General features: G+C 32.5%; 10 protein-coding genes, 1 long non-coding RNA gene and 1 pseudogene across 22 annotated transcripts in view; 7 read left to right on the top strand and 5 right to left on the bottom strand.

Annotated features, from left to right (window-relative positions):
* Positions 1 to 26,643: 26,643 nt before the first annotated feature.
* Positions 26,644 to 29,432, top strand: LOC139528738 (uncharacterized). Its single transcript, XM_071324880.1, has 2 exons — positions 26,644 to 27,836; positions 28,866 to 29,432. Exons 1-2 carry the CDS (start codon positions 26,783 to 26,785, stop codon positions 29,315 to 29,317), a joined length of 1,506 nt encoding a protein of 501 aa, XP_071180981.1. The 5' UTR covers positions 26,644 to 26,782; the 3' UTR covers positions 29,318 to 29,432.
* A 48,215-nt stretch (positions 29,433 to 77,647) lies between these two features.
* On the bottom strand, positions 77,648 to 88,006 carry LOC139528716 (collagen alpha-5(VI) chain-like). 4 transcript variants are annotated; one of them, XM_071324847.1, is made up of 9 exons: positions 87,905 to 88,006; positions 87,283 to 87,344; positions 85,224 to 85,404; positions 84,015 to 84,124; positions 82,160 to 82,264; positions 80,898 to 81,017; positions 80,075 to 80,355; positions 79,062 to 79,335; positions 77,648 to 78,305 (listed from the first exon to the last, which is right to left on the bottom strand). In XM_071324847.1, the coding sequence occupies exons 2-9, from the start codon at positions 87,320 to 87,322 to the stop codon at positions 77,707 to 77,709; spliced, it is 1,710 nt and encodes a 569-aa protein (XP_071180948.1). In that variant the 5' UTR covers positions 87,323 to 87,344; positions 87,905 to 88,006; the 3' UTR covers positions 77,648 to 77,706. The 4 variants fall into 4 exon arrangements, with proteins under 4 accessions (XP_071180948.1, XP_071180949.1, XP_071180947.1 ...); XM_071324848.1 differs by having other exon boundaries at positions 87,283 to 87,338; positions 87,909 to 87,999; XM_071324846.1 differs by having other exon boundaries at positions 87,909 to 87,998.
* Positions 88,007 to 97,842: 9,836 nt separating this feature from the next.
* On the top strand, positions 97,843 to 149,257 carry LOC139528714 (uncharacterized). Of its 3 annotated transcripts, XM_071324844.1 has the most exons (15): positions 97,843 to 97,959; positions 104,127 to 104,263; positions 104,684 to 104,853; positions 105,770 to 105,875; positions 106,598 to 106,698; positions 107,258 to 107,419; positions 108,501 to 108,594; positions 108,955 to 109,018; positions 110,135 to 110,253; positions 111,124 to 111,380; positions 113,639 to 113,696; positions 114,859 to 115,073; positions 117,525 to 117,615; positions 118,190 to 118,307; positions 119,083 to 119,556. In XM_071324844.1, the coding sequence occupies exons 2-15, from the start codon at positions 104,131 to 104,133 to the stop codon at positions 119,264 to 119,266; spliced, it is 1,872 nt and encodes a 623-aa protein (XP_071180945.1). In that variant the 5' UTR covers positions 97,843 to 97,959; positions 104,127 to 104,130; the 3' UTR covers positions 119,267 to 119,556. The 3 variants fall into 3 exon arrangements, with proteins under 3 accessions (XP_071180945.1, XP_071180944.1, XP_071180943.1); XM_071324843.1 differs by lacking the exons at positions 97,843 to 97,959; positions 117,525 to 117,615; positions 118,190 to 118,307; positions 119,083 to 119,556 and adding exons at positions 147,338 to 147,428; positions 148,003 to 148,120; positions 148,896 to 149,257 and having other exon boundaries at positions 104,042 to 104,263; XM_071324842.1 differs by lacking the exon at positions 97,843 to 97,959 and having other exon boundaries at positions 104,042 to 104,263.
* On the top strand, positions 129,864 to 133,478 carry LOC139528715 (uncharacterized). The gene is made up of 3 exons (XM_071324845.1): positions 129,864 to 130,115; positions 131,770 to 131,860; positions 132,790 to 133,478. Exons 1-3 carry the CDS (start codon positions 129,915 to 129,917, stop codon positions 132,969 to 132,971), a joined length of 474 nt encoding a protein of 157 aa, XP_071180946.1. The 5' UTR covers positions 129,864 to 129,914; the 3' UTR covers positions 132,972 to 133,478.
* On the bottom strand, positions 135,976 to 140,655 carry LOC139528713 (uncharacterized; annotated as a pseudogene).
* A 9,106-nt stretch (positions 149,258 to 158,363) lies between the features above and the next one.
* Positions 158,364 to 161,295, top strand: LOC139528712 (uncharacterized). Its single transcript, XR_011665667.1, has 3 exons — positions 158,364 to 158,641; positions 159,778 to 159,868; positions 160,796 to 161,295. It is a non-coding gene; the product is annotated as an uncharacterized lncRNA (long non-coding RNA).
* Positions 161,296 to 169,938: 8,643 nt separating this feature from the next.
* Positions 169,939 to 187,899, bottom strand: LOC139528711 (uncharacterized). The gene is made up of 2 exons (XM_071324841.1): positions 187,646 to 187,899; positions 169,939 to 172,658 (listed from the first exon to the last, which is right to left on the bottom strand). Exon 2 carries the CDS (start codon positions 172,235 to 172,237, stop codon positions 170,858 to 170,860), a length of 1,380 nt encoding a protein of 459 aa, XP_071180942.1. The 5' UTR covers positions 172,238 to 172,658; positions 187,646 to 187,899; the 3' UTR covers positions 169,939 to 170,857.
* Positions 187,900 to 195,054: 7,155 nt separating this feature from the next.
* On the top strand, positions 195,055 to 225,537 carry LOC139528709 (uncharacterized). Of its 4 annotated transcripts, none has more exons than XM_071324838.1 (15): positions 195,055 to 195,093; positions 209,003 to 209,139; positions 213,191 to 213,360; positions 214,330 to 214,435; positions 215,168 to 215,268; positions 215,705 to 215,866; positions 216,516 to 216,609; positions 217,181 to 217,244; positions 218,074 to 218,192; positions 218,580 to 218,836; positions 220,948 to 221,005; positions 221,348 to 221,562; positions 223,036 to 223,126; positions 224,247 to 224,364; positions 225,162 to 225,537. In XM_071324838.1, the coding sequence occupies exons 2-15, from the start codon at positions 209,007 to 209,009 to the stop codon at positions 225,343 to 225,345; spliced, it is 1,872 nt and encodes a 623-aa protein (XP_071180939.1). In that variant the 5' UTR covers positions 195,055 to 195,093; positions 209,003 to 209,006; the 3' UTR covers positions 225,346 to 225,537. The 4 variants fall into 4 exon arrangements, with proteins under 4 accessions (XP_071180939.1, XP_071180938.1, XP_071180940.1 ...); XM_071324837.1 differs by lacking the exon at positions 195,055 to 195,093 and adding an exon at positions 195,164 to 195,307; XM_071324839.1 differs by lacking the exon at positions 195,055 to 195,093 and adding an exon at positions 196,174 to 196,270.
* Positions 225,538 to 236,999: 11,462 nt separating this feature from the next.
* On the bottom strand, positions 237,000 to 247,941 carry LOC139528708 (uncharacterized). 2 transcript variants are annotated; one of them, XM_071324836.1, is made up of 3 exons: positions 247,821 to 247,941; positions 241,049 to 243,102; positions 237,000 to 239,970 (listed from the first exon to the last, which is right to left on the bottom strand). In XM_071324836.1, exons 2-3 carry the CDS (start codon positions 243,099 to 243,101, stop codon positions 239,876 to 239,878), a joined length of 2,148 nt encoding a protein of 715 aa, XP_071180937.1. In that variant the 5' UTR covers position 243,102; positions 247,821 to 247,941; the 3' UTR covers positions 237,000 to 239,875. The 2 variants fall into 2 exon arrangements, with proteins under 2 accessions (XP_071180937.1, XP_071180936.1); XM_071324835.1 differs by having other exon boundaries at positions 247,725 to 247,868.
* Positions 247,942 to 255,926: 7,985 nt separating this feature from the next.
* LOC139526698 (transport and Golgi organization protein 1 homolog) lies at positions 255,927 to 264,997 on the top strand. The gene is made up of 4 exons (XM_071321859.1): positions 255,927 to 256,068; positions 258,720 to 259,074; positions 261,684 to 261,919; positions 264,389 to 264,997. Exons 2-4 carry the CDS (start codon positions 258,873 to 258,875, stop codon positions 264,995 to 264,997), a joined length of 1,047 nt encoding a protein of 348 aa, XP_071177960.1. The 5' UTR covers positions 255,927 to 256,068; positions 258,720 to 258,872.
* A 236-nt stretch (positions 264,998 to 265,233) lies between these two features.
* On the top strand, positions 265,234 to 270,688 carry LOC139526697 (uncharacterized). Its single transcript, XM_071321858.1, has 3 exons — positions 265,234 to 265,246; positions 265,498 to 265,530; positions 265,946 to 270,688. Exons 1-3 carry the CDS (start codon positions 265,234 to 265,236, stop codon positions 270,307 to 270,309), a joined length of 4,410 nt encoding a protein of 1,469 aa, XP_071177959.1. The 3' UTR covers positions 270,310 to 270,688.
* An 8,052-nt stretch (positions 270,689 to 278,740) lies between these two features.
* LOC139528707 (micronuclear linker histone polyprotein-like) overlaps positions 278,741 to 288,358 on the bottom strand; it is a 25,388-nt gene continuing 15,770 nt past the window's right edge. For 2 of the 3 annotated variants that reach the window (XM_071324832.1, XM_071324833.1), the window contains exons 4-11: positions 288,069 to 288,115; positions 286,867 to 286,895; positions 284,921 to 285,049; positions 283,123 to 283,398; positions 281,912 to 282,017; positions 280,735 to 281,234; positions 280,412 to 280,429; positions 278,741 to 279,177 (exon numbers count right to left, since the gene is read on the bottom strand). In XM_071324832.1, coding sequence (XP_071180933.1) covers positions 278,954 to 279,177; positions 280,412 to 280,429; positions 280,735 to 281,234; positions 281,912 to 282,017; positions 283,123 to 283,398; positions 284,921 to 285,049; positions 286,867 to 286,895; positions 288,069 to 288,115 — 1,329 coding nt within the window. In that variant the 3' untranslated portion in view covers positions 278,741 to 278,953. The remainder of the gene's footprint in view (positions 279,178 to 280,411; positions 280,430 to 280,734; positions 281,235 to 281,911; positions 282,018 to 283,122; positions 283,399 to 284,920; positions 285,050 to 286,866; positions 286,896 to 288,068; positions 288,116 to 288,358) is intronic. The other variant, XM_071324834.1, reaches the window with a different exon arrangement.

The raw sequence follows: 288,358 nt of genomic DNA, 5'->3' as shown, positions 1-288,358 counted from the left end.
GTATTGCAAGAAATCTTCAATTGCACAGTATTGTACAATAGCAAGAAATTTTCAATTGCACAGTATTGTGCAGTAGCAAGAAATCTTTAATTGCACAGTATTGTGCAATAGCAAGTATTTTCAATTGCATAATATTGCGCAAAAGCAAGAAATATCTAATTGCACAATATTGCGCAATAGCAAGAAATGTTCATTCGGAGTTATCTTTCTTTGTCCAAAATAGTAGTTGAATCAACTTAAATCATTGTTTTATACAATATACAATGTATAATCACTTTTACTACCAACTGATAAATTAAAACAATCTTTACCATTCAGTGATAACAAGCACTTTTTTGCATTTTAATATTTTATGATGTATTTAAATGAGTAGTTATTGTTGCAAACTCCATTAGTAATTTGAATTAAGATCAGTTTTGGAATAAGGGAAAGGGGGATGTGAAAAAAAGGGAGTGTTTCAATTTTTCTCATTTCAGATTTCATAAATAAAAAGAAAATTTCTTCAAACATTTTTTTGAGAGGATTAATATTCAACAACATAGTGAATTGCTCAAAGGCAAAAAACTTTTAAGTTTATTAGACCACATTCATTCTGTGTCAGAAACCTATGCTGTGTCAACTATTTAATCACAATCCAAATTTAGAGCTGAATCCAGCTTGAATGTTGTGTCCATATTTGCCCCAACCGTTCAGGGTTCAACCTCTGCGGTCGTATAAAGCTGCGCCCTGCGGAGCATCTGGTTTCGTCATGCTAGAAGATATTGACTTTATATTTGTTGTATAGTTTACACCATGAAATATTATAGATCAAGTTAGAATTTTGTTCCAATACAATGAAATTCTAACTGGTAGAGGACTTTGTATTTCCATGATATACTCACAGAATGCTTGTTTATTCATTATTTTGTACATTAATCAGACAGTTAGTTTTCTCGGTTGAATTGTTTAACATTTGTCATTCCGGGGCCTTTCGTAGCTGACCATGCAGATTGGGTTTTGCTCATTGTTGAAGGCCTTGTGTGTGGTGACCTATAGGTTTTAACTTCTATGTCATTGGATCACTTGTTGAGACATCGTGTCTCAATTGACAATCATACCCAATCTTATTCTCATATTGGAAATACATCAGATAATACCACACCCTGAAATCATTTACTGCTCTAGATTGATTCATAAGGGGAACATTTATAACATGTTAACATTGTTATGTTTATAATCTAGTTTTGACAGAATCACCCTTCCTTTATAACTGGAAGAATTTTATTTAAGTCCTCAAAACATTTTTAAATAAACTCATCATAGATTCTAGGATTTAAATTTTACATTTGCACCAGACGCCTGTTTTGTCCTCAAAAGACTCATCAGTGATTTTCGAATAAAAAAAAAAAGTAAAAAAGGCCAAATTAAGAACAAAGATGAAAAGCATTGAGATAAAAAAAATCCTTAAAGTTTTGTCAGCTAAGGTTATATTTTCCTGAGGTAGAAAAGCCTTGGTATTTAAAATTTTTTCAAAGTTTTGTAAACTGTTTATTTATGATTATGAACATATCAATGATAATTGTTCTTCACATTTGCAAAATAGGGGTAAATCTTGAAAAAAATCCACTATAGACAGAAAAATTCCATGCTCGGTTTAGTCTGATTAGTCTAGTAAATACTTCAGACGTAAACTCTCGTCAGAGTCCTGCTCTTGGAAGTATTGGGAGGAGTTCCATCATGGATGAAGATGATATTAAATCTAAGTAAGTTGAGCCTTCTTTGTGCGCCCTAGAGAATCTCTTAGGCCTTAACCTGTTGTCACCTGGCCTGAGACTTTCAACGTCTTTAATAAATGAATTAAAAAAATAATCTGCGGATTCGGTGCAATTTCCAGGAGATAGCTGACGACTTTCTTGCTCGTATTTAGTTTTCCTTGAAGGTCAAGGGATAAGATATAAAACAAGTGACTTTACTAATAAAATAAAGTTGTTAATTCACTTCACCATGTATATGACTAAATCTTATACTATTTGAAAGCATGTTTTTCCCGTTTGGCTAAAATCCTTTGTCTTTCTCCTGTTTGTATCTAACTCAGACAACGGATTCTCAAGATACGAAGTGAATACTAGTATTTTAGTTCAGAAGGGTGTATTAAGTCTTTTCTACCTCAGGAATAGATTACCTTTGCTGTTTTTGGCAAAACTTTTAGGAATTTTTGGTCTTAAATGCTCTTCAAATGCGTACTTTATTTGGCCTTTTAAACATTGTTTTGACTCGAGCGTCACTGATGAGTTTTTGTAGACGAAACGCGCGTCTGGCGTTAATATAAAATTTTAATCCTGGTACCTATGATTAGTTTATTTAGTAGAGATCAAATATCATTTCCTTTAGGTTTTCATTCCCAGTATTTCTTGGTTCCGATGAAGAACAGGAAAATGTGACTGGTTCTTACTTTTTCTATTCTGTTTCAGTATCTGGTAGTCCCATACTTCAAACTGGAAAGCAACAGGTCATCAGGTTGTCAGCTAGTATTTTTTCTTGCCAAGTCTCTTCATTTGCGACTGGTTGTGGGCAAGACTAAGCCTTTTGGTCTCAATTCAATATTCATTCCCGTTTTCTGCTGGTGAAACACACTGATTTGGCTACCCATTTACTCCTTAGACCACTTTTTTTAAATTTTATTAATAAATATCAGAACCGTGTTGCATGTTTTGAATGTCATAGCTTTGTTTCTTCTGCTGTTCCGTTCCTTAAGAGACATGTATTGTCGAAATGTGCATCTGGTGCAGGAAAATTGGTACCGTTAATGTTATTGCTACATCTTATGTAGTATTTGATCAATATGGATAACGTATTGAATTAAGTATCGTTGGATACTGCAGGCATTATTATATTTCTGTTCATAGACGCGAGCGCAATGAGTTCGTAAGTGTATCTATAAGACAGAACAGCTTCAAATTGTTGGTCAGGTGGGCAGCTTGAGGACCACATCACATTTTAGGAATTTTGGTCTCCAATGCTCTTCAACTTCGTACTTTATTTGGCCTTTTTAACTTTTTTGGATTCGAGCGTCACTGATGAGTCTTTTGTAGACGAAACACACGTCTGGCGTATATACAAAATTTAGTCCTGGTATCTATGATGAGTTTATTATCAATCCCTTTTGAGATGAGGTTTGTGTATTTTGCACGTCTTCAAGCGTATTTTTCAGCTGTGACGCAAAGTCAGTGACTGCTGTTTGCCACTGTCAACTGACCACGTGTGGATTAATTACATTATCAGAGGTACTTATTCCTTTTCTCTATATTCTAGACAAGAAACTTATTATTTACAATACTAGCTTTATTCTCGATACAATTCTATCAGTACATGTTCCAAGCATTTAAACTCCTCTGGCTTATGCCCTATCCCGTTAAATTGTTCCAGGTATCTTTATCCATCAGTGTTGCAAGATAGAACCAAAGGCTAGATCGTCATATTATAGATGGTATCTTTCGCCCCTCTTTTAACTTTTAAATCGTAAACTTCTGGATAATATATCAATAACTTGGAGGAGGATCAACGAAAACGAAACGTACTTGGATAAGAGATAAAAAGTACAGTTTCCTGTAAAATATCGGTACAAGCGTTGTTTTGAAAACAAGCTAAGTTTAATACAGTTATCAATACATTCGTCTAAGAAATGAATCAAAATCGTAAATCTAGATCCTACTTTTGCAAACTGACATGTTGTCTTCTTATTTTTGTAACCCTTTTTTAGTATCTTATCTGTTATTACAGATGTTAAAACTGACGATTGTCTGGCATTCAAAACTATTAGCCTGGTGTTTTTAAAAGTTTTTAAACGTCACCACGCCTTTCTTAGTTGAGCTATAATCGTATCAACCATAACCATGTAACACGGTAATTTGATACCAATCGACAATTTAAATCATTTACGTTGGGCAGTCAGTGTAGAAAAATCATTTATGTTTTCATCGGTACACACAAGGTTTAAATGACTGCGTATTTATTCTTTTTGACTAATCTCACCTTGTTCTATGAAGTGTATAGCCGAAAACCACAACAAATCACAAGACTGTCTGGTTTATATATATCAACTTTAATAGTAATCTATTGAAAGACATGGGCTTTGCATTTAACCTTGTTTTTGGAACAATTATTGCCACACACGGGAGTGAAATATTAAGGCAGCAATTTCCAGACTTGCCTGCTCACACAGGTAAGGAAACCATTTGATTTTAAACTGATGGATTGATTAGGCCAGCAAATCTATTTATAGCCAGTCAAGGTCGTTAAAAAGTTCCATCGTAGTCGACCAGTATTTTTTATAACACAAATGCCCCCTCCTTGGATAATCGTTATGGAAGGATACACATGCCCCTTCAAACAAAACAGAACATTCAAAATGAAGTCTATGATTTCTTTTCGATGTGTAAATCACAAGCAATTTGTTTTGCACTCTCCAATAATCATTAAACAATAAAAAAAACAAGACTAAGACAATGAAAAGACAATGATGTTAAACATTCATTTCGTTTTACAAATTATATTTGCAATCAATTGATACTAGTAGTATATAATGTTTTTTATTTTATTTATGAAATTTATTCCTGTGGGCTGGTTCATATACTGCACGCCTGTCTTTGTTTCTTTCAATTGGAATATGGATAAGAACATATGAAATGGAAAAAATACTAAATACTAAAACTTGTTGAAAGGGTATCTAGACGTCTCAATCTTAAAATTGCTTATCTACAAATACTACAATCACTGTCATTCTCAATAGTAGAACTCATGGTTACCCTTCTATCGTTAAGTGTCATGCACTGACTTGCATATATATATCCCCGGCTTCCCACCTAGTAAGTTTTGTGTTCAATGGTGACTCATAAACTGTGAAAAAGTTATCAAATGAAAAACTATGTATGTACTTAGTAATACTCGCATGAAACAAACTGGAATGCGGCATTCAATACGTATGTGAAATGGACGTTATATTTATCTAGACGCAATTAGAAACACATTTATTGTTTAAGAAGACCAATTAGATATCAATGTATAATTTATCAATACCAAAAAAAAACACAATGATCGTATAAAATATTTAACAGATCAACCTTAAGAATTTGTAAATGAACAGCCTGAAGAACCTTATTCAAAGTTTGAACGATCACGAACAAAATAATTGGTTTAAAATGGATTTTTTTCTAGACGGTCAAAACCCTCGGTCTTAGTGATAAGCTTATATTTCAAGAACATTTCTGTTAAAGTTTTGAGTTTCAGAAACAAATCGTAAAAAACTTTCTCATGGGCGTAGAGAAAATTTCGTACTAAAAATACAAATACTTTGGACGTAATAACTATTTAAAAAAAATAACAACTGCATACATTTATCACATCAAATTTTAGAGGATTGCAACACAATCCCACACTTCCCAGTCCGAAATTTGAAATTATCCAATTTATAATTATAACAACCTCCCACAACAAAGTTGGGTGACATATTGTTATTGTACGTTTTTTTCTTTTTCTTATTCTTCCACACATTTTGTTCACGTTATTTCTCGGAATGAATGAAACACTCTTGATGAATATATACTACAGTGATGACCCAATGTGTAGAAACTCATACTAGATACCAGGTTAGAAATTCTGTATTTACGCCAGACGCGCGTTTCGTCTACAAAAGACTCACAATTGAACCTTGAATAAAAAAAGTTAAAATGGCCATATAAAGTATGAAGTTGAAGAGCATTAATTGAGGTCTACAAATTATGAATACAGCAAGGTAATATAGTCTTGAATTAGAAAAGCCTTATTATTTCAAAAAGTTTTGTAAAGTTGTGCATTCAATTATGGAATGGTTCACAATTATTACCGTTATCAAAGAAGTAGTAAAAGTGCAAAAAAAAACCATTAAAAATTCTAAATCTTTTAATATAATACCCGACTAGATGAAATTTTATGGAAGGTAACTTAATATGCCTAGATGTATTTAGAAATCCCAATATTGCTGTCATTGTCATGGAAACAGGGTGTAAGTTTAACATCGACCTTACAGGAAAATACATTATAGCATCATTTTCTTAAAAAATATAACATCAAACAGAACTTTAGGTGTGATCCCACCATTGATTTCCCCCTATTAGTCTTTGTAAAATGTGCACTTTTCAAAAAAATGAGCAGAATTCATCTTTGTTTTAAATAAAGAAATACATGGCACGAGTAAAGATTTATCCTGTCCTATACTATAGAAAAAAATTCACATAACATTTCATTTCATATAAGAAAATTACCATCACTGGAATTTCTCTCGTTATTTTATGTGTGTGAAAGGTTTAGTCACCATGTAACCTCAAGATTACAAAACATTCTTTAGAAATCCCAAATAAAAAAAAGATAATGGTGCTTTGAAATACCAAAGACTTATATTAATGACACAGAAATGTTTTACTGCATGAAATGTAGGATTAATTACCTACAACGGTCAAATTCAAGGCAATATTTTTTCGACCTATTTTCGTATACAACCGGATGTGACGTACCATTATTTGGTGGTATTACACCTCTATGGACACGCATCATGCCATTTACCAATGTGGCATCTGACTTTCAAATTTTGGAAGTGGTAACCGCTGCAATGGAAACAACAAAAATAAAAAAAATAAAAATAAAAATGCTTCAAACTTCATGAAACTTTACAACAATAGTAATGAAAGTCGTAACATCAACCCCAACTTATCTACACTACATTTTTAGTCCCACCTGCTAATGCTACCAATAATATCAATTTTAAGTGACGTAAATTAAGAAAAACAATTTACACACCTGAATAAATCAGCATCTGAAAAGTCAGAATGCGAATATATATATGTTCAAACTATTTTAAGTCATTTTTAAGTAATAACAAACAAAAAAATTGGAACAGCTTTTTCACAATATCTGCCCTGTTTGTTCGCTATGTATATTCCGTATATCGGCCTGTTATTTACCGGAACCCCAAAGGGGACTAACTGTGCACCATTAATTGCGGGTATGTGTTACGATGTAAGATGTAAGACTTATATCAGCATAGATCCATCGAAACAATATCTGATACAAAAAATTAACAACGCATTTAGATATTGATAATATTGGCTCTCAAAAATGACGAGTTCAGGATGAACAGTAATGCGATTTATTCTTCTTAACTGAAATCAAAGGATGATAAAACCAACAATGAACACCGCCCTTTCCTGGATCTTGATATCCATATCTTTAACTGGATGCTTAATTCTAAAATTTACGATAAAATAGACGATTTAATTCATTTTAGATGGTGATGTTCTCTTTTCACCATCTTATAGTGCTTATATATCTCAACTTGTTAGCTTGGCTCGTGTATGCTGCATGTGTTACAAAGTATTTAATATTAACGAAAACATGTCTGTATTACTGAAAAATTATTACACCAGGGGTTTCGATATCACGAACTAGTCAAAACAATGACTAATTTTTATCATCTGTAAAGGGAAATCATATAAAAAAAATTAACATGCAGACATCATTTATGCTTAGGCATTTCACATCAAATCTTTTATGACAATATTCAATACAAAGAATAAAAATGTCGACATTCACCTCAAAATTAAGCTAACAAAACCTTACACAAACTTATTCAGACTTAAATACAAATAGAACTACACCTAATACAAACACAGAGTGAACGTGACTCGGAACTTGTACATCCCAACAACAAAAAAGAAACTAAGTACATATCTGAGAGTTCTTGCAGTTACTGACAATGAGTTCAAAGCCAATAAAAACTAATACAAGAATAATAATGCATCTAAGACTAAGTTATCAATCGGAACACATCCAACATCCAATGGAGTACGTGTACAGAAGTCAGAGAAAAATCACAACCTTGTGCTATGCCAATATACAGGTATCGACAGATTGTAAATCGATAAATTTGCATAGGTATATAACAATATTGATATCAATAAAACAAACAATTCAAAGATATAATATAGTGTTGAATTGGTATAAACATGTTGAAACGTTTATCTGAAAGATCGATAAGTTTACCAGGATAGTTTCTAAAATTTTCGGGCACGATAAACATCATCTCCGTTTAAAAAAGGATGTGCTATCTTATTTGAAATAAGGTTTTTGCTGGTACAACCAAACTTCAAAACCAGAACTTTATATTTTTGGAGGAAATTTAGTACATGTTAGAAGTAATTTGAAGTAATGAAATCGCTTGCTTAATGACTTACCAGTAATACATAGATTGCGTCCGTTAAAATCGAAAAAGTCACAACAGGTCCGGGAAAGTCGAACAAGGTGTAAAATATAAACTCCGAAAGATGGTGCCAAAGGAACATCACAATAAAAAAAGAAAAGTAACAATAGGGAACGAAACATCGTGTGCAAAACTGAAATATTGAAATTTAGGAAAGGATGGTTATAACTGTCCACATTTGAGTTTGGTCATAAACAGTGATGCTTAACATTACAAAAACAAGTCAGTGCCCATAGGAATACATAGGAATACATACAACCTGTCCATAAACTTTGTTGCCGAAACGTACATAAATATTATAAAGGAGAACATTAACAGCTTCGATAATCTCACCACACTTACACCATACAGTAAGTATATCTGGTATCTATACCTTTCTAGTTAGAAAATAAGGCTTTAAATGCGTTGCAACAAATTATTTGCATCCAGATTGACAAAACGACCATTTTAATTAAACAGAAACAAGTTTGATTGATAAAATTGCGTGAAAGTATAGTGTAAAGAGTTGAAAAGTCAGAACTGTCAGCAGTATTAAAAGAACTGTCAAAAGCATGTAATTTATTTTAAACTCCAAGGGTTTTTTTTACCCTCCAAAAAGTTCACTATGGTCATACATTTTGTTACATAAAATTATAATAAGTTCTTTGATAGTTTTTAAGTAAGTAGTGAAAAGCAGTTGAAGACCACTTACTAGATGATGAGATAGAAAGCTATTTTACTGGTTTGTTGTGTAGTGTAGGTTAACAATTCATAGTAAAGACCTTTTAATGTTCAGAAGAGGCATTAATTTGTGATGTTGTTATGAAGTTTTGTTTTCTATATGCACCTCTGTGGAGCGCACGGACTACAATGTCAATGATTTTTTGCTTTCTGAAAACGTCCGTGTAGTATTTACGGCATACAAGCACCGCATTGTTGGCTGCTTTGTTGGCCGGTACAAACACAAACCGCTTTGAAAGATCTTGAAGTAAATATCTTATTCTAGAAATAGAGGTATTATGTTCCCTTTTGTCTATTTCAGAAATATTTTCAAAATGTGTCCTTGTTGTCCCCCCCCCCCTTCCCGTTTAGTTTGGTCCACAACAGTATTATAATACAAATATTAAACATTAAAATGTGTTCACTGTTTATTTCAGCGTATAATTTACAGAAAATATTCAATTGGATCTTTAACTACATTAGAGAGTTCTTTGTATCCGACGAGCAAAATCCGCTCACAATAAAATCCACCGGAATTGTTCACACCGTTTTTCAGAGACCGAATACATGGCAAAAGCGTTCCAGTATCAATGATGCATTCCAGGAAGAGAGGATATCATCCTTAATTAATTATTTGAAGAGTTCACATGAAATTTCAGAATTAGACCACTTGCGCATTAAAACCATTTTCTATTATATGTGCATAATAGATGACGGTCTCGCCAGAAATTCCTACTCATCTATAACACAATTTGGAATGATGATGATGAGTTATTTCCCAAATCGCAGACTAGGCATGTATTTAAATACAAAAGTGAGCGGTAATTCATACGGAAATTTGTGTCCTATGAATCCAGATGATATATTCAGCATTCAAAATAGGTATGACAGAGGCAGAGCACTTTCCAAAGACGTGAAATATTTAAGGATTTCAGGTAAATACTCAACATGTAATTAATATGTATATATTCTACGAGCGGGGGTTAAAGGTTACTTCGAATGATAACGGTGATACATTTCTTGGGTTCGTGTTTTTAAACCGTTTCTATGCACTTAAGCATTTTTTTAATAGTTTTTATTAGTTTTTCTTAGTTTTTCTTCCGTAGGAGTTTGAATGCCCAATTAGTATCCTCTATCTCTGTGTTACACAGGTTCTCCTAGAACGGAGTAAATAACTAATAGAAGAAGACAACCTGAAACACTGATGATTAACACTTTCTAACATTTTCATTGTTTTATTATACTGAATAATGGGTATAATACTAAGGAAAAATAAAAGGAAAAAAAAATGAAAACCATTATTCCCTGTCGTTGTCAGTATCCACGTCCGCCACGACGATGGTCTGGACTCACATTGATATATCATTTTACATTGAATTGAAGTTTGAACCCAAAACGTATTACATAATTGTTATAGAAATTGGTTGAATAATTAGATATTAATTAAGAGTGTAATATTCAGATGAGCTATAACTTGTTCATGTTTGAAATACGGAAAAGCTAAAATCGTGTAAAAAGGTAATCGAATAATTGAGACATACGCACAAGTAATACAAATGTAGATAAGTGGTTAAAACAGGGATTATTAAATACATTAATCTATACCAATAAATTAAAGTAAAAAAAAGGGAGAAGGGTCGTTTCCTGATGCGCTTGTGGTCATTTGACATATAGTTTTTTCTTCTTAGTTGTAAGGCGTTACAATTATATGCTTTATTAATGGCCAAAGCATGCATTTTGTCAAGTTCAATCCCGTTAAATCAAAACTTTATTTACTCTTTTACACTGACTTTTTTTTTGCCATTGTTAGAGGTTGTAAAAGAGGGACGAAAGATAACAGAGGGACGTATAAGTATTATTTTAAAACAATATGTTTTCTCTACCTTGACCTATTCCAAAGTATAGTTTTTTTAATATTGTATAAAAATCTGATGAAATCTAAGTAAGATTGTTTGAATGTAAAATGTTTCAAATATGGTACCACATCACGTATATAGAGTTAAGTCATCACAGCTCTGAAAATAAGATATGCACATATTTAAGGTTTATTGCTTTAACATATTTGATAATATAAAATCAGTTGTTTCTGGTTTTTGCTTTTATATGAAATTAAGGTATACATTAATTTTGTAAGATAAGTTTCTGTGCTTGAAATGCAAAACATCCTTTTTTTTTATTAACATAAGCGAACAATAAAAATTGTAGGGAACGAGGTCAATTATCATTGTGAATCATAGACAGAGTTTTAAAATGTGCGCGTCTTAAAGTCATATGAAACCAGTGAGTGGTGAACAATAATGTTTATCCAATTCTTGAACCAATGTATGTATATATCATAAACTTAGAACTCTGTGCACGATTATGTCATTTTTTACGCAAATATATCGTTTAATCGACAATTTTTTTTCTCTGTCTGTTATGATTTAACAAATATGGCTGCTCATTAAATGCCGTGTTTTAAAGCCGAAGTTTACCAATTGTCATCTTATAGTACATAAATAACAAAAAGCATGGATAATGAGCACGTGTTTAACATGAACAATCAGATAATTGTTTATTTTAATGACAGATCCATGCGTATTGCGATCGCCGGATTTTTACGAGGAGGGTTATGCTCAGGTCACTATGCATACGGAAAATATGTCGGCGAATTGCTCCCTGGAAGCAAGCAATTAAAAACAAATAAACTTCTTCTAAATGTGGACAAAATAAAGAATTTTCCTTAGAAAAAAGTATATGTACATAAGTTGTATAATGAAAACGATCCATTTAGTTATAAAAAACATATGCATGATTTTTTTTTTTAATTTGAGGTTTCTTATGACTTTAAATATCAGGTAGGCATTTACTGCCTAACAAGTAATTTTTTAAGATAAGTATTCTAGATAAATTTATGCCTTACCAGATTTTGAATATAAAAAAGTTTATTTAAATATAACTAGAACACACCCGTGAAATCGCTGGTCCGTGACTGAATTAAAGTATATAAATATGTGTAAGCCTTATTTTAGCCTGGATATTTAGTATTGATATTGTCATCTGATTATAAGATGCACAGTTTTCTCTACTTTCAAAATCTTTCTGTTTGAAACCGTCGACCTGGTACTTATCAATTATTGGTAATATTACCACATATATATGTATTTGAAAAACAAAAGGGCCTGGAATGGAGTAATTTTTTTAACAGCATTGTCAAATATTAGTTATAAATAAAGTTGAATTCTTTGTTCTGTGTTTCATTGCGTTTTGCGTCATGCCGGCTAACAAATTGGAAACTGTACCTATACGCCTTATTTTAAGTCTAGATTTTTAGTATTCGTATTGTCATCTTTTGAAGTCATACTGATTAAAACACTACAATAGCAAACAATGTGACAAGGATAGAATTTAGTAGTGTCAACCCTGTAATTATGACCCGTGTATATAGCAAATCCTAAATACACCGTTTAGTGGCGCGCCTGTCAGATGCAGAACGTACAGATAAGGTATATGCAACAGGTAAATATACTATTGGTATCGGTATCTGATTCGACCCGGAACGTGTTAATTATTGACAATATTAATTATGTGGAAAGCAAAAGGGTGTAGAGTGGTGTAATTTTTAATCAACACCATTCTTCTATATTAGCTATATATAAAGTTGAATTCTTTTATTTGTCGTTTTTACCCAATGACGGCTCACAAATTGGACCTCGTTATTTTAGTATTATAGATAAGTCTTACAGTTGTCAACAGTTTGACACACATTCATAAATTCAAATGTGAAATAGCTCTACACATAGGTTTTGAATGAAATCTGCAACTAATACACTTCTTGAGATTGTAAATAGTACATAATTAGCCTCTTTAGATATTTTTTTTCATTACGATTAATTCCGTCTTTCGTTTTCTATTTATCCATACCAAAACTTTGTTAGAAAAACGTTGTTTAAATTTTAATTTTCACAATTGTGATACAAATGTTTAACATTTAAATACGGTCACTGTTTATTTCAGGGTATTTAGTACTGGATATACTCAAATGGATCGTTAACAGACATCAAATATATTTTGAGCAATATCGGATCACAATAAAATCCAACGAGGTTGTTTACAAAGCCATGGAAATCCTTTCGCAGGTTACACAAAGATTGCATCCATGGCAAAAGAGTTCAAGTATCAATGATGCATTCCAGGAACAGAGGATATCATCATTAATTAATAATTATTTGAAGAGTTTACATGCAATTTCAGAATTAGACCACTTGAGTATTAAAACCATTCCCTATTATATGTGCACAATAGATGACGATCTCGCCAGAAATCCCTACTCATCTATAACACAATTTGCGATGGACATTATGAGGTATTTCCCAAAAGTCAGACTAGGCATGTATTTAAATACAAAAGTGAGCGGTAATTCATACGGAAATTTGTGTCCTACGAATCCAGATGATATATTCAACATACAAAATAAGAATGACAGAGGCAGAGCACTTTCCACAGACGTAAAATATTTAAGGATTTTAGGTAAATACTCAACATGTAATTAATATGTATATATTCTACGAGCGGGGGTTAAAGGTTACTTCAAATGATAACGGTGATACATATCTAGGGTTCGTGTTTCTTAAACCGTTTGTATGCGCTGATGCATTTTGTTGATAGTTTTTATACGTTTGTCTGTTTTTTTTCCAGAGAAGTTTGAATGTCCAATTCGTAGCTTCTGTCTCTGTGTTACACATGTTCTCCTAGCACGGAGTAAATAACTCAGTGAAGAAGAAGACAACCTGAAACATTAATGGTTAACACATTTTTCAGTGCTGTTAGTTTGTAGTGTTTCTTTTTTTCAAATATGCGGGTCAAGTTCTGTCTCTATGGGGTACGGGTGCGCTAAGAACGGAGGAATAAACTTAGCAAGGACATTTTTTAAGCGGGGGTTGATGACTACTTGAAATAGTTATGGTGACACACAGCTTGAGTTCGTGTATCTCAAACCTTTTTATTCACTGATGCATTTTGTTAATAGTTTTGATAAGCCTTTGTAAGTTAATCCTCCAACGGAGTTTGAATGTCCAATTGGTGTTTCTATCTCGGTGTTACACAAGCGGTCCGAAGTCATCCGATGGTCATTTAGGTTTGTTTAATTTCATATCAAAGATTAAAATATATGTGAATCATCGTTTGTACTGTATAAAAATGATTTTTTTCTAGATCGAATCAGTCAATCGACTGATTTATCGTTTTTTAATTTGAATGTTGACATTCTTTTCCTTTAATTATTAATTTATTAACCGAACACGCACAATGCATGTGTTTATTTTATGCCCCACCTACGATAGGTTGAAGTTTTTTGTCAAGGTAGTTTTTGATGAAGTTGAAGTCCAATCAAATTGAAACTTAGTACACATGTTCCCCATGATATAATCTTGTTAATCAAAATGCCAAATTAAAGTTTTGACCCCAATTTCTTGGTCCACTGAACATCGAAAATGATAGTGCGAAGTTCAGGTTAAAGTTTTGGTTACAGTTTTTGGTCAATGTAGTTTTTGATGAAGTTGAAGTCCAATCAACTTGAAACTTAGTACACATGTTCCTTATGCTATGATCTTTCTAATTGTTATTCCAAACAAAAGTTTTGACTCCAATTTCATGGTCCACTGTAAACAATCTTGTTATTTTTAGAATAATTTCTTTAGTGCACTTTTCTTTGCTGTAATGACAAATAATTATGCATGCGTTATCCATATCTAGCTTAAAGGTTATAACACAACCAACATATTAGTATAAGAAAAGGAGTGTGTTACAATATCATTATTAACCTTGACACATAGTTCTGTTTTACTATATATGTTTTAATGCTGTTTTAAAGATAATATATTTGATTTCTCATCCTAAAACTTCATTTATGAAATCATAACTCATTTTATGTAGCCTATATGCATCAAAACTAAATCAGACCTCAAGCTTTAAACATTCTTACACCATGTTCACACTATGAAATCTGCTCTTGGTCCAACCTGTGCTATTTAACTTGTTTTGCCCGATTTACCCCGGTGCACAACTTTTAACAATTTACTTGCTGGTTGATTTTACCTCTCAATAAAACAAGTTTTTTGCATTATTTTGAAATCTACATTCTTGTCTTTACAACAGGGCGATAAGTAGGATATCCGCAGGACCAACCTTCTTTCCGTGTTTTCGAATATATGAATATTCTTTGGGCGGACCCTTCAATCAATCGCAATTAGTAACCCACAATTTAGAATAACAAAAATAAAAACATGGCATATCTTTTCACTTATCGATCACACTATTTTATGGAGAGATTCATAGATTTGACAAATATCTACTGACTTTCCGTCGTTGGTTTTTGTCGAATCTGTAAAAATTATCGACAAAGATTAGATTTAGAATCAAAGGAATTGATCAGCAACCATTATACTTCATCTTACTGTTGTTAATTTGGAAGTTAACAGTGTACTAATTGGGATGAGATCTCGAAAAATTGTCTATTTCAATGGTCTGTTGTATTTTTCGGAAGTTTTAAAATCGAAAATCTTGGGAGTAAAATTTAGCATTGAACTTAATTATGTTTACTGAGAACTTTGCTGTTCACAGTACCGTGTTATCTTATTTAAAACACGATATGCGAAAACATGTATAATAGGCATTAAATATTTGATATGTTTAAAGTTAATATTATCAGTATGGAGATCTGTTATTGCTGATCATGTTTAACTTAGCTTTGCTGTGAAAGTTGTGTCAATTAATAATATTCCAAGAAAATATCAAATGTCAAAACTTATAAAAATTCTGAATAAGTATACCCATAAGAGTTTTTAAACAGTTAGACAGATCCTAAATTTTGAAGTCACATTTTCACCTTTATTGTAGTCTAGTTTGTTTACAGAAATTTGAAAATCACTTGCATAGTATGATATATTTTCATCTCTTGGGAACGTGTTTGTTGCAGTTGGATATAGTGTTATGTGTCATTTTCATTTCTAAGTAGCAACATTCCAGCAGCACCTACATACGGGGTATACATCTCCCAATTGATACGATACTCCCGTGGTTGTATTCCCATTTCCTTGCTGCTCACAAGGAAGCTATTAAACCAAGAGTTCCAAATGGGGAAGTGAGCGTTCCTGATGAAGGTAAATCCAGAAAAGCGCTTCGGACGCAATAAATTATTAAACGTGTTGTTTTATATTTTTGAAATAAATTTTACGGGCGCCATCACGAGTTGGTTGACCTTTATAGAATAACTGTTTCACAGATAATATCGGAAATGTTCTTTACACGTCGTAACAACAATCCCCTTCCCTTTCATGAATGTGATCTACCAAATTAGACTATTTAATGGATGTGTTATAACATGAGCAACACGACTGGTGCCACATGTGGAGCAGGATCTTCTCACCTTTCCGGAGCACCTGATAACACCCCCAGTTTTTTATGGGATTCGTGTTGCTTATTCTTCAGTTTTATATGTTGTGTCATGTGTTCTATTGTTTGTCTGTTTGTCTTTTTCAATTTTTAGCCATGGCGTTGTCAATTTGTTTTCGGTTTATGAGTTTGACTGTCCCACTGGTATCTTTCGTTCCTCTTTTAAGCCCTAATATGTTTAAATTATTTATAAATGACCTTGAAAAAAGTAAATGATTAACCAGTAAAACTCATATCACAGATTAAAATTGTCTCCTGTATGCAGATGATTTTGTTTTACTATCTGAGACTGCTACAGTGTTACAGAAATGTTTAGATAGACTCTCTAGCTATTGTAACAAGTCAGGTTTAGAACTAAATCTTAAAAAACTAAATCGCTGGTTTTCAATAAAACAGGTAGGTTAAATGATGCGTTCATTATCACTGGACTAGTATATATTTGTTTAGGGGCCAGCTGAAGGACGCCTCCGGGTGCGAGAATTTCTCGCTACATTGAAGACCTGTTGGTGACCCTCTGCTGTTGTTTTTTATTTGGTCGGGTTGTTGTCTCTTTGACACATTCCCCATTTCCATTCTCAATTTTATTTGTTCAAATATGATAATATTCATATTGAGTGAGCAAAATAATATAAATATTTAGGACTTGTATACACTTTAAATGGCAGTTCTACAAATGCTAAGATTTGTATAACCGGGGTTTAAAAGCACCATTCAAATAAAAAAAAAACGTTTTTGTGGAAACCTTCCTAACATTAATCCATTTTTTTTTTATCATACTGTAAAACCAGTCTTGTTATATGGTAGTGAGGGTTAAGGTGTTTTTTAGTCTAAAAAACTAGCAGCTGGAGGGGATAAATACTTAAATAATAAGTTATGACAGGAATTAACTGCAGATAAACAACATTTAAAATTTTGTAAATTCTCATTTGGAGTAAAAAATAGGGTAACACATTTAGCTGTTATGGCAGATTTTGGGAGATATCTCTTAGAAGTAACAGTCAGACTGTTAAGTTTTAATACCTATACATAAACCTAATAACTCCTTGCTATCTGAAGCACTCACATTATCTCAATCCCTTTTGACTCAGAATATAAAATTTTGATTTGGAGTATTCAAACACATGGAAACAAATTGAGAATATATAGGTTATTTACAGGAATATTTGAAAGTTTGTTTTATCTGAAAATTTTAATAAAAAACAATTGTCAACAAATTTCAGAATTAGTGCTCATTAATTTGAAATAAAAATTGAACACTATGAGGGGCTGCAGGTGCAAGAAAAAAATGTTCAATCAATTATCACAACGCCAGTATCAAGCATACATGTGTTACGGGACGGCCAGGTAATCTAAAGACCTATTAATTTCTGTCAGTTGCATACCCTTAAAATGGTATTGACACTTTTGGTAGAAAATTGTGTCAATTTTGGAGATTGTTGTAATTTACTCACGATTGAATAATGACTACATGTCGATCTATCTTTTTAATAAAAAAGAGAGGCGAATATACCAGATGGACATTAAAACTCATCATTGAAAATAAACTGACTAAAAAAAGTAAAAAAAGAGGACCAACAGCCAACAATAGGACACAAAACACGACTGAGCAACACGAACCCTACCAAACAATGGCACTGATATGAGGTGCTTCCGAAGTTTACGCAGATAAGAAACCATAAGAGCACATATGTTTGTTCAGTTTTTAGATTAAGATGAAAATAAATTTTTGCATTTAACATTTTCAGAATTCTCATATTGCGTGCCCCATGATGTAATCGGTCATTGCAAAGATGCATCTGAAATAATGCTGATAGCTTTATTGATATGTAAGTTGGATTTAAAATTATGTATCAATCCTACACCTGCCAACTAACATCTTATTGCAAACTTGTTTTTCAAGTTAACTGATGTTCTAAAATTGTAAATTAAAAATGTCAGAGGAATAGCACGAACTTAAGAATGGGAATACAAGTTATTAACCAACTGTTTTCGCAGATGTTTGAGACATGTCATTATAAAGATTTCCAGGAATATGAAAAAACAGTCTTAGAATAGCAGAGGAAGGGATTTTGAAAAGGTCTTGGATGGGTATTGATTTGCGGTAATTTTGATTTTATGACAGTTGATTGTTGTTATGTCATTTTGTGATGTAAATCAAGATTTTGTAATCTCTATGTGACTTACCCTTCAGTTTCTGTCGCCTTTTGAAAAACACGTAGGGAAAGTGTTTTCTTTTTACTTTTTTCATTAATATGATATCTTCACTTGTTATATACTTTGAAATATTACGTTAGAACCAATAACAAGTTGTGTTGGTGATAAGAACAGTGCAAAACTGAGTGTACATTTCTAATTTCTGATGGAAAAATATTTGATTTATAAAGAAGACAATCTTGAATTCGGTAAATAACGTAGTCAAATAACTTGTAAAATTGGGTAAGATCTATCAGATTTGAATTACGGACTGACCAGTGTTTGTTTTTTATCTGATTTTGTAAGCACATGTTGTTGAAATTGTTATTGGAATAATCAATGATTGTTTGGAAGTAAACAGTAGTTCAAATCTCGTTAGTTGAAAAAAAAAATAGATCACAAAAAAAGCTGTGGGAATTATAATTCCTGCGGAGATTGTCAAAGAAAACGGACAATACTAAAGTGCTAATGCTTATTTCGACAGGGTGACGCCGTAACCTATTAAAAAAAATTGAATATACCAGATCACAGATCGAGATGCATTTGCTTTAAAATTGCGACCATGGACACGCCAATTATAAAAAAAAGAAGATATGGTATGATTGCGAATGAGACAACTCTCCACAAGAAATCAAAATGACACAGAAATTAACAGCAATAGGTCACAGTAGGACCATCAACAATGAGCAACATTTGTGTGTCTGATAAGTCAAGTTCAGAGCAGCGTACATTGTTTAGTAACAGTATTTATCTGAAAAGCTGTCTTGTTTCTTTTATAATATGTCGTTTGTGTGTTTCAGGTTGTTATTTCAAAAAACTAATCACAATATTTATCGTTATACTATTTGCTCCAGCACTGTTAGTTATCTTATGTAAGTATCACATTATTTGTCGTATAAACCATCAATATACAGACTAGCAGAAATATCATATAAAAATAACCCCACATTGTTTGATCGTTGCTTATGTGGTAAATGCATTTACCTGGTCTTGTGAACATTTTTCGTATTGTTTAATTAAATAAATAATTATTTCTGGTAACCAGTATATTATCAGATTCGAAAATTCAACTATTCGACAAAAAGCATTAAGATAATCCTTGTCTCTGATAAATAATTTAATTTCTTTAATGACTAGCAATAAATTCCAATGTATTCTTCATACACCATTTCAAATATGGATGCTTTATTACTGATTTAAACGCCCAGAACAGTAGTTATATTTAATGAGCTACCTCGTTAGCCGTGTGGTTTAAGTAGTAAAACTACTGGATCACTTTCCTGTGAACACTGATGTTGTGAATTCGAATCCCTTACGAGCAGGTGCGCTAGACTGAAATCTTTAATGAGTAGGATTGTCATTTTTCTACAGAAAGTCGGTGATTCTCTTTGGGCACTCACGCTTTCTTTCACCAATAAAAACTGGCCATGTAATAGCACAAAAGCACACTAGTGCTGCTAGTGGCGTTCAACACCGATCGAGCAATCAGTTATATATAATGATTAGGAAACGCCGTATAATTGCCAAATATCACAACACAAATGTGTGCACGCACGAATATTTAAGTGTTTAATACGAGATAAATTATAATTAATATCAAGAATTAGTTATCCAAATTATTGAATTATTTTCACATACATGTAGGGAGCCATTTGAAGCTCTTTTAATAATTACACACGCATACTAGTAGGGTGCCCAGTATCGAAAAAGACGTCTAGTTAACAAGTTTAAGTTAACGGATAAGACACGGCTATACTTATATGCAAACTATTGGAAAATCATTATATTTTCCAATTATGAATGTCGTCGTAAGCTACCGTGGTCACGTTTTTCAAAATTTTGTGGTTTCTTAGGGTACCCAAAAATACCTCCTCATACAGGCCATCTTCAACACGAAAAATAAAATTATTGCTTTCTGTGTTATTTGTTCAAATGATACATATCATTTAGCTTAAAAAATAAATTTATCATCTAACGAAAGCTGGAAAGATTTATATGATTTAAGTGTAAGTATTTCATGTTTTTAGTAAGACCATTTGTTTAGCTGAAATTTACTACATTTTGAACTAAAGAAAATTTATTGCGTGTTTTGTTTCATGGGATTTTTACTCTGATTGCATCAATAAGACATGGTTTATATGTGTGCCAAATATCTTTCGTGTTATGTTAATCGGTGTGAAGAAAATAGCAATTTAAAACACAAATTTAGTGATAATTCTGCCTTGATTCAAACACGCCTTTTCTCGCCCCGTTAATCGTTTGTAGCTTACACTATCAGGTCATTAACTAGGACAATTGTCACTAACTTCATTTCTCTTTTTTGGCCTGTTGTATAGTCGATTTGTATGTTTTGAATAGTCAAGTTACCAGTGGCGGATCCAGGGGGGGGGGGGGGGGGGGGTTCCGGGGGTGCGCACCCCCCTTTATTTTTGCCGATCAATGCATTTGTATCGGGACATATGTTTTGCACCCCCCCTTTGCCCTGGGTGCCCTGGGTTAGCACCCCCCCTTTCGAAAATTCCTGCATCCGCCCCTGAAGTTACTTTGAATATCCGTGTTTTGTTTTTGGAAATATTAATTTTGTTGGTTTTCATAACTTTAATTTTTTTTTTTAATTGATAGTTTTGTTATAATTGTAATATACAAATCAAATCCTTCGGTCACGTTTCAGACCCGGAATATGGCACACATGCTCAGTGATGTTAAACAATGCCCATCAAGCCCTAAACTATTTAAAGTTGGAATGAAATACAACGGGAGGAGTGTGTTATATGTCCGGGTTCTTCTAATGAATCACTTAATTTGCGAGAAATAGCATAAACAAAAGCTTTATCGAGGCTCTTGAAGGACGGAAAGATCATGTATATTTTAGTATATTGCATGATGCTTCAGACCTAGACCATCTTCGTCCTAATGATTACAAAATATTGTACCACCATTCTTACATAAATCTTACACTAGCAGACACAACTGCAGTTATTTTAAAGCTGAATCAAGTTCCTGTTCGTCTGTAAACGTGTGTCAGGTCATACATAGAAGGTCGTCAAATTTCTGATTGGAAAAGGTTTCTTTTAGTCAGTGAGAACCAGCAGGCCATTTCTTGGCGATTTCATTGTTCAGCATCATGGAAGATCAACAGTTACTATGACACAAAAGGAAGTCATTTATCTAGCTAGCACTTCCAAGGACCCTAAATCTGCCCAGATTGAGTATTCAATTTTAAGAATTATTATATACGTCCGATGGAGTAGATACCCGCATGATTTTAAATGCTATTCATGTAGACAAAGAGTTCAGCGTGAAAGGCATCAAGGGTAGGATAATAATAAAGTCACAAGATAAATATGTTCTGATCTTATTCGTTCATCACTTTCCCTCCATGCAACACAAGCATGAGCTATGGTTTCAAACAGGCACCATAACTTGCACACAAGATTTTCGCCGCTATATACATACCTGTCCACGTTATATGTAAAAGTCTCGGGTTTGCCATCTGTAACATTCTACCAGCCACACATGCTGTAACATGATGCGCTACAACGTCATCCCTGTTTAGGATTGGTAAGCGCACTGTTTTTTAGTCTTGAAGGACAACCCAAATGATTTCACCGTTTTGTCAAACCTTTCTAATTGTGACATCGATGAATCTATAGATGCAGCTCGAGATCTTGCTGTAACGATGAATGATCTCAAGTCAAAACTCAAAATAGATCATTGTGACCTAAACAAATTGAGCGTAAAATTGGCTAAAACTGTCTGTTCTATGGTCGGGTTGCTGTCTTTTTGATACACTCCCCATTTCCATACTCAATTTTATATTAAAAATTTATCCCTTGTCAAACTTCTCCTTTTGCATCTACTTTTAAACAATATGTAATAAGAGCTTCACTCCAGAAATAAATTTGATGTCTTCCTATATAGCAAAACTTCCCCTCATTCTCCTCTTCAGTTAGGATGGGAAAAGAAGAATGACTTGTTCCTGTCTATCTCGAAGATCAGATGTCATATCATGTCAGACAAATGACATATGTCAAAATACTTCTGTGCTGTACATAACCCTCTCTCTTATCATATTTTTGGAATACTTAAAAACATCAAAGCCAATTGTTGCTCATTTAGTCATCTGTATATGTAGGATGGGGTGTTTTACCTGTTTTAATAAACAATTTGTTTTCATAACTTTAACCCCCCTTTTTCTTCGTTTGCATTAATTTTCACTTCTGTAAAGCAAAACTATACAGAGAGCTTTATATTCAACCAATTTTGACGTTAATGTTACACAAATTTCGAAACAAATCATTTATATATAATCTTTCACACCCTACAACAGAAATTTGATACTTACCTAGAAATTGACAAACATCTTACTACCAAAAGACGAAAAAACATATTTTGTTTTAAACAAATTATTAAAGTTAAGATCTAAAAAACATCTTTAGATCTTACTTGTAATGAATTGAATACAAAAAAATTCAAATTTAATAATTGAAAAAGGTCAAGGTCACTTTTATTTAACAGCTGTTTGAAAATTTCGAATTTGCACACTATATGCAAAAAAGTCAATCTCAAGTCATCTTTTGCGATATAAAATAAGTTCTAAATGTAGATACAAAAGATATTTTTATAAATAGAAATTTTACTTGACCTTTGACCCTGATTTCTAAAAAATGTGACCACGGCGGACAACGACGACAGCGATATTTCGATGAGGTTTGTTCTCCTCTTTCCAATGATATAAAATATAGCCATGTGTTATTCCGTTAGGGCAAATCGGTTAAATTTGTTAATTGGGCACCCTACTATACGCACAACATCATTAAAACTGATAAATTTACTAAAATCACTACATTTTTAATATGTTTATACATTTCAAATAGAGACAAATGAACATTATACGAATAAAAATGCTGAAATTTCAAAAAGGAAAGCCTCTAATCAAATGGCAAAACGAAAAGCTCAAACATTTCAAAAAAATAAAAATGGCATTAAAAGCCGATCTATGTGATTCTGGACAAAGACGATACACATTTTTTTATAAAACGGGTACGGATATGTTTTTAATGACTTGTAAGATAAAATTTAACGTAACTTTAGTGAATAAGTGATCTAGAAATATACAACACAAAATGAGTTACATAACCTTTATTTATCAAGTTAATTGTGGTGACTTGGTCTTTATAACTATCACGTTTTGATGAAAGCAATGTTATGCATGGAATTTATGTTATTTTATAGTTGTTAGAATGCTGACATCATCGGACAAAGAAAGGCGTGTATATAAACGTAAGTGAAAGTTAATTTACTCTGTTCATTTACTTTTACAGGCTAATACTTCTTAAGAAGAAAAGAAAGTCTGCGTTATTAAAACGCTCATGCATTAATTTTATTTTTTCAAAATACTAGCAGTTCGGTTGGGCAAAATATCTTAGAATAAATTCATGTTGGGCTAAGTACCGTTTTCAAAGGTCGCACATTCTTTAAGAATAATAAGCGTATGACATATATGCATGTAACATGTGTAATGTTAGATTGAGCACATATATGAAGTAGTTCTGCGCTGGAAACTAACTAAAAGTACTTACAAATGTTAAATAAAAAGCTGTATGAAATCACAAAATATACCAATCAACTATTTATGAATGCAAGCCACAGGAAGTTGTTTTGTCAAAACAAGGCTCATGTATAGATTGCTGTTCAGTGTCACTCATACGGAGTCATACCACATCATCCTGTATCCATCAAAGGTAGAAAACAAACAAAACTTTAAAAGCCAAATAAGATACATTTCAGAAAAATTGAAAAACCGATGTCTGAAAAGCTTTCTTAAATCGGCTATAACATTCTATGCATTGGTAATCAAAAGACTGAATATTTCAACATTTGATCAACAATAAATTCAAGGAAAACGAATCTGTGATTTGTCTTGTTAACGTAGATGCCGGCTTCTAGGCTAGTCGTTATAAAAAAGTAAAATCTCAAAAATACTGAACTCCGAGGAAAATTCAAAACGAAAAGTACATAACCATCGGAGTCGAATTTGCATCAATATAGTTGTTATAAAACTAAAACAAAAAGAAAAATGTTTTATATCATTTGGTACGCCTGATGCACAATCTGTTGAGAAAACAAATGGAATACAGTATATCCTACTTCCGAAATTTCTCCGAAATTACAGTTACCGGGAGAAAATATGTAAAAATGATTTTAAAGACCAGGCTTTACTCCTCCCAATTTCGAATATGCTCGTGAAGTACTATAACAGTGTAACAAAAAACTAGTATTATGTTCCAGAAACCTTGAGAAATTGTATTCCTCAAATTAATTGTTTGAGAATAGTCGTTGTGAATATCAATTAACGGTGTGATAATTGTTGTTTTTAACGTTTTATGCATTTATAGATATGGTGTCTTCATCGAAAAAGGAAGAGTATAACTATAAATGTAAGTGAGTGTTCTAAATGTCTACCCTGAAAGGTTAACATGCTTTCAGAAAAACACCAAAGGACTGCATTCTAAGCTAAGTTATGCATTACATGATTTTTTTTTCTAAAAATACGTCCAATTATGTTAAACACTTTTCCATCATGACTGTTTTCTGTAAGTGTCAATATCAATGGTGGCATATTCTTTACAAACAATTACTGTATTACAGCTTCTCAAGTCTACGTTTAGGTTGTAGAAAACATACGCAGTATTTTAAATTACCAAAATTAGTAAAAAAAAAGGCCTTTATATAGAATAAAATCTTATCAAACATGCTGGGGATATAATTTAAAACGCCGAATTAACGTTTACACAAGACTCATATTTGGAGCTTGAATCAAAACAGATGACTTGGAAATAAATTTCTGAATATTGTGTATATATGATTAAGACAACCTATACCTCTAACTTATACAAACGTAAATGAGTAGCAGGAAAAGATCTACTATGATGTCAACAAAGTGTATGTCCTAACTTGACTACATTATTGAGTGATTCTTATTTGTTTGTTGTTAGTGCAAAAGAAGTATTATTTATAAATAAATCACATAGTTGAAATTGTTATTTTTTTCTGTAGGAAGTTTTGTGCTTTAACATGTTAAAGGATGGTGTGTTTTACTATTTTGCATTTTTGGAATAAAAAAACCTATAGTAGACAGTAGCTGTAAAAAAATGATCCGCAACAAAAACAGTTTAAGTGATATAATTTATCACATTCCAATCAAGTGAGCAACATATGCTCCTTTTAGGCTCTATTTTAGTCTTCTTCAAATCTATGTCAATCATTATTTTACAGATTGGTTCTACCAGCTGAACATGACTTGTGACAATATTGATATTCATTGTATAATAGATGAAAGACTGGAAATAAAATACAGATATTTACAGGCATACTACAGAAAGAATGAAAGATTAGGCAAGTAAATGAAATTGAGTAGTTCCATTCTCATTTGTAACACGAGATGGTCAACTATTCTTATTCCATATGTGACACCAGTCGTGTTACTCAAACTAGAAAAAAAATCCGCCAAGAAATTTATCTCTGTAAATTCACGACCTAGGGGTTAAGGTCAGATTCCCTGCGAAATTTAAGTACATAAAAAGGATTTTTTTCAGAATTTAGGAAAACTTGATTATGTTAAACCACGGTGATCGGGAAATGCGTCCATATTTAGCGGGTACGATGAATTACGCGGAGCTTAGCATCATCGTGTTTGTTTGCGCCCTTTAAAAATTAACGCATCTGTCATAACGATAAAAGTGTAGAAATAGAGTAATTCATATACCTTTAATATAATAAACTTCAGCTCTTTATGCCCCCCAAAAAACCCCTTTATGAGAATGATTAATCCTAAACTTATACATGTAGTTATATTTTCTGCCCTGTTTTCATTCAAATATGTAAATCAAAGTGTTTGAAAGGGATTTTAATGATCCCAACTGTAATGAACTTTGTAAAAATTCAAATCAAGTCTTTAGGCTTGAACATAATTATCGCCTATTCCTGATATAATTTAATACAGAAATGAATAAAATGTAATACCCACTTGTGCAAAGTTAATATGATTTAAATAATGTTTTTGTTGTGATTATAGAACATATTCTGGATTCCAATATCAGTTCATTCCAGAGTAAGGAGAACATATTATCCGAGTTTGAGCGAATTTATTCAAACAAGTCAAAGAAGCATTGCGAAGACAGACTTTTAATGCAAAATATACTGACTGAGGCATCGACAAATAGATATCACATTTTGTTAAGATGGGTGATAGCTCATATGAAAGAAAATGATATGACTGTTGATGATATGAAGGGAACGCTCGATATTGCCATTGAGAAAAATGATAAAGATATAGCAAAAGCAATAGCATGGTATATGACAAGGGAATTCTTTGTTAAATTTGCAAATCAACTTAAAGATGCAACAGACATTTTCCCAGGTATACGTTGTTCATGTCGAGGATCTCTTGTTTTAGATTGTTCATTCTGCACGAATGAAAGAGTTATCATAATTTTAACTCGTACGGCTATTAAAGAAAAACCCGATACATATTATGGATTTACAATTGAAGAAGTAAATCCCGACTTATCAAATTCAGATGATTCAGAAGCCGTTACAATCTCCAACATACTTTCATCCAAATACACAAATGCATACTCCTTAAAGGTGAAATTGCCTACAAATAGCGTAGAAAATATTTTCAATCGTCATTCAAACATTACTTTGATATGTCCATCAGTCTTGATGTCAAAATCGTTTTATAAAGTGCATGCCGTACAGGAGAGAATATGTATTCATCTTTATTGTAAAAAGAAAGGAATCATTCCGTTAGGAGAAGATCATTTTCCAACTTCCATTCTTGGCATTCCAACAGATATCATCGAAGGTAACATTAGTTTTATTACAAAATTACGCATTGGAGAAAAGATAGGACCACAGACAAGCATTGGAACGTTAGGGGGATTTGTAAAGTATTTGGATTTTGATTGCTTTTTAACTTGTGCTCATGTTATGTACGATTTACAGACCCTTTTGTCGTCATCTTACGACTTTTCTCGACTTCCTGGTGCTAAAGCTTTTTGCCATTCGGCACAAGGACTTGTAGACTGTGGCAAAGTTATTTGGAGAACATTTGATCATGATGACAGACTGAAAACAAGTATTGATGCAGCTCTAGTGCTGATGCAAAACAATGCAACTTTTGACCAAAATGATTTTATTTTGGATCGTTATGGTAATGCCTGTCATTTTCGAAAACTAGGTATGTATATGTAGTTGCTTTCAAATATCTTTTTTATGCAAAGGTTATTTACAGATTTTGTAATACTTTGCGTTTCTTAATTTTTTTCTTGCATTCGTTTTCTAATGATACCGGAAGATAAAATGAAATTGAAATAACAAAATGGTTTGTATTGCTCGAGAAAGCGAGGCATTTAAACACATGATATTAAAAAGAAGATGTGGTATGATTGCCAATGAGACAACTGTCCACAAGAGACCAACTTGACACAGACATTTACAACTATAGGTCCAATTATTTCATGTGTTAAGTATTTTGTTTTATTAAACTGGTTGACAATGTCTTTTCGAGGGGTACCAATCTGCTCTATCACCCTCTCAGATATGTGTTATTTAATTTATTGTACTGAATGTTCTGTTATTACTGTCGATTAAATTTCAAATTCAAAGTAATAAACAATGACATCTTTTACATAACAACCATCCGTATTTAATAAAGCGGTTTAATCCACCATTTTCTACATTTGAAAATGTCTGTATCAAGTCAGGAATATGACAGTTCTTGTCCATTCGTTTTGATGCGTTTTGTTATTTGATTTTGCCATGTGATTGTGGACTTTCCGAATTGATTTTCCTCTAAGTTCAGTATTTTTGTGATTTTACTTTATTCTATTATTTGACTGTCAAAATAAAAAAAAAACCATATTGTGTTACTTTTGTTGATTTTACAAATACCCGCAACATTTTATGTACGTGACGTCATAGCAAGTAATTTTAAATAAAATTTATCTGTAAAGGACAATAATGATAGGACATTCAGTATAATAATTTAAATAGCAAATAGCTGCGAGAGTGAAAGAGTAGATTGGCACTCCTCAAAAATGCATTGTCAACCTTGGCTAAGCAGCGGTTGACAATTTTTTCTTGGAGTACCGATCTGCTTTAGCACCGTCTCAGTGCTATTTATATTCTGTTATAATATTCAACATGATTTGTCTATACAAAAAGTATAATATAAATCTGAAACGAATTATTGTGTGTTTAATTTCAGGTTTATCAAGTCCGTTTTTAAATGATAATTGTTTGGATCACGAAGATTTTTGTATCCCACAACAAACAGATAAAGTTGTAGGAGCTGGATCTATGACCAAATTAGAGGAAAATGTACAATTTCCTAAACAAACTGATGTAGACATCTTGTTTTCAAGTACAGGACAAACTGCAACTGTAGTTAATGGAAATGTTTTTCAACCACTTTGGATAAATTCACAAGCTCATATGCAACTTTCAACGGGCTTCTTGAATGACAAGAGAATATTTCGCATGTACAATCAAATAACCATCAATTTAGGACTACAGCCTGGTGATTCAGGGACATGCATTTATATTGTACAACATCCATATAACAAAAATGGCTGTATTGGAATGGCTATCGCATTCTGTGGAGGAATGACGGTAGTGACTCCGTTGAAAGATATTCTTAAAAGAATAAGTTCCTCATAAAAGTTTTTTATGTCAAGAAAAGACAGTACGCTCAACAAACCAATTATTTTGACTTTGAGAAAAATGGTTAGGACATGATTGTATTTCATATACGTGTGCATGAAATTATGATTTTCTTTTATTTTTTTCCTTCTATAAAATGGTTACATTATGGAAGTGTTAACTTATACTTCTTAGATATCTAACTTATCCAGTCAAACATAGAACAAACAACTCCACAAATACAACAAGTTTTTATCTATTTCGACTTATATTAATATAAATTTCTAAATGAAGTTGCATATAAAATTCCCCAAAATTGACCTAATATTGATTTTGTTTTATGTTGAGTGTTTTTCTGATCATACAGCTTTTCAACATTTGCGGTTCTTGTGTATCCTTGGCTACTTAATAATCTGCGTTAAGTCTTCCTGATGAACGTCAATACAGAAATGCGCTTTAGACGCATGGAATTTATAACGTGTTTTTTACCTTTTTATGATAAGCGTGTCATGTGATTGGGTTTTCCTCTAATAATTTCGTGCATAAACATTGATCGAGGATTTTGTCATTTAATAAATATTTTTGTTAGACATTAGTACAAGTTGAAGTACTGGAAATTTCTTTGGAAGTAATACAGTTGAATTTAGGATATGGTTTACAACTACAGAAAAGCTGTTGACCATAAATAAAGTAACTTGTTTCACTATGTTTCCCCTATTTTATATTTTATTTAATCTACACTTTTCTAAAAATCACACAGGGTTTTCGATATCTAAAACTAGTCAACACATTTACTAATCTTTCGGAATAAGGACATCATTCGTAAAAAAAATCAACATGCGAACTTATTATACGTTCAGTTATTTTACTACCAATCTTTTATAGTAATATTCTTTACAAACCTCAAAAATGTCGATATTCACCTTAAAAGTTAAAAAAAACGTTAAATAAAGGCAACAGTAATATACCGCTGTTCAAACTCATAAATCCATGGACAAAAAACTAAATCGGGGTAACAAACTAGAACTGAGGGAAACGCACCAAACATAAGAGGTGAACAACGACACAGCAAAGATAAGAGAAAACAAACGACGCAACGTTAAAATGTAAAACACACAGAAACGAACTATAATATAACAATGGCCATATTCCTGACTTGGTACAGGACATTTTTAAAGGAAAAAATGGTGGGTTGAACCTGGTTTTGTGGCATGCCAAACCTCGCACTTTAATGGCAATGTTAAATATAACATTGAAATGACAACATAATATTACAGGACTACAATACAAATAAATAGGAAAACGTGTTAGACAAAGAAACACATGATTAATGGATAACAAAAAGCATCAGGTTTAAAATTCAATACGCCAAAAACGCGCCTCGTCCACACAAGACTCACCATTGACGCCAAGATATAAAAGATCGAAAGTGAAAAAAGTACAAAGTTGTACAGCACTGAAGATTAAAAGTTGAAAAAGGTTGTGTCAAATGCGGCTATGTTGTTAAGCTTGGGATAAGAACATCCTTATCATTTAGAACAATTAATGCTATATAATAAAGGCAACAGTAGTATACCGCTGTTCAAAACTCATAAATCCATGGACAAAAAACAAAATCGGGATAACAAACTAAAACCGAGGGAAACGCATTAAATATAAGAGGAGAACAACGACATAACACTAAAATGTAACACATATAGACAAAATCCCACGAGAAAAACAAATATAACATATATATATAACATCAAAACCAAATACATGAATTTGGGATAGACAAGTACCGTGACACGTCTTATCGCAATGTGAATTTACACTCAAAAATAAGAGAAAACAAACGACACAACGTTATAATGTAATACACACAGAAACGAACTATAATATAACAATGACCATATTCCTGACTTGGTACAGGGCATTTTTAAAGGAAAAAATGGTGGGTTGAACCTGGTTTTGTGGCATGCCAAACCTCGCACTTTTATGGCCATGTGAAATATAACATCAAAATGACAACACAGGACTACAATATAAATAAATTGGAGAACACAATAGACAAAGAATCACACGAACACAGCCAACAAAAGGCAACAAGTTCAAAATTTTAATACGCCAGAAGTGTATTTTGTCCACACAAGACCTATGTGTGACGCACAGATACAAAAGTTTGAAAGCCGAAACGAGTACAAAGTTGAACAGCATCGAGGACCAAAAGATCAAAAAGGTTGTGCCAAAAACGGCAAGGGTTTTCCGTTAAGTTACCAGAAAATCCCTATAATTTAGAGTAATTTATACTTTTGCAAACAGTAAATTTAATAAAATGAATATTCAAAAGATGTACATGATAAAGCTGAAGTATTAACTAATTACAGGAAACAACTGAAATACATTTACATAACCAGACATTTGAAACACAAAAGTAGACACATCCGAATACGTATAAACCTTTACGCCAATAACATTAGAAAATCAGAAAATCGTTCATTGCGTCTCCGGTAGATCCTGGCTCTGGCGTCGCTAAATTTCAAGTGGAATTTAGATTCATCGGTAAAAAGAACCTGTCTCCATGTTTGCCATTCCATCGAATCCGTACCCGTGTCCATTGAAGTCGCACCATCCTGTGACGCTGCGTTTTAAAAAGGCATATATAAACATACTTATTAAGAAGGAATATATACTAGGCAAAAAAAGAAACGTTACATGCTTATAAGATCATTTAAATTTTTTATAACAAAAAATTGATAACAAAAATTTAATGGAATAGTTAGCTAACATGATTTTGAAGAGAACAATAAAAAGTTTTCTTTATTCAAAACAATATTGTACATTTTTAACAGGACGAGTACAGAATTCGGGTTAACATGTTAATACCTTATATGACCACCTCTTGCATTTATGACCGCCTGACACCTCCGTCGCATGGAATCAACAAGACGTCGAATAAAATCTTGAGGGATGTTGTTCCATTCACTGAAAAGTGCTGTTCGGAGCTGGGCTAGCGTTTCCGGTGGAATTTAACTATTTCTGATACGTCGTCCAAATTCGTCCCAAAGATGTTCAATTGGTGATAAATCTGGAGACATTGATGGCCAAGGCAACACACGAATATGGTTATTCTCCAAAAAGGTCATCGAAATTTGTGCCACGTGACAACGGGCTTTGTCCTGCTGAAAAACGTGGTTAAAACGATGTCTTCTTAGAAACGGGGGAACAACTGGAGCCAGAATTTCGTCCCTATACCTTGTTGCATTTAGGTTACCAACGATGATTTTGAGCTCGGTGCGTTCTTAGTAGGTAATTCCGTCCCATTCCATGATTCTGTCAACAACAAACCGATCTGTTTCCTGCACGCACGCATCAGAAAATCGTTCATTGCGTCTCCGGTAGATCCTGGCTCTGGCGTCGCTAAATTTCAAGTGGAATTTAGATTCATCGATAAAAAGAACCTGTTTCCATGTTTGCCTATTCCATCGAATCCGTACCCGTGTCCATTGAAGTCGCGCCATCCTGTGACGCTGCGTAAGGATAGGTCCCTTCAATGGACGTCGAGCTCTAAGACCAACTTGACGCAATCGGTTACGAACTGTTTGAGCAGATATTCTGTTGTAATGTCTTCCGTGGGTTTGTCGTTCAGTTTGTGACGCGTTTACAAATCGATCCCGGAGATGAATGATGCGGATGTGTCTGTTTTGACGTAACGTCGTTTCACGTGGCCTGCAACTATTGGGGAGATCATTTGTTGTGCCAGTATCTCTAAGACGAGTCTTAAGCCTTGCAATAGTCATCCTAGAGACATTAAAATTATTTGAAACCTGCATTGAGTCATTCCTGCTGCCAACATCCCAATAGCTCGTTCTCTCTCATTTTGGCGTAGACGGGGCATTGTTTTACGTGTAACTTTTTCAACTTTTTAATGCGACCTTTTGTTAATAATCGTGTTCGACACAATAAATGTCAAAAAGGACAACTCGATTCCAACTCTATACAGGTAAATTTCCGATATTTTTATGATTGAGTAAATTTGATAGATAAATCATTCAGGTTACTAGTTTTAATCATGAAAAATATTTGAAATTAATATAATTTTTTATGTGATATTTTCAAATTAAAAACCAAGGTAACGTTTCTTTTTTTGTCTAGTATACTTACGATACTGTTGTCAGGTCATCAAATATGGCATAATTTGGCTTTCATATTACCTTAGCCATATTTGACACAACTTTTTGGAATTCTGGATCCTCATCGCTCTTCAACTTTGTATTTATTTGGCTTTATAACGTTTTTGATCTGAGCGTCACTGATGAGACCTTATAGGATCTTTGCATCCAAAAGAAGCATATTTATTCTCAAATCAATTGTTGTGTGCATGATACGGGTTTTTCTTCTCATATATTTTATGATGTTATGATAATAAATCCCTAACGGAAGGGATTGTGTTATGATATTCATAAGATAAAGACATATATACATAGTATTTCAATCAGTTAAATTAAGTCTTGAGCTGGCATGTCAGTAACTGCTAGTAGACCTTTGTTAATTTGTGTATCATTGTCAGTTTGCTTAGTTTCTTTTCTTACCTATTCTGACATCGGACTCGGACTTCCTTTTTAAATTAAATTTTACTGTGCATATTGTTATGCGTTTGTTTTACATTGGCTAGAGGTATAGGGGGATCCGGAGGATTGAGATCTCAAAAACATGTTTCACCCCGCTGCATTTTTGCTCCTGTCCCAAGTCAGGAGCCTTTGGCCTTTTGAGTCTTGTAGGATTTCAAGTTTTAGTTTCTGTTATATATTAAAGAGTTTAGTATGATGTTCATTGTCACTGAACTAGTACATATTTATGTTTAGGGAAAAGATAAAGTACTCCTCTGTGTGGGGGCTTTTCTATTGGTATTGAATAACCATTGGTGTCCTTCGGTTGTGTTTTTTTTCTCTTCGGTCGGGTCTTTTTGACACATTCCCAATTTCCATTCTAAATTTTACATAACATTTCATTGCATAAAAGAAAATAACTATCACTTGAAGTTAACCAATCAAATTTAATCCCTTCTTTCTTGAGTACGAGCTTTAATAACCAGGTAACTTTAAGTTTTCGAAGTATTCTATAGAAACAGCAAAGAAAAAAAAATAATGGTGCTTTGAAACACCCGTGATATATATTAATGACTCAAAAGGTCCCATCGCTGATACAGGTTTGCTTACCCTTCTGCTCCCTGCGTTTATTACAGTTTCTTAATAATAAAAAAAATATGGTATAATTGTCTATGTCAAACTTGCACAAATGACCAAATGACACAGATGTTAAGAACTATAGATGACCTTTTTTAGCAAAGCCAATACAGAATAGTCAGCTGAAAAAGGCCACAAAATATCAAAAAATAAAATAATTCAAACAAACAAAAACTAAGGTGTATGCAAAATAATAAACTAAAACAAATATATAACACAGAGACAAACGAAATCACTGAAATTGTAGGCATATGAATTGGTACAGAATGTGGCGGGGTTAAACTAGTTTGCTGTGACGTTTGTGAAACGTCACCACATAAGAACAAACTGTTGGCAAGTGTTCATAAGTGTACACATTTCTGCCTAGACATTAGACCGTTGGTTTTCCTGTTACAATTTTTTTACGCTAGTCGGTTATGAGCCCCTTATAGCTTGCAGTTCGATGTCGTATGCTCCGTGTAATAACCGGACTTTGACTTCAGATTGTTAACATTTTACACATTGTGACTTTCTTTGACCAAAAATTACGGAAATTGCCCGAAAATAACCGAAAATTCCAAAAACTTGTGCCAAATACGACTAAGGTTATCTGCCTAGAATAAGAAAATCCTAAGTATTTAGGACAATTCACACTTTTGCAAACAGTAATTCTTTAAAAACATATCTTTTTAATCTTCTCAATAGTCTCAATATAAGTTATGGATAATCCCCTTCTTTAATCAGATTTTATCTTCAGATATAGATTTAAAGCAATAAAGTATGCCATACATTTGTTTTACTAAGTTCTTTTCTTGAAAACATCCTCAGAACATATATATCGGTTTATTATTGGTGACAATATTTTTAATGCATCATTTTGTTCTTTGATGTAAATCAAGTTACTTCCATCCACAAGAACATGCTTGAATCATTCCAATGAAATATTGTAAAACGATGCAATACCATAAACTTCTATATTGACAGCATGCAATGCTGTTACAATCTCTTTTATCTTTGCAATGCTACTCCAATGGCCATTCGATATAATAAGGACAATTTTTCTGGCATCATCTGAACTACACGTACTGTTTGAAAACCCATAAACAAAGTCAAGTTATCGATGCATCTCCAAATTGTCAGTTTTATCTTGGTCAATTGTAAATGCGACAGAAATAAGTTTCTTTTCTCAATTTTATTGTCCTTAGTTTAATGTTTTGACCAACACGTTGTAAAAATGAATTTTGGATTTGATAAATCCGTAACCACCCCTATGGCCATGTTTTCTTTAAATCTAAATGAAATGTTTATAATTTGTTCTTATGCTTGTTTTCGATCTATGAAGTCGTCAACTTGTGAATCAAACACGATAATACTTTCAACGTTGGAATACAGGACGCTATCTACAATAAGATATAAAACCAAAAGTGATGCAGACATTATATGTTATCTGTTAGATATCACATCTGCAACTAAAACATTACCAGATATAATTATATTGCTGTAACACATAATAATAGTTATGAAAAGTTCCGGGATTATAATTTAATACGTCAGACGCGCGTGTCGACTACATAAGACTCATCAGTGATCGATGCTCAGCTCAAATAAGTTATTAAGCCAAACAAGTACAAAATTGAAGATCATTGAGGACCAGAAATTCCAAAAAGTTGTGCCAAATACGGCTAAGGTAATCTATGCCTGGGATAAGAAAATCCCTTGTATTTAACATCATTATGAAAATCAATATAACAAGTTGAACTTAGTTTGATTGATTGCAAATTGTGAAAGACTTGAAAAGGCGTGTACTGATAATTTAATACCAGTAGGTATAGACATGAGACTATTTTACTTGCAAATCTTTGTAATCATAACAAATTCGACTATTGACATATATTTAAGAAATAATTCATGGGGGCTTCAATATATCGTGATTTTACCACGGGTTGGCCCTTCATGACAAATATTTTACCCTGAGCGATAGCGAGGGGTAATCTATCGGGATAAAGGGACAACCCGTGGTAAAATCAAGATATATTCAAACCCCCATGAATTATTTCGATTCTTATAAGACAAATACGACAATTCAATTGGATTGAAGCACTCTAGGTGAAGGCATAATTTGCCGTTCCCATAAATAAACGCACTATTAAATTGACGTAAAAGAACGGAGCAAACTGAATAAGTGACATGCTTAAACTATTTACAATAACGTATTTAGATACGTTTGGAAGATTGTAAATGATAACTTTACTTATTTGTCTAATATGTGTACAAACAAAGGCTTATAATACATTTAAGCATCGTTTGCTTACGTTTCCTAGTTTTGAAGATTTTCGGTTTCACAAGCATGTATTTTCCTTTAACAGGTCGGGACCACTACCTTATATGGAAATGCATAAATTAGCATACTTATGTTCTCGCACATGTAATTGTTTATTTACATGTGACGCAATTTATTTTTACCTAGGTTTTGGACCAATCCACCAAATGAGTCACAATGCATGATGGACTACTACGTGTTTACAATCAACCAAGAACACGTGTTATTTACTGAAATACAACACATTTTTTCGTGCAATGCGGGATTCACAATTTCGCTTAGTTTTTCATTTTGTGTATCCTCATTTATAGTTCGTGATATAAAGTATTACTTCCATGCTCAGATTAACGAAGAGTTGTTTCTATGCGAAGAAAACAGGGTTTGAATTACCCTATATATAGCCATTAACATGTTTGATGATGGCACAGATATTTCATGTATTCGTCTACCAGACAGCAACGAAACAACAGCTAAAAACACAATTACCCATGAGACAAACTTACTAGTGTAAGAATAAGCCGTCGATAACAGCCAGTGCTAATATTCACGAGTACATCAATTTTCGTATAGATAATTAAAGACAAATGTGTGATCCTTGAATTTTGTGTTCGTAAAAAAGACGAAGAAGCATTTACATACATGGCAGTGTTAGTATTTATTTTTGTCACATTTCAGTATATGTGACTTCCAAACTGTTCCCTTTGTTTTCAAGGTAGTGAAGTCAGCAACTGTAGTTTCAGTTTGTTCGTTTTTTAACAGGCTCGTACTTTTGCCAAACTGGATTAATTATTACAGCTGATTTCTTATACCTGCAAAGTAAAACTTTGGTTGGCTTGCTTACTTTGTTTGTATAGTTGTTTATACAATCTTTAAATAATATGTATATATATATAGGCATAGTTTAACTTGTACATTTTATATGTTGTACGATATAAAAACAAAGCAAGCAAGCAAGCTAACCAAAGTTTTGCTCTACATGCCTTAGGAAATAAGCTGTAATAATGTTATCCATATGTATGTGCGACAAGGTTGAAAATTTGATATGTTTTGTGAAAATTGCAGCGATGGACCTATAATAAAAAAAGAAAAGATGTGGTATGATTGCCAATATGACAGCTGTCCACAAGAGACCAAAATGACACATAAATTAACATTTATAGATCACCGTACGGCCTTCAACAATGAGCAAAGTCCATACCGCATAGTCAGCGATAAAAGGCCCCGATATGACAATGTAAAACAATTCAAACGAGAAAACTAACGGCCTTAATTATATTAAAAAAAAATGAGCGAAAAACAAATATGTAACACATACACAAACGACAACCACTGAAATACAGGCTCCTATACAATATATATTTTTTTTATGGGATAGATTTCTTCTCCTTTGATATATTTAATTGGGCCGGGTTTTTTTTGTTGTTGTTGTTGTCTGGATTGTTTTACACAAGTAATTTTTGGGTCATTTATAGCTTACTTTTCAGCATTGAACCTATGACTGCTTACTTTACTGAATTATGTCTTTGTTGGAAAGATGTCTCATTTGGCACTCATACCTCATCTTCTTATTTCTATATACAAAGCACGTTTTAGAAAAAAAATAATAGGTAATATGGCTCCCACTTTGATCCAGATACTTTTAATATTGGAGATATTACATATGTCAACAGGACAGCAGCCGAACGATAAAAAACCTCTAAGGTATATTTTGTGATAAAATTGGCAATAAACTGATATTATCGATGGATGAAACAATAAAAAATGATTTGAGCTATATACCGTACCCGCTACAGGAGGGCGGGGGTTCTGGAGGGATGGACCCCCTTTTTTTGGACGATCAGTGCATTTGAATGAGGACACGTAGTTGGAACCCCCTCCCCTTTTGTCCAGGGTTAGGACCCCCCTTTTTAAAATGGCTGGATCCGCCCCTGCCGCTTTCATAACACTTATTTTTAGCATACTGAATATTATGATGTTCTTACTTTTAGTTCAGGTCCTGATAAAAAAAAAATTACACATTCAGTACAGAAAGAAGTGTTTCAATGAAAGTTTTCGTGTTTTTCTCGGCAGAAATGATTTTGGAATGACACTATACCGGTTTAAAAGAGCTCAAACGATTTTCTTACTGGACAATGGTCACTTCATTGGATATTTCACTGTTTCATGTCGTGAAATTAATGCAGGTTCAAGTCATAACAATGCACAAAACCGGTTCAACTACTTTTGCAAGGCGAAAAAGAAAGTCGAATCGTGAAGCCAGTAAACAATATTTTTTTAATCTGAGCATGCAAATTGAGGATTACGTTATATATTTTATATTAAATATATTTGCAGAATAAAAACATTGGTAATGAGAGTCCCAGACAACTATATTAGTTGACTGTTTTCCCACTAATTCCACGTGCTTTAAGTTGTAGTTTACTTGTAGTAGTCCACAATGCATTGTATTTCATTGAGTCGATTGGTCAGTTTTTCAAGGCCATATTGGCCTTGTGTTTTGGAAATTACTATGCAAATATATTCTGACGTCAGAAAATCTAGAGTTCTCGACCTGTTTAAGATGCTTATATTCTGACGTCATCGTTCTATGACATCGGGTAGCTCATTCATACTAAAAGCATATGACGTGGGAGTACGATCCGAACAGTCCAAACAATATAATCATATTTTACCACGGTTGTGTACTCAAAGCGTTTGAAGGACGTAATCTTAGATAATAAAACAGCTTATGTTTTAGAACAAAAAAATATTTTAATTGACAGTTTTTAATTGAAGAATATGTTTCAGTACGGAAAATTAATTTGAAAGCCTAATATACAAACAAAGGAATGAAAAATGATGTTTTTTGTAGTAGTGTGCAATGAGCCATTGATGAATTTAGTCTTAGACGCATGCTTTTTGTTAAGCTTTTATTGACTTTTGATTAGCTATTGGTAACTACGAGAACTCTTATATCTTTACTTATTTGTTTTTGTTTTTCATTGTTCTTTTTACATAAATCAGGCCGTTTGTTTCCTCGATTGCAATGTTATACATTTGTGATGTCGGAGCAATTTATAGCTGACCATACGGTTTGGGCTTTGTTTATTGTTTGAGGCCGTCAATGACATGTAGTTATTAACTTCTAAGCCATTTGGTTTCTGGAAAATTAACCCATTGGCAATTGTATCACATCTCCCTTTTTTTGTATATATATTAGAAGCCACTTTCTCAAATTTTTGAAGGATAACAGTTGTAATGCTAATACCCCTACCTGTACACTCTTTATCAACAGTGTCCTTCAACAGTCTGTTGTAGACGTCTTCCCAATGGAGGTATGTAAATGCATGGTCTGCATCTGATGCAATGTTCACTAGTTCACAAGTTTACATATGAACAGTTATGGTATTGCCTTTGACAAAAACATTGACACTAAAAAAGGCAATTTGTCGAGGCGAAATATTTGTCAATACGAATCTTTTACATCTTGTTCGTATATATTTGTTACTACCTGATAATTGTCTGTATCCTGCAAAAATCTTAGAAATTTATTTGTTTATTGGGGTGTTGCCTTTTCTTACTTTTAAATTTGCTAATTGGTTGTTTTTATTATACATGTATATACATACCTCGTCTAAAATGTAGACAATGTTAGATATGCTAACTTGCAGTATGAAACAACTTTACAAAATATTTGTTCCTTTCAGATAAACTTGGTTTTTCAAGGCCTAACGTCTACAATTATGACAAAGATTGCTATGTCTACAAATGGACTAGCTAAATTTCGATGTACACTCGGCAGATTTTGAACCTAACTTTCGATGAAGATGTGGCATCTTTGAATTATCGAACTGATAGCATGTGCAGTATACTTAATTCTTATATACTAGTATATCCAAAAGAGTTACTTACCTCTCTTGCTTTCCTTAGAGCATGAACAGTGTAAGTAGGTCCTCCACCTTTTGTAATTGACCGAATGGCAGATGTTAATGATGATAAATTTGTATGTTTGGAAAAGTCGAAAACTACAGTGGCATTAAAATTGTAAGTGATACATGCAACTTTAAAATCATCTGGACCATCGGTAAGCGTGTGATAATGTTTATGATAAATTGTTTTATAGCATTCAAGTAACCGTTCAATCTTAAAAATGAAATGAATTAAAACCTTTAGATGCCAGTTAATAAATCAATGTCATTTTTGCCCTTTCTTATTCTTAAATCAATTAAATATTGTTCATCGAATACTGAATTTAAAACTATTGTAAAGAAGAGTCAAGTTGTTTTCAATTGATATATACGTATAAACATCTTGCAAAAGTTCTTATTAAGGGAAATTTTATAATAAATTTAATGTTCAATAAAGTTTTTGTCAAAAATACTCAGTACTTCAAAATGTTTTCCATACTAAGAATATGTGCCTTTTAAAGTTGTATTTATGTTGAAATACATCATTGCTATAGACAAAATGATGAATGTACTTTCTAATGATTTTCAAATATATGTATTTTTTTTATACATATAAACGTATGATTACTGCACAATAGATCAATATACCTCTTTCGCATGTATTCCCTTCATATCTATCATAACAATCACACCTAACATTGTCATTATAAATACTGTTACTGCACGATCCATCATTCTTACACGGATATCAACACAGTTGTCTTTTCCTATTATGACAATAGAAGGAAAAAAACTATAACCATAGAAACTAAAAGTTAATTCTAAAAAAAGAATTAAGGATAATCTAGTAAATATGAGTAAATATCAGAGAGATGGACATAACAAATCAACAAAAAAAGCGAGAAGAAGAAACAACAGCACATTTCCGTCATTTTAAATTGTCTTATCTATAATGTCCGTCTCATTTTCCCAAATCATTTAATTTAGAGGTAAATGGTGGAAAACTAGAGATATCTAATCTTACTAACCTACAACAAATTGAAGTTTTTAACTACCCTGACTGGCTATACAGCCCTTGCACGGTCGGTTATTTTTTACTAACCTATTTGACATACCACTGGTAATTCTATAGTACAATCCAAATCATTCCACCCTGTTACATATGTTTCTTCACAGTTTTCATTTGAATAAAGATCATTCGGTTCTCCTATAAATATATTAATGTGAATTCATGTTTTGATACACGTACCTCTTGTATCATATTCTATGTATGTTCTTTCATCCCTATTACTACAACAATCTAGTAAAGGGGTTTACAGATAAGCTTTATTAGAGGTGACATAGACATCTTTAAACTATAGGTTTTGAATTATTTATATTTAGTGGGATACAGTTTTTATCAAATCATTTGAATATCATATTATGAAGTGTTTTGTGAGCGTGTTTATCTTTTCGTCGTATTTTGTGGTTTTGTCGTAGCGTTGTCAGTATTCATCAATTTGAGTTTTCAGTGTCCATGGTATATTCCGTCTCATTTATATAATAAAATTGAGAATGGAAATGAGGAATGTGTCAAAGAGACACCAACCCGACCAAATAAAAAACAACAGCAGAGGGTCACCAATAGGTCTTCAATGTAGCGAGAAATTCCAGCACCCGGAGGCGTCCTTCAGCTGTCCCCTAAACAAATATATACTAGTCCAGTGATAATGAACGCCATACTTATTTCCAAATTGTACACAACAAACTAAAATTAAAGTAATACAAGACTAACAAAGGCCAGAGGCTCCTGACTTGGGACAGGCGCAAAAATGCGGCGGGGTTAAACATGTTTGTGAGATCTCAACCCTCCCCCTATACCTCTAACCATAGTAGAAAAGTAAACGCATAACAATACGCACATTAAAATTCAGTTCAAGAGAAGTCCGAGTCTGATGTCAGAAGATGTAACCAAAGAAAATAAACAAAACGACAATAATACATAAATAACAACAGACTACTAGCAGTTAACTGACATGCCAGCTCCAGACTTCAATTAAACTGACTGAAAGATTATGATTTCATCATATGAACATTAGGCACAATCCTTCCCGTTAGGGGTTTAGTATCATACCATCATAACATATATGAGAAGAACATAACCCGTGTCATGCCAACAACTGTTTTTAGAATAAATGTGTTTAGTTCCGATGCAAAGACCTTATCAGAGACTCAATATTAACGCCAAAATATGCAAACTTTAATGACTTGACAACAGTATCGTAATTATATCCCTTCTTAATAAGTCTATTCAAAGGTTTTGTAAGTTTCTGAGGTGAATACTGACACCTTTGTGCTTTATAAAGAATATTTCCATAAAAAATTGGATGTGAAATACCTGAACGTATTAGAAGTCTGCATGTTGAGCTATATTTACGAATGATGTCTTTATACCGATGATAAAATTTAGTAAATGTTTTGACTAGTGTCGGTTCTATGAACATGACATTTACATAAAAATTTCAGAAACTAAACAGAAAATACTCATAGAACGAATATTACGAGCTTCTGCAATCTATGCTTATGTGTTTCACGATCATATAGTAGATTTGGTCAATAAAAACGTTGCTAGCAAACTCGCTAATTCCGATTGAGGCATTCTTAATGACATAAACATTACCACTTACATCATGAGATTCTAAAATCTGATTGAAATTCCAACCGAATCACAACTGCTGTCATGTTTTCAGCGAAATATATTGACATGTCATCATAAATGCCATAAACCACCAACTCATGACATCGTATGAACACCAAAAAAGGTGCGTTGACATGTCATTTTTCTGTTTGGTCATGGAGTTGTCATGATGTATCTTGTTTTTTCGACTCTGAATTATGATCAATCTATCTGTTGCTTCTGTCCATTTGTGTACAGGGTTCTCTTTCACCTTTACAATGATATATATTTTTTTAATTATCGTACATTCCCAGTTTGCATATAGACTTCATTTCGTGATGTTCATCATGAGACATTAATTTCATCAAGAAATTAGCTGTGAGAAATAGCATACTCGCTTGGATACAACGATGTTCCATTTAACCAAACCCAATGTCCCTCTACATTGATATCACTTATACCAATCCATGCCCGTGAAAGTTCATTGCTGAAATAAAATTCATTGTAAAAAAAACCACTGTTCTTCCTCTGCAGTTTATGTAAAAAGTGCCAAGTCGATTAAAATATATAGGGGTAATTCATTAGAGTCTGATCGCAAGTAGCTTCAAATGATCGGAGATTTAATGAAATATGATATAAAAAAAGAAGATGTGATATGATTGTCAATAAGACAACTATCCACAAGAGACCAACACGGAACAGAAATTTACTATAGGTCACCGTACGACCTTCAACAATAAGCAGAGCTCATAACGCATAATCAGCTATATAAGGCCCCGAAATGACAATGTAAAACAATTCAAACGAAAAAACTAACGGAAATCTAATGATAGTTTGGTTTATGTGCTGGATATGTACGATTTTGTGATCAAACGAGAAATCGAAATGTAACCTGATCGTAATATCTATTTATTTTACTTATAAAGAACATGATGTCAGATAAGAAAAATATAAAACTCAGAATACAAGAAATGAACAATTTTATTAACCGTCTTGTTATATATTATTTCAAGGTAATATGATAACCCTTTTTTTCTATTTTGTTCTCAATGCACATTGCATACATATCTTCTCATATTAAATTTTGTATTTAACAAGCGATCATTTGGCTCTCGTTCTATCAAAACAAGAGAACTTTCGTTTAAAGTTCTAACAAAATCAAAAATAATGATATTCATACTGTTGTTTAAAACAATGGCCACGACACATACATTTTAAAACATTTTTTGCATGATATATTTGAGCCAAAATTTGTTCCTGTGAAAAAAGTTCCAGTGGAACTAATTTCACAGGAAATATGTTCTGGGAGAACTTTTTTCACAGACAATTTCTATATAATTTGTTCCATCTCTATGAAATAAGTTCCACACTTTACTTGGTGAAATAAGTTCTGGGTTGGTGAAATTTGTTCCTTACCTAGTGAAATAAGTTCCATGTTTGTGAGATTTGTTCCTTACCTGGTGAAATAAGTTCTGGATTAGTGAAATAAGTTCCATGTTTGTGAGATTTGTTCCTTACCTGGTGAAATAAGTTCTGGATTTGTGAAATTTGTTCCTTACCTGGTGAAATAAGTTCCTTGTCTGTGAAATATGTTCCACTGGTTAAACAAGTTATCTTATATACTGAGCACTTGTCATCAGTGAGTTTAAAGTCATTATAAAAAACATGTATTATATTGATAATGTAATAAATAAAAAGTGTAAACATCCAATTGGATCATGTGGAGTAAAGCAAAATTTTAATAACATGCTCAATTAATAATACTAATAATACTTCCGTTAGAAGAGGAACGTTAAATTCATTGCCTCAGACCTTTTAAGTAAGAAACTTTATGTTAATATTAATGTATAAAACACAAACTAACAACTGATAAATGTCATGCGTTCAAAGTTACTGTTATGAATAAAGATGAGGAGTATTCAACCCTTGATCTGAAGTTTTTTACAACATGTCCTTGATTTTTTTAAACGAACAGCCTATAAAAGTTCTCTCTAGTAGAATTGGTTTCTTTAATTGATACCAATACTTGTAATGGGTAACAAAACTAAGTGCGCTATTGGAAACATTTCCATTCAACCTAAAAACAAAAGATGTATATAAGGTTCAGCATTCAATTTACTAATTCACTGGATGAAAAAAAATATGATTTCTTTGTTCACATGAAAAATTGAAAACAACACGTTTAAATATTTCTTGCGTCCGAAGCGCTTTTCTGGATTTCCCTTCATCAGGAACGCTCAAAGCCAAACATTTGAAATCAGAAGATGTATAAGTACCGAAATTGTTGAAGAGCTATATGTCGAAAATACTTAAAATAAATAGCCACATTCATCTAAAGTCCACTTTGCCTGAGGGAGTTTAAAATAAGTTTCTTAATAATTTCAAAATAGGTAGATAAACTAATAATTTTCCCTTTGTGCATAAACATAATAATATTTTCTTTCACTGTACAAAAGTAAATTTGATCAAAGAAAGATAAAGATTTACATGTTATACATGTTATAAATAAGTCATAATATGATCAACCTTATTGGCAGACGTTTCTTTTTTGCTTCTTATGTTGTCCATCAACAACCGTCATATAAGCCTATGTAACTGTAGTATGGCCTTGAAGTCGTCAATACAGTAAACAAATACCAATTAAAAAAAGCTAGGCTCAATTTCTCCTGGCTTTATTTCATACGGCCATATTTTTTAATGTGTTGTAATATCAAACAGCGACATGATTGCCAATGACACAAAAAAGGACCATGATTAAAACAATAGAAACGTTTCTACCCTTTCGATGTATTTCTCGACTGGTGTCGTGATTCTGAACAACTAAATAACTTTAAGTTGCTCTCTGTAACATTTTTCAAAGATATGGGTTCTAACAAAAAATTTAACAGAAGTAAAACTATATGATATATATTACGTATTAATAATTGTAATCAAACACAAACTATTTGTTGACAAACCTTTTCGAAAGTCGAAACTACTTAAGTACAAATGTAATAAAGTTTTCTAAAATAAATCTCGCCGATATAATTAAAATAAGTTCATCGTACTTGTTCCTCATTTTCGTTCGGTTGTTTATATGTCTTGCACGGTATCGTATGTTCCCTTAAAATATTTTCAAAAATTGTAATCCGCAACATATTTCAAAATTTTAACATTGATGATACAAAGAGTAACTATAATGCCTCCCTTAACATAACCGAACGATATTTGCATTATGACACAGGCGTTAAGATTTGACAAGACAACATCCTTTTTTATCAGCATGTTGAAGTTGTGGTACGACAATTATTTTTTATAAAATTCGTTCAAAATCATATGAACTCTGATTTACCACAGCGTACAAAATACTACTATTGTTTTGTTATCTCCATGACAATCTCAATCTAAAACATCACTCCCCAGAATTAAAAAAAATTATAAAAGATTTGAAAAAAAATTATAAACTAAAACAGATGACATTCAAATAACCCCGCAGCGAAAAAAAAACCATGTTTCTGAATATAGTATTTTGTATTATTTTTTTTCTCAAAGATGATCAGTTGATAACAATAAAAATCAATAATGTTTCACTTACATACAAAATGTTAATTGAAAATATGAGTCTCACATAAAATTTACAAAATTTCACGATATTTTATTAATACATTTATTTAAACAAAAAGAAAGAATATATTAACCCAAGAAATGACAATTCTACATGTACCTTCTTAAAATTGAAATTTACCTTGTAGGAATTTGTTCACTGAGTTTCACAATAATATATATAATAAGATTATTGTTGCTTATCCTTCTGACACATATATGTTACTGCGATGATCAATCACGAAAGACAGTTGGGTTTCCTTATTATCCTGATATCATTTCACTATCTATACAATAATTTCTCTTCCCTATCCCACAAAATAATTATGTTAAAAAATAATCAAACAGGAAGATTGTGCTCGTAAAATATGTAAAACACGAAATATCTTTTAGTAAAAATGTACTAAGACATTCAACAGATATATTCGTATTTGATTGTTTTAAACGTATTGTTTTAAATCATTGATGTTAAATTCAAATACAAAGCTTCCTGGTTACATTTTACATCTTTACTTGGTATTGTCAATTAAAAAGGTTAAATGCTGCCACTAGACGTTCCGTTAATTTAGAAGCGAACAATTAAACAGCAAACTAAAGTACGGACGAATGATTGAGTGATTATGAATGATGAAGAGTTTAGTATGAAAGCAAAGATTAAAATATAACTAGCTCGCCAAGGAAAGATATTGTATAACAGATAGAAACACCGGAGAAAGATTAAGATTTTGACTGATGGAACGTTGATAAGGTCAGGCGAAAAAATCCCTGTTAGGTAAGTGACACATGCCTAGATCCTAAGACAATCTATGCAGGTACTACTATAGTCCAAATGTCTGAGGTTGATCCAGTACTTGACGGAAATATTTTCTTCAAATGAGCAGAGACCTGTCGAACTTTAATCAGATCTAGTAGATCTTTAGAAAAGGATATCAGACGAATTGACTCGATCTTTGCCGGCAGAGAATTTGTCTCTTCTGGTGTCAATTTGGGAAGGACCTATCGTGTAATACATAAAATCAATGGGGGAAACACAATGCCAATCAAAGAACTGCCTCGTCGAAATCCATATCATTTAAAAAGGGTATCAATGACAACATTGACCAAATGTTCTAAAAAGGAATAATTGAACCCACCCACATTCCCGGGCGGCAGGAATAGTGTAAGTCAAGAAAAAAGACGAAAGCTATCGTAATTTTGCGGTGATTATAGATGTCTAAAAATTGGAACTTTCAATAAGCTTTAGGAGACAGATTCACATAAGCACTTGTTGCTTGTTTCTGAATCCCATTTGCGAATGTGTATATAAAATGTAATTGTATTATTCATAATGAGTATAGTTTACACCAACACTGGAAAAAATGGTAGAGCACTTTAAACTATTGTTAGGATATTGAGAGGTAGAATTGTCCAAAAATGACGAACACAAAACATCTTTTGCAACACGGAGGGACTTTTTCAAAACAAAGAATGCCAGATGTTTATCAGAACTCAGAACATCATGAACATGGTGTAAACACTGATAGATTATTTGCATAGAACTGAATCCCAGAGAACATGTATTATTTGATATATTTTCACTCCGTAAAATTGAACAACAGAAGGATCTTGCAGGTAACGCTATATTGTCAACAAAAAAGGTACAAGGATTCCGAGAAATAAATTCATATTTGAGACGGAAATGTCTCAATTTCTATACACATCATCAAACATATGATGTGAACATTTTAAGATGTTGACACATGAATTAAAGACAGTTTGACTAAAATCGCCTTCCTGGACCGAATTGCTCATATTGACCAAGCTACACAATGGCTAGAACTACAGCTGTTGCGAACAGTTTGAGATTAACATGACCCATCAAGTTCTCATAGATGTTGCTCAGTGGAAGCATGTCGGATACTAGATAGAAAGCCACAACGAATGATATACACTCGGACACATCATAGGTTTCTGACACCGAATAACTGTAGTCAAAGAACTTAGAATTGGTTATATGATTTGAATTTAGATATGTTTTGCTTTCGTACGATTCGCTATGCTGTTGTGAATTGAACCCTCCCCTACCCCTAAAAAAGTTAACTTCCCCTTTTTTGCTTATGTGCAATACACTATGCTGTTGCAAAATGACCTCCCCCCAAACCCACCCCTAAAAAAATGTTTACCCCCTTTTTTGCTTTTGTGCAATACACTATGATGTTGCTTATTGACCCCCCCCCCCCCCCCCTTTACGCTTAGGTCCTTATTGCGGAGTCTGAAGTAAAATTTACGATGACCCATAGATGTTTATTTGTCAATTAGTTTCTGATGGAGAATTGTCTTATTGGCAATATTACCAGATCTTCTTTCATAGTGTATGGATACCGAGATTTACTCACCCTGTCATGACCGTCCAAGTTATAAGTGAACAAGTTGTTCGGTGTGTTGGCCATTAACTTCATCACCTGATACAAGTAGCCGATATATTTCTTTTTTTGTGTGTGGCATGCAGTTGAGCTTACCATTACCGTACCCTAATTTCTTTTAGTAATAGATATGCGTCGTACTCATTCATGTGATGAAATTGTGGATGAGAATATATGAGTTTGGCACCTTTACATTTTCCTGTGAGGTTATATCGCTATCGCAAATCTTGTCACCCTGAGTGCTGACTACACATGTAAACGAAAAAAAAAATATGGGATATCCATTCATGACACAAAATAAGTACATGCACACAAATAAACACATAAAAAAGAAAGGAACATCGCTTTAAAGGCTGTGACCGTACAATTTAGAGCGTGCTTTTGTCTTCTTCCGCTATTTCCATATACCTCTTTTCTGATAAATACAGATAAGACAAGGTATGGTATTCCTATATCCATAACAAAAACGTTACGCAAAATATAGATCTAAGGGTATTGTTGAACTCAGACGTGCTAATCTTTTCCAGCGAAATTTGTGAAGTACACATTGAGCGTCATAAGGTATTTGTTGAGCGTTTGAAGTTGCTAAAGCAGTCTTTGTTCAACATTTCATGGCTAGCGAATAACTCATCATATGTAGATAACAGGATTGCAATTTTGTATTTGTGCCAGACATACGTTTCGTCTACAAAAGACTCATAAATGAAAAAAAAGCGAATAAAGGTCAAATAAAGCTCGAAGCTGAAGAGAACTGTCAAACAGCTCAAACATCCCTTACATGTTCATGCTTGTACTTACTAGTGCTCATGATATCAGCAACAAGCTATACACCTGTATATGTAATTATGCTTCGCAGTGTTTTTTTAAAGTCTACTTGCTTGGTATTCGTGGTTCTCGAAATCTTCAGTGGTCTTAGATTATATTCATTTATGAGGTCGTCCTTACTCACGTCGATGAAACTTGTTAAAATTGATCGTTTAGATTGGAAACCTATCGACGATTGTTGGTAAGAATGTCGTCTAACTTGATTTCGTCAATCTACTGTTGTGTATTGGTTTAAACGATTAGAATGATTCTTTTTAATATACCCTTGAGGTTTGTATCAGTTAAAAGAGCAAAGCAAAAAAAAAACATAAAAAAAACCATTCCTATTATTTGGTACTCTGAGTCACATATACGAGGTTTATTTCCCAACTTCATCTTAGATAACTTATTCTTATAGTAGAACATTCAACAAGTTTTGTTTTCATGAATGTGACCTACCGAATAACTGTGTATTCATTTATTTTCGTGGATATCAATTTTTGCTGATTGCTGGAAACTTGCATATTTATGGATATATGATGTCGTTGTTATGCCAATGTCTGTATACAGAGCCTATTGAAAATATGTTTTTCGTTGAACAATTGAATTCTTGATTATAGTACCAACGAAACCTACGAAAATTGGTACCCAACGAATAATAATGAATCAACAGTAGACTATTTAATGGGTTTGTAATAACATGGGCAATATGACTGGTGCCACATGTGGAGCAGGATCTACTTACCCTTCCAGAGCACCTGAGTTCCCCCCAGATTTTTGTGGGGTTCGTGTTGTTAAGTCTTTAGTATTCTGTGTTGTGTCTTGTGTGCTTTTGTTTATCTGCTTTCTTTTTCATTTTTGGTCATGGCGCTGTCAGTTTAGTTTCGATCTATGAGTTTGACTGTCCCTCTGGTATCTTTCGCCCCTCTATCAATTTATAATTCGGTCTTTATCAATATTATTCCACTTAGACAGTTTACTTGAACGACGTTATAGTTAGGTGCCATTTCTCATGTTTTTCCTTGTCATATTCTGTTTAAGGCTGTGTATAATCATGAGTTTGCTACTGTATATCACTTTTTTTTCGTTTACCGTTTTTTTTACTTAAGTCGGTTCGTTAGTTTCTCTCGTTAGAACTGTTTTTCTTTTGTCAATTTTTTTGGCAATTTAAGGCTTGCTATGCGGTATGGGTTTATTGAAGGTGAAGAGATGTCTCATTGACAACATGCCACATCTCCTTTTTTCATATTGAAAGTATGGGTTTTCTTTATGTGTAATAATTATTGATTCTTAGCTCTCAATTTTATCTATTAACTTCTGCGGGAGGACTTTGAATGTTTTTCAAGGTTGACTTTTTTCGTCTGCGACCAAATTAATTGAGTTTCTTTGTGTGATGATCGGATGCATACTTAACCATATAACTATTTTATTTTTTTAATATTTTCGAAGAGTTTGTGGTATATAATATTTCTTGTTTTTGTAGCTTTCTGTGGCATATTGATATTATTACCTGTACTCCAATCGGACCGCTTATCCGAAAGTTTTTAAAATATTGTATAGGTGCTTTTGACAGCTCCCAAACTGATTTAATGTTGTTTGTCATACATAAACCTTTATATCGTTCATTTGAATTTACATTTGTTGACGAAAGTAGTGGACTAAAAACGGATCATTGGCGAACGAACGGCATGTAAACACTTACCGTAACTAATTTACAATGTATGTAAAACTATTAATGATACGTTTGGTTTCCCCTTTCAAAATATCCATAAATAAGCTAGCGAAGATGCATAAGACAGTGTCATCTTGTTCAATAGTACAACACATGCAAACTTGTTTGTTTTTTTACAATAGAGTGAAAAATACACGAGTTACTTTAGTTTTATTATCGTTATGCAAGACAGAACGTTTTCACCATAAACTTTCATGGTTTTGCCGGTTTTTAACATTAGTGTATCTCCTACACTCAGGTGAATTGCTAAACTACCGGTTCCTGTCTGATAGTCAGCTGAACCTGGACTTGTTATTTGAAATAAAATGCGCTCAAGTCTCTGTCCATTTTTATATATCTCGAAATCAGCATAGCTGGTAGTTGACATAAGCGTAGCAGTTAAAAAATAAAATCCCGAAATTTCACATCTGAATATTCCTGAGTTCTTAAATGAATCGACGTTTGAAATACCATAAACACTTTTAATTGTGTCGAATTTTATCACGGCGGAACTTGATAAAGTTTCATCCGTTTTCTTGCATGAAGAAACTACAACTGAAACAGAAAATACAACGGAATAAAAGCATAAATCATTTTCATCGTATTAATGTGGTTTTGACATTGTTCAACATATCACAATCATACGTCTATTCCGTATATTCAAAATGTGACTCGGCTATAGTTATTGCGTTTGAGTAGCATTTTGTTACTTAAAGGTTTGCAGAAACCGAAAAGTTATAACTACATTACAATTACATTTTCAAAAACGTTTTAGATATAATATATACACTACAATTACCTTAACTGTTTTTTAAAAGAATTACAATATAACTACTCTTTAGGAAAGTAATGAATTACATGACAAATTATATTTCAAATAGTTCGAATGAAAATCATAAACGAACCTGACAGTGGATAACGCTATATCGCGCAAGATACTGGTGACAATTTGAAGGTGATTCGAGAAAAATCGGCGAAAAGGCTAACTGTCCGTTTAGGACGCAACAATTTGCAGAATCGCTAAATAATTTTCGTTACCCAATCTAATGGCAACAAAATATCTGTTTTTCATGATATTTTTTTCACGAATAGGTTTCGATTTGAAGCGCTAAATTTTATGAAATAGGCAATTTTGCCGTGTAATGCGTAACATTGAACATTGAGATCTCCAAACATTTTTGAGAATGAAATATGGATTGAGTAGCCAAAGGTAGTTCTCATTTGGAAGGAATTAAGAACCATATGTAAAGTTTTGAATTACATAATTTTACTTACATATATGACGTCATACATGTAGAAAAATGACGTCATAGCAACTTTTTGATCTTGTAATGGTGACAAATAATCTAGACTCCAACTGCAAACTTTGAAGATCAAATTCATATACTGAAGGTAATTTTAAAAGGATATCGTTTATATTTATAATTTATAAATTACAAACATTTCTGTTTAAATTGGTACCAAACTTTTTGAGTTTACTTGTTTTAAAAAAAAACTATTGAAAAAATTTAAAATCAGAAAAAATGTCCCGTATCATCTGAAATCCAAACAAATATTCCATTTTGACGATTTCGGGATCTACGATGTATCGCGATTAAATCAGAAGAAAAATACTGATACAGATTTCAAAAATTACAACAAATACTGAACATGATAATATAAATACTGGCTGTTTTTATATTTTATCCTTTTCGCAAATAAAGAAAAGAAAAATCAGAAAAAATGTCCAATGAGACAAAAAACGTCGAAAAATAATGAAACGTCATATTTCACACAGAGTCAATACGCAAAAGAAATTATAAGAAGAACTTGTAAAGAATCGATCTCCAAACATGAAACGATATGGGCATGTTTTTGCCTTAGGGAGCTTCCATTTGATTTTTAAGGGGGGGGGGGGGGGGCTAGAATGAAATTTGAAAAAGAGGGAGGACAGGGGTTTTGAGTGTAAAAAAAAGGCAGACAGGAGTTTCGAGTAAAAAAATAATGAATAAGAATGGAAACGGGGAATATGTCAAAGAGATAACAACCCGACCAAAACGTAGAAAACAGCTCAAGGCCACCAATGGGTCTTCAACATGCGAGAAATCCCGCACCCAGGGGAGGTCTTGAGTAGGCCCCGAAATCCTAATGTATACTAGATCAAGAAAATGGACGCCACTCTGCACTTCGAAACACAGAGATGAACTAAAAGTAAAAAAATATAAAAGACTAACAAAAGCTATAGGTACCTGACTTAGGACAGGCGCGAACTGCGGTGGGGTTAAAAGGGCAGGATGAGCAGTTGGCAAACAAACCCAGGATAAACTTGTAAAAAAAGGCAGGACCAAATATAGTGAAAATAAAAAGGCAGGACCGAGATAACAACTAAAAAAAATGCCGGACAAAATTTTTCATCCTAGCACCCCCCCCCCCCCCCCCATTAAAATCAAATGGTTGCTCCCTTAATGAAATAAAAATATTATTCTATATTAAAATTCGTAAAAAATGATTTGACTTTAGGAAGTTCTGGAACAATCTAAAAGAAGAGTTACCATATTAGATAATTTTCGTAGACAAAACAAGAGGCACCAATCCCTTCAAACAACCGAAATGATCTCTGGTGTTTCAGGAGAATGATTAGTTCCAAAAAAATAAAACACGAGACAAAAAAGACTCATATTTAATTATTGAATGTATTTATAAACCAACAATCAATTAAAATAATCGGACTTAAAAAAATCAGACCAAAATTTTGTGTACATTCAAATATAAATATGCTTTCAGAAATATGAATAACAGAAAAAAAAGTAAACTTTCGGCTAAGGAAATACTTATTAGGAACAGAGAACGAAAAAGGCTTCAGAAAAATGAAACGAGTAGAAAATCTTATGGAAAGTTGTACAAGAATAAAGAGAGCGAGACAAAAACATATAGTCAAACGATTAATGCAAGAAAAAAGAGAGAACAAAGGGAGAAATCTAAGAAAATAAATGAAAGAAAACTGAAAAATAAAATGAATGTCCGTAAACACAGAGGTAAAAAAAATGTAGAACTTTCATCAATGTCACTTGTTGTACCAGAAGGTTCAAATGTTTTCAAAAACAGAATGGAAAAGGCCAGAGCCCTAAGAAAATTTAAAGAAGGTTTACCAAAATCTCCATCTAAACGATGCGCAGTTATATCGACTTATTTGGCCCGCAGATCCCCTCGATCGCCAACAATAGCTAATCTGAAACATTCAGTTTCGCCAGTTGAAATGGCCGTCGTTGCAGATATTCAAGAAATAATAAAATCTACAAAATTAAAGCGATCTAAGAATGCACGTTCGGTAATGAATTCTGTTCTGTTACTGCATCAATCAGCGGGGAAAATTTAGACAACTCGAGAGGTAAAATTAAACTGTGTAAAAATTTAGGTTTGCCAGCAAGAAGGGTTGCTGGAGGCCAGCGTATTAGGTCTAGAATTCTTAAAAGTGAATCGTCTGCATGGGCTCTTACGCAACAGAAAACAAGAAAAGATTCCATTTCAGAAGAAACAAAGAAAACAGTTTATAACTTTTGGCTCTCTGATGGCATATCACACCCGACCGGCAACAAATCCGATATCAAAAGAGAACGATTGGGACCAAACTTATATACTTCGCATATGACACACGTGCTGGAAAAAACACAAACTGATGCGTATTTAGATTTTGTCGCCAAATATCCGGAAATTAAAATTGGACAAAGAGCATTTGAGAAACTTCGACCGTTTTTCGTAAGACCTGCATCTGAAAAAGATAGAAATACATGCTGTTGTAGATATCACGTGGAAGCAAACCTTGTTTTCAAAGCATGTATGAAGTTCAGAAAATCGTGTGACAGGGAAACCGATTCGCAAGAAAGTGACTATCCCGTATTTGAGAAAATGTCAGACCTTATACATATTACGCTATGTCCAAAAGTAAATGGATTTTATAGAAAAAATTGTCTTGACCGAAAATGTAGCCTTTGCGGAGTTGGTAATTTCAAACTTTCACCCAACGAATCACAGTCGTCTTCAACTGTTGAATGGCAAAAATATGAATATATAACTGAAAAATCGAAGGGTAAAAATGTAAGGCGCCGACTGACCCTGATAAAAAAGAAAACTAGCGTAAACGAAATGTTTCTCAATTTAAAAAAGCTTCTCGAAACTTTCCCCGCTCACCAGCACCGATCAAACTGGCAAAGCAATCAACTTAAAAGTCTTGTTCAGAACTTGCCAGTCAATCATTGCATATGCATCCACGATTATTCGGAAAAATATCGCTGTGTCGAGAAAGAAGAAATCCAATCCAATTACTTCCAAAGACCTGAATGCAGCATTCATGTAACCGTCATGCACCGACACGCCATTTTAGAATACGATGGTGTAGACAGTACAGAAGAATTTCCGGAAATAATTACGGAACATTTTTTCGTAATTTCCCCGGACCTGCAACATGATAATGATTTTACAAAATATGTCCAAAAGAAAGTTAAGGAATATTTAGATTCAATATCATACACAGTTGATCATATGCATGAATTCACAGACGGTTGTTCTAGCCAATATAAATCGCGGCACTGTTTAGGAAGTTTATCTACTGCCATCCCTGATTTCGGATATAAAACATTCCATAGAAATTTCTTTGAAACAAGCCATGCAAAAGGGCCTCAAGATGCCGCGGGGGGATTTATAAAAAGACAGGCGGACATATCTGTTCTACGTGGCAATACAGTGATTCAGAATGCGAAGGATTTATTTACGTTCTGCGAAAGTAGCCTTAAAAAGCCAAGAAGTGCATTATTTAAAAGAAGGGTATTTCGATATGTGGACTCAATTGATAGACACAATTCCAAAATATTTAAGCCGATCCAGCAAAATAGACAAATACATCATGTTTTTACTAGTACATGTAATGAAATCATTGTTTCCGATCTCTCTTGTTACACGTGCGATCAATGCATTTTGGGGAATTATCTTAACTGTTTAAATGTAGAAAATACCGGGGTAAAGAAAACTATTAAGCCACGCGAAATAACACAAACTTCTAACGAAGAAGAAGTAGCACAAGACACTGACATTCTTTCAGAAGACATATCAGATTTGGTATCCATAAACTCTGTTGTGGCTGTCAAAACCGACGATGATAACTTTGACTATTATTTAATGAAAATTTTCAAAGGTTCACACGTATTGAATTCAGCAGAGAGTGACAGCTGGGGTGCTACATATCCTCCTGGATTCGAGGTTTTCCGGGGTCATTATTATGACAAAATCAGTGACAATGATCCGTTAAAATATAAACTTTTAAAGACAAAGACTGCTTTGGTACCGACGAAATCTCTGCTATACATACTTGCTGATGTAGATGCCTCTTATCGTATAACTATTTCAGAGGACACCCATCTAGACATTCTTTCTGTATTGGACAATTTGGATTGAAATAAGAATTAAATTATAAAACATCATGCACTATTGTTTAGCCACTCATAAAATATTTTAGTAGACCTTTCCGATTCAAATGAAATGATTCAACGTGGCTCTGCTTATAATTAAAAAATATAATATATATATATATAAGTACGTCTGAGTCAGTGACAACCCTACAACAGATGTATCCATCGGATCGCCATCAATGATGGTGATACATGGCTGTGTACATAATGTATATACAACTCGTCTAAACATAATGTTTAGACGAGTTGTATATATATATATATATATATATATATATATATATACATTTTTCGTTAAATAAAATATACATGAATATCTTTACTGAAAAAAAATATTCCCATGAAAAAAAACCTGAATGAATCAATGCTTACACATTAGAAATCACATTAGAAAAACGTTACGTAAAAAACAAGAAAATAAGACGGCTTTTTGCTATATTTCCGACGTTACGTTATTATCACCAGTATTTTGCGCGACGTCTATCAGAACAACATCAGAATTTTGGTTATGTTTTAAAATGCCTCCTGCTAGGTTCGGGTTAAACAAAAATTATATTTACTTTCACATGTGCCAAACCATATAAAAAAGAAGATGTGGTTAATTGCCAATGAGACAACTATCCACAAAAGACCAAAATAACACAGACATTAACAACTATAGGTCACCGTACGGCCTTCAACTATGAGCAAAACCCATACCGCATTGTCAGCTATAAAAGGCCCGGATAAGACAATGTAAAACAATTCAAACGAGAAAACTAACGGCCTAATTTATGTAAAAAAATTGAACGAAAATCAAATATGTAACACATAATCAAACGACTGAATTACAGGCTCCTGACTTGGGACAGGCACATACATAAATGTGGCGGGATTAAACATGTTAGCGGGAACACAACCCTCCCTCTAACCTGGGACAGTGGTATAACAGTACAACATAAGAACGAACTACAAAAATCAGTTGAAAAAGGCTTAACTCATCAGATTGACAAACATACATGTGGACGTTGCCCGGTACTTATACATCCTGACACAAAAAGACACAATGAACAGATCTGAGAGTACTCGCAGTTATCTGACAGCTAGTTCAAAGCCATTAACAACTAATAAAAAAATCATGCATCTAAGACTAAACTATCAATCCGTACACATCCAACATCCAATGGATTGAGTGTAAAGACGTCATAAACAGCCAGAGAAAAACATGACCTTGTGCAATGCCAAGTTACAGGTATCGACAGATTGTAGATCCATGAATATGTAAATGCATATAACATACTAGTAATATTTAGTTAGCTTTTAATTTACTGATAACAAAATCAAAATTTATACCAATAAAAACAATATTCAATGATCTTATTACAGTGTTGAATAGGTAACCTTTTAGAATAAGTTTATTTAAAGGAGCGACAAGTTTACATGGGTCATTTCTAAATTACCGGGCACGGTTAACAACATTTCCGTAAAAATGAGGATGTGCTTTCCCGTTTGAAATAAGTTTTCTACAGGTACAACCAAACTTTATTTACCAGTAATACATAGGTTGCGTTCGTTAAAATCAAAAACGTCACAACAGACACGGGCATAGCGAACAAGTTGTGAAATATAAACACCATAAGATGGTGCCAAAGGAACATCACCATCTAAAAATGGAAAATTAACAATAGGGAACGAAAAATTCAGTCTACTTTGAATTTTTTACAACAATTTTTTTCTTGAAAGACCTTTTCCTCTGAAAAATTCCTTTGAAAGCACTTAAAACTTTTAATTGTTGGGAATACGTTGAGGGGATCTCTTTTTTTATAAGGCTATACACAGACATGCCACTGCTACGGGTACATGATTTTTAGTAGGCCAGGGGATGACACTCCCATGACAGTTTGTACTGTCTGAAGCTTTTTCTTCTATGGTGATTAAATGAATTGCATTTAAAATTTTGTAAATACGTTCGAAATGATGTTAATTACTTGCACAATTGTGAATTATAATAGTCAATTAAAATCACATCTTCAATTGCCCAATGTCTGGTAAAAACATTTCTGAACTTTTATTTACTACATTTTAAAAAGCAAACATATATAAACGTGTATTTGGCGGAAAAGAGACAGAAACAAGAAACGAAATATTTACAATTTTACTAGCAATGATAGGAGACGTCTTCTGGCAGAGAAAACATTGCCTGATTTTAAGAAATAGAAGAAACTGATAATATACACAAATAGTAAAAAAAGAGAAGAAAATAATACATCGAAGGTTATAAGCAAAGACAGCCAATAAAATATGTTGTATAAGCACGCTCGTCCTAAGAGTAAAGTGGTTAGCCTCAGATTTGTCCTGCATTTGTTTCACTCATAGTATCAAACTAAGTTTTAAAGTTTTAAAACATTTTGAAGATAAAAAAAAAACGTCAAAAAATATACAACACAGACTTTTTCGTTCATTTTGTAACATGAATTAGGCAGTTAGTTTTTTGTCTGAATTGTTTCACGTTGTCATTTCGGGACCTTTTATAGCAGACTATGCGGTATGGGCTTTGCTCATTGTTGAAGGCCGTACAGTGACCTATAGCTGTTAATTTCTGTGTCAATTTGGTCTCTTGTGGAGAGTTGTCTCATTGGCAATCATACCATAATCTTCTTTTTATATATTTAAATCATTTTTACAAGACATCAAATTGTTATTTTGTGTTATTGTTGCATGCATTTAAAATTTTGTTTTAATTCAATGGAATTTTCCATTTGTACCGGCTTGAAAAATTAAAACCATATAAAGAAGCAACTTTACTTTAAGCGGCTTTTTCACATGAGTAGAATAAAAGTTCAACGTTTGAATCTTTCCGTGGAACAACGTCAAAATCGTCGTTTTATTAGGAACGTCGTGTAACGCTAAGTGGCACCAATACCGTGCGTAACGTCAAAACATATATTGATGTCATGGTTTCAATTGCTTGATTGTTTGCGTCTTTGTTCTCTCTTCTTTTGACTTTTAATTTAAATGTATAAAAGATTCCCCCCAAAAAAAAGAAACCCCACAGGATGACAAGTTTCTAAGTTTTAATAATCACAAAAAAACCTTATATATCATATATATTTTGTCAAACGTTGCAATATTTTACATACATGTGTTTTTGAATTTTGACATACATGTTTTAGTTGGAACTTTTTTCGTTTTTCATTAAATTATTAACTGGAAAACTGCACCGGTCCCGGCGTATTGCTTATGTAAGTACAATTGCGGTGATAGTGATAGGTAATAAGATTCTGTCCTATCACATTACAAAAAAAAGATCGAGAGACTTATTTTTAGACGTTGCCGTTAATATTTAGATATAAGACAAGGCTTTACACAAAAAGGTTTTTGCCAGGAGATTCATTTTACACTATGTGTGTAAAATATCTGTTGGGATAAAACATTGGCTAATGTTTATTTTGTTTAAAAAAGTTATGAACAATATGAAATAAGGAGATGTGGTACGAATGCCAATGACAGCTATCCAACAGGTTCGACTTTATACGTCTTTCAACAATGATCAAAATCTGACCCATATAGTCGACTAAACAAGGCCCCGACATTACAAAATGTGAAACATTCCAGACAAAACTAAACGATCTAATTACAGGCTCTGAACTTGGGACAGGAACAAAGTTCCGATTTCAGAGTACTCACAAGTACTGTAAGGTAGTTCAAAACCCAAAACAAGTAATATATAACTAGTTAACATCCAACGGAAAAAGTGTAATTGGTCATAAACAGTCTTTTAAACAACACTACAGACACGAGTGTGAATGAGTACGGAAATAGACACATATAACAAGAAGCCATAGTACGATAGAAAATGTAAATAATGAACAGAAAATCGTCTCTTTTTTTTATCGTAATTGTTTAACATGGCTACTACATACAAGTGTACAGATTATATCTAATAACTTATTAGTAAGAATAACGTTATATTGAAATGCTTTGATAAATTTACAATTTGTGCAATTTTTTCATACTTTCTCTTTAAAAAAAAACCCCCAGATTTCACAATATAATTTTAGGGGGTATTGGAGACAATAGAATTTATGGGAACAATTATTAACTGGTCAAACGGACCTTCTCGGTCTTTTCGTTATTATGCAAACTATCAATATCATAGCGAGATCTGGACAAGTTTTATGCTATTGTTCCGCCCACATTGTTAATATACATATATTGATGAAACATACAAAATTTGAATTTAAGACTCAATAATGTTATTTAAAAATGTTACAATTTTAATGACAAATCGAGTTGTTCTAGTTGCCAAAAATTCATATTTTATTTTTGGGAATGTTGAGATTTTTGGTTCTGATAATAAATACAAAATGCATACCTGTTTGGTTCATATATACTTGTAGTTGACTAATTTCTTTCATGGTAGCCTGGTTATTATCCATTTGTATCTTTCCAAGATCTGTTAGTTTTGTTTCAGTTGTAAAATTTAACAGCGATATTTCGCTATCAACCTTATTGCTCCTCTTTTTAATTTGATTAAGTAAGGCCAAAAAATCTTGACTGCGTGCATTATTGCTAGAAATCAAAGAACTTATTTTTGATTCGGCAACTTTCATTTTTGATTGAAATTCTGTCACATTACTTATCTTTAGTGCAGTGGTCGATTTTTCCCAAACATTTAACCTATTTTTTAGTTCATTAGTTTCATTCCTACAAGTATTGTATTGCGATTGTAAAAGATTAACACTGTTTTGCAGTTGCGAGTTTTCACGTACCATCTTATCGTTAGCGGTCAATAATTGGTTATATTTTCCTTCAAGCAAAGTTAAAGACTGTTTTAAATCGAAAGTGTCATTTTTTAACTTCAAAAAGTCATTCGATTGCCCAGAATTATTGTTTGAATGCATGTTTTGTTGTACGTGTGAAGACATTTCTTTGCTAAGTTGTAACACATATTGCTCCAACTGACGACGCGCTTGCTTCTCCTCTGCTATCATATCAACAACGATTAAATAGTGTTTATCGGTCAGAGCAGTCCCACCACCTCCAGATAAAAAACTCGTACTGTTTAACAAGAAACATTCACACAACGAAAAAAGTACAACGGAAAACAATACCAACAACATTGTCTGAAAGGTATATCCAAACAAGCCACGGATTGAATATAAAGACTGAAACACTGATAATTTACACAGATAAGTCACGATCATGTTCAACAGGTCAAAGATCAGATTATACGTTCCTATCATTGTAATCTGCATGCAGACGGATTTTTATAAAGCTAGATAAGCATATATCATAAATGTTAAACTTATTTCGTGCAAATTGACTTGAAGACTTTAAAACGAACAGCGACCAAGAGGGCAATATTATGAAGACGAATTCAAAAAGCGATTTAATGGGGAAATAAACTACACATTTTAAAGGATTTTACGCAATAAAGATAAAAATAAGTAATGTATAAGTTTTATTTTTAAATGACCCTACATGTCTATATAACATGGCATTCAATATTAGCTGCCGCAACCAACGGTATCTTTACGGACTTATGTATATAAGTTTTAAACATGATTATCTATAATACTAAAATTACGAGGTCCAATTTGTCAACCGTCATCACGTAAAAACGACGAATCAAAGAATTCAACTTTATATACAGCTAATATAGTACAAAGGTGTAGATTAAAAATTACACCACTCCAGGCCCTTTTGTTTTCCACGTAATTAATATTGCCAATAATTAGGAAGTTCCGGGTCGAGTCCGATACCGATACCAATAGTATAATCACCTGTTACGTAGTACCTTATCTGTGCGTTCCGCATCTGACAGGCGCACCACCAAACGGTGTATTCAGGATTAATATGCTATATAAACGGGTCATAATTACAGGGTTGACACTACTAAATTGTCAAATTGTTACCTATTGTAGTATTTTAATCCGCAAGACTTTCTAAGATAACAATACGAATACTAAAAATCTGGACTAAAAATAAGTTGCAATGTGTTAGCTGGCATGACGTAAAACAACGAATCAAAGAATTCAACTTTATTTATAACTAATATAGGACAATGCTGTTGATTAAAAAATACTCCATTCCAGGACCTTTTGTTAAATAATTAATATTACCAATAATTGATAAGTTCCAGTTCGACGGGTTCAAACAGAAAGATTTGAAAGCAGAGAAAATTGTGTATCTTATAATCGGCATGACTTTATCAGATGACAGTACTAATACTAAAATAAGGCTTGCGCATTAGTTATATACTTTAATTCAGTCACGGACCCGCGATATCACGGGTGTGTTCTAGTAGTATATATCAAGATAGATTGCGACAATAATTGGTTGTAAGAATGTACTTTGCACGTGACTGACGTGAATATTGATCACTTATGATCATCCCCGGCAAAATCTTGTAAGAAGGAAGTAGATGAGATGTGGTATGGTTTTCAATGCGACACTTGCCCGGCCAGTGGCGTAGCTGGGTCATTTTTACGTGTACGCCCGAACCTTGGTGAGGGATATGAGGGGTGTCAACCGCTCAATGTTAAAGCACCTGCTGGTAGTGGGTTCGAAAGGGACGAAGCCCCCAAAAGCTATCGAGAATGAGATACCGTAATGATTCCTGTCAGTAAAAAATCATTGATAGCAACATACTTTTGAATCTAAATGGTTTGTTTGTTTTTGTTAAATCTGGTAATATGTTAACTTATTCATCGTGTAAAACTGGAAGCTAGCCTAATGGTCATTGGTTTTACAGAAAACGTCCAAACCAATATTACTTTTAAATAAGTTTAAATGGTGCCGTGAGTGAGCATACAATACACAAAAGCACCTTTTGATGAACACGAAAAAAAAATATTTCTAAGAGTTGCAACATAAAAAAATTCTGGAACACCTAGGATTTCTTCCCACAAAAAGTGAATCAATTTATCGTTCCTTTAAAGGGATTTAAAAAAATCTAAAATTTTCTTTAAATTTGTTATTTTTTCTTGATCTGGAATATTTCACGACAATCTATGAAGGTTTATAAATTGAGCATGTAAAACAATTAATTGCGTAAAGAAGAGTCCGGCTATCCCGCTGTCTATCAGGAAAGAACAGAAAAATTAACGAAAAAAATACTTTCAAAATTTTAGCTTTAGAAATAAGTAATAGAAAAAAAAAGGCAGTGGCTATTTGACCGGCACCGGCAAAATAGCAAATTTGCGTTATTTGAATTTGAATTTTTTTATTTAGTAATGTATATACTAATGTGTTCCTCTGTTTCTGCTTCTGCCTGATAATGGCCACAATCAACGAGATGATTATTATGCCAGTAAATAATGAACAGAAAATCGTCTCTTTTTTTTATCGTAATTGTTTAACATGGCTACTACATACAAGTGTACAGATTATATCTAATAACTTATTAGTAAGAATAACGTTATATTGAAATGCTTTGATAAATTTACAGTTTGTGCAATTTTTTCATACTTTCTCTTTAAAAAAAAACCCCCAGATTTCACAATATAATTTTAGGGGGTATTGGAGACAATAGAATTGATGGGAACAATTATTAACTGGTCAAACGGACCTTCTCGGTCTTTTCGTTATTATGCAAACTATCAATATCATAGCGAGATCTGGACAAGTTTTATGCTATTGTTCCGCCCACATTGTTAATATACATATATTGATGAAACATACAAAATTTGAATTTAAGACTCAATAATGTTATTTAAAAATGTTACAATTTTAATGACAAATCGAGTTGTTCTAGTTGCCAAAAATTCATATTTTATTTTTGGGAATGTTGAGATTTTTGGTTCTGATAATAAATACAAAATGCATACCTGTTTGGTTCATATATACTTGTAGTTGACTAATTTCTTTCATGGTAGCCTGGTTATTATCCATTTGTATCTTTCCAAGATCTGTTAGTTTTGTTTCAGTTGTAAAATTTAACAGCGATATTTCGCTATCAACCTTATTGCTCCTCTTTTTAATTTGAATTAAGTAAGGCCAAAAAATCTTGACTGCGTGCATTATTGCTAGAAATCAAAGAACTTATTTTTGATTCGGCAACTTTCATTTTTGATTGAAATTCTGTCACATTACTTATCTTTAGTGCAGTGGTCGATTTTTCCCAAACATTTAACCTATTTTTTAGTTCATTAGTTTCATTCCTACAAGTATTGTATTGCGATTGTAAAAGATTAACACTGTTTTGCAGTTGCGAGTTTTCACGTACCATCTTATCGTTAGCGGTCAATAATTGGTTATATTTTCCTTCAAGCAAAGTTAAAGACTGTTTTAAATCGAAAGTGTCATTTTTTAACTTCAAAAAGTCATTCGATTGCCCAGAATTATTGTTTGAATGCATGTTTTGTTGTACGTGTGAAGACATTTCTTTGCTAAGTTGTAACACATATTGCTCCAACTGACGACGCGCTTGCTTCTCCTCTGCTATCATATCAACAACGATTAAATAGTGTTTATCGGTCAGAGCAGTCCCACCACCTCCAGATAAAAAACTCGTACTGTTTAACAAGAAACATTCACACAACGAAAAAAGTACAACGGAAAACAATACCAACAACATTGTCTGAAAGGTATATCCAAACAAGCCACGGATTGAATATAAAGACTGAAACACTGATAATTTACACAGATAAGTCACGATCATGTTCAACAGGTCAAAGATCAGATTATACGTTCCTATCATTGTAATCTGCATGCAGAAGGATTTTTATAAAGCTAGATAAGCATATATCATAAATGTTAAACTTATTTCGTGCAAATTGACTTGAAGACTTTAAAACGAACAGCGACCAAGAGGGCAATATTATGAAGACGAATTCAAAAAGCGATTTAATGGGGAAATAAACTACACATTTTAAAGGATTTTACGCAATAAAGATAAAAATAAGTAATGTATAAGTTTTATTTTTAAATGACCCTACATGTCTATATAACATGGCATTCAATATTAGCTGCCGCAACCAACGGTATCTTTACGGACTTATGTATATAAGTTTTAAACATGATTATCTATAATACTAAAATTACGAGGTCCAATTTGTCAACCGTCATCACGTAAAAACGACGAATCAAAGAATTCAACTTTATATACAGCTAATATAGTACAAAGGTGTAGATTAAAAATTACACCACTCCAGGCCCTTTTGTTTTCCACGTAATTAATATTGCCAATAATTAGGAAGTTCCGGGTCGAGTCCGATACCGATACCAATAGTATAATCACCTGTTACGTAGTACCTTATCTGTGCGTTCCGCATCTGACAGGCGCACCACCAAACGGTGTATTCAGGATTAATATGCTATATAAACGGGTCATAATTACAGGGTTGACACTACTAAATTGTCAAATTGTTACCTATTGTAGTATTTTAATCCGCAAGACTTTCTAAGATAACAATACGAATACTAAAAATCTGGACTAAAAATAAGTTGCAATGTGTTAGCTGGCATGACGTAAAACAACGAATCAAAGAATTCAACTTTATTTATAACTAATATAGGACAATGCTGTTGATTAAAAAATACTCCATTCCAGGACCTTTTGTTAAATAATTAATATTACCAATAATTGATAAGTTCCAGTTCGACGGGTTCAAACAGAAAGATTTGAAAGCAGAGAAAATTGTGTATCTTATAATCGGCATGACTTTATCAGATGACAGTACTAATACTAAAATAAGGCTTGCGCATTAGTTATATACTTTAATTCAGTCACGGACCCGCGATATCACGGGTGTGTTCTAGTAGTATATATCAAGATAGATTGCGACAATAATTGGTTGTAAGAATGTACTTTGCACGTGACTGACGTGAATATTGATCACTTATGATCATCCCCGGCAAAATCTTGTAAGAAGGAAGTAGATGAGATGTGGTATGGTTTTCAATGCGACACTTGCCCGGCCAGTGGCGTAGCTGGGTCATTTTTACGTGTACGCCCGAACCTTGGTGAGGGATATGAGGGGTGTCAACCGCTCAATGTTAAAGCACCTGCTGGTAGTGGGTTCGAAAGGGACGAAGCCCCCAAAAGCTATCGAGAATGAGATACCGTAATGATTCCTGTCAGTAAAAAATCATTGATAGCAACATACTTTTGAATCTAAATGGTTTGTTTGTTTTTGTTAAATCTGGTAATATGTTAACTTATTCATCGTGTAAAACTGGAAGCTAGCCTAATGGTCATTGGTTTTACAGAAAACGTCCAAACCAATATTACTTTTAAATAAGTTTAAATGGTGCCGTGAGTGAGCATACAATACACAAAAGCACCTTTTGATGAACACGAAAAAAAAATATTTCTAAGAGTTGCAACATAAAAAAATTCTGGAACACCTAGGATTTCTTCCCACAAAAAGTGAATCAATTTATCGTTCCTTTAAAGGGATTTAAAAAAATCTAAAATTTTCTTTAAATTTGTTATTTTTTCTTGATCTGGAATATTTCACGACAATCTATGAAGGTTTATAAATTGAGCATGTAAAACAATTAATTGCGTAAAGAAGAGTCCGGCTATCCCGCTGTCTATCAGGAAAGAACAGAAAAATTAACGAAAAAAATACTTTCAAAATTTTAGCTTTAGAAATAAGTAATAGAAAAAAAAAGGCAGTGGCTATTTGACCGGCACCGGTTAAATAGCAAATTATTTGCTATTTGACCGGCACCGGCAAAATAGCAAATTTGCGTTATTTGAATTTGAATTTTTTTATTTAGTAATGTATATACTAATGTGTTCCTCTGTTTCTGCTTCTGCCTGATAATGGCCACAATCAACGAGATGATTATTATGCCAGGACTTAGATGCGCATAAAGACCCCCTCCCCCACCCACCCCAATTTGATACTTCAGTTCAGCTTTGTTAGCGAGGCTTTAAAATACTCGACTGACGGTGCTGATGCTACCCCAGGAGGGAGAACGTTTCAATCCCTGATCGTTCTCGGGGAAAAATGAGTATTTCCTGTAATCACTTCTGGATGCTGGAATTTGGAAACTTTTGTCGTGGATGTTCCTCGACAGTGGTGTTGGTTGAATAAGACGACCTTCCTTAGTTACATCCACTTTATATTCTATTTTATAAAACATGGTTAGTCTAGCGTCTTTTCACCTTTTTCCCATGCAGAGATGTCCATTCCAGGTGCTCACTCACTTTGCTGACACTTGAGTGATTATGGTGTTTGTTGGACACATATCTTGCTGCTCGTCTCTGGATCTATTTCTGTTTTAAAGTATGGGTACCATACTGGACTTCCGTACTCTATTAATGAATACTGGTGTTACGTTCGCATTTCTCCAGTCATTTGGTACATCCCCAGTTTCTATTGATGATTGAAAATGATTGTAAGGATTGGGGCTATTTCTGTGGCCAGTTCGTTGAGTTGTTTGGGTTTTATATTATCTGGTCCAGCTGCTGTATTTGGATTTATTTTTTTCAGAGGTTTGAGTATACCATTTTCTGTGATGTTGAGTTCCTCTGCTAAGGGATATTGACCTGGCATATTGCATCTGGATTTAAACTCTTATTCATTATATGTGTCCTTGGTGGAAAAGGCAGATTGGAATTGCTTGTTTAGAATGGTTGCGTGGTCTACAGGGTGTGTGTGTAGTTTACCTTCACTGCGAAATGGTGCAACTCCATTGCTTTTTGTTTTCTGATGTTTGATGTATGTCCAGAAACGTTTCATACTACTATATTGGTTGTTTTCCTCCTAAGGTGTTACGATGTTCTCATTGTAATTCCAATATGAACAACGGAGCTCTCTTTGTACCATTCTCTTTGTTTCTTTAAGTTTGGATGTTATTGTAAGATCAGCAGAATTTTTATGTTTTTTGTAAAATCTGTCACGGCGTTTTATTAGTTTGGGTACTGATGGTGTGAGCCAAGGCAGGCTGCCTTTTTGTTTTGCGGTTTTGTGCGGGATGTGATTTGCCACACTCTGGTTTAAGTTGGTCTTAAAGACTAACCAGAGCTGCTCGGTTGAACTGCAGTTTGCAGCTAGTTCTCTGATCTTTTGGTGGTGTTTTCATGCTTTTAATTAATATTATTAAGTTATAAATTATTTATTTATATGAACATCTTCAATATTTTATTTTTGATTGTACTGTATTTTTAATGCTTGATATTGTGATAAAATGATTTTAATTATCATTATTAAGCTTTTTATTCCCTACTAACATGACTAATCACATCAATAAACAATTTTATTCAGTGCCGGCTAAATAGCAAATTTGTTATTATGCCGGTGCCGGTCAAATAGCAAATTTGCTATTTAGCCGGTGCCGGTCAAATAGCCACTGCCAAAAAAAAAAAAGCTTCTTCGACATTTTCATAAAATTCGATGAATGTTCGACAAGTAGTTAATGTAATTGAGAAATAACAAAATGTAAGCCCAAACTGCGACCACATATTAATTGCAGAAAGAAATACATTTTGTCCTTAAAATGTGGGAAAATTAAAGATACAATTGCATTATTATATTGCTCTGAATACTCTTTTGTTCACAGTTTCTGTCCAACTTTCGTAAAATTTCACGGAAAGTCATTCAAAAGACTTTATCCACATTCGGAACCTAAATGTTGACGCCGCTTTGTCTCGCTTTTGGGACATAAATCACTGGTTCGACAAAAATACAAACAGCATATCGAATCTGAGCAGGTGGTAAATTGCTTTAAATATAAGAAAAGGACGTAGAATTCATAGTAGATTCAGACTTTTACCAAAGATTCGAACAAATATATTAAATGATCTATTTGAGTAAATTTAGTCCCATTTTATTCAAAATTACAATCCACTGAAAAAAGAAGCACAAGGCTGATGTTCTTTTGACCAGTTTTTCTTATTCTATGTCGAATATTTGTTTTATTTTTAAAATTCAAGTGTACGTAAACGTAGCTACGCGCATGCCGGCAGTTACCAAATGGCATAGATGTTAATAAATAAAGTTCACAGTACGGCCTTTAACAATGAAATTAAACTATATCATGTAATTAAAGTCAGTTATTTAAGTAAAAGACATACCAAAATGCTTTGTTGTGTCTAAAAAAAAAACCCACGTAAACAGCACATTATAAATTTCGCATATTCGAAGCGCTTTTGATGATTGTATTCTCATCAGGAACGACCATGGTTAAGAAATTAAAAGCCAAAGCTGTATGATATCAGAAACAGTTGAAGAGCTATATGACCAACAAGGTAATAGGAATAACCATATCCTAGCAGGAAATGTGACAAAACTTGATAAAACTGATATACTGTCCGCTAGACGTAAAACTGGATCTCTTCTTCAGGGCAGGGTATATGTAGGATGTATCATGCCACAACAATCCTTAATCGGATAAAAAGAAAGGATTATAATTGAAAACAATTCTTTATCATCGACATGTTATTTTTGTATTACTTGCTATCATTTTTCTGTTGCTGACCAAGGTATTCATATAAAGCGGAGGTGCACTGGAAAAAGAATATGGTCACTACTTATCAACCATCCAATAGTTCACTGGGGTAAAGCCGATGACCGTAACTGCATTTTAAGAATTAAAAAGATCATACCATAGGGAAAATGTGTACCAAGTTTCAAGTTGATTTAACTTGAAGCTGAACAAACGGACAAACGAACAGACGAACGGACGAACGCACGCACAGACCAGAAAATCATAATGTTCATAAATGGAGCATACAAATAATTAATAAATTAATACATATGAATATTCGGTAATCGAACCAATGTGTATGGTTCCAGAGGAAGCAGATTAAAATCTTAATTTGTCTTAATATATGCAGGCGGAAACCCAGTTGAAATAGAACAAAAGAATCGTAGCTCTTTGTTAGAGAAGGCGATAAATGGTTACTGTAATGTTTACTATAGTAACAAATTTTTTAAAAGTTATTAGAAAAAAATAAAACGACAATTTTCTTCTCAATTACGAAGTGTTTAATTTTAAATACACCATTTGCATAAGTTTTCAATTTATCTATTACATAGTAATGCAGAACAATAAGATATCAAGTCGACGACATGGGATGTAGAAAATGCATAACCTCCGATTTTTTTTTACCACGGACGGAGAACATATCAATCTATTAGCTCAGAAATTTTCGTGTCTGCCCTTCCATTATGTGAATGAAGAAAAAAATCCCAAAAATAGGTAACGATTGTATCGAAAAGAGAAAATCGAGTGCACCTTTTTATGTTAGTTCGTGTTTGAGGTGTATATTTTGTCTTTAAAACGTATAAAGCAAGAGTATTTGATATAGCATCTCGCTTCAGATTCTATCATTTTTATATATCAAAGCTACAGATTGACTTTATAACGTAAAAAAATGACAGTACCAAAAGATGAAATTTATGGGTCAAGTGAAATACCTATCTAATGAATCACAAAAACAGAGTAGGTGTTTTCGAATAGCTTTTTTTTCTAAAAGTACTTGACGAGTCTTTTAATTTGGATGATGAAAATGCATATCTTCGAAAACATATTTTTTTTTGTGTGTGTGTGATAACTAGGGTTTATAATCTCCAACCACTGAACATTTTTTAGCCTGCCCTTCCACGAAATATTTCATCAGATTTTTTTTTAAATGTTTAAGAATTTTCGAAAATTCCACCTGACATCCGATTAGATAATAGTTTTAAGTTGAATCAATGCAGACAAGATCATTAACTGATGCTCATTAGCTAGTAGATACATTTGTCTTTTAAAATACAACTGACATATACGGATCGTCATGGTGCTATGTGGATAAATTTATCGGTTTTCAAGAGCAAAATTGGCAGCGCGACATCGCTACAATGGCTTCCATTTCTACGATTGTGAAAATGAACTGCCTGGCGTAATGGGGAGATAATTTTGACGAAGTAGAATCCTGACTGTATGAATAACATTTCTGTTTATATACAAATTGACAACGTTCCCCTTTGTGATACGCTATTTGTACAAGACTATTTGCTTGAGCTCACCATCACTAGTTAGTCGTATGATATTTTCAAATTATTTTCTGTTATTTTATTTGCACGACAAAATGGAAGACGATATAATATCGATGGGTGTACAGGCATTGGCATTTTTAAAAATGTGTATTTATTATACGTCATTAAAAGGAATCCCTGAAATAAAAAAAAATCTTTTGTCTTGTAGTTGGAGAATGTGCACCGCATTTGTTTTCATTATACTTGTAAGGTGTCATTTTATCGCGCTTTTGTTGCATGTTTTCCTCACTTGTTCATGTGCATGTCATTGTTGCAAATTCATTTTAAAAATTCAACCCTCTACTGTAAAAAAAGATACATATGGTGAACTATGCATTTGAAGCACTTCTTAGTTTCTTCTACTTATAGGATAATACTCTCATATCAATACGTTTATACCAACACCATTAACTTCATTGGATAAAAAAGGTAGTTATATAAATAAGGATATTTCTTAGAAATGACGGTCATCCTTTAAAAGTTACGGTCATCATTTACAAATTACGGTCATCTTAAAACCAATTACGGTCACCCTTGTTATGAATCGCTGATTCTGTTACGGTCATCTGAGCGATTTTTTCAAATCGAAATTCCTGTTTCATGCACTTTTCTCGGTAGTAATTACACGGCCGACACTCGGCTAACCGAGAGATTGGTCGGTTAATCTATATTGAGTATGCGGCTATATGGGCGATTGGTCTGTTAATCGGGTTGGTTATACGTCTGTTAAGAGTAAAACGCACAATTTAATGTTAAACTCTATTAAATATACAGATTTTTGGCATATTATAAGAACCAAATCAAAAAAAGAAAAGTGTCTGACAAAATGATATCTATCATAGAACATTTTCCACCTGTAAAAACATTTCATAGCCTGTTCAGTTTTCAGTAAAACTAAAAGGCGTCGCGCAAGTTTGTAGTATTTTTGCTTATACGCATAGAATTTTTTTTAATAAAAGGCGAAACAAACAATTTTAGATATCATTTAAAGGACACAAAATAGTACTATGGTTCTAAAAAATAAATTGACATTAGTAAATATTTCATAATTATAATATAACGTGAATAATACCACGTTTTAGTGAACATTATGGGAATAAAGTCTGTTAATGGGTTGGACAATTGAAATTGTGTCAGTTAAGAGTTATTTAGCCACGACAATAGTTTTGCTACCTTTATATTTTCCCATTGAAAAAGTTAAAAATGAGATCTTCTTGAGTAAAAAAAAAATGACAATACGGTGCAACAGTATCCTTCTAGTAAAAACATTTTTATTTTGACTGTCTTTGCATTTTATTGAAGGGTGTGTCACTTCAATATAACGTGATATGGATTGGCCGCTGGAATATGCATGAATTTATTATTAACATTTTCAATTAGCCTTAATTTTTGTGTCTGTTCAAAGTAGCACGTTTTCAAATCCGACTGGATGTGTCTTTCTAATACAACACAGGGTACATATTATAAGTTATATGATTCGCTACTGACCCCCTACGGATCCATAGAGGGTTAGAAAAATCCATAGGGGTTGAGGCCGGAGGTCGAGTCCCCTATGCATTTTATTCACCCTCTATGGATTCATAGGGGGTCAGTAGTTAACCGTATAACGAATTTATCGCACGCTAGACTTTTTCTGCTGCGTTTTGTTGAAAAATAAACAATGAAATACAACAACATTATAAGTTATATGGTTCGCTACTGACCCCATACGGATCCATAGAGGGTTAGTAAAATCCATAGGGGGTGTGGCCGGAGGCCGAGTCCCCTATGAATTTTATTCACCCTCTGGATCCGTAGGGGGTCAGTAGTTAATCGTATAACTAATTTTTCGGACGCTGGACTTTTTCTGCGGCGTTTTGTTGAAAAATAAACAATGAAACACAACAACATTAATAGATGACGTCGCCATTAACGCGTCATGAACCCCATATGAAACTTACTACCCCCATACGGTCTCATAGGGGGTCACCACGTGACGGCATTTAACCAATCACAACGTGATAATTCATCTGTGGTCCGATAATAATAAATGACGTCACCATTAACACGTCATGAACCCCCTATGAAATTTACTAACCTCTACGGTCTCATAGGGGTCACCACTTGACGGCGTTAAACCAATCACAACGTGATAATTTATCTGCGGTGCGATAAAACGTGTTGTAGTTCTCATATGCACATGACATTTGTCAGTGGACGTTAAACCTTAATAATTCGTCAGCATCATCCAATTGGTTCTTTTCTTCTATTACTTAATCATTTGTCGTTTACAAATCATTCTAAAGAGGTTAATGGAAAGGAGCGAATGCAGCTACATTTGGTTATCTTAAGGTTTAAATCATTTTATTCCGTTTAGTTACTTTCTACATAAGTGCAGAGGAGAACTGCATGTTAACTTCTAGATTTTATATTGCTGTTCGAATAGGGCCAATACAGAAAATAGCATGAAACAAACTTTATTGGCCCTGTATTGATTACGTTTTTTTTTTAAACAGGGCCAATACAGAAAAAATCGCCATATCAGCCCTGTATTGATAACGGTTTTTGATTTTCTTTTATTAACCAACTAAGTGCATTATTGCCAAAAATGACTGTTTATTATAAACCCGAACTGGGCTTAATACAGAGAAACTGGGCATTAATACAGGGCCATTACAGAAAAACAGGGTAATAACAGAAAAAGAGGGCCATTACAGAAAAACAGGGCCATTACAGAAAAACAGTGTAAATATCAAATATAATAAATTTAACATGGCCGCCGATTTTCAAATATAGGGATCACTGTTCATCCTGTTTTTCAACACATAACTTCTGTCAACTTAATATCTTGGATATTTGGTATATTATAAGCTTTATGATGATGAAGTACAAACATTTTTTTTTCCAAACTAAACTGTCATTAAAAGAGTAGAGTACATCAAGTTGGCAGCAACATATACACTTTTGTTCAGTTGGTTAATAAATGTATTAAGAAATGGGTGTTTTTATAATGGCCTTGTTATATGTCCTAGGTCAGTTATAATGGGCTCGGCGTTGCCTCGGGCCATAACAGACTTCCTGGACCATTATTACAGACCTTGGACATATAACAGGGCCATTATAAAAACACCCATTCATTAATACTATAATAATCATTTAATAAAAGTGTTATGAACTGGTTGTTTCTGTATTAGCACTGGTATATACCAGTGCTAATACAGAAACAGCCAGTTAATAACACTATAGTATTCTTAAACAATTATATTTTTTTCTCTCTTTTTTGAGCAATGCATCACTCTCTACTGTACTTATCTATTATTCTATATTCTGCGTCTCCATCCAGATTCTCGTGTATACCATGAGGGTCCGGATTGGGGGTGTTGTTTATTCCTGTATTCTTTAAATTGTTATGTCACTTTTCTCTACATTTTATTTATCTTACTCATTTTTCTTTCTCTATTCTTTATATTTTAGCATCCCAATATATTTTACATACTTATGTTTAGTTACATTACAACGTTTATCTCTGATTTATATACTGGTTACCAATGTAGATGACAAATTGGTGTCATTCATGACAATTACACAGAATTCACATGATATATGCGACCATTCTTAGATGAAATCAATATTACTTTCATATTACACTTTTTGAAACCATTTTTATCAATTTTCAATTTCCATTGTCTAATTTGTTCATTGTTCATGTGTTGTTTCCGTATATTTTATGTTTCATTGCTCATGTTTGGTTTCCGTATATTTTAGCCGCTCGTCTTGAGCCTACCCATTTGTTCCGATAACACCCCATATTGCAATAAAATTATACTTTTATTACCATTCGTAACTCTTAACAGACCAATTAACAGACCGGGTTTTATACATCCGACCCATTAACAGACCAGGTTTTAAAAGAATATTGATTTATGTCACCAAAATACAGATTTTCGTGTAGATTTTTCACACAATGATATCAATATGGTTAACAAACATAATGCCGGTCTTATTTCGATGTTCAAAATATTGTATGCAAGTAAACTCAACCAACGTGTCATTTTGTGTACATTTTGTGTGTGTAAAATGTGTATAAATTTATTGATGAGTAACCCGCCTTTTCATTTTATAGATCGTGCATCGAAGCTAGAAAAATAATAATTACACCACTGGATTCAGTACATTGAATTGTTTTGTTAGACATGAATAATTTTTATGATAAACATATATTTAAAAAGTTATACAATGAAACATGCTGAACTTTCAATGATTTTCTCGATAACACCTGATTAACAGACTTTAGCCAACCCGATTAACAGACCAACCGCCGATATAGCCGCATACTCAATATAGATTAACCGACCAATCTCTCGGTTAGCCGAGTGTCGGCCGTGAATTAGTGATTTCCGTGTGAATCTTTTATAAATTTACATCGTACCAATGTATGATTAGTAAAGAAAATGATATAGAAACACTTTAACAGACAATACAGATACTGACCTAATTTTTCATCCGACATCTTGGGATGACCGTGAATGCAGTTACGGTCATCAGCTTTACCCCAGTGAATAGTTGTTTGTGACTTAGATATCTCGTTAGCCACATTTTGCATGATTACCTGCTTTGATTATGAGAAATCCGATTGATTGATTGTTGGTTGCTTAAACTTCAAATATTTTATGCATTTTCAGAACTATAATAAACCAACAATAAACACAATGTGTAAGTCATTTTAATAGAGGTCTTAAGTCTTATTTAAATTTTTAAACTGATACTGGAAAAAATGTTGGATAAGGTCACAAAAAAGTAAAATCACAAAAATACTGAAGTCCGAGGAAAATTCAAAACGGAAAGTCCCTAATTAAGCCTTGCATGATACCAACTGACCCCTCAATGAGTTGTTACAAATGTTTTTAACGTGCACAGATCGTGTAACTCACACTAGGCATCCGATTAAACTTCCCATTCTGACAGGACGTGACTTCGTACTACAAGCAAAGTCAAACTGACGTCCACTGTGGCTCAGGGTTTTACTCCAGTAGGTTGACAAATCTGTAGTATATACTTTTATCTGCATTCATCATGGGAGGGGGATAAATCCGAATTATTATTATCATTATTATTTGTTTTCTGTCAGGTAAGCGCGTCTTTTTTTATATTGTGCTTAGGACAGAAAAAAGTTAACTGCATTAAGGAAGAAAGACATCTACATGGTCATCCAAAGTTAAGTGATTCGTAAGTAAATGGAAACTAGAAGTGAAAGTCTCGTGTTAGCCCGTATTGGACGGCCGAAAAGCAATACTATAATTTAAATAAACATTACAACGTTATCAGTATTGCACATGCTGGTTTAATCGTATAAAGACTGATTTTTCCATATAATTTAATAATACCATATTATTTAAGTTTGATTTCATAGTCATATAGAGGAACAAATCAAAATACACATGTAATTAATTTGTTAAGCGTTTTACAAATTTCTTTTCTTGAAAATATCATCTGAACATTTATATCTTTTTATCATAGGCGACAATATTTGCAATGCATCGTTTTGTTCTTTAATGTAAATTAAGTTACTCCCACTCAATAGAACTGTCTGAAATGATTTCAATGAAATATCAGAATTAGTTACAATACTATAAATTTCTATATTATCAGCATACAGGGATGCGACGATTTCTCTGACCTTTGCAACGTTACTCCATTTGCCATTTGTAATCATTAGGACAATTTGTCGTGCTTCAAATGCGCTACACGTACTGTTTAAAAATCCATTTTGTTTCACAAAGCGGAGTAATCTGTGCATTGCTCCATTATCATTACTATCTCGATCAACCGTAAATGCGACCTTCATGAGATCATCTTTACTCTTATATTTTGACCAATCCATTGTAAAAATGTAGTTAGGATTTGTTGAATTGGTTACCAACTCTATGCTGATGTTTGCTGTTGAACCAAATGAGGATAAATAGTCTATAACGTGGCCTAATGCTTCTCTACGTTCGATGAAATCGTCAACTTGTGCATCAAACACAATGATAATTTCAACGTCAGAATACAGAACACAATCTACAATAAGACGCATCACAACGATTAAACCTAGATATGTACACCAAATATTCTTTTGATAACTTTATATTGTTTAAGTTCTGTTCACTTTTAATATGGTCGTAGTTTCAAAAGTTTAACCAATATTCATTTTAACATACTTGTTTCATTGTGTTTCTACCTCTACTGTGGACTTTTATTGTTAATGACTTTTATCTGACCTTAACTTACTTCTTATTATCTTCTCAATTAAACATCTTCATATTATTGAACGTATTTGCATCAAAAAGTTTATCGAGGCAAGAATAAATCATACCCAAAACATGCTCATAAATCTGCTCAAAGCTAGATATGTGCAATATTTACCTTATTTTTGAGATTTGGTATTTGGTATTGATTTTGTAGAACTATGATAAATGTCTTCGACATTTTCATATATGTATGATATTCTAAGTCATTGTTAACATTAGAAGTGATATGATTTTACTTAAAAAAGTAATAGACCGATCGTTTCTTTTCTATAATCAGGTGGTTTTTTTCTAAGTACCTCTGGTTAATAAATCCCTTTTCTGTTATACTGTTTTCAAATCCATTTCGTGCAACAGGGGCGTAGGTCGATGAAAAGACATATTAAACACAACCATACAAACTTTCGGTATTTTGAGCTATACAGTAAATTTTATTTTTCTTGTTTCGTAAGTAGCACGAGTTTAATTCCTGATTATGACTATGGATATTACGAACCGCGAGATGTCAATACATGAATTAGCCCCTTACCTGTACATCCATAGTCAGCAGTGTCCTTCAAAAGTCTGTTGTAAACGTCTTCCTCATGGAGGTATGTAAATGCATGATCTTCATCTGATGCAATGTTTACCAATTCACTATGACCTACAGAGTTACCCATACCCACAGCTGTCAACATCGTTCTTCTGTGAAGTTGTTTGGCCTCATCATAGACTGCATTTCTGTCAGTTGATAATCCATCGTAAAGTAGAATGATATGCTTATTGGCATTAGCACGTGAACCACTTGCTGTGTCAAACAAAATCTATAAAAACGTTAAACCAATTGGTGAATATAAGAAAGAAGAAAGTAGCATTATAGACATATGTTTTCTCCAAGTTTATTGCAGTTTCTTGGTTTGCTTTTGTGTCCTTCGAATTTTAAAAAGAATTAAAACGTGTTAGTACAATGTTGTTTTTCACAGAATTTCCCAAATTCTGTCAAAATTAACATACTACATTTGCATCTTTTATACATAATTCCGCACTTACTACTAGAAATAGATAATTTTACAATTTATAAAACCGTTTTTGCAGTCTTCGTTGTATCCTAATAACAAATTACACCTTAGGATTTTGGTAGGGTGTTGCGCAGCCTTTTGTTTTCATTGAAATCTTTGGTGAACCTGGTTGTTTGTTTGTTGTATATGATTATTTACAGTTTCTTTTCCATAATGAGTTTTTCCCATGTTTTTTTTTCCGCATTTTGCATTGGGATTTATGAGAATCAAACAATCGCTGAAAAGTTTATTTTGTGTGTTGCAGGATATCGGCAATATGTCTAAATTTAAGCATTAAATATGTTTACCTGTACAAATATATAGTACATTCAAGAAATTTGGAAATTTATATAATTAAAATTTGAAACCAAAGTCTCGAACCATATCCCTCGAAATCGTGTGAGTATTTTTGTATGGCTACGAAGATATTATATTACTTTTATAGATGAAACATTGCTCTGGCTCCACCGACAATGCTATTATATAGATACATAGTGCTACTTACCTCTCTCGCTTTCCGTAAAGCATGTACTGTATATGTAGGTCCCTTACCTCGTACAATGGACTGAATGGCAGATTTTAATGAGGACAAATTTTCATGTTTGGAAAAATCGAAAATAACATGTGCATCATAATTATATGTAATGCATGCAACCTTAAAATCGTTTGAACCTATTGGTATCCTTGTAATGATGTTTGTTATAAAAAGTTTTATAGTATCCAAAAAGTTTGCAGCACTTCCTGAAGTATCTATGATAAATAGCAAATCAGCAGAGGGCCTGCAATCTGATAAAAAGAAAAAAACAACTGTATGTATGTCCCTATCAGTAGAGTTTAAGCTATGCTTTTGCAACTTCGGTCATTTAAAAATAAAAGTCCAGCCATGTGTGGTTCATTTAAGCAGACAATGATTTGTAAATCAAACCTTTCCCCCCTCCCGAAAATGCCTCTTTCATATCAGACATATGAAAGTTGTTTTCATTCGTTCCGTCGATTGATAAAGTCTAGCGTCTGATTTCGTCAGATTTTATGAACATCCACCTTTTTCAATTAACCATTGATCTCGGTATTTTTGTTACACATTCATGTAGTAGATTCAACGGTTTTATTATGATCAAAACTTTTGGGCAAACTAATGACCTTAGAGCTTTAAATATACCACTCTGTTTGTCGTTCTTGTTATCTTGTTCAGTTATATAATTAAAAAAAAATATCTGTGCAGAATTACCTTAGAACCAATGAACCTTGTGTACCCATTAATTACCAATGCTTTGAACAATACTAAGAATATATCAAAACTTGTACACCTTTTAAAGAGTTAAACATACCTTTTTCACATGTATTTCCTTCATATCTATCATTACAACGGCATTGTAGATTGTCATCATACATACTGTTGCTGCATATCCCACCATTATCACAAGGCATATTCACACAGTTATCTCTACCTGTAAGGCCATAAACAATTTTGCAGATAACATAATGTTCAAATAGATTAAATCGGTAGTATTTTAAAGGGGGTTACATCTCGTAAACCGTTAACGAACCAAGGTAATAAACAGAATCTGAGGAATGCGAATGAACTTCAAAAGTAGCGAGACCTAATTTGTCGACAGGTTTAGCGTCGCTAGTAATGTATGCATCACACACCGTGCGAAAGCACACTCAGTAAAAATGTCACTATCGGGAATAGCGCTACTGGCACGGCCAATGTTAAGACTATGATAAGGTGATATTGGCAGAGAGATACGAGTTCCAAAAATAACAAATGAATTCAATATTATAAGGGTGCAAAGCCTGAGCTAAAACTGTACTGCAATATTGATCGATTTGAAATTGTTTAAAAATATTTCATTTAATACGTTAGTCGGCACGGAAAATAACAAAATAAAAAACCAACCCAAAAGCAATCCGTCAAATATGTACAACAACAATAAAACACATGATCGATCAACATATCTTAATTATATTTCTTAAATTCACAAAAAACATATGGTGTATATAAGTTTGTAAATACATGATATCCGAGTACTTTTGTGCTAATCTATAATACACTCGATACATTTGTAAAAAAAAAATCCGCCTTTTGTACGCATAAAATCAATTACTGACAACCATTTAATGGCAGCAACTATAATAATAGTCTTATTTCGAATCCATAAAAAAACAATATAACATATGAGCGTGACATTCACGATTAACCTTCACTTGATTATAACCAAAAAGGAAAATGTTTGAAAACAAAATCCACAGACAGCAATGATAATTAGATGCACTTAGGCAGCAACCATTTGATTTTCTGGGGGGGGGGACTATGTTTTTTTTTGGAAAAAAAAGTTTGTTTCCAGTTTTTGAAGAAAAAAATAATTTGTTTTTGATTCTGAGAAAAAAAATTTGTTTGTTTCACCCTCAGCTGCCACTATATGTAATGCTAAAATTGAAAGAAAAAAATTGTTTTCGACTTGTCGCCAAAAAAATAGATTGTTTTTCGCCGCATGCGGAAAAAAAAATTTGTCCAGAAAAAATGACCATAGCCCCCCCACCCCCCCCCCCCCCCAGAAAATCAAATGGTTGCTGCCTTATTACTAACCTATTTGGCAGACCACTGATAGTTTCGTTTCACAATCTACATCATTCCAGTCCTTTCCATATGTTACTCCACAGTCTTCATTAGATTCATGGTCGTTAGGTTCCCCTTTAAATACAACATTTTATATACTTATATAGCTCACGAACATGCAGCGCTCCTTAAAGCACTGTTACTAACTCCTGTTAAAAAGTTTAAACATTACGTGACCGGAAATTTTGTTTAAATCGTATAATTTTAACTGGTATCTTTAACAACAAATGTACGGAAACTTGTATCGAGTGTTCAATCTGTTCCAACAAAGTCCGTCTAAATGTGGACAAAACAAAGCCCTTGATCAAATTATCAAGGACAAAGAGAGTCCTGTGACTTAACTTGAAGTTGCATAACTGATGTTAAAAAATCATTCACCAAAGAAAGCAGGGTCCAAATGTTTATTAATGACGCGCTTTTTTCTGCATAAGATACATTAGTGACAGTCTCGTTCAAATAGGTGAACGCCTCGAAAATCACGAGGACTGAAAGCCAAAAATTTGGAAACGTGGGCAGACTTAATCGTTGTCAATCAATTGAATTTAAACGGGACAATTATTAACGAAATATTTCATGAGACTAGATCAAATTTTCGGACAAAGAAATCAATAATTTTAAATTCAGTTAGAATAACATGAAAGATGAAAAAAAAAACAAAAAAAAAACACATGCGCCTACTTTATGAAATGTGAACAAATTGAGATTACATAAGTTATATATAACTTCTAACATTTGATTGATTATTAAAAGAAATAACCGCTTATAATGCTTGGCATACCTACAAAATATTTCCTTAAAAATGATCGATAACATTTAGTATCAAAGTCATTAAAATTGTCGGATGCTGTTCGTAAATTAGTAGTAGTCAAGGATTTTAACCAATGTCCAATGGTAATAATTTGATTTTAATTAATACAGTCGATGTTTGCTCAACCTTAAAAGAAGAACATAGAAATGAAATGAACACTCCCATAATAAAAGTTCACTCTGAAAGATTTATTTTAAAAAAGGGACGAAAGATACCAGAGGGATAGTCAAACTCATAAACCGAAAATAAACTGACAACGCCTGGCTAAAAATGAAAGAGGACAAACAGACAAATAATAGTACACAAGAAACAACATAGAAAACTAAAAAATAAGCAACACGAACCCCGACCAAGTGATGTGCCCTGCGCAAACAATATTCTTTGACGCATATATTTCCAGAACAACCAAAGTTTCTTTCAGAAGAAAACCAAATGATTTAGAAATATTGAGCCTGATTTAAGATACATTATTTGCTTTCGTTGTCGAAAATTATAAAATTGATTATTCAGACATTAATCAGAGTTCAACTTTTAATTACTTAATTGGAAAGTCACGCTGTTATGAATTTTGTTTGTAGACATGAAAGGTCCGACCTATGCTGTATATTATCATCTAATTGTGAAAAAAAAAACTTAGAACTTTCGTTTCGGACTAAATGCAAAAAGTCACTATAAATTTTTTGTATGCATCTTTTTGATGTATTGTTTTTTACGAGATCACATAAATATCAAGTACACTATAAATCATAAAGTGTTCTGTTCAGCTGCTTTTAGAAGTAATCGCAAGTCTTCGATTCATCCGTTTTGTCTCTGGATATGGACATACGTTTAGAGTTTGTGTTGAAACACCAGGCATGCAATTTACCTTGTTAACGATCATATTTGTCGAACTTGTCTTTTAAGAGACCTTAAATTGACGTATTTCATCAAACTAAATTGTTCACCTATGTTTACTTTTTTATTCTGTGAATGTATAAAAAAAAAATTAGACGCACTGAATTGAACTCTTAAAAGTACCTGCTCTCCATGCAGCTTGGGATGTAGTTAAATAGCTCCCATCTAACCATTCCCAACGTCCCTCCACACTTCTATCATTTACACCGATCCACGTTGTAGATAGACCATTTCTGAAATGTAATTCAATGAATGAAAATTTCGGATTGCTGTTTTGTGCTACAACGAGAAGCCAAGCACTCAAAATCTCTTGAAAAAATTGCTTTGCGTTGAAAAAAAAAATACATAGTTAATGCGGTTAAATGAGGTATATAAAAACTTTTTGTTTCACTGGACAGAAGAAAAAAAACTAGAAGTTTTCTTGACTTTTTTCATTTTAGTAATTTTGTAACAGAACGTAAGAAGAATATAATTGAAATTATTGAAAATGTGATACGCAAAATGTTTAACTGAAAATAAATGAAACGTTCACTGGAATTTGATGCGACTGTCATGCACGTGAGAGGTTTAGTTAGCTATAAAACCAGGTTCAATCCACCATTTTCCAGATAAGAAAATTCCTGTACCAAGTCATGAATAAGATTGTTGTTATTCATTCGTTTAATGTGTTTGAGTTTTTGATTGTGCCATTTGATTAGGGACTTTCCGTTTTGAAATTTCCTCGGAGTTCAGTATTTTTGTGATTTGACAGAAAGCACGAGATAGTGTTCGCAATAAGAAATATTCAAAACAAGCCAAATCTATCCAAGACATACTATTACTGATGGAGTTGAAATTTTTCTGTATAATTTCTTTATTTATAAACGAGCAATTTTAGAGAGTTCCTTATAAATCATTTTAATACATAAATACAGACTACGGAGCTGGTTATACCCTTATGGACTGATGGTCCATCAGTAGAGGTATCAACACTGTGTTGCCAACATGAACATTTCATGCGTCCGAAGCACTTTTCACTTTAAATATTTTTTCTGTGTGCGTTTGTCCAATGAGAATAAACGTTTACTTGTAAAAAAAAGAAGGAAAATCACGAAAATACTGAACTCAGAGGAAAATCAAATGACAAAACACATAAAAAATCGAATGGACAACAACTGTCATATTCCTGACTTGGTACAGACATTTTCAAATGTAGAAAATGGTGGACTGAACCTGGTTTTATAACGCTAAACCTCTCAAGTAAGGATTAAGACATGTCTATTATTTAACTTTCTTTACTTAATAACAATAAATAAGAAACATGAGTTGAATGAACGCTAACATTGAATATACCTGTGCATAAATAAGTAAACCCAATCCATCATATCTCGTTTCGGAGAGAATAATGCGAAACCTTTTTTGTCACATTCGTCTCGGGCGTCTTTCCATGACATTTGCATCGGTGCTCCTCCACTGTCTCTTATTATTGTGTAATTTATGCTTTTATATTCTCTCCAAACTGCATGCAGTTCAGCTGAAAATATATGTAGCTCATCTTTCTAAAACTAGCATAATCTCGGTTCTTTTTGTGAAGAGAAAATTGAGCTTTTGATAATATTTTGTTACAATAATTTTGTTACATAGTTGTTGCATCCAAAAGGTGCAAGTTAGCTGTATGTTGTCTTTTGCAAGGCACTATCTATTTATATCCAGATATCGATTTCTAGTAAAGTAGTTCGTTGCAGGGGCCTAGGTGGCCGAGTGGTCTAGGTAGTTACAACTGTAATCACTAGCTTATCAACACTGAGATTGTGAGTTCGAACCCCGCTCGTTTTGATGAACTGCTGAAATTTACCCCAAGGAACTTATTTTAAATAAATCAAATGTATACGGTAATAACTGCCCTTTCCTGGATTTAGATATTTCGGTTTTAAACGGGAAACTCCACACTAAAATTTACGACAAAAGGGACGATTTTTCGTTCCCTATTGTTAATTTTCCATTTTTAGATGGTGATATTCCTTTGGCACCATCTAACGGTGTTTATATTTCACAGCTCGTTCGCTATGCCTGTGTCTGTTGTGACGTTTTTTTTTATTTTAAAGAACGCAATCTATGTATTACTGGTAAATTATTAAACCAGGGATATCGTTGCCATAAATAACTTAAAACCTTTACTAAATTTTTCGATAGATATTAAGATTTGGTTTTGAAGTTTGGTTGTACCTGTAGAAAATATATTTCAAACGGAAAGCACATCCTCATTTTTACGGAAATGTTGTTAACCGTGCCTGGAAATTTAGAAAAGATCCTTGTAAACTTATCGCTCCTTTAAATAACTTATTCTAAAAGGTTACCAATTCAACACTGTAAAAAGATCATTGAATATTGTTTTATTGGTATAAATATTGATTTTGTTATCAGTAAATTAAAAGCAAACTAAATATTACTAGTATGTTATATACATATACACATTAATGGATCTACAATCTGTCGATACCTGAAACTTGGCATTGCACAAGGTCATGTTTTTTTCTGACTGTTTATGACGTCTTTACACTAAATCCATTGGATGTTGGATGTGTACGGATTGATAGTTTAGTCTTAGCTGCAGGATTTTTGTATTAGTTGTTGTTGGCTTTGAACTAGCTGTCAGATAACTGCGAGTACTCTCAGATCTGTTCCTAGTGTCTTTTTGTTGTCGGGATGTACAAGTACCCGGCCACGTCCACTTGTATTTTTGTTCATCTGATGAGTTCAGCCTTTTTCAACTGATTTTTATAGTTCGTTCTTATGTTGTACTGTTATACCACTGTCCCAGGTTAGGGGAGTGTTGGGATCCCGCTAACATGTTTAACCCCGCCACATCATGTATGTATGTGCCTGTCCCAAGTCTGGAGCCTGTAATTCAGTGGTTGTCGTTTGTTTTATGTGTTACACATTTGTTTTTCGCTATTTTTGTTATATAAGTAAGGCCGTTAGTTTTCTCGTTTGAATTGTTTTACATTGTCATATCGGGGCCTTTTATAGCTGACTATGCGGTATGGGCTTTGCTCATTGTTGATGGGCCGTACGGTGACCTATAGTTGTTAAAGTCTGTTTCATTTTTGGTCTCTTGTGGACAGTTGTCTCATTGGCAATCATACCAAATCTTCTTTTTTATATTTACTCCAACATGATCAAATCTAAAGAAATACTCGAAGATTTGATAGCTATAAAATTTATATCATTTGAACTCACACATAACCGACTATTTGAGATTTTTAAAGCAACGTCTTACACTGCTATTTTTATATCTTATAACTTATATCGATATTTTTGTAATTTTACTTTTTTCTTAAAATATATGACCCCTTATTTGCTTTATTTGATTATAGCTTATTATATTTTTTTGGTATATATAAACACATACCAGTTATGGTTAACAGGACTAACTGCGTGAAGAAGAACATCGCCAATCAACTGTACCTAAAACTAATAAAAAATAAATGATGTGAAAGAGGGGCGAAATTACTAGAGGAACAGTCAAACTTATAAATCGAAAACAAACTGACAACGCCATGGCTAAAAAAAAAGACAAACAGACACAAGAAACATAGAAAAATAAAGACTGAGCAAAACGATGATCGGTTAAAAAGGACGTATCACTTGACATGTCTGCACATTTAATTTAAGTTGACGCAGGCCTTAATGCATATTGACGTGTTTTCAAGAATATAATTTAATAAAACAACTTTATCTTCCTTCACTTACTCTTATCACACAAGTAATGAAAACATGACAATAGTGGTGCACAGGACGAAAAAATCTGCTGAAAAATGTTTCTGTTCTAACACTGTACATTCAGCTTTGTATAAAATGGTCCAACTCCGAAGTGATGACATAATACAGAAAGAGAAAGGGAAGTATAACCCGGACGATATCGTTATATGGAGTTTGTAAAATGACCAAATATAAATAAATAAAATTGATTACCTGATCAACATTTTTTATATTATATTTCAAAAGTATTAAAGACAAAAGAAAGTATTTACCTACATGCAAATGACATACAATAGCTCCGTTCTTGTAAACAAAAATTTAATCAACATTACATTACTTCCTCATTGTAAAGTAACTACTGTTTTGTAGATATTTGAAAACGGAATTCACAAAAAATCAATATGATAAAACCACTATCGTCTTACCTTTTGATCTTTAAACAATTTGTGGTTGCAGTATGCGACGTGACTAACATCCTTGAATAGAATAAAGCTTTCTTTATATGTCACACGACTATACCTTCATTTACAATATATTCTGTTCCTAAGCTCGGTGTATTTGTGTAAGGTAGAAGAGTTTGGACAATAGTTATCAAAGGTACCAGGATTATAATTTAGTAAGCCAGACGCGCGATACGCGCGTTTCGTCTACATAAGACTCATCAGTGACGCTCATATCGAAATATTTATAAAGCCAAACAATACAAAGTTGAAGAGCATTGAGGATCCAAAATTCCAAAAAGTTGTGCCAAATATGGCTAAGGTAATCTATGCCTGGAATAAGGAAATCCTTAGTTTTTTTTCGAAAAATTCAGTTTTGTAAACAGGAAACTTATAAAATGACCGCATAATTCATCTTCATGTCAACACCGAAATGTTGACTACTAGGCTGGTGACACCCTCGGGGACGAAACGTCCACCAGCAGTGGCATCGACCCAGTGGTTTAAATAGTTATCAAAGGTGCCAGGATTATAATTTAGTACGCCAGACGCGCGTTTCGTCTACATACGACTCATCAGTGACGCTCATATCGTTTACGTTTAATAGAAATTAATAATACAAATTAGATTAATGGTACATATTAAATGCTGTTATTATCTGAAATTGTACTGAGATGATTTGAACACACGACAGCTTTTATTCTTAATATCCGTAAAAAGTTAATACAGATGTTGTCAGTTACAGGAATAATCTTTGAAGGCCTTTCACCTTCTTAAAATTAACAAGCTTTTTAAAATGTCAATGTGTTGTAATGTTATTAGTCCAGTGGCGGATCCAGAGAGGGGCGTAGAGGGCGTACGCCCCCCCTTTTGCTGGCACTTTTCTTTTGTCTTTTTTTATTTGTAAAATGATTAAACAGACTAGAATTTGTGAATTTTTCCATATCTCGTGTATTTAATATTTTTGCGACAATTCTTTACTTATAAAGATATTTTTCGCTCGTATTTACTGTAATATATTATTAATTATGTCAATGTCATGTGATTCACCACGGTGGAGTTGACCAGCACGTCGAAAAAACGTCACTCAGTCATTTTGAAATTCAAATAACAGTAACACGTTGAGCACTTAGGCTGAGGATGACAAGCATGACGCCTTCAAAGCAACAAAGTATTGGGCAAGAACGTATTGACTTAATTCTATTTCACAATTCCACCCAACAGAAAGTAATACTCTATTACACTCTCATGAAAAAAAATGTTCAACAGCAATATTATTTACCTACGAAAACATGTTTAACCCCAAACGCCCCAGCCCATTAATAACTGCTGAATAGTGATCCCTAGTCAGTAAGCTCTAGATATAGATTTAAAGTCTAAGGTACAGACCATTTGATTTTAGGGGGCAGTCTAAGATATTTTAGAGAAAAAATTCAGACCCTGATTTTTGCCTTAAACAAAAATTCAGGCCGTATCTGGATTGAAAACAATAATCTTGTCTACTTTTTTGGTAGTAGGAAAAAATATTTTCAACAGAATTATTTGGCATTAAAATGAACATAATGAATAAAAAACGGGCGTAATTTTTTTTGGGGGGCTGCATGTAAATCCCATATCTGACCGGAATGTCTGTTTCGCCGAACTGATATACTGAATACTGTTTTCAATGCCCGACTGCAACCTGCCTGCTGGGTGTGGCCTTTATTTCTCCATATGTCGACCGTCATTCACAACTCCATTGTCATTTCCGACTCATTCGTAGCATTTGTTTGATTTGGAACCCTCACTTCCCTTGTTGGTGAAACATTTCAACCAAACATTTGGATAACAATTGCTTGTTTGTCTTTCTTCTTGTCGATCGTATTGTAAATTTCATTGAATAGTCTATATCTTGTTTACAACAAAAAAATATGTGAGGTTATGCTTACTAACCATCCAACAAACGACAATTTTCCATGTCCATTTTTTAATGACAAATCCCACATCCAATATATTAATTAGTACATAGCGTTGGGTCCATCCGATCATTTTATAATAGACAATTAATGGAGAGAATATGGCACCAAAAATGTCCAACCCATACACTTTAACTATAAAATGCATTTTACACTTATTTTATGTTTTTAGCCAAAAAAAAGGCCAAAAAAATGGAGTAATTAACACCGATTATTCTCTGATACTTGAAATTTTCTTTATATTTTTACTTGAGATAATTAAACACATATTTTGTTAATTGAATGTTTGAAGGTAAACTCTTCCCTTTTCAAAACCTCTTCATGGTAAAAAAATAAAACACGTGAGCAAGCTGTTAGATGCTATTGTAGCGCCTGTAAGTCCGCTAGAATAACAGTTCATGAGCATTTTGCATGCTTTTCGACAATATAAAACATAAAAACTGTGGTATTGTTGCCAGTGAGACAACTCTGCATCAGTAACCAAATGACATAGAAGGCTAGTAACTTTAGGTCACCGTACGGCCTTCAACTAAAACCCACACAACATAGCAAGCTTTAAAAGACCACGAAATGACAAATGGAAAGAAATTTAAACGAGAAAAACGACTTTTTTTAACAGTATTACAATATTTGTATAATATTTGTTTATTCTGATCGTTACTCTTCCTTCATACACGACAATGATCACATAAATGAACCATGTCTAACATAAACTAAACCATGACACCGAAATTTTAGTAATCTTAAATTGTCTGCAAAAATACCAATTTTTGGAAAAATTGACGGCAGTTTCATATCATAAACCATATATGATGTAACAAATCACTTTCTTATGCATGAGAAAAGAAAAAGTCACTTTTAAATTTTGATATACGCAAGCATTATTTTGTGTGAAATCATAATCTATCTAATACAAATTTGAATGAACTAAAATATTAGATAAAAAAAATACTTACCTCCTCGAATTAATGTTCAGAAGTTCCTTTGGCAAAAAATCCTAATGTTTATATTGTGTCATTGTTTATTATCAAAAATACTTAATAGAGTCATGTCCAACTTAACCAAACTATGACAAAATCACTGTACTAAACGCTCCTCGATGTGACATTGCTACTACCCGTGATAAAATAAATGCAAATTCTTAAAATGGAGACAGAATACATAAAGTACAGACAACAAACGAGCATGTAGAAAGCTAATACATGTACAATTTAGGATATACCTAGTTTCTATAAAATCAAAATTAAGGTTAAATATTAAGATAGCTGTGACCATTGCAAAATTTGGTTGAATAGATAGGGATGTTGAATTAGTGGTAAGACACCTCACCTTAAAGCGAAAAGGGGATAAAACCAAAAATAAGACCAATTGATTTTTTTGTCTTAAGTGATCATTCGAAATGCAAGTAGCCACAGCTCAAGCTTTCTTTTTTGGCAAAGAAGTCATATATTACAAAATTAGAGCCTTTTACCTGCAAGATACGAAAAATCCTAAAATTGTTATGAATCCACAGTAAGCTGTTATTGTTTTGTGTTATTAAACATTAACATATAGGTTGTTTACCATGAAAAAAAACTACATCATGAAGATTTTATGAAATTATTTGATTATTACCCGTTATATCATTGCATCATTCCATATATTTGGCAGATAGCACAGCCTAATGTAAAAACTGCATAAACTCAACCTTATCCCATAAATTGTCTCAACTGAAAGTTGTCTGCCTTGAATTTTATTGAACGATGGTAGATAAAAATTGTTTCATGACCATGACTGCATTATTGATCAATAGATAGTCTATTACTGACACTTGATGAAAAAATGAGGGTCATTATTCCTTGAAACTTCAATACCTCTGATTTTCACTAAATTTCATTGTAAAAGTTGTAGAAAGTCGTTTAAGTAGTAGGACAAATAGGAAAAAAACAACCATAATTGATCTTGATATTGAAACTTTATGTTCCAGTAGCCGGAAATAAAATTTCAAGTATTTTTTTATTAAAGTCATACGTTACAGTCAGTTTAAATTGAGCCATAAATTTTGCAATATAATTCGGATTATGCTAAGATAGCATTTGTTCACTACAAATTGACCGAAGGATTAACAAAAGACTTCTGATAAACTTATATATATTATTAGACTGCTGTTCGTTTGGGAGGCTTAAATATGTAGTTTCTGTTGCAATTGCCCTACCGTTGTCAAATTTGAAATATTATTTGAAAGGACTGCCCTCAATGCAATTATAACATCTAAACTGTCACAACCTTTGGAAATTAGCAGTCTAATAATATATATATAACAAGTCAAAAAGGGTACAACATGACCATTAAATAACTATAAAATGAACAAATATTAGATATTTCGGATAACTGATATCCTTCTTCAATAATAGCACGATGTCAAATGAATCATGTAAAAATATTCAAACTGAGAAACTTTTTCTAAATCTCGAAATTTATACAATTTAAGCGAACACCACTGACGCTAATACAATTTTGAAGTGAAAAATATTTAAATTAATTTTAAATTGATACACACAAAAAAAAAAAAATGCTCTGCTCTATAGATTTTCTTTTATAAATGGAGTCTGTACGGTGCGCCGAATGGGACTCTTGTGGTTTTGTACTCGAAATTCAATTTTGTACGGACAAAAGTAAGTTTTGTTCAACAAAAATGAGTTCAGTTTAACAAAATTTGTAGCATACTACAAATTTAAAATTTTGTATACTACAAATTTAAAATTTTGTCATACAAAATTATCTTTCAGTGGACAAACGTTACTTTTATCATGACAAAATTCATTTTTGTAACACAGACTTTACTTTTGTTACCTAATTTGAAAATTGGGCGACAAAAGTCAATTTTGTCTGAAAATTTGTTCAGTTTGGATTCTGTGAACTAATTTGCATACAAAATCGACTTTTGTGAGACAAAATTGACTTTTGTGAGACAAAATTGACTTTTGTGAGACAAAATTGACTTTTGTGAGACGAAATTGACTTTTGTGAGACAAAATTGACTTTTGTGAGTCAAATTTGACATTTATGAGACAAAACTAACTTTTGTGAGACAAAATTGCCAAATTGAATTTTGTCTCTTAAAATTTAGTTTTGTCTCAAAAAAGTCATTTTTGTCTCACAAAATTGAAGTTTGTCGTCACAAAATTGACTTTTGTGTTTTAATTTCCATATCAGGTAACAAAAGTCAATTTTGTATGCAAATAAATTTATATTTGCATACCTTTTTGACAAAATTTATTTTTGTCATGACAAAAACGTACAAAAATGAATTTTGTCATCACAAAATTGAAGTTCTCATAAAACAAATCTGTATTACATAGTTTTGTAAGACAAAACTGATTTTGTTCTGACAGAATTGAATTTTGTACAAAAAACAAGAGTCCCATTCGGCGCCCCGTAGTCTGAAATATAACAATAACAAATGCACCGTATCAAATGCATATAAGAGAACACCTACTTATAAACTGTTACGCGTCGCACATAATAAATGCATGTCTTTTAATTAAGATTTATTATACTACTATGTATAATACATCTTAATTAAAAGACATGCATAATAAATCTTAATTAAAAGAAGGAATTCTTAAAGCTTACTTTGACAAATTTTAAACTAACTTCATTTTAGCAAGTTAAAATTACATAATTTCATAAAAGTTATCAAAAGCCCTCTCCTTTTTTCCAAAGTCCGATATTTGTTTCCTTTCTGTTAAATTCAATTATTTTCGTGTTTCTTGCCTCAGACCACAATTATTCTTCTCCTTTGCTACAATGCATCTTCTGGTAAAAGTCAAATTGAATTAAAAATTTGCACCGTTTCAAACATGCAATAAATGTAACTGCTTATATATAGACCATTAATAGTCTAATAAAATATGCTTCTAGGACAACCCATTAGCGCTTTCTCTTATGAGAGCTTTATTAACATGCCAATGGTAGGATATGAATCTTGTATACAAATGACTAAGACCGACTAAGGCTAATTGAGGGGTGGTCGGAGGAAGTTAAAGAAATTCATATCCCGAAATCCCGAAATCGAAAAATATATTCCCGGCTCCACTAAGCATAAAAACACCCGATCCCGACGTCCCGAAAAAGGTCCTGCCTCCTTCTAATCTCTCCCTACTTTCATTTATGCCAAATAACTACTTTCACTTTCAACAATATTTTTCATGCCCCATTTATTGGCATTATTACTGTTTTCTAGTCTGTGCACCCGTGCGCCGTGCGTTCGTGCGTTTGTTCGTTCGTCCTTCTGTCCTGCTTCAGGTTAAAGTGTTTGGTCGAGGTAATTTTTATGAAGTTGAAGTCCAATCAACTCGAAACCTATTAAATATATTGCCGATGTGGCATCCGTGTACTATGGACACATTCTTGTTTCCACATGTTTTACTTATTTTATTATATGCAACTGGTATGACCCCTTAAAAAGTAAACACTTCAAAGAAAACAGTAGACAGAATACAGAGAGTCTCTATATATTAAATTAGTATAATCGTAGTTTACATGAAGATAAACGCGAAAAATAATTGTCCACTCTAAGGAGGTATGATAGTTGTGGTTCTTGCGTTCTAAACACAATGATATGGAGAACGTTCTGATTGGCTTACTAATATTTCAATTTTGTTATCTATCATACGATTGGTTACACTTGTGCATGTTTCAAACCGGAAGTCTTATCTTTGACTAAAAGTCAGTCTGATGACGGAATTAATATCCGGACTCCGATATCATACCACCAATTACTCCCTCAAATTTAGAACGCAGAAATGAAACTTTTGTTGAAAGAGAAATATATTAAGACCATTTTGAGCCAAATTTTACCTGTCTAGGAGTTTGCATTTAAAATTGAGAATTAATGTGCTCCATGGTATACTAATTTAAGATTTCCATAAAACCAGGGGTTATTTTTTGTGGTACCTTCTTTCGGGAGCTCTCTGCTTTCTTATATGATTTTGAATGTATGTTGAAAATTGGCATGCAGAAAGGTGACACCTGTAGGATTCATGATAATTTGAAGGAGTAATTGGTGGTATGACACCTTTTTTGTCGTTTTTCTCTAAAAATAACTCAATCTGAATAATCATAAGAATAGATGACAAATTGCGACTATGCATGATACATATAGAACACAGAGACATGATGATTAATTTATCGTGGAAGGAAGAGAAACGACACACAAAATGAGGTTTTCTCGTTTAATAGTATAGGGAAAACGGTAGTATTTAGTTTTCCCAGCATTAGGTTGGCCTTTTGTGTACCCAAGGCAGGTGAAGGAAGTCAAATTAGGAGCGCTGTGATTGGATGTAAGGGTACAATATATTTTTCATTTATCTATGAATAACTGCAGTGTGTATATTTACAATATAAATTTGAAATAATGAAATATTTTCTAGAGAATTATTCGAAAAGACTTGCAAAATTTCATAAATTTGATGTAAAATGACGGTGGGCATGGATAACATAAACAAGCTCCGTTGGAAGTTGGTCATGATACTATTTGGCTTTAATTTTTAAAACAGAGTAATAAAGTACTAACACAACATATAACTGTTTTATCCAGGTTTTTATCTTAAAAAGTGGTAAATTTAGAAAATGTTAACATTGTCGCCTATGGCAGAATAAATAGTACCATTTTCCCTATAGATGTTCTAAAATAGAGCTACACAAAAAAAAATGCTCTGCTCTATAGATTTTCTTTCAAAAATATATCCACAATAAATGCACTGTATCAAATGCATTCATTGCTATTACAACAAATATGTCATAAAACATGACAGAGTTTTGTTTCGGAATATTATCTAGATAAATATACAAAATGCAAATTTTAGACAATGTACCCTCCTAAGCCTGGGAGTGGCTAGTCACATATATTATAGTTAACGGCGTTTTTTCTCACAATGATGTTCTACCACCATAAGCCTGGATATGTCGTGGCTGGTCACATATATGTCTACTGTTTATCATTATCAAAACAACACTTTCATATATATTTTTTTTATATTTTTTATTCTGAAGAACCTATGTTGATACAATGGTATACAGAAATACATAGACATACATAATAATACTATAAAACATGGTGAGGTTACAGCAAATAGAGAAGAAAAGAATGCATAGGTTTGGAGGATTCGATTTTATCAGAGAGAATCCATTTTTGTATTAATGATTCTAATGAGCTTACACAGCTTTTTAAGTTTTGATTGTTTTGAAAAATTCATAACTGCTTTAAACTTTAGAGTATTAATGTTGGTACAGAATTTTTCATCTATACATTCTTTCCTTTCTTCGGAAAAATATGTACATTCTAAAATATAGTGAAATTCATCTCCAATTTCATTACTATTACATAAGTTACAAGTTCGATTTTCTCTGGGTATGTTTTTCCCATCTACCAGATTCTATTGGGAGCTTGTGATTTACGGTTCTAAATCTACAAAGAGTGAAAACGTCTTTATCGTCTAGCTTGTTGATATAGTTCTCGAAGGCAAAACTTTCTTTATAAATGCAATAGTTAACCGTTTTAGGACTGTTATTAATATTTGAACTCCAAGTTTGAATAAATTGGTATTGGAGACTAGTTCTAATCGTATGTTTTAGCCAATCATAATTGTAAAATTTTTGATAACTCCATATGTAGGAGAGACCACATTCATTAAAAATGTTGGAAATATAATTTAGCCATGAAGATCTTAAAGTGGAATCATTTTTTAATTTCAGCAGTAATTTAAACACAATGAAGCATAGTTTTTCTTGTTTGCCTTTTAATATTCTTATCCAATATGATATCATTCTGATTTTTATATCAATATTTAGAGGGTATCGACCGAGTTCCCCATATATAACATAGTTAGGTGTAGTAGGTTTCAAATGGAGAAGGAGTTTACAAAATTTTAAATGAACTTTTTCCAGAATATCAATATTTTCATATCCCCATATTTCACAGCCATATAAAAGAATTGGTTTAACAAGTTTGTCAAAAAGATCAAGTTGACAGCTAATAGAAAGATTATGTTTTCTTCCTTTTCGTAAGACATCGTACATTGCGTTAGTAGCCTTTTCTGCCAAATGAAGTTTGCCCGTTTTAAAACTCCCAGTTCTTGAAAAATATACCCCTAAATAATTAAAGTCTTTAACAATATCGATATTTGAGTTATTGTATTTAAACATTAAATTCTTTTGTAATCTTCCCTTTGTAAAAACTACTATCTTTGTTTTTTCAACGTTCACCTTGAGTCCCCATATGTTACAATACGTATTGAATTTATTTAAGGAGGCCTGGAGATCAGTCGCCGTTTCGGCAAGTATGATCGTGTCATCCGCATAAAGTATAGCAAATAAATTTAAATAAATATCTAACTTTGTTTCAATGTCTTTGCTTACTGTTTGTAGACCAATCACATTTTCTTGACATAGAAAATCTTCTAAGTTATTTAAAAAAAGTGAAAATAAAAAGGGTGATAGAATTTCACCCTGTCGAACACCATTTTCGCATGGGAAAAAATCAGACTTTTTACCATTATATATTAAACATGATTTGATATTTTGATACATATTAAAGATAATGTTGTACATTTTGCCACTTATATTACTTGAAAGCATTTTATACCACAGAGCATCCCGTCGAACAGTGTCAAATGCCTTCTCAAAATCAACAAATGCACAAAAGAGCTTCTTTTTCTTATTTCTTAGCATTCTCAACATGCAAGTACAAAAGGAGTGACAAATGAGACATTATATAACACTGTGATAATCCGGGTTTAATTTATTTCTAATTTTAATGCACACACAGGGTTAAATTCAGTCGTCTGGATCAAATCAATTGAACCATGTCTCTTATTGTATGTTATTGTATGGTAATTGAATCAACACACGGACATTTAATCGACATGTAAAAGCAACAGCTAACTACAGGTATGTTAAATTTCAGTAAAACATTTATGGAGTTCGGATATTTCAACGTTTATCTTGCTCTATTTATTTATTTATCTCTTTTAGTTTTGTTTGTAACACCGCATTAAAAAGTGGATTTTTTGTAATGTCACCTTTAATTTTCTTCTATGATATGGTCTAGAGATTATAAAGTTAAAACTGACATTCTTGTTTAATGCACTTAATCGTAGGACCGAACTGTTATTAGTCAATACTTGATATTTATTTGCTTCTCTGATATATTGTGCCATGGTGTGTTATAGAAATGTATTTGTATTTATTGAACTGATAAGCATGATGTGCTTAAAGTAATAAAGAATTGTAATATTCGAGGGCTTAAATCTTCATAAAACATGACAAAGTATTGTCTGACCAATTTAGAACATATTCACACTTTCGAGTGACCTTACAAAAATACCCATTCCCATTGTAATATTCAAACCTAAATAAGAGTTCACTTTTTATAATGAACTAAATATAGAACATAGGTAAAGATCATTTCAATGGATGAAATGAAATAGCACTGACATAGTTTGGGAAGGATAAATTGTTTTTCTTCTACTTCAGGTAAAATTTAATACTTTAATATATCTTTAGATTATTTTAATTTTAAAAAGCAACACAATGTTATATAAATCCCCTTTTTGAAATTTGATGTTTTTTTTATAAATACAAAACTCTCTGTATGAATATTTGAATTGAGACCAACATTAAATGATTACTTTTTATTGATAAATTTAAATGTATTGTGTTTCTACGAAAACAATCCTTTGCTTTATATATCAGCAGTCTGGCATTGTGTTTTTTTTTTAAAGAAAAAGAAAACAATTCCCTCAAATGTATGGTATATGAATTAAATAAATTTTATTTATCCTTACCAATTTTGCTTTTTGTGTATTCTATATACATGTATGTTTACCGTTAGAAAATGCATGAAAATTTGCAAAATTCAAAATGTTTTTATTTTAATCTTTGCTCTTACATCTTTAATCCCAAAGAAAATGCCTTAGGGGAATTTACACTTCGTTAGTGCAGCTATTAAGAGTTCACTTTCATAATTAACTGACAATGAAAAGTCATTCATGTATAGCATTTCATAGTGCATGGAAAACCATGTACTATGAAAATTAGTGGGCAAAAAACTGACTTTTCATTGGACGAGAAGGGGTGAGTATGTTCTAACATATCTTACATAATCAGGTTTGGAAGAACCTCCCAAATGAGGGATATCCCTTAAACGAGGGACTGTTCCCCAGACATGCAGCTATTTTGATGTTGTAGAAAAGAAAAAAAAAGAAAAACTTAGCCTTTTTTAAAACTTAAAAGGGGGAAAAATCATTATACTTCTAACAACTTCTCTAAAAGAGGGGTCCTCTAATTTTCAAAAATAAAGAAAAAAGTCCATGAATATTCCAAAATTCATAAAAATGTTTTGTCGATACTATAATACCAAATAGACGTCAAATTTTAAAATTTTAATGACTTTCTTAAAATTTCCTGGATTTCTACCAGACTTGGACAAAAGCTTGTTTATTATCATATTAAGATAGTATCCAAAAGTAAATTTTGTGAAAAAGTTCATCCATTTTTCCTTATTTTACCTATAAATGGACATTAAATTCACTCTGTGGTTAAAGTTTTTAAAGTTTTAATGGTGTCTTCCTCCTATTCCCACTTTTTAAAAATACTATTCCTTCTATTCCCACTTGCAAATAACAATAGATGTTTTGATAAATAATTTGTTTTTATAACAATCAGGGTTAATTAGAATTTCACCTAAGATTTACCTGTATTTTTTTTAAAGCATAACATATTTGGTACACTGTTTAGGTATAATACCTTGTTTATTTGTAAAATGTTTCTTTTTTCATCAAATTGATACTTAAAAATAGAGAAAAATTATGATAAATAGATTGGAGTTAGATTTATTTTTAAACTTTTGAATTTGTACTTAAAAATGAAGAAAAATTATGATAGATTGGAGTCAGATTTATTTTTAAATCTTTGAATTTGTAACTTTAAAAAATTGTCTGCTTTACTAATAAATCATGATATGAATAATATTATAACCAAGTATAATCTTATATGTATATATATATCTTTATTCTCACAAACCAAATTACAGAAAGGTATAGAGATAATTATACATATTTCAATACAATTACATAAATAAATAATGTATGAAAGTAGATAGAGGCATTCACAATTGTTCACCCAGAAAAGTTCAATTTGTTATTGATCTCCTTAATAAGTTTACAAAGTTCGTTCAGTTCTGTACATTTTGGGGAATTCATGATCATTAAGTCATAAAACTTCAATGTGTTTGTTCTATTTCTATAATAATAATTGTAAAATGCAATACATTGTTTTCTACAATTATCGAAAGCTGAACAATTAAAAATGTAATGGTATTTATTCATCACCAATGGCATCTGAATTACACAATACACATTTTCTGTTTTCTCTTTCTATGTTTTGCCATCTTCCAGTTTCTATTGGAGATTTCATGTTCAAAGTTCCAAATTTAAGAAATAAGGATTTCTGCCGGTCATCCAAAATAAATATTTCTCAAACTCCAAAGTAACTTTATATAAACGATAATTTCATGCTTTTGGTGATTCCTGTTGGCTTAAGATGTGGAATAAAAGTATACTTTAAAATATGATTACTTAGACCAATAATCAAAATTATAAAATAATGGGTGAAAACTGATAACTTTACTTCATTATTTATCTTGTTTAAAAAAAAAAACCACCAGAATTTAAACAGATGCAAAAATGACTTATTACTTATTAAAAACTGGTCAATTAACAGTTGATTAAAAAATGTTTGTACAGTATAATCCTTTGTTTGCACAAGTTTTCCTTCTATTCCCACATGAAATTTTACCTTTTCTTACCAGATTTATAAAAAGTGGGAATAGAGGGAACCGTTTTAATAACTTTCTTAAACTAATTATCCTGGATTTCTACAAAACTTGGACAGAAGCTTGTTAATGGTGATAAAATAGTATCCAGAGGTAAATTTGTAAAATAAAAATCTATTTTTCAGTATTAAACTTATAAATGAATTTAGTATTTCTGCTAGGAAACATTACATTCCGTCTGTGGTTAAAGTTTGGTTAAAATTTTAATAACTTTCTTAAATTATCCTGGATTTGTACCATACTTGGACAGAAGCTTGTTTATGATCAAAAGCTAGTATCTAGAAGTAAATTTTGTTAAAAATTTGTACCTGGTTATCCGTATTTTACTTATAAATGGACTTAGTGTTTTTTCCAGTTGACGTTACATACAGTCTGCAGTTAAAGATTTAAGTATTTATAGATTCATAAACTATATCCTGGATTTTTACCAAACTAGGACAGAAGTTTTTTTCAATCAAAATATAGTATCGAAAGGAATATTCATTTTGCTACAGAAATACGTGTCAATGCAATTGATTTACAGGTTATAGTAGGATGCTAACTACCGAATTGGACTATTTACCGGAATTGTTATCACATAAACAACAGGAACAACACGACGGGTGCCACATGTGGAGCAGGATCTGCTTACCCTTCCGGAGCACCTGAGTTCACCCCAGTTTTTTGTGGGGTTCGTGTTGTTTATTCTTTAGTTTTATATGCTGTGTCATGTGTACTGTTGTTTGTTTGTTTGTCTTTTTCATTTTTGGCCATGGCGTTGTCAGTTTATTTTCGATTTATGTGTTTGACTGTCCATCTGGTATCTGTCCCTCTTTTACCCTGATCTTCTTTTGTTATCAACACGTGTGTGTCGTCATAGCTCTCTTTTTCAATAGGAGACAAATGGATAAATGTGGCCGTCTGTCGACAATTTTTTTTTTCCTGAAACAATATTTTTGGCACACAAGTTCTCATAGAGAAAAAAAATAAATGTGTATAAACTTCTATTTAACTCGTGTGCCCATTTGTTATGTACAGATAATGGTTAAAAAAAAACGGTTAAGGGATGAGAAAAAATTTAATGTGAAAACAATGTTCAACAAATGTAACTAACTTTCGGTGTTAACAGGATCTAAGGCATATACAAGGTTTTAATATCATATGCATACAAGTATCCTTATAACATGAAAAATAACCTAACATGACAAAAAGTACAAATCATATTCAAATAAACAACTTGCAGGTCAATTTTATATAGGTCGACACAGTGTTTAATTTAGATTGCAATACCATGTGCATCCTTATAACAAAAAAAAACAAAACAACACATATCATACTCAAAAGTACATGTAGGTCAGTGTTTCATAGGACGACACGTGTTTAATAGCATCATTTCCTGAGTACAAAAAAGTCATCATACACAAATATTTTCTAACTAGGAACTATAGTAGCTCTTTTTCCGTAAGTAGTACTACTTACAATTTTCAAATATGTATAACAAAAATATATATAATTAAAAACCAATTGTTCAAAGAACAATTGAAGGTCTTTCCACAAGTAAAGATCTATTTTATTATCAAAATATTAAAAATTAATCTAAAATATCAGTTATTATGGCTTTATAATGTATAAATATGAATTTAAAGCAAAGGTCTAAATCTAGAACGTGCAAATTACCTATGACCTTGACCTTAATTTCAAGGTCATAAACAAAGGATCTCAAATCAAAAGACCCTAGGTCTTTATTATGTATGGTTAATGAGCTATACCACTCTACTCATAATTCTAAATGTAAGATGGGCGAAAACTCCTATTTATTGTTTACGCACCCTTTCAACCAAAATTTATAAGTAACGGCATGTCGCAACTAACAATTTAGTGAAAATAAGATGTTGATATGTTATAAGGTTTTGAAAATTAGTAAAAATAAGTCAAAATAAAAATTTAGAATATGACCTTGACCTTTGACCTTGACCTAATTTATTTTTTTTGGAACAAGGATCTCAAATCAAAAGACCATAGGTCTCTATCACTTATGGTTTACCAGTTAGAAATGCAAATCACTTATATCAAATACATAAGGGGGAATAACTCTCATATGGAGTATCCGGATAGCTTCGGTCAAAACTAAACTCCGAATCCTGAAGATGAAACGAGCAATTTGGTAAAATAAATTTGTCGCAATCTTTTACGGTTGTGAAGGAGTAGTGGCCACAAGAAAAACAGTGTTTGGGGAGATAACTCTTACAACGCAAAGTATTTAGTTGCGCGGTTGTCAGTTTTTAAAACGTATAAACTATACGATATCATATTCCAAATATCTAAGCGACATCTTCTGAAAAAAACAAAATTAGGCAAGAAACAAATTAGGCGGAAGAAAAAAAAAATAATAATCAGAACAAAATCAATAGGTCTTTCCACGCAAAGGTGGAAAGACCTAATAATGAATCTGTATACTTGTAATTGCAAGATTGTATGATTTGTTAACTTATAAAACTATTTAATATTTAATTCGCTGTTTCATAAAAAGGCACTGAAAAGGCTTCTTTTATTTACCCCAAAAGAACATGAATAGATAACTTAATATGTACAAATTAACAAAACACGTTTTTCTCTCAATACCTTGATTCTTCGGATATCTGATTTACATTAAGAGCGTGATTGTAGTTTGTTTAACACCCGGTGGTAAGTTTACGTTGAAAGTACGTCAATATGTACGTTGACAGTGGATCTTCAAGTGCCCGTGGTCACGTCACGTTTAAACCAAGTGTGTGCGTTTACCCTAAAATTTCAGTGTGGTACATTACACAAGAATGTAACCTTTAATCTAAATGTGTGCTTTATGATTTGTACTGGTTTGGTACAAAATTAAAGTTAAAACTTTTTTTGATATATAACATTGATGCAAATTATTTCTGTCACGTGACATTTCTTTCAACTTAGTCACAATATAAATAATTATGCATCTTGGTCATTTTCAATTTTTTCAGTGAAGGCGTCAAACAATTTAAAAAAAAGCCTTTCAAGACGTCATAATCATTTGGACTACCCTAAATGTTATTTTTGATGTATGATATATGTAAAAATATATAAAAAACTAAGACAGTTTTGGACAGGTTTGCGTTTACTGCAGATAAAATTAAATGGTAAAAAGAAGATCAATTCATAACACATTCTGATTATAAATTTCAAGGAAACAAAAAGTGGCTTTATTATACGTTCTTCTTTGCTATTTGATGGTTAGAGAAATGAAGACGAAAGCCTCCACTTCACAGCTAGTCGTTCGGAACCTGGTTGTTTCTGTGAAGACAAAGCACATTCTATATGGAGTTAACACAGGGGCACAGAGTGGGGACCTTCTTGCCATCATGGGCCCTACAGGTAAAATATGGTGTAATCAATCATGCATAACTAGTAATTTTTTAACCCTTCATAGCTTGCTTTTCGACATGAACGAAGACTCCGTGCTGAAGACCGTACTTTGACCTACATGTGTATAATGGTTTACTTTTATAAATTGTCACTTGGATGGCCATGGAGAGTTGTCTCATTGGCACTCATACCATATCTTCGAACCATGAAACTCTATTTGATACCATATTTCGAAAACTCTCAATCAGGTTATTAACAAAATCTTGGCGATTAATATGCAGACATTATACATCAGTGGCATGTATTACAAATGTTTGTATGTACATGTGTTGATTACTGTAAATACATAATTATTACAAAAAAAAAAGACATGTGACAGGTATTGTAAAAAGTAATAAGGAAGAATTTAAATTAGATATCTTTATTTAGGTTCTGGTAAAACTACGCTTCTGAACACAATAGCTGGAAGAGTTCAGTCAACGTCAGGGGAAATAACTATGAATGGACAATATTTCAATAAACAACTTAGACGTCGACTTGGCTACGTGTTGCAAGACGATGTGTTCATGCCTAGTTTAAGTCTGTATGAAACATTATATGTAAGTCAATACTCTTATATAAACCACTGGAAACTTCACTGATCAAGGGATATCAAGAAAAGCGCTTGTTATTTTCTAATATAAGAAAAATTGCTGAAAAGAAACAACCAGAGTTCACCTGTGGTTGCTTGTAATGTTCGTCTGTAATCTTAATTGTTTTCTGGTAACTACATGTAGTGAGCGTTTTTCGTACTCTGATTTGTCTTGAGTTTTTTTCAACAACAAACCGAAACACACACGACTATTGTTTATAGAATGCTCCCTCAGATAAAAAAAAAAGGCAGTTTGGTTAATATAAAAGGGAGGAGAATAATGATTGCTTATGAGACTACTATTTATTTCACACGTGCCCAAGGAACGATGATTTAAAACATACTTTATGTCACCAAACAACCCTCAATAATAAGCAAAACAATTATACCATTGAACATGTTTGTATAATGAAAGACCGAAATCGATTACTCATCAATATCGATCGGTTGAATACTCAACGATTTTCAGAAAAGAACATTAAGCAACAATAATTACAGAAAACTCTACAATACCACACAAAAAACAAGAGGAACCTAAACAAAAATACACTGATTTACCTTTTGCCCGGAGTTTCTTATATTGTGACAACTGTACGTGCACTATTGTTTTTATGCCCCATGTTTTTTGGTCTGTGCGTCTGTTCGTTCGTCCGTTCGTTCTTTCGTTCGTTCGTCCGTCCGTCCGCCCGTCTGTCCCGCTTCAGGTTAGTACACATGTTCCCTATGATATGATCTTTCTAGTTTTAATGACTAATTAGAGATTTTCCCCCATTTTCACGGTACACTGAACATAGAAAATGATAGTGCAGGTGGGGCATTCGTGTACTATGGACACATTCTTGTTTTATATATATCTAACTTATCAATATCATTACTTTTGTTAGTTTACTTCAATGATTCGTATTGCTGAATCAGTGTCGGTGAAGGACACACAAACCCGTATAGATGATATAGTAAAGGCTTTGGATCTAAAGAAATGTCTTCACACAGGTGAATATTGAAAACTAATATTGAAATGGTTGGCATGCCACTTACAATGCCACACGATCTATGGGTTCATTTGTAGATCACTTGACATGTACTTTTAATGATATCTAAATCCGCGTTATGAAACGATGAAGGTCAAAAGGAATAATACATTTTTTTAAATAAATTTAGACTATTAATTTATTATTTTTTATGTGGGATCATTCACAGATTTGACCACCAAAGTCCTCTTTATAACAAAACCATAAAGTTTGAGAACCTAGCTTAAAAGAACTATTTGCCTATTAAATGTCCGAACAACTGTATCTTCGCTAGCCAAGGGTTACGATCCAGTCTCGTATTGTATCGTGCATTGTATAACACTATCATTAATCGGTTGCGTTTTATTTGTTTAACCAATAGTTGCAATTATTTCATGCCCATTTTTTATGCACAAAATAACAATGAATGCATTTCAAATTTTGCAAATTATGTCAGACAAGATAACTAGCGGTACGTTTTGATATCACTGGAAACTGGTGACATGTTGGACACGAGCATACACAGGTGGTCTTGCAGCAGCAGGCCACTTGCAGATTCACCAGAGAGTTATTTAATTGAGATTGATGTTTTTTTTCTATTTTTTTTTCATACTGTCAACACTCAGCGTAGATAATACAGAATCAAATACTAATACAACTTTACTTAATCATATCAATTATTATATACAATGCATATCATTATAGTTATTGGTGATTTTTTTGTCCATGGATTGTCCGGTGGTGAAAAGAAAAGAGCCAATATAGCATGTGAATTCCTTACAGACCCTGATATTATGTTGATTGATGTAAGAAGACTAGATAGCCCCTTTAAGTCGCAATAATACAACTCCATTTGCTAGAGACATTGAGACAGGAATTCGATGATTAATCTTATAATAAAATACTTTAAACATAAATAATGATAAAACTACCAATGAGACCATTATCTACCACAGACCAAATACAAAGAAGATTGTTAACCACTTTGAGTCATCAACAATGGAAATACCTTGTCGAAATTTATAAAAGTCCATGGCACAACAAAATGTAAAGCAAGTCATAATAGAGAGCCAGCTACCTAAGTTATGTCTAAAACAACAAATGAAAGACAAACATGACAGACCAAAAGTGATTGAATCTACCGTTTACACATTCATGATATAATCGTTTACACTTCATGGATCGCCCAGTTTATGCATTTGTACATACAAGTAATACTTTAATACATTTCATGCATCAGCCCAGTTTCCACACCAATGGTGTAAACCTTCAATACATTTCATGAATTGGACCAGATTATAAATCAACGATGTGATCCTTTGAACCATTTGAAGTTCTTTCTTACAACTATTTGTTAATTTACAGGAGCCTACATCCGGACTGGACTCTACTACAGCACATAATCTGATGACTCAACTTAAGGACTATGCCACCCATTTCAACAAAACCATTATAGCCACAATCCATCAACCATCCAGTCAAGTTTATCATTTGTTTTCTAAGCTGCTGCTGTTGATGGACGGTAAAGTAAGTTTTGATTGTAGTTCAAAAAAATTGTACGAAAGTAAATGTTATGGTAAATTTCATATGGGTGTAAATATCGATGCATTGTCACAAAACTAAGAAGGGGATCTCTTTATCGATGTAATACAGATTGTGGAGAAATGCGCCACAAAAAATGTGCATTTGTTTCCAAATTATAGAGACCATTGTGCGAAAGACAAAGGTCAGTAATATAATTGATCAGATAAATAATGCAAAAAAAGTAAACAACCCAGCTTCCGTAACCTGTACCATTCGTTAAGTAAACAACCCAGCTTCCGTAACCTGTACCATTCGTTAAGTAAACAACCCAGCTTCCGTAACCTGTACCATTCGTTAAGTAAACAACCCAGCTTCCGTAACCTGTACCATTCGTTAAGTAAACAACCCAGCTTCCGTAACCTGTACCATTCGTTAAGTAAACAACCCAGCTTCCGTAACCTGTACAATTCGTTAAGTTAACAACCCAGCTTCCGTAACCTGTACCATTCGTTTGTTTTAGTATCATTAAAATATTTACCTCATGTTTGTACACAACACTTTAAAGTATCTTAGATTTAAATGTCTGTGAACAAAATCTGTTGTCGGCTATCTGATTTCTAAATTTTTTTGGACTTTCTCGTCAATTTTGTCATTTGTGGTGGAACTTCTGGCCAAACATTCGTTGACATATTTGAACTTGAACAATTTAAATTTCAATCCATGTTATCTTTTTTAAAGTTTTTTCTTTGTATTTAGCCTACCGAACTATATCCCTCGAGTGTATATACTGAGGGTAATGTCAAAACACTTACCCTGTGCTCAATTAATGTCTAATTTTACCACAACTGGATGAGTACCGCTACTGGTAAACTATCAATTCGTCAGTGCAAAATCTGTTCAGTAGCTAGTAATCTCGAAGAGTATGTAATATATCAAATTTTAATTTTGCAGTCAAAATCCGGAAACGCTTGGTATTGACTGATTGTTGATTGCTTTAAACCGCACCAGCACACAAAGGCTATATAGTGGCGATGCTTTTTTGTGGGTATGGCTTTTGTGATTATGTTTACTTGTGATCTTTTAGGTAGCTTATTTCGGAATAGCGTCAGACGCATTAAATTACTTTGAGAGAATTGGAATGACATGTGCAATACATTTTAACCCAGCTGATTTTCTGCGTAAGTATACAACTATATCAACAATTGGCATGTAAAATATAGAAAAAAGCATGCCGAATTATTACATATTAATAGTATTATTTTTATCTGTATTATGGTGTATACTTAGAGTAAACCAACACACATTGAAAAACACATAGAAAATAGATTTTCTTTTTTTTTGTCTTTCTATTTTTGTACAATAATTATATTGCCTTTTTCTTTTAAAAACATCAGATATTGCGTACAAAAATCAATAAAAAGTTTTTTTTGGATCGAGATAGCAATTTTGTAAATAAAGTTGTCGCCGGATGTTTAGTAGTTTGTGACTGCTTCGAAAAAGTATGTAACTGTTTTACATCGATGTTCATTTTATTTTAGTTGCTTTGTTGAGTAGAGATAATGAGACTAGCAAGACAATACTAGAGGAAGCCGACAGATATAAGTAAGTGATTATTTTGTTCTGGTAATCACGAAGATTGTTAATTCTTAAGAAAGAACGTGAAAAGTAGGGGTTAACTACGGATTGAAAAGATATAGAAGCATAAGGCTTAAAGAGTCATGTGTGATATTGTTTTGAAAAAAGGTAGAATAACGACTCAACTGCAAGTGCAAATACTATGCAGTACTTAGTTTAAACATATTTTATTTGCTTAAATGTGCAAAAGGGATGAGACACAAGTTAATCAAACTTATATAGTCTTCTGCCATAACAATTTATAACAATAGAATATTTACAAAGCATGCATACAAACAATACATTAAATATATATATAAAAAAATATATTTGAACTGTGAAGAGATGGTGATAAGAGATAAGAGATATGCAGTACTATAACTTTATATACAGCTTTTATTGATCGAGATCAGTGAATCCAATCAGATTTTGATTAACCAATGGTTATCTGTAAAAAATAGGGAGAAATCGTTGTAATGTTATTGGAATATTGCATCGAGCAAATAATGATCCGAAAATAGGAAATAGTACTTTGAGACTGGTTTATAATGGAAACACTTAAATAAAATGATAGAAAGTAAGTTATCATTTCGACATGGGAAAAAAACCCAAGAAGTTAAAGCAAATACCTTGCAGAAAAACTAAGGATAAATACTTATAATCTAAGAAAATATCATAGTTTAAACATATTTATTTAAAGTGGATTGGGAAACAAGTTAATGCAAGTTATATCAATCCCTTTCCACTTTGCGGGTCCAAGTGTTGCATTGTACATTTTGTAGCGCCTCTAGTCTGCTCTTTTTCGAAATCTACAAGGGTGCCTTCTACTTGTAAGAGATATAATAATGGCTCTTTCTTACCACGAGTCATCCACTTATCATCAACTTTCGAAGAACTATCAGTGTTTCTCAAGATCATACTCGCAAATGGTGTCAAGGGAGAGTCGAAAATTCAGTCCCTGAAATTCCTTCCCGGAGCGGGGATCGAACCAGGAACCTTTCTGTTAGTAGTCCGATGCACTAACTACTACACCACGGCTCTCCAGAAAATATCTTAAAGTCAATCATAACTTTTTGGGCATATAAACTGTGAATTATGTTTCAGAAAGTTTGAAATAATATGTGGGCAGTGTCCTCTTCCAAACGGTCAGAATGGCCACTACAATCACAGCTATACAAATACATCTGATGCTGATATTTCAATAGCTGAATTAAGGACAAATGGTATGTTAAAGTTAAATTAATGTGACAGAAGTTTACCGATGTCCAAATCTTTTAAATGACGTGGAAGAGACAAATAATCATCACACTTTAACAATGACAACAACAATCCCAGGCGAGACACGGGGTTCCGCAGAACCCATACCGATTTGGTCCCTGTAATAAATCTGTTCTGACCGCATATATATTAAATACATGAGCACAAGATTTTATCACCTTTGCATATATATTCATATGTATGAATTTAGGATATTCAACAACACATTCAAATTTGTTTGATAAGATATACACAGGTTTTGGTATTTTTAGTTGATTGATGTACTATAGTCGCTGTCAGCTGAAATTCGTAGCGGTTATCAGTAAAAAATAATCTAAACTATCAACCACTTTCACTCGTGATATAGTTTTTCACATTCCATTCCATACCACTACTGACCTACCTTTTAAGTGATCGCACTGTTACGAAATAATCCTGATCTCACATTTTCCAGAATGTTTTCCATTGTAATTCCTTCATCTTCGTTTCTATGAGGATTCACGGAAACACTTCCGATAAAAACAATGGCGGATTCCACCATTCAAAATCGTCTTGGAAAATGTGAAGGTCATGATTATCACAGTGCAATCACTTAAAAGGTAGGTCAGTAGTTGTTTTCTTTTTGGCGATTTATGAATGGAATGTAAAAAACTATATCACGAGTAAACGTGGTTGATTATTTTTACCGATTACCGTTACGAATTTCAGCTGACGTCGACTATAGTTGCGTATGGATTTTCCTATATTTGTTCAAAAATTATTATATAAGCTTAATAGTTGAAAAAACTTGAATTAAATCTTAGTTGTAAAATTTAATGATCAATAATTTCTTACAGGCTCGGCTGTTTCGTTCGATAACATTTGTGCTGTTGGCATGGATACAGAGGATACATCCGTGCATTCCCATCATACATGGCCAACCTCGTTTTGGATGCAGTATCGTATGTTAACATGGAGACAATTTAGACAATCGAAGGGTCAAATCCTACACAAATATGAAGTGATGCAGTCTTTACTCTTAGCAACGCTTGCTGGTATACTTTACTTCCAGACGGACTATTCTTACAGAACATTACGTGATAAAATGGGAACAGTAAGTTATTGGTCTTCTTCTCATTCTCGTCGACGTCTTTTTAAGAGATATAGCAAGATGTGGTATGAGTGCCAATGAAATATCTCTCCATCCAAGTCACAGTTACTTCATAAAATGGGAACAATAACTTCTTAGTTTTTTTTCTCATTCGTGTTGACGTCTTTTAAACAGACATTTTCTGATACTTTGTTTAAAAGGAGTTAATAAGTTGGACTAACCAAGTATCATATATTGGTACAATGTCTTATTAATATTGAATAGAAAAATTAGAAGATGTGGTATTTTGCCAATAACACAACTGTCTACAAGGGAACAAATGACACACACATTGATACCTACAGTTAACCATAAGGCCTTCAACAATGCCGTATTTGTGGAGCTTTTCAGAATTTTTGGTCATCAATGCTCTACGACTTTGTACTTGTTTGGCTTCCTTTGCTATTTTGGTCTGAGCGTCACTTGTGGATCTTGTGTAGATGAAACGCACGTATGGTGTAATAAATTATAAGCCTGGTACCTTTGATAACTATTAGCATGTCGAAATGTCCTATTGTAATGTTTTTTTTTGTGTATTTCACTGTCCTGAAGGTTCTTACATTATTTTGTACTGTAATCCTGTCATCTAATGTTGTCATTTTAGTGTGATACTTTTCATTGCCATTAAAGCGCGAGGTTTTGATAGCCGCAAAACCAGGTTCACCCCACCATTTTTTAAAAATGTCCTGTACCAAGTCAGGAAAATGGCAGTTGTTATCTTATAGTTCGTTTCTGTGTGTGTTGCATTGTCGTTTTGTTATTTTGTTGCACTTCAGTGTTTCAATTGTTTCGTTGTTGTCCTATTATAAAGAATGTGTTTACCTCAGCTTTAGTTTGTTACACGGATTTGTTTTCTCTCAATCGATTTATGACTCTTGAACAGCGGTATACTACTGTTTCCTTATTTGAGAGAGGCACACATAGAATGTGGCAAGGTATTTTTACATTTACACAACAGAAACAGTGCAGATCTGAGAGAATCGTAGTTACTGACAGGCATTTCAAAGCCGATGACAACTACTAAACATTATGCATATTAAGGACTTTAAATGGTAAAACAATAGAATTAATTGAAAAAATCATTAACAAAAACAAGTGAGATATGATATGATTTCCATTAACGCAACTATCCTCCAGAGACGAAATGGCTTAGAGTTAAGCTACTATAGGTCATGATACAGCCACTAGCAAAGCACAACAGCCAGACTGTATTTCAGATATAAAGGTCCAGACATGACAAAATGTTAAACAATTAAAATGAGAAAAACAAAAATTTAAGAATTGAAAGACCAATTAACAAACAAGAGGCTGTCACAACGACAGCAAACCGGATTTATTAACATTTATTTGTGTCCTGGCAATATCACAAGAACCATTACTGATGAATGGTGAAAGTGAAAATCGTCAATATCAAATTTGACCTCCATTTTGTCATCAGTATCAACATATTAAAATTTGAAAAGCTTAGATTGAATGGTTCATGAGTAAATGCAACAACCTGAATGGAAACGCCATTTTACGATCTTTCAAGAACCATAACTCCTGAACGGTAAAAGTCAAAATCGTCATTATTGAACTTGACCTCTATTTTGTCATCAGTAACAACATATTAAAATTTCGGAAGCTTTGGTAGAACAGTTCATGCATAAATGCACGGACACGACTGGAAACTCCATTTTTCAATCTTTCAAGAACCATAACTCCTGAACGGTAAAAGTCAAATTCGTCATTATTGAACTTGACCTCCATTCTTTCATTAGTAACAACATATTAAAATTTGGGAAGCTTTGGTAGAACAGTTCATGCGTAAATGCACGGACAACTCCATTTTTCAATTTTGCAGGAACCATAACTCCTGAACGGTAAAAGTCAAAATCGCCATTATTGAACTTGACCTTCGTATAGTTGTCAGTAATAACATATTAAAATTTTAAAAGCTTTGGTTGAACGGTTCATGAGTTAATGCACGGACAACATTTGATTGCCGCCCGCCGTACATCCCCAAATCAATAACCGACATTTATGTCACAAAAATCCAGTTAAAAACGAATTCATCAAACAGCAACCAAGTATTACACGATGCAGACTCCGCCTTGTTTTTGGACCGGCATGCACTGAATTTAGTGGTGTTAAATATTTGCTTTTAATTGTGTCTAATATAACCAATGCTTGATTTTCTAAACATAATGTTTTAGTTACATAGTATATGTTTTGTTTTTCAGATTGTCTTTAGTGTTACTTATTGGGGATTTAATTGTATAATTGCCACAGTAACAGGATGTAAGTATAATGCTCCTGTCACAACAAACTCGTTTTCACTCCGTTCTTAAAAATGAAGCCAACCGTATTAATCTGAGTAAAAAAGAAGTCGACGTAGAAACAACCTTTTACGGTCTGTTTACGAGTTTGATCGGGAATAGTGCACCGGCACTTTGAGTAAGCTCAATGTTTCAGTGCGACCATCCAGTCCTTCGATTAGACGGAGTTGCAATTTACTCAAAACCGATGTACGTGCTACGATTAGAATTGCTATACTCGATATGATGCGTACAATGGGACGTGATGTGGTTTTGTTTCAATTGAAACCGAACCCTTTGTAGCACGTTCATCCCGTTCACTACGGTTGTCTTTATCTAGAGAGATAAATGCTACAGCAGATACAGTTAAGTCTGCCTCATATCTTGACTAACAACTTAAAATTGACATTGACAGTTGGTTGACAAAAAAACTTTACGACACAAAAGAGATGAATTCAAAAATTCAAAATGTGATATTTCCACTTTTAAACCAAGAGTTCCAAATGGTGAAGTTGAAATCATCACTCCACACGGACGTCATCACGAGTTTGTTGACCGTTATGGAATATCTTTTTCAACAAATGATATCCGATACGTTTCTAATGTCGTAACTACAGTCCTGTTTCCTTTTAACAAATATGGCATACCGAATTAGACTATTAAACGGCTTTGTGATAACATGAGTAGCACGACGGATGCAATATTTTGGGCAGGATCTGCTAACCCTTTTGGAGAACCTGAGATCACCCCTCTGTGTTACATTTTACCTATTATGTTTGTTGTGTTCACACATCGTTGTCAATATAAAATGGAATTTGATGCGACTGTCATACATATTTAGCACTGACAGCATCAAAAGTTCAATGTAAAAAAACTGAATTCACATAGTTTATTCACTGACCTCATCCTTCTTAAATTAATTTGAAAAATAGATTGAGCAATGTGGATATATGTAAAATCAATGTCAAATAAACAAAACTTGCAGCAATGTTTACCCCTACCCCCAAACTATTTTGAAATACAATACTCTACAACTTTATATTTTGGTCTTTTACTTTGTGTAGGGTCTATTTGTACTACCCTTAGGAATCCGTCACATCAAATCACACGTGACTTCAAATATCATGTAAAATATTTCAATTTAGTTCCAGCAGAAAGAGGTGTGATAAAAAAGGAAAGAGAAGCTGGAGCCTACAGATTATCAGCTTACTATGCTGCTAAAATAACCAGTGATCTCCCTTTGATCCTGATAACACCAGTACTATTCTACTGCATCATCTACTGGATGTCTGCTATAGGGGATGGAGTCTTATTCGCCATTTTTCTTGGTGTGAATTTACTTTTCTGCACAGTGGCACAGGTATACACATTAAATTTGATTACTACTTTATTCAAAGATTTGCATTAACTTTTGTGTTTCAATGTTAAGGTTTATGTAAATAAGTCAGTAATAATCAATTCTTATATAGATAAAAAAAAATAACTATATAAAAAAATATTGATGTCTGTAATGATTGTAAAGAATATGTAATTCTTTTACAGGGTTCAATTGACTTCTATTTCATTTTCATAGTAAACGGCTCAGCTGTAAAATATGATTATTAATAATATGTTATATTTGTTATTCTCATCGGATTTTTGTCTAATGCTTAGATATAGGAAGATGTGGTGTGAGTGCCAATTAGACAACTATCCATCTAAATAACAATTTATAAAAGTAAACCATTATAGGTCAATGTACGACTTTCAACACGGATCCTTGGCTCACACCGAACAAAAAGCTATAAAGGGCCCCAAAATTACTAGTGTAAAACCATTCAAACGGGAAAACCAACGGTCTAACGAAAACGAGAAACGAGAAACACGTATAAATTACATAAACAAACGGCAACTACTGTACATCAGATTTAGTCCGTTTCTGTGTGTGTTACATTTTAATGTTGTGTAGTTGTTTTCCTCTTATATTTAATGTGTTTCCCTCAGTTTTAGTTTTTTTACCCCAATTTAGTTTTTTTTTGTCCATCGATTTACGAGTTTTGAACAACGGTATACTACTGTTGCCTTTTTTACGATACAAGCATCTTGTCTTAGGGAGGGATAAATCCTACTTTGTAAAGGATCACTCTGATTCAAACAAAAAATTCTCTGAAACTGATATTACCAAGATGCTTGATTTCTTGATTGACAACATATTTGTTACGTTCGGAGGACGTGTTTTTCAACAAACTGTCGGAATGTCAATGGGTACAAACTGTGCCCCTCTACTTGCCGACTTGTTTCTTTATTATTATGAGGCTGACTTCATGCAGGAACTTCTTAGGAAGAAAGATAAGAAGTTAGCAATATCCTTTAACTCTACTTTCCGCTATATAGATGATGTTCTTTCACTAAATAATTCAAAATTTGGTGACTATGTGGAACGCATCTATCCCATCGAGGTAGAGATAAAGGATACTAAAGAAACAGGTAAGTCGGCCTCATATCTTGACTTACATCTAGAAAATATGACAATGAGGGTCGGTTGAAAACAAAACTTGACGACAAAAGAGATGATTTCAGCTTTCCAATTATGAACTTTTGATTTCTAAGTAGCAACATTCCAGCAGCACCTACATACGGGGTATATATTTCCCAATTGATACGATATTCCCGTGCTTGCATTTTCTATCATGATTTCCTTGATAGAGGGTTGCTGCTCACAAGGAAGCTATTAAATCAAGAGTTCCAAATGGGGAAGTTGAAATCATCCCTTCGTAAATTTTACGGACGCCATCACGATTTGGTTGACCGTTATGAAATAACCGTTTAACAAATGATATCGGATATGTTCCTTACGTCGTAACAACAATCCCCTTCCCTTTCATGAATGTGACCTACCGAAGTAGACTATTTACCGGATTTGTTATCACATAAGCAACACGACGGGTGCCACATGTGGAGCAGGATCTGCTTACCCTTCCGGAGCACCTGAGATCACCCCTAGTTTTTTGGTGGGGTTCGTGTTGTTTATTCTTTAGTTTTCTATGTTGTGTCATGTGTGCTGTTGTTTGTTTGTCTTTTTTCATTTTTAGCCATGGCGTTGTTAGTTTGTTTTAGATTTATGAGTTTGACTGTCCCGTTGGTATCTTACGTCCCTCTTTTTTCTGTAGTAACACAAATGTCTTAAAGACTATTCACATACATTTCAGTTAGTAGAGGAGCCGAGAAATTTTAACATTTGTACACAAGTATTTGTGATTTGATATTTCATTTTCAAAAGGAAGTCTGCATATAACATGTAAATGTTAAACTTTTAATATCTGTTAATTTACCAAATTCTGTCCGAATTCCTCTTTTATTCTATTTTCTATATATGTTTATACTTTAGTTGTTTATTTATTAAAAATATTGAAAGAACCTCATGTTCATGAAAGCGATAAAAGAGGGACGAAAGATACCAAAGGAACAATCAAACTCATAAATGGAAAATAAACTGACAACGCCATGGCTAAAAATGAAAACGACAAACAGACAAACAATAGTACACATGACACAATATAGAAAACTAAAGAATAAGCAACACGAACCCCACCAAAAACTAGGGGTCATCTCAGGTGCTCTGGATAAACTGTTCATAGGTTAGGACTTTTAAAACTCTCTATCACAATGTCTCTAACGTGAAAATAATTCATAAGAAAGTGCCTCAACATTTCAAAAGTTTTTGTATCATTTAGAATGTGTGATTAAGTAGGGATTTCATCACTGAACCAAGTCTGTTGTCTTCCTATCTCTTTGTATTAATGTGTATTTGCTGTTCAACATTTCGTTTCAGAGTATTGGTCACATAATTGGAACAGCCATACCAGACATGAAACTAAGTTTAACAACAGTTAGTTTTTACATGTCGTTTTCTCTCGTGTTTTGTAAGTGTTTATTATAGGATTAAAACTTGCATATAATAGAGGTTATGATTATCGACTACTCGTAAACTTGTGTAAATTTGTGAGTATCTACCAAGTTTAAACAATAATGACATTTAAAAAAATGTGTTTATTCTATATTATTCTTAAACCAAACACAATTTATATTTTACAATTTTGTTTATTGGCGACTATCTATCATCAAAGTCATAACTAAGGAGTTAGCCATCATAGTTACTTTCTAAAACCAATAAATGTACCTGTAGTACAATAGATTAAACAATCATACAATGTATTTTCTCAACACTTTCATTTAATGAGTTATAATTCATGTTGTAAGAGTACACGTAACGAATTAGGTAGTACTCCGCAGTTAGAAAATAATTGAAACTGAACCTCGGAGGCATCAAGTATCCCTGGTTTTCTGAAGAAAAAAAATTAAACCAACTGTATGTGTCATAAATGTGTACATGTTGAATTCGTAATCAGTATATTGCATAGATTTTAGATTTTATTTTCATAAGTTAAAATGATAAACTATATCTCCTGCTTATGACTACTTTGATGAATATTTTAGCCGGATTTTTGAATACTCATCTGCCTAATTGGATTAAATGGGCGAAATATTTGTCAATTGTCCATTACGCATTTGGTTGTCTCAACATACTGAGTACAGACGGAATGCCTGTTTTATGGTAAGATCATGTACTGTTATTAATTGCATGTCATCGATCTGCATAATTAATATTGTCTTACACACTTAATACAATATTTATCTGTCAAAGAGATATACCACAACTGTTAACCGTAAACTTAACGATGGGATGAATTTAACTTCAACACTTGAAAATCTGGGTTTAATAGCTTTCCTGTGAGCAGCAACCAGCTACATGTATCAAGAAATGGTAATAGCTAGGACAAAAAAGCCCTGGAATATCGTATGAACTGGGATATATATATACTCCCTATGTAGGCGCGAATGTTACCGTAATGCATAAAAATCGAAAGTTTACAATCGGAAGCTGAAATATTCGTTTTTTGTCGTAAAGATTTTGTTTTCAAATGCAACCGACTCTCATTGTAATTCCAGAGATGAGGCAAACTTAACTATCTGTTGTATCTTTTATCTGAAGTTCGATGGGATTGATGCGGTCAACATATATAGTTAAACAATTTTGAGCTATTAGGGAGAGAACGTCATCTTTATAGCGGAAATTTTGTAAATAAGATTCTACGTACATAGTTATTGTGTTTATACATAAATGTATATGTGATCAATAATTGCATGTCGCATGTTATTGTGTCTGCACTCACTAAATAATATACATGTCGGTCCAAAAGCTCTTTTATAGTTCATGTTGAAAATTTATTTGACTTGGCGACTAAAAATAGAACTTGGATTTGATATTTGAATCTTGTATGTTAATTAAGCCTTTCTAGTTTAATGTTTTCATTTGTTTTATATTTCAGGTGTAATACAACTTCCGTTGAACTTTACACATCATGCACTGCAAACACAACATTCGTTACAATATCGGACGTTCTAAAAGATTCCGGAATTGACTGTCCTTATTTTTGTTATATAGCAACTTTAGGAATCTTATTTATAGTTTTACGTGTTTTAGGTTATTATGTTATGAAATGGAAACGGTAGACGATATGTATATGTAGTGATGGCGTTTTTATATGTTGTATTGACAATGACAAAAAATTAGTATTTTGTATGACCCGAAATATTAAGGCTCATATTACTCATCAAAACACCGTACATAAGACGTAGACAAATTCAGAAATATACAGTTATTCTTGTAAATACAGAGCATCTTAACTTTTTTATTATTTATTTGTTATTTGCTCTAGTTTGTGTTTAGATTGGCGGCTAATTATATTTAAATAACTGGTTGAATCGATGCCGAGCTAAAATGGGTAGTAAATTTGAAGTTGAATAATTGTTTAGCTATTTTAAACAATAATAATTATTTTCTGTTGGAATGGTTGTAATTACGACAATAGAAAACTTTCGAGTTCGATTTTGTTCCGTCAAAAACTTTGGCATTTGTGAAAATTATTTGTGCGTTAAATGTCATCGTCACTTTCGTTCCCATTTTGAGCGAATGATTTTGAAAACAGAATGTACTAATTATTCTGCAGATTAAATTCTTATAATTGACAATCAACACTGCTGTCATTAATGAATTGTGATTAGGTACCAATAGAACAAATATCATATCTAGTTTTACCTGTACAATGAATGACGACTACTAAAATGCTTAATGAACTTTAATAATACAGGCGAGCTCCTCTATCTGGAAATAAAGGCATAGAGGCGCGCATAATTGATCATTTTTTTGCCGTTGAAGGACATAACTCGAAAGTGGTCTTTTGAAATATATTCGTCGTCATCTGTGAAATAGATTTGTCGTAACGGTCAACCAACTCGCTTTAGCATCCGTAACATTTATCGGATTGAGATGAAATATTCTTTATCAACAATTAAGATGCTTACTAAATATATAAATGCAATATACCTTCATCAGCTCCCATGCTTATTCAGGCTATTCACGAAGCCCAATTTATAAAGACCAGTTTGTACCAATAATTTCTTATACCTATACCAAACCTATTGCAACTAAAATTTTCAATTACAAACGCGTTTTGCAGGATCTCGATATTGACGACTTCAAGTCTAAACCTCCTGATTGCACTTGTGCTAGTTCCAAATTCACATATAATCCTGCTGGCCACGTTATTACCGGTGACCTTAACATTGTTAATAACACTTCTCTACGAAATGTGTTATCGAAAGGTCCCAAATATCGTGAGCCTAAATCCATCAATTGGAAATACAACTTTAAAATTTTGATGGATTCAGTCGAGGATTATGCCAGGCAATGGGCTAAGCGCGAGAAGGAAGACGTAGACACTCTTTCCGAATGGATTAAGGCAGTGAGGTCGTTGATACAAATCAGAGTTAAGAAACTGAATGGGTCCATCAATGCCCATGCTACGTCAATCTTTAAAGACCCAAATGTTGCAAAACACCTATCCGACCTCCATGACAAATATGTTGTTGTCCCTGCAGATAAAGCCCCAAATAACATCGTTTTTGTGTGTAAAAGTCACTACATCAACTGCTTGATAAACGAATTAGGTATTGACAATTCACTTGGTAACTCAACATATACCCTCACGACACTTACCAAAGAGGAAATCCTGGATAATCATAGGTCTGTTCTATGTTCCTTTGGAATTTCAACCAAAGATGAAGAACTGGATCTTCCATCACTGTATTGGATACCTAAACTACATAAGTGTCCTTACAAACAACGGTATATTGCTGGGTCTTCCAAGTGCTCCACGAAACCTCTTTCTAAATTATTAACATCTATTTTATCAGCAATCAAAGACGGGCTTCAAAGTTATTGTGAAACTGCCTATTCCAGAGGTGGCGTGAATCAGATGTGGATACTTAAAAATTCAAAAGATCTTTTAGAGTACATACAATCTAACTCTCTTTCATCTTGTAACAGTATTAAAAAATTTGACTTTTCTACCCTGTACACAAGTATTCCACATTCCAAACTAAAAGACAAATTGAAAGAGTTGATATTACTTTGCTTCATAAAAAAGAATGGCCAACGTAGATACAAGTATCTTGTCTTAGGGAGGGATAAATCCTACTTTGTAAAGAATCACTCTGATTCAAACAAAAAATTCTCTGAAACTGATATTATCAAGATGCTTGATTTCTTGATTGACAACATATTTGTTACGTTCGGAGGACGTGTTTTTCAACAGACTGTCGGCATTCCAATGGGAACAAACTGTGCCCCTCTACTCGCCGACTTGTTTCTTTATTATTACGAGGCTGACTTCATGCAGGAACTTCTTAGGAAGAAAGATAAGAAGTTAGCAATATCCTTTAACTCTACTTTCCGCTATATAGATGATGTTCTTTCACTAAACAATTCAAAATTTGGTGACTATGTGGAACGCATCTATCCAATCGAACTAGAGATAAAGGATACTACAGATACAGTTCAGTCGGCTTCATATCTTGACTTACATCTAGAAATTGACAATGAGGGTCGGTTGAAAACAAAACTTTACGACAAAAGAGATGATTTCAGCTTTCCAATTGTGAACTTTCCATTTCTAAGCAGCAACATTCCAGCAGCACCTGCATACGGGGTATATATCTCCCAATTGATACGATATTCCCGTGCTTGCATTTCCTATCATGATTTTCTTGATAGAGGTTTGCTGCTCACAAGGAAGCTATTAAACCAAGAGTTCCAAATGGTGAAGTTGAAATCATCCCTTCGTAAATTTTACGGACGCCATCACGAGTTGGTTGACCGTTATGGAATAACCGTTTCACAAATGATATCGGATATGTTCCTTACGTCGTAACTACAATCCCCTTCCCTTTCATGAATATGACCTACCGAATTAGACTATTTACCGGATTTGTAATCACTTAAGCAACACGACGGGTGCCACATGTGGAGCAGGATCTGCTTACCCTTCCGGAGCACCTGAGATCACCCCTAGTTTTTGGTGGGGTTCGTGTTGTTTATTCTTTAGTTTTCTATGTTGTGTCGTGTGTACTATTGTTTTTCTGTTTGTCTTTTTTATTTTTAGCCATGGCGTTGTCAGTTTGTTTTAGATTTATGAGTTTGACTGTCCCTTTGGTATCTTTCGTCCCTCTTTTATTAAATAAAAGGCTGACTTTTTTCTACATTTGAAAATGCCTGTTCCAACTCAGGAATATGACAGTTGTTGTATATTCGTTTGATGTATTTCGTCATTTGATTTTGCAATGTGATTAGGGACATTCCGATTGAATTTTCTTCGGAGTTCAGTATTTTTGTGATTTTACCTTTTTCGGACTCGCTCATTATACGTGTACTTTTAATCATGGAAATATTTAGATTGGCGTCAAAAACTTAGTCTTTAATAAAATTAATATAATTAACATACTATATAGGAAAATATTATTTCTATCGATCATCGCGGTAGGAAGTCGTCAAGAACACAGTATTATTTTATTTAGGGGGTTCACTCTATACACACAAATTTTATTAGTCTTCACTTCAAGGTTAATCGAGCAAATTTGAGCAAATTTTATTAAATAATGCTTTTTACAGTTTTTTTAAACTTTACTACGGGCTCATGAGGATCTCAAATCTGATTTAATGCTGTGTCCATAATTATTATTCTACGTATTTCACCTGTATCGGTTTGGACAATTCCATGGACTATTCCATACACCATTATGCTTAAGGGATTTTCATATGTCGTGTCAAGATAATGTATGCTATATACCGTTGTCTGCGACAAATATTTTTTTCCTGATAAGGTATTTTTTTTGAAAACCAATAAAATATAGTTAACATGTATATATATTTTATCTAACTGTGTTCATTGACCAGGATGATTTGTTCGTTAATGACAACACACACCTAAAATTCGTTTTGGTCTATCCCGTTTAACACATTGACATTTCCTCGGGAAATCTGCTATTGAGATGTAATTAATGGACGTAAAATTGGAATAATGCCAATTTAATGTGAAAATATAGTGTTCTATGCGTTTGTATTTTACATGAATTCAAAGGATTGAATGTGATTACATTGTCTACATCTTAATTTGACATCAGGTTTGTACACATTTAGTCTCCTCTCTAGGTACATAATGAAATTATAAACTTTGAAGCAAAGAAATATAGTGAAAATCAAATTGGGATAGATCAGGCAGCTAATGAGCTTGATTTAATTTTATGTAACTCAACAGAAAAAATCTTGTACACTAAGACATGTAAGAGGTATACCAAACTTTAAAAGAAAAAAAGAAAAGACAAACAAACAAACAAAAATGGTCAGATAATGAAGTATATGAATATAAAAAGTCAATAAATGCAGTTGGAAAAGAATTAAGACAAAATCCTTTTAACTGTTCACTGAAACATAAATATTTTCGTTTACTTAAATCTTTTAGAAAGTTAACAAAAAAAAAACAAAAAATAGAATATAAAAGAAAATCTTTGATAAACTTTCAGATTCGATGAATAAAAATCCTCAGGAATACTGGAAAATACTAAAATCACTAGAAAACAAAAATATAGATGGAGATGATGATTTAAAAGAAATGTTAAAAGACAGTGAGAGCACAATTAAACATTTCAAAAATCAGGGAAAGTTTAAAAATAAATAATGATTTTCAAACCAAAATTGAGCAAAAGCTGAAAAATATTGGATACTATTTCTTTTAACCCAGAGACAGACAAGCCTATTACTTGCTCTGAAATGAAATGTATTATAAAAGACTTTAAAAAATGGAAAAGCGAGCGGTCCAGATAGTAGTCCAGTAACTACCAAAGCATATGCTAAACTATTTAATCTTATGTTAAAAACTGGATACTATCCAACTTCCTGGAATTCTGCATACATAACTTTAGTACATAAATCTGGTGACAAATGTAATCCAAGCAATTACAGAGGAATTTCATTAATCAATTGTATATCCAAATTATTTAGCAGTATCTTAAATCAAAGAATGAATTAATTAAAACTATGGAAAAAAAAATTAACCAATGCCCAGTTTGGATTTAGAGTTAATCATAGAACTGCAGACAGTGCATTAATCCTTAAAACTTTGATTAATAAATATATTCATAAAAATAAAAGAAAACTTTATGTCTGTTTTGCAGATCTTAAAAAGGCTTTTGATTCCCTTTGGAGAATTGGAATGCTTTATAAGCTAGCTAAAATGGGTGTAGGAAAACATATGTTTGAAATAATAAAACAACAGTTTATTCATACTGAAGCATCTATAAAATATAATGATAAACATTCTAGATTCTTTCCCATAGACCGAGGAGTAAAACAAGGGGACATTATTAGTCCCACACTCTTCGATTTATTTATTAATGACATAGTTGAAAATTTTGACCATAAAGGTTCAAAACCCTTGAGAATATTAAATTCTGATATAGGAAGTCTTTTGTTTGCCGATGACCTTATAATTTTATCTGAAAGTAAAGAAGGTATTCAAAATAGCTTAAATAACTTATCAAATTACTGTGAAAAATGGCAGTTATGTCTAAATACTAAAAAAACAAAAACGATGATCATTGAACAAAGAACTACAAAACTGGAACCATACATTGTTAGGTTCAACAATGAAAAATTGATAACGTTACTGAGTATAAATTTCTGGGCACTCTGATAACAAATAATGGAAATCTAAATGCAAGTTTAACAGATTTAGCCCAAAAATCTAGGAAAGCTCTTTTTTCATTAAAAACACATGCAGCCTTTTGCGGAAATTTCCCTGTTAATGTATCCTGTAATCTTTTTGATTCTCTTATAAAACCAATTTTAACATATAATGCTGAAATATCATGCATGGATACATATCAATCTTATTATAGAGCAAAAGGCAGATTAAAATAAAAAAAAAAAAAAGATATAGATAATTTCCAAAATTTGGATAAGACTCCCTTCGAAAAGGTTCATGTTAATTTCTGTAAATATATTCTAGATACTAAAAAAACATCTGCTAATTTAGGTGTTAAAGCTGAACTTGGTAGACAACCAATAGAAAAATATATACAAGCACAAGCAATTCTTTATTGGGCTAGATTAAATACTGAAAACATAAACCCATTACTAAAAGAAAGTTATACATTAAGTAAACACCTTGATTCACAAGAAATTTATACTTGGTCCACTTTTATCAAAGATTCAACACAATGAATATTGATATACAAAAAAAAAATGTCCTGTCAAAATATGGAACAAGTTAACAAACTAAAGCCTTGGATCAAGAATATTACATGCAACTTTTATGCAGAACTACTGGAAAATTAAATAAATAGTTTGAACGAAAATAACAAACTTTTTCTTTACAAAATTATTAAAATCAAATAAGACCAAGAATTTTATCTAAAATATCCAAATTTTGAAACCAGACGTTTATTTACCAAAATTAGAATTAGTGACCATAATTTGCTCATTGAGAAGGGCAGATATCTAAAAATACCTCGGGACAATAGAACATGTCCAACTTGTAAAACCTTAGAAGATGAAAATCACTTTCTCCTCTACTGTCAAATTAATAATGTTTTACGTATAAAACTTTTTAATGACATGACAATAGATAATCCTATGTTTCCAAATCTATCTGATACTCAAGAACTAGTAGTCCTACTAAATCCTTCTAATATAAACCAAGTGAAAAAAAAACAGGTTCCTTTATAAAACAGTCTTTAGAGCTGAGGACAGGGGACTCTTAGTAAGTTTTACTTGTACAGTACACAAAAAAAAAAACAAAAAAAAACCACTTTTACAACGTATTATACATACATGTATACATCGATCATGTGCATTTCTCAAAACTGGCGCACAAGTTAACCAACCACATTAACAACATACTTTATACTCAGAAACGACGTTTGTGACGATATATTTGTTAGTGGACCAGTTTAAAGACAGTCTGCCTTGCCATTAATATCTACAGTTCAAAATCTAAAATTGACAATATTTTCATACAGTACGATGTAATAAGTGTCGGTTATTGTATAGAAAGGTATATAATATGAAACTTAGAGCGAGGGGCTTGCCCCGAGCCCTTAGTTTCATATTATATACCTTTCTATACAATATCCAATTTAGCACATATTTACAACTTCAGTAATCCTGTAATTAGTGTAATTTTCATGTTTTGGCTGACTAGATGTAGCTCATTAACGTATTTTTGTAAATCTACTCACTAATATCATTGTAAAAATGGGATTTCAAAAGACCCTTGACTTTAGAATGAAAAGAAGCTAGGTAGCTGCTGGTGTAAGTACGTTTATTGATATAAAGCGGTGTTTTACTATACATGTACTTATTTACATGGTAAGATGACAAAATAAATTGAACAAGAGCAGACAATTCTTAAATTGCAGTGAAAGCTTTAACTTCTTGAAAACATTTTTTAAATTCACGTAAAAACTAAAACTATATTGAAAATGCTTTTGAATGAGTACAAACAGTTGGATCCCCCTCCCATACATTTTTTTAATCTTTGGTTGAAACACCTTTTAAAAAGGCTGGATCTGCCCCTGGTATGTACCCATAGGTAGTCCAGTGGATAGTTTACATTCATGAAATATTTGTCACTGGTCATTAGGCAACCAATAACCGACCAATTTATGACGAAATATATCAAATTGCTTTATTAATAATTTCCCTTCAAAAGATTCATGGTTGACTATCGATCGTTTTGTGTACAAAGTAATTGCATGGAAGATAAAGGATTACAGATTTTAGATGGAGTTGTATTTTAATCAAGGTATAAAGAACCATAAGTGTTACTCTTTATTTTAATGAAAGAATTAAACTTTTAATTGTAAAAAAAAAAAATGGATTAAAAGACGATTAGTAGGATGTTAAGAATCTGTTTGAAAACTAATTACAAACTATTTAGTTAAATTTGGAACACAGAATTTTTTCAAAATAGCCAGTAGTAATTGTTTTTCTAATATCTTAATTACGATACAATGAAATCTTACCCTTGTGGTCATTCATGCGTAGTTACTTAGTACACGGAAAAAGTATGTACTATGAAAATTAGAAAGCAAATTCAAGCAATTTGATTGGACGAGAAGTTGTAAGTATGTGCTAAAACATACTCCTTCAAATTTTACTGAATAAAATACATGTACAAGGGGGGATCGTTTCAGACGTATTGCATTGAAATTTTCGTAATTTTTAGAACGACAAGTAATTAATATATAGATTCGCAACACAAAAAAAACCCAAAAATATGTTAATGCCGAATGCATTCCTTCTGATAATAATACACATTATTAGAGTTAAAAATTAAGGATGCAATAGGACAATGTTTTATTAACCCTCATAATGCGGGGTTCATACATTGCCGATTATTGCTCCCGTTTGAGATCAGACAGCGATACGACACGAAAAGTGAAAAAGTCGGATTAGTATCCTCAATTATCTGGAATGTCCTATTATTGTCTGAACGCAGTCGTTTTAGTTCGTAACAGATTCCTACTGGTCGGGAAGGGTCCGAATAGTTCGGCAAAGCACCCCGACAGTTAGGTGCGTCCCGTAACATTCGGGGAAACTCAGCCGATTTTGTCTAGTCGGATTACAATCGTGCCTATGTCGTGACAGATTCTGCTGTATCGGATCGAATTCCTAACAATGTTCTGTGTATTCGGGACGGTGTCCTGTGGAACGGGAATGATCTGGAGAAGTCCCGACAATAACAGAATATAATACGACTGAGACCAGACAAAGCCGTTTGCAATGCGATAGAGCGGACCGTGATAGGATTACGTTCCGACAGTACCTGATCCTCCCGATTATGCCGACAGTTTTCGAACGGATAACTTCCGTCATCGTCGGTTCACTGTCTTGTCACTATCTGATCTCTGTCGGATTACATTCGGTAGAATCGGGACGCAGTCGTGACAGACTCGGTCAAATTTTACCTGGCGAAAGATACAAATCGAATTTCAATCCACGATTAACAGGATCTTGATCAGACTTTTGACAAATTTTAATCGGGAATGGTCCTGTCAAGGACGACAGTAAAAATCGTGAATGTGTGACCCCAGCTTAATAAAAGATATTATGATAGCTTTTGCTAAAAGATCTGGTCCTTAAAATAGTGTTAATAGTGACGTACTCCTCCGAGATACAGATTACAACACGTGGGACAATATGCCTAATGCGCCTTGAAATGAGGAACTCAAAAAGTCACGTGTAACATTAAAATCTCGGTGTAGTGATATTTGACACATTTCTATGATAAAAAAATGACTGAGCTGAACCATTTGTGTTAATTTAGAAAGTAGTGGAATACAGAAAAAATGTTTAAAATGTATGGAGCTATTAAATGTGTTCAAAGAATTAAATTTTCAAAAAACTTATTGTGTTAAAAATGGATTTTTTTTACCATGAGGAGCCGCATCACAAAAGGATACTTGGGGTTTGCTAATTTACGGAATAAGTAATCTTACGTACCCCGAAAATTTAATGTCTCAGCTTCGAAACGAGCCATCACACATATCCAAGTTAACGATATGGACTGAGCAACAGAAGAAAACGTTACCATTACGGCCTATGGAGAACCTAATACGCATCTTGACCCACGTACAGTATTCTTGTGAAAGTTGTAGCCTTCGAAACTAGAAATTTATCGGTGATTGGTGGTATTGTGAAAACATTTAAAACCTTTGTCCCAGGCAATGTAGTTAGAGAAATTTTCATGACGTACGAAAGAACAAACGGACAATGGGAAACGTTAATGCTCCTACACCTAAGGGGAGGGACATTAAACTCAGCTTTACAAAATCATTACAGGGCTAGGCTTACAGCTTTTTGCACGGTATTTTGACTTGAAATTGATAAAACGAATCATGCTTCACTACCTTTGATGCGACTGTCATACAAGTGAGAGGTTTTGCTAGCTATAAAACCAGGTTCAATTCACCATTTTCTACATTTGAATATGCTTTTACCAAGTCAGGAATATGACAGTTCTTGTCAATTTGTTTTTGGTGCGTTTTGTTATTTGATTTTGCCATGTGATTATAGACTTTCCGAATTGATTTTCCTATGAGTTCAGTATTTTTGTGATTTTACTTTTACTTAAGCAGTCACACAGAGGAAAGGTATTTGTAGGAAGTATTCAGATAGAAGGAGAAAAAACAACTATAAATGGGACGAATTCACACAAAAAAAAACCTCCAGAAAGCTATTATTATAATAATTGTTGGGAAGTGTTCACACAATAAAATAGATGCTACGATTGTTATCAGTGGACAATGAACCCAAGTTAATTCAAATCATTCTAATGATCTCCAATGTAATTTTGTAAATATTGAAATATTGAGTGACGGAAACATCACGGTTGCTCGAGGGACCATCTTATGAATCCATTGGCAATAATCTAATCATTTAATTGTTTAATGATTTTATTCATTTAATTGACTTCCTGTACTGATAAATCATCGCTTCTCGTATAAATTATATTTACTTGATTTGTCAGAGATTTATCAGGGGTAGAATATAAAACTTACAATATTTGAATGACACGTCAAGCTAATAGAATCTTTGATTTAAACGGTTATTTAATGAAAAAAAAAGTCTAAAAGTGATTAATTACATCGGTTTAAGACAATGTATAGTGTGTTTAATATGTACATAACAGTATTATTCATACCAGGAATATATTCTCAGTCTCAATCTATTCTTAAATTTAAATTTACGGAAGGAAGAAAAATGAGTCGACATGTAGTCTTAAGGAACATCGTACCATCTATGTACCAGTGTGCTCAAATATGCCTTAGTTTCAACAAATGCAAATCTTTTAGTTTTGGTCGTGTCGACAAAAAATGTCTCATTTCAAATATGGAATGGACAATCCGTAATTTAGATTCCAACAATGATTATGTGTTTGCATGGAAGGATGACATCCCAACTGTAAGTATATATAAAATGATATATTTAAACAACACGCAATTGACTAGCCGGTCGAACAACGGATGTTCCTAAACCCTGCTGACTGCCATTGGCAATTGCCAACTAAAATGTAACAAATTGGACCTCAATTAGACAAGAGAAATAGAAGGAATATTTTCTTCTGCAGTTTTATGATAAAATTTTCAGGCTAGAAAGGACTTATAACACTTGCGTTGACTTTTTAGACTTTTAGTGCTGTATTTCAATTGGTAAAATATTTTCTAAACTGCTATCTTTATTCTGTTAATTTATCATGATTTCTGTCGCTTAAATGGGCATTGATAATTTCAATTTTCGCTAAAATAGGTGAACAAACTGGTATTAAAATGGACATTAATAATTTCATTTTTAGCTTAAATGGATTAAAAATCTTGCGCCAAAAGGATAATACTTTGTCGCTAAAACGTTCGATTGTTTTCGATAAAATATCCAATCAACGCTCTTAAATGTATTTTGTGGTACTTATCTACGTAATGTCTAAGACTGTGGTTAGGCTTTGCACAAGCATTGTTTGTGTCTGTTTATGCTACAGTTCTAACTGCAGCATGGTTGCACTCCTGGGTGTCATTTTCTGATACGTCCTGAATCTGATTCTTATTCTCTTTCAACTGTTACATATTATATTTAGTGACAGTATGATGTATCGTTCATAAAATATATTATAATTATTCTTGTTGCATAAAATCAAATACAAAATATATTACGGTATATTTGTTGCATAAAATCACCTACACAATATATTATAATTATACTTGTTGCATAAAATCACCTACAAAATATATTATAATTATACTTGTTGCATAAAATCACATACAAAATATATTATAATTATACTTGTACATAAAATCACCTACACAATATATTATAATTATACTTGTTCATAAAATCACATACAAAATATATTATAATTATACTTGTACATAAAATCACCTACACAATATATTATAATTATACTTGTTCATAAAATCACATACAAAATATATTATAATTATACTTGTACATAAAATCACCTACACAATATATTATTATTATACTTGTTCATAAAATCACATACAAATATATTATAATTATACTTGTTCATAAAATCACATACAAAACATATTATAATTATACTTGTTCATAAAATCACATACACAATATATTATAATTATACTTGTACATAAAATCACATACACAATATATTATAATTATACTTGTACATAAAATCACCTACAAAATATATTATAATTATACTTGTTGCATAAAATCACCTACACAATATATTATAAGTATACTTGTACATAAAATCACCTACACAATATATTATAATTATACTTGTTGCATAAAATCACTTACAAATTATATTATAATTATACATGTTGCATAAAACCACTTACAAAATATATTATAATTATAAGTGTTGCATAGAAACACATACAAAATGTATTATAAATATAATTTTTGCATAGAAACACATATAAAATATATTAACACAGTTTACGAAAAAACAAAACTAAGCACCAAATGAAAATATATTTGAAGAATAGCAAAAGAAACAGAAACAAAACCGAAAAGAAAAATCCTTTCTGTACAAGACATTTACATAAATATTACGTATACCATGCATTAATTTTAGAAATTAGGAGGAACATGTGGTGGCTATCATGGCTGTCAGGACGAGGAAATCTGCTTGAGGGAAAGCGAGTACGACAGTAGTTGCGTTCCATGTAAGTCTATCAATATTAATTTTGATATGCTAATAAATTTAAGTGACATTTGAAATCAATTTCCTAATATTGTTCAAGGCTATTTCTCTTAAAATATTTATTTTATTCCCAAATGACACATGAATATTTATTGTTGAAACTCATCGTTGGTGTTTGTCAATAACTACTTGAAAATCTGGTCTCCTTAATTAACATAATACTAATAAACGACAGGCATTCATTCCAGATTTTTAAATACAGATGGATTGTCATTTCATATGAGTAGTTCGAATGAAAGTAATTTGTTCAATTTAATGCAGCACTCAGAATAATATCCTAAAATTGTCTGTTCTTTGCTTATAAATATACTTATTCTTAATGTGCCTTGCTCAAACGCAGCTCCTAACTTTTTTCATTTTTTTCATTTTTTTAAGAAGGAGGTGACCATTTAGAGAGGCAAGACAACATGATTCTATCCAATAGGACTGTAACTGCAATGTATCAGTCATTTTTGTCAATTCTTTGAATACTAAATTCTATATCCCCTTTTAAATAACAATAATGTTGGCATGGCGTGTGTCCATCCTTGCCCAATCACCACTGTCTTTGGTATCATATTGATAAACATAATATACCATTTCATAGAGTTATATTACAATTCAATTAATCGAGTTAACTTGACGTACGACACTATAACATGGTTGATGGTCAAATAATGGTCTAATTATATATATATATTACAGACTACCAGTGTTTAAACGGCGATTCCTCTGTATCGTACTGTCCGTATTTGTCTACACGAGGAGGGTGTGATAAGATATAACTAAGGTCTAATTGTATATATTTCAGACTACCTGTGTTTAAACGGCGATTCCACTGTAACGTACTGTCCGTATTGGTCTATACGAGGAGGATACCCTTATTATAAGATAATTATATATATATTTCAGACTACCAGTGTTTGAACGGTAATCCCTACACAACGTACTGTCGGTATTGGTCTTCACGAGGAGGATGTGATAAGAACAACATAGATACGTATTTAGGAGGTGCACGGTGGGGACATGGATCATGGCTATATATGGCATATCACTGTAAACGGGAGTGTAGATTCTGCTTAGAACGTTTTTAAAATTCAGGACCAGAGTCGGGTTACATTTGGTGATTTGTTTTAAAAACTACCTGATTCTGGTGATTACATTTTTTAATTTGAAAGATCATTTATTGGATCACGCTATTGATACAAAAGTTGAAAATATCGTCATTTTAGGGCATATTGTTGAAATCTTTCTGAAACATAGTAATGTCCGACTGAACAATATTATCAGAAGATACGTCTCAGTATATTGACGAACCTACCAATCTACGGATAACTCTTGTTTAGAATAAATGTTTGCTTTGTTAGAAATGTTATATATCTTGTTTGTCAAAATAGTTGTATTTTAAATTGTTCAAGGGACGCGATTGTTCCAATCACATTGTGAAAAATGAAAGCATATAAACATTATAAAAATCTAAATGAATGATAAAATATGTTTTTTCTAAGAGAATTTGACATTATTATTGAAGGTATTTTGACATATGAATAATTCTATGTATGTACAGTATGTCGTATTTTTCTGATGTCTGTACTTGGATCTTTCGCCTCTCTTTTACAGCTAATAAAACGTCAATATCTCCTTCTTTTCGTGCATTGAGGGTCTTTCAAATGCCGATGCTGGTCCAAAAAAAAAATTCGAATGTGATATCTTGATTCAAATAAGGATTCGAGTATAGTAAATTCTTATCTTGTGTGTTTACACCATTGTCTTAGTTTAGTCAGATGATTGACTTGCAAACATGTTTACCCCCAACTGCATTATGACCCATCGACCCAAATGGTGAGTGGGGAATATGAATATGGTCACTTTGTCTTTTTTCGGCCGGCAGTAAAACCTGAAGTTCGGCGTCCTGATGGCTGTGTTAAGTGTTTAAATTATCAGCCACATCCAGTCAGGTTTGAGATGTTCCATCCAATGCGTCATCCTCTGCACGGTAGCAACTATTGCAACAACTATCTGAGTGGCCCAAAGGTAGCGTTTTGCAAAGTTGAATATCATTTTCCTATGCCAGTCTTAATCCCTCTCCCAACCATAGACTGATTCCGATCAATCCTTACTATTAATTGACTATCAATAATATTCATTAGGTTAGCTAATTAATAATGTTCATAATTGTATTTTTATCAATAAATCAATCAAATTGTAAAAAAAAATTGTAATTCACAAGAAATACAACCACACTTTATTTTTAAACGATAGTCCACACGTGTTAACAAGTTCTGGTATAAACACAAACCAATTTTTTTTATGAAAATAAGAGGGCAAAACACATTAGAAGAAAACATTTGAAAAAAATTCATATGGGTTGTTATAGAGTTTAAAATGCGTTCTATGTTGTGTCATGTGTACTATTGTTTGTCTGTTTGTACTTTTCATTTTTAGCCGTGGCGTTGTCAGTTTATCTTTCGTCCCTCTCTTTAATATAATAATCAGAACGAATGACAAAAACAATTGGAATTTGGAATCACAGAATCACAAAACTGATTGGGGAAATTAAGCATTACGTTTATACCTTAAAGATATTAAAATAAATTAAAATAATAAAAAAACAAGAATGTGTCCAAAGTTCACGGATGCCCCACTCGCACTATCATTTTCGATGTTCAATGGACCGTGAAATTGGGTAAAAAATCTCATTTCGCATTAAAATTAAATGATTATACCATAGGAAACATGTGTACTAAGTTCCTAGTTGATCGGACTTCAACTTTATCAAAAACTACCTTGACCAAAAACTTTAAACTGAAACTCACACTTTCATTTTCTATGTTCAGTTGACCGTGAAATTGGGGTAAAAAGTTTAATTTGGCTTGAAAATTAGAAAGATCATATAAGCAACATGTGTATTAAGTTTCAAGATGATCGGACATCAGCCTCATCAAAAACTACCTTGACCAAAAACTTTAACCCGAAGCGGGACAGATGGACGGACGAACGAACAAACGGAGGCACAGACCAGAAAACATAATGCCCCTCTACTATCGTAGGTGGGGCATAAAAAACTCCATAAACAATAAGAACTGTCTCTTCATTTTTAAATCTCCATGTGAAAGTAACCAAATAACTAATCAACGGTGGTGCTTATTTATATCTTCATCGAAAAAATAATTCCTTTAGTCATTCTATTTGAATGAAATTTATATGGTTTGGTATAGAATTTATTATGCTTATAATAATCAGAACGATTGGCGTATCAATTCGAATCGGGAAACACAGAAGCAAAACTGTAATATTCAGGGATATTAAGCCTAACGTTTACATCTGAAAAATTAAAAAAATAACAATAACAAAAAATCTAAATAATAAAAATTATCTCTTCATTTTTACATATCTCTACGTCAAAGTAACCAAATTACTAATCAACGATAGTACTTAGTTCCATCTTCGTCGCATAAATAATTCCTTTATTCATTGTATTTGAATGAAATTCATTTTGTTTGGTAAAGAGTTTTTTTTTATAGTTCGTTCTTATGTTGTACTGCTATACCACTGTCCAAGGTTAGAGGGAGGGTTGCGATCCCGCTAACATTTTTAACCCCGCCACATTATTTATGTATGTGCGGCAGGGTTTCCGCTGGCGGTCACCATTTTCGCAATTTGCGAAAAAATAATAATTGTGGCGATTAAAATTCGTCATTGGCGAAAGAATTTGGCGAAAGAATTATGTATACATACAACGATTTAATTTCGTCCATCTTTTTTATTTACTTTTTTTCTGGTTTCTTGGACTTACTCGGAATTCACCTTGAACTCGTTAAGATTTTGACAGAAAATCAATAATCAGCTGATTGCATTTTATAGCTATCGACAACGAAGGACTAATTAATAAAGGTGTTGATTGCATTGTTTAACAAATTGATATGGTTAAATGGCGTCCGTCACATGTCACATAAAGGATTTATTAACCCCTTTGCGACGCACGTGTTCGAAGCAAACTTTTGAGTGTTTACTCTCCCTCTTTTAATGATGGTCCAGAAAAGAAAACTGTCGTTATGACGAAAAATGTTCAAAAGCAAGAAAAATCTCAGATTTTAAACTTTATCCTTTGACTTTGATATAGATAATTTATTTGTAAGAGTACGTTTAAGTTGTTTAAGTGACACGACGTATTTCAAGCATTGTTTTACGTCTCAATTTTTTCATCAACGATGGTCTAAAAAGGAAAAATTGTCATTATGAAGAAATCTATGCAAAAGGTTGGGAACTACCCCTCTAGTGAGAGTAACCCTTCAATGTAATGACTACACCTTAATAAAAGTTTTGTTGTAAAAATCACTTCTTAGTACAAAAAGGCACATACTTTTTTTTCTTTTGAAGAAACTTTCTCAAAGAATTATAAATCTTTCTGGTATTATATGGTCAGAACATATCCAATAATTTTGTTATATTCAGTGACTTATATCTTCTTTATTATTAAAAAAGTAATTAAGTAGCCCCTTCTTTTAGAAAAGTTGTTCAAAATATAATGATTTTTTCCCCCTTTTAAGTAAAAAAGTTCTTCTTTTTTAAGGGAAATGTTTAGTATTCATACATCTTAGATAAGTTTGAGAGAATAATCATAGACAACAATGGGGCAAACTCATCTTATTCAGGGGAAAAGGGGGGGGGGGGGGTAAAAAAAAAAGAAAATTTTAAACGAAAAATATATTTATGTTACTTGGCGAAAAAAATAATAAAGTGGCGAAAAATATTTTGCTTTGGCAAAAGAGGTGGCGAAAAAAATAATTGACCCATAATGTGCCTGTCCCAAGTCAGGAGCCTATAATTCAGTGGTTGTCGTTTGTTTATGTGTTACATATTTGTTTTTCGTTCATTTTTTCATATAAATAAGGCCGTTAGTTTTCTCGTTTGAATTGTTTTTCATTGTCTTATAGGGGCCTTTTTATAGCTGACTAGGCGGTATGGGCTTTGTTCATTGTTGAAGGCCGTACGGTGAACTATACTTGTTAATGTCTGTGTCATTATACAATCATTTCAGTGTACACAAATACCACTAAGGACAGGCTAAAGACGAATGTTGGTGTAACAGTATCAAATCCTGAAATTGATACAATAATGGTTAATGTTTATTTAGTACGTATGTCATAGTGAATACAAAGGAAACACATATAATTTACCAAGGAGTGTAATTTTATCTTACAAATATTCTTATTTATTGTACACAAAAACATACATACGACCTACACATTGTAAGAGAAACTTAAGACAGTTCGTTTCTGTTCCACAAGTGTTATCATTAGTTTTTCATATTATTCTTTTGTAATGAATAGCGACAAATTAAAAAAAATAATTGGACTCTCTTGTCATAAGATAATGGTTAACCAATTCATAATCACGAACGCCCAAAACTGAATACTTCATTTTTATCAATGAGATATTCCCATTTTTCATTTTGTTTTTACAAAAATACAATACCTGAATTGTAATGTTAACAGAGAAAACTATTGCATATGCAGATAATGATAATGTCACTATTAAAATAGATATAGGAAGATGTGGTGTGAGTGCCAATGAGACAACTCTCCATACAAATAACAATTTAAAAAGTAAACCATTATAGGTTAAAGTACGGCCTTCAACACGGAGCTTTGGCTCACACCGAACAACAAGCTATAAAGGGCCCCAAAATTACTAGTGTAAAACCATTCAAACGGGAAAACCAACGGTCTAATCTATATAAACAAAACGAGAAACGAGAAACACGTATATATTACATAAACAAACGACAACTACTGTACATCAGATTCCTGACTTAGGACAGGTGCAAACATTTGCAGCGGTCCTAAGTATATATATGTTGATGAATAAAAACATGTACAACTGTTGTATTGTAGCACACATTCTTGTTTAGTTGTCTAATGAAGCACGTCATCGAAAGTTGGTTTTTGAAGACCATATGATGACATTCGGTTGTTTTTGCTCTTGGGTCGACCGAGTTGTTGTCTCTTTGACCAAGAAAGAGATTAAACAAAAAAACCAGGATCTTTTATTTTGTCAACATTGATAGATAAGAACGTCAACTGAAAGGTTGCACACAACAGTTAATGATAATTAAAAAAGGTCTTCTCTAAAAATATGCAGTTGAAGTCTGCCTCTTATGAATTTTGATTACGTCAACTTTTAAAAACACGTGCATTAAAGCTGACAAGTATATTATAGTTTAAGAATTGGGCATATCCATGGCGTTAGTTTCAGAAACTTTTATCTTTAAATCATAACTTATTTAGAAGAAGAATGACGTGTTTCATATATAAATAAACGTTAAAGAGCTAAAAACCATCCTCACCCCCCTAACAAATTATCAGAATCCTGTATTTCACTAGTTATCGTTAGTTACTGTCTTTACCATTTCTCTTTTATTGATGCTTTTATCTTGAATCAATTTTTTTCATAAAAAATTTAATATTTGTTATACTTGGGTCTTATATACATGTTCATTAATATTCGGGAACCTAAATCTTTTGTATAAAAACCTACCATCACCGTTAATAACGATATATTCTTGCATCGGGGGAAGTCTTTTGGTACTTTTTTATGATACTTAGGAGATTCGTTTATCATCATTCCCATCCCATTGGTATTGTGGAGATCGATGTGACAATGGAAAAACCAGAGGCCTGGATTATCTGCCTTGAATCGGATGACGACATATGCACCTGTCGGTACAATAATTGTATCCTTTTGTGGTGGATTATCCCAATTTAACGTTGGATGATTTCCATTTGACCATGTCGAATTTTGCCATTGTGCATTGTTACAGAAATTTTTTCCATCGTTGCATATAATGTCTTGTTACCTCTATCCGGTATCAATTTGCCGGTTGATGAATTATAAGAGGCAAAACCCATTTTCATGACGTAAAAAGAATGACCATGTAGATGAATAGGATGTGACCAGCCGGCTCCATTACCAATGTTCGTCATAACAAATTGATAAACTTGATCAGTATTACCATTATCTATTGTGTCGTAGTACGTACATTCACAGATACTTGATTCGCTACATTCACCACAGTTTTGTTCAACCTTATCCCATTCGGCGTATGCTGCTACAGTTGGGGGTAGAAATTGATGCCCATTGACTGACCCTGGAGTGTAACCATTCTCCCCCAGAAAAGCAAAATTATAAAATCGTTCTATTGCCACTCCTTTAACTTCTTCAATATTTGAATTGGGATCTATTGTTTTGGCGTCATTCCAGGTAAGACATGTTCTGTTTTGATCTGGTGGATAATAAAGATATGGGCAATTAAAGATCTTACATTGTTTTCCCTGTGAGCAACTATTTGGTGATCCCTTTGGTGGATTAAGATTTACCGTTGTGTCAGTATAATATATAATGGCTTCGGCTGCGTGATACTGATTCAAAGAGGCTGGCTCTACTTCTAAAGTTTCCGCTACCAATAAATTATTTCCCGACACCTGGTCTGTTTTCAAAATAAAATCAATTCTTTCACCTAGATGTATGATCAAGGAGTCTACTTCAATCGGTTCAATTTCAAATCCATCAGACGCAACTATACGAATTGATTCATGACCTTGAATATAAACACGAAAGGGATATAGAGTTGCTGCACCTATGACTCTAAAACGATAATATGTATTCGGTTCAACATCGTATGTTGTCAGCGGAGCTTGGTTATGTGCCGTTAGTGAATTGTAAAAGCGACCTTTTCCATTTATTATGCCAGAATGACAGTGAAAACGAGTAAAATAAGCGCTCGATATATCAGATGTAGTATCAATTTGTTTATTTTCCTGAAGGTCAAATGTACCGAACATCATGCGTTGGTACAATGTTTCCGGATCATCAAAGTGATTCCAGTCCTGAATGGTAACCGTGTGTACTTTTCCATTGTTATCATCCTGCGGAGTAGATATATTCAGAGTGGACAATGGTATGATAACCAGTGGTCCATATAGTCCTGCGCTTCGTTGATCTCCAATATGTGCGTGATAGAAACTTGTTCCAAATGGCGATGCATAAAATGAATATGTATAAATTTGTCCCGGAAAGATTGGACATTGTGCAAAAAAAGCGATACCATCAGACCACGGTGTTTTTTTTATTGGTGTATACCATGAAAGTGAATTGTTGTACTTTCGGTATGCATTAAATTTCGCATGTGTACAATGATATTTTGATTCTCATATGATGTTATTTGAGGACCCGGAAACCGGCGATTGACAGCTATAACCATACGAGATCCGTATCCGTCTGCAGCGATAAATTCCTCTTCTTCTTCTTGGCTATACTCTTTATTCAAGTCGTTGAATGATCGAAATCTACCTCCTGAAGGCACGAGAAAAATCATTTCCTTTTCATCCATCATGGTTAACCTGTGTTCTATTGTTAGATAGCACTCGCATGTCTTATCATTTCTTCTACATGTGTCATTTTTAAACGCTACTCCTTGTGTCTTCAGAATATCCCACCATGTGTCGTTAGGATTTTGACACTTGACATCAATAGTGCCAATCATAGTTAAAACAAAAATCATATGAAGTAATCGCTGCATTGCTCTTCTAAAATGTAGAAATTATATATCTATCATATCTTAATTTACATAAAAAATTATGTGGTTCAACAGTTTTACTGACACTAATTTTATAGCAATGCATTATTCTCTATGCAATGAAAACCATTTTTGCTTGTACAATGTACTATTACACTTTTTCCAATAATGTTATGTCAATAGAACATTGCAGTATTATCGGAAGCTAAACGAATGGATCGTGTCATTTTTCAAAGTTTTTCAATTTAATAAAAAGTCCAATGTTTAGACGCATATAATTAATAAATTTTATTTGTGATTTTAATATTGTTTAGCATTTGATACGCTGCTAGATTGCCATTCGATCCAGATGGTGTCATAAGCTCAGTAGTCAGTACTCCGGTACTTATCATATTTACATCAAACCTTACCAAAATATGTCGTTTAAAAGATTATAATAACATAATAAATGTCGAACTTAGAAAATAACGTTTCATCTCCCTCAAGCAATTTGAAAGTTGATCTTAGTTGGATTTAGTTTTTCTGTGTTCTTTTTGTGTCATATGGCTCTTCAATTGGTTCATATCTTATATATATATATTTGGCTTTACGTATTGACTTTCAACATTCCTAACGTAGAAAAATCCACGAAAGCGACACAGATGCAAGATACATTTGTATATATAAAGTTTTTTTTATTATTTTTTAAACATGATTTATTGTTTCACATCAGGAAATAATTAAACATTTGACGACAAAGAATGCTGGTTTAGGAGTAGCTAATGGGACATCAAGTCCAAATCGTCAGCAAAAAACTAAATGGATGAACTGGTAATGGTGAGACAATTTGAAAAGTTGAAATCGTTAAAATAAATAGATATCAAAATACTATTTCATAGAGTAGAATTTTGCAGATATGTTATTATCTCTGCCATAAAGTTATTTTTTAAAGTTTATTTACTAGTCATTTTGAGATGATCATAGATTTTTGTTGTTATTTTATCATTTTTACTTGTTAAATCACCAACAAAATTTTTGTTTGTTTACAAAACCTTTAATGTTCGTCCTTTTATGGTATTCTTTTCTGTTTTTGATTTTGATAATCCTTTAAATTGTACAACATTTAAACGAAAATATCAATTTAAACAAAAGCACAATAAGACGATATCAAATATCATTTTAAATTTCATTTTTCCGCAGGTAATTTTTTGTAATTTTGTAAATGAGAATCTGTTACGTAAATTGAAGCTGCATATTTTTTTTTATTGCAACACTTGCATGAACACACCCCAAAAGTTACCCAGATCCATGTTTTGTTTTGAATTGTTTTACGATACCATTTTTGGAAAGGTTTGCTAAAAACTATTGGTACGTCCCTACCATTAAAACTTAGTTTTGATTTTGCAAAACATATCCTCTCATTATCATGATTATTCCTCTTTGGAAGGTACATGATATGCACCTTTATTGTTTATCTTTCGTTGCCAAGCTACATACAGTTTTTTGTAATTCTTATAATTTTCCGTTTTTTGGAAATCTCTGCAATAGATTTATCATTCCATGCATATCATTAGAAACTGGTTGGCAAATTATTTTTTTTTGTTTCAAAATAGAGACAATAAAATGAAAGCAATACAAATCCCACTGGAGTCAAAACTGCAATTTGAAGTGCAACTGAGCAATCGTTAAAGGAGGATAAAAATAAAACAAAGATAAAAGACAGACAGGCAGTCCCATCCTGAAATTATTTGATCCCTTGAGACAAAATACTTGTCTTTTGCTAAGTTGTTTATATTATCATCATCAATCTATAATTCTTTCGTAAATATTAAAGCCGAAATATATTCTTTATGTCCAAGTCAGGAATATGACAGTTGTTATCCATTCGTTTGATGTGTTTGAGTTTTTTTTATTTTTTTTTATTTAATTAGGGACTTTCCGGGTTTAAATTTTCCTCGTAGTTCAGTATTTTTGTGATTTTAATTGTTACAGTATGACATACTATGCAGAAAAAAAATGACGCTAAAATAATACAATACCAGTATTCGTATCTTTAAGAATAAGCGGTTCTCTATTTCAAGTTTAAACTGGATTTTGAAAAGTGAAACCTTCTTCCAATTTTGACGAGCTTCAAATGGAAAAAAAAAAGAAAAGTGAAGACGGATGGATAAATCAAGTACACTTTACTCCTCAACTAGTCGATACTGCTGTCATAGTTATTATATTTTGTATCCTTACCGAAAAGACACAACAAATGAACAAAGAGCGAAAAAAAATAATTTGTTTTTAGTCTAAATTTTAGCATTTAAACGTTTGCTTTAGCTATAGGTTATGAATTAAACATTTGGCCTCAATATATAACTGAAAAACTCAAAAGGTGGAAGTCCATGAAGAACATGACAAAATCAAACTCTCAACTATGGAAGTCCATGAAGAACATGACAAAATCAAACTCTCAACTATGGAAGTCCATGAAGAACATGACAAAATCAAACTCTCAACTATGGAAGTCCATGAAGAACATGACAAAATCAAACTCTCAACTATGGAAGTCCATGAAGAACATGGCAAAATCAAACTCTCAACTATGGAAGTCCACGAAGAACATGACAAAATCAAACTCTCAACTATGGAAGTCCATGAAGAACATGACAAAATCAAACTCTCAACTATGGAAGTCCACGAAGAACATGACAAAATCAAACTCTCAACTATGGAAGTCCATGAAGAACATGACAAAATCAAACTCTCAACTATGGAAGTCCATGAAGAACATGACAAAATCAAACTCTCAACTATGGAAGTCCATGAAGAACATGACAAAATCAAACTCTCAACTATGGAAGCCCATGAAGAACATGACAAAATCAAACTCTCAACTATGGAAGTCCACGAAGAACATGACAAAATCAAACTCTCAACTATGGAAGTCCATGAAGAACATGACAAAATCAAACTCTCGACTATATCAACCAACGAACCACAAGAAAACAACAAGTTATTTTCCTGACTTGGCACAGACAAAAGTGTTGACTATGAACATACATTTATTGTAGGAATGCATATCAGTGGTATCGTTAATCTTATTACAGAATATCGTTTACACATGAACAAAATGTTTATCTTTTATACAACACGAAATAAATAACAATCGATAGAAATTTTTGCCGAAATATTAAATTACTATCAACAACAAAATAACAGGCGTATAATACTGTTTGCCAGATGCATGTTTTTTTCGACAAAAGATTCACCAGACATGCTTGAATAGAAAAAAAAGTTAATTCCAAATAAAGTTCAAGATCAATTAAGGGACAGTCAAACTCATAAATCTAAAACAAACTGACAACGCCATGGCTAAAAAAAAAAAAAGACAAACAGAAAAACAATAGTACACACGACACAACATAGAAAACTAAAGAATAAACAACACGAACCCCACCAAAAACTAGGGGTGATCTCAGGTGCTCCGGAAGGGTAAGCAGATCCTGCTCCACATGTGGCACCCGTCGTGTTGCTTAAGTGATTACAAATCCGGTAAATAGTCTAATTCGGTAGGTCATATTCATGAAAGGGAAGGGGATTGTAGTTACGACGTAAGGAACATATCCGATATCATTTGTGAAACGGTTATTCCATAACGGTCAACCAACTCGTGATGGCGTCCGTAAAATTTACGAAGGGATGATTTCAACTTCACCATTTGGAACTCTTGGTTTAATAGCTTCCTTGTGAGCAGCAAACCTCTATCAAGAAAATCATGATAGGAAATGCAAGCACGGGAATATCGTATCAATTGGGAGATATATACCCCGTATGCAGGTGCTGCTGGAATGTTGCTACTTAGAAATGGAAAGTTCACAATTGGAAAGCTGAAATCATCTCTTTTGTCGTAAAGTTTTGTTTTCAACCGACCCTCATTGTCAATTTCTAGATGTAAGTTAAGATATGAAGCCGACTTAACTGTATCTGTAGTATCCTTTATCTCTAGTTCGATTGGATAGATGCGTTCCACATAGTCACCAAATTTTGAATTGTTTAGTGACAGAACATCATCTATATAGCGGAAAGTAGAGTTAAAGGATATTGCTAACTTCTTATCTTTCTTCCTAAGAAGTTCCTGCATGAAGTCAGCCTCATAATAATAAAGAAGCAAGTCGGCGAGTAAAGGGGCACAGTTTGTTCCCATTGGAATGCCGACAGTCTGTTGAAAAACACGTCCTCCGAACGTAACAAATATGTTGTCAATCAAGAAATCAAGCATCTTGATAATATCAGTTTCAGAGAATTTTTTGTTTGAATCAGAGTGATTCTTTACAAAGTAGGATTTATCCCTCCCTAAGACAAGATACTTGTATCTACGTTGGCCATTCTTTTTTATGAAGCAAAGTAATATCAACTCTTTCAATTTGTCTTTTAGTTTGGAATGTGGAATACTTGTGTACAGGGTAGAAAAGTCAAATGTTTTAATACTGTTACAAGATGAAAGAGAGTTAGATTGTATGTACTCTAAAAGATCTTTTGAATTTTTAAGTATCCACATCTGATTCACGCCACCTCTAGAATAGGCAGTTTCACAATAACTTTGAAGCCCGTCTTTGATTGCTGATAAAATAGATGTTAATAATTTAGAAAGAGGTTTCGTGGAGCACTTGGAAGACCCAGCAATATACCGTTGTTTGTAAGGACACTTATGTAGTTTAGGTATCCAATACAGTGATGGAAGATCCAGTTCTTCATCTTTGGTTGAAATTCCAAAGGAACATAGAACAGACCTATGATTATCCAGGATTTCCTCTTTGGTAAGTGTCGTGAGGGTATATGTTGAGTTACCAAGTGAATTGTCAATACCTAATTCGTTTATCAAGCAGTTGATGTAGTGACTTTTACACACAAAAACGATGTTGTTTGGAGCTTTATCTGCAGGGACAACAACATATTTGTCATGGAGGTCGGATAGGTGTTTTGCAACATTTGGGTCTTTAAAGATTGACGTAGCATGGTTATTGATGGACCCATTCAGTTTCTTAATTCTGATTTGTATCAATGACCTCGCTGCCTTAATCCATTCGGAAAGAGTGTCTACGTCTTCCTTCTCGCGCTTAGCCCATTGCCTGGCATAATCCTCGACTGAATCCATCAAAATTTTAAAGTTGTATTTCCAATTGATGGATTTAGGCTCACGATATTTGGGACCTTTCGATAACACATTTCGTAGAGAAGTGTTATTAACAATGTTAAGGTCACCGGTAATAACGTGGCCAGCAGGATTATATGTGAATTTGGAACTAGCACAAGTGCAATCAGGAGGTTTAGACTTGAAGTCGTCAATATCGAGATCCTGCAAAACGCGTTTGTAATTGAAAATTTTAGTTGCAATAGGTTTGGTATAGGTATAAGAAATTATTGGTACAGACTGGTCTTTGAAATAAGGAGGTATTTTCGATTGCACTAATTTATGATGAAGGATATTGCCTAGGTTAACGCCATCGAGACCTTTGTTGGCAAAGGAAAGATTAAGAAAAGATCTTTTCTCTTTTTCATCTTTTCCAATGCGAACTGGCTTGAAAAGTCTGTGACTTGCAATATCCGAAATTATAGCTTCAAGTTTGTATTAGTTTGAATGAGGGTTTGTAACAGTGGATTCCAAACATAAATTGAACAGAGAATGAAGTTTCGAAAGGGGTAATGAATAAAGTTTCGTGCGAATGTGATGAATACCTAACGGCTTTTGTATGAATGGCAGCAAGTCATTAATAGAGACATCATGCAGAGAAGGTGATGTATAATGACGATGACCATGACTGCGTCTACGTCGAGGAGTCGAGTTGAAAATATTCATCACATTCACCGAGTTACACGAAGGACTAGATAGAATACCTATACCATCAATTTTGTCATTGCAGCCATAAGGTGTTGCAGTTCCCAATTGTCTAATCCAGTAGTCTTCTTTTTGTCTACGGAGAGTCGTTGAAAGATTAGGATTGTTAGAGCTATGGTATATCTTTTCGATAATGCGAACTGTCATAGAAACGATGGAATGATCGGGCTGATTGAAATGCTGGTATAGAATGTCGTTAGCATTAAGGTTAATGTCTGATCTATGACCGCACATACGTTTGTTAAGCCTTCCTTTCGTTTCACCGACGTATACCATTTTTAGCCATGGCGTTGTCAGTTTGTTTTAGATTTATGAGTTTGACTGTCCCGTTGGTATCTTACGTCCCTCTTTTTTCTGTAGTAACACAAATGTCTTAAAGACTATTCACATACATTTCAGTTAGTAGAGGAGCCGAGAAATTTTAACATTTGTACACAAGTATTTGTGATTTGATATTTCATTTTCAAAAGGAAGTCTGCATATAACATGTAAATGTTAAACTTTTAATATCTGCTAATTTACCAAATTCTGTCCGAATTCCTCTTTTATTCTATTTTCTATATATGTTTATACTTTAGTTGTTTATTTATTAAAAATATTGAGAGAACCTCATGTTCATGAAAGCGATAAAAGAGGGACGAAAGATACCAAAGGAACAATCAAACTCATAAATGGAAAATAAACTGACAACGCCATGGCTAAAAATGAAAACGACAAACAGACAAACAATAGTACACATGACACAATATAGAAAACTAAAGAATAAGCAACACGAACCCCACCAAAAACTAGGGGTCATCTCAGGTACTCTGGATAAACTGTTCATAGGTTAGGACTTTTAAAACTCTCTATCACAATGTCTCTAACGTGAAAATAATTCATAAGAAAGTGCCTCAACATTTCAAAAGTTTTTGTATCATTTAGAATGTGTGATTAAGTAGGGATTTCATCACTGAACCAAGTCTGTTGTCTTCCTATCTCTTTGTATTAATGTGTATTTGCTGTTCAACATTTCATTTCAGAGTATTGGTCACATAATTGGAACAGCCATACCAGACATGAAACTAAGTTTAACAACAGTTAGTTTTTACATGTCGTTTTCTCTCGTGTTTTGTAAGTGTTTATTATAGGATTAAAACTTGCATATAATAGAGGTTATGATTATCGACTACTCGTAAACTTGTGTAAATTTGTGAGTATCTACCAAGTTTAAACAATAATGACATTTAAAAAAATGTGTTTATTCTATATTATTCTTAAACCAAACACAATTTATATTTTACAATTTTGTTTATTGGCGACTATCTATCATCAAAGTCATAACTAAGGAGTTAGCCATCATAGTTACTTTCTAAAACCAATAAATGTACCTGTAGTACAATAGATTAAACAATCATACAATGTATTTTCTCAACACTTTCATTTAATGAGTTATAATTCATGTTGTAAGAGTACACGTAACGAATTAGGTAGTACTCCGCAGTTAGAAAATAATTGAAACTGAACCTCGGAGGCATCAAGTATTCCTGGTTTTCTGAAGAAAAAAAATTAAACCAACTGTATGTGTCATAAATGTGTACATGTTGAATTCGTAATCAGTATATTGCATAGATTTTAGATTTTATTTTCATAAGTTAAAATGATAAACTATATCTCCTGCTTATGACTACTTTGATGAATATTTTAGCCGGATTTTTGAATACTCATCTGCCTAATTGGATTAAATGGGCGAAATATTTGTCAATTGTCCATTACGCATTTGGTTGTCTCAACATACTGAGTACAGACGGAATGCCTGTTTTATGGTAAGATCATGTACTGTTATTAATTGCATGTCATCGATCTGCATAATTAATATTGTCTTACACACTTAATACAATATTTATCTGTCAAAGAGATATACCACAACTGTTAACCGTAAACTTAACGATGGGATGAATTTAACTTCAACACTTGACAATCTGGGTTTAATAGCTTTCCTGTGAGCAGCAACCAGCTACATGTATCAAGAAATGGTAATAGCTAGGACAAAAAAGCCCTGGAATATCGTACGAACTGGGATATATATATACTCCCTATGTAGGCGCGAATGTTACGGTAATGCATAAAAATCGAAAGTTTACAATCGGAAGCTGAAATATTCGTTTTTTGTCGTAAAGATTTTGTTTTCAAATGCAACCGACTCTCATTGTAATTCCAGAGATGAGGCAAACTTAACTATCTGTTGTATCTTTTATCTGAAGTTCGATGGGATTGATGCGGTCAACATATATAGTTAAACAATTTTGAGCTATTAGGGAGAGAACGTCATCTTTATAGCGGAAATTTTGTAAATAAGATTCTACGTACATAGTTATTGTGTTTATACATAAATGTATATGTGATCAATAATTGCATGTCGCATGTTATTGTGTTTGCACTCACTAAATAATATACATGTCGGTCCAAAAGCTCTTTTATAGTTCATGTTGAAAATTTATTTGACTTGGCGACTAAAAATAGAACTTGGATTTGATATTTGAATCTTGTATGTTAATTAAGCCTTTCTAGTTTAATGTTTTCATTTGTTTTATATTTCAGGTGTAATGCAACTTCCGTTGAACTTTACACATCATGCACTGCAAACACAACATTCGTTACAATATCGGACGTTCTAAAAGATTCCGGAATTGACTGTCCTTATTTTTGTTATATAGCAACTTTAGGAATCTTATTTATAGTTTTACGTGTTTTAGGTTATTATGTTATGAAATGGAAACGGTAGACGATATGTATATGTAGTGATGGCGTTTTTATATGTTGTATTGACAATGACAAAAAATTAGTATTTTGTATGACCCGAAATATTAAGGCTCATATTACTCATCAAAACAGCGTACACAAGACGTAGACAAATTCAGAAATATACAGTTATTCTTGTAAATACAGAGCATCTTAACTTTTTTATTATTTATTTGTTATTTGCTCTAGTTTGTGTTTAGATTGGGGGCTAATTATATTTAAATAACTGGTTGAATGGATGCCGAGCTAAAATGGGTAGTAAATTTGAAGTTGAATAATTGTTTAGCTATTTTAAACAATAATAATTATTTTCTGTTGGAATGGTTGTAATTACGACAATAGAAAACTTTCGAGTTCGATTTTGTTCCGTCAAAAACTTTGGCATTAGTGAAAATTATTTGTGCGTTAAATGTCATCGTCACTTTCGTTCCCATTTTGAGCGAATGATTTTGAAAACAGAATGTACTAATTATTCTGCAGATTAAATTCTTATAATTGACAATCAACACTGCTGTCATTAATGAATTGTGGTTAGGTACCAATAGAACAAATATCATATCTAGTTTTACCTGTACAATGAATGACGACTACTAAAATTAATAATACAGGCGAGCTCCTCTATCTGGTAAATAAAGGCATAGAGGCGCGCATAATTGATGATTTTTTTGCCGTTGAAGGACATAACTCGAAAGTGGTCTTTTGAAATATATTCGTCGTCATCTGTGAAATAGATTTGTCGTAACGGTCAACCAACTCGCTTTAGCATCCGTAACATTTATCGGATTGAGATGAAATATTCTTTATCAACAATTAAGATGCTTACTAAATATATAAATGCAATATACCTTCATCAGCTCCCATGCTTATTCAGGCTATTCACGAAGCCCAATTTATTAAATAAAAGGCTGACTTTTTTCTACATTTGAAAATGCCTGTTCCAACTCAGGAATATGACAGTTGTTGTATATTCGTTTGATGTATTTTGTCATTTGATTTTGCAATGTGATTAGGGACATTCCGATTGAATTTTCTTCGGAGTTCAGTATTTTTGTGATTTTACCTTTTTCGGACTCGCTCATTATACGTGTACTTTTAATCATGGAAATATTTAGATTGGCGTCAAAAACTAAGTCTTTAATAAAATTAATATAATTAACATACTATATAGGAAAATATTATTTCTATCGATCATCGCGGTAGGAAGTCGTCAAGAACACAGTATTATTTTATTTAGGGGGTTCACTCTATACACACAAATTTTATTAGTCTTCACTTCAAGGTTAATCGAGCAAATTTGAGCAAATTTTATTAAATAATGCTTTTTACAGTTTTTTTTTACTTTACTACGGGCTCATGAGGATCTCAAATCTGATTTAATGCTGTGTCCATAATTATTATTCTACGTATTTCACCTGTATCGGTTTGGACAATTCCATGGACTATTCCATACACCATTATGCTTAAGGGATTTTCATATGTCGTGTCAAGATAATGTATGCTATATACCGTTGTCTGCGACAAATATTTTTTTCCTGATAAGGTATTTTTTTTGAAAACCAATAAAATATAGTTAACATGTATATATATTTTATCTAACTGTGTTCATTGACCAGGATGATTTGTTCGTTAATGACAACACACACCTAAAATTCGTTTTGGTCTATCCCGTTTAACACATTGACATTTCCTCGGGAAATCTGCTATTGAGATGTAATTAATAGACGTAAAATTGGAATAATGCCAATTTAATGTGAAAATATAGTGTTCTATGCGTTTGTATTTTACATGAATTCAAAGGATTGAATGTGATTACATTGTCTACATCTTAATTTGACATCAGGTTTGTACACATTTAGTCTCCTCTCTAGGTACATAATGAAATTATAAACTTTGAAGCAAAGAAATATAGTGAAAATCAAAATGGGATAGATCAGGCAGCTAATGAGCTTGATTTAATTTTATGTAACTCAACAGAAAAAATCTTGTACACTAAGACATGTAAGAGGTATACCAAACTTTAAAAGAAAAGAAAAAAAAGAAAAACAAACAAACAAAAATGGTCAGATAATGAAGTATATGAATATAAAAAGTCAATAAATGCAGTTGGAAAAGAATTAAGACAAAATCCCTTTAACTGTTCACTGAAACATAAATATTTTCGTTTACTTAAATCTTTTAGAAAGTTAAAAAAAAAAAAAAAAAATAGAATATAAAAGAAAATCTTTGATAAACTTTCAGATTCGATGAATAAAAATCCTCAGGAATACTGGAAAATACTAAAATCACTAGAAAACAAAAATATAGATGGAGATGATGATTTAACAGAAATGTTAAAAGACAGTGAGAGCACAATTAAACATTTCAAAAATCAGGGAAAGTTTAAAAATAAATAATGATTTTCAAACCAAAATTGAGCAAAAGCTGAAAAATATTGGATACTATTTCTTTTAACCCAGAGACAGACAAGCCTATTACTTGCTCTGAAATGAAATGTATTATAAAAGACTTTAAAAAATGGAAAAGCGAGCGGTCCAGATAGTAGTCCAGTAACTACCAAAGCATATGCTAAACTATTTAATCTTATGTTAAAAACTGGATACTATCCAACTTCCTGGAATTCTGCATACATAACTTTAGTACATAAATCTGGTGACAAATGTAATCCAAGCAATTACAGAGGAATTTCATTAATCAATTGTATATCCAAATTATTTAGCAGTATCTTAAATCAAAGAATGAATTAATTAAAACTATGGAAAAAAAAATTAACCAATGCCCAGTTTGGATTTAGAGTTAATCATAGAACTGCAGACAGTGCATTAATCCTTAAAACTTTGATTAATAAATATATTCATAAAAATAAAAGAAAACTTTATGTCTGTTTTGCAGATCTTAAAAAGGCTTTTGATTCCCTTTGGAGAATTGGAATGCTTTATAAGCTAGCTAAAATGGGTGTAGGAAAACATATGTTTGAAATAATAAAACAACAGTTTATTCATACTGAAGCATCTATAAAATATAATGATAAACATTCTAGATTCTTTCCCATAGACCGAGGAGTAAAACAAGGGGACATTATTAGTCCCACACTCTTCGATTTATTTATTAATGACATAGTTGAAAATTTTGACCATAAAGGTTCAAAACCCTTGAGAATATTAAATTCTGATATAGGAAGTCTTTTGTTTGCCGATGACCTTATAATTTTATCTGAAAGTAAAGAAGGTATTCAAAATAGCTTAAATAACTTATCAAATTACTGTGAAAAATGGCAGTTATGTCTAAATACTAAAAAAACAAAAACGATGATCATTGAACAAAGAACTACAAAACTGGAACCATACATTGTTAGGTTCAACAATGAAAAATTGATAACGTTACTGAGTATAAATTTCTGGGCACTCTGATAAAAAATAATGGAAATCTAAATGCAAGTTTAACAGATTTAGCCCAAAAATCTAGGAAAGTATAATGAAGGTAAAATGAGGTAAAATATTTAAAGAAATAAAATTTAATATTTCATATAAAACTAAGTGAATCTCTATGTAATTGTAGAAAATAACTAATTCTTGTATAAAGCTTTTAGTATAAAAAGATATAGTTAGAAAGTCTATAATGTTATGTAACTTTTGATATAAGTAATAGTGTGAAATTCTTCCTATTTTGACACTTAGCGACATAAATAAGGTTTGACAGCTTAAACTCTTAGAAGTATTTCCTTTAGCAAATATATATAATTCTTTTCTATTGTTCACTTAGAATTCTATCTAACCAAATAATCGGATTTCCCTAATGGCCGTAAAAACAAAGTATTAAGTAATTAAAAATAGTAACCCCAAATTATGTTAAAATGTAAATTAGTTTAAAAGAGATCAACCAATAGAAACTGTCCTTATAAAAATAAGTATTCTAAAAGTAATTTTGATTGGTGAATAAAACAAGTCCAACCAGCACGTGATCTTAGGGTTTAAAATAGGAAACCCTAAGGAATCAAACATTAATTTACTCGTATGGTTGGACTCGAAATAAACATATATAGACATCTTTGTTTTATTCACCAGGTTCGTAAACTTATAAATTTTGTTTAGTGAAAAATTAAACGTAACCATAGCAACGTTTTAATGTAATAATTTTATAACAGAAATCTTAAGTATAATTAAAGTTACCATTAACATTAGGATAAACTATTTTAATTAATTGATAAAGTATTTTGATAATTGTTAATTCAATTTCATTTTAAGAATCAAACTCTTTATTTCATATTTATGTATTTAATTAATTTACTCGTATGGTTGGACTCGAAATAAACATATATAGACATCTTTGTTTTATTCACCAGGAGGCCTCGAAAGAACGTGAACGACAGTCCCCCAAACTGTCGTAGTTAAAATAGAAAACACAAACATGTAAACAGCAGACCAACAACACATAAAATACCCTTCAACGGGAAAGGGGAGGCAACTGTCTTACTCTGCGCTTTCCCCCTTCTTTCCCGCATAACAAAAGCTCTTTTTTCATTAAAAACACATGCAGCCTTTTGCGGAAATTTCCCTGTTAATGTATCCTGTAATCTTTTTGATTCTCTTATAAAACCAATTTTAACATATAATGCTGAAATATCATGCATGGATACATATCAATCTTATTATAGAGCAAAAGGCAGATTAAAATAAAAAAAAAAAAGATATAGATAATTTCCAAAATTTGGATAAGACTCCCTTCGAAAAGGTTCATGTTAATTTCTGTAAATATATTCTAGATACTAAAAAAACATCTGCTAATTTAGGTGTTAAAGCTGAACTTGGTAGACAACCAATAGAAAAATATATACAAACACAAGCAATTCTTTATTGGGCTAGATTAAATACTGAAAACATAAACCCATTACTAAAAGAAAGTTATACATTAAGTAAACACCTTGATTCACAAGAAAGTTATACTTGGTCCACTTTTATCAAAGATTCAACACAATGAATATTGATATACAAAAAAAAATGTCCTGTCAAAATATGGAACAAGTTAACAAACTAAAGCCTTGGATCAAGAATATTACATGCAACTTTTATTCAGAACTACTGGAAAATAAAATAAATAGTTTGAACGAAAATAACAAACCTTTTCTTTACAAAATTATTAAAATCAAATAAGACCAAGAATTTTATCTAAAATATCCAAATTTTGAAACCAGACGTTTATTTACCAAAATTAGAATTAGTGACCATAATTTGCTCATTGAGAAGGGCAGATATCTAAAAATACCTCGGGACAATAGAACATGTCCAACTTGTAAAACCTTAGAAGATGAAAATCACTTTCTCCTCTACTGTCAAATTAATAATGTTTTACGTATAAAACTTTTTAATGACATGACAATAGATAATCCTATGTTTCCAAATCTATCTGATACTCAAAAACTAGTAGTCCTACTAAATCCTTCTAATATAAACCAAGTGAAAAAAAAACAGGTTCCTTTATAAAACAGTCTTTAGAGCTGAGGACAGGGGACTCTTAGTAAGTTTTACTTGTACAGTACACAAAAAAAAACCAACCAAAAACACTTTTACAACGTATTATACATACATGTATACATCGATCATGTGCATTTCTCAAAACTGGCGCACAAGTTAACCAACCACATTAACAACATACTTTATACTCAGAAACGACGTTTGTGACGATAGATTTGTTAGTGGACCAGTTTAAAGACAGTCTGCCTTGCCATTAATATCTACAGTTCAAAATCTAAAATTGACAATATTTTCATACAGTACGATGTAATAAGTGTCGGTTATTGTATAGAAAGGTATATAATATGAAACTTAGAGCGAGGGGCTTGCCCCGAGCCCTTAGTTTCATATTATATACCTTTCTATACAATATCCAATTTAGCACATATTTACAACTTCAGTAATCCTGTAATTAGTGTAATTTTCATGTTTTGGCTGACTAGATGTAGCTCATTAACGTATTTTTGTAAATCTACTCACTAATATCATTGTAAAAATGGGATTTCAAAAGACCCTTGACTTTAGAATGAAAAGAAGCTAGGTAGCTGCTGGTGTAAGTACGTTTATTGATATAAAGCGGTGTTTTACTATACATGTACTTATTTACATGGTAAGATGACAAAATAAATTGAACAAGAGCAGACAATTCTTAAATTGCAGTGAAAGCTTTAACTTCTTGAAAACATTTTTTAAATTCACGTAAAAACTAAAACTATATTGAAAATGCTTTTGAATGAGTACAAACAGTTGGATCCCCCTCCCATACATTTTTTTAATCTTTGGTTGAAACACCTTTTAAAAAGGCTGGATCTGCCCCTGGTATGTACCCATAGGTAGTCCAGTGGATAGTTTACATTCATGAAATATTTGTCACTGGTCATTAGGCAACCAATAATCGACCAATTTATGACGAAATATATCAAATTGCTTTATTAATAATTTCCCTTCAAAAGATTCATGGTTGACTATCGATCGTTTTGTGTACAAAGTAATTGCATGGAAGATAAAGGATTACAGATTTTAGATGGAGTTGTATTTTAATCAAGGTATAAAGAACCATAAGTGTTACTCTTTATTTTAATGAAAGAATTAAACTTTTAATTGTAAAAAAAAAATGGATTAAAAGACGATTAGTAGGATGTTAAGGGGGTTCGCGGGTCTAAATCATTTACATAGGATTTCTCTATATTTTTCTATAAATGAACTTTATCTTATAGTTAATAGAAAAATAAAATAAAAAAGTAGGGTCACCGTTCATTTGCGCCTACAATCTGCCTTCGAAAGAAGAATACATTTGTGTAATGGCGTTTTTTTTTCTGTTGAAGTAATAGGAGAAATAAAGGTAATATCGAAAGAAAAAAAAGAAATTTATTACAGAAATCGCTAAAATTTTACAATAATTTAGTTTAAGTACAGCTTATATGGAAATTATATTAAAAAAGATAGGTCACCGATGAGTTAAAAAAGATATTTCAATTTTAGAGCCAAAAAATGGCATTTTTCCTCCAAAGGGAGATAATTTGGAACTTTTTCAATGATGTATACATTTTGAAAGTTATCTGGGGCCAACACGAATTGATTGTTTTGAATGATTTTTGTACCATATGATAAAGTAACAACTACAAAATGAAATAAATAAAATTTGTAATGAAAAACAAATGTTTGATTTTTTTCTGAAATTTTTATACCCTCGAGCCTCCTTAAGAATCTGTTTGAAAACTAATTACAAACTATTTAGTTAAATTTGGAACACAGAATTTTTTCAAAATAGCCAGTAGTAATTGTTTTTCTAATATCTTAATTACGATACAATGAAATCTTACCCTTGTGGTCATTCATGCGTAGTTACTTAGTACACGGAAAAAGTATGTACTATGAAAATTAGAAAGCAAATTCAAGCAATTTGATTGGACGAGAAGTTGTAAGTATGTGCTAAAACATACTCCTTCAAATTTTACTGAATAAAATACATGTACAAGGGGGATCGTTTCAGACGTATTGCATTGAAATTTTCGTAATTTTTAGAACGACAAGTAATTAATATATAGATTCGCAACACAAAAAAAAACCAAAAATATGTTAATGCCGAATGCATTCCTTCTGATAATAATACACATTATTAGAGTTAAAAATTAAGGATGCAATAGGACAATGTTTTATTAACCCTCATAATAAAAGATATTATGATAGCTTTTGCTAAAAGATCTGGTCCTTAAAATAGTGTTAATAGTGACGTACTCCTCCGAGATACAGATTACAACACGTGGGACAATATGCCTAATGCGCCTTGAAATGAGGAACTCAAAAAGTCACGTGTAACATTAAAATCTCGGTGTAGTGATATTTGACACATTTCTATGATAAACAAATGACTGAGCTGAACCATTTGTGTTAATTTAGAAAGTAGTGGAATACAGAAAAAATGTTTAAAATGTATGGAGCTATTAAATGTGTTCAAAGAATTAAATTTTCAAAAAACTTATTGTGTTAAAAATGGATTTTTTTTACCATGAGGAGCCGCATCACAAAAGGATACTTGGGGTTTGCTAATTTACGGAATAAGAAATCTTACGTACCCCGAAAATTTAATGTCTCAGCTTCGAAACGAGCCATCACACATATCCAAGTTAACGATATGGACTGAGCAACAGAAGAAAACATTACCATTACGGCCTATGGAGAACCTAATACGCATCTTGACCCACGTACAGTATTCTTGTGAAAGTTGTAGCCTTCGAAACTAGAAATTTATCGGTGATTGGTGGTATTGTGAAAACATTTAAAACCTTTGTCCCAGGCAATGTAGTTAGAGAAATTTTCATGACGTACGAAAGAACAAACGGACAATGGGAAACGTTAATGCTCCTACACCTAAGGGGAGGGACATTAAACTCAGCTTTACAAAATCATTACAGGGCTAGGCTTACAGCTTTTTGCACCGTATTTTGACTTGAAATTGATAAAACGAATCATGCTTCACTACCTTTGATGCGACTGTCATACAAGTGAGAGGTTTTGCTAGCTATAAAACCAGGTTCAATTCACCATTTTCTACATTTGAATATGCTTTTACCAAGTCAGGAATATGACAGTTCTTGTCAATTTGTTTTTGGTGCGTTTTGTTATTTGATTTTTGCCATGTGATTATAGACTTTCCGAATTGATTTTCCTATGAGTTCAGTATTTTTGTGATTTTACTTTTACTTAAGCAGTCACACAGAGGAAAGGTATTTGTAGGAAGTATTCAGATAGAAGGGGAAAAAACAACTATAAATGGGACGAATTCACACAAAAAAAAAACTCCAGAAAGCTATTATTATAATAATTGTTGGGAAGTGTTCACACAATAAAATAGATGCTACGATTGTTATCAGTGGACAATGAACCCAAGTTAATTCAAATCATTCTAATGATCTCCAATGTAATTTTGTAAATATTGAAATATTGAGTGACGGAAACATCACGGTTGCTCGAGGGACCATCTTATGAATCCATTGGCAATAATCTAATCATTTAATTGTTTAATGATTTTATTCATTTAATTGACTTCCTGTACTGATAAATCATCGCTTCTCGTATAAATTATATTTACTTGATTTGTCAGAGATTTATCAGGGGTAGAATATAAAACTTACAATATTTGAATGACACGTCAAGCTAATAGAATCTTTGATTTAAACTGTTATTTAATGAAAAAAAGAGTCTAAAAGTGATTAATTACATCGGTTAAAGACAATGTATAGTGTGTTTAATATGTACATAACAGTATTATTCATACCAGGAATATATTCTCAGTCTCAATCTATTCTTAAATTCAAATTTACGAAAGGAAGAATAATGAATCGACATGTAGTCTTAAGGAACATCGTACCATCTATGTATCAGTGTGCTCAAATATGCCTTAGTTTCAACAAATGCAAATCTTTTAGTTTTGGTCGTGTCGACAAAAAATGTCTCATTTCAAATATGGAATGGACAATCCGTAATTTAGATTCCAACAATGATTATGTGTTTGCATGGAAGGATGACATCCCAACTGTAAGTATATATAAAATGATATATTTAAACAACACGCAATTGACTAGCCGGTCGAACAACGGATGTTCCTAAACCCTGCTGACTGCCATTGGCAATTGCCAACTAAAATGTAACAAATTGAACCTCAATTAGACAAGAGAAATAGAAGGAATATTTTCTTCTGCAGTTTTATGATAAAATTTTTAGGCTAGAAAGGACTTATAACACTTGCGTTGACTTTTTAGACTTTTAGTGCTGTATTTCAATTGGTAAAATATTTTCTAATCTGCTATCTTTATTCTGTTAATTTGTCATGATTTCTGTCGCTTAAATGGGCATTGATAATTTCAATTTTCGCTAAAATAGGTGAACAAACTGGTATTAAAATGGACATTGATAATTTCATTTTTAGCTAAAATGGATTAAAAATCTTGCGCCAAAAGGATAATACTTTGTCGCTAAAACGTTCGATTGTTTTTGATAAAATATCCTATCAACGCTCAAATGTATTTTGTGGTACTTATCTACGCAATGTCTACCGTACGACTGTGGTTAAGCTTTGCACAAGCATTGTTTTGTGTCTGTTTATACGACAGTTCTAACTGCAGCATGGTTGCACTCCTGAGTTTCATTTTCTGATACGTCCTGAATCTGATCCTTATTTTCTTTCAACTGTTACATATTATATTTAGTGACAGTATGATGTATCGTTCATAAAATATATTATAATTATTCTTGTTGCATAAAATCAAATACAAAATATATTACGGTATATTTGTTGCATAAAATCACATACAAAATATACTATAATTATACTTGTACATAAAATCACCTACACAATATATTATAATTATACTTGTTGCATAAAATCACTTACAAATTATATTATAATTATACATGTTGCATAAAACCACTTACAAAATATATTATAATTATAAGTGTTGCATAGAAACACATACAAAATGTATTATAAATATAATTTTTGCATAGAAACACATATAAAATATATTAACACAGTTTACGAAAAAACAAAACTAAGCACCAAATGAAAATATATTTGAAGAATAGCAAAAGAAACAGAAATAAAACCGACAAGAAAAATCCTTTCTGTACAAGACATTTACATAAATATTACGTATACCATGCATTAATTTTAGAAATTAGGAGGAACATGTGGTGGCTATCATGGCTGTCAGGACGAGGAAATCTGCTTGAGGGAAAGCGAGTACGAGAGTAGCTGCGTTCCATGTAAGTCTATCAATATTAATTTTGATATGCTAATAAATTTATTGCTTCAAAATCAATTTCCTAATATTGTTCAAGGCTATTTCTCTTAAAATATTTATTTTATTCCCAAATGACACATGAATATTTATTGTTGAAACTCATCGTTGGTGTTTGTCAATAACTACTTGAAAATCTGGTCTCCTTAATTAACATAATACTAATAAACGACAGGCATTCATTCCAGATTTTTAAATACAGATGGATTGTCATTTCATATGATTAGTTCGAATGAAAGTAATTTGTTCAATTTAATGCAGCACTCAGAATAATATCCTAAAATTATCTGTTCTTTGCTTATAAATATACTTATTCTTAATGTGCCTTGCTCAAACGCAGCTCCTAACTTTTTTCATTTTTTTCATTTTTTTAAGAAGGAGGTGACCATTTAGAGGGGCAAGACAACATGATTCTATCCAATAGGACTGTAACTGCAATGTATCAGTCATTTTTGTCAATTCTTTGAATACTAAATTCTATATCCCCTTTTAAATAACAATAATGTTGGCATGGCGTGTGTCCATCTTTGCCCAATCACCACTGTCTTTGGTATCATATTGATAAACATAATATACCATTTCACAGAGTTAGTTATATTACAATTCAATTAATCGAGTTAATTTGACGTACGACACTATAACATGGTTGATGGTCAAATAATGGTCTAATTATATATATATTACAGACACCAGTGTTTAAACGGCGATTCCTCTGTATCGTACTGTCCGTATTTGTCTACACGAGGAGCGTGTGATAAGATATAACTAAGGTCTAATTGTATATATTTCAGACTACCTGTGTTTAAACGGCGATTCCACTGTAACATACTGTCCGTATTGGTCTATACGAGGAGGATACCCTTATTATAAGATAATTATATATATATTTCAGACTACCAGTGTTTGAACGGTAATCCCTATATAACGTACTGTCAGTATTGGTCTTCACGAGGAGGGTGTGATAAGAACAACATAGATACGTACATAGGAAGTGCACGGTGGGGGCATGGATCATGGCTATATATGGCATATCACTGTAAACGGGAGTGTAGATTCTGCTTAGAACGTTTCTAAAATTCAGGACCAGAGTCGGGTTACATTTGTTGATTTGTTTTAAAAACTACCTGATTCTGGTGATTACATTTTTAATTTGAAAGATCATTTATTGGATCAAGCTATTGATACAAAAGTTGAAAATATCGTCATTTTAAGGCATTTTGTTGAAGACTTTCTGAAACATAGTAATGTCCGACTGAACAATATTATCAGAAGATACGTCTCAGTATATTGACGAACCTACCAATCTACGGATAACTCTTGTTTAGAATAAATGTTTGCTTTGTTAGAAATGTTATATATCTTGTTTGTCAAAATAATTGTATTTTAAATTGTTCAAGGGACGCGATTGTTACAATCACATTGTGAAAAATAAAAGCATATAAACATTATAAAAATCTAAATGAATGATAAAATATGTTTTTTCTAAGAGAATTTGACATTATTATTGAAGGTATTTTGACATATGAATAATTCTATGTATGTACAGTATGTCGTATTTTTCTGATGTCTGTACTTGGATCTTTCGCCTCTCTTTTACAGCTAATAAAACGTCAATATCTCCTTCTTTTCGTGCATTGAGGGTCTTTCAAATGCCGATGCTGGTCCAAAAAAAAATTCGAATGTGATATCTTGATTCAAATAAGGATTCGAGTATAGTAAACTCTTATCTTGTGTGTTTACACCATTGTCTTAGTTTAGTCAGATGATTGACTTGCAAACATGTTTACCCCCAACTGCATTATGACCCATCGACCCAAATGGTGAGTGGGGAATATGAATATGGTCACTTTGTCTTCTTTCGGCCGGCAGTAAAACCTGAAGTTCGGCGTCCTGATGGCTGTGTTAAGTGTTTAAATTATCAGCCACATCCAGTCAGGTTTGAGATGTTCCATCCAATGCTCTTTTAGAGAGTGTGTCATCCTCTGCACGGTAGCAACTATTGCAACAACTATCTGAGTGGCCCAAAGGTAGCGTTTTGCAAAGTTGAATATCATTTTCCTATGCCAGTCTTAATCCCTCTCCCAACCATAGACTGATTCCGATCAATCCTTACTATTAATTGACTATCAATAATATTCATTACGGTTAGCTAATTAATAATGTTCATAATTGTATTTTTATCAATAAATCAATCAAATTGTAAAAAAAAATTGTAATTCACAAGAAATACAACCACACTTTATTTTTAAACGATAGTCCACACGTGTTAACAAGTTCTGGTATAAACACAAACCAATTTTTTTTATGAAAATAAGAGGGCAAAACACATTAGAAGAAAACATTTGAAAAAAATCTATATGGGTTGTTATAGAGTTTAAAATGCGTTCTATGTTGTGTCATGTGTACTATTGTTTGTCTGTTTGTACTTTTCATTTTTAGCCGTGGCGTTGTCAGTTTATCTTTCGTCCCTCTCTTTAATATAATAATCAGAACGAATGACAAAAACAATTGGAATTTGGAATCACAGAATCACAAAACTGATCGGGGAAATTAAGCATTACGTTTATACCTTAAAGATATTAAAATAAATTAAAATAATAAAAAAACAAGAATGTGTCCAAAGTTCACGGATGCCCCACTCGCACTATCATTTTCGATGTTCAATGGACCGTGAAATTGGGTAAAAAATCTAATTTCACATTAAAATTAAAAGATTATACCATAGGAAACATGTGTACTAAGTTTCAAGTTGATCGGACTTCAACTTTATCAAAAACTACCTTGACCAAAAACTTTAAACTGAAACTCACACTTTCATTTTCTATGTTCAGTGGACCGTGAAATTGGGGTAAAAAGTTTAATTTGGCTTGAAAATTAGAAAGATCATATAAGCAACATGTGTATTAAGTTTCAAGATGATCGGACATCAGCCACATCAAAAACTACCTTGACCAAAAACTTTAACCCGAAGCGGGACAGATGGACGGACGAACGAAAAAACGGAGGCACAGACCAGAAAACATAATGCCCCTATACTATCGTAGGTGGGGCATAAAAAACTCCATAAACAATAAGAACTGTCTCTTCATTTTTAAATCTCCATGTGAAAGTAACCAAATAACTAATCAACGGTGGTGCTTATTTATATCTTCATCGAAAAAATAATTCCTTTAGTCATTCTATTTGAATGAAATTTATATGGTTTGGTATAGAATTTATTATGCTTATAATAATCAGAACGATTGGCGTATCAATTCGAATCGGGAAACACAGAAGCAAAACTGTAATATTCAGGGATATTAAGCCTAACGTTTACATCTGAAAAATTAAAAAAATAATAATAACAAAAAATCTAAATAATAAAAATTATCTCTTCATTTTTACATATCTCTACGTCAAAGTAACCAAATTACTAATCAACGATAGTACTTAGTTCCATCTTCGTCGCATAAATAATTCCTTTATTCATTGTATTTGAATGAAATTCATTTTGTTTGGTAAAGAGTTTTTTTTATAGTTCGTTCTTATGCTGTACTGCTATACCACTGTCCAAGGTTAGGGGGAGGGTTGCGATCCCGCTAACATTTTTAACCCCGCCACATTATTTATGTATGTGCGGCAGGGTTTCCGCTGGCGGTCACCATTTTCGCAATTTGCGAAAAAATAATAATTGTGGCGATTAAAATTCGTCATTGGCGAAAAAAATTTGGCGAAAGAAATATGTATACATACAACGATTTAATTTCGTCCATCTTTTTTATTTACTTTTTTTCTGGTTTCTTGGACTTACTCGGAATTCACCTTGAACTCGTTAAGATTTTGACAGAAAATCAATAATCAGCTGATTGCATTTTATAGCTATCGACAACGAAGGACTAATTAATAAAGGTGTTGATTGCATTGTTTAACAAATTGATATGGTTAAATGGCGTCCGTCACATGTCACATAAAGGATTTATTAACCACTTTGCGACGCACGTGTTCGAAGCAAACTTTTGAGTGTCTACTCTCCCTCTTTTAATGATGGTCCAGAAAAGAAAACTGTCGTTATGACGAAAAATGTTCAAAAGCAAGAAAAATCTCCGATTTTAAACTTTATCCTTTGACTTTGATATAGATAATTTATTTGTAAGAGTACGTTTAAGTTGTTTAAGTGACACGACGTATTTCAAGCATTGTTTTACGTCTCAATTTTTTCATTAACGATGGTCTAAAAAAGAAAAATTGTCATTATGAAGAAATCTATGCAAAAGGTTGGGAACTACCCCTCTAGTGAGAGTAACCCTTCAATGTAATGACTACACCTTAATAAAAGTTTTGTTGTAAAAATCACTTCTTCGTACAAAAAGGCACATACTTTTTTTTCTTTTGAAGAAACTTTCTCAAAGAATTATAAATCTTTCTGGTATTATATGGTCAAAACATATCCAATAATTTTGTTATATTCAGTGACTTATATCTTCTTTATTATTAAAAAGTAATTAAGTAGCCCCTTCTTTTAGAAAAGTTGTTCAAAATATAATGATTTTTTCCCCCTTTTAAGTAAAAAAGTTCTTCTTTTTTAAGGGAAATGTTTAGTATTCATACATCTAAGATAAGTTTGAGAGAATAATCATAGACAACAATGGGGCAAACTCATCTTACTCAGGGGAAAAGGGGGGGGGGGGGTAAAAAAAAAAGAAAATTTTAAACGAAAAATATATTTATGTTACTTGGCGAAAAAAATAATAAAGTGGCGAAAAATAATTTGCTTTGGCAAAAGAGGTGGCCAAAAAAATAATTGACCCATAATGTGGCTGTCCCAAGTCAGGAGCCTGTAATTCAGTGGTTGTCGTTTGTTTATGTGTTACATATTTGTTTTTCGTTCATTTTTTCATATAAATAAGGCCGTTAGTTTTCTCGTTTGAATTGTTTTTCATTGTCTTATAGGGGCCTTTTTATAGCTGACTAGGCGCTATGGGCTTTGCTCATTGTTGAAGGCCGTACGGTGAACTATAGTTGTTAATGTCTGTGTCATTATACAATCATTTCAGTGTACACAAATACCACTAAGGACAGGCTAAAGACGAATGTTGGTGTAACAGTATCAAATCCTGAAATTGATACAATAATGGTTAATGTTTATTTAGTAAGTATGTCATAGTGATTTTTAATAAATTTAGAAATTCAAGATAAGATATTTACTTTATTAAACTTATATGCACCAAATGAAGTCCACGCAAGGAACACATTCTTTAAAAAAGTACATGGCTTGATTGAAGAGCACAGTCTTGGTGCATTAATTGTAGGAGGAGATATGAACGACCGTCTATCTAGTTTAGATACAAAAAATCAAAATCTTCATAAAAAGTTTAAAAAACCAGTAAATAATCTTAAACAGGTAATTAAAACAAATAAACTTATAGACATTTGGAGGCTATTAAATAAAACCAAAAAACAATATACTTGGAAAAGGAAAAATTCTACAAATGAGGCTAGTAGAATCGACTTTTTTATAATAAGTTCACAAGTACGCATGCTGACAGTATCAGCTGACATCAGACCAGCTCAAATTTCAAGTACAGACCATCAAGCTATTTCTTTAAAATTAGATATTTATTCAAGTAATCGAGGAAAGGGTTACTTTAAAATGAATAATAGTATTTTAGCTGACTTTCAATATCAAGAAATAATAAATAAATTGATTGATAAGTATGAGAATAAATTTAATAATGAAAATCTTCTTACTCAGTGGGACTTGTTCAAAATTGATACCAGAGACACTACAATTAAATACTGTAAATCGAAAGCCAAAGAAAGAAAAAATAAAATCAATGTTTTGGAAAGCCAAATTAAAACTTTAAACGATAGGTTAGATACATTACCCACAGACACAAATAAAAATCTTTTTAATGAAATTAAACAATTAGAAAATGAACTAGACCATATATATTCATTAAAAGCAAAAGGGGCTCAAATTAGGTCAAGAATCAAATGGGTTGAAGAAGGTGAAAAAAATACAAAATTCTTTTTATCTTTAGAAAAACACAGGCAATCAAAAAAATCTATTAATAAGTTATTGTCCCAAAATGGGGAGGTAACTGTAGATCAAAGTGAAATTCTTAATATGAGTAAAGAGTACTACAAAGTCCTATACAAAAGCTCTAACCCTGATACTGAAATCTTAAAATCATATATTGAAGGAACAAAGATAAATCATTCTTTGACATCTTCTGAAAGTAAACAGGTAGATGGTAAGTTAACACTAGAAGAGTTAACATCCTCCATTTTTAAAATGAAACTAAATAAAACACCTGGGAAAGACGGTTTAACTGTAGAGTTTTACAGACAATTTTGGCCAAAACTGAAAAACATAGTTTTGAAAGTTTCTAATACTTGTTATGATAAAGAATCTTTATCTAATACCCAAAAGATTGGGATAATATCATTAATTTATAAGAAAAATGACCCTTTGTCCCTGGATAACTACCGTCCAATAACTTTATTAAATATAGATGTGAAATTAATAACATATACTTTAGCACAAAGACTTAAGAAAATCTTACCATTAATAATCCATAGGGATCAAAATGGATACATAAAAAATCGCTATATAGGATTCAATGTGCGTCAAATTCAAGACATCATAGATTATTCTGAAAATTTTAATATTGAAGGAGCTATATTATTTATTGACTTTTCTAAAGCATTTGATTCACTGGAATGGGATTTTATGCTGGAATCATTAAAGAAATTTGGGTTTAATGAATCATTTCAGAAGTGGGTTAAAACCCTATATTATGACATAAAAGGATGTATCTTAAATAACGGATGGATTTCAGAAACCTTTAATATTGAGCGCGGAATTCGACAAGGGTGTCCTTTAAGCGCTTTATTGTTTGTTTTATCAGTTGAATTACTTGCTTGCAGAATAAGAGACTCTAATGATATAAAAGGAATACAAATCAAAATTGATAAAAAAACTCATGGTCTAAAAATTTCACAATTAGCAGATGACACAACTCTTTTTTTAAAATCTAAAAATGAAATAAAGCATGCACTTAATATAATTGAAACCTTTGGATCGCTCTCAGGACTCAAACTCAATAGAAACAAAACAGAAGGTATATGGCTAGGTAAACTTAAACATTGCAAAGACAAATTTGAAAATATTAATTGGAAACATAACGTAAAAAGTCTTGGTATTTATTTTGGCTCTGACAAGAAAGAATGTCAAAAACTGAATACAGAAAAACAATTGGAAAAATCAGAAAAAATAATTAATGATTGGAAAAAAAGGAAAATAAGCATGATTGGTAAAATCACTATCATCAAAACACTTGTCATACCTAATATAACATATATTGCATCACTAATTAATCTGTGCAAAGAAACTATATCTAAGTTTAAGAAGATTATATATAATTTTTTATGGGAGGGTGGTAGTGAGAAAGTTAAACGCTCAGTGCTAAGAAAAAACTATTTAGAAGGGGGGTTAAAAATGACAGATATAGATTCTTACATTGAAGCAATGAAAATAAATTGGGTAAAAAGGCTAACAGATGAAACTTGGGCAAACTGGAAAATTATTCCAACCTATTATTTCAGTGAGTTTGGGGGTAAAAATCTCATATTTAAAATGAATCTGGGTTCTCATAAATCATTAGAAAACATAAAAAATCTGCCTACTTTTTACTTAGAAATCTTAAAATGCTGGATAAAAAATGGTGGCGGGAATACAAAAAAACCTGAGAATTATTTAGATATCAGGAAACAAGTTATATGGGGAAATCAATATATTAAGAATCAAGGCAAAAGTTTGTTTTTTAAACATTGGGTAGAAGAAGATATAATTTTTATAAACGATATAATCGACGATAAAGGAGAAATTTCAAAAAAAATCTTAGACAAACTTAAAAGGAAACAAAATTGGATAGCAGAAACATGTATTTTACGAAAAGCTATACCCAAATCTTGGAAGGAAAAATTAAAGAGTAAAACATCTATAAATACTAAAATTCATTTTCAACATGATATAAAGATGAATAGCCATGGATTGTATTACAAACTGGACAAAATTTCATTCAAAGAAATATATAATATTTTAATTATATCTAATAAAGAGCTCCCAGTAGGATTCTATGTATGGAAAAATCATTTTACTTTTGATAACGTTACTTATTTTATAAAGAAGAACCTTACTTTTACGTTCCATTTTTTAAAAGATAATAGAATGAAAATGTTTAGATGGAAATTACTGCATAATATTACAGCAATTAATCTTAATTTGCACCGTTGGAAAATATCTGATAATCCAAATTGTGTGATTTGTTCCAAATGTGATAACTATAATCATTTTTTCTTTGAATGTAAATGGGTAAAAAATTATTGGTCAACAATTTATGACATATTTATGCATTTTAATATAGACCAACATGTCTTCTGTCTTAAAAATCTTGTGCTTGGATATAAAATTGAAGATATTGAATATAATCCACTTAATCATGTCATAACAATGATTTGTTTTGTGATTTATAAATGTTTTTATTTATCAGAAAAGAGAACTAAATTTGTGAACATGTTGTCAGTTCTAAAAAATGAAATTGAAACACAAATGTTATATCATCCAGATAGTCTATTTTTGAGAAAATTTCAGAGGAAAATATTGAAACCTTGATTATATTTATTCTTTATGAAAACTAGACCTGATATAAATACTTCAGTCAGTATTTAAATAACAAAGAATCAATCAATCAATAATTTACATATCAATCAAGATCAGGGGTCAATAGCTCCTTCTTTGATCTCTTCAACCAAGGATTTGTATAGTACAAATCCTTGCTTCAACATATTTCATTATTACTTACCAGAAATATTTGATTATTACAAGTTTAAAAGTTTACACATTTGATAAGTGACTTAATGACTGCAATAAATTACTCACCACTTCATGAAATTATTTGTCAAGCCATGAGGGCCATGAGGTCAACCATGCTTGATCATTCTACTTTCGGTTAAACTAGTTTTTATATAATCAAAACAAATGACGGACAAAAAATACGTCTTTTTGGGTTTCTTTTTTATAATTTCTTTCTTATATGATTGTTTATATATAGGATCACTGAATAATATGTATGTATTGTGTGCTCGTATGAATACTTTGTAAAATGCAACTAACACACGATATAAATATAAGATATATTTTGCTAATCAAATCCCCTGGTTTCATTAGCAATTAATAACACAGGGATGAACCTTAGCGTCATTGTTGTAGCGCTAAGGGACATTGTTCACAACCAGGAATGAAATAAAATATTTAAAGTTGAAAAAAAAAAAAAAAAAAAAAAAACGTATGTCATAGTGAATACAAAGGAAACACATATAATTTACCAAGGAGTGTAATTTTATCTTACAAATATTCTTATTTATTGTACACAAAAACATACATACGACCTACACATTGTAAGAGAAAATTAAAAGAAGGGTAAGACTTAAGACAGTTCGTTTCTGTTCCACGAGTGTTCCACGAGTGTTATCATTAGTTTTTCATATTATTCTTTTGTAATGAATAGCGACAAATTAAAAAAAATAATTGGACTCTCTTGTCATAAGATAATGGTTAACCAATTCATAATCACGAACGCCCAAAACTGAATACTTCATTTTTATCAATGAGATATTCCAATTTTTCATTTTGTTTTTACAAAAATACAATACCTGAATTGTAATGTTAACAGAGAAAACTATTGCATATGCAGATAATGATAATGTCACTATTAAAATAGATATAGGAAGATGTGGTGTGAGTGCCAATGAGGCAACTCTCCATACAAATAACAATTTAAAAAGTAAACCATTATAGGTTAAAGTACGGCCTTCAACACGGAGCTTTGGCTCACACCGAACAACAAGCTATAAAGGGCCCCAAAACCAACGGTCTAATCTATATAAACAAAACGAGAAACGAGAAACACGTACTATATATTACATAAACAAACGACAACTACTGTACATCAGATTCTTGACTTAGGACAGGTGCAAACATTTGCAGCGGTCCTAAGTATATATATGTTGATGAATAAAAACATGTACAATTGTTGTAATGTAGCACACATTCTTGTTTAGTTGTCTAATGAAGCACGTCATCGAAAGTTGGTTTTTGAAGACCATATGGTGACATTCGGTTGTTTTTGCTCTTGGGTCGACCGAGTTGTTGTCTCTTTGACCAAGAAAGAGATTAAACAAAAAAACCAGGATCTTTTATTTTGTCAACATTGATAGATAAGAACGTCAACTGAAAGGTTGCACACAACAGTTAATGATAAACAAAAAAGGTCTTCTCTAAAAATATGCAGTTGAAGTCTGCCTCTTATGAATTTTGATTACGTCAACTTTTAAAAACACGTGCATTAAAGCTGACAAGTATATTATAGTTTAAGAATTGGGCATATCCATGGCGTTAGTTTCAGAAACTTTTATCTTTAAATCATAACTTATTTAGAAGAAGAATGACGTGTTTCATATATAAATAAACGTTAAAGAGCTAAAAACCATCCTCACCCCCCTAACAAATTATCAGAATCCTGTATTTCACTAGTTATCGTTAGTTACTGTCTTTACCATTTCTCTTTTATTGATGCTTTTATCTTGAATCAATTTTTTTCATAAAAAATTTAATATTTGTTATACTTGGGTCTTATATACATGTTCATTAATATTCGGGAACCTAAATCTTTTGTATAAAAACCTACCATCGCCGTTAATAACGATATATTCTTGCATCGGGGGAAGTCTTTTGGTACTTTTTTATGATACTTAGGAGATTCGTTTATCATCATTCCCATCCCATTGGTATTGTGGAGATCGATGTGACAATGGAAAAACCAAAGGCCTGGATTATCTGCCTTGAATCGGATGACGACATATGCACCTGTCGGTACAATATTTGTATCCTTTTGTGGTGGATTATCCCAATTTAACGTTGGATGATTTCCATTTGACCATGTCGAATTTTGCCATTGTGCATTGTTACAGAAATTTTTTCCATCGTTGCATATAATGTCTTGTTACCTCTATCCGGTATCAATTTGCCGGTTGATGAATTATAAGAGGCAAAACCCATTTTCATGACGTAAAAAGAATGACCATGTAGATGAATAGGATGTGACCAGCCAGCTCCATTACCAATGTTTGTCAAAACAAATTGATACACCTGATCGGTATTATCTGTATCTATGGTGCCGTAGTACGTACATTCACAGATACTCGAATCGCTACATTCACCACAGTTTTGTTCAACCTTATCCCATTCGGCGTATGCTGCTACAGTCGGAGGAAGGAATTGATGTCCATTTACTGACCATGGAGTGTTACCATTCTCCCCCAGAAAAGCAAAATTATAAAATCGTTCTATTGCCACTCCTTTAACTTTTTCAATATTTGAATTGGGATCTATTGTTTTGGCGTCATTCCAGGTAAGACATGTTCTGTTTTGATCTGGTGGATAATAAAGATATGGGCAATTAAAGATCTTACATTTTGTTTGCTGTGAGCAACTATTTGGTGATCCCTTTGGTGGATTAAGATTTACCGTTGTGTCAGTATAATGTATAATGGCTTCAGCGGCGTAATACTGATTCAAAGAGGCTGGCTCTACTTCTAAAGTTTCCGCTACCAATAAATAATTTCCCGACACCTTGTCTGTTTTTAAAATAAAATCAATTCTTTCACCTGGATGTATGATCAAGGATTCTACTTCAATCGGTTCAATTTCAAATCCATCAGACGCAACTATACGAATTGATTCATGACCTTGAATATAAACACGAAAGGGATAGAGAGTTGCTGCACCTATGACTCTAAAACGATAATCTGTATTCGGTTCAACATCGTATATTGTCAGCGGAGCTTGGTTATGTGCCGTTAGTGAATTGTAAAAGCGACCTTTTCCATTTATTACGCCAGAATGACAGTGAAAACGAGTAAAATAAGCGCCCGATATATCAGATGTAGTATCAATTTGTTTATTTTCTTGAAGGTCAAATGTACCGAACATCATGCGTTGGTACAATGTTTCCGGATCATCAAAGTGATTCCAGTCCTGAATGGTAACCGTGTGTACTTTTCCATTGTTATCATCCTGCGGAGTAGATATATTCAAAGTTGACAATGGTATGATAACCAGTGGTCCATATAGTCCTGCGCTTCGTTGATCTCCAAAATTTGCGTGATAGAAACTTGTTCCAAATGGCGATGCATAAAATGAATATGTATAAATTTGTCCCGGAAAGATTGGACATTGTGAAAAAAAAGCGATAGCATCAGACACGGTGTTTTTTTTTTTGGTGTATACCATGAAAGTGAATTGTTGTACTTTCGGTATGCATTAAATTTCGCATGTGTACAATGATATTTTGATTCTCATATGCTGTTATTTGAGGACCCGGAAACCGGCGATTGACAGCTATAACCATACGAGATCCGTATCCGTCTGCAGCGATAAATTCCTCTTCTTCTTCTTGGCTATACTCTTTATTCAAGTCGTTGAATTGTCGAGTAAAATCATTTCCTTTTCATTCATCATGGTTAACCTGTGTTCTATTGTTAGATAGCACTCGCATGTCGCATCATTTCTTCTACATGTGTCATTTTTACAAGCTACTCCTTATGTCTTCAGAATATCCCACCATGTGTCGTTAGGATTTTGACACTTGACATCAATAGTGCCAATCATAGTTAAAACAAAAATCATATGAAGTAATCGCTGCATTGCTCTTCTAAAATGTAGAAATTATATATCTATCATATCTTAATTTACATAAAACATTATGTGGTTCAACAGTTTTACTGACACTAATTTTATAGCAATGCATTATTCCCTATGCAATGAAAACCATTTTTGCTTGTACAATGTACTATTACACTTTTTCCAATAATGTTATGTCAATAGAACATTGCAGTATTATCGGAAGCTAAACGAAGGGATCGTGTCATTTTTCAAAGTTTTGCAATTTAATAAAAAGTCCAGTGTTTAGACGCATATAATTAATAAATTTTATTTGTGATTTTAATATTGTTTAGCATTGGATACGCGGCTAGATTGCCATTCGATCCAGATGGTTTCATAAGCTCAGTAGTCAGTACTCCGGTACTTATCATATTTACATCAAACCTTACCATAAAAGGTCGTTTAAAAGATAATAATAACATAATAAATTTCGAACTTAGAAAATAACGTTTCATCTCCCTCAAGCAATTTGAAAGTTGACCTATGTTGGATTTAGTTTTTCTGTGTTCTTTTTGTGTCATATGGCTCTTCAATTGGTTCATATCTTATATATATATATTTGGCTTTACGTATTGACTTTCAACATTCCTAACGTAGAAAAATCCACGAAAGCGACACAGATGCAAGATACATTTTTTTTAAATTATTTTTTAAACATGATTTATTGTTTCACATCAGGAAATAATTAAACCTTTGACGACAAAGAATGCTGGTTTAGGAGTAGCTAATGGGACATCAAGTCCAAATCGTCAGCAAAAAACTAAATGGATGAACTGGTAATGGTGAGACAATTTGAAAAGTTGATATCGTTAAATAATTTAATAATAAATAGATATCAAAATACTATTTCATAGAGTAGAATTTTGCAGAAATGTAATTATTTCTGCCATAAAGTTATTTTTTTAAGTTTATTTACTAGTCATTTTGAGATGATCATAGATTTTTGTTGTTATTTTATTATTTTTACTTGTTAAATCACCAACAATTTTTTTGTTTGTTTACAAAACCTTTAATGTTCGTCCTTTTATGGTATTCTTTTCTGTTTTTGATTTTGATAATCCTTTAAATTGTACAACATTTAAACGAAAATATCAATTTAAACAAAAGCACAATAAGACATGAGACGATATCAAATATCATTTTAAATTTCATTTTTCCGCAGGTAATTTTTTGTAATTTTGTAAATGAGAATCTGTTACGTAAATTGAAGCTGCATATTTTTTTTTATTGCAACACTTGCATGAACACACCCCAAAAGTTACCCAGATCCATGTTTTGTTTTGAATTGTTTTTACGATACAATTTTTGGAAAGATTTGCTAAAAACTATTGGTACGTCCCTACCATTAAAACTTAGTTTTGATTTTGCAAAACATATCCTCTCATTATCATGATTATTCCTCTTTGGAGGAAGGTACATGATATGCACCTTTATTGTTTATATTTCGTTGCCAAGCTACATACAGTTTTTTGTAATTCTTATAATTTTCCGTTTTTTGGAAATCTCTGCAATAGATTTATCATTCCATGCATATCATTAGAAACTGGTTGGCAAATTATTTTTTTTTTGTTTCAAACAAGTGTGGACACAGATGAGTGTGGATAGTATGTTTTGATGTTTGATAGTTACTTATGACAAAAGGGAGTTCTATGTTTTCCTATATGGTGTTATTAACGGCGTTGCACGATGACAACCAACCTGAGCATTAGGAGTATTGTTTATTCAATATTTAGTTTTTATGTTCAAGATGGGCATGGAAGAGACAGTAATTACATTAGTTACCAAATGATTATGATCGAATATGTTCCACATCTTTGATTTTTGATTCACTTTGTAGCTAGGAGAGCAACACATAATAGGTTCATTTTTTCATGTGTTTTTTTTCTAATTGGGAGATGATATAGAGATTTGATAACATGAGGAGCCTGTAATTCAGTGGTTGTCGTTTGTTTGTGTGTTACATAGTCGCTTTTTGTATAATTTTTAGTACACAACTAAGGCCGTTGGTTTTCTCGTTTGAATTGTTTTATATTGTCATTTCGGGGCTTTTTATAGCTGATGATGGGGTATTGGCTTTGCTCATTGTTGATGGCCATAAGGTGACTTGTAGTTGTTAATTTCTGTGTCATTTTGGTCTCTTGTGGAGAATTGTCTCATTGGCAATCATGCCACATCTTTTTTTATATGTATTTGCTTACTATTTGTATGGTTGTATTTATATTATTTTGTGGTGGATCATCAGTATCATTAGTAAAAAATTGTAAAAATGTCCTCATATTAGAATACATTTATTGGTTTTTAGTAATGATAATGCCTGACATGATGTTTGGGGCTATATGATCTAGGAAGAGAACCTTTGTGCTAATTTTTTATCAATTCTTTGATAATATCCCCTCCAAATCTGGTCGAAGCAAAGAAAAATATTGACCAATATGACAATGATTTCACATAAAGAAACTTTGAGCATGCTCCAAAGACTCACAACTGCTCCAAAAGTAATATGATAGAATTTCAAGTATGTCAAGTGGATATTATCAACAGCTTAATTAGTCTTAATATGTTTAAATATTTAAAAAGTAATAGTATTCAAAAGGTTGTGCAAAATTATTCTCTTTTCATTTTTTTCTGTTATATGGATACTAATATAAGTGATACATGTACCAATACAGTCATCTTCGCTAGCCAAGGGTTCCGATCCACTCCAGCTCTCTTCACCCTTGGCAGATTGAGCCAACATTTGTGATATCAATGTCGCGCCATCTATCGGAAGATTAAAGTCACGCCCATTCCGAATACATTATTCTTGACCAATGGTAGCACTTGAACTCTTCAATTTGGAGGTAAAAACACGGTAGTGTCTAGATTCTACCCACTTGGTAAAGCCGGAAACGAAAATATACGTCAAAATCCATGCATTTGTGCATGAAACATACACAGGAACTTCCATTTGTTGATCAAAAACATTCAAGTTGTCACTATATATAGTCGTATGTTTAGTGATGTAAAGACTTGTTTCACAATAAACACGTGGCAATTGTTTACAAACACTGTCTACATTTACACGTGATCATGTTATAGGCGCTTTTTGATTGGATGCAGCGAGTTTCTACTGCAACCAATAAAAATCCTTACCTTGTGTCTCCGAAATATTATCTCAATCCGCCAAGGGTGAAGAGAGCGGGAGTGGATCGTAACCCTTGGCTAGCGAAGATGCAATACAGTATGTGTTGTGGTATGAAAGTGCAGTAATTAACATTTACTGTATCAATGTTAATTCACACAAATTAAGAAATTATCCAATAAACAAATGAATGAAAAATGTTCAACATGTACAATAAAATTAGTTTTAGAAATCAGGTTAAATTGAAGTTCACATGAATACGGATTTAATGAGGTCGACTTAATCACTTGCAAGTGAATACTTCATTATCAATATTATTTAACATAATTTGACAAAATTGAACCATTTTGGCTGCTAAAAGCGAATTATTATTTCACTCTTTCAGTTTTATAATTGATTAAACAAAAACGAATCATACTTTAGATTTTTATACATCTCTTAGCTAGTGCCCCTTTAAACATACCCTTACTGAAAAAATCAGCCTCCTGCAAACATTTGCTGCAAGTCTGCTGCGAACTTGCAGCGAACACAGAGTCCGTGAACCATGCTGCAAATACGCTGCAGGTCTGCTGCAAACAATTTACCATGCAAATGAGTGTTTGCTGCAGGCCTGCTGCAAACATTTATATGCAAATGAGTGTTTGCTGCAGACCTGCTGCAAACATGTATATGCAAATGAGTGTTTGCTGCAGACCTGCTGCAAACATATTTATGCAAATTAATCTTTCTCCTGCGTGTTTGCTGCAGACCTGCTGCAAACATGTATATGCAAATGAGTGTTTGCTGCAGACCTGCTGCAAACATATTTATGCAAATTAATCTTTCTCCTGCGTGTTTGCTGCAGACAGTCAGCAAACATTTTTATTCAGATCAATGTGTTATACAATTAACCAATGTGATGTTGTGTACACACCATTTTATCTATATTACACAACAAATTTTAAAAAAGTTATGTTACATCCATTCATAAAAAAATTCAATTACATTATCATTTGAAAAATTATCATAGCATAAGTTTATACCTTTCAACATGTTAAATAAGTTGGATTAATTCCAAGAACGTTCTCAAATGAATTACATGCATGAATTTGAAGTTAAAAAAAGATTTATTTGAAATTTACCTTGCGCATATATATATATATATATATACACAGCTAGTTAAATTAAAATTGTCACAAAATTCAACTAGACTTACATATTTTGTAAGTTATAATATCTAAGCATATGAGGGAGTATTGTACATTGCATGGTTACATATTTGAAAATGTAATTTTAGCCTTCATGCAGATATCTGTGGAGGGAATGAATTTCATAAGTTTACATTCTACGATGAATTTGTACTTACAAATAATGTCTTAAAAAACTAATCTGTTAATTGCCAAACTATAATGAATCCCTGAACACTAATATATATCATGACACATTGCAAACATCACCAACATTTTCAAATTTCAAATCTTTATCTTCCAGGAAGTTACCAATAGGAATGCTCAGTCGTTTTATGTAGTTTCTTGCAATGCTCTTGCAAACATATAAAATCGTCAAAGATTCCTGCAATCTAGCTGCGAACATCCCTTATATTCTTGTATTTCCTGCAATCTTACTGCAAACATATTTGTTTCTGCAAACTTGCCCCAAGCTTGCAGCAAAAAGCTAGCTGCAAACCATCTGCAAACATTATTCTAAGGGTTCCTGCAAGCTTTTTGTTTGCAGCAGACCTGCAGCAAGTTTGCAGCAAATCTGCTGCAAACATTTCAGTTCTGTAAGGGTACTTTAAGGACCATTTACACTCAGGACCAAGTCATCAGTAGGCAGTACAGATGTATTAAAACAACCTAGCTCCATATTGCTAGTAGCGGGAGTAGTATTGTCAGGTAAATTTGGTCTTTTTTTTTAAATTTGGTCAATGAACAATCGAAATAGAATGCTTTTATCTCCCTATTACTTACATTGTACATAGAGGTGATACTTCTTTGACAAATCCTTGTACATGAGAGTTGTCTGTCAAATCTTTATTTCACAAAGAATGAATTGCATAACAATGAACTGAGCTCAAAGCAAAGTACTTTAATAATACACTTAGACAAAGAGCTAAATCCAGTGATATACTTTGTACTACAGGTCCTTCACGAACATCCATCGACCAAAACCATATCCCAATAACATGCCATACTACATGGTTGGATCAGAAGTCCTGAAAAAGACATGATTTTTTTTTATCATATTTTAAGTATATATGCACAGGTTAAAACTTTTTTGTGGTATAATCATTCAGTATCTAGCAACTATCAATTTGCTTCATGCACAAATTGATATAGGTTGAGTGCCCCTCTGTTGGAAATAAGAACACACCTCTACCTAATTTTAGTCAACTGATGAAAAAACATTCAAAACTATAAAATGTTATCTAAGACTTGTCAGTGTCTATTTACCATTGCCACTGAATCAGTGATATATCGTACACATAATTATAAACATGCAATACTAAAATTTTAAAGTACATATACAAATGTTCAAATGACAAAGCAATAATAGGCAACCATACAGTCTTCAAAAATGAGGGAAACTGTCCCAACATGAAAAGTATGCATTAATAAAATTGAGAAGAGTAATGGCCTGATTCATAATTCCACTAATAAACAGGTCGGGAACATCTACCCTTCAAATAAACCAGATGCTCCACAGGGCGCAGCTTGATACTACAGCAGAGGTCGAACCCTGAACAGTTGGGGCAAGTATGGACACAACATTAAAGCCTGATACAGCTCTGAATTTGGATTGTGATCATATAGTCAAAACAGAATAGGTTTCCGACACAGAATGAATGTGGTCTAAGAACTTAAAACATTTAATTTTAAATTGGACTTTTACCTATTGTGGTCCTTTATCCAAAATCTTAATACATGGTTTGAGGCACTTGTCGCAGAAAAAATTCTTATATAGACTATGGGGTCGCCCATTTGATATTCTGGGGGAAGGGGGCGGGGGGGGGGGGGGGGGGGCAGGAGGATTTGTTTTTGACAGGTTATTTATTTTTGTAATCTAAGAGGACAAATTATTCATTTTCTGCACTATTGAAGCAAGATTTTTCATTTTCATTAAAGCAAGGGACTGATTATTCATTTTCACAACTGTATATATATGATATTATGATATTCAAAAACATACAATTTTTAAATGATTTGTTTATTATAAACCAGACATTTCTGTACCATAATATGTCCTGTCAAAATTTTGACGAGCGTATAAAAACAATCCATTGATGTACCTTTCCATTATGTTCATTATTATCTTGTGTTTAAATTTCACAGATTTCTATTTACTTATACTAAAGTAAATATGCGGAAACCAAGAAAAATGCTCATTTCGGCTTTTTTTTGTAGCCCCCAATTCCAAAACTATTGAGACTATAACCCCCAAGTTCTATCCCCACCTTCCTATGGTGGTATTCAACCTCCAAGTATAAAATTTTCAGAGATCCATTCACCAGAACTAAAGTTACTGCAGCAAACTAAATAAGTCTCAGTACGAAGACGCAGACAACATGATAGCATTATATACAACGCAAAGAAATTGTTCTGGTCATATAAAAAAATGTTAAGCGTCTTAATTTTCTTCCAGTCTTAGTACCGCCTACTTAACGTTTTTTTTGGTACAATTTTCAATAAGCACTGTTAAAGTGTGTGAATAACGTATAAATGTTAAGTTTAATAAAAGACACAAAAACTGTATTGCTATCAATTCTAAAATGAGTTTTGAGGGTGGTGTGAAGAAGCAAGCTTATTATAATTATATATGCCAATCTCTTATTATATTATTTATTGGCAACCCTTATTACCCTCGTGACACAAGTTCTATTTATTTTTCACTTTTAAGAGGAAAATAAATGACTTAGGGTTAGCGCTAAAATTAGGGTAGGTCATCAGGTAACGGTAAACAAACATATACTATTTTTTTGCCTAAGACTAGTCATTTTGCCACTGAGTTTTGAGGGCAGTGTGAAGAAGAAAGCTTATGCCAATCTCTTATTATATTATGCAAGTGTATTTCAAAAATTTTGAGGAAAATACAGCAAGATTAGAGTTAGTTTAGCATGGGCTTAGTTTATTTATAAACATAATGTAAACTTACCTAAATTTTCACTATTAACTACTGAACAGGATCCGGAACACTAACAATACTATGGTACGAAAATACTTCTAATCTGCAACACCTACTAAGAGACCAAGAAATAAAGAGAAATCAAAAAGTGAAATTAATAAGTTTGATTGCACCTTGAGTGAATAATTCTACATATTCCCAAGAATTCATTTTTTATTGAATCTTGGATTTCTAAATACCTAAATTGACTGGCTGATTAAACATACACATGTATCAATGAACTTTAATAGATCAGGTTTTCAATGATCTTTCACTATTTTGGTTTCCCTCTTACACCTCAATTGATATCAATAACCCCAAATAAGAGGCCCACAAACCATAAACTGAATACAACTTCATTAAATATCTGGGAATCCACCCCCTTTATAAGTAACGTACCACTCAGAAATATTAATCTTAAATTTATGTAAATGAAAAGTAAGCTCCATAAATAAAATTCAACAATGTGGCTAAAAATTGACCATAGATAGACAAACAATAGACCACTTTCGAGTTCATCCGTCACCGGAAAAAACTCGTCAATTATACGCGCCTTTATCACCGTCATTTTTGCGTTTAGGGGCGTCGTCACTTCCTCCCAATGTTGAGCGAGTGGTTGGAAAACTATAATTCTATATTGTACGAATTATTCGGCAAATTGAATTCTCAAAATTGACAATCAACACTGCTGTCATTAGGGAATTGTCAGTAAGTACCTACAGAGCAACCATTATTTCTAGTTTATCCTGCACAAAGACGATCACTAAGACGCTTGATGAACGTAAATAGTGCAGGGATACAGGCGAGCCCCTCTATCTGGTAAGTGACGTCATAAAGGCGTGCATAATTGACGAGTTTTTGCGGGTGACGGATGAACTCGAAAGTGGTCTATTCACTTACATTCGCATTTGAACTATGTTTTTGTTAATACAAATTAAAAGTAAACGTCATTCAGACAGCTAAGCTAATTTGAGGCGCATTGCAATTCAAATTACAATTGATGGTAGGATGTAAACCTTTTCAAATGTGAATTAAACTAATTCAAATTAGTTAATGTCAATCCAATTCAAATTAGGTGTGAACTCTGTATTATTATCAGGTAGTTTTAAAACTGAAAGATACTTTTAAGGGAAGGGAAAGAAACGGTTGAAACCATGTGTGTTACAAACACTGTTTATTCAAGTCAGAATCCTGGATCTCAAAAGCACTTTCGTAATGTCAAATGAAAACATGAATATGATAGTAATATACAAAACTATTTATTACTAAGTAAACGACATTTATTTTAGTGAAAAATCTGCATTCCAGGTGTAAATTGAGGCAAATAATATCATTGAGTGCATTTTCTTGTCAAGTGACCAGCAGACATTGAAATCTACCTTTTGAATGAAAGGAGAACTCATAAGTTGAAAATGAATGATGTAAATCTAGATTCTAATAATAGCAAAAGGGAGCTCACATTCACAACAGTTAAAGCATTGCTGAGTTAGTGAACAGAGCATTTTTCTCATTAACTTAAATCCACCTATTGGAATGGATAAAACCCGAATTTTAAGACATAAGTTATAAAATATCTGATAAAAAGCAGTACTAAGCGTGCATGTTACGCTAGAAACATATTCAAAGAATACAGTTTTATAACTTCTTAATGTCATATCCAATATTTATCAAAACCTAAAGGGGAGATACATGTGTACATGCACCTTACTTCCTATTTTTTTCCGTGGATGTCAATACACCTAATCGCTATTTATTCCATACCGGATAAGTTCTAACATTACACAACTTTTTCATCCAGTTGAAGCTATCTGGGGGCCGTTGAAACAATTCACCATGCACAATACTTTTTAATGAAAACCCTTTTAACTTACCGTAAATACTTAAAACAAAATAATTTTTACTTCAATTTAATTTCGAAAAAAGTGGATCATACTATATTAAAGTTTCTTGATAATCGCTTTCTAAAGTTTTTCCTCCCTCAGCTCTCTACTGAAAAACCTCTATTTTCAGCCGCATGACCCAAACAGGAAGTTTTACATGTGACTGGTTTTGCCAGATTGGACTAAATAGCAATAAGGTGTATTTTCTGGGATTGTTGAAAACTTGCATATTCATCACTATCTGATGTTATGGGTATAACAATCCAGACAGACAAATAGCAATAAGGTGTTTAGGAAAACATGACCTAAAGCCTCCTTCATATAAGTCAAAAACTTGGGAACTCATACTGAATGGTCAAATGTGTTCAATATGAAAATTGCAGTTAAGATGGTAAAATCACAAATCAGCCGTTAACGAAATGGACTGAAAGTTTGACTTTTGCGCAAATTTAAAAGGGAAACAGAGGCGGATTTAGAGGGGGGCCCGGCCCCCCCTTTTTGGGAAAAAATTTGGTTGCTTATATAAGGAATCACTGAAGCGTGACTGGAGCGGGCCCCCTCTTAGGTCAGTCAGTGGGCCCCCACATATGAAAATTCCTGGATCCGTCACTGGGAAATGACGGGGAAGGGGCAAATTAACATTCAAGCAGAGCAAATGCTGTTTAAATTAGTATGCGGGTTTTAAATATAGAGTGAAAGTGGAGTCATCTTTTTAAACTTAAGTTAAATATAACTTATGTAGACTTACCTTCTAATTCAATAAAAAAAAAACCACACACGACTCAGAACTATGTCTAATTCACTTGGACTACTAATATGCAAACCTAAAAACAAAAAGAAATATATCATAAAATAGTGATTGAAAAATTCACAACACTTTGAAAGGATAATCCAGACACGTGTTACACGGGGAGCATGTTTGTTTACAAATAATAATGTCACGTGATCGCGCACTGACCTCGCATGTTGCATCGCCCTTACAATTCACCAATACATAACCATTTTCATGCAAACATGCAACGTGAATGTGAATGGTTATCAAATAATACAAAAATAATGCATGAACCGTTGAAGAAAAAATTATTTCATCAAATAGATGGATTTTCACTTTCGACACGAATAGGTCGAGTTGACATTTCGGAGTATTGAGATAAATTGGATGAAACGGACCGTCAAAAAGGTCTAGAGAAGCACATCAGTAGAACCTTAACATGAATAAGTAATACTTACAAAAAATTCTCTAATTGATAAACTATATGCACTAAAATTTCACGAAAATAACAATAAATAATTTAAATTTGTTCTTCGTGATGAAACTGCTTAAATTGGCGCGAAAAAATATTCTTACTCCTACTGCTTCACGTAAAAAAAAATGTATAGAATTGAATTCGACTACAGTTCAGCATAAAAAAACGTGAATATGCAAAAGTCTGATAATATGTTAATGAAAAAGTGTGTATAAATTTTCGTAAACGAAGTTACCTGTATACTTCACCAAGAACTACATTTGAGCGCAAAGGTCGTATGTGTGATTCGGCTTATGTAACAATCGTCAATCGGAACTACTCGGCTATTCACTTCGTGCAACCAGAAAGGCCGAGTAGTTCCGATTGGTAACAAAGTACAACATGATTAATGGAATTTTTTGCGTTGCTATTAAATCATTGAAACCACGTGATTGAGGCCATCTATTTTTATTGCGGGTTCCACATATCTAAATCGGAATTATAGAAAAAATGGAATTTTGTGAGCAGAATCAAAACAGAAATGATGAACACTGCAACATTTCCATCAAAATAAAAATAGGATGGAGGATCTGTGTATTCACATTATTTGTAAAACTCTCCTTCTTCCTGTGAAGCGTGTGCTTTACATCGAGGCTTATTATGCTAAGCATCGACGCCACAGTACTTCAACCAATCAGACAATGTTTATTTGGGGCATTCTATCTAATTTTACTCAGATTTTGGAATATTTTAATCGAAATTATAGAAAAATGGAACATTGTTAGTACATATAAAATAGAAAAAGATGAATACTTTTAGCTGGAGATAATTTGGATGGGGGTTCTGTGTATTCACATTATTTGCACAACTCTCCTTACTGATGCCATATTTTGGAATTTCCGTGACCTAAATGGTTCGCGAAAATTAATATTTTTATATATAGTATAGTAAATAGAGGCAATAAAATGAAAGCAATACAAATCCCACTGGAGTCAAAATTTGAAGTGCAACTGAGAAATCGTTAAAGGAGTATAAAAATAAAACAAAGATAAAAGACAGACAGGCAGCCCCATCCTGAAATTATTTGATCCCTTGAGACAAAATACTTGTCTTTTGCTAAGTTGTTTATATTATCATCATCAATCTATAATTCTTTCGTAAATATTAAAAGCCGAAATATATTCTTTATGTCCAAGTCAGGAATATGACAGTTGTTATCCATTCGTTTGATGTGTTTGAGTTTTTGATTTTTTTTTATTTAATTAGGGACTTTTCGGGTTTAAATTTTCCTCGTAGTTCAGTATTTTTGTGATTTTAATTGTTACAGTATGACATACTATGCTGAAAAAAATGACGCTAAAATAATACAATACCAGTATTCGTATCTTTAAGAATAAGCGGTTCTCTATTTCAAGTTTAAACTGGATTTTGAAAAGTGAAAACCTTCTTCCAATTTTGACGAGCTTCAAATGAAAAAAAAAAAGAAAAGTGAAGACGGATGGATAAATCAAGTACACTTTACTCCTCAACTAGTCGATACTGCTGTCATAGTTATTATATTTTGTATCCTTACCGAAAAGACACAACAAATGAACAAAGAGCGAAAAAAATAATATGCCTTTGTTTTTAGTCTAAATTTTAGCATTTAAACGTTTGCTTTAGCTATAGGTTATGAATTAAACATTTGGCCTCAATATATAACTGAAAAACTCAAAAGTTCAAAAGGTGGAAGTCCATGAAGAACATGACAAAATCAAACTCTCAACTATGGAAGTCCATGAAGAACATGACAAAATCAAACTCTCAACTATGGAAGTCCATGAAGAACATGACAAAATCAAACTCTCAACTATGGAAGTCCATGAAGAACATGACAAAATCAAACTCTCAACTATGGAAGTCCATGAAGAACATGACAAAATCAAACTCTCGACTATATCAACCAACGAACCACAAGAAAACAACAAGTTATTTTCCTGACTTGGCACAGACAAAAGTGTTGACTATGAACATACATTTATTGTAGGAATGCATATTAGTGGTATCGTTAATCTTATTACAAAATATCGTTTACACATGAACAAAATGTTTATCTTTTATACAACACGAAATAAATAACAATTTGTTTGCCAGATGCATGTTTTTTTCGACAAAAGATTCACCAGACATGCTTGAATAGAAAAAAAGTTAATTCCAAATAAAGTTCAAGATCAATTAAGGCCAAACATTCGTCAATGATTTTGAACATACAGCTAAGATTATCTTTTCCTGTGGATAGAAAATTCGAAGTATTTCGATCAATTCAATGTTTTGTTTACATTTGATTCATAAATATGACAGTATAAATGAAAATTCATACTACTGGGATAATGAAACCTTTTTGGTAAGGAACCTATCCTAGTAGCTACCAAAAAAATAAATATTAAACGTACTTATATATGTAAATATAATAGCGTCTATTTTAAAATGATTATATAGCCTTCAACAATGGACACACATCAATTTGGTAATAGAAAACCAAAATTGGCTCCTGTAGACCAAATGACAAAAAGAGTATTACAGACAACTAATAGCCTTATATAGCATAATCCAGAAAACACGGAACATTGGCTTTTAACTTCTGAAAAGTAGATTGATATGCACTATATATATTTTGAATATTTTTAATTAGCTTTGGGAAATAGACTTTAAAATGTACCTTTCAATATTTCCTTATAAAGCGATATCGACCAGGGGATAGTCTAGTGTATTATGTTATTTAACTATTCAAATTTGCTACAAGATTACTTAAACTGATAACAGCATGTTATTATCAAATAATTGTAAATACATGTCAAGGTGTCTTGCTTGAAGATAAATTGCTAATAAACGTAGATGTTCTGAAAATATCAACCTTTTAAATTAAGAAAATGAGTAGAAAGTAACAAAAATAAAAATTATTAGTTATTCAACAATGGAAAGCATTATTACTTTTTTATATACTCTCCTCAATGAGGATTATATTTTACATTATTTGATATCATTATACATTACATTGTTTAGTAAATACTTGATTGGCTAATAGGGAATCATGTGTCATAGTTTAATTTCGATGTTTTTTTTTTCTCCAAAAATTGCATGAGCGATGAATAACCCTAACATATTGAAGCCTCTATCGAACATACTATTATTCCCTAGTGAATAAATCCGACAATTTGAAGCCTCCACCATACAACCCTATTATTCGCCGGTGTACATTCCTTGTCGTACTCAATGATCAAGAGTTGACTCCCTTTACAGTATAACGTCACATAACGTAAGAGAAACAAAAACAAATATGACAACAGCCAGGTTGGAAGTCCATCATTCAAGTGACGACGAAACTAGACCATACAAGACTTGGAAATTCATCTCGTGTGGATGGAATCTCTTGTAAACAGCCCTCTGCATGGCCCTCTATATTTTACAGAAAGATTCTACCTGTTTTGTATATATACGCAAAATGTCAATAGAAACACAATAGTGTTCTAACTTAAGTGTTGTGACATTCTGTTACACTATTTTACTTTTAATATTTATGTTTGATCGGTATAATAAAACAATTATGGCCCATTGAGTCGGTGAATATCCAAAATGGTCAACCCGAGTAAGGATTCTAAAAGACTTTCCCTAGGGTTAAAGATCTCGTTGAATAACCCTTACTCGGGATGATCATTTTGGATGTTCACCTGCTCAGCGGGCAAAAATTGTATATCATAACTGCAAACAATGTACTGCAATAATGGATCGCCACGGTCGGGTATTAATTTGCGTAAAGTTAACTTCTAATATTGAATCATAAATGTATATCGACCGAATTGTCTGTGTAAGATGGTAGCTATTTTTGTGAACACTAAGTTGAGAATATATGTAGTATTGACGTGTGTGAAAGGGCGGATATTTATTTTATAATGTTGGCGCAAACATAACGGGGTTCTCCATATTTGTTTTCTATATATTGATAATAGTTAAAGAAGATATTCGTCGCTGAAATTCAAAAAAATAACATTGTAGCAAACAGTTATCAAAGGTAGCAGGATTAGAAAATTAGTACGCCAGACGCGCGTTTCGTCTACATAAAACTCATCAGTGACGCTCATATCAAAGCTAAACAAGGAAAAAGTTGAAGAGCATTGAGGACCCAAAATTCCAGAAAGTTGTGCCAAATACGGCTAAGGTAATCTATTCCTGGGATAGGAAAATCCTTAAGTTTTTAAGTTTTGTAAGCAGGAAATTTATAAAAATGACCACATTATTGATATTCATGTCAAAACTAATACTTTGGACAAAAAAAAAGTACCATTAGTACATGAAAAAAAATCTCATTATAATCATTTCCAGCCAAATTTGAATGACTTATATCAGTAAAACAAGCACACGAACCTGTTTACAGTTCCTTCATTTATATACAATCAATTTATAACAGTCTTTTTAAAAGTTTGTTATTTATTAAAAAAAATAACGAATATCCTCAAAGTGAAAATATACAATGCATTACATGTACAACTATGAAATAAACAAAAAATTTTTTTAGCCACTGTGTAAGTTTTTTTTTCTTTTTTTTTTTTTCTTAAAATAGCATAAAATGTACCTGAAAATTATAGTAATTCCTTTTCAGTAAAATTTCTACTTTAAAAAAGAATTAGGTGCGTGTGTACCTCTACTGTGTATTTGAATATTCAGATCATGTGATCAGATTATTGTTACCAACAAAAGCTCATAAATAGTATAAAGTTTTTGTAAACACAGGTCAAGGTAGCGTTCTAAAATATAAATTCTAATAAAAGTTGATTTTTGAAAAATTCTAACATACATGAATGAACAAATAGTAATGTTTAAATTGTTGAAAGCATTGATCCATGATACACACTTAGAGAGCACAATTATTACCATACGCCATTAGATGTCATTGCATATCCCTTTTTGTGAATGAATGAATGAATGAATGAATTTTATTTCTCATAAACTACAAATTACATAGTTACAGAGAATATATAAGCAATTACATTAAATATTGAAGCACATGTGAACAATACAAATATAAACATTAAATTACAAACTAACCAGGAGGAGTGACCCTCACATTTATAATTTTTATAAATCTACAAAGTTTTTCAAGATTATTATAATTATTAGAGCTCATCAATTGTTGATATTTATAAATATTTGGACGAAGAGTACAATAGTATGGTAACAACCTCTTTCTTTCTTGATTTAGAGCATTACATGATATAACATAATGATATTCATCACCTACGTCTCTTGATTCGCAAAGATGGCACAACCTATCATTTCTTGATATGTTATTCCACCTCCCCGTCTCGATGGGTAATCGATGACTTCCACATCTAAATTTACACAATATAAATTGATTAAAATATTGACAATTTGGAAAAATAGCTTTCTAATTTAATATCAGTTTTAAAAATTCTATAACATAAGCATTTAGGAGTAGTGTTAATTTCGCTTAGGCAATTCTGCAAAAAACTGGTCTTTAAGTTTCAACTCAATACTTTTAATTACCCATTTATCTAACATTTGGTTCAACCAGATATTTGACATTCCACAGGTATAAAAAACATGTTTTACAAATGATATCCATTTACAGTAAAGACCATAGTCATGAATATTAATATACAATAGTTTATATAAAAGACATGAAATTTTACTTTCTTTACCACATAGTAATCTCCATAAGAAACTAACAATACGAACTTTGGCATTAACAATTACAGGATATCTACCCAATTCCGCATAAACAATACAGCTAGGTGTACTCTGTTTTAAATGTAGAACAAGCTTACAAAATTTTAAATGTACACGTTCTATCAAATCAAAATTTTCAAATCCCCAAATTTCCGAACCATAAAGAAGAATAGGTAAAACTATCTTATCAAACATGTCTAACTGACATTCTATAGTCAAACTGTTTTGTCTACACTTTTTTAAAATACCATACATTGCTTTTGTAGCTTGTTCACAAATATATTTTCGGGTCTTTAAAAAAGAACCACTTCTAGCAAAAAAATATACCGAGGTATTTATACTCAGTTACAATTTCTTATTCTCTATTCTGTATAACAAATCTAATATTTTTGGGTTGTCTCCCTTTGGAGAATATAAGAACTTTTGTCTTGTTAACATTTTTTTTAAGTTGCCATTTTTCACAATAATCATCAAATTCATTTAACATGTTTTGTAAATCTTCACTACTCTCGGAAAACATCACAGTGTCATCCGCATATAATAACATATGATAAATATTTTTAAAAAGAGTGTACACGTTGAAATGTCTCGCCTTCTATACTAATCATTGATATTATGTTGACAGTCCTAAGTATAAAGCTAAGCTTTATTACAACTGTCACATAAACTTAACATTAACCAAGATAACTAAACAAAGACCAATGAACCTTGAAAAAGAGGTCCAGGTCAGATGAACCAAGCCAGGCAGACAGGTACAGCTAACAATGCTTCTATACAACATACATGTATATAGTTGACACATTACTTATACATGTAGTTTAAGAAAAATAGACCAAAACACAAAAACTTAACACTGTGTAATGAACCGTGAAAATGAGGTCACGGTTAAATAAAACCTGCTCGACTGACATAAAGATCCTAAAATATTTCCATACACCAAATATAGTTGACCTATGGCATATAGCATTAGATAAAAAGACCAAAACACAAAAATTTAACTATAACCACTGAACCATGAAAATGAGATCAAGGTCAGATGACACCTGCCAGTTGGACATGTACACCTTACAGTCCTTCCATACACCGAATATACTAGCCCTATTGCTTATAGTATCTGAGATATGGACTTGACCACCAAAACTTAACCTTGTTCACTGATCCATGAAATGAGGTTGAGGTCAAGTGAAAACTGTCTGACAGACACGAGGACCTTGCAAGGTACGCACATATCAAATATAGTTATCCTATTACTTATAATAAGAGAGAATTCAACATTACAAAAAATTGGAACTTTATTTTCAAGTGGTCACTGAACCATGAAAATTAGGTCAAGGACATTGGACATGTGACTGACGGAAACTTCGCAACATGAAGCATCTATATACAAAGTATGAAGCATCCAGGTCTTCCACCTTCTAAAATATAAAGCTTTTAAGAAGTGAGCTAACGCCGCCGCCGGATCACTATCCCTATGTCGAGCTTTCTGCAACAAAAGTTGCAGGCTCGACAAAAACACTGTTAACTCGTGTTCGAGTTCATCACTAATAGAATTTACACCAAGTACATCTTTGCCTTAAAAAAAATGCTGTAAATCATTTAAAAATATTGCAAGCAAAGCAGGGGAAAGATGTTCTCCCTGTCTTACACCCATTTCACAAGTAAATAACTCTGATTTCTCACCATTAAATATAATGCGTGATTTTACATTTTCGTACATATTTTGTATAATACGGAAAAATTTGCCATTTATATTATTCTCTAAAAGTTTAAATAATAAAAAAATTCTTTGTATAAAATCAAAGGCCTTTTCAAAGTCGACAAAGGCACAGTAAAGTTTCTTCTTTCTTAATCTTAGTAACTCGAATAGTGCATATACTGAAAATAAATGATCAGTAGTTGAGTATCCATGTCTGAAACCTGCTTGATTTTCTAGTAAAATAGAGTACTCATCAAGATAATCACATAATCTAGTGTTTAAGATAGAAGTAAAAATCATACCAAGACATGACAAAAGAGTGATAGGACGGTAATTCTGTGGTTCGGCAGAGCTACCTTTGTTCTTAAAGACTGGTAAAACATTACCTATAATCCTGAATCAAAAATAATATTACTTTTCAATTCTTTATTAACCAAATGTTTTACAACATATAGGTACACGTATAATCAATATATACTAAATATAGATTACAAAAATATACGATCATGACAGAAAACAGACAGAAGTATTAAATACACAAAAAAATAAATACACATAAATATAATTCCAAATAGCTAATATTTGTAACAAATGAATTACAAATCATCTTACTGAAAACAGTCATTTCAGAGCTTCAGTGCTCTAAATATATATTTTCCCAAGTTGCACAAGTCTTTTACATTAGTAGTGCTTAAAAAATTGTAAAAGTTTATAAACAGATGGCTTACGCCAATAATATGGTTTTATTAAACATTCACGCAAATTAGAATACAATGGACATGATAAAATAAAATGCATTTCATCCTCAATATCATCAATACACAATGTACAGGTTCTAAGGTTTCTATTAACATTGGAATACCTTCCCTTCTCTAAAGCTAGATTATGTGATGACAATCTAAATTTAACACAATACACTTTTTTTTATAAATTTCGGGTATGGGTTTCCACAAATATGACTGCAAAGAAAAATTGGATATCATATATCTATACAAAAACATTTTGATGAACTTTCTAAAGTAGCATCAAACTCTTGTTTGACAATATCACAAAGTCTCTGTTTAATAAACATAATATGATCTTTACATAAAGTATTTTGTGAATACCGCAAATCATTTAAACCAAGATGGAACAATTCCTATCGTATATTACAAACCCAGTTATTTTTGTCATTCGGATTCTTTAAACACATATCATATAAATAATTGTAACAACCATGTAATATACAATTGTTATTATTCAATACTTTAATCCAATATTTAAATATAGTTTTACGTAATTTCACAATAGACCATGATATTCGGTGTACTTGTTTTAACATTCAAAATTCTTTTACAAAAATCAATATGTATCTTTTCTACGTCTTGCGCTTTATGAAAACCCCATATTTCAGAACCATAACATAGAATACTACTCACATATGGATCAAATAATGACAATAACGTGGCATAATTAAATGAAAATTGTCTTATATTACTAAATAAACAAAAAATAGCTTTTTTACCTTGTTCTGCAACTTTTTTTTTTAGCAACAGCAAATTTTCATTAAAATTAAGAACAATACCTAGATAAGTAAATTTGTTAACACTATCTATTTGTACATCATCATAAAACCATTTATCTTCATCCTTTACTACGCCACCATTTCTAAAAATTACAATTTGGTTTTATCAATAATTACAGTTAATTTCCATTTCTTGGTATAAATATACAATGCATTTAACATCTCTTGCAAATAAACTCATCATAGATACCAGGACTAAATTTAGTATATACGCCAGACACGCGTTTCATCTACAAAAGACTCATCAGTGACGCTCAACCATCTTTGGTTTCCGAAAAAATGACCATGTCATCTGCATACATTTATAAAAATAAACTTAATTCTTTCAACTCTACAGCTTTACAATTATTGTTTATAAACTCCATCTCACAATCATTAACATACAAAGCAAACAAAATGGGCGATAATACCTCCCCTTGCATTAAACCAACATTATTTTTGAAAAAGTCTGTAAAAACCCATTAATTGTAACACATGATTTGACATTTAAATACATAGACTTAATAACAGGCAGTTATTTTTCTTGTATACCAATTTTAGACAATTTAAACCATAAATTCATTCGATCAATAGTGTCAAAAGCTTTTGTATAGTCAACAAAACAGCAATACAGTTTCTTCTTTTCTGACAGTGTTTTTGAAATATTACTTTGCAGAGCAAAAATTGCATCAACAGTGGAAAGTCCGTTTCTAAATCCAAATTGAGCATCAGTTATTGTATCATACGTGTTTGCCTATGTAATTAGTCTATTGTTTATTATGTGTGTGAACAGTTTGGCTAAGCAACTGACTAGGCTTATGCCTCGAAAGTTATTCGGGTCACTTGGGTCACCACGTTTGGAGACTGGTACCATAACTGCAGTAAACCATGATTCTGGAAAAAAGTCCTGAAACCAATATGCCATTAAATAAATTATTAAACACTGGCATCAACATATCCTGGAATTCGATGAAATATTCATTCAACAATCCATCAATACCATGACTCTAACTTCTCTTTAAACTAGATATAGCACATAGTATTTCTTTATTGGTAATAACAATCTAATTCCTCATACTAGTATACCGGCATTTCATCATTATTTGAATTTCCATTTCTTGAATTTTCCTCAAAATTAATTTCGGACGCTATTCGTTTAAAATGATCAAAAAATTCCTTCCCCGTAGCTTTAGATTTAACTTTACGCTTAGGTGAAAATTAGATATATGCACATAAATATCAATCATACAATCATTAGACGAGGAAATGTATTCATTTACAATCATATCGTCACCCGACGATTTGTTATTTTTTATATGTTTTATAGCTTTTAATATTTCTTCAGCTGTACGTAATACTTTCATGTAACATAGAATTTGAAGATTCTTGGCTAACATCATTGTTAATATCATAAGTATCTCCTTCAAACTTATTTTTGTTTATATCTTTAAAAAAAATTAAACAATGACTCAGTTGTGATATTACAATCGTTTTTATGTTTAACTTTATTCCAAATTTTCCAATGAATGTCAACGAGACAACTCTCCATAAAGGTCCCGACTCCCAACAAATTATATACAAAAAGTCATGATAATACATGTATATATATTACAAAGAAAATGGAGTAAATTGAATTTATATCAAGGAATATAAAACAACAACCCTGCTAATACAACTATAGCCAAATATAAACGGTTTATTCCCGATTGTCCCACTTTTTAAAATTTTAGAGTTCTGATTGTCCCACATTATTTTATGAAGTAAAATGTTCTTAAATAAACAAAGTACCTGTAGTTTGTTTTGCTAAATAAACAAGTCAGAATTAATTATTGCATATTTAATACAAATTTTATAAAAGTATGAACAAAAATATTTTTTTAAATCATTTTTGATTAAAAAAAATATATCAACAATGTTATGTTATCATTAAAAAAAAAGTCAATACCGAAATTTTAATTTCATTTTCTCTATAAAGTTTGTAAGTAAATTAAAACATAATGCATGGATTTAAAATTAAAAAAAAAGTGTATAAAGAGATATAGGAAGATGTGGTATGAGTGCCAGTGAGACAACTCTTCATCCTAGGCACAATTTGTAAAAGTATTCCATTATAGGTCAACGTATGGTCTTCAACACGGAGCCTAGGCTGACACCTAACAGCAAGCTATAAAGGGCACGAAAAATAACTATAGTGTAAAACAATTCAAACGGGGAAACCAACGGTCTAATCTATATAAAAAAACGTTAAACTAGTCTTTTCAATTTTCTAGGGAAGTCGGGGTACATTAATACAAGCTTATTATAAGTGAACATTCTCTGCTATTGAAAACTACAGCATACACCGAACGTCAGATTCATCTGAACCTAACAACTTTCTTTATTGAAGTTGCTGTCTAGAGTTCTGCCTAACCGGCCTTTCCCAGAATCACCATCAAAGGTTGTTTTTCCAATATTCCCAGTGGCTTTGCAATAAAATGCAAACTAATGAACGAAAAACAAATGTGTTACACAGCAAAAAAGGACATCCATTTAGTTACAGGATCATGATTTGGACAGACACATGCAGAATGTGGCAGGGTTAAACTTATGTGAAGGTGCCCATCCTCCCAATAATAGGACAGTGTTGAAACCAGTTGAAAAAAGGATTATGTCATCGGATGGGTACACACAGAAATACATCTTACAAAAAAAACACAGACTAAACCTGGACGGCTTCTTATGCACCCCACAATAAAGACACTAAGAACAGTTCTGAGAGTACTTGTAGTTACTAACAGCTAGTTCAAAGCCAATAAAAACTAATTTAAAGAATCAATGCTTCTAAGACTAAAATTTTATGACTTCATATTAAGTTGTATGTTTGAGGATGCTTCAACTGTACCTACTATGTACAAAAATAAAATATGTAAATATTATTATTTTTCCATGGTTTTTTTCTTCATATTTTATTAGTTACATTGATAAGTAACCTGTTATTAACTGCTACACACTATAAACACAAACTAATCAATATCAAAATATTCCCAATTGTCCCACATTTAAACTTCCCAAAAATATAACTATTGTTATAAAAACAACACAGTCATTCTTACATGTAAGTACAAAAGGGGTAATTTAATACCAATAAGACGATAATCCAGTTTTAATTTCAATTTGAATATAAATGTAAACATACCAGCTAAAGTCAGTCGTCTGGCTCAAATCTATTGAACCATGTTGTATATTATTGTATATTATTGTATGCTAATTGAATCATGAAACGGACATTTTATCGACATCTCACATTGAAAAGCAACGAGTGACTACAGGTATGTTACGTACATTTCAGTAGTTCGGATTTCTGAACGTTTAACTTGCTCTATCTACATGTATTTATCTGCTTTGTTTGCAACACCACATTTACAAGTTTATTTTCAATGTCACCTTTCATTTTTTTTAAATGATATCTAGATACACAATGAACTTATAAAGTTCATACTGACCTTTGATCAATGGTCACTCTTTCATGGCTGACCAAAATCGTACGAATCCACTTTACCTTTTTATAATCGGGTTGGAAACAACCGCCCAAATGAAGGATATTCCTTGACAAGGGATTATTTTGGTGTTAAAAAAAAAAAAAAAAAAAAAAAAAAACCCAGATAGTATTGAACTGTATATAAAAAAAAGTTTCACGGCGAACTTCTGATAGGCGGAACAAATACATGGTGACAACTTTGATACTGCCCTGATCTATAAAATCTCTACTCGTCTATCTTTACATTTTTTTTTTTTTTTTTTTTTTTTTAATATTAAACATATTTTATTAACAATCACCTGTTACATCAACCCTCAGTTGCCCAGGGAAGCAACTAAGGGGGCCCCAATTTTTACAGTCTCATTTGTGGGGGAAAAAGCAAATGAGAAAAAAACTCCCACTATAAATTATTAACATCGATCAACTTTTATAAATATTATCTATCCTTGTACAAATGTACATGCACCTGCAATCATTATCGATCTATATATCTATACATCTCACCATATATAATTATTTGAATAAAGTATGTTTTTTATCTTTATTTATTTCTCACAAAGGCTACCTGTATTTATTAAGCAGTTTCAATTTTATCGTACATCAAGTCTTTTGTTATGCTAATTTCAATTACATTGAATTTCTGGTCGAGTGATCATTTACCAAGTGCGATTTGTTAAAGGGATGTGTAGTTCATTCATAAAAAAAATTGGATTAATGATTTTGATTCCCAATAAGAATTAATTTCAAAGATATGGTGAGTAAATATTTGTTTATAATATGAACCTGTTGATACAACATGTCGTGTTACAATAAGATGATATTATTAGTTACATAGTGTGCTAGTGAATCCCAATATGGAATTTACTGACCCCATATATACCGTATTACGTCACTAGCACACTATGTAACGAATTTATCTTACCCGACTATCTTAACGTGTGAAATTAAGACTAGTGATTCTCAAAACGAGCAAGTCTTCAATACTGTTAGCGCTAAGAAAATACTTCCATTGATCCTACAAAAACAGATGCCAACAATAACGACTTGTAAGGTTTAAATGTGTTTTATGAATTTGTTTCAATCTTAATCATCAATTTCTTCGTCTGTTGGAACTTTTAAGATTTTTTCTCAGTACCGTTTTGTTTTTTACAAAGGGACATAACACCATTACTAACTGTCTATGAAATAAGCCCCGCCCCTTCTTACCTAATAAGGAATATAAAGGGACGTACATGTAACTCCACTACTAACCGTGTATAAGATAAGCCCCGCCTCCCTACTAACCTAATATCAAATATACACGGTTTGCACGCGGACGCTTTTAACCAATCATATTCCTGGAAATGTATAGGAGGTAAGATAAACACGAATACATACACAACAGAAATTACATGTAGGGAGTTGAGAGCAGTGTACATATTATTATTCAATCAGTATCAAAGAGGTCATTGAACTGACCTGACCACGCAAAATATATATTTATATACAAAAAATGTCACACATAGTAGAAAAGGCTTCGATTTTCGTATTCGGTTTAAGATAGTTGAGCAAAAATTGCATTTCATGTGTTATCATATTTAAAATCACCGATTTACTAATCCCTTTCTTTTGATATTTTGCGATATTTCTAGTTTTCCAGATAACCCATTTCGTGATTAAAAGCACCGTATCTAAAATTTGGGTATAAGATGCATCTGCATTAATGACCCCAAAAATTATACTTGTTTCCGATTTTTGTAATTTTTGGATATTTAATTTTGAACAAAATTCCCTTATTTTCTCAAAAAATTCCCGCCAAACGTCTTCCACCAGTTTACAATAAATAAAAAGATGAAATAGTGATTCTTTTTCATTGCAAAAGTGACACTTCCCGTTTGAGCGATTCATTATTTGTAACTTTTCTTCAGTGTAAATTATATTATGTAGTAACTTCCATTGAAATTGTTTAATTTTCCTGTTAGCTAAATTCTTGTTCAAAGTTTCCCAAATGTAATCCCATGGTAGTTCATTCCCAAAATGTAAATTCCACTTCAACTGACTATTTGGAGCTGTTTTATTCTCATAAAAGTATCTAATATCTTTATGGCACAATTTTTTGGCATCAACGACAACTCCATTTTTTATAAATTGACAAGAATTTATTAATTTTATAGGTCCATCAGAATGACTATATATATATATGTATGCTAGAGTCTGTTTTAAAACGTCAATTTGTTGAGGTGTTAACAAAGATTTGATGCGGCTATATTGTGCAATCCAATTCCTTTTATCTTTAAGACTGTTAAAAACATCAAAAGAAGTTTTAAAGGATTTACAAAAATGTATTGTTTAAGTCCCATATATCTTTATTTTTTTTTCCACTGGAGGCAAAATTTGCATAATATAATGCATGTCCCTTGAACTTAAATTTACAATTGCCGAAAATATTTTCTTCTAAAAGGTCCTCTTTCGTGACCGATTTTTGGATTTTCTGTAAGTTAGTCCAGGAAATTAAAAGTTCTTTATAATATTTGGACATTTGTATTTGCCTAAAACATGTAGTGTCCGAACAAGAACATATAAAAAGTCTGTATCATATTTTTCGTCTAGTGACGTTAACCAGTATTTTCCTATTGCATTCCCTTTTTGTGTTTTTGAGTTGACAATACTGTACATACTTTTCACTTGTTTTGATTTAATAGTCCCTTAAGTTTATCATTCCTATCCCCCCTTTTTCTTCCGGTAAACAGCACACTGTTCTAGCGATTTGGTTTGTTTTCCCATCCCATAAAAAGGACCATATAATATTATTTATTTGTTTTTCGTATATATCCGGAATACCTCTCATTTCAATTTCGTATCCAATGACGGACAGTACAAAGGATTTAATAATTAAAACTTTTCCCGTAAATGTGAGATCTCTTGATTTCCAAACTTCCATACAGCTTTTTATTTTATTTATTTTTTCTAACCAAATTTGATCTAAGTCCATCCCGTATCCATGTAGTACCCCTAATGCTTTCACAGGACGTTTACACCATTTAATTTTGTTAAATTTTAAACATCGATCCATTCCCATTCCGCCCTATCAAATGCTTTTTGTTGATCTAAAAATAATATTGCACCCTCCTCATCTTCTAATTCACAAAAATCTATAACATCTTGGAATAATCTATTGCCTTGAAAAATGTTGCGCCCTTTGACAAACCCTTTTTGATCGAAATCAATTATTTGCGGTAATACATTTTTTAACCTTTCCGCGAGTACTTTGGAAATAATTTTATAATCCGTGTTCAAGAGCGTTATAGGACGCCAATTTTTTATGTCTTCTCTCTCCCCAGACTTAAACATAAGAGTTATCATACATCTGTATTGAGATTCACAGAGCAAATTGTTGTCTAAAATTTCTTTAATAACCGCCCGAAGTCGTCGCTTATCAAATACCAATACTTTTTGTAAAATTCATTCACAATTCCGTCTTCCCCAGGAGATTTATCAAGTTTCAAAATTTTAACGGCCTTACTTATTTCATCTTAAGATATTTCCATTTCACACATTTTTTTTATTTTCCTCACTTAGTTTATGATCTATATTTTGTAATAGATTTTCTGCAGCATCCTTATCCTACCCCTCGGATGTAAATAATTGTTTGTAAAAAGACACTTGTTCTTCTAGAATAGATTCTATATCGTCCTTATACCTTCCGTCTGAACCTTTTATTCTAGTCCAAAAATTTTCAGCACCCCTCTTTTTTTCGAGTTTAAAGAAGTACCCTGTTGATTTTTCGCCTTTCTCGTACCAGTTAACCTTAGACCTAATTCTGACTGCCTCAGCATTCAATACTTATAATTACTTTTTTTAGCTATGATCATGAAACACGAAATTTATAATTGTTTTATTTAATTCACCTGTGCACTTTCACGTGTCATCATGAATGAAAAGTTTTATTGAGTGATGCAATTGCTTTAGGAATAACACGTGCTGTGTAGTTAGCCAATCAGAATAACGTATTATGATGAAACATACATCTAATGTAATTATTTCAGGAAGCATTATTATCATTACAAACAGACGTAACTCATTTTTTTAGATAAACCCATAGTAAATACAATCACAAATATTAATGGTGCGTCCACTTAATTGGCTAATATTTTCACTCGTGCAGCAGATATATCACTTAAAAAGCTAAAAACCAAAAAAAAAAAAAAAATACAGATAATTACAAAAAATAGTTTGATAAGGATCTGCAAACTTTGAGACAAAATTTGATGAATTATGGAAAAGTTTTTACAAAATATCCGAAAGATCCATATGTAAAAAAACATTTTTACAAACTCTATCGTGAATACAACAAAAGAAGAAAAATAAAGCAAAAAACTTACAAAAATAATTTATTACAAGAAATTTGAAACACTTTATGACAACAATCCTAGTTTATACTGGAAAGTTTTAAGTAATTTACTAGAAAACCACCTAGTGAAAAACACTCAGATACAAATGAAAACTGCATTACACCTTCTATGTGGTTAAAGCACTGTCAAGGATTGAATGAAGGAAAAGAACACTTTCTTTCAAGAATAAATGAATTTGAAGGAAAACTAAAAAGCTTGGAAAATATAAAATGTTTCAACGAGCTTGATTTTCCAATACCTCAGAGTGAGATTGCAGATGTCATATCAAAGATTAAAAAGAACAAATGTCCAGGTTTGTATAAAATCACAAACAACATGATAAAATGTAGTCGGTCAGCTCTCTTAAAATGTTTTAAGAAGCTATTTTATGTGTGTTTAAGCTCAGGAATATACCCTACAAGCTGGGCAGAGGGTTACTTAACACCATTACATAAAGCACATGATATTCATGATCCGAACAACTATCGTGGATTGACAATTACAAGCTCGATAGGTAATTTTTTTTAATTCACGTTTTGACAAGTTTTTAATTAAATTTAATATTACAGATGAGTGTCAAATTGGTTTTAAAAAGAAAGCAAGAACTTCTGACCATATGTTTGTTTTGAAAACGATTATTGATAAGTATTGTAATTCAGGTAAAAGAAGATTGTATGCCTGCTTTGTTGATTTTCAAAAAGCATATGATACTGTTATTCACACTGGTATTAAACTGAAACTCTTGGAAATCGGTGTTGGATCTCTATTCTATAACATCATAAAGAAAATGTATGCATTGATCAAATCATGTATCAAGATAAATAATAACTTAACAGAACGTTATGGTGTCAAGCTTGGTGTTAAACAAGGGGATAACCTTAGCCCTAATCTTTTTAATATTTTTATTAATGATTTACCAAAATACCTACATACTATAGAAGATACTATAACCTTGAACAACCGTTCGGTTCATTGTTTAATGTATGCAGACGACATTATTTTACTATCAAGTTCAAAAGAAACTTGATTTACTTGATCAATATTGTAATGATTGGTGTCTTACTGTAAATACCAAAAAAAAAAGTATTAATATTCAACAACGCAGGCAAACATACCCAACATATATTTAAGATTAAAAATTGCTTGAATATGTAAATAGATACAAATATCTTGGTATTCACTTTTGGGCATCAGGATCATTTTCCTTTGCGCAAGAAGAACTGTATAAAAAAGCCTTAAAAGCATACTTCAAATTATCAAAAGATTTATTGTCACTGAATCCTTCTGTTAAAACTAGTATGCATGTTTTTGATCATACAATTAAACCAATTCTATTATATGGTTGTGAAGTGTGGGGAATGTAAGTTCGGTAAGGGCCATATTTGGCCCCAATTATAAAGTTCATAGTTACAAGCCAATAAAGGTTTTAAGTTGCCTTAAATACATGGGAGAAAGTTAAACAGAACTGTTTTTGTCAAAGTTTAAGTCTAAGACGTTGATTTTTACATCCCAAAAAGGTCAAGATAAGGGATTTTGGTGAAATTTGACAAAATGAGCTGGATTTCAACCAAATTAAGGACCAGGAAACATAGAGCGCAGGCGTCGACAAACTTAATATTCAAATAAGACATGTGAAATGTCTTCACAAACATTATTTTAAAAGATCTTTGTTGTCGACGTATGCGCTCTATGTTTTCTGTCCAATAATCTATTGAAATTTACCTATTTTCATTACGAGTGCAACTTGTGACGTCATAATGTAACGTAGAAACGTAAAGTTTTCAACAAAATAGCTTATTTCCTATCTAGTCACTATATTAGCTTTAATTTATTGTGATATTGGTCAATACATCCGAATTTGAAATTTACGCTAAAAAAGGGGGCCATTTCAGGACCTGACTGAACATACTCCTTTAGGAATGGCTTGTTAACCTTTCATCAAATTTATGATAGATGTCAAGCAGAAAAATTGCATCTACAATTCTGTAAATATATTCTTGGTGTCCACTCAAAGGCAACAAATATAGCTGTTTTATTTGAATTGAGCAGACTTCCTTTATATTTCAATGTTGTAAAAGCTATGGTTAAATACTGTAACAGCTTAATAACATATCAGTTCATATCTCCACTGCCAGATTGTGCTTTTCATTAATCAATATTTTTATCTGATGCAAAAAAACCTTCATGGTATAGTAGTTTCAATGTGATATTATATAATTAAAAATTATTAAGTCTGCTAACTCAATGAACATCCAAAACATACTAAATGTAAGTAGTAAGTTTATAAAGAATTGTTTTTTTTACAAGAATGGGAGCAGACATTACAAATACATGCTGGTAGTAAACTATGCTCTTATGTTCTTTATAAAAATAATTTTGTCTGTGAAAAATATTTATCTGTAATCCACAATGTTGATATTAGAAAAAATCTGACAAGGCTGCGTGTTACAGCACACTCCCTAAAGATTGAAAAGGGAAGGTATCAGGGTATTCCTCGACACGATAGAACTTGTACCAGATGCTCAAGTTCTGAAGTTGAAGATGAGTAACATTTTCTTCTTAATTGTACCTCATTAAACAATGAGAGAAGTACATTAAGGCGAAGTGTACGTAATTGCACGCCTCTAGCGGAAAACGGGATTAAAAACGTTCGTCGTTAGTTACGCAAGTTATCTCCCTTACTCCAAGAAAGGACACACGAAAGAGAAACTACTTTCTGCGGTCTAGAATAAATCCAACAAGCACTCCTATGCTGTCTTAAACCTCATAGAAATTATCTAAATAACACAGCATTCTGAACGTTGTTCTGTGTGCAGCCTGACTTAAAAACACTGGGTTTTTTTTTGTTTTTTTTTATAGACGCGTAGGAGAAGGCATTTCGTGTTTATGATATCAACACTAACAGAAAGAAAAAACGCCTCACAACAAAATTATAAACAAATAAACATGTAACAATTTTTCTTCTATTGATATCAAATCAATTGAAATGAAACCTGAATTGACCCAACAATATCGTTTTAAAAAGCCGTAGTCTTGAACGGAAAACACAGTACTCAACGTAAAGTTTTATAATAGGTTACAAATAATTAATGAAAGACGTGTGAATTTAATTGTTTAATTAAAAAGACGTTGAAATGTTCGTATTTTTCGCAATTGAAAATTTAAGGACATGATTTATATTCATATTAGAAATCAGACGATACCAAGAGAATAATTTGACCACTAGTGCAACACTTACAGGTCGGAAGAACAAAGACGGAAAACAAACAAAAAGTAAACAAATTAGGCCCCAAAAATTATTCAGTAACTTAAAAGTTGTCTCACTCTAACATTTATCTTAAAAGTAAGTAAAAATTATATCATTCAACTCCCAGTTTCAACTTTTTCTACATGTGCAGAAAAACAGGTGTCTTCTATTCCGTCCGCAATTTATGGGAAAATTAAATCTAAATTTAGAACCATATTGAAACTGAAAGTACACATGTAAGATAAAATATAACATGTCATTTCTTCTTTCACAAATTCCAATTTCGAAGAGATATATAGCGAAACCTGTTTTCTTTTATTGTGCCTGTGTGCATCATTCAAAATTAGAGAAGTCTCAATTCAAGATTATGAATGAATAGAATATAGAATTACGGGGGGGGGGGGGGGGGGGTAGGACCTTTATCGGAACTCCGGGATCGGGTGTTTTTAAGCTCGGGATTTCGGAATTGACCCTTTCGGGATCCGGGAATTCTATTTCCGAATTTCGGGTAGTCGGGATTTAAATTTTTTTAATTCAGGACCTCGGGATGTCGTGTTTTTAAGCCCGGGATTCGGGATCTGGATCCCTCCGTCCCCTCCTCCCTCTATTATGGTTAAAGAAAAGAGGTCAGGGAAGTTTTGTAATACTTGTTACTGTAATCTAATATTTAGTGGAATGAGAGGTGAAATGTGTTCAGACTATTACATTTCGATTTTTTTTTTTAATTTAACCCAAGTTTACTGCAAGGGGTGTTTATCGACCTAGACGATTATCCATGAGGATTTCGCAATCGGTCAGATCTACGTTTTTTATCGAATATTTCAAGGCTTTTTGACTATCAATGTTGACCCCCCCCCCCCCCCCCCCCCCCCCCCCAAAAAAAAAAAAATGATTGGATAAAATGAATGGATTACCGCCCCTATTTCAAACTAAAGTCCTTTAAACTGACTGGTATTCTAATTTGTTAAAAGAAAAAATTGGTATCTCTCATATTGATTCAATACCGTAATGCCGAAAAACAATCATTTGTTTCCGCGAATTCCGAACAGCTAGAAATATATTCCCGAGTTTTAATTTGAGTAACTCGAATAATTCAAGCCCTTTCCATGTTCGATATTCTCCCACACGAGAAATGTAGCATTCGTACATTAGCTGAATAATAAGAATGAATTATTCGGTTACAATTGATGTAAATCCCGAATGCACATAAAAGTAAAGGTCCAGTCCGACTTTCGGGAAAGGACTGTTGTAGATTTCAGATTGATTTCCAGAAATAAAAATCATACAAAAATGTTTGACGCAAATATTCGTCTTCAGACGTGTAAAGTACAACGGTTACTAACCGGTCTGGATTGTGATAAAAAGAAGCGCATGCAATGCATAAAATATATAATGTCGTGGGTCAGGAATGTGTTGAATTATAGAGATGCTTATGCGGCACAAAGATAAGATTAATTTACCCAAATGTACTAAGAATTACCACACAACTTAAATTTACTTAAATATTGATTTGTTATCCTGTGCCAGACAGATGGCTGATATTCTGAGAAGAGACCTTGATGAAATGAAGTTTTATGGGAACAAAGATTTTGAAAACACGTCTCAGTGTTTAGATTTTAACAAAAATAAGGCACCAAGGTCGAAAATAGTTCTAGTTCATAATGAAGAAAATGTCAACCGTTTTCTAGCTTGGCGATCTCCGCACGCAACCAAATATAATAGACAAATACAATACAATAGTACACAAAACGTAACATAAAGAACTAAAGACCGAGCAACACGAACTCCAACAAAGCGGTATATATTTCATACAAGTATAGAACTATATGAAGCGTCGTAACTGTTGCGGCGACGTCAATAACGTTGTCGCTGTTTTTTTGTTTTTTTTACACTCAAGATTCAACTTTAACAGGGTATAGCTTGAAAAGTAGCACGGTTGCTAAGGACTTTCTATGCACCAATCGATTCCTCAGACATTTTAGAATCGTCTCATAAATTTAAAAAAAAATCGATTGTCTAATATAATAGAAAATCTTGAAAATGTAACAATTCCTGCCGAATTTCACGATTTTCCCTATATATCCTTTGTAATTTTGGTGTATGATGCTGTTAACTTCAACAGCTCGTATCTCAAAAACGAAAACGGTTACCCCCTTTTCTTATTTTATTTTCCGATTTATTTTTACAAGCAGAATCTACATGTAAAAATTTTTAAAAATCCATTGTGTAGTTTATTTACGTACACTTCGCCTTAATACGTTCTGCTAGGAAATATTGTGCTAATTTTGATATGTTAACAATTAAAGACCAGTTTATTTGGTTAATGAGTAATGAGAACAAGGATATCTTGTATAAAATGTGTGATTTTATAAAACAAAATGAAAAATACTCATGATTCATACCATTGTTTGTATATTTTGTGTATTCTCTTTTTTTCTCTCAGAGCATTGGGACAGGTTGTACTAAAGGCTGCATCCAAATCCAAATATTTTTACACAGAAATTTTACACAATATATTACTATGTCCTTTAAGCACCTGCCCTTGGTGGCTCCTGCACATGAAGAGGCTTGAGTGTCCTTTAAGCACCTGCCCTTGGCGACTCCTGCATATGAACAACAATACTATTTGCTCATATGCATCAGCCAATAGGAAGGACTTAACTCAAAGTAATTTTTTTTCTATAATGGATGTGATGCTGCTTCTGGTGCATGGTCAATAGTCACTAAACATACAGGTTTTGATATGTGACTACATGTATTATTATTAACTTAATTTATATTTCATGTTTTTTGTCAAACGTATTTCTATTTTTATTTTTGTTTATTGTCTATTGCAAATGTGTGATAAAAAAAATCAATGTACTGATTATGCCCGTAATAGGTCCACTATTGGAAATAAAATATATCTTATCTTATCTTATATAACAAAAAAATATATAATAAACGAATCTGTATACTTGTGGATGCAATATTTACGGTGGCAGAATGCGGCCATGAAAGAAAAAAAAAATATGTTGTTCCCTCAAGATACTATGTCGTTCCCTCAATATGCTATGTCGTTCCCACAAGATAGTTATCTCGTTCCCTCAAGATACTATGTCGTTCCCTCAAGATACTATGTCGTTCCCTCAAGATAGTTATCTCGTTCCCTCCCTCAAGATACTATGTCGTTCCCTCAAGATGTTATGTTGTTCCCTCAAGATAGTTATCTCGTTCCCTCAAAATGCTATGTCGTTCCCTCAAGATACTATGTCGTTCCCTCAAGATGTTATGTTGTTCCCTCAAGATAGTTATCTCGTTCCCTCAAGATACTATGTCGTTCCCTCAAGATACTATGTCGTTCCCTCAAGATAGTTATCTCGTTCCCTCAAGATAGTTATCTCGTTCCCGCCAAGATTTTAAAATTGTATTGATATATGATTCATTTCGCCCTTCGAAGCGGAACTGTAGACATGGCCAGATCTCAAAGTAGAATATTTGCATAATAATAATAATGATATAATAATTCTGTATTTAAAGAGAATAACTGAGAGGGGATAGGAGGGGTCCTGATCCAGAAATCCCTGGCTTAAAAACACGAAATCTCGAAATCCCGAATTTAAATAAAGTAAATTCCGACGTCCCGTAATCCGAAAAAAAGAATTCCCGGATCCGAAAGGGTCAATTCCGAAATCCCGAGCTTAAAAACACCCGATCCCGGAGTCCCAGTAAAGGTAGCACTCCACAGTTAGATGTGTAGTTTCGCATTTTGGCCCCTGAGGATTTTTCAAATATAAGAGCTAGTGTGCAATAAAATTCATTTTTGGATAGCTGAGTATTAAAATAGCCTTCGTATTGGGTTTATATGAACATCAATATCATATAATGTATGTAATATAGGCTGTTTTCTGTATGACAGTCCGTATTTGTATGTCCATACCATACATTGGTCCGGCAATTTTTGTAATGTTTTTTTCCAACTTTTTGTCGCACGAACTTTGTGATTAGATTTTACGAAAAAAATTAGGCGAAAGACACCCATTTTTATTTGATCATTAGGAAGATTTATGAAAACAGTTTCTAAAAAGGTATCACTCAAAAGCATTGAAATTCTAGTTTGATCCTAATTTTGGGGGGATATGTGACATGCATGTTTACCCCCTTTTTGCAATATGTTATGGTAAATAAATGCAGAATGTTGCCATGGATACACAGAAAAGGAATTATTTTTCACCCTTTTAACATTTGAAAATTAAATCTAAGGAAGATCCTGATTACATACATATGCACATGTACAACACAAACAGTTAGGTTAATGTATTAGAAATCCAGGAATAGGAGATGATAAAACATTTTGTGGCTCATTTTTAATTTTATTTTCTAAGAGGGTGGTAAAGGGTTATTTTCGTGCAACGTTTTCGGCCTTTTCATTTTGCGTGTTTTCGTGATTTGGTGTTTTATTTCTCGTTTTCTCGTGTTTGGTTCGATGTGCGTGTTTCGTATTTCCCCTTATTTATTTTCCGTGTTTCGTGTTGAAGGTCTTAATTTCTCGTTCTTGCATTGTTCCGCATTTGATTAAAAAGTGAATTGGAAGTAACTCCACGTCTTTACTCCACCGTTTCGAAGTTGGAAATAAAGAATAAATCAATATAATTGTATTGCTATGTTGAGGGAACGAGATAACTATCTTGAGGGAACGACATAGTATCTTGAGGGAACGAGATAACTATCTTGAGGGAACGACATAGTATCTTGAGGGAACGAGATAATTATCTTGTGGGAACGACATATCATCTTGAGGAAACGACATAGTATCTTGAGGGAACAACATAACATTTTGAGGGAACGACATAGTATCTTGAGGGAACGAGATAATTATCTTGAGGGAACGAGATAACTATCTTGAGGAACAACATAGTATCTTGAGGGAACGAGATAACTATCTTGAGGGAACGACATAGTATCTTGAGGGAACGAGATAACTATCTTGTGGGAACGACATAGCATCTTGAGGGAACGACATAGTATCTTGAGGGAACAACATAATTTTTTTTCTTTCATGGCCGCATTCTGCCACCGTAAATATTGCATGATTTGTTAACTTATAAAATTATTTAATATTTAATTCGCTGTTTCATAATAAGGCAATAAAAAGCCTAATTTTTATTTACCCCAAAAGTACATGAATAAATATCTTGATATGTACAAATTAACAAAACACGTTTTTCTCTCGAGGTACAATCCTCATGTTTAAATTTGTAATTATACCTTGATTCTTCGGATATCTGATTTACGAGATTAAGTGCGCGATTGTAGTTTGTTTAACACCCGGTGGTAAATATACGTTGAAAGTACGTCAATATGTACGTTTACAGTGGATCTTCAAGTGCCCGTGGTCACGTCATGTTTAAACCCAGTGTGTGCGTTTACCATAAAATCTTATTGTGGTACATTACACAAGAATTTAACCCTTAATCAAAATGTGTTCTATATGATTTGTACTGGTTTGGTATACAAAATAACAGGTAAAACTTTTTTTAGATAAATAAAATCATGCAAAATATCTCGGGCACGTTACATTTCCTTCAACTTTATAGGCAGAAATAATTATGACATCTTGGGCATTTTCATTTTTTTCTGTGAAGGCGTCACACAATTTAAAAAAAACGCCTTTCAAGACGTCATAATTATTTGGACTACCCTAAATTTTATTTTTTATGTATGATTTATTTCAAAAAAATAAGACAGGTTGGGACAGTTTTATTTTTTACTGTACAGAGAAGATTAAATGGTAAACTCATGATAGATCCATAAAACATTCTGATTATAGTTTCCAAGGAGACAAGAAGTGACTTTTTTTTAACTTTCCTCTTTGCTTTTTGATTGGTAGAGAAATGAAGACGAAAGCATCCACATCACAGCTAGTCGTTCGGAATCTGGTTGTTTCTGTGAAGACAAAGCACATTCTTTATGGAGTTAACACAGGGGCACAAAGTGGAGACCTTCTTGCCATTATGGGTCCTACAGGTAAACTATCGTTTAATCAATCATTTTTGGGACTCTTCATAGCTTGATTTTTTTTTATATGAACCAAGACTCCGTGTTGAAGACCGTAAAAAAACATGTACTTTGACCTATAATGGTTAACTTTTATAAATTGTGACTTGAATGTAGAGTTGTCTCATTGGCACTCATACCGCTGTCCAAATAATTATGACATCTTGAAAGGCTATTATATGTTTTTCTTTTTTAAAATAGCCTTCCAAGACGTCATAATTATTTGGACTATCATACCGCATCTTCTAATATTTATACATTACATATACTATTTTGAACCATGAAACTTTATTTGATACCATATTTCGAAAACTTGCACTCAGTTTATGAAAAAAAATCTCAGCGATTAAAATGCAGACATTTTACATCAATGCCATGTATTACACATATTTTCTTTCATGCAAATGCTCTTTTTCTTCTTCTTCCAATAATTTGCTTACCACCTCTGGTGTAATAACGCAAATGAATTATCGCATTGTTTCTTTGTTATTCAAACACATTTTCCTATTCTCGAGACGATTTAAAGCTTTGCGGATTGCATGTCGTTGAAAACTATTTACCTCCTGACCAGATGTATTTTTTTTTTTCATTTGTGTTGTAGAGTACCTGCCCCATCAATGTCTATCCAACAACTTACAGTGGAGATAACTTCTAACCTCTCATTAAATCTGTCAGAATCTGTCAGGAGAACTGTTCTAGGACAGTACGTAGAACTGTCAGCCTGACACCTTTTAGTCAGTTCTAGCTAGAACAGTTCTAACCTAGAACTGATTTGGTCAGACTGACTCATATAACAAAATTATTTGTCCGCATCAACCAAAAGAGACCATATGTGACAGCATCAACCAAAAACTGACCATATTTACACTTTATTATGTAAATCTTAATATATATATAGCCGCATAGTAAATCACTTATAGTTACATATCACGATGGATTGTATAATTCAAATGACAGCAATATTGGAATACATTGGCTACAAAAAAAATCCGCATCAATTTAGAGTACCAGCAAGTTCTCTTTTTATTCAAAATATTGAATTGTAAACAAATTTCAGTAGTTTCGATATATCAAACTGAGTCGTTTTAACAAAATTATTTGATCGCATCAACCAAAACTGAACATATTTTCACTTTATCCTGAAAATATATATATGGCCTCATTGTAAACCAATAATATTTCTATGTCAGGACGGATCGTATGATAAAAATGACACCAACTTTGGAATACATTACACCTTATCGCTAATCCCGGCTGACCCAGCCGCTCGAACTTTTGAAGCATACAACAATCACTTTTCCATTGTGGCATCAGATGTTTTGTTTTATGGCGTCAAAATTTTACGTGAACCTGTGTGATATCCAGTAATGGCGGACAATTAGCGATAAGAAAGGGCGTAATGCATTTCCGCTAATTTTTCAAAGTCCCAATGCTACGTTTCCGCAAATTTCAAGTATACGTTTCCGCAATGTGTATTTATTACTTTTCCGGAAATTTACCTGGTAAATTATAAGTATTTGAATATATATTGACTTGAAAAATGTTGCTATGTCCTTATACAGAGACAGGTGAAAGCAGTTTCCAAAATTACCTTTATCGTAGATTAGAAATTCTCGAGACATTAAGACAAATAAATTTGAACACTAACAAAAATTGAAACTTATTTTCACTTTTGATTAGTCAATGATTTTGATTCGGGAATCGTTATACTTTCATGTTTCACCAACTTGGTATGTCTATGTAATGAAATGACTGATATTTTCATAGATGGCACATTTAAATCCTGTCCGAAATTTTTCTACCAACTCAGTTTATTCGATACATGGATGTAAAAATGGTAACTACATTCGTCTTGTATCTGCGTTACTTCCATTGAAATCCGAGGAATGTTACACGAAACTGTTGGATCCCCTTATTGGTGTGTGCACTACCCGAAGAATAACTCTCCAGCCCGAGGTACTTCATTATGACTTTGAATGTGTAATTCATACTGCTGGTACGGAAACACGAATAGTGCCGAGTCTTTTCATGCCCACTTGAACGAGCAGTTTTACGCTAGCCATCCTAACATTTTTGTTTTTATCGATGTGTTATTGAAACTGCAAACAACATCTTACATAAAGATGAGAACTCTAACTGTAAAAGCACCCGTTTGGAAATGTGAAAAGGAGAAGATGGACTTCCTTCTTGAACAAAATACAAAACTTGTAAACGGTGAATGTGCTACTTTGGACTTTGTGTGGCGTGTTGGCTATGTATTCTGCTAGAACTGACTTATGAACTCATATCAATATATTTCTGATTAGTGCTGACTTTTGAACATACGTTTTCATAGATTTAAATGATGAATTTTACTTGCATGTTATGATGACCTTTGACTTACTTAATATTTATTTTTTATTATGGCTTTGCTTTCGATCAACAGGTATTCCTCAATTATTTGCGGAAAAGCAATAATTTATTCCGGAAAAGTAATGCCAATTTGCGGAAACGTAAAACGCCGGTGTATTTATACCATTTCTAAAAATTTAGCGTGCCGTTATTTCCTCTCTGTATCCATAATAATGAACCGTCACTAAAGTGTCTTTTTAAGTCAGTAGTTTGTGATGGTTATTTTTTTAAACAAAATTATTTAACGGCATCATCCAACACTGACATGACTGATTCATATACTTTATAATATTTTAAAATAAAAAGTGGGCTACATGTATGGGTAGTTCTTCTTGGAATAGTACATACTGTTAGCATAATTTGAAGAAGGCAAAGAAAAATGCATGATTTTGTTTGTAGCCTAACGTCCAGTGGCAAATGTTTCATTCATGTTCAGATCGAGTATATTTTTCTGACGTTCCAGACTCCCAGTTATCATTTATATTAATTTAATCGTTATGGATAAGTCTGGCTAAATTGACGAGATGGTGCAAATGTACATAGTTTTTTTTACGCTATACAACACTTATTTCATTAATATCCCACAATTCATCCACTGTACAATTTCCGTTTGAACATTTGTCAAAACAGAATTTTAAATTATGAATGTAAATCCAAGGCAAACAAGGTAAATAACGATTAAAATTCCATGAATTAAATGCAGAGTTACAATGTATATTTAGGAAGAGTCTGTTAAAAACGGGGAACGAAGAAACTTAAACAATGATGTTTCATTTGCAATCTTATAAAAATATTTCTCCGATGAGTTGGATAACCTTCTATCCACTTCGATATTTGTACATGTAACGTTTGATCAGTAAAAAATATAGAAAATCTGCTATTATATAGTAAAGTAAGTGGAATTGATTTTTTTTTTTGCTTCTAAATTCTAAAGTGCCCTTACTGTAGTGACGTCATGTATAACTGTTCTAAAGTCCTGACTGATTTAATAGTCAGTTCTGCTGACAGTTCTACGGTTAGAACTGATTTGGACAGTTCTACCTAGAACAGTTTTAGACAGTTCTACCCTAGAACTGATCCTGACAGTTCTACGTAGAACTGATTTGGTCAGTTCTACCTAGAACTGATTATGACAGTTCTACTTAATAGAACAGTTCTAGGTAGAACTGTTTTAGGACAGGTTAGAACAGTTCTATTACAGATTATTCTGACAGTTCTAATGAGAGGTTAGAAGTGATCTCTCTATAATTCATGAGTTAATGCTTTCGCACTCCTTCAAAACTGTAATGCAAAAAAATAAACAATTTCCACAATTTAAAGGTTATAAAATGATGCTTCTTGCAGCAGACCACTTGCGGATTCACCAGAAAGTGGTTTTAATGTGATTTATGTTTTTTTCTTCATTTCTGCAACACACAGCTTAGATAATACAACATCACATGATAATATTGCTTTACTTAATCATATCAATTCTTACATAAATGTGTGTATGTACATGTATTTGTTTATTATATTACTGTAGACATACTCATTATTACTGTAGACATACTCATTACATAAACATAATAAATCTGTGCCCGGTATTGTACAAAAGTAATACTCAAAATCCAAATGAAATGTTTTTATTTAGGTTCTGGGAAAACAACGCTCCTGAACACAATAGCTGGACGAGTTCAATCAACGTCAGGGGAAATAACTATAAATGGACAATATTTCAATAAACATCTTAGACGTCGACTTGGCTACGTGTTGCAAGACGATGTGTTCATGCCTAGTTTAACTCTGTATGAAACATTATATGTAAGTAAAAACTATTATATAAACCACTGTAAATATCGAAACTTCGAATTCACTGATCAAGGGATATCTAGAAAAGCTCTTTGCATTTAATACATACTTGTTATTTTCTTTTTTAAGAAAAAATGCTGAAAAGAAATCCAAAACCACCAGAGTTCACCCGTGGTTGCTGGTAGAGTTCGTAGAGTCGTGATTTGCAATCTTAATTGTTTTCTGGTAACTAGTAAGCGTTTTCGGACTTTGATTTGTCTTGAGTTTTTTAAAACAACAAACCGAAAAAGACACGACTATTGTTTATTGCATGCTCCTTCAGCAGATTAAGAACGGCTTTTTGGTTAATATAAAAGAGAGGAGAATAATGATTGCCTATGAGACTATTATTTATTTCACAAGTGCCCAAGGGACGATGATTTAAAACATACTTAATGTCACCAAAACAACCCTCAATAATAAGCAAACTGACAATTATACTATTAAACATGTTTGTTTAATGAAAGACGGAAATCGTTTACTTAATATCAATATCGATCGATTGAATACTCATAGATACAGAAAAGAACGTTAAGTAACAATGATTAAAGAAAACTCTACAATACCACACAAAAAACAACAGGAACCTAAACAAAAATACACTGATTTACCTTTTGCTCGCAGTTTCTAATATTGTGACAACTGTACGTGCACTATTTTTTTTAAGCCCCCTTTATGGGCATTATGTTTTTTTATCTGTGCGTCTGTTCGTCCGTCCATTCGTTCGTTCGTTCGTCTGTCCGTTCGTCTGTCCCGCTTCAGGTTAGTACACATGTCCCCTTTGATATGATCTTTCTAATTTTAATGCCAAATTAGAGTTTTTACCCAAACTTTACGGTCCACTAAACATATAAAATGATAGTGCGAGTGGGGCATCCGTGTACTATGGACACATTCTTGTTTTATATATATCTAACTTATTAATATCATTACTTTTGTTAGTTCACTGCAATGATTCGTATTGCTGAATCAGTGTCGGTGAAGGACAAACAAACCCGGATAGATGATATAGTAAAGGCTTTGGATCTGAAGAAATGTCTTCACACAGGTGAATATTAAAAACTAATATTGGCAATAAATGACAGACCAGAACTATAGGTTCGTTTTTAGATCACTTGACATGTACTTTTCATGATACCTAAAGAATAAAACATTTTGAATAAATTTATTATATTATTATTATGATTTATGTGGAATCATTCACAGGATTGCTTACCAAAGAGAAACTCTTAAAAACAAAACCATAAAGTATGAGAACCTAGCTTAAAAGAACTATTTGCATTTTAAATGTCCGAGACACTGTATCGTCGCTATAAGTAAGTAAGTAAAACTTTATTTGGATTCGGCATATTGACAAACAGTACAAACATAAGCTCTAACAAGGGTTACGATCCAGTTTCGTATTGTATCGTGCATTGTATAACATTTATCGGTTGCGTTTTATTTGTTTAACCAATAATTATTTCATGCCCGTTTATTATGCATAAAACAACAATGAATGCATCGCCTAGTCTGCAAATTATGTCAAACAGAATTAAGAGCGTTACGTTTTGATATCACTGAAAACTGTTGACATATTGAACAGGGGCATATACATGTGGTTTTGCTGCAGACCACTTGCAGATTCACCAGAGAGTTGTTTAAATGTGCATTAATGTATTTTGTTCTCATTTCTGCTATAGTGTCAACACTTAGCGTTGATAAGAAAGCATCACATATATACTAATATTACTTTACTTAATCATATCAAATCTTATATATACAATTAATATCATTACAGTTATTGGGGACTTTTTTGTCCGTGGATTGTCCGGTGGTGAAAAGAAAAGAGCCAATATAGCATGTGAATTCCTGACAGACCCTGATATTATGTTGATTGATGTAAGAAAACTATAGATAAACCCCACCAGTCGTAATGATACATGTACGTGTATAACTCGATTTACTAGACATATCGAAAAATGATTTTTTTTATGGTGAATCTCAATAAAATACTTTACATATAAATGTGTGATATCGTTGCCAATGAGACCATTAACCAGAGACCAAATAAAGAGGAGAGTGTTAACCACTTTTAATCATCAACAATTATAAGCATACCGTGGCGAAAAGTCCTCGACACAACGAAATGTTTAAGCAAGTCATAAGAGAAAGCCAACTACCTGATTTATGCCTTAATAAATACATTTCATGAATCGGTCCACTTAGTACATCGATGATGTCGCCCTTTAAAACATTTCACTAATCGGCCCTGTTTATACATCAATGATGTTATCATTTCAAGTTTATTCCTCACAATCTATTTGTTAATTTACAGGAGCCTACATCCGGACTGGACTCTACAACAGCACATAATCTGATGACTCAACTCAAAGACTATGCCACCCAGTACAACAAAACCATAATAGCTACAATCCACCAACCTTCTAGTCAAGTTTATCATTTGTTTTCTAAGTTGCTGTTGTTAATGGACGGTAAAGTAAGTTTCAATTGTAATTTAAATAATTAAGTGTCGAACAAAAATTTTACGAAAATAAATGTTATGGTCACTTTCACATGGGTTTAAATATCAATGCATTGTCACAAAAATAATAAGAGAATCTTTTCATTGATGTTATACTGATTGTTGAGAAATGCGCCACAAGAAATATGCATTTTTTTTCAAATTATCAAGACCATTTTATAATGCAGAAAAAGTAAGCAACCCAGCTTCCGTAATCTGTACAATACATTTGTTCCAGTATTATTGTACCACACTTTATAGTACATGTATTTTAGATATATAAATGCCCTGGACAAATCTGCTGTGGGCTACCTGAACTCTAAATAGTGTTGCACTTTCTCATCATTCTGTTCGTTGGTTCGTTCGGCCGTCTCCCGCTTCAGGTTTAAGTTTTTGGTCAAGGTAGTTTTTGATGAAGTTGAATGAAGTTACAACAACTTGAACCTTAATTCACATGCAAGTAATCAATATATCAAACTTTAATTTTGGAATCAAAATCAGAAAATGCTGTTTTTGTGATTGATTGGTGATTGTTAAACACCTCATCAACACAAAAAGGCTAAATCGCAGCGATGTTTTTTTGTGGGTATGGTTTTTATGATTATGTTTACTTGTGAATTTTTAGGTAGCTTATTTCGGAATAGCGTCAGACGCATTAAATTACTTTGAGAGAATTGGAATGACATGTGCAATACATTTTAACCCAGCTGATTTTCTGCGTAAGTACACAATTATATCAACAATTGGCATGTAGAATATAGAAAAAAGCATGCCGAATTATAACATACTAATAGACTAAGTACTATTGTTATCTGTATATTTTTTATGCTTAGTGCAGACCAACAAACACTGAAAAACATATGTAAAACAGATTTTCTTTTTTGTCTTTCTATTTTTGTACAATACTTTAGTTATATTGCCTATTTCTTTTAAAAACATCAGATATTGCATAAAAAAATTAATATGAATGATTTTTTGAGACAGTAATTTGGAGTAAATAAAGTTGTTGCTAACATTTAATCATGGAAATAAGTCCTTTTGTGCGTTTGTCTGTAAATGAATGAGATAAGATATACAGGCTAAAAATGAGTAGCACATATCTATAAAACTCCCAAAAGCATATCTGTAATTCAATCATAAGACTGTAAACCTCAACAACAAAATGGCCGTATAATCTTGTTCCTTACAGTCTGATATCTTATATCTTTGAGAACTTCCGGATCTTTGGTAATTTGTGACTGCATCGACAAAGTACATAACTATTTTACATCCATGTCCGTTTTATTTTAGTTGCTTTGTTGAGTAGAGATGATGAGACTAGTAAGAAAATACTACAGGAAGCCGACAGGAATAAGTAAGTTATTATTTTATACAGATAATAACGAAGATTATTAATATTTAAGAAATATCTTGAAAAGTATGGTATTAAAAAGGATTGAAAAGATATAGAAGAGTCGTATGTGATATTGTTTTGAAAAAAGGTAGAACCACGCCTCACCTTCAAGTGAAAATACTATGCAGGGATATGACTTTGTATATTGCTTTTATTGGTCGAGATCAGTGCTTCCAATCAGGTTTTGAATATTCAATGGTTATCTGTAAAAACAATAGGGATAAATCGTTGTAATGTTATTGGAATATGGAAGCGAACAAATAATGATCCGAAAAAAGGAAATAGTACCATGAAACTGGTTTATAATGGAAACACTTGAATAAATTGATGGAAAGTAAGTTCGACATGGGGGAAAAAAACAACATTACAGCAAATACTTTACAGAAAAACTAAGTAAACATACTTATAATCTAAGAAAATATCACAGTTTAAACATATTTATTTATAGGGGTTTGGGAAACAAGTTAATGCAACTTATATTAATCCCTTTCCACTTTGCGGGTGCGAGCCTGCCTTCTAGCGGCATTACCCTGCTATTTATCAAAATCTACAAGGGTATCTTCTACATTGTACGTGCAAGAGATATGGTTCTCGCTTAACACGGATCAGCCATGGTGTCAAGAGAGAGCCGAAAATTCAGTCCCTGAAACTTCTCCTCGGAGCGCTGATCGAACCAGGAACCTTGGTGGTAGTAGTCCGATGCACTAACTTCTACACCACGGCTCTCCAGAAAATATCTTAAGGGTCAATCATAAATTTTTGGGCATATAAACTGTGACTTTTGTTTCAGAAAGTTTGAAATAGTATGTAGACAAAGTCCTCTATCAAACGGTCAGAATGGTCACTCCAATCACAGCTATACAAATACATCTGATACTGATGTTTCAAAGGCTGGATTAAACACAAACGGTAAGTTAAAATTAAATTGATATGACACCAGTTTATCTATGTTCAAATCTTGTAAATTACGCAAAAGAGACAAATCCAAAACACAAACAGAAACTGGTCATATCACATAAATTCCGACAAGTATCAACAGCGCCTGCGTCGACAGGGCGAGGGTCCCCTGTTGTGTATGCATTACCCACCGTGCGAATACACAGTCAGTCAAATGTCATAATCGGTACATTTGCATTTCAAAAACCTATCATTTTGTTTCAAAGATCTAAGACCGCGAAAACTAGCCAATAGTGACATCAATGATATGGTCAAGCCTTCGTGGAATTTAATGAAATTTGGACATATATTTGAAAATTAGCTTCATTCTACAGACTGTATTTAAACTTTTTTATACAGGCTCGGCTGTTTCATTCGATAACATATGTGCTGTTGGTATCGATACAGAGGAGACGTCCGTACATTCCCATCATGCCTGGCCAACCTCGTTTTGGATGCAGTATCGTATGTTAACATGGAGACAATTTAGACAATCGAAGGGTCTAATCCTGCACAAATATGAAGTGATACAGTCTTTGCTGTTAGCAACGCTTGCTGGCATACTCTATTTCCAGACGGACTATTCTTACAGAACATTACGTGATAAAATGGGAACAGTAAGTTATTGCTTATGTTGGTTCCAAATATAAGCTGAAAGCAACACCCTGTAATATTGGTATATGTGTAACATACTGAATATTGCGATCGGGAACCAGTCTAGTTATTGATCTTTTTCTCATAGTCGTTGACAATAGTTATTTAAAAATCGGAAAAGTTTTTTTACTTTGTTAAACAGCAGATACTAAGTTTGATTAACCGAGTACCATGAATTGGTACAATTTCTTACCAACGTTGAATATAAAAAATAGAAGATTTGGTATGATAGTCCATGACACAACTCTCCACAAAACACTAAACATAGCTAAATGACACATAATGTAACAACTATAGGTCACCTTCAACAATAAAAATACACATACTCAGCTTTAACAGGTTTTAAATGATAAATATAAAACAATTCAAACGAGAAAACTAACGACCTGATTAATGTACAAATTACCCTGCATACCACCATTCCCCATGTGAATTATAATTATTTTGAATATGAATAATAATAATACATTGAACGACAAAATTTCTTCCTATGTTATGTTTACATTTTCTGACGCCAAACACGCGGAACAATGAATGTGTTTTTTAATTTGATAGATGCTTTTTGTGCTTTTTTTTGTAAATGTTTGTTTGTCTTGAGATTGTAACACAGTGATGACTGTTGTAACCATATTTTGGCTATTTACCGATTATGTCTGTTTTGTTCACGCATCGTTATTAAAATAACAGAATTTGATGCGACTGTCATGAAAGTGAGAGGTTTAGCGCTATAAAACCAGGTTCAATCCACCATTTTCTACATTTAAAAATGCCTGTACCAAGTCAGAAATATGACAGTTGTTGTCCATTCGTTTGATGTGTTTTATCATTTGATTTTGCCATTTTATAATGCGGGGTTCACACATTGCCGATTATTGCTCCCGTTTGAGATCAGACAGCGATACGAAACGAAAAAGGAAAAAGTCGGATAACTATCCTCAATTATCTGGAATGTCCTATCATTGTCTGAACGCAGTCGTTTAATTTCGGAACATATTACTACGGGTCGGGAAGGGTCCGAATAGTTCGGCGAAGCACCCTGACAGTTAGGTGCGTCCCGTAACATTCGGGGAAACTCAGCCGATTTTGTCTAGTCGGATTACAATCGTGCCTATGTCGTGACAGATTCTGCTGTATTGGATCAAAATCCTAACAATGTTATGTGTATTCTGGACGGTGTCCTGTGGAACGGGAATGATCTGGAGAAACTTTTCATTGCTGTTTTTCTGCCGATTGAGTCCAGATCTTGTGAGGACTGCGAACCGTTTTTGCCGAAACCGTTCCGAAACAGTCTCGTTATTAATACGAAATTCGTCAATAATACCCACGTCAGAGTCCCGACAATTACAGAATACAATACGACTGAGACCAGAAAAAGCCGTTTGCAATGCGATAGAGCGGACCTTAATAGGATAACGTTCCGACAGTACCTGCTCATCCGGATTATGCCGACAGTTTTCGAACGGATAACTTCCGTCAGCGTCGGTTCACTGTCTGGTCACTGTCTGATCTCTGTCGGATTACATTCGGTAGAATCGGGACGCAGTCGTTACATACTCGGTCGAATTTTACCTGGCGAAAGATACAAATTGGATAAGAAGTGGATTGAGAACGGGATTATCGGGATAAATTCGCTTCGAAACGGTTGAATATCGACGCTTCCTGAACAATATCTGATTGTTGTCGTGATTAAATTATTTGTTTTACAAATTTTAATTAAAGTTTGAATTTCCATCCACGATTCATAGGATCTTGACCAGACTTTTAATAAATTTTAATCGGGAATGGTCCTGTCAAGGACGGCAGTAAAAATCGTAAATGTGTGATCCCAGCTTAAGGGACTTTCCGTTTTGAATTTTCCTCGCAGTTCTGTATTTTTGTGATTTTACTTTTTATCGAAAATCAGTATAACAAACTGCCTCCAAGTATAACAAGATACAGACTCCGTCCTGCTTTTGGACCTGCATGCACAGAATGTTGTGGTGTTAAATATTTGCTTTCATTTGTGTTTATTAGACCAATGTTTGATTTTCTGTAAATAATTTTGTAGTAAAATAGTATTTGTTTTGTGTTTTAGATTTTCTTTAGTGTTACTTATTGGGGATTTAATTGTATAATTGCCACAGTAACAGGATGTAAGTATTTCTTAGCAAAAAAAAGTTATTTGTACGATACAACGAGTCGTCTTAAAAACGAAATGATTAAGGAACTGAGTTTTAATGTGGAAATTTGAAGTTCGTTGGGAAGATGTCACGAATATCTTTTATAAAAATAAAAAAGTGATTAAAATTTATAAACTACCGATACATATGATTCCTATAACATTAGGTGTGTTTGAAGTATTGATTTCCATATTCTGTCTTCTACCAAATAAACTGCAAAAGATGCATTGTTGAGCTCTACTAATACTATTCTGTGGAATCCATCAACTCTAATCACACGTGACTTCAAATATCATGTAAAATATTTCATTTTAGTTCCAGCAGAAAGAGGTGTGATAAAAAAGGAAAGAGAAGCCGGAGCCTATAGATTATCAGCTTACTATGCTGCTAAAATCACCAGTGATCTCCCTTTGATACTGATCACACCAGTACTGTTCTACTGCATCATCTACTGGATGTCTGCTATAGGGGATGGAGTATTATTCGCCATTTTTGTTGGTGTGAATTTACTCTTCTGCACAGTGGCACAGGTATACACATTAAAGTTTGGCTATTACTTTAAGATTTGCATTTATTTTCGTGTTTCAATGTTTAGTTTTATATGACTTATGAGGCCCGCCCCTCATGGGGGGGGGGTCCTAGTAATCACATAATCACCATTTTTTTGCCGATATAATCACATAATCATTAAATATTTGCTTATCTTTAGTAATCAAATAATCATAAACTAAAAATACAGTCCTAGGTAATCAAATAATTATGAAATATTTGGTCCGAGACCACAATTGTCGTCCCTTGATTTTCGTTGTTCACGAATATAGTCCCTATTGTTAACAGTGGGTTACTTGCCAATAATTTTTAAACCCCTTCCAAATTTATTTCTCCATGTTTAATGCCTCAAATTGTAAGTAGTGGGGTGAAATTACACTGTAAAAAAATTTGGGTCCAGAATTTTACAGGAAAGTAGTGATTTGGTCCAGCTGAAAAAGGTTAAAAATTAGCACTTCGGAAGCTGTCAAAAGATTTCAAGACACCCTAAACACAAAATTGTCCATATTTTGAGTTAGAGGCGATGAAGTTTTCTATAATTTTGATATAACTTGTCCCAAAAGTAGTACAACACACTGTAAAAATTTCATTGAGAAAGCGCAGGTGGGATTTTTTTAATTTTCATTTATGTTCTAAAAGAAATGCACTACGAATTAATTGTGTTCTCGGACCATTTGGCTTAATAATCAAATAATCATTAAAAAAACGGCCAAGTAATCACATAATCAAAAACCCCATGAGGGCCCTCACTTATATGAATAAGTCAGTTTGAATGAATTCTTATAATGAAAAAAAATGAACTATACTATAAAATTTGATGTCTGTAATTTTTACTATAAAAGGTACTTTGATCAACATTAAGTCTTCGAGGTTAAATTCATTTTTCGGTTATAAACTGTAAGTTATAGGTTAATACAATTAATAAAATGATTGTAAGGAGTATATTTTTGTCTTTTACAGGGTTCACTTGACTTCTTTTTCATTTTCATAGAGAGCTTTGCGATATCTTTAGTAACACAAATGTCTAAAAGACTATTCAGACACATACATTTCAGTTCGAAATGAAGGCGAGACATGTTAACAAGTCTGCATATTAAATGTTCAACTATTAATATCTGTTAATTTACAAAATTCTGTCGATTTTCCTCGTTTATTCCAGTATCTATATGCGTTTATATTTTAGTTGTCTGGTTCAGAATTAGTAAAAATATTGTAAGAACCTCATATACATGTAACTAATAAACTGTTAATTGGTTCTGATGTTTAAAACTCTTTATTGCAATGTCTCTACTGTGTAAAAAATTAAGGGGAAAGTGCCTCAACATTTTTTAAGTTTTTGTATCATTTAGAAGGACATGTGTGATTAATTAGGGATTACTCGCTTGGGACTTTCCGTTTTGAATTTTCCTCGGAGTTCAGTATTAATGTGATTTCACTTTATTTTTTCATTTCAGAGTATTGGTCATATAATTGGTACAGCCATTACAGACATGAAACTAAGTTTCACAACAGTTAGCTCTTACATGCTGTTTTCACTCCTGTTTTGTAAGTGTTTATTACATTGTAACGATTGATATTTATTTTGTAGCGTTTAATGATTAATTAAGAAATTATTGATTCAAGCTATAATACTTTATTGTAGTTTTAACATGGGTAGGCATTATATTAGTGATTATTTTTGCCCGAGCGTAAGTGAGGACTAAAATGACACGAATATAATGCCTACCTATGTTAAAACTACAATGAAGTACACATGTAGCTTGCATCAATTATTTCGATTCTGAATAGGACAATTAATTAAAGGTAATTTCTATGTCCGATAAGTATAAGTGTAAAAGTGTTTGTGTAGGCTTTTCCTCATTTTATGTTTGTAAAAAAGCAAAAGGCTGGCACTGTGATTTTTCATAGGGAGGAGTTTGAACAGCCAGCATGAACGGTTGTCGTATCTAAGTCAAATATGTCAATTTTGAATGCAACACATTACACTCGTAATAAATGAGTTAGTAACATCATGTGCACTATTTAAGAGTTTGAAGGTGTTTTAAAGTTAAGGAAATATATTAAGTGCATGATAATTTGATAAAATTCATTATTCTGAAGAAGTCAATATACGCATGTGCAAACACATTTTATTGGATTTAGAGCATGGGTTTGTTCACAAAGCGAAAAAGCACGTCATATTAGAATCGATTATCGATTACATTTTAAGTCGCAAACTAATGTAAAGTTTGTGAGTACAATTGTAAAATTAATTCTAACGAGCAATCCGATACAAGTACTTGTAGATATGCAAATCATATTAAAACGTTATAATATAAAACTTATGTTTTTTTTTAAATGCGCTTGCAAAAGGTCTGCTGAGATACTTGAGCAATGGCTTACTTCCGATATGAGATAAATTGATATACGTAATGACCTCTTAGAATGGTTCCACGTATAGATGCTGTATAATTGAATCACAAACTTAAGTATCTCAAGTTTAAAATTATATGATTTTCTTGTATCATTGTTTCTAATTACGTTTATTCATGTTTAAGCTCGACATCATGATGCTCAAATACTTTTTTTTTGTGAAATGGGCGAAACAATACACTCAGTCAAAATGAGTGTACACTTGTTTTTTATGATTATATTAATATACATTTTTCATGATTTTATATTTCAGCCGGATTTTTCAATACTCATCTGCCTGATTGGATAAAATGGGCGAAGTATTTGTCAATTGTCCATTACGCATTCGGTTGTCTCAATATACTGAGTACAGAAGGAATGCCTGTTTTATGGTAAGATCATATTCTGTTGTTTATTGAGATCAATCTGATTAATATTTTCTTCCATACATAATATACTTAATATGTATCTGTGAAACAGATATTCCATAACGGTCAACCGTAAAATTACGAATGGATGATTTCAACTCATAAAGCCTTAAAATTGAGAAAGGAAATGGGGAATGTGTCAAAGCGATAACAACCCGACTATAGAGTAGACAACAGCTTCACCACTTAAATATCTGTGTTTACAAATGTAATATCTTCCTTGAGAGTAGCAACCATCTATCAAGAAATCGAAATCGAAAGTTCACAAAAGGAAGATGAAATAATCTTTTTTTCTGTCGTAAATTTTGTTTTCAAATGACCCTCTTTGTAAGTTTCTAGATATAAATCAGGATATGAGGCAGACTTAACTGTATCTTTCATATCTTTTAATCTTAAATCTTAAATGGAAAAGATGCGGTCAACACAGTTAAACAATTTTGATTTTTTAGGGAGAGAGGAGAGAACACCATCTCATAGGGAAAATGTATATTGATATAATCATAAATATAATAATAATAATTGTGTATGTGAGAACAATTTTATGTCTCATGTTGTACTATTATATGTGCACTCACTTGATATGGTACGCATGTCTTTAATTTATAATATATGCTGGTCGAAAAGATGCTCCATAGAGCATAACATATGTTGTATTATTAATTAACATGGCGATTGAACTTATGAATTATTTGATTTGATATTTATTTGTATGCAAAATTTAGTATTTCTAGTTTAATGTTTTCATTTGTTTTATATTTCAGGTGTAATACAACTTCAATTGAACTTTACCCATCATGCACTGCAAACACAACATTCGTTACAATATTGGACGTTCTAAAAGATTCCGGAATTGACTGTCCTTATTTTTGTTATATAGCAACTCTAGGGATCTTATTCATAGTTTTACGTGTTTTAGGTTATTATGCTATGAAATGGAAACGGTAGACGATCTGTACATGAAATGATGGCGTTTTTATACATTTGTGTGCTTTGTATTGAAATCGAAAAAGAAGCATAGTATTTTTCATGACCCGAAATATTTAAGCAAAGATTTTTCGTCAAAGCAACGAGCACAGGACGTTGGAAAATTCAGAAATATACAGTTATTCTTGAAATTACAAAGCATCTTGACTTTCTTATCATTTACTTGTTATTTGCTCTAGTTTGCAGTTAGAATGCCGGCTAGGTATTGTTGACGGTAAATAATTATAACTAGCTGAATGGATGGTAGTAAATTTGGGGTTTGATAATTGTTTTGCTATTTTCAGCTATTATAGTTGTAAGTGATTCCTGTTTGAAGGGTTGTAATTACGAAAATAGAGAACTTTCGAGTTCGATGTATTTCAGTCAAAAACGTTGGCATTAGTGAACATAGTTCGTGCGTTTAGGGACATCGTTACTTTCGTTCCTATTTTGAGCGAATGGTTGTGAAAATATGATGCTATTTTGCACGCTTTATTCACGGATTATTCGACAAATTAGATTCTTTTATAATTGACAATCAGCACTGCTGTCATTAAGACAGTGTTATTAAGTACCAACGGAACACACATTATTCCAGTTCATCTTGCATAATGACGACCACTAAGACGCTAGTGCAGGGATACAAAGTGAAACGATCCCCTCTATCTGGTAAATAAATTTATAAAGGCGCGCCTAATTGACGATTTTCCACCGGTGAAGGACATAACTGGAAACTCATTATGGCGTCCGTAACATTTATTAAGGGGAAAATTCAACTTGGAAAACTTGATAAGATAACTTCTATCTGAAATACAACCCTTCATCAAGGAAATTATGATAGGAAATGCAAGCCCTGAAATAACTTATACATTGCGAGGCATATGAATAAAAATAGATTTTCAGCAATAATAGCAAATAGCTATAAATAAAATAAAAAAAAAAACGGTAGGAAAGGTTGGGTTACTTTCCTATGTCTATCCTTAGCAGGAAGTATAAAATGGTTTTGATGGTTGTTTAGTTCTACTTAAAGGTAAATATATGGTTGAATGGTACATGCAGATGGCAACATGGTTTCTGGTTCTAGTTTGAGGGTTCTAATTGCCATGGACTCAAAACAATATGAATGCTTGCTTATCTCTAGTTGGAAGAAAATGACGGGTTTAATGATTTTTTAGCTCTATTTAGAATAAAACAAAACTCGCGAAATAGCTTTAAAGTTGTTTCACAACTATAAAGAATGTGCTAAGCATAACGAACATCGGCGACAAAAACACTATCGCACATTAGTTAAACATAGATTGTACCTGAAATGAGGTGAAGTATTCTCTATCAACAATTAATATGGGACAATGTTTTGATATCTTGCAAAATTAATGATATTATGATAGATTTCTTTAAAAGATCAGGTCCTTAAAATCTTGTTTAAAGTGGCGCACTTCTTCAAATTGCAGATTGACACACGTAGTGTTCTTGTGAAAGTTGTAGCTTTCCAAACTCGAAATTTATCGATGTTTGGTGGTATTGTGTATAAGTTTTAAAAAACTTGTCCGAGGCAAGGTAAATTTAGAGAGAAAACAAGAATGTGTCCTCAGTACACGAATGCCCCACTCGCACTATCATTTTCCATGTTCAGTGGACCGTGAAATTGGGGTAAAAACTCTAATTTGGCATTAAAATTAGAAAGATCATATCATAGGGGACATGTGTACTAAGTTTGAAGTCGATTGGACTTAAACTTCATCAAAAACTACCTTGACCAAAAACTTTAACCTGAAGCGGGACAGACGGACGGACGAATGAACAGACAGACGGACGGACAGACAGACGGACGGACGAACGAACGGACAGACGGACGGACGCACAGACCAGAAAACATAATGCCCCTCTACTATCGTAGGTGGGGCATAAAACCATTTTCGAGATGTACGAAAGAACAGACGGACAATGGTTAACGTTAATGCCCCTCTACCTAAGTGGTTGCACACAAAATTCATTACAAATCATTACAGGGCTAGACTTACAGCAATTACATGGTGTTTTTACTTGAAATTGATAAAACGAACAAGGCTTCACTACATTTCAAATGCTTCAAAAGTAGTGTACCCAATTCATGGCTTACGAAATCTAAATTTGGTAAGCATTGACATAGTAAATCTAACAGTAAGGAAGCAGTCACACAGAAGAAAAAAAATATTGACGAGAAGCATTCAAAAAGAAGAAAACAAAACAGGGAAAAAATCACACAGAAGACAAAAATCTATTATTATAAAAAAATGTTTGAAATATTATGGATGAACACTTTGAGTGACGGAAACGTCACGGTTGCTCGAGGGACCAACTTATGAATCCATTGGCAATCATCTAATCATTTAATTGTTAAATGATTTTATACATTAAATTGACTTCCTGTAGTCGTATTGATAAATCATCGCTCCTTGTATCAATTACTTTTATTTGATTTATCAGGGGTAGCATAGAAGTATAACAACATTTGAATGACACGTAAAGTTGATGGAATCTTTGATTTAAACTGAGATTTTATGGGAAAAAAGTCTAAAAGTGATAAATTACATCGGTTAAAGACAATGTTTAGTGTGTTAAATGTGTTCACAACAGTATTATTCATACCAGGAATTTATTCTCAGTCTCAGTCTATTCTTAATTTCAAGTTTACGGAAGGAAGAAAAATGGATCGACATGTAGTTTTAAGGAACACTGTCCCATCTATGTATCAGTGTGCTCAAATTTGCCTTAGTTTCAAAAAATGCAAATCGTTTAGTTTTGGTCGTGTCGACAAAAAATGTTTCATTTCAAATATGGAATGGACAATCAGTAATTTACATTTCAACAATGATTATGTGTTTGCATGGAAGGATGACATCCCAACTGTAAGTATATATAAAATGATATATTTAAACAACACGCAATTGACTAGCCGGTCGAACAACGGATGTTCCTAAACCCTGCTGACTGCCATTGGCAATTGCCAACTAAAATGTAACAAATTGGACCTCAATTAGACAAGAGAGATAGAAGGAATATCAAGCCAATGCACTATTATTGTCTATGTATTGTGTAGGTGATTTTATGTACAAGTATAGTTATAATATATTTTGTCTGTGATTTTATGTACAAGTATAATATAATATATTTCGTCTGTGATTTTATGCAACAAATATATCGTAATATATTTTGTATTTCATTTTATGCAACAAGTATAATTATAAATAGACAATAATAGTGCATTGACTTGACATATCAACGATACAAGGATGAGGCTTAGAAACGGGGAAATGCGAGGCTGTGCCGAGCTATTTCCTCGTTTCGGGCCGAATCCTTATATCGTTGATATGTCAAGTCAATGCATTATTATTGTCTTTATACTGCAATCTAAAACAACATTTTCAATGGTTGTTTAATGCGTTAAGGTTATTTATTTGATTTAAATATTGGGGAAAATCCCCTTTAAAAAGGCCTCATATCATGCTCGCGGAGAAATATACAACACAATGAAATGTACATATTTACCTGTTGAAACTCACACTCGATGGTGAACAAAATAGTTTGAGTATGGACTTCAATATCAACCACAAGCATGAAACATAATGATTTATAGGTGGCAAACAAAATATTAACAAATGAAATATGTTTTTCCAATAATTGCCAAAGAAACAAGGTTGAGTCGATCCACGCATCGTTGTATGCATTGGAAACAAGAACAGGTTGAAGAGGTCGTATGAATAATTAAATATTATTTCGGCATTTTCTATTTAAATATTCATGAGGAAAAGTGATATCGGGTCAGTGACTGTATATGACATAGAAATATACAGTCAACGCATTTTGACTGCTAAAATAGAACGAGTGCAGTATAAATCATAATTATACTTGTACATAAAATCACATACAAAATATATTACGATATATTTCTTGCATAAAATCACAGACAAAATATATTATAATTATACTTGTAGCATAGAATAACATACAAAATATATTACGATATTTTTGTTGCATTAAATCACAGACAAAATATATTATAATTATACTTGTTGCATAAAATCACCTACACAATATATTATAATTACACTTGTAGCATAAAATCACATACAAAATATATTATAACTATAGCTGTTGCATAGAATAACATACAAAATATATCATAATTATACTTGTTGCATAGAAACACATACAAATTATATTATAAGTATACATGTTGCATAAAATCACTTACAAAATCTATTATAATTATAAGTGTTGCATAGAAACACATACAAAATGTATTATAAATATAATTTTTGCATAGAAACACATATAAAATATATTAACACAGTTTACGAAAAAACAAAACTAAGCACCAACATATATTTTAAGAATAGCAAAAAAAAACAGAAACACAACCGAAAAGAAAAATCCTTTCTATACAAGACATTACATAAATATTACATATACCATGCATTAATTTCAGAAATTAGGAGGACAATGTGGCGGCTATCATGGCTGTCAGGACGAGGAAATCTGCTTGAGGGAAAGCGAGTACGACAGTAGTTGCGTTCCATGTAAGTCTATCAATATTAATTTTGATATGCTAATAAATTTATTGCTTTAAAATCAATTTCCTAATATTGTTCAAAGCTATCTCTCTTAAAATATTTATTCTATTCCCAAATGAAGCATGAATATTTATTGTTGAATCTCATCGTTGGTGTTCGTCAATAACTACTTGAAAATCTGGTCTTCTTATTAAACATAATATACGTATAATTACGACAGGCATTTATTCCTGATTTCAAAATACAATACAGATGGATTGTCATCTCATAGGACTAGTTCAAATGAAAGCAATATGTTAAATAAATGCATCGTTCAGGACAAATTTGTAAACAATTTTCTATGATTGTCAGCTCTTTGCTTATAAATACACTCATTCTTAATGTGCCTTGTCCAAGTCAAACGTAGCTCATAAAAACAATATTTTAGAAAAAGGTGACCATTTAGAGAGGTAAGACAACATGATTCTATCCAATAGGACTGTAACTGCAATGTATCAGTCACTTCTGTCAATTATTTTGTTAAAAACTTAATTCTATTCCCCTTTTTAGCTCACCTGGCCCGAAGGGCCAAGTGAGCTTTTCTCGTCACTTGGCGTCCGTTGTTCGTCGTCGTCCGTCGTCCGTCCTCGTCCTTCATCCGTCGTCGTCCGTCGTCCGTCGTCCGTCGTCGTCCGTCGTCGTTAACTTTTACAAAAATCTTCTCCTCTGAAACTGCGGGGCCAAATTTAACCAAACATGGCCAAAATCATTATTAGGTTATCTAGTTAAAAATTGTGTCCGGTGACCCGCGCAAACCAACAAAGATGGCCGCCATGGCTAAAAATAGAACATAGGGGTAAAATGCAGTTTTTGGCTTATAACTCAAAAACCAAAGCATTTGGAGCAAATCTGACGGATTAAATTTTTAATCAGGGTAAGATCTATCTGACCTGAAATTTTCAGATGGATTCAACAACGGGTTGTTTGGTTGCTGCCCCTGAATTGGTAATTTTAAGGAAATTTTGCTGTTTTCTGTTATTATCTTGAATATTATTATAGATAGAGATAAAACTGTAAACAGCAATAATGTACAACAAAGTAAGACCTAAAAATAAGTCAGCATGATCAAAATGGTCAATTGACCACCTAACGAGTTATTGTCCTTTATAGTCAATTTTAATTTTCATAAAATTTGTAAATTTTTACTAACATTTTCCACTGAAACTACTGGGCCAAGTTCATTATAGATAGAGATAATTGTAAGCAGCAAGAATGTTTTGTAACGTAAGATGTACAAACACATCACCAAAACACAATTTTGTCATGAATCCATCTGTGTCCTTTGTTTAATATTCACATAGACCAAGGTGAGCGACACAGGCTCTTTAGAGCCTCTAGTGTAATAACAATATTTGTGGCCCTACTTGTGTCCATTCTCGTGCAATTCCCACTCCCTTTGGTATCATTTTATATTTGATAAACATAAAGTGACGAATTCATAGAGTTGTAATTTTATTGTATTACAATTTCATTAATTCAAAGTCAATTTTACTTACGGCCCTTTTAAATGGTTGATAGTCTTATTATAGTCTAATTATATATATATAACAGACTACCAGTAACATATTGCATTCTATAAATTTTAACTATATTGACGATTTTATTGATTAGTACATATTTTTGTTTTCTTTAATAAAGTTAGCATTACGTACGGCACTTGACAAAGGCTGATGATCTTCTTATATGGTCTAATTATATATATTCAGGGAATGATTTTAATATTTTTCTGTCTATAAAGAAATAACATAAAAGATTTGATGCACACTGAATAACGCGCGTAGCGAGTTATTGGACAGTGTGCACCACATTTGTTATGTTATTTCGAATAGACAAAAAAATATTACAGTCATTTCTTATAATTTAATTCTTAATTCCGTAAACCGTAGAAAACCATGGAAAAACGTTGATGACGTCACGGTCACGATCATATGACTAAATTATGTCTATGGGCTGATAACAAAATACCGTCAGCCAATCAGAAGACGTTTTACATCCCAAATTAAATTATTAGTATTCAAACGGTGATTCTTCTGTAACGTACTGTCCGTATTGGTTTAAACGAGGAGGATGCTCTTATCATGGTCTTATTATTTATATTACAGACTACCAGTGTTTAAACGGCGCTTCATCTGTAACGTACTGTCAGTATTGGTCTTCACGAGGAGGGTGTGACAAGAACAACATAGATACGTATGTAGGAAGTGTATGGTGGCGGCATGGATCATGGCTATATATGGCATATCACTGTAAACGGGATTGTAGATTCTGCTTAGAACATTTCTAAAATTCAGTTCTAGAGTCAGGTTACATTTGGTGGTTTGTTTTATATACACATGGAAAAACGTATTGCAACACCTTGATTTTTTAAAAATTGAAAAATCAGTCTCTTATTTTGGATGGAATATGATAAAATATTTGTAAAATAATATCGAAACGTAGTTAATCATAACATTGGCTTTAAAACGAACAAAAAATGTATGAAAAAAAAGGTTTTATCGAACCAAAATTTTTGTAACAAAATGAAGTGTTTTTTGTACAAAAAAATGCATTTTACAAGTTTTACTGTAGTCGAACTTTACAATGTCAGACATTTCAAAATTAATCTTTAGATGATTGTTCACATCATGGTTGGTCGATATACGCCAAATAATTAGTACTTTGTGCGCAGCTTCCATTCAAACGGATAACCGCATCTTAATGTCTTCTGATTCCTGCCATAAGTCGACTCATTTGTTGCTAAGCTAGCAGCAACCATTCTTGACACAAGGTATTGTTTATTTCATGACCTGTTTGAACTGGGTGTCCTTTCGTGCACTTTACGCCCATCAGTGTCTCATATATGCTCGATATGGTTCAAATTCGGGCTACGAAAGGGCCAAGGAAGAAAAACCGAATTCCATTGGAACAATGGATCTTCCTCCACAACGTTAATTTCCAACTTTGGCGAGCTCTGCACAATATTGGATACGGGCATCTGTGTGTCTGTTCGTTGGCAAAGGTCCCCGAAATGGTATTATCGCACGATAACCAGTAGCGATGAGTCGATCCTGAACAGTTCTTGCTTAAAGGCTCCTGTATGGTCATTATTCACTTTTTAGGATTGTATTTTTTGCAATGGGTTTCCTTCTGACCAACCTTCATTATGCCTAATTTTCCCTAGCAGATGTTATAGGGGATCTTCTTGACCTCGGAAGGTCTTTAACATCGTTTCTTGCCTGGATTTTATTCTCAAAACGACTTATAGTGGAATGGAGATGACCAACAATACGTGCAATTATCACAGCGGCATACCTGCTTCCCTCATGCTGGATATCTGCCATCTTGCTGCAGTTATGAGTTGTGGATGACCAATTACAAGGTGTAAATAACATAAATTTATAAACTTGGTTATTTTAAGTGTTGAAAACAATGAGGATTAAAACATCTGTTTTAGTGTCTACGAGTACAGTAGCTGCATGTGCAGATAAGAACTGAAAGAGTCGATATTAATTGATTAAACTCAGGTAATATTTAAATAATGTTTAACTAGTTCTATTTCAAAAAATCATTTAATAAAAAAATAATAAGTATTTCTTTAATTCGAATTTTAATTTGGTGTTGCAATACTTTTTTCCAGGTGTATAGTTTACCTGATTCCGGTGATTATATTTTTAATTTTATAAGCCATTCATTAGATCAAGCTGTTGATAAAAAAGTTGAATATATCATTATAGCTGGGGATTTCAATGAAGACTAACTGAAACCAAGTAATGTCCGAATAAAAAAATATTATCAATAGATACGTCTCAGTATATCGAGGAACCTACCAATCTACGGATAATTTTTGTTTAGAATAAGTGTTCTCTAATTTTTGTGCTATTTTCACATTCTCCTACCGGTGTGAGAAAAATATTTCTCCTCACTAGTGAAAAATCTGTTCTCGGCAAAGGATTGGTTGAAATTTAATTGTGACGTTAAATTTTCTTGTTTTCTTCTGAATTGTCTTATTGTGACGTCATGAAAAAAGGCGACCATGCCTAATGACGTCACATCAAAAGTACACAATTTTCCTCAAATCTTTGAAAAGGAAAGATGAAAATCATTAGAGAAACAGATTCAACCACGGTAACTCGTGTATTAAAATATTTCTCCACTCTCAACAGTTAAAATTTGATTATTTACTTAGCATGGCAAGCCTATCGCTTTAAATATTAACATGTAACTGTCTCGAGTGGAGAAATATCGTAATACACTTGTTGCAGTTGTTGAATCTACATTTTGCTTTGTTAGAAATGTTATAGATCTTGTTTGTCAAATTAATTGTATTTTAAATTATCCAGGAAACGCGGTTGTTACAGGCACATTGTGTAAAATATTAAGCATATGAACATTATAAAAATATAAATGATTGATAAGATATGTATTTTTTATTAGAATGGGACAATATTTTTGAAGATATTTTGATGTATGAATAATTCTATGTACAATGTGTCGTATTTTTCTTATGTATGCACTAGGATCTTTCGCCTCTCGTTTACAGCTAAAGAAACGTCAATATCTCTTTCCTTTCGTGCATTGAGGCTCTTTCGAATGCCGATGCTGGTCCAAATAAAATTCGAATGTGATATCTTGATCCAAATAAGGATACGACAGTAGAGCCAAATATTCTAACCAAATATTTGTTATCTATCTAAGATTTGAGTAAAGTAAATTCTTGTCTTGTGTTTTTACACCACTGTCTTAGTTTAGTCAGTTGATTGACTTACACACATGTTACCCCAACTGCATTATGACCCACCGACCCAAAAGGTGAGTGGGGAATATAAATATTGTCACCTTTGTCTTCTATCAGCTGGCAGTAAAACCTCAAGTTTGGCGTTCAAAGTGGCTTTTTTAAGTGTCTAAATTACCACATGCAGTCAGGTTTGAGATGTTCCGTTCAATGCCTCTTGTAGAGATTGCCACATCCTCTGCACGTTACGAACCATTGCAACAAGTATCTGAGTGGGCCAAAGGTAGCATTTTGCTAAGTTGAAAATCATTTTCCTATGCCAGTCTTAACCCCTCTCCCAACCATAAACTGATTCTGATCAATCCTTCTTATAGATTGATTAATAATAATGTTCATTACAGCTTGCTAATAAATAAGGTTCATTATTGCATTTTTATCAATAAGTCAATCAAATTTTATTTCAATCAATAAGTCAATCAAATTTTATTTCCATCAATACATCAATTATATAGTATTTACATCAGTTAATCCATTAAGCATTTTTATCCCATTTTCAAGTTAAAGTGAAAATAGTCCACTCGGGCTTAACCCTCTTAACATGTTCGGGTAACAAAAATCAAGCTTTTCATGAAAAAAAGAGGGCAAAACATATCAAAATTTGAAAGAAATTCGTATGGGTTGGTATAGAGTTTAAAATGCTTGAAATGATAATCAGAACGAAGGACAAAAACAATTGGAATTTGTGATCACAGAAGCAAAAATGTAGTGTTCGGGGAAATTAAACAGTTTATACTTTAAAGATAAAAAAAAAAAAAAAAAAAAAAAAAAAAAAATGTCTCTTCATTTTTAAATCTCCATGTGAACGTAACCAAATAACATAATCAACGGTGGTGCTTTATAACATCTTCATCGCATAAATAATTCCTTTATTCATTCTATTTGAATGAAATTCATTTGGTTTGGTACAGAATTTTAAATGCTTATAATAATCAGAACGAATGACAAATCAATTCGAATTTGGAAACACATGTATAATTGTGTAATGGTCCGGGAAATTAAGCATAACGTTTATAGCTTAAAGAGTTCTGTGCCACAGGTTCGATTAACGGCACAAAGACATACTCTTCTCAGTGCTAAAGGGCCGATTCATTGGCCAATTCAAATAATCTTATGAACTACGTTATGTACTATGACGTCGCCGTTTTTGTGATAAATTGAATTTCTAAGTCTTGAAACTTTCGCGCGTTTTTTTACCAAAATTTAAAAATATGAAAGGGGAGCTTTTCTTATGAAATTTATGAAAACAAAAATATGTAAGGATGCGTTCATATATTTTCATTTTTACATCTCAACGTCAAAGTCACCAAATTACTAATTCCGTATGGTAATACGTGACATCTTCATTGTATAAACAGTTATTGTAGTTGTATTGCATGCCTCTTCCCCTTCCTTTCAATTCGCTTCACGTTTTTATCATGTGGGTTTGCTTATTGTCGAATGTCGTACGGTAAAAAGTTTAGAAAAATGCTACCTAATTGGCAGCCAGACTCGTCTATCCGTATGCTCAGTCAGTGATATCTTCATTTTCGAGCAATTGTATTCTCCTATCAATTAACACTTTCACATAGATTATGAATGTCTTACAAAATACCAAGAGTATTTCAACACTACAATGGATACCACTAACTGACTGACTGTTTGTAGAATTTGACCATGAAATATGCAGGGAGCCGGTCGGATATGGTTCTATTTGCTTCAAACCATCAACGCATTTTTGTTTTTTGCAGAGAGCTTTAACGACAAGAGAGCGTGGGCTCGAGAGCGTGGGACGTACGTTCACGATATATCGGATGTATTTCCCCATTCTGATCAGACGTGCGTTTGCGAATTTAAATTCCCCGCATAACCAAGCAGACGTTAGCAAAAGTTTAACTACCAGAACAGTAACAATTATAAGGTTCGCTATTGACCCCTGAAGGATAAAAAAGGGCGGGGGGTTGGAGGGTTGGCACCCTTAAACATGTTTAAGCCAGAACTATTCTATATGTGGCTGTCACAAATCAAAATAGAGATAAGAAGATGTAGTATGAGTGCCAATATGAGACTACCGTCTATCCACGTAACAATTTATAAAAGTAAACCATTATAGATCAAGGTCGCCTATAACTGAGTTGTTGTCGTGTTGTTGTATTGCATTTTTTTTTCGTTAATTGTTTTGCATAGTTTGTTCTTTTGTTGTGCCGCTACACTACTGTTTCTCCAGGTTTAGAAGATGGTTGGCTGCTATAATAGATATAAGAAGATGTGGTATGGAGCGGAATAAAACAAATGCAGCGGTTTTTAACGTTTTAATGTATACAAACCTTCACCCTTTCCTGAAAGATTCGTGAAACATCACAACATAGAAAGACACACTATAAAATGTTAATTGAAATGGCTTAACATGATTAACCCCGTCATATTCTATATGTGCCTGTCCCAAGTCAGGGGGTGGGGACTAGAAATATCATAGAACTAAACAGAAGTTTAGTCAATGTGTTGTGTTCACCGTCTGATTGGTGGAATGAATCATACATAAAACTGTGCGGATACATCGGATGCGTCGAAGAAATATACCACTGATGAAGCTGGTTTTTATTGTATGAAGTATGATAATGAAAAAAATCAGTTAAATAAAGATACAAAAATGTAAATGGTTACATTATGTATTATGGTAATAAAGACAATAATGCATCATAGCTCATGTAATTTTACCGAAAAAAAGGTAAATAATATGAGGCAGGAATAAATATTAATATTTAATCCTAACTTATCAATATGTGGTGCATACAATATCCAAAAGCGTTTGTTTTAGCTGTAAATGGGGACGAAGTTTGTATGAATTATTTTTTTGTAACGTTTCCGATTTTGGTTCTGTTGTTAGGGATTTTAGTTGTGACGTTATTTAAGTTATGACGTCATATGCCATGTAAACAAACAATTATTAAAAATGAAATTGGTATTGCGTTCCTTCCTATTTTATAATAGACTGATAAATATATATTTTACTCAAAGTTTCATACAAACGAGACAGGAAAAAGGAAGTACATTGTAGATTTCTGCGCAGATGCATGACATAAAAAAAAATGAACGATTTTGAGTTCATCAGTACAATAAAAATTCCGGGAAATTTTCCGGATTTTTTTTTTTAATTGATTTGTCTACTGTTATTGGGGACTTCGTCCATATTACATAAGTGCATGTTTTAGTCAGATAGTGTAGATTTCAGAAAATATCAAGCATTGCATATTTGATAAGAAGTGATGATCACAAAATTATAGATATAAGGAGATATGATATGCGTGCCAAAGGAGACAACACTTTATCAAGTCATAATTTGTAAAAGTATCTATATACATGTATATATAAACAGTGAAAATCATTAATTTCATTATCTGATTAGATTATAAAAAAGGTCAAATCACAAATACACTGAACGCCAAGGAAAATTTAAAAATGTAAGTCCATAATCAATGACAAAATCAAAATCTCAAACACATCAAACGAATAGATAACAACTGTCATTTGCCTCACTTGGTACAGGCATTTTCTTTTATAAAATGGTGGATTAAACCTGTTTGTTTTAGCTAGCTTAACCCCTTATTTGTATGCCGCATAAAATTCCATTATATAGACAACGATGTGTAAATAAAACAAACAGACATAATAGGTATAAATGTCAAACAAACGGGTACAGCAGTCAACATTGTGTTATTATCTTAATCACTATAAAAACAAACAAATATACAAACAAACATGTATCATGGTACAAAATACAATGACGGGATGTATAAGTACAAAGCCACGTCATATGTAAAAAAGGAAATTCAATATTGTATATAGACATAGCGTTTAAGTAAAAAGTAAAAGATAAGAATACAGATATTGTAAAAGAGCTATGGCGGGATGTCACGCCATTGTAACAAAGTTACTTTCAAACACGTTGAACAGTACAAAAACAGCGAAACATCTCATGATGATCTTTGTTTTAATTTCCCAGTTTTTAGAATGAGGAAAAACATCAATAAAAATATTCCTCTTGATAATATCTTTTGATTGTAAGAAGCTTCTGTCCAAGTTTGGTAAAAAGTCAGGATAGTTTATGAATCTAATAAATGTTTAAAAACTATAACTGCAGACTGTATGTAATGTTAACTGGAAGAAAAACTAAGTCCATTTATAAGTAAAATACAGATACACAGGTACAAAATATAAACAAAATTTCCTTCGATATACAAGCTTCTGTCTAAGTTTGGTACAAATTAAAAGTAGTATAAGAAAGTTATTTTTTTTTTTAATTTAACCAGAGTGAATTTGTTGTTTCCTGGCAGAAAATCTAACTTAAAGTCTATTTAAAAGTAAACTACGGAAAAAACAGATTTTTTTTTTTTTACAAATTTTACTTTTGTATATTATCTTTTGATCATAAACAAGCTTCTGTCCAAGTTTGGTACAAACCCAGGATAGTTTAAAAATAGTTATTAAAATTTTAAAAACTTTAACCACAGAGTGAATGTAATGTTTCCCCGCAGAAAAACTAAGTCCATTAATAAGTAAAATACGGAAAAAATGGAATTTAATTTTTACAAAATTTTCTTCTGGATACTATCTAATGATCATAAACAAGATTCTGTCCATGTTTGGAAGTAATCAAGTATAGTTTAAGAAAGTTATTAAAATTTCAAAAACTTTAACCACAGAGTGAATATTTGTGGTCGCCGCCGCCGCCTCCGACAACGACGGATTGTATGATCGCTTAGTAGAGCTTTTTCCTGAAAAGTCGAAGGCTCGACAAAAATCGCGATTCATGCATATGTAAAAATATTCGTATATACATGGAATACATGAAGAATATCTTTCGAATTGTTAAACTTTGTGTTAATCCTTTCATATAATGTAATAACATAATAGTTAATCCTAAATTATCAATATGTGGTGCATACAATATCAATTTCAATAATTCGGTGAGTTACGTAACTCTATCTTTCATAACTTATCTTGTGTAAACAAGCCTTTCATCTCTTAGGTAGTTTATACGCAAAACTATACAATCATTACAATGTCAGAGATAATATACACATCTATGGCCAAGGACAGTCTAAAGAAACAATACATACATTACAATGTTAGAGATAATGTACACAAATACCGTCAAGGACAATCAAAGAAACTATACAATCATTACAATGTCAGAGATAATGTACATAAATATCGTCAAGGACAATCTAAAGACGAATGTTGGTTTAACAGTATCACATCCTGAAACTAATACAAAAATTGTTAATGTTTATTTTACATATGTCATAGTAAACACAAAGGAAACATATTATTTACCAAGAAAAGTAATTTTACCTTTCGAATATTTTTATTTATTATAGACACAAACATATACATACGACCTACACATGGTGAGAGTAATTTAATCCAGGGTTAGAATCAATCGTTACAAAAAGAATAAAAAGTTTGTTTTCTGTTCCACAAGTGTTACAATTAGTTTTTACCCTTCTTATGTCATGAGCAGCGAAAAATGAAATAAATGAAGAGAGTATCTTGTCGTTTAGTTATAGTTAGCCAATTCATGAACGAACGAGACTGGATACTTGATTCTTATCAATGAGATAACTTCATTACAAAATTACAATTTCTGAAACGTATTCAATAGAGAAAAACACAACATGCAAGTAATGATGGGATTGTTGATGAATAAATAATGTAAAATAGAAATAATGTAGTTCACAGTTTTGTTTAGTGGCCACCTTCGGGTGCGAGTTTTTCTCGGTGTGTTGAAGACTAATTGGAGACCTTCGGTTGCGTTTGCTCTTGGGTCGATCGGGTTGTTGTCTTTTGAAACATTCCCCATTTCCATTCTCAATCAATTTAAGAAATATATAGATAAAAAAATTCACGAGCATGTATCTTGTCAAAATGGATAGATAAGAACATCAACTGATATTCTGTTTAAGTCTGCATCTTATTAATTTTAAATTAGTCGACATTCAAGACACGTGCATCAAAACTAACAAGTATATTCTAGTTAAAGATTCGGGCATATCCATGACGCAATTTCAGAAACTTTTATCTTTAAATCATACCTAATTTATACGAAGAATGACGTGTTTCATATATAAATAAACATTTGAGCGCTTCAGCCCCCAAACATAATTATCAGAATCCTGTAATTCACTAGTTATCGTTATTTGCTGTCTTTATCTGTTTTTGTTTTTATTGCTTTTGGTTTTAATCAAGCTTTCTTTTTTCATAACATTTTTAATATTTGGTTTGGTATGGTTCTATATATGTACACTGATATTCGGTAACCTCAATATTACGTATAAAAACCTACCATCACCGTTATTAACGATATAACTCTTGCATCGCGGGAAGTCATCTGGTACTTTTTGGTGATACGCTGGAGATTCGTTGATCATCATTCCCATACCATTGGTATTGTGAACGTCTATGTGACAGTGGAAAAACCAGAGGCCTGGATTATCTGCCTTGAATCGAATGACTACATATCCGCCTGTCGGTACAATTATTGTATCCTTTTGTGGTGGGTTATCCCAATTAAGGGAAGGATGATTTCCATTTGACCATGTCGAATTTCGCCACTGTGCATTGTTACAGAAATTTTTCCCATCGTTGCATATAATATCTTGCTGATCCTGCCCCCCATTTGCTGATAATTTACCATCATCTTGATTGTAAGAAGCAAAACCCATGTTCATGACGTAAAACGAATGGCCATGTAAATGAATAGGATGTGACCATCCTGATCCATTACCAATGTTTGTCAATACAAATTGATACACTTGATCGGTATTACCCTTATCTATTGTGTCGTAGTATGTACATTCACAGATACTTGAATCGCTACATTCACCACAGTTTTGTTCAACCTTATCCCATTCGGCGTATGCTGCTACAGTTGGGGGAAGAAATTGATGCCCATTAACTGACCCTGGAGTGTAACCATTCTCTCCCGGAAAAGCGAAATTATAAAATCGTTCTATTGCACCACCTTTCACTTCGTCAATATTTGAATTTGGATCTATTGTCTTTGCGTCATTCCAGGTGAGACATATTCTATTTTGACCTGATGGATAATACATAAACGGGCAATTAAAGATCCTACATTTGTTTTGCTGTGAACAACTATTTGGTGATCCCTTTGGTGGATTTAGATTTACCGCTGCGTCAGTATAATGTATAATGGCTTCGGCTGCGTGATACTGATTCAAAGATGCTGGCTCTTCTTCTAAAGTTTCTGCTACTAACAAATAGTTATTTGAAGCCTGGTCTGTTCTCAAAATAAAATCAATTCTTTCCCCTGGATGTATGATCAAGGATTCTACTTCAATCGGTTCAATTTCAAATCCATCAGAGGCAACTATACGAATTGATCTATGACCTTGAATATAGACACGAAAAGGATATAAAGTTGCTGCACCTATGACTCTAAAACGATAATCTGTATTCGGTTCAACATCGTATATTGTCAAAGGAGCTTGGTTGTGTTGCGTCGATGTACTGTAAAATCGACCTTTTCCATTTATTATACCAGAATGACAGTGAAAACGACTAAACCTCGCGCCAGATATATCGGATGTAGTATCAATCTGTTTATTTTCTTGAAGGTCAAATGTACCAAAGAGCATACGTTGGTACAATGTTTCCGGGTCATCAAAGTGATTCCAGTCCTGAATGGTAACCGTGTGTACTTTGCCATTGTTATCATCCTGTGGAGTGGATATATTTACCGACGACAATGGTATGATAACGAGTGGTCCATACAGACCAGCACTTCGCTGATCTCCAATATGTGCGTGATAGAAACTTGTTCCAAAAGGCTTGGCATAAAATGAGTATGTGTAAATTTGTCCCGGAAGAATTGGACATTGTGAAACAAAAGCGACACCATCAGACCATGGTGTTCTTTTTTGGTGTATACCATGAAAGTGAATTGTTGTACTATCGGTATGCATTAAATTTCGCATGTGTACAATGATATTTTGATTCTCATATGCTGTTATTTGAGGACCCGGAAACCGGCGATTGACAGCTATAACCATACGAGATCCGTATCCGTCTCCAGCGATAAATTCCTCCTCTTCGTCTTTGCGATACTCTTTATTCAAGTCGTTGAATGGTCGAAATCTACCTCCTGAAGGCACGAGTAAAATCCTGTCCTTTTCGTTCATCATGGTTAACCTGTGTTCTATTGTTAGATAGCACTCGCATGTCGCATCATTTCTTCTACATGTGTCATTTTTACAAGCTAACCCTTGTTCCATCAGAATATCCCACCATTTGTCGTCAGGATATTGAGACTGAACATCAATAGTTCCAATCAAAATTAAAACGAAAACCATAAGATGTAATCGCTGCATTGCCATTCTAAAATGGAGAAATGATATATCAATCATATTTTAATCTACATCAAAAAGTATGTGGTTCAATAGTTTTCATTACACTAATTTTATAGCACAATATAATTCCCTTCACTATTTATACTTGTTCTATTACTCAATTTAAAATAATGTTTTGACATATAACATTGCAGTATTATCGGGAGCTAAACAAAGGGAACGTGTAATTTTTCCAAAGTTTGGCTATCTAATGAAAAGTGTGATTTATTGAATTTTAAGTTATTTTTATCACCAAGTAAATCTGATGTTTTATTTTACACACTCCAATGTTTTAGACGCATGCAAGTGTTAATATTTTACAGCACTGGTTACCGCTGCTTGTGGACTATTGAGACATATGGTTTCATAAGCTCAGTATTCAGCACTTCGATACTTACATGATTTACATCAACACTCTCTAAAACAGTTCGTTTATTAAAATAATACTAACATATTAAAATTTTAAGGAAGTAAAGTTTCAACCTCCTTAAGCCAAGGAGTAGGTTCAGTAAGACCCCTTTTTGGCCCAAAAATATAGCAGTTTTACAAAATTGTGAAAATGTAATCTTTTAGGTATTTATTTGAAAGTACAATTTCTGCTACACAAATATGGGGGGCCTTTAACCATAATATGCACATATATCGGGTAATACTATTATTATGACTAAATTACTGAAATCTTCATAATTTAAGCATCTAAGTTAAATTTAAGACGGTTTCCGTCTAAAATGAAAGTGGCCGCATTCGTTTTCATTCATAATATTGAAATGTAAGTTGTATTTGATGATAATACATAACATGTATAAAGGTTGAGGATGAACACGGATGCGGCCACTTTCATTTTGGACAAAACCATCTGAAAAGTGACGGTTTTTTTTTTGCATATTTGATAGATTTGTCATATTTAAGCTTACATCGGAGTGTTTTTAATGACTTAATCAGTTGAAATCTTTCACACAAACGAATTGATTCAATTGAAATAGACACTAAAGTGTTTAAAAAGTGTCCAATATAGTTCGTAAGATGAACCTGAAATTTGAGGCCAAAATCGGCACTTACCGGACCTACTCCTTTGACCTTAGTTGAATTAAGCTAGTTTTTCTGTGTTCTTTGTTGGTCATATAGCTCTTCAATTGTTTCATATCTTATATGTATTTAACTTCATATAAAGGAAAGCGATACAAATCCTACTTGAGTAAACACTGCAAATTGAAGTGCTATTGAATTGTAGCTTAGGAAAACAAAAATGAAAGACAGACAGACAGACAGACAGACCCATCCAGTTTACATCTGTGTCGTTTACAGTATTACAGGTGTAATATCACCAAATCAAAGTACACATGTACTTCACATCCGGTTGCATACGAAAAAGGCTAAACAAACATATTTCCGTGAATTTGGCAGTTGTAGGTAATTACTCCTATATTTCATTGAAGTAACAAATATCTGGGTCATAAACATATATCTTGGGTATTTCAAAGCACCATTACTTTTTATTGAAGGTTTCTATGGAATATTTAGAAACTGGAGGTTTCATGGCTATTAAAGCATATATTTGTTGTAGGAATGCATATCAGTGCAGTACAATTAGTATCTTTAATTTTATTACAGTATATCGTTGAAACCTGAACAAAATGTTTTTCTTTATTCAACAAGAAATACATATCAATCGATCGAAATGTTTGCAGAAATATTACTATCAACAAGGAATAACTCATCGAAGATAACAGGCGTAAAATATTGAATACCAGATGCATGTTTCGTCTACAAACGATTCACCACTGACGTTTTAATAAAAAAAAAAGTGAATGAAAAGTAAAGTGCAACATCATGTCAGGCTAAACATTTCTCAATGTTTTTGCCATATACAGCAAAGGTAATTCATTTCTGTGGATATAAAATCCTCAGTATTTCGATTTTTTTTGTTAACAGTTAATTTATAAATATGACAATATAAATGGGAATTCATGTCGACACATAATTGCTCACTACTAGGCTATTGGTATCGTTGGGTAGGAAACCTGTATCGACCAACAAAACAAATATCATAAATACTCATATATGAATACATACAAGCGTCTATTTAAGTAATAATCTAATATCAATGCCATACTGCATAAACTAAAATTGGTTCCTGTAAAGAGTCAAACAGACAACTAGTAACTTTTTCTAACATAATTCAGACAACATAGAAAATGTGCATTCCACTTCAGAAAAAAGAGATTAATACACTATAACTATTTTAAATTTATAGCGTTGGGAAAAAGACTTTAAAATTATACCTTTCATAATTTCCCTAGGACACGATATCGACCTTGGACTAGTGTATTATGTAATTTAACTATTTAAAGATTTAAAGATTACTCATACTAAGAATAGCATGTTATTATCAAATAGTTGTAAACACATGTCAAGGTATCCTGTTTAAAGATAAAAAAAAAATGTAACTTTTCTGAAAAGGTAACCATAATAAAGTAAAATTAAAGTAAAAAAAATACTCTATGTCTTAGAAGGTAAAAAATGTAGGAAGTAACACAAATCAATAGTGAAACATTGGATAGTATTATTTCTTTCTTTATTTACTCTGCCCAATACGGCTTGTATTCTGCATTACTTGATAACGTAACTGCAAAAACTGTAATGCAACAATCACCACGGTTGAATATTATTGGTGTAACTCTTGATATTGATTCATTTATGTATATCGACCGACTTGTCTTTCCAAGTTGATAGCTATGTTAAGAATAGTATACGGAGAATGTGAACAGGCGGAGATACATTTTATAACTTTAACGTGAACACGACGGGGTAACACATTGTTTTTTTTTCTATATATTGAAAAAGAAAGTCTTTGAGTCACTTGTTTACTTTGAGGAAATCAGATCGAATACAATTGATTATATTGATGACGTTTTTTTTCATATCATCTCCTTATATTTCTTCACCTATGTTGCAAGTGGGTAATTATCTTATAGTACATTATGCACCGTTAAAGCTGGCAACGGAGACTCACTGGCCTTTAAAGTAGCGTATTTTATCCCAGACCCACGAAGACCTGTTCACACTCTAAAATGCTGATACAATATTTCAATTATTTAGAGTACGTTAACGGTTGTCAGATTGCAGAGAGGATAACCGAGACATGAGGAGTCGAAAGTTATTGGATGCAGTTAAAATAAAACCAGCAAATGTATACGAGCCATGAGTAGTTGAAAATTATTGGATGCAATTAAAAAACCCAGCAAATTTATAACTCCAATGCATAGTGTGAAACTCGTGATATTCAGTCATTAATAAGTCGTATATTTTTTTATTCTCGGTAGAAAGTTTAGGTACAAGAAGACTATAATATTTAATTTCGCAGAAATAAAACGTGCATTTCAAATGTCATATATATATATAGTTCAAAAAACATATGCGTGGCTGAAATTCAAAATAATATCATTAAAACGAACGAAGTCTTTTAAGAATATTTGCTCTTCTTGTTTTTTGAATTTTTGTCAGATATTCCGAATCCTCCGGTTTTATCCACGTAGTGCCATTTAAAATGTTTGTCCACTAACTCTTAATTTTTTTTCTTAATTTGATCACACATAATAGTTGAAAATGCAACTTTCGAAAATCTGATTAAGTCCTTGTTATTTTTCATACTTTTAGACAGAAAAAAGGATGCCACTGTAAAATGTATGACAAAAGTAGAGAAAATAACTTGATTACATATAGTTTAAAATACCAATTTCGAAAAATCTTACTTAATCCTTGTTATTTTGTTTTATTTAGACAGAAAAAGGTAACTTTAAAAATAAGTGCATGAAACATCTCGAGATAATCACCTCCCTCCAAATTTGAATGGCGTATATCTAGAAGACAAGCACACGGACCCTTCATGGTGTTTCTGCTTTTACAGTTCCTTTATTTATATACTATCAATGTATAACAATCTTTTAAAAATGTTTGTTATTTCGAAACAGAGTAGCGAACGTCAGCTAATCAAAAGTATACAATACATTACAATTATGAAAAAGATATTTTTGCCAATATGCTTGTTTTCTTTGTTTTGAATACAAGCATTTCGAAGAAAAAAAAGTACACGATGTCTTTATGTTTTTTACTCCCAGAAAAAGGGGTTTTGAAAAGTTTCGATAAAAATTTGAAATGCATTTGTTTTTTCACTATCGATTTATGAATTTTGAGCAGCGGTGTACTACTGTTGCCTTTATTTAAACTATTGAGATGTCGGTTGGTTACCGAGCAGAATTGTCAATGTCAAAAGACATAAGACATAAAGATTGGTCAATTATCTTTGAACTATTGTATCAGATTGTACATAAACTCTTATTCTCATGGAAACATATAACTTTCATATATAGAAGCATATAAGAGTGAAAGAGTTATCAAAAGTACCAGGATTATAATTTTATACGCCAGACGCGCGTTTCGTCTACATAAGACTCATTAGTGACGCTCAGATCAAAATAGTTAAAAAGCCAAACAAATACAAAGTTGAAGAGCATTGAGGACCCACAATTCCCAAAAGTGACGTACGATTATGCCTAACTCTTAAAGTAAAGAAAAAATATAGATCAAATTGATTTTAAATCTAGAAATTACCTGGAAGTTATAGTAATTCCTTTTCTGTAAAATTTCGACTTTAGAAAAGAATACAAATTGCGTGTGTTCCTCAACTATGTATTTAAATATTCATACCATGTGATCAGATTGTCGCTACCAAGAAAAGTCATCCTTATTATCAAGTATTTGTAAATAGTCAATTCATGTCAAGGTAGCGTTCTAAAAATATAAATTCGAATAAACGTTGATTTCCAAAAAATCTAACATACATGCAGTATGGAGTAGGAGTGTTTAAATTGATAAAAGCGATGATCCATGATAAAAACGTATAGAGAACAATTATTCCGTTTACACCTATAGTTGGACATCCCTTATTTATCACGTCTTACCATAAAATGATATCACCCAGTGAACGACCCCTTTAGATTGAAAATCTATCGTTTTGCATTGATTTATCATAATTTTCGTGTGAATAAATAAAGGCAACAGTAGTATACCGCTGTTCAAACTCATAAATCCATGGACAAAAACAAAATCGGGGTAACAAACTAAAACTGAGGGAAACGCATAAATATAAGAGGAGAACAACGACACAACACTACAATGTAACACACACAGAAACGGACCAAGCATCAGACAAAATCCCACGAGAATAACAAATATAACATCAAAACCAAATACATGAATTTGGCATAGACAAGTACCGTGACACGTCTTAAATACTAACGATCTCACAATCTCAATACATACATTCCACGGTAAAGGCTATATTCAGCCTTATTTAAGATAAGCAATACAGACGTGTTATGGGAATCATTAAAACTATCGAAACTCACATATGCAAGATTGCTACGATCAAATAAAACACGTTTGTAATAGGTTATCTGTTTTTATCTTATAGATGCTAAGCTGTATTACAGAGCCATTTGATAAACGAGCTAAGAAATTGGTCAGGCATATAAAGGAATGAACACACACTGGTGGTAGTACGAGGAACGTGAAAAAGTACAGGCGTTAGAATTGGTTACTAAAATATGTCAGGTTTAGCAAAACAATAGATTTTGATTTATTATTTCTTATCGCTACAAATTTAGATTTCAATAAATCTTGACAATTTTTTTTAGAGGTTCGAACATTTGCGTTTCAATGTTTAGATAAAACTGTGCTTGAAAGATTCAGAAAAATGGTTTGCTATAAATCATGTCAGTACCGACTCACTGTCTACTGGACTTATGATAATCTAGACCAGATAGTCAAGCAGCAGCGGTATTGCCTCCTCTTCTGCAAAAAATGAAAACCATATTACTAAATTGAATGCGTGTGAAACGCTTTTCTGGATTTACCTTCACCCGGAACGTTCAAAAGCAAATACTTGACAGCCAAGGATATTTATAAAATGTATAAAAACAGAAACAGTTAATGACCTGTATGACCAAAAAATTACTCTAGATCAAAAATAATATTAAAATTAGGTCAATTTTGCGCAGTTTAAACCTGTTGTTTTTAATATCATCTCGATTAATAAACGGATAATTTAAGAAAGGTTGATATACATCATGTCAGACTACAAAACTAATGATACCCTCAGGAATAAATACTATTATTATACCTTACATATATTTTAAACAGTTCTATTGGGCGAAACGTTATCACGTGACATGGAATAATTCAGTTGTTTTGCATTCAATTGCAAGGAAGGACGAATAACCCAAAAAATTTGCACCAGCGGTGAATAACCCTATTATTCACCGGTGAATAACCTTTTCAGTTTGTTGATTTGTACTTGAGTTACCTCCCATGAAAATGACGTCACAGACGTAAATAAACAAAATGGCAGCGTTCACGTTACACTGGAAGCCCACCGAGAGAAATGGAAATAAGGCAGTGGTCATGAAAAGAGTGGCAGCAGCCGTGTCTCTTATAAACGGTCCTTTTCAGGGCCATCAATATTTTACAAAAAGATTCTACCTTTGTTGTTCATTCGAGAAATTCTAGAACACAAAGCCGTTATTTTCAGCTTGTGTGTTTGTGTTGAATGTTGTGTAAAGTCCAAAGAAGTGTTCGAAAGGCCTTTCCAATGTTGGTTCGGTATAATAAAACAATTGTGGCCCCGTAGAGTCGATGAATATCCAAAATTGTCAACCCTTAAAAGTTATTTCACTTCGGGCTGCGCCCTCAATGAAATAACTGTCTCGTGTTGACAATTTTGGATATTCACCTCTTCAACGGGCCATAATTGTATATTAGTCAATCAGCAATGGTTTCAGTACTGAACAAGTGCATAAGAGGCCACTGATTGAAACATGTGTGTTGTAACTTCAAACAAGAAGAACACAGTTTACGAATCACTGGTAATGGATTAACTCATTCGCTCAACACAAAATGAGAGTTATAGCAGTGATGGAAAAGGGCGGGAGTCGTGATTAACTTACTGTAACGAAATGGGGGTCCCTTGGATTGGAACTTGTTTTCCCTAAAATTGTGTGATGATGTTGTTAAAACCTTATAGTTAATTGACTGTTCCTATTATATATTTCTTGTGTAACTATGTTTGTTAACTTTTTATTATTCTTGTTTATGTTTTTACAATCGGAACAGCTGTGAATCGTTTACTTTAAATGACGTACAACACAATGACGTCATAACCTATTTTTGTTATGACGTCGGCTTTGGATTTTGTAATTTAGGTAAATGGTAAGCCAAAATGGTAAATGGTAAACCTTTTCGGTAAATGGTTTACCTAAGTATAAATACGGTGGAGAAAACGGATAAGACTTCAGTACGACTTTACCTTGGGCAAGTAACACACGCTAATTCTAAGCGATTTAAATATATACATGTACCGAAACCATTTACCAGACTAAGTAGTAACCAGACTACTTCCTAAATGTGGGCTTGTTAATTCTTTAACAAGTTGCATTTGGAGAATAACTTCTCTATCTTTTGACATTGAATTTGATTTACCATTTGCCGATAACCAAACTAAACTTTCGTGGTATTTATATTTCCGCTATCCATTTTCTTTACGATATTCTAAGGTTAATAAACTATTTATTTGTTAGAATAGAATACTGCTGAGAAATATACTATTTGTAAGAAAGAGGGAATGTATGAATTGTTGATATATAACGCATCTTAAAGTCATATGAAACCTCAATTTAAAAAAAATATGCATATGTTTTTTTTTTAAAACTAAATGGATAGTTTTCATTATACAACTTATGTACATATACCTTTTTCTGAGGAAAATTCTTTAATTTGTCCACATTTAGAAGAAGTTTACTTATTTTTAATTGCTTGCTGCCAGGAAGCAATTCGCCGTCACATTTTCCGTATGCATAGTGACCTAAGCTTGACCCACCTCGTAAAAATCCGGTGATAGCAATACGCATGAATATGTCATTAAAATAAACAAATACCTGATTGTATATGTTAAACACGTGCTAAATACCCATGCTTTTTGTTGATTATTTACTATAATGTGACAATCGGTAAACTCCGGCTTCAAAACACGGCATTTAATGAGTAGCCATATTTGTTAAATCATAACAGAGAAAAAAAAATGACGATTATACGATATATTTGCGTAAAAAATGATAAAATCGTGGACAGAGGACTAAGTTTATGATATATATACATGCATTGGTTCAAGAATTAGATAAACATTATTTTTCCCCAGTCACTCGTTTCTTATGACTTTAAAGTACATACAAGTTGATTTTTATTTAACGAGTCTGTTATTCTTACAAAAACCTAAACAGAACCAAACTAAGATATACCAGAATACCACTAAGTACACAAAACCTATACAGAACCAATCTTAGATCTACCGGAATACCGCAAAGTACAAATGTACCACGCTACCAGAGTACCACGCTACATTTACCAAAGAAGGGTCACCAATTATAACTTTAGTTTATATATACTTATACATTGTAATAAAACACATTCTTATCGCAACACACTAAGGGTTACATATTTATAGTTTTACACCAAAGCCTGACCGCTCGGTTTTCGTTACATTACTAAGCCTTTTGCTGCCTAAAATTACAATTTATACGTAGATTACGTTAATTGAAATCGAAACAGTCCACACAAATAGTCGATCGTTTTGTTTTTTATTTGAATTTCGAAATTTCTCTAGTGAAACTGAAAAAATAGAGGAAAACAGAACAAACAAAAAATCGGTTGTGCTCTCGTATGATCTCGAAGGATAGACCCTGCTACACACGTGGTACCCGTTGTGTGACTCAAGTTACAAATCGTGTGACAAAATGTCATTCGTCAGGTCAAATGCGGGTAAAAGGAGGACAGGACTGCTGTAACGACACATACGAACCGCGCGAACGAGATCAAAAAGCCTTCATATTGGGACACACAGCTGATATTTTATAATATCACTATGCAGATAACCTCATAATCGATTTATTGGGCTGTAATTGTGTCTTATGAAGTATTTTATTAGTTTCACCAGCAACAGGAAGTTGACGTGATAAGATCGGGTCAAACTTATAAACGTCGATTCCAACATTATGACGTCGCTGATGTGTGCAGGTCAAAGTTATTCAGGCCGGGCAACGTATTTGACTTCGCAAAGCCGTGATATGGATTTTTTTTAAGAACATAGCAGAGTATTATAGACAGTGGGACGACCGATAATGGAATATATCCGTCATCATCTGTAAAACAGATATTCAATAATGGTCAACCAACTCATTGACAGTGTCCATAAAATATTCAAAGGAATGATTCAACTTCATTACTTGGAACTCTTGATTTAAAAGCTTCCTTGTGAGCAGCAAAGCTCTTCCAAGAACATTGGGATGATCTATATAAATACAGAAAAGGAAAATACGTGCTGTTTTGATATATATGTCATAATTATTTTCTAAAATTCAAAATTCACAAGCTTTAGATCCCAGGGAAATATTTCCGCAAAAAAATAAATTCAACAGTTGTATACCGCTGTTCAAAACTTTATTATTCATTGGGTTCGACGTAACAATTCAATGAACAGTAAAACTTGTACCAAACATTGCCTAACATTGGGTCAACTTCAGTATGCTTAGGCATGTATTCATCCAACGGTACAAACTGAATCAAACGCACGGCCAATCTTAGTAGGACTTTATATAAACAATGCATCAACCTTTACCAAACGTTAACGTTTGGATAATAATAGTATTTTGCATTCCACCAACACTGAACCTTTATTGCACGTTGGATTAATGTAAGTATGCCAGCACCTAAATCAAACCAACGGTAAATTAAGGCAACAGTAGTACACAGCTGTTGGAAATTCCTGAATCGATTGAGAAAAAAAAACAAATCCGGGTTACAAACTAAAACTTAGAGAAACACATCAAATATGAGAGGAGAACTCAACACAACAGAAAAATCGGGCCAGACTTTGGCAATTGTTAGTGAGCAAACGCTTACGGTACATCGTTGGCCAAATTAAAGCATGTTATATTGATAGTGTTTTGACTAGAATGAATACTTCTAACATATAGATAAGTGTGTTTAAGAGAAGTTGGTAGTGACATAATTTGCTTAATTTGTTTTCTTTAAAATACTTATTGTTGTTCTATGTGTTGTGTATCAAGATATGGAGTTTCGACTTCATGGGATTTTTGTATATAGAAGTATGTATTTAATATATGAGTCATGATTTATTCCTGTATATCTGTGAATACCAGCAGTCATTAGGCTATACCTTTTTTTACATAGATTAGTTTTCTCAAACATATATTTTTGGTTTGTCGGAGCTGTGTTCTACGCCAAAATGTTCGGCTGAATCTGGAATTGTTTCAACTCGGAAATCTTGAGAGCTAATTAAAGTGGTCTATGTGTGTTTGAAATTCATTCAAGTTCCTATCCGTATTGAATTATAAGTCTATAATCTTAATAATATTTCTTTTTCAAGATTTTTCAGCGTTTTCGTGCTTTAAAGGGTTTTACGTCTGCTCTGCACCAACATAGCATGAAATTTTACACGATACATGCTGAATTGCGTCTGATCGGTCGGTCTCATTGGATATCCATAATTGATAATAAAAAATCCCTGGGAAAGAACATCACGTTTTTTTTTTAAAGAATTGACCACAAGGACACATACGCATAGCTAGTGACATAATATCTATGAAATGTTTTCTATTTTGCTATGGATAATAAAGATGGAATTTAATTTCTGTTTATCTTTTTTTATATTTAAAACACCATTTGGTAATTTCAACAATACAAACATAATATTAAATATTACAAGTATAAGAACATTGATGTTTGAATGCTAAAACAGTTATACATTTGTAATATTGATAATGTTTCATTTTTAATTAGGAGACAATTGATACCTAAAGACACCCAAAAACTACAAGTCGACAAAAAGGGATAACGACATGGCTAGCGCTACCATAGAAAAGATATATTTTCACTAACCAACAAAAATAGCGTGACTACACGATCTGTACAAATGGTTGATTGAACATAACAATATGGTCTATCATCACCCAATGACAGTACTTATACCGCTGTCAAATATAGGCCACGATCGCACTACGATATGTAAAAAAAGCGCAGTAAGGTCGTAGTACGGTCGTAGTGAGGTCTTCATGATTGTGATGAGCGTGGCCACATTCTACATTTCCTTCTTTTCTGTCACAAAAAGGGCTATAATAATGTTGCTAGAAATCAGTTGGTAAAAAAAAGGATCGAAAGTTCTAGCATTACTGTATCTGCTCTTGACCTATACACTCCACATTATATCAAATTTCAAAAGAATACTGTGTTTTAAAATAAAATAATAAAACAAAATAATAATGATAAATTGCCCATAGTCATTTGCATTGAGTTTATGCCATATGCTTATATATTCCATGTCTCTGCATGGTTAAGAGTTATTTTTTCCCTATCAAATGACACATTTTACGAACCGAAAATAAGGAAAAAAAGAGGTACTTTTATCAATCAATATACAATTTTAAAAATAACTATTTTTTAAAGCTGAAATTACACATGGTTAAATGATTAACGTTTTCTAAATATTATTGTTATGATATTTTAATTATTCTACGTAGTAATAGATTTCAGATACGTTACATTGATTAGTGTAGAAGTCACATATATAGCAGCTTCCAATTGATTTCGGGCTTTTCCATATTCTCGTTGCAATGAGTGTAACAGAAAAGTTAAGATTTCAAAATAAGAAAGTAAGTAGGCGATGATGAGAAACTGAACACAATATGACATTTAAGGGAGTTCGCTTCTCAGTTTCAAAATAATAAGTTTAAAAAAAAACTAGTTTATATTGATAAAGGATAAATAAAGGAATCAAAAGAGCAAAAGAATTATATAGGTCAATGGGCTTGATTTTGAGATATTACCAATTGAAATTTTGGCGGGAAAATATTCTCTCTTGACCTTTCATAGCTTTATCCTTGACAAGTTTAAGATCTCAAAAACTATTAAAAAGTAACCAAAATTCTATTAGACTTTTACAGATGGGTTATCATTATGTATGTTAAAGATATATAAAAAGAAAAATAGGGGTCAATAGGCAAACTTTTTAAAGGCTTTCAAATGGATAAAACTAGAGGATTTCGAAAATCTGGAAAAAAAATCCAAAACATGACAAGCGAACATCCTCAAACAAAAAAACATAGATTTCTTCTATTGTTACACAGAACAACATAACTATCAAAAGTCTCAATCTGAAACAACAGTGATTGAAAAGCAATTTTCCTGGCAACACTAACAAAATGTAATATTTGGTATTTATGTAGACATGCAGAACCTCTGGTTCATCAGTTTAAGAACATGTTTGGAAATATAGTTTAATCTATATCACGGACAGATTAATTATATCTTCCCAGTAAATAATTCTATTAATAGCTTGAGTTAAACTATTTCTTAACGACTTCGTAAAATTACAAGAGCATTCTTAAACTTCCAATGCGTTATGATATAATCTAAAAAGTTACAATATATCATACTTGAAATGAAATACGTATATTGCAAATTTGACAATTGCGTATCAAAAGCTGTTTGGTCTAGATATGTAAACGTATTCATATTGTAGATATATATGTTATATATATATATATATATATATATATACATTTAAGGTCATTTTGTGGTATCAATCATATCATAATGACGAAGTGCAAACAAGATAACGACTCGTTATACAGATACAGCATGTTACGATCTGTCCTTAAACTGGTCAGAGATGGCTTTAAAAGTTGACTGAGATGTTCATATATTAGTCCGGCTTGTATTTGGTCCAAACAGACATGTATTCGTTAACGTAAGCCGAAAGTAGGACGTGTCATTCCAGCAACATCGGTATGAGTCAGTGATAAAATAACATCGTTGAATACAAAAGGTAATTGACGTTTAACGAGGATTAACTGCATGCATTCCTGAGAAAGACTATTTTAACCTGTTAGAAATTTGCAAATACCAACACACATTTAAATGAAAAAGCAAATGATTCGTTCGTGTAAAAACAAAATGGCTTAAAATACAGAATCGTTTTATTCTAACTATAACTGGGAACATATTTACTAATACCATCGGGCATTAACTGTCAAATGAACGTCTCTATACATTTCTATGAGAATTTGAAAAAAAGTCCTTAACCCTTATATATCATTATGTAATATGTAAATGTTTGTAGAGAAGGATCTTTATGTTTGTTTTGTGATTTAGATTTCATTACCAAGACATGGATTGACATTTACATTTTTGTCATGAAAATTATCAATAAGATGTCAAGAAATATTTAATCCAGTCTTTAGATTGTATGTATGAATTTGGATTATCGAGTCTTTTTTTCTTCTTTTTTTCTTATAACTTTTAACACTAATATATCTGAATTAAATCCAGTGTTTAACATAGGCCGTGTTCACATTGACATAAACTCGGTGTTTTGTTAATGTAACTCACACGTAAACTAAACACAATTGCGTTCCCATTGATAAAACTCAATGTTTACATGTAGTTTAAATCATGTTTTACCTACACACAGTCGATAGTCAATGTAGGCCTTGTGTAGGTTAAGTGTACACAAAACTAGGCATTTAGGACATTGAGTTTTACCGTGTATATTTAAGGAAGAAACGATTTTTGAATAAGATTCATATTTATAACAATTATTAATAAAGTTCTTTACAGAAATATTTGTCTAAACTTGATATCTTTATTTGTTAAAAAATAATAAAAGTACAGCTTTATTAACCCTTATCAAAACTCAAAGCCATCATTACCCCAATCTAATTAAAAACCGATCTCTCATCGCTCCTGTTTCTGATATGTCGCGTGGGAGATCTAACGAAACCCGCTTTGAGGTCACATGTGACCTCGTAGGTGTGTCTTTTTTGACCAATGAAATTGAATCTTCCACGATCTTGAAAGTGTAACGTAAGGTAAAGGGATGTAACTCATTTTATTTACGACGATCTTCAGTCAAAATAGTTCAAAAACTTTTTTGATTGGCTTATTAATAGGTTGTCAATTCATTTGCATATCATTATAAATTCATAACTTTTATTTCACTCACATGAGACCTCAAAGCCGGTTTCGTTAGATCTCCCACGCGACATATCAGAACACGGGAGCAATGAGAGATCGGTTTTTAATTAGATTATCATTACCCGACACATAATGACTATTAAAAGGTATTCCCGAGTCGACTTGACGTAACGAACACAGAAATATTTGCCACTGTCTTTTTTGTCTTTACTAAAACAACGATTCACTCATGATGCATTTGTCTTGTATCTCAGATCCTTTAAATAACACTTTAAAATTAAAAAAAAAACCATTACCCCTCCCTTTGCTAAATACTCCTTGGAGAAGTAATACCATATGAAACAAACAGAAAAGAAAGAAATGAAGTGATCCCTAATATCTCAATCCCTTTTCTTCGTCTGTAAGCACGCTGCTGCATCCTACATTTTATAATGCGTAATCGAGACATCTGTAGTATCGTTAAACTACTGTAAATCAACAAATGGCTTTCATAAAGGAGCAACCACTTAACTTAAAAAAGTTTTTTTATTTATTTGAGTCAGATATTTTCTCGCACGAACGTTTTATTCCGGTTTTTTTTGGATGCTGATAATCAAATATTTATTTCAATATGTTACACTATTATGTATGGGGAAACTCTTGATACAGAATATATTTTATTTTATGATCTGTATGACCAGATTTTTTTTCTCAAATTGGGATCGGAATATTTCCATCCTGCCTTTTTTGAAGCCAAATGATCGTTCCCTTACTGCTTCACAAGTTGTCCGAAAACTTTTCATTGGGTTCTGTGTAATGAACGTTTAACTGACATATAGTTTACTAATGTGAACAAATCTGATGTACAGGTAGTTTAACAAGGTGTATAGATGTGAACAAATTTAATGTGAAACCAGTGACCATTACAGTAAACTAATTGTAATCATGTTTACTGTACATGGCGTTTGGTGTGGACACGGCCATAGTCTGTGGTATCATTAAATACATAGTCATGTACCCTGTTTATAAACATTTCTTCTTGTCTTAGTTATTTGTTCCTGGGTTTGTTACAAAGTTGTCTGATGTAATGCTTTAAAGGTCTGAACTAGACCTTTAATTCAATGTCATAGTATTTGTTTTACATTCCTGTATTTACTCTTTGTACAAGCTCTTCAAAGTGTTTTTTTTTTTGGTGAACGAAAAGCATTTTATTTCTTAATTTCCGTTTTATCTTCTTAATAATTTATCAATTATGTACCATGTTTATGGACATTTCTTCTTGTTTTAGTTATTTGTTCCTGGGTTTGTTACAAAGTTTTCTGGTGTAAGGCTTCAAAGGTCTGATTCAGAAATAAAAAAAACCGCAAAACACTTATGAACCACATAACCAAACGACAACAACTGAACTCCAGGTCCAAGACTAATGACAGGTGAAACATATACAATCTGTATATATTTTTTAACAGTATAAAAGAACCCTCACAGAATATTACACAGAATATAATGCATCTCCTTTTTTAACAGATAACAGATCTTTTCGTACAGTTAAGATGTAGTATGAATCATCACATCAAACTGGCTGCAGAGCTGCGACAAGCTAGAGCACAGCACTGTAGCCAGTTATAGAAACACTTATGAAAAATAACAAGTTAAAAAGATACTACTAGAGGAGCCATCATGAGTCTAACAGTAGAAGAGTCAAACTTCCTCAAATTTTACTTCCTGAATCTTAAGATTGCAACAAAGGCTGTCAGGGTATATTTTGATTATGTTCATCCAGCAGCTGGACTTGCCACTGAACTTGCTAATAGTAAAGCAAAGTTGACAGGACTTAGATTTATAACACAATTGCAGCAGCAGATATTATACCCAAGTAATGGTAAGTTGCAACTTATCTATTTTCTAGTGTTGTCAAAGCGTACACTTTTGCCTAACCGGTTATTCGGATAATCGTTCGACCGATTAACCGGTTAACCGGTAGTTTGAGTTGATGCTTGAAAGCCTTATCAATAGTATCCTACACATAGATATAACATGTGGTATGAGTGTCAATTTGACAACCTTTCATCTAAGTCATAAATTTACGCTTTTAGAATTGAAGTTTGTCCTCTTTGTTATAAGGCTTGTCTGTGACTCTGTGAGGATTCCTGGCGAAGTTTGACTTTTAATAATCAACTATACCGTATCAACTATAGGTTTGTGCCAACTTCAGATTGCAAAATAGAAAAAACTTCTTGATCTCGTAAAATTGAATATGTCTGAAACTGATTATTCTTTCCTTTTCACTTGTTGACCGAAAATGATGTGGAGTGTTTCAATTTAAATGATTAATTATGAAAAAGAAGATGATTGCCAATGAGACAATTCTCCACAAGAGATCAAAATGACACAGAATTTCACAACTATAGGTCACCGTTTCTTTACTTTGTTTGCATATTAGTCGTACTATCACGTATACATTGAGTACATTCACATTGGTTTGCATTTCACAACTTTTTAGTTAGCATTTCGTTTAAAGTAAGACTAAGCCTTGCGCGACGGAGGTTGTACATTTAGGTGAAGGTTTACACAATATTAGATCAGAAACGAAATAATGAAGTAAATCGTAAAATTTAATCGCTTACTGATTTAAAGTTTCTGTTAAAAAAACAGGTATACTAATTATGTTACTTTAAGATCCTGCCCCGAGCTGAGAGACAAGTTCTAATTAATTCTATGTGTATAGGATTAACATTAGCAATCAATTTACTGGACAATTGATCTTTAAAATTATTTATCAAGACGATAATTTTTAAATAAAACCTAACTATTCAATGATTTCAATACAAATTTATATCAAATCTGTCAAAATTGAAAAAAGTCCGGTTAACCGGTTAACGTTTTTGGTATTCGGTATTCGGTCGTTCGACCGATTATTCGGTTAACCGGTTAACCGTTGACAACACTACTATTTTCTAATCGGTCTGTCGGTATTCAACACTCGACCCTTTTAAAAAGAGAACAACAACGTACAGCAATTTTGTGTATAATCCAGCTAGACTGACTTGATACAGGGATGCCTGGAAATAAATTTCGTTAGTATTGTGTTGTAGACATATAATCTAAATTTAACAAACTGACACGTATATTGTACTCCTTTTTTGTTCAGCGAAAATTACCTTATAGGACTATTCTGTCAAATATTGTAGATATGATATTTTTTATAAAAGAATATAATGGAATGAACAAAAGAAAAAATGATTTAATAAATCCGTTGAAGATTCCAGGATTCGAATTTTTGTACGCCAGACATAATTTTAGTTTACAAAAAACTAATTAGTGCTCCTCGAACTTTACAAAAACGTTTTAAATATCATAAAAATCACGAAGTTAAAGAGCATTGTTGACACACCAATTTTATTTGTACACAAACATATGGATCAGCAAACTTATCATTTAACATGTAATCATATCTGGTAATTTAACTACCTATAATTTGCAACATTACCTTACTACTATCGCAAAGGAATTGGAGATATTGTTTATCGAAACTGCTACATGTAGCTATATACAGTTAGATCGGCATTTCCATACTGCATTTCCATGAAGACCATTTGGTCAAGAATATTAAGTCACGGTTAATTTTCTTGAATGATTGACATATATTTCTCAAATGTTTCAATATTGCCATTTCAAAATCAACATTTGCAATATACTGAGAAAATACAAAACGTGACACATATATTTATGTCAACAGTTCAATTTCAAAAGCTTGTTTATTTCGTAATGAAAATATAAAAGAGGTTTGGATTCAGTTTGCGTCTTTATTTTAACCGAATTTGTTTTCCTGGTAACCATGATTTGTTTACTCTTAATAGATGTTTGAGCTATGAACAACGGTATGCTACTGTAACCTTTACTTTCCACCAGATTCTTTGAAAAGGTGTTAGTTTTTCCATTTACTGTAAACCTCAATTTGCAAACTTCTTATATGTGTTTGAAATATTAAAATATACATGTAGTATACTTTGATATTTGATTGTGAAAATTATAAGACTAGTATTATTATTTATGGGCGGATCAACACATATTTAAACTAAATCTGTATGTCATTTGATAATTTTGTAGACAAATCCGGACTAAAAGTCTTATTGTAGAAAGATTGAGGTCATTTTTCATAGGCATGTGTAGTCCTGCTTGATTAAGTATTAATCCGTCGACAAATTCTGTAGCACAAATAACGTCTAAATTCACCGTATATTACAAAATGAATAATTGTATACAGTCATTTAAAAATTATAAAAATGATACTGTCAATTAAAAATATGTGAGCATTTGTAATTGTGTATTATTGATGGCTATTATATATACTTGAAAAAAGGCGAAATTTAATTAATGAGATTTATAAACATTTTTAGAGGAACATTCTGTTTGTAATTATGAATGCATATTTATATATCTGATATTTCGAACTTGATACTGTCACATTTTTTGTAATTTTTTTTACAGCAAGTAATGTTTTATCAGATAACTTTGATACAACATTGATAGTATGCCTTCTACGGAACGTGATACCACGCGAGTCGGTCCCTGTTACCGGCTGGGATAAATTACCACTACCAGGAGATACCAGTACAGGTGCAGACCTTGCCAGAGTTAAATGGTACAGAAACCAGTCAGTCCATAGTAAAGATGGAATATTGTCGCCTACAGATATTATTCAATACTGGGGAGATTTGGAGGGTGTAAGTATCTAAAATTATCTGATATACCCAGGTTATAAAATTGTATAGAAGAGACACCCTGAGTCTCACCAATGACGCTCGAGTTAACAAAAAAGAAGCAAAAATAAGTAAGCACAAGATGGAGATTTACAATTGTCCCTGATTTGATTTTTAAGTCAACAATAAGGAGATTCAAATGGGCTACACATGATGTTATGATGGGAAATTTCCCTATTGGTTTGTAATCAGCACAAGGTGGGGTATTGTATTCATGTTTGTTGCATGTGTTGAATTGATTTCAAGGCAAGGTAGTCCAGCTGATTCGTGCATAATTTTAAAAGAATTGTGGGTTTGATGATAAAAGCATAAAACTTTGCACAATGGTAGATCTATATATTGTTGTCAATTTAAGCTATGGACCCAACCGGAAAAATCCAATATGGCGGCCATTTTCAAGATGACTGCCAATCAGTCAAAATCTCAGTTACCATTTTTAAATTAAAGCAAATAATATTCAAATCTAAGGGAGGAAATGATTCAAAAATGTAGAATCACAGATACAAAATATAATTGTTATTTTTAAGCATAATACTTTTTATTTTCATATGTATATTACCCTACAAAACGTCGATATAATGCTAATTGATAAACCCAAAACGATTTGAGGGGTCTGATCACTTTACAATCTTAGAAAAAGGGATACGAACTTACCTATTGTCTTGTAATTAACATTATTAGAGCAGACAATAAAGAAGGTACAATTGTTTATGATTTTAAAACATCCATCAAAGTACTGTGATACATTTTCAAAACTGTATAGACATTTATATTAATATCTTTTACAATGAGTGAGAATGTGCCTGATATCAACTTGAGTTTTTCAACTTTTAAATGTGCAATAATGCATGAGTCTTTTGCAATATTATTTCTAACACGTTGTTACACCTATTTATCCTAAGATAGTTCTCTCTGTTTAAATAAACGTGTTGATATGCATTATCAATATCGACATGGATAAATAGATTACGTTAGAATTATGCTTTTTTAAATTGGAAGTTGAATTTGGATTTGTTTTGCGATAATAATTTTTTATGTGTCACACCCTACCTTCTATCTAAATTCATTGTTCAAGAACAATTACAGCAGATGACACCACGAATGCCAACGATAAATGAAACTTTTCTACAGATACAAGTTGTCCACGGTGACTTTTTCTAGTCATTGCTAAACTGCAAATGGAAATGTCACCACTGAATAGAGGATATAGACCTACCAGACAGAATATTTAAACAATACCAAATTTAATTAGATCGTCATCGTTAAAAGACAAACAGTTTTGGCCAAAAAATGTTTTGCTATATGTTTTCATCATATTCTTATATATCCCGTATCAATTTCCTGCACAAATCTTTGAATAGATATATTCCATTTGTAAAGCCTCGGTAATACCTGACCGGATAGGTCGAACGGACGCCAAACGGATAACTTTTTTTACAATCCGTTTATGTCCGTTAGACGTCCGTTCCTATCCGTTAGACGTCTGTCCATATCCGTTGCATGTCCGTTAAGGGTACGTTTTATCCGTCGACGGCCGTTCTGTCCGGTGGAAAATTTTGAGCATGTTTAAAACTTTGAACGGACGTCCAACGGATAAATTGTACGTTGAACATCCTTTAGGTGTCCGGTTTGTACGGCACTCATCCGTTTCGTTTCCGTTTTGTATCCGTTACGTCTCCGTTAAACATCCGTCCGGTCTAGAAGATAAATTCACCAACGGATTTCTACCGGACGTTTAACGGATGGAAGGGATGTTGAACGAATGAGAAACGGACTTCTACCGGACGTATAACGGATAAAAAGGACGATGAACGGATCTGAAACGGGTAAATGCCAATTGAAAATTATGCGTCAGAAATGCCAATTATTGGTATGTCATTTTTCTTAAGGTTAATGAATTCTTATTATTTATTATCGATCTTAGAGTAAAGGCACGTCTTCACAATCAAGCAGCTCTTATTCAGGCCATACACTGCCCTTTGACGGCAGTTTAAAAAACAAACCAAAACCAGTTACACAGAAACATTTTGATTATTTTTTTCGATTTTCCTGTATTATTTTTGTCGCCTTTATTTTTTCCGTATATCTTGTTAATCCGTTTTATCCGGTACGCTTCCGTTAGGTGTCCGTTTTATCCTGTATTCGTCCGTTGGATGTACGTTCGCATCCGTTCTGTCGTGTACGTTTCTGTTTCTCGTACGTTGCATATCTGGTGTGTGTCCGTTATGCATTCGTTACACGTCCGTTGTTTTCGTCAGTACATCAACGGACTCCCAACGGATAACAATTTTGTCAACGGACAACTTTTATTTTCATCCGTTAGGCGTCCGTTCGTGCTTTCCGGTTAGGTGTGACCAAGGCTTAAGGTAATGTTATGTTTGGTACACCCTATGAAAAATATCTTCATACGTGTTTTTTTTTTTATTAATGCAGGCTATAGGACGTCTCGGTGGAAGTAACCTGCTTATAGAAGCCCAGTCTACAAAACATATTATTTTAGACAAGTCCCTAACAGACATTTTAACCAAAATAAGACTTAATGAACATTATATTGAAGAAAACAGAGAAATGATTGACAAACTTCAGGTTGTGGTTGAGAATCAACAGACCATTAAAGAGCAACAGGAAGACAGAATTCAGCAGCTCATTGATTCCCTTCAGAAAGAAGGAATACAGACACAGAAACATGCTGCAGAACTTTCTGCTCACAAAGAATCAATATATAAATGTGCAGATGAGATTGCAGAATGTAAGAAAGAAATAGAGAAAATAAATAGTTCAATTGAAAGTAAACATAATGAAGCAACGGACACACAGAATCAGGTTGTTAATTTAACACATCTGTTAGTAAGACAAGAATGCAAATATAACAAAAAACTTACCGAAATTGAACGACAGTTTGTCAAACAGGATGAACAATTGTCAAAACATGATGAAAAGCTGGCAAAGCATGATGAACAGATTGCAACATCTGCGAAAGACATTGAAGATATGAAGAAGAAACAGCATGATAGTGGTGACATACCAGGTAAGATAGGTTAAGTATCAATTTTGTCCATGATCTGTAACAATAATTTCATGAAAAAGGGATAATCAAACATTTTAAGTGGTGATTACGGTAATACGCTCTGGTTGGTTTTACAAACGACGAATATTATGGTTGGCATATCCTGTTTCTGTATAGTACCAAACATATGCATTATGTAGTAAAGCTCTATCAATATTGGATTATCTTGTTCTAAATCTACTTAAAAATGCAGTATTAGTTCTATATTAGCATGATCAAGAAATGTATCATTCTTGAACCAGCCTTGGAACAGCATACACCTCTGTAGTTGGTATAGTATAGATCAGTAGAACACAATTGATATGTACAAAAATCAAACTCATTATACGTGTATAAACATCTTATTCTAATTTCAAAAATGTAGTAATGTCGACCCTAATGAATGCATTTATGTATGTGCAAAAATGATGTGTATACGCTGTACATATAAAGGAAATATAAAAACAAAAAGATAAATTTTTCTCTTAATTTCTAGGTAAAAAAAAAACAAAACAAGAAAGACTTGAAGGTAATTATGAATTGTTTGTTAATCCATATGACTTTACGGAACCTACTTTGTATTTGACTTATTATTTGACGTGAATAAAAACTATAACAAGGTTAAAGTTTGAGTTGGACATTTGCATTCATAATTCGAGCACAATTACATAATTTATGTATTAGAAATATACAAACAAACACGCAAAACCATGTTCATACCAAAACACTGCTAACTCATTTTTAGGTATCTCTAATATTATATAGTTAATTATGACTATTATATGCTTAAAACATTGTTTGCTGAATGTGTTTTTTGTTAAACACATAAGTGACTATTATATGATTTAAAAATTGGTAGTTATTTACGTTATGATTTAAAACCATGATGGTTGATAATTATTTGTAAAATGCCACATTTGAAAATGTATACTTGAATATTTCAGGAGATACAAAAGCACTTATTGGTGCAGATTTAAAAGAAGATACATTCGTGGTTACTAGGGTGGTTTCAGATGGATTATTACTGCTGAAACAAAATGGAGTCTTGTTGATAACAGGACATGCAGGTACTGGAAAAAGTCGGACCGGTCGCCATGTCCTACATATGTTTTGTACTGGCAATGCTTTATACAAAGGTATAAAGTTAAATACATTGAATGAATGGGAAGATATGGTCAGTAGAGAAGACAATATTGTGGTTTTATTTGATGACATATTTGGTGAAACAAACTGTATTTATAACAGAGAGAAAGATACACCAATTCTGGACAAGGTTAATGCATATGTATGTAAAGGTAATATTAAAGTCATTATAACAATCCGAGATACTGTTAAACGGCAATGTCAAGAATTGTTTGACGATCATAGGTTATTCAAATTTGACATTATTGATTTAAGTTCCGACAAATATAAGCTTACCTCGAACGAGAAAGAAATGATTCTTACAAAATACATGAAAACAGTTCGTAAATCAGAGTATATAAAAAGAAAAGGATTTGTAGACTGCAATGGTGATCTAATTCTAAAGTCTGCTGAAGTTCGAATTATAATTCATGAAAATCCAGTCAAAGGATTTCCTTTAGTAATTTATCAGTTCGTTCATAACGACAAATACTTTTATCTTGGAAGCAAATTTTTCGACAGTCCAACAGAATCCATTTTAGAAGAAGTAAGGGCAATAAGATGTAAAGGTGAGGATTTCAGGAAGTTTATGATACAGTATGCTGTTATTGTCTACACAGCAATAAATGAAAACTGTATTAACCCTGATAATAGCTCATGTGTTTTAGAGATTACAGAAATAATTGATGCAATCTACGGAGCAACAATGAAACTGAAAAAGTTCCAGATAGCGGATGCAGTTATGGAACTCAAAGCAAGTTATTTAATAAATATCCCAAACCAAAGATCTTACAAATTACACCATCCAACACTCCAGGAAAGTGTCATCATATCTTTTGCTCAGGTTGATGAAGAAAATATGAATAAAATCATACCTTTAATCAGCTGGTCATTTTTCCTGAAGATTGTAAAACCAGACTCGTATAAAGAAAAAGACGGAGAGGTAGTTTTGAGAATTCCAACTAACAGTTATAAACTATTGGCCGATAGATTAGCAGAGTGTTACATTGCAGAGTATCCACATTCTTTTGTCAGTGACTTAAGTAATACAGAAATATTCCGACAAAAATATCGTCTCCTATTACCTTGTTTATTAGAAGCTTTAGAAAAGGAAGATATCAAAGATATACATAAAGAAAATATGATCAGGTCTGGTGATACATATAGGCTTGACAGTTATTTTAAAAACAAGAAGAGGAAAGAATGTTTTCTTGCTCACTTACTTAATGTTGTAGCCAACATAGGCACATTAGATTCATTTGATTTTATATTGAAAGCATATAATCAAATAATTAAAACCAGCAACAACTATATAACTAAAGTTTACATGAGATTTGCATTAATAACATCTTTATATGCGATTTGTTCCATTAAAGATGAACATGTTGTAAGAAGTGTTAAAACTACATTGGACATAATAGAAGAAAACAAAATACCTGTTTTACTTGATCAAGGTGTGATATTAACCTGCATACCAACAATAACTTCCATGTCTTATGAAAAAGATTCTAGTAAAACATGTGTTTTTCTTATATTTTGTATATGGAAAGCATATGAGCTATTCAATATACCTTTGTTGGAGTTCTTACTTTCAAAATACAATCAGACTCCATTTTATAGTAATTTATTTTTAAAGATGGTATACAGGAATGAATGGATACAAGAGGTCAACGACAAAAGACTTTTTCGAAAAATGCCATCCTTATCTTGTGCTCCACTTAAGTGGCTGATAGAAAGATTTGATGACCAGGAATTAGATGATCTACATTTTATCTTACAGATTGCGTGCAAATATCTTATGTTTGATACAGTGGAGTACCTTGTATCTAGATTTGAAACAGTTGATGCTTTTTCCTGTGTTCTATCTTTTTGGAAAAATAGTATCAATGAATATGGCTCAAGTCATTTGACTCAAGACCCGTATAACCAAAAACTTCTTAATTTTCTTTTTGAAAAAGTTGACTTAACCTCAACAGAACTGTTTCCTGTTGTTACTTTATTTTTGCAGAATTTTCGTGTCCCTGATCATATGTATGATGCTTTCGTACCAGTTTGCGTAAATAATACCAAAATATTGAACTTGGCTTCCCGGAATGGACAGTTCTATTTTGTTCATCAAATAATGGAAAACTGCAATTTTCCATTTAAACTTGACATCCAGTCAGTTATAATTTCAGCATGTATGACAACAGACCGACAATGGGTTGGACGTCTTCTATGGCATGATCACAGACCAACTATTGAGTTTGAAAAGTTGAAAATAGTAAAATACATTGTTAGGAAATTTGGATTTGATCAGTTGGATTTAAAAGCTGCATGTCAACAGGCAAGTGATTCTAGAATGTTCAAAATTGTTGAATGGTTTGTTCAAAATATAGAAATAACTATGTTGGATGTGTATAGTATTATGGATTCAGCTTTGAAGCATTCAAAACAAGATATTTTAGAATGCATACTAAACAAGATTGAAATAGCAAGTTTAGATAAAAGGAAAATTTTAAAATCTGTTACTATGCACTATAATGCTAAATGTTCTACTATGGTATCAAAAATAGTAAGAACTATGTGGAATAAATCAGATACAAAGGAAAAATTAGAAATACAGGAAATAGTAAATATTGCTTACGAAAGAAAAAGTTTTGGCTTATTAATGTGCATATGTAATACCTGCAATTTGTATTCATCTTTGGACGGAAATACATTGCTCATGTTAGCATGTGGAAATGGTAGTGGTCGTCCTCCAACGTTTGATATTAATTACTACGATAATGATGAATATGATTATGGTGACGATTATTTTGATGAGTTGTTATCCAAGAGGTTATATCCTGAATATGGAAACATAAACATGGTAACATGGATCCTTAAACAGTTTAAAATAGAACATTTGGATATTAAGTTAGCCGTCTTGAGGTTATTAAGTGTGGGTTGGTATCATTGGCAGCACAGGTACAGAAAAGAATCCTTGTGCAATTTAGTTGTTTCGCTACTTGAAAAATATTCAAATACAATTAGTACAAAAGAAATACAAGTATTAATGAACAAATCTCTAGAATATAACTACTATGTTCTTGTGAACTGGATTCTGGAAAATAAAAGTAATTACTCATTTGATAAGCAAAAGATACTAAACAAAGCGTGTGCAAATGCTGAGATTAAAACCGTTAAGATGTTAAGAAAATATTTCTTTGCATTGGACATGAATCAAGCAATGATTAATGCATGCACTTCAGCAGTTTCAGGATATAATGTGTATCACAATGACTTAAAAGATTTTAAGGATGTTCAAACTTATTTGAGTTTATTGTGGAACGAAATTGATCAAAATTCTATAGATATTGGTAGATTAGTGAGTAATGTATGTCAGGAGGAAGAAAAAAATAACAATGTAATGGCATGGATTCTTCTTAATCTTCCTCAAGAACAAATTCCTATCAACGAAGTTTTAATAAGTTGTTGTCATCAGAGAGGAATTTCTCATTTGGAGTATATATTTCATACATTTGATAACAAACAGCTTGACATCAGACAAGCCTTTCTTCACGCGTGTAGAGAAGTATCACCAACAAGTTCAATGAAAGAAACATTGGAATATGATAACATTATACTTCTAGACTTTTTGTTTCAAAAGCTACTTGACCATGATGACAAAGCAATTGATTTATCGTTTGTTTTAAACGAATTAACGGAGAAGAACAAACATAATGTAATACTGTTTTTTCTCGAGGAAGGATTTTGTAAGAACATCGACTTTAAGCATCTAATGAATGAGGCATGCTATCATGGACATGTTAAACTAGTTCAGTGGATTTTAGCAAATGTGGATTATGAAAAACTCAATATACCGGATGCGACGTGTAAGGTGTTTAATGGTATAAAGCATACTGGGCGTAGAAAGAAAAACAATACATTTAAAACACAATGCGTCGTATGTTTAGCTTTAATATGGCACTATACACAGGATATAGACATACTTAAAACAGCCACTATATTAGAAATCATTACAGCATGTAGGTCTGATTCAGATTCAGAGTCATTTGACGAATCAGATTCAGATTCATCTGCTCCATTTGAATATTTTTTATTAGAATCAAATGTATTCCATGGCCCGTCGGGGACCTGGTTAAAATATTTTAAGACCATTAATCAGAGGAGGAAGATTTGTCAGTCGGATAATTTAATGTAAAAGACTGAGGAAAATCATAACAAACATATACGTCAGAAACAACAATTATTTGATGGTCGAAGTGAAAACTGAATAAAGAATTACTGAACTGTAGTTTACGTGTTGACGATCGCAAATGCGATGTAATTGGCACGCTAAGTAAAGTATGTAGTTCTATTTATCAAAAGTAACTGTAAATAAACGTATACAAATAGAACAACAAGACAATCACGATTGATGGAAATTATAAAATGATGATAAATAGTTACTTACCTTTTCATATATCAAAGGTCAAAGTCCAAAAGCATATGAGATTTAGAATCATGCAAGGCTATATACTTGCTTTTGAAGTGAGGTGCTACTATTTGCGTATACTTACAAATATGTTAAGGTAGTTAATATTGTTTTTATAACTAATCTAAATTAGATCAAATATTTTCAAACAAATTTACTGTCATAGTTTAAGACACCTCTGCTGAATAATGCTATACGGGATAAAGCTATGCTATTTAGATTGATATTTTATAGTGTGTCTTTCTTTATTGTAATGTTACAACACCAAGGTGAGGAAGAAGGTTAGTGTCTGTTAAAACGTTGAAACTCGCTGCATAAGTTTTCACCTGTCCTAGTTATTTTTGGACCCCTTTAAGATTGCTTTAATGCATGAGCAAAGGCTCCGTGTTGAAGGCCGTACTTTGACCTATAATGGTTTACTTTTTAACAAATTTTGACATTGATAAAGAATTGTCTCATTGGCACTCACACTTCTTCCACAGTCCGTTTACATCATATAAGTCCTACGTCTATATTGATATTGTTTTTGAGATAAAAGCCAAAACTGCTTTTTAACCTTATGTTCTATTTTTTAGCCATGGCTGCTATCTTTGTCAATAGATCAAAATTTCTGATACAATTTATAAACCAATTACCCTAAGGAATATTCACTTTATGTTTAGAAATATTAGGCTTTGTAGTTTCAAATGAGAAGATTTTTAAATGTAAGAAAACTTAATGAACACAATGTGTAAAATGTTGTTAAAGAGCAGGAACTCCTCCAGGGGTCAATTGACAATTTTTGTCATATTATTTGTTTTGAAAATTTTGCTGTTTAAAATTTACCATTATCTTCAATAATAGCATATAGATAATAATCATAAAATGCAAAATTTCTTTGAAATTAGCAAATTAGTAGCAGCAAACCAACAATGGGTTGTTCGGTTTGTCTGAAAATTGCAGGGCTGATAGATCTTGACATTATGACAAATTTACCTTATTTCAGATTTGTTTTATCTTTTAAAGGCCATGTTTGATCATGGATAAAAACCTGGGATTAAGTTCATTAACTGGATAACTTAAGGAATTTCCAGTTACAGTTTGAAGGTATTTGATCATGGACAACGCTTGACGCCAACTTATGGCATTTACTCAAATGTTTATTTGACGGCATCCTTCATTTATTTGTAAGATCGTCTACGATAGAGAAGTTGGCTGATATGTAATATATATCTTCATGCCTTATATAGCATGCACTATGTTACGACACTAGATACTTAAATACTGACGAGAAAATTTGTAACACCCAGCATCACCATTGATTCGATGAATAAAATATGTTGTAGTGTTGACACTGGTTCAGACGTACTTGTATGAATATATTCATAATTATCGTACCTCCTATAGATTTATGGGTATATGATTGGTTAACAGACTACCCGGGGTGACTATATATATTTAGTATAAGGTGCCCTAACAAATACATGATAAGTTACCATATAGTTAGCATTTGCGTTTTATATAGACAAATGTTAGTAGGTTCTTAAAAACGTAAAATCCAAGTATTTAAATCACTTTGCTTGCCGCTAGTCTTAATACCAAATGGGAAGATAGTCGGTAATATACATTCGTTACACGGTGTGCTTGTGAACTTATAAGATATATATGGGGACAGTTAATTGAATATGGGGATTAGAGCTTCGCTATCACTCCATATGGAATTTAATGAACCCATAAATATCGTATTAGGTCAATAATACACCATTTAACTTATAATATATTCTCAAACATATTATATCCTTGACAAATTACTTCTTGAACAAATGATAAAACTAATTGATGCAATTCTGATTATTTCACTAATGAATTAGTTGATTCTTGGCCATGGTGAATCATTATCCCCTATATGTATGTTAATGTATGTCAACGATTGTGAATTGAAATGGCTTTTATAAATATTACTTATGAGTTGAAGGAACGGAATTTATTTTTATCAATGTATGCTGACAATATGTTGTGTGTTGTCAAAAACAATATCTGGTTTACAAACGGTATTTGTATGATTATACCTCCAAATAGTCACGTTTTGTAAATAAAGCCACCCCCCCCCCCCCCCCCCGCCCCAAATGTAATATAAGTTTAGTTATCTTGGTATTTTGTTGAATTGCTTATAGTGAATATAATCTGTTACAGCTGAAATAGTGAAAATAACTGTTACAGCTGAAACTATATGAAGAGAAAAACTGTTTTTGCCTTAAATACTTGTTTAAACTGTGATGTTCCACAAACTGTATTTTGAATATAACTGGCTTTTTTATATGATGATTTACAAAAATGTCCAAATAATAAGATAAATAGTTTTTTTTTTATTACAAATGTGTTGCTAAGTATAGGTTAAGGTGATATTTGGTATTAAGATTAGATAAATAAGCTCTCCAGTTCCTTTTACTTGATTGTTGAACAACGTCTGTTTGAATGTCTGAGAGATTTTGACAACCAGACAAACAATTTACTGTAAATCAACTTTTTTTCACGAATACTCATTATTTTGCGTTGAGGCTTTTTAGCCAATTTCACGGCGGTTGTATTCTTTGATATACTTGATGTAGTTCAGTAAGTTAAAATCCAAGTCTAACATATTCCGTACGATTTTTTTTTCCGCATATTTTTCTACTCGCAATAGTCACAAAAATAAATCGCTCGCGAAAGTCAGTTAGTTTACAGTATAGATGTATGGTTCAATTTTTTTGTTGACAATATTATTTACGTAAACTAGCTAATACCCGTTTAATATTCATTAGACATGCATAACCAAAATAAGACTTAGTAGTCATGATTTAGATATAGCATGTGGATGCTATTCTGCAATTCCAAGCAGTAATAGACTCTGTATTTTTTGTAAAAATGCCATTGGGAATGAGATGGTTTTTTTTATATATTAATATGTTTTACTTGTCACTATATAAGAATTTCTTTTATCAAACCATATTATTGGAGAAAACCTTCTATGCATAGATATATACAGTTAATGAGTTCTAAAATAAATTTATATTTCGTGCACACAAGTTAAATATGTTTCACACTACTGCTTTGTATGTATACTTTGTATACTTTATATGTTGTATGACTCTAGTTGTTAGTGTTATGACGTTTGTAGATAAAAATTGTATTATATTATCTTAGTATCGTAAGATAATGACTATTCTCATATATTTAAAATAGAAACACACACATTTAAACATATGTTTTTATATTCATATATTTAAAATAATCCTTATTTATATTTCTAAACGTTATATGTATTGGCTTGTTGTTAAATTTGCTTTCTTGTTTTTAAACTTATGTTCATCTCTCTATTTGACAATTCCTGTCGGTAATTTTTAAAACCCGTCATGATATTCAATATGACCATGCAAGGTAAAATACCTGGAATCTAGGAGTGTTTTTGTGAATAAAGTTAGTTAACAATCTTCGTCATGTTTATTTGGATAATTCTTATGAAGGAATCCAGATACCTTAAAAGAGTTTACAAACATGACACCACAAGTAAAAAGTTGGTGGGATAATCTTAATTCCTAATTGAAATTCTATAGTTTCGGCAAACGTTTTCAAACGATTTAGGATGGATCACTTAAGATACATATCAGATAATCTTACATATGTGAAACCACCCAGGAACCCTTATAGATTAATACCATCATCGCTATTTGACGAGGTATGGGAAAATATTAAAGACATGAAAATAACCGGTGCTAAAAGCTTCTGAATGTACATCATACTATGAGATCATACACGTTTACACTGTTGTCATAAAACCTTTAAAGGACCTATAAATTAGTTATTTCACACAGAAACAAATGTCTTAAGTAAGACGAAAGAAAGCATAAACCGAGTATTTTTTTAACGAGGCTCAAAAAGGAAGTTGCAGATTATTTCATTGGGAATTTAACCTTTCCTGCTATATAAGCATTCGCAGATTCCTTTAAGAGCTCGAACTCTTTTTAGTCCCTTTTTTGAAATCTCAATTCGACAAGGTTCTGTGTTCATACATCCCGTCATTGTGTTAATGGGCTTTGCTAATTTTTGTATTCTTCTCTTTGCTAATTTGCTTTTTTCTATATGCATTGTTGGTATCATTTGCTGACATATTTGTTTGTTTTAAAGTGATTAAAATTAAAACACCATGTTGAATGCTTTACTCCTATTTTTTGACATGTTTACCTGTTATATCTGTTTTGTCCACAAATTTTCTACAAAAGAAAATGTCCATACCAGGTCAGTTGATATTCATTATTTAAAATGTTTAAGCTTTTGATTTTACCATTTTAATAGGGATTTCCCGTTTTTAATCTTTCTTAAAGTTCGGTATTTTCATAATTTTTACTGTTTTCGGAGTCATAATAGATACAAATTATTTTTTAGATAATTGAATTAAGCTTGAGGTTTTCGAAGAAAAATGAGTCGTTTCTCTTTTAAATAACGACATCCAGTTGATATACAGAACATCAGTGCAACTCGGATCAAAAGCTGAAATTCGGAATATCATACGAATTTGAACATCATAATAGACACAAAATAATAAACGGTTATGCCTAAAAAAGCTAAGGTCGTATCATATTCATTTAAATTTGTGTTAACGGTTGGTTTATAAATATAACACTATCAACTATAATTCATTTTAAGACAGAAGTGAATGGCACGAAAAACAGAACGAAGAGCTATCTTTTAACATGTTATGGTATCTATCAATCGAGCGATCAATCAACTAAACGGTTGATTAATCAATTGATTGATCAATCATGATAAAAAAATCATAGGTCAATCAATCAAATATGGGTTTAATGAAATAAAGAACTATAACTCGTTCATGAACAATCGACTTTCGTCGTACTAATAAGTCATTCCTATGGTAATAGGGCTGATATATTGTTATTGGTCCGATTTAACATTCCCTTTTTAGTCCAGTCTAATTCTCGGAGATGACTTGACATAAATTGACAAAACTGCATCATCATGAAAATTGTCATGTGCATATATGCACATTGGGTTTGGAACTTTCAAGATTGTCGTAGTAAAGACATAAAGCAACAATAATAAATCAAAATGTATCTGAAGAACAAGAAGTGCGTGAGTATGAACGTCACTGGGATAAGCTAACATTGAAGGAAGGTTTTTTTTTACATACACAATGTCCTTTTCAACGAAAACGTAATGCAGCTAATCTTATTATTAACTATTCAGACATATCATCTGACAGGGTTTGTATGATGACGTTAAACACAGATACAAAGACAGGACAACTTGATTTGATTGGCCTTGTGAAACAAAGATACTATCATGTAGAAACTCTATTTAAGGAATGATAGATGGAAACGCATCTAGATCTTGAGTTTACAAGTAATGACTATGCCACTTTATTGGAATAAGTAATATGGCATGTTGCTTCTTTAGTCGACTTAATATTGAATACCTTTATTAAGTTAAACACAACTTGTTTATAGATGTTATTAATTCAACATGTCAAAATGAAAAAATATTCAATGAAAATTTCCAATAGACACTTTAGTATCAGCCGCCTAGTAACGTGAGGGTATTCCTAAATCGTATAAAGAATCCTTCTGGAGCACCTGATATCACATCGATTAAGGTTGGTGTGGCTCATTCTTTAGTTACATATGTTGTTTTTTATAATATTATTTGTCTATTTGTCCATTCTCACCCTTTCTGCTATGACAATGCTAGTTTTCTTATTATGAGTTTGAATATACCTGTCGTATTCAGTAGTAACTCTAATTTATCTTAAACGGACAAAAAGGTATTGATGGCATTTAAAAAAGATTAATTAAAATTGAATAAAGATTGACAAAAATAAAAAAAATATTTTTAATAGATATAGGAAGATGTGGTGCGAGTGCCAATGAGACAACTCTCCATCCTAATATCAATTATAAAAGTAAATCATTATAGGTCAATGTACGGCTTTCAACACGGAGCCTTGGCTTACACTGAACAACAAGCTATAAAGGGCCACACAATAACTAGTGTAAAACAATTCAAATTGTCTAATCTATATAAAAGACGAGAAACGAGAAACATATATACATAAACAAACGACAACTACTGTACATCAGATTCTTGACTATAGACAGGTGCAAACATTTGAAGCGGGATTAAACGTTTTAATGGTACCAAACCTTCTCCCTCTTTTTGAAACAATAGCATGACATCACACCATAGAAAAACACGCGATAAAATATCCATTGACAGGCTTAACTCATTAAAAAAACGTAAATTAACATACTATAAACACACAAATTAGATCTGCGATATCTGAATGTAAATGCAGTTAATAAAATATTTGGGACAAACATTCAAGGCCAAAAACAAGCAAACAGGTCCTAACAAAGTCACGACAAGACACCACCGCTAAATATTTAACCCTTCGAAAATAATCACTTTAGAAAAAACGTTTGTAATAATACATACAAGTAAAAATAACTTTGTCGTTTTAGTTATACTACTTATGTGTATAAAATTCTTCCAATATAATTTAACACTAGATACAAATTGGGGTGAATATCAACAATACAACTATACAATTAGAGCTAGCTAAAACTTCCCTGTACAGATTGAAGGAGAATAATCTTGAAGTTCTGTACTAATGTAGTACGAAGAGGTGAAAATAAGTAGATATTCAAGCTGTTATAGAGACAAGATCCATATTAATATAAAACAAAAACAAAAAGCATTATAAATAGTATCAACAGGTCGAAATAACAAGAAAACACGATTTGAGATTACTCGCAGTTACTGACAGCTAGTTAAAAGCCAAAAACAATCAATGATAAAAAAAATAATGCATCAGAGACTATAATAAACTAAAACACATCCACTGATTTAGTATTTTAACGTAATGAACAGTCAGAGAAGACATGACTTGTGCAATGCCAAAAATAAATGTATCGACAGTTAGTAATGCATTCCAATCCATATAAAGTCATTCTAATATCAGTCAAATAGATTACCTTGCAGTCATTCAAGCTAATTGAGATTTGGTTAAACTGCGTCAAACTAATTAGCAACGCCCCCGTTATACGGAATCAATTTGAATGTCAATGTATATTTCAAGGCAATAAGTCGTTTCAGAAATATATTATGAAGTTTTAGGTATACAAAAATGTTAAAATGTTCATCTTTCAGCAAAAGGAAAAAGAAAAATATGGCAACTAGTTCCAGTTATAAAGATAAATCGAGTATACAAGCATCAAAGACAGGTTGAAAAGACAGATCAGACCATTAATAACATTTGTGTATTATCAGATCAATTTGTTAGACAGGAGAAACATCGGACTAAATGAGGAAAATAATCTAAAATATATATATATATATATCCAATCAACTAATATAGCAATTAACTGACTTATTTTCTGGATAGTTAAGGCTTATAATACTCTGTTTATTGGTGTAAACTTATGTTTGTCTTCGTATGCATGTATACCGATAACATTTTGCACATTTAATAGATTAATTTATAGACCGTGATTGCTAGGTGTGAACAGAAATAATATAAAAACAACAGGAGGCATATTTCTTTTCGTAAAGTAACATAAATCAAAAGAGATAAAGCTACGCCAAACAAATTCAACAAAGATATTTATTTTTGGCGGTTTCAGCCATTGTGGATTAGTTTCATAACATACGATTTAAGCAAAGAACAGAAAAAGTACGGACACAGCACACTCGTCACATTTTTCATTTATAAAGTATTACCGAATTCGAAGATGATCATTATTTGGTGACAATAATATATTTAAGTAAGGTGTATAATTTTCATAAAATTTAATTGAAAAACAACTTAAGTGAAGGGATTTTAGTTTTGACGGATGATGTATAGCTATTTGTTTTTAATTAGAAGTAACAAATGTATACGTCAATAGAACACCATATACGCTCATACGATCACTGTTTCATGTTCGGTGAAATTGGCTTTTTGTTGTAAATATGGAGTGCAGGTGATAAAAACTACATTGGAATTTACCTACCTAAAAGAAAGTGGACATACTAAAGAACAGAGCATGCACAGACTGGACAATATAAAGCTTTTTTCTAATGAAGATGGGTTACAACAATGTTATGCTTTGAATAAAGAAAAGCTCTGACAATAGACAAAATATAAGGATTAGGCGTGACCTTTTTTTTAATAAATTTGAAACAAAACAAATATTTTGTGTTGCCACAAGTCATAATAAATTATTCTAGCTGTAAGATCTAGTTTGCTAATTATATCACATTGTTATGTATTTTGTAAAATACAGGCGTTCCTAAAACGTCATAAAAGTGTGTACTTTTACGTACACCAAAATGCAAAAAAAAATGTGTATATTAAACGTCATCAGTACTGAAGTTTATCTGGATCTTTTTCTTCTTCGCTAGAACTGTCACTGTCAGAATCACGTGATTTTTTAGTCTTTTGATTGTTTTCTTCCTGTGGTTTCTGTTCCGAATTTTGCGTAGATTCTTCGGTACTTTCCACGTTGTCACTTTGAAATACATTCTCGATTTCAGTTTTATCGTCTTCTTTACTGTCTTTATCTTGCAAAGATTTGTCGTCGTCTTCTGAAAATATACCAATGAATTCGATGAATCACTTATGTTTGATTAATCGATAACTTGGAAACAATTACCTTGACTTTTTTAGTTTATCTTTTTGTATCACTCAAAGAAGATAATGAAGCATAACTTACAATTGAACTATCTTTTCGTTTAAAAAAAATCATAATGGTTCTGTGCTTCACTATGTATAATGATGGTTGCTGCTGTCAGTGTAAAACTGTAATGTCTATATTTCAAAAACCACGTCCATTTATATGTGAAAAATTAAACTGATTTCCCCAGATGCAGTTTCGTGGTCTTGATGGAGCGCATGTGTTAGTTTTATAAATTATATGCCTGCTACCATAAATAAGTTTTGAAATAGATTGAACAGCTTGAAGTCCCTGTTATCTGATCAAAACATAATTAACCGGTAGATTGTTAATTTTATTGAAGAATTGTTTTGAACCATCCGACGAAATAATAAAAGATATTTCGGTGTTCATCTACTTTTTTTTCTTATAAAAAGCATTTAAGGTTGTACCAAACACCTTGATTTTAATTAATATGGCTCGTTGAATTTCATAAAATTTTGACAAAATATTTACATTGACTCTTTGACAACAAAATTTCAGAAAACTTGAACCACACACATTTTCGGAAAAATTTCATTAAAAAGCTTAATTTTTCCTTAACAATACCACGTGATTAAAACATTCAGGTGATTTTACAGAGTTATCTCCCTGAAATGTTAGGTACCACCTTAAAGAAGATGTATACATCTATAAAATCATTTTTTTTTCTAGATTTCCCTTTCTTATCCGTACAAGGTTTCCCAAAACCATATATATTTTAAATATTGTTGTATAATATACGCATTATCTTGTAGACCGGTGTTGTCCATTATATTTGAATAACTTGTGAAAGTTTGTTTATTTTCATTTATCTTTATACCATTCACTCATTGTCTGTGTCAAATTCAAATCAAACGTGAATGAGCTGAACATGCTTATATTGTAATATATATTATGTTTCAAACACCTATAACTGTGTTTTTATTAATTTGATGTGTTTGGTCATCATGCTTATAAACGTGAAGCCACACTCAATAAAATATGACAGTGAATTATGAGTAGGATGATAAAATTAGTTATGAAGATTGTTAATGGTGGTAGAGGATGTCTGCTTGAGGAGTTGATATTGTATCTTTGTGAAAACCAATTATTTATCAACCAATAATTCATGCATTTAATTTTACCTGTATTTGCACTTCGCCCTGTTTAAAAGACATATAATAAACAATTATAGTTTATTATACATATACAAATAAACTTTAAAGAATAAGATTTTGATTTATTGAAATTTTGAAAAAAAGTTTTATTTCTTTTGTTTCCTGCAAATTGATCTTTACATTCGTGTAACAGTTGGGCTAATATTCGACAACCAAATTGAATATCATCTTGTCAGAATTTGAAAGTGTCCTGTTCGTAACATAAGTGTAACATCAAGTATAACTATGGGATAAAAGAGCATCTGAATACATTGACCATTGGTTTAATATGCAAAACTAAGTCATTATACCTGGAATATGTCCTAGCCTCGATTTGGGTCGGTCATGACCTTCTCGTGCTGAATACTGTTTAGCAGAAGGGATATTTGTATCTGAATCGTTTCCTGTTGTTTCTTCTTGCTTCATTATATTGTCGTTTTGTTTTTCATCATTGTCATTAGATTCTGATTTTGATTCTGCTTCATTCACCGTTGCTTGTTTCTCGTGTTCCTCCGATTGTTTTTTGTCGTCAGCCTTTACAGAAGATGACGTTGATTTTGCACTCGTTGACCTTGATGACTTATCTGGTGACTTGCGTCCTGACGATGTGCTCTTTATTGAAGAGTTTGATTTGTCACTTTGTGGTCGTTTATCTGGTGTTTGGGAACGTTTGGGTTGCTGTGTTGTCCTGTATGGCGACTCGTCTTTTTCCGATTTGGTCTTAGTATATTTTTCTGATAATGATGATTTATCGTCACCGGAAACTGAAGATATACTTCTGCTTGTCTCATCTCCGGTAGAAGTACTTCTTCTAAGAAAGATAAGCAAACCCCAGTGTTGAAATAAACAAAATAAAACAAACAAATAATTTCAGAGCACAATAAATGCATTACCTATTGACGTTATCACAAAAAAATGTTTGTTTACAGAAACAACAACCATGCAGATTGTTGATAAAAGAAATATTATGTCGTAGTAGTATTTGATCATGTATGTTTTTTAAATAGTAAAATGCTTTCACATCAGTCAAAGATCTAAAAAATACATATTGATTAATTTTGAATTTGTTTTGATAAGGCAGACTTTTTTAGCCCACATTATAGTTAAAGACAATTTACATTTCTTTCTTTGATAGACATATCCACAGTCAGAAGATATAAATCAACATTTATTTTTGGAAGAATGTTGGTTTATGCTTTCCTAACAATATTTGTTTTCTTTTTGTCATATCAACCAGTCATAACTGTGGAAGGGTCAGATCGCATGATGTACCGTTATCATAATCTTTGGTGTATACTTTTACTAAATAACGTTTGAGCCTATAATAAAAAAAGGTAAGATGTTAAACAATAACATTAACGGTACCAATTTTCCTGCACCAGATGCGCATTTCGACAATACATGTCTCTTCAGTGATGTTCGTGGCCAAAATATTTGAAATCCAAAGCTTATATAAAAGATGAAGAGCCAAGTGTAAAGAAATATTACCTGACAGGAGCTGACGCTGCTCTGCCTTTAATTTGCATGTACTGTCGTTGTCTCCCTAAAGCTATAAAGTCTCTGTATCGTTCGTATTCTTTCTTTGTATATAAACCTGAAATTATTTACTTATAGTTAACAAAGCAATTTCAAATGTATAATTGTTTGATGATGGAAAGCGATTGACAATTGCAGTTATTGTATTAAAATGTAGGCACTAATAGTTTACCAATGTTAAATCACGTAAATCGGTAATGAACAATATTTGTCTGTTCTATGATCGAGTTGTTGTCTCTTTGACACATTCCCCATTTCAATTCTCAATTTTACATTGATAGTATAATAAAAAATTGTTTATGACGAGTTTTTGTTTTGTAAATGACACAATTGTATGCTCATTTGAGCAACTACAGCTAATCACACTTAAAAACCAGAGGAAAAACGAGTTTCAAATATAGTAGTTTAAAAAAACTTAAATAAGTGTGAAATTATGTGATCAAAAAGACAATTGAAGTATCCTTTTTCATAGGCTCCGATGCTCATTTTCATTCTTTCTTCTTCAAATTTTCTCAAACACCTTTAGAATTGCCATAGCTATTTCGTGTTTCTAATGTTCAGTGTTAACGGTCTATAATAGTGCTTTATGAACGCGAGAGTTATCTTTCTTAGTAAACTTAAAAATTGAATGGTGCTTGTAAATGCCAATGACACAGCAACTTTAAAACACAATAAAATCGAGAATGATGTCTCAAGTCAATAAATGGTTTAATATGTACAATAAAGTGATTATGTGACATTTTCAATTGATCATTCAAACATCAGAACTTAATCAAAACATGCAATTTTGAGCAGCATTGTATTGATAACAAAACAGAGAGGAGAAGTTACACACGAGCATATATCACTAATGTAAAAAAAAATTCAAGACCGCGCTTATTTAAGAATATGTTATAAATAATATATATAATAAAGACAAAAACATAAATGATGAGAAAAATGTGCAGTTTTTAATCCGAGATAAAAAAAAATGTTTAATTAGAACGAATTAATTTTCAAGTATTTAATAAAAGGCATTATTCATTGTCTAAGGTAATACTCCAATGTATAATCTTTCTCATAGTCTTTTTTATGTGAGACACTCGGATGTTTCATAATACTGAATATGTCGCGTGAATAAGACTAACATGCGTTATTGTGTAAAAAAAATATATTGAATTTACCTTTTGACAATTGTTGATTTAGTAGATCTATGTATTGTCTTCGTTTTAATCGAATCATTTGATTGTTACTGTATACTCTTGAAATACTGGTAAAATATCGTTGTTCTCCAGGATTTAACTGCCTCTGACCCATCATCGGACTTTTTCCGAAATTGGCGGGTAATGAGGTTCTACTATTTGGTCGGCCAGTCATTGAATGTAGTTGAATATCGAATGCTCTCGGATCTGACGGAACTTGGCAGGAAGTATGACGTTTGGGGTTCACAGCTGAGCCCGCTAAAAATATATAAACAAAATTGAGATACGAAATAATCTAAAATAAACAATTGTTTTCTACAAATTACAATAAAGATTCTATTAGCATATTTCGGGATCATCAGGAGTATTGGTAAAACGTCGTTGTAATTTAGGTATATTGTTTATTTTTCGATTTTTTGTTTGATATGTTTCAATCCAGACGATGTGTCTTTGTCCAAACTAACTAAGGACATTTTTACCCTGTATTAGATTATGGTTTGTCATTATTTCGTCGATCTTTTAATTCCCGAACGTCACTTATTCCCGATTGTGACTGTTTTGCTGAGTGTGAATTCGCATTGCTATAAGAAGTATCACGATACTTTTCTATCCAAAATTCATGTATGTAGTTTGGATGTTATATTTGTTTTTCTCGTCGAATTTTCTCAAATTTCTTATTGTTTGTAGTTGTAAATTGGTTTTTTTTTTCTGTTGTATTCGAGTGTTACGGTAAAGATGATTAATCACCCAGTTCATTTTTTAGATTTTAGTTTGGATCACCTAATTCATACGATATATTTGATTTACAGTTTGATTTAGAAGCCCAGATAATACAATTAATTATCTAAGTACTTCCAGTTTCATATTAATTAAGTATTAAGTATTGTAATTTTCATTTTTATTAATAAATTAACAAATCTGCTATAGAATTCAATCCCCCCTTTTTTTTTTTGGGGGGGGGGGATTTAGAAATTCAAATGTGACGTCACTTTGTGCGTTTATCGCTTTGGCTAATTCGGCTGTGATTGTTTATGTGCTGGTTTTATTCTGTAGTAAGTCACCACTCCGGTTTTATCATGTATATCTATTATATAGTCATTTTATAAAAAAATACTGTTTGCAAAAGTAATAATACGGATGTTGTAATCCCAGGCAGGAAACCCTAGCCGTATTAGACACAACTTTGGGGAACTTTTGGTCCTCAATTCTGTTCAACTTTGTACATGTTTTGGCTTTCGAACTGATTTTTTTGAGCGTCACATGTTAGTCTTGTGAGGATGAAATGCGCGTCAGGCGTATTCCATTTTTAACCTGGTACCCTTTGCTATTATTCGTGTGTTTCTTTGTCCTATATGTTCTCCCATTTGTTTGCATTGTAGTCCTGTCTTGTAATGATGTCGTTTCAATGTTATATTTAATATTGCCATATAAGCAAGAGGTTTGGCATGCCCCAAAACCAGGTTCAACCCACCATTTTTTTTCTTAAAATGTCCTGTACCAAGTCAGGAAAATGGCCATTGTTATATTATAGTTCGTTTCTGTGTGTGTTACATTTTAATGTTGTGTTTCTGTTGTGCCGTAGGTCTCCTATTATATTTGATGTTTCCCTCAGTTTTAGTTTGTAACCCGGAATGTCTTTCTTCTCGATCGATTGGTGAATTTCGAACAGCGATATACTACTGTTGCCTTTATTTCGACTCCATATAGTTTGCAAGGTGTGGCCAATACTCGATAAGAATTGCATCACAATGAAACGTAATTTTTTTTTCTACATGCGAACCTGCGAATCTATTTTGTGGGCGTTGTGATCGGTTTAACCAATCCATATCCAAATCTACGTCTGGCTCATAGTAAGGTGAACTGGAATCTAAACAACTGGTATGGTATTCTCTGTTTACAGGTGTGGAAGCTATAGTATAGATAGATATATAAGTTATATCAGGCAAAACACACATTTCAAACTGATAATTGCAAATTTTAGTTCACCTGGGAAATCTTGATTTATCTTTTTATAATGTTTTAATATGTACCGATTGCGACAGAGAGTCAGTCGCATTTGGTGAGCCTTAGTTTATCACAATAAATTCTTTTTGAATGATTTTATTTTGAAATTTCTCACAAAATTATACAACTTTGTACTTGTTTGGCTTTATAAATATTTTGATATGAGCGTCACTAATGAGTCTAATGTAGACGAAACGCGCGTCTGGCGTACTAAATTATAATCCTGGTACCTTTGATAACTATTCTCACAAAATTATTCAAAATGGAAATAACATTTGCTATAATATGTAATTCTTGGAGATGCCAATCATTTTATCTTTCGTTTGTAGTTTTTAGATGATATTAAAATAATTTTATACAACATTAGATGTTACCAAAGCGCACTAGAAATGTATAATTACACAGTTTTCGACTTTATCGCCATAAAGATCAACATAGTTTGCAACCTTAACGTCATAAAGATCAACAATATTATTATCAAATTAAAGAATCTTCCCGGGCGTATTTAGTTTTGTAAACATTGTATTCATATATTCGATATTGTCAATCTATTCTAAAATACGAAACCGTAAGGAATACAAATGAAATTTATTTCCAATTGATAAAAATATTTTCAATTTTGTATTTGAAGAAAATTATTGCTCTCATAAGATTTCAGTGATTTTTTTTATGTATAGGGATTACAATTTTAAGAGGATTGTGTGATTGACCATGAGAGACATTGTTGATCATGCCAGTCAAAGATTGAATCCACTAGAAAAATTAAAAATGACGAGAACAGTTTATGGTTGCATCAACAAGTTATTTTGTTTTACTATTTTAGTTTTTTAAAAATCTTCTTTACCGAACTCCAAACAAAAATTTAAACGGAAAGTCCCTCATCGACCATTATCTGCCATTGTTGATTTATAAATACAAAAAAACTGATCTGTAAAAATTACAGAATATGATGTTTACCAACGGTTGCAAAAAATTAATCCGAAAACTATCATATAAACCTGGCTATGAACAATTGGGGCCCTCGATCAATTACTTTTCCTTTTATTTATCTTGTATGAAACATTGAGAAAAAAATTGCTAATTGTAAGAGATTTATTTTAAATAACTTGTTTTAAAGCTTTTGGAAAACAATTAAAGAAAACAATACGTGGTATGCCATACAACTATCTTATGGACTGCGAGATACCTTTTCTTAAGCAGACGCAAAGGTGATAACGGTGCTTACATTTAGATAACCTGTAATATTGACATTAATACAGGTGGAAAGTTTTGTGATGACTGAATATCTATTGCTTTATCACCAGTAGATCAATACATATTTCTGATAACAACGTAGTTAATCTAAGTTAGACGAAGTGTGTACGTAGTTAACATCTCCTAACCCTAAATTAAATGAAAACTTTAAGAAGAGGGGCAAAAGATACCAAAGGGACAGTCAAAGTCATAGATCGAAAATTAACTGACAACGTCATAACAAAAAAAAATACAAAAAAAAAACCAAACAAACAATAGTACTCAAGACACGACATAGAAGTCGAAAGACTAAGCAAAACGAACCCCACCAAAAACTTGGGATGATCTCATGTTCTCCAGACGGGTAATCAGATCCTGCTCCAGATATGGCACCCGTCGTGTTGCTTATATTATTACAAATGGTTACAATTATTTAACTGTAAAATTTTGCTAAAAGTGATAACTTTTGATATAAAATATTCAACTTACATCTTGAGTGTCTTTCAGGCTCTGGGTATCTACAAAATGAGTATTTTTATTAGTTTTATACCAGAAACCAGTTATTGTAAATTAAGGCAACAGTAGTATACTGTTGTTCAAGCGTCATAAATGGATTGAGATAAAAACAAATTCGGGTTACAAACTAAAACCGAGGGAAACACATCAACTTAGGAGGAAAACAACGAAATGACAGAACTCAGAAGTGCAACAAAAACAGATACATGTAACAATGCAATATTTATAGAAACAAAGTATATGATAAGAACTGCCATATACCTTATTTGGTACAGGATATTTCAAGAAGCAATGGTGGGTTGAGCCTGTTTAGGATTTACCGTTCAGGATTTGTAACACGAACATTCATTATATACTAATCTTTCATTTCATGCGATATACAAATCTGACTAGCGACGTATAGAAACACAATACGCTATAAAACAAGGTTGACTCCACCATTTTCTGCATAGGAAAATATCTGTATCAGGTCAAGAGTATGACAATTGTATTCAATTCGTTTGATGTGTTTTAGCTTATGTTTTTGCCATTTGATTATGGACTTTCCGTTTGTAATATTCCTCAGATTCGGTATTTTCATTATTTTACTTTTTAGATATTTTTGCTTCTGCTTCCATTCATTTTCGTACAGATTAATATGTTGATAGGAATATTAGTACAACATTGATTTTTAAACTTGACATCTATATTTTAACATCATTTTCTTATATTTTCATGAAAGCAGAGAAAACTTCTAAGTGTAATCATACATTAGATCGAACATTTAATTCGAACCAATTTAACGATATCACTATTCTTATATATACATAACGACAATCGTAAACCGATAAAACAATACAAGGTTAGTATTACACGTTCTTCCATAATTACACACACCACGAATTGTTTTTACGAGTGGGAAGCTTTTGTCAGTGTTAATGTAAATGAAAGTAGATGTGGTACGAGTGCCAATGAGACAGCTCTCTACCCAAGTCACAATTTGAAAAAAAAACATTATAGGTTAAAGTACGTGCTTCAACACCGAGCCGTGGCTCACACCGAATAGTAAGCTATAAAGGGCCACCAAAAAGAATAGTGTAAAACCAATCTAATTACCTTAATAAGGATCATCTTTAAAATAAAATTACAGTAATTGGTATATGTTTTCTATAAAGGTAGAGTATAAAGCGTCCTACCTGTGTTCTTCTTTCCTAGGATTACTACGTCCTCTCAGTTGACTATCCTGTAGGAAAATAAATCAAACTATAGTGTTATATTGGCAAATAATAAAAGTGATATAAATTTACACTGTCAATTGATCGGTAAATTACGTTTGGTCAAGATTTGTAGATATATCCTTTTTTCCAATTATATCATCTTAAATCAAGTCGGTTAATAAACTCCGAGGACAAAACATAGTCGTGTATAAAAAATCTAGGTAACTGCGAATTGATAAGTCACACGAAATGGATCTATATAAATATAT

Source organism: Mytilus edulis, chromosome 6 (genome assembly GCF_963676685.1).
Source record: "Mytilus edulis chromosome 6, xbMytEdul2.2, whole genome shotgun sequence".
Taxonomy (NCBI): Eukaryota; Metazoa; Mollusca; class Bivalvia; order Mytilida; family Mytilidae; genus Mytilus; species Mytilus edulis.
Note: the sequence above shows the minus strand (reverse complement) of the source record. Positions and strands in the feature narration are given on the sequence as shown.

Bases quoted from the DNA above. Each gene is read 5' to 3' on its own strand.
- LOC139528738 (XM_071324880.1), top strand. From the start codon at position 26,783: ATGCAAAATATACTGACTGAGGCATCGACAAATAGATATCACATTTTG. The intron at 27,837-28,865 runs GTATGTATATGT...GTTTAATTTCAG, and splicing joins CTGTCATTTTCGAAAACTAG to GTTTATCAAGTCCGTTTTTA.
- LOC139528716 (XM_071324847.1), bottom strand. From the start codon at position 87,322: ATGTTCTTCTTCACGCAGTTAGTCCTGTTAACCATAACTG. The intron at 82,265-84,014 runs GTACTTTTAAGA...TTGTATTTAAAG, and splicing joins CCAAGCTGCATGGAGAGCAG to GGGAACCTAACGACCATGAA. The intron at 80,356-80,897 runs GTATGTTTAACT...TCTTTTTATCAG, and splicing joins AGGAAATACATGTGAAAAAG to ATTGCAGGCCCTCTGCTGAT.
- LOC139528714 (XM_071324843.1), top strand. From the start codon at position 104,119: ATGGTTAGAGAAATGAAGACGAAAGCCTCCACTTCACAGCTAGTCGTT. The intron at 108,595-108,954 runs GTAAGTATACAA...ATTTTATTTTAG, and splicing joins TAACCCAGCTGATTTTCTGC to TTGCTTTGTTGAGTAGAGAT. The intron at 111,381-113,638 runs GTAAGTTATTGG...TTTGTTTTTCAG, and splicing joins TACGTGATAAAATGGGAACA to ATTGTCTTTAGTGTTACTTA.
- LOC139528715 (XM_071324845.1), top strand. From the start codon at position 129,915: ATGAGTCGACATGTAGTCTTAAGGAACATCGTACCATCTATGTACCAG. The intron at 130,116-131,769 runs GTAAGTATATAT...CATTAATTTTAG, and splicing joins GGAAGGATGACATCCCAACT to AAATTAGGAGGAACATGTGG. The intron at 131,861-132,789 runs GTAAGTCTATCA...TATATATTTCAG, and splicing joins CGACAGTAGTTGCGTTCCAT to ACTACCAGTGTTTGAACGGT.
- LOC139528711 (XM_071324841.1), bottom strand. From the start codon at position 172,237: ATGGTATACACCAAAAAAAAAAACACCGTGTCTGATGCTATCGCTTTT.
- LOC139528709 (XM_071324838.1), top strand. From the start codon at position 209,007: ATGAAGACGAAAGCATCCACATCACAGCTAGTCGTTCGGAATCTGGTT. The intron at 214,436-215,167 runs GTGAATATTAAA...ATATCATTACAG, and splicing joins GAAGAAATGTCTTCACACAG to TTATTGGGGACTTTTTTGTC. The intron at 215,269-215,704 runs GTAAGAAAACTA...GTTAATTTACAG, and splicing joins CTGATATTATGTTGATTGAT to GAGCCTACATCCGGACTGGA.
- LOC139528708 (XM_071324836.1), bottom strand. From the start codon at position 243,101: ATGGCAATGCAGCGATTACATCTTATGGTTTTCGTTTTAATTTTGATT. The intron at 239,971-241,048 runs GTAGGTTTTTAT...TTTTTGTATTAG, and splicing joins TATCGTTAATAACGGTGATG to TTTCAGGATGTGATACTGTT.
- LOC139526698 (XM_071321859.1), top strand. From the start codon at position 258,873: ATGAGTCTAACAGTAGAAGAGTCAAACTTCCTCAAATTTTACTTCCTG. The intron at 259,075-261,683 runs GTAAGTTGCAAC...TTTTTTTTACAG, and splicing joins GATATTATACCCAAGTAATG to CAAGTAATGTTTTATCAGAT. The intron at 261,920-264,388 runs GTAAGTATCTAA...TTATTAATGCAG, and splicing joins ACTGGGGAGATTTGGAGGGT to GCTATAGGACGTCTCGGTGG.
- LOC139526697 (XM_071321858.1), top strand. The intron at 265,531-265,945 runs GTAATTATGAAT...TGAATATTTCAG, and splicing joins AAAACAAGAAAGACTTGAAG to GAGATACAAAAGCACTTATT.